The 249,693-nt window shown below is 41.3% G+C and overlaps 9 protein-coding genes and 1 long non-coding RNA gene across 26 annotated transcripts; 7 read left to right on the top strand and 3 right to left on the bottom strand.

Moving 5' to 3' along the window:
• The first annotated feature begins 6,367 nt into the window (after positions 1 to 6,367).
• On the top strand, positions 6,368 to 58,174 carry plekhh3 (pleckstrin homology, MyTH4 and FERM domain containing H3). The gene is made up of 13 exons (XM_077496088.1): positions 6,368 to 6,918; positions 14,961 to 15,022; positions 32,170 to 32,264; positions 39,585 to 39,767; positions 41,087 to 41,244; positions 44,795 to 44,918; positions 45,497 to 45,794; positions 48,767 to 48,974; positions 50,992 to 51,119; positions 51,502 to 51,622; positions 52,532 to 53,008; positions 54,819 to 55,010; positions 56,266 to 58,174. Exons 1-13 carry the CDS (start codon positions 6,784 to 6,786, stop codon positions 56,419 to 56,421), a joined length of 2,337 nt encoding a protein of 778 aa, XP_077352214.1. The 5' UTR covers positions 6,368 to 6,783; the 3' UTR covers positions 56,422 to 58,174.
• A 1,268-nt stretch (positions 58,175 to 59,442) lies between these two features.
• tubg1 (tubulin, gamma 1) lies at positions 59,443 to 66,520 on the bottom strand. Its single transcript, XM_077496079.1, has 11 exons — positions 66,266 to 66,520; positions 65,814 to 65,926; positions 65,310 to 65,477; positions 65,154 to 65,222; positions 64,370 to 64,449; positions 64,165 to 64,291; positions 62,246 to 62,332; positions 60,891 to 61,040; positions 60,670 to 60,822; positions 60,429 to 60,590; positions 59,443 to 60,354 (listed from the first exon to the last, which is right to left on the bottom strand). The coding sequence occupies exons 1-11, from the start codon at positions 66,312 to 66,314 to the stop codon at positions 60,157 to 60,159; spliced, it is 1,356 nt and encodes a 451-aa protein (XP_077352205.1). The 5' UTR covers positions 66,315 to 66,520; the 3' UTR covers positions 59,443 to 60,156.
• Positions 66,521 to 66,802: 282 nt separating this feature from the next.
• Positions 66,803 to 74,546, top strand: retreg3 (reticulophagy regulator family member 3). Of its 2 annotated transcripts, XM_077496056.1 has the most exons (10): positions 66,803 to 66,944; positions 67,172 to 67,434; positions 68,684 to 68,790; positions 69,344 to 69,374; positions 69,489 to 69,615; positions 69,796 to 69,880; positions 72,005 to 72,142; positions 72,251 to 72,330; positions 72,531 to 72,663; positions 72,922 to 74,546. In XM_077496056.1, exons 2-10 carry the CDS (start codon positions 67,172 to 67,174, stop codon positions 73,443 to 73,445), a joined length of 1,488 nt encoding a protein of 495 aa, XP_077352182.1. In that variant the 5' UTR covers positions 66,803 to 66,944; the 3' UTR covers positions 73,446 to 74,546. The 2 variants fall into 2 exon arrangements, with proteins under 2 accessions (XP_077352182.1, XP_077352192.1); XM_077496066.1 differs by lacking the exon at positions 66,803 to 66,944 and having other exon boundaries at positions 66,951 to 67,434.
• A 73-nt stretch (positions 74,547 to 74,619) lies between these two features.
• Positions 74,620 to 77,395, top strand: psmc3ip (PSMC3 interacting protein). Its single transcript, XM_077496038.1, has 9 exons — positions 74,620 to 74,694; positions 74,775 to 74,931; positions 75,163 to 75,263; positions 75,345 to 75,434; positions 75,697 to 75,808; positions 76,516 to 76,661; positions 76,828 to 76,881; positions 76,949 to 77,008; positions 77,092 to 77,395. Exons 2-9 carry the CDS (start codon positions 74,913 to 74,915, stop codon positions 77,146 to 77,148), a joined length of 639 nt encoding a protein of 212 aa, XP_077352164.1. The 5' UTR covers positions 74,620 to 74,694; positions 74,775 to 74,912; the 3' UTR covers positions 77,149 to 77,395.
• A 3,624-nt stretch (positions 77,396 to 81,019) lies between these two features.
• On the bottom strand, positions 81,020 to 90,600 carry mlx (MAX dimerization protein MLX). The gene is made up of 8 exons (XM_077496024.1): positions 89,693 to 90,600; positions 88,383 to 88,422; positions 88,211 to 88,300; positions 83,612 to 83,721; positions 83,421 to 83,520; positions 82,253 to 82,352; positions 81,619 to 81,820; positions 81,020 to 81,553 (listed from the first exon to the last, which is right to left on the bottom strand). Exons 1-8 carry the CDS (start codon positions 90,155 to 90,157, stop codon positions 81,497 to 81,499), a joined length of 1,164 nt encoding a protein of 387 aa, XP_077352150.1. The 5' UTR covers positions 90,158 to 90,600; the 3' UTR covers positions 81,020 to 81,496.
• fmnl1a (formin-like 1a) lies at positions 89,693 to 102,623 on the top strand. Its single transcript, XM_077496012.1, has 26 exons — positions 89,693 to 89,847; positions 89,958 to 90,668; positions 92,881 to 92,964; positions 93,443 to 93,529; positions 93,694 to 93,764; positions 94,924 to 95,007; positions 95,096 to 95,260; positions 95,353 to 95,461; positions 95,570 to 95,646; positions 95,708 to 95,801; positions 98,412 to 98,486; positions 98,570 to 98,680; positions 98,755 to 98,904; positions 98,982 to 99,083; positions 99,223 to 99,988; positions 100,074 to 100,198; positions 100,286 to 100,488; positions 100,571 to 100,805; positions 100,871 to 100,939; positions 101,049 to 101,129; positions 101,216 to 101,345; positions 101,418 to 101,581; positions 101,650 to 101,751; positions 101,827 to 101,919; positions 102,214 to 102,319; positions 102,405 to 102,623. The coding sequence occupies exons 2-26, from the start codon at positions 90,504 to 90,506 to the stop codon at positions 102,464 to 102,466; spliced, it is 3,510 nt and encodes a 1,169-aa protein (XP_077352138.1). The 5' UTR covers positions 89,693 to 89,847; positions 89,958 to 90,503; the 3' UTR covers positions 102,467 to 102,623.
• A 1,335-nt stretch (positions 102,624 to 103,958) lies between these two features.
• srcin1a (SRC kinase signaling inhibitor 1a) lies at positions 103,959 to 231,067 on the bottom strand. Of its 16 annotated transcripts, none has more exons than XM_077495864.1 (22): positions 230,820 to 231,067; positions 160,458 to 160,490; positions 151,861 to 152,192; positions 146,291 to 146,317; positions 140,515 to 140,710; positions 139,132 to 139,143; positions 137,169 to 137,464; positions 134,042 to 134,847; positions 133,832 to 133,933; positions 133,428 to 133,555; positions 131,986 to 132,006; positions 131,261 to 131,421; positions 128,147 to 128,322; positions 125,823 to 125,953; positions 125,523 to 125,670; positions 121,296 to 121,599; positions 120,945 to 121,212; positions 118,135 to 118,274; positions 117,291 to 117,440; positions 116,284 to 117,000; positions 114,181 to 114,309; positions 103,959 to 108,590 (listed from the first exon to the last, which is right to left on the bottom strand). In XM_077495864.1, the coding sequence occupies exons 1-22, from the start codon at positions 230,839 to 230,841 to the stop codon at positions 108,192 to 108,194; spliced, it is 4,698 nt and encodes a 1,565-aa protein (XP_077351990.1). In that variant the 5' UTR covers positions 230,842 to 231,067; the 3' UTR covers positions 103,959 to 108,191. The 16 variants fall into 16 exon arrangements, with proteins under 16 accessions (XP_077351990.1, XP_077351999.1, XP_077352046.1 ...); XM_077495873.1 differs by having other exon boundaries at positions 131,986 to 132,003; XM_077495920.1 differs by having other exon boundaries at positions 133,428 to 133,468.
• LOC144001501 (uncharacterized) lies at positions 166,565 to 173,880 on the top strand. Its single transcript, XR_013278502.1, has 2 exons — positions 166,565 to 166,708; positions 172,356 to 173,880. It is a non-coding gene; the product is annotated as an uncharacterized LOC144001501 (long non-coding RNA).
• Positions 166,702 to 173,880, top strand: LOC144001495 (uncharacterized). The gene is made up of 2 exons (XM_077495843.1): positions 166,702 to 172,824; positions 172,914 to 173,880. The coding sequence occupies exon 1, from the start codon at positions 167,357 to 167,359 to the stop codon at positions 168,626 to 168,628; it is 1,272 nt and encodes a 423-aa protein (XP_077351969.1). The 5' UTR covers positions 166,702 to 167,356; the 3' UTR covers positions 168,629 to 172,824; positions 172,914 to 173,880.
• A 10,692-nt stretch (positions 231,068 to 241,759) lies between the features above and the next one.
• Positions 241,760 to 247,863, top strand: wnt9b (wingless-type MMTV integration site family, member 9B). The gene is made up of 4 exons (XM_077495802.1): positions 241,760 to 241,879; positions 243,046 to 243,299; positions 245,065 to 245,330; positions 246,367 to 247,863. Exons 1-4 carry the CDS (start codon positions 241,794 to 241,796, stop codon positions 246,820 to 246,822), a joined length of 1,062 nt encoding a protein of 353 aa, XP_077351928.1. The 5' UTR covers positions 241,760 to 241,793; the 3' UTR covers positions 246,823 to 247,863.
• The last annotated feature ends 1,830 nt before the right edge of the window (positions 247,864 to 249,693 follow it).

The following is a 249,693-nucleotide window of genomic DNA, read 5'->3' as shown; positions in this document are numbered from 1 at the left end:
AACGCAATCTTTGCAAGGGAACGCAAAGTCGCAATCCCTGCGAGGGAACGCAAAGTTGTTGTTTTTTTCCTACCATGTCACCTTAGGTGCTCCGTAAATGACAGATTGACGGTTTGTCTTGAAATATTGATGGATTGACGATAACGGAAATGTGTCCCGACTGTTGACGATTGCCGAATGACGGATGCTCAAAATTCATTGATTGCGCCCACCTTTGCTTATTTCACACCAAACTTATCCCATCCCATATTTATTAACCTTGCTTTGAACAGTGGGAACAGAAAAGTCCATTCCTCATTGAAACTGTTCCCAGACAGGTGGAGATTTTTTTTATGGTGCTTGACAGGGTTTAGGTCTGGTGACAGTGGTCACACCATGAGGTTTTTCTCCCTTTGCATGAAACATCTACAGTTTCTGCTCTATGATGACTCTTCGGCCTAACTTGGCACCCAAAGACCAGTCTCCAATGGAGAATATGCTTAGAATTTGGGCGAAGTCTTAGGCTAGGATATAAAAGTTTACTGTCATAAACAAATATAACATACAGTCATAAGATGACTGCTTTTTGGATGACTGGCCACTCAATCCACTCTCAAGTGATGGGGTTAGGGGATGATAATCTTGGACCTTTATATCCAAATTTTCCCAGAAACACATCTTCCTGCTATATGATGACCAGTCGGCCTCAAATGTCACATAAAGACCAGTCTCCTCTAAAATTAAGCCTAAACCAGTATCACGTTCCTAAAACATAACAACCAGCCACTTGACAGTTAGAAGAAGCCAGAGTCTGGAACACTAAGGGTTACTTTAATCAAAATGTACCAGGAGGTTTGCAAGTTCAAGCTACAAATGCTTGTTGGACATCTGTCTGATGCTTACTCAGTTTTAGGGGAACAGATGTGTCCATCTGAAATTCCACTGTGTCCCATATATATAAAAGTCTCATTTTAAAACCAGAGAGATTCTCTGAGTGCGTGCAGTCAGAGGCAGATGGTTCTCATTTCTTTGTCGTTGATATAATTATCTCCCTTCATCATCGTTGTCATCATTCCATCCTAACTTTGCACCTCCGCAGACCGTACGCACAGCTGGATGATGCACAGTTGAGAGTTGGTCGGGTGGCGGAGGGGGGTCAAGTGGCTCCCGCCGCAAACCTATCCTGTTACCAGCACCCAGGGGGACTCGAACAGACGCCCTCTTGTTCACCCAGACACAGCCAGTGGCTATTGGCCCCGCCCCTTGTTGGACCTGGATGGACTATGCTGGTCGTAGCATAGCAGGATGAGCGTTAAGTTCAATGCTGGACTTCGTGAAGAGGATATCCCGTCTAAGTCATGTGTGTGTGTGTTGAGGGGGTGACAGGAGGTGAGTTCCTCTCCTAAATCCTGAGTGACAAGGTTTTCAGATGACCTTGGAGAAAAAGTTCACAAGCATTCGAGTGAATAATTCCTTTATGTGCCAACCAGCCGTGCTTGGAAGCTCACTTTCGCAAATGAAACCTCAAAAGCACAAACTCCCAAAGATGGGGCCAAAGAAACCCCAGCGTGTACCCTCCCAAAATGTGATTCGGCTTTGCTTTGGCAGGCTGGATTTCACATCCCGTTCTGTTGACAACCAATCTGGCTCACCAACATAAGGTCCTGGCTGCGACACGGGCTTGCGGAGAAACAGGATCCCGCCGGCTCACAGTCGAAAGGGAACAGAGTCAGAGCCAGATGGAGAGGCGCACGATGGAGAGCGCTTCTGTCTCCAATCAGCTCCTCACGTGATCTTTCAATTTGCACTGCACTGCACGCACAAAAATATTGAGACACGCCTCATGATTGATTCAAAACAATCAGGGTTTGGAACACAACCATCCCTACATTCATTTGGACTGAGGCGATTCTAATAATTCTGCATATTTTTGGAGTGTGGGAGGAAGAGTACCAGAACCTGTTGACTATCAGGCAAACATACTAGCCACTACTCCTACTGCTGCTACTACTTGTACTACTACTCTCAACTATGCTACCCATAGGAACAGAACCCTTTTTAATCTTAAGTCTTTATATTCGGCCCAGGGTGACTGTTAAGAGAACAATCTTTTCACTGCAAAGTTGACTCAACAATGATGGTTTGAGTTTGAGGTTAATGAATCACAAATTATGTGTTTTAGCACTGACAATAGAGTTCCTAGCTATAACCAACATGTGGTGAACTTGCAGTGGTGCCTCAAGTGTGCAATGTTTTACTTAAAATGAAACCGATTATTCTGGGATTGGCTGCCAACCAGTTCAGGGTGTACCCCGCCTACTGCCCGAAGCCGGTTGGGATAGGCTCGAGCACTCCCGCGACCCTTGTGAGCTTGTGTTTGGAAGAGCGCATACTAAAAAAAATTCTATAAAATGACGTAATTGATTAGTCGAAGTCGACTTTATCATCAACATGCTTTGACAACAACAAAAAAAGCTGATGTTCAACCCCTTGTGGTGTAGTAGATTCCCATGAAACAATCATGACGGGCCAGTAGGATAGATAAAATGAATACAAATCCCTACAGATGCTCTCTGAAATCTAAGAGAAAGTCTTTTCAGCAGTGTGTGAATGTCAAGTTCTGAATTTAAGGGTTGTTTTTTGGGTTTGCGTTTGGTTCCATTGTGGTTTGTTTTGTTGTGATTTCCTTGCATCTCTTTGCCTCGTTAAGAGTTATCTTGTCCACTTGTGCTTGTCTACTTTCCCTCTTGTGTCAACCAGTCAGTGTCCCCAGCCATGTGTACCTTGTCCAAGTGTCCCTTGTTGTGTAATTAATTTAGTCACCTGTTTTCAGTTCAGTTCTTGTTGGTCCGTTGTAGTTTGTTTCCCCATGTCATACTGCTGTTCCTCTATGTCTCAGCTTGCTTTTTTTTTTAAAATTTTTTTTTTATTCCCAGCATTGTACCTTATTTTTGCCTCCTCATGTTTGTTGATTAAAATCCCTTTTTGGACTTCATCCCTCTGCCTCCTTGCTTGCTTACCTGCACTTGGGTTCTCCGCCACACCTCATTTGTGACAGTAAACTGCCTATTTTCTATTTGCACTTCCTGACGACATGTCCCAATCGTTCTGCCCTTGTACAAAGTATTTTTTGCAATTGTAACTGATTATCAGGGACCTCATTTTATGACAAAATAGATTCATTTCTGTATATGATTTGTTTATGAGCAGTGTATGTAATTGTTATGCTACTACATTGACATTGATGAATGATTATACATTGAGAGGCAAACTTTTTGTAGCAGTATCTGCTATGCGTCTCCAGTGGAAACTTTGCACTCTCCATTTCAACAAACGCAAGCAGGAGAGGCCGACAGGAAGTTGGGGGAGTCTGACATTTTGAAAACATAATACTAGCCATACAAAGGGTTCTCTCCCCCAGCGTTAAGGCCTCCTCCAGGAAGTACTGTACTTGAAATTCTCAGCGGGCGCCTGACCAAATCATATGGCTCGCTCCTGAACGTATCAGATTTTATCTGGCGTGCATCGAAGTGTGCATGAGCATGTGTATTCATGGAGACTCATATGTCTTCTCCTGGAAGAGGTGGACCTGGAAGACTCAACGGCGTGGGACATTTGACAGTTCTTCCTTTATTTCTTCTTTTGATATTTGAGGACTTTTGCACTCTGATTTCAGTTCTACCAAACCCACAAAACCATGGAGGGATTTTCCTTTTTTTTTTTTTTTTTTTTAAATGAGTGGGAGTCTGCTCTAAAAATAAAACATATGTTCCAACTTCCAAGCATGTCTGAAGGAGCAGATGAGTGCCCCCAGCGTATTGTTTTGGGATATGGGGGAGGATCAGGTCCAAGATGATGCTGCCTGCAGAAACTGTGATGGCGTTGGTGGTTGGGGGAGGAGGTTTATCTGCTGTACTTTGAAGAAGGCAGTTGGAAAAATATTGAATACGGCTGCTACATGAATAAGAAAAATAAACTGTTTCTCATTGAGGTTCCTATATGTCCTGAGAGTATGGGTGAAGGGTGGTCACAGTGAAAAGGTGCAACCATGAGAGTAATGTAAAGGTTAGTGCAGCGTGCTAATGTATACTTTAATGATATGTGTGTGTTTCGTTGGTGAGTCGCGCCACCACAGTCCTCCTGGTGAGGAAAGAGTTAAAGCCATCTGACTGTGAGTTTCTGGGGAGTTTTGCATGGAGCTGAGAGGGGGGAAATGAAGGGATATTAAAGGGGGAAATAAGCACGAGAACCCAGGGGCTGTATCACGTGTCTGGATTTAGCACCAGGCCTCTCTGAGCTCCGACTGCACTCTCTTCGTCGATGACTTGTTCATTTGAGTGGAAGTGTGCTGCTAAAAAGAAACATGATGCAGGATGACTTCTTTCAGTCTTAAAAGTCTAAAGCCATTCGCGTGCCAGACGTGCTCTGCTACCAGGATGTGCAAAAGTCAACAAAGCTAAGCTAACTATGCAAATTTGCCATCCATAATCATTTCAAGTGGTACACACTGCCGCCCTCGTTTATGATCCAAATATTTGGTTTCCTCTAACTGTGCAAAGTTTCATTAATCTGAATTGAACTCTCTAAATTGTCCCTAGGCGTGATTGTGAGTGTGAATGGTTGGTTGTTCATCTGTGTATCCTGCGATGGACTGGCGACCAGTTCAGGAATCACCTCGCCTACTGCCCAAGGACAGTTGGGATAGGCTCCAACATGCCTGCGACGGTCGTGAGGATAAGCAGTTCAGATAATGAATAGTGTTGGCTTTGAAGAGCTTTTACTTTTGTTCTGTCATCAGGTGTGCTGCGAGACATTATCCAATGTCAACTTATTTGGATGAAACTTTTTATTTTGTTAATTTATCAATGTCAGGCATGTATAGTAACAGTCAGAGCTATCAAATACATTTCCACTATTAGACAGAAGGTACATAACTCACCTGAGTATCCATTTTTTGTGAAATTTGTGTTGTGCTATTGTTTTCCAATGTGAAATATGTGCCTTGGCTTAAAAGGTTAGGAAACACTACATTGTGTGTGACATTATAAGTTACATTACGTTATAATACGTTACATTATGTAATGTCATATTACCTTATGTTACAAAACGTTGTTACATTACATTCTAACCAAATATGCATATACAACAAGTGAGGAGCTGATGTGACTTCGCCATGTGACACAATGTGGCTTGTAATGTCTCCTAACAGATGCATTGCGTTCACTGTAGAAGTCACATTTCTTATTGTAACATGAACGGCGGCAGGAAAATATGGGATTTTTTTTTTTTTTTTAAATTGGGCAGTGTGAATGTTAAATGTTGAATTCTCGCGATATTTGTGAGTTCACAAACTCCCGAGAATATATATTGTGCCGAGCCCGCTGATTATCAACGAGCCGAACCACTGAGGGTTCGGACCAATCACAAAGCCTTATTGAGTTTAGGGTGTAATATGCAGCTATGACGAAACCAGGAAGCGCTGACCTCAGGGGAAACAAACAACATAACATTCTTGCAGCATTACTTATCGTTTCCTTGTTTAATGTTGAACAGCGAGAGGTGCTTCGTGCATTTTTATCTGGTAAAAATGTCCTGCATGCTTTTTCTTTTTTCCCCAAGACGAGACTGAAGAGGACATTTTCATCCGTTGCTGTGATTGGTCAAAACAAATGTGCACAAGATGCCGCATCGTCCAATCAGCTCGAAGTATTGTACAGAATGTTCCACCTTTCCCAAGAAAATCACAGTGGAGCAGTCCCCCAATTAGCACAATAATCACAATAATCAATCTGGTAGCCGCTATTGCCAAGTTATGTGAATGTATCCTATGCTACGCTTTGTTATGCACTTTTTCTTACATTACATTGTGTTAAATCATGCTTTGCCCTGTTACATACATACATACATACATACATACATACATACATACATACATACATAAATATGCTTTTTGTGACATTATTTTATGATACATATCATAGTTCATTGCATTCTATTTTGTTGTTACTTTGTGAGCTAAGTCACAATTATTATTATTATGCATATTGCATATTACGTTGTGTTAGTTACATGATATATGGTGGCCTACGTTACCGGTAACTAACATAATATTAAGTGACATAACAGTATGTTATGTTATTTTAGTTGAGTTCATTATATTTGTAATAATATAATAAACACATGTGCACGGCACATTGCACATTCCACGTCCTGGTGATGTTCAGGATTGAAGAGCGCCGTCACCTCACGACACGTGATCCTCTGGCAACGTTGGCGGAAAGGCGTGTTTTATGGCCCTGCTGGGGAGTGTAGGCTCTCGGCCAATCAGGTTGCAGATACGAAGTCCATGGGCGTGGTTTCTGACTGCCATTAGCTAGCTTCAGCCACAGCACGCTTCAGTGCAACGGTTTTTGCCTGACAGCGAGACGCTCCTGTATCACTTATTAACCTAATTTACTGGCTTCTACAAACTTTAGTGACATTCTAAAAGGCAGGAAGAGTTGTATTTGAACCCCAGTTCTTCATATGGGATTAACTTTACGCTTTATGACTTTTGCTTCAGGACGAGTGAACTTGTGGGGCAGCAAGGTGGACTTCTTGAATTGCCTTTAACAGTTTTGTGGACAGCTTCCATTCGGAGTTGTTTTGTGGAGAGTTCTAAGGGGAGAGTCGCATGCTTCCCTCCCTTCATCCTCATCGTCGGGTCTCTATGGAGAGTTTGCCCCGGCGGAGGCGCGCACGCTGCCAGCACTCGTGAATTCCTCGACCTGGACACGACTAGGCGACACACTTAACCTCATTTGAATGCCTTTGCAAGGTGTCTGTTGGTTGCTGTGCTGCCGCCAGGGCTTCAGTTTGCTGGGGAGGGACTATGGGGAGAAAGAGGAGGAAGAGTCTTTCGAGTTGCGCAACAAGGACGACCGGACTCCCAATGGACAGGTAAGAAGTGTCCACTTGCATTCTTGCTTATGAGACTTATGCATTGCAATCTCGTGCAAATGGGCGTCTTCTGCACACTAGCACATTGGAAGTACATAAATACACTTTACAGCCCAACTTTGTGCTTTTAATTGGTTTACCAATGGACTTTTTTCATTACTCATGTTACTTAATTGATTGACTGATGTGATCTAAGAGTTTTGTGTGTGGTTTGGACCACAAGGGTTTTTCTATTTGACCCACATTGTGAAGCACAGAACTCCCAAGTGTTTGCATGTGCCTTGTGGAAATCCTCACTTTGTGAGGGGGGGGGGGCAGTGTATATTTGCGTGTGTGAGTGTGTTTGTGTGTGCAGCTGCTGAGGTTTGCTATGATCTTGGGAATCATTGTGCAATAACGCGCTAACACACACTGATGCAAGCATCAGTGTGTTGAAGAGATCCTTGTGTGTTTGGCCTCAAATAAAGACTGCAGCCTTGTCCCCTCTGTAATGTTCATCATGTGATCGGGCACAGAGAGATCAGTATTGTGCGGCCCCCCCCCTTTCCCTTGTGAAGGGGCATTGTTGATGCCCTGTGTTGAGGTGGCTTCTGTATGTGCCACTGTGTAACTCTTTACTGTACAGTATAGACGAAAAAGCTCACTTTAACTACAGTGGCAACATGGGAGATATGAAAAACGGTGGCAAATTAGAAGGAAAATAACTAAGTAACCCTACGGGAACGGGACTACATTGGGATCAATAAGATTTAGAATAATTTTTGGAGTTGAAAGTGTTTTCTTAGCACTCATTGAAGTCTTGTACAGCTCCAGAGTTGTGCAAAGTACGAGTTTCAATAATCAAACAGTAATGAAACTGAGCTTTTTAAATGATTTTGACACCATTACTCTATTCACATCGTGTGGTTCAAGTGACAAAGTTCTCTCTCGCTCTCTCTCTCCCTCTCTCTCCCTTCAGTGATACATTTCAGATAAGCACAGTTGCACCGTGAAGGTGAAAAAATGCACTGAATCAGGTATTCGTAGATGGGATAGTCTACTACCAAATGTGGTTAAAAATCTACAATGTAAGTCCAGGGAAATAGTTTTTTTTTCTTGTCATCAAAAATGTATCCACTGGGATACAATGTCTGATTTCCATGAATCCAATATATCCCCGTTTAGGACACTATTGCTCAGTTTCAGTAAATGCATTGTTCTGGTTTGTTTGTTTTTTTCAATGGTGTAGAATTGGACTGCATCACACTGAGAGCTGTGGCTAACATTTTGACACTCTCATGCAGCTCAATAAGGTAAGCAAATGGAGGAATCTTGGACTGAAGTGCGAGACTGCAATCATTGTCAAATCAAATGGCAGTATTTGGAAGAGCTAATGAGTTCTACAGACATGCCAAGACACACTGAAGCAGTTCTGTGTGCTCTTTTTCCACCATGCCCCAATCTGTAGGTAAGTGTGAAGAATTGCAGGTGTCGAGTTATACCACATGGAGCCAGTCCTTAATGTACATATCTGCGTATCTGTCCGCGTTTGACCCCTGGGTGCACTCATAAAGACCGGTGTGGGATCATCGCAATTTGCATGAAAACGTTAACAAATAAGCTCCACAGTGTTATTGCCTGAACTGAAGCAGTGGCTGCCAGATAAGGCAGACATGTGTTGCTCGTGGGCGATCATAAGAGATGCTGCTGTGTATTTGACTTTTTGGCAAATGCCGCATGTCTCGGACTTAATAACGTGCCATCTGCTTGGCCATCCATGCAACAAACCTCTTCAATCAATACCGTATTTCAGACAGAGGTCTAATGGAGGTGCCTGATGGCTGTTTTAAAAACGTTATAGTTTTGGTAGCGTTCCCAGATCTGCCAGTATTAACATGCAGTCTGCATAAAGCCTGGGATTCCACTGTTACAGAGTAACTTTGAAGGGAACACAATTAGCTCTGGCCGACCTGGCTACTTTTGAGTTCAGCGGTGTTTTGAACATTTTAGTGTTGTGGCACTGGAACGTGAAATTTGGAATTGTTAGTGTTCGATTTAAGAGGTCTTGTTCTGCTTTTATTTAATTCTAATGTCTATTTTTGTAATCTCACTTTCTCTTCGATTCCTTCTTCTTTTGGCTTTATTACATTAATTCCTACTTGCAGGAATCCTTTTATTGACTGTGATATCAATGCTGGATCATGATAGCAGCACAGTGTTCTTTTCTACAAAATATTTGGCAGCACTGGGACATGCGTTTGCCAAAGACATTTATGTTGTCCTCGATATCAGTTTGTACTTCTAGTTGATCATTGATGACCTTCTTTTTGCAAAGGAATCAATGCACTTCCTCTAAACCACTTTCCTGTAGGTCTGACTCACTGTGCTCTGCCCTGGATCCTGTATCAGAGTCAATAGTTCACATCGAGCCCTCAATTAAGACCACAGCTGAAGCACCCTGAGCCAATTTCATCAGCTGACCTAGTCTTCGAGCAGCACAATTCGTTATGCTCCCCGCCAGCCCCTCCCCTCAGAATACACACATCTTAGTTGATAGTGTTTGCCTTTCCTTGGCGTTAACAGAGGTGGGTGCTGTGGGGTGGGGGGAGGGTGGATAAACTGGAAGGTCCAAGCAACTCCCAGGCAGAAACCCTCAGGGCTGCGTTCCTTGGCCCGTGCCAAGGGCTTCATTTCCTGCACAGATTGACGACACATTTTCATGCAGCAGGTCAGACCTCCCTGGGTGTATGTATATCAGGCCTTTCAGTGCTTTATTGCTACAGGGATGACCACAGCGACCTAGACTTGGTGGAGTCTCCCACTTTCAAACTACCCGAAACCCTCACCGCCATCTCTGGCGTCTTTGCCAGGGGATAGCAAGATGTGGAGTAACTCAGTACATTTGAGATGTGAATATACTGATGCTTGAGCAGCTAGACCCCCACTTCCTGCATGTTTGCAGTCCTCCTTAAAAGATGCAGCTCTCCACCAGCTGCCCAAATACTGCTGACTCTTTTTACCACTTTCTTATGAGCATAGATCAAAAATAACTTAATATAATTTCATAAAACCACATGGTGTGGCGTGACATAGCTCAATAAATTATTACATTGGATAACTGAAATCTGAATAATGGATCCAATGATTCATGGAAGACGGCAAACATGCTTGCAGCTTTCAGGTCACAGATATTTGCCCTCGGTGGAGGTTGGTGCTCCAATGAATTTTCATGTTGTCCAGACAACCTTTGCACTCCTGCCATAAATGTCCCATATTACTTGTAAGTAATATGGTACAATATGAGTCAATTTCAGTCTCCCAAAGTAAACAAAAAAAAAACAACAACATAGTATTATTGATTACAAAACACATTTTTCTACATTTTCCGGGACCAAAGAGATACAGGTATAGTCCCAAAGTGTAAAACGCCCAGGGTATCACCCTAAAAACAAGATATTGTAAACCTGTATCTACAAGGCTGTAGTTTTAGAATAACCAGAGTTTACAGTTGGATTCCCTCTCCTGGGCCTGAGATTTAGCCTGCCAGGCTAAGGAGCCAGCCAGGCTCCTAACGAGAAATTGAGGTAGTCGGACAGTTTTCCTGGTAGCCCGACCCTTTGATAAGAAATATGGTACTTTTTTGTTTTTGTTTTTAAAAGGTCAGAATGCAAACATTTAATACAATTCACATTAAAATAGTAAATTTGTTTTGTATTACATATACATCATTTCAAGCAAGTTGTGAACCATAGTTTGACTAAAAATCAGGTTTTAATAGCAAATTCTGAGTGTTTCCGATCTTTCCAAAGTTTGAGGTTTTGTGGGTGTAGTTGCTTTACTTACCACTAGGCCTAGGACTACCGGGAAAGACGTTTTAGTAGACACACGACATCAAACACATACTGTACAAATTGCACAGTCCACTCTGTCTTGGATGGTACACATTCAATCAATGGCGACCAAACTTTTGGAATCCGAGGAGAAAGATGATTTCGAGACAGAAGAGATGACAGTATACAGAGTTGTCCAGCCCGATGTGTTTGAGCAGATTCGGACGTCGGAGTCTTTCAATGACGATGACGATGACGAAGATGTGGAAAGTGTCACGGAGGAAGCCACAATACGAGCAGAGCAGATCGGAAATATATAGACTGGTATGTTTGTGCACTTCTGTATCTGTAGGTATTTGCTGAAGCAACCTCAACTTTCTGTAGCACTAAAGCATGAAAGACATCAACAGCCCACCACGTTGTGCTCATGGAAACAATAGTAATGTGTTGGCCATTCAGGAAAAGTTAACGCTGCGACAGCCTTGAGCTGCGTTTTCCATTCATAAAAATGTTATCGGATGCACAGCACGAAACAACGGTAGCACTAAACTATGAAATCCACAAAATGATCAGCACAAAGCTTTGAGTGCTTGTTTGGCGACCATAACTCACCACTCTGAAAGACATCAACAGGTGGCCACGCTGTGCTAATGGGAATAATAGTAATGTATCGGTCATTCATGACAAGTTAACGTGGCAATAACCTTTAGCTGCATTTTCCATTCATAAAAAAATTATCGGATGCACAGTATAAAACAACGGTGGCACTAAATCCTCAAAATGATCAGCACAAAGCTTGATTGCTTGGTTGGCGAGCATAACTCACCATGCTTTCTTCCTTGCCAATTGACTTTTCGTATCCACTGGTCACTTAGTTTTTTTTCCCCGTTTGGAAAGCTCGAGAAGCTCTTGTCACTCCCTTGACAATTAGTGCAACCAAATGTGACACGTTAAACCGTTGTTGAACTGGAAAACAACTCAACACAACTGAACGCGACTGTGGTGACTTTGGCGTCTGTGACGTCACGGCTCCGGAAACACCCAAAGACGCCAGGACGCTAGATTCAAATCGTCGAGGACGCCTTCTGACTTGTATTTAGTGATTAAACTGCTTTACAGCTACAATATAACCACTTTTTAATGAAAATTATGCTCTGTAAAGGTGTTCTAAAAGTTTAAAGATTAACATGGAAATGTTTGAAATTTGACCTTTAAGTCGTACTGAATACTGCCATTGTTTCTCTTGTGGAGGCTCAGTAACGCCGCTCAAAAAGTGTCACATGATCGACTGCGTCAAAATGGAAACTCGCCATTGGAATTGGAAAAGGGAAAGTATGGAAGAGGTTTCCTGAGACCTCTCATAAAATCATGGTGTTTGAGAAGTGATTTAAAAAATGGTGTCAGTGCCGTCTTCTTTTGATTCAGTCGCCAAATGAGCATATTGTTTTTATAGCGAGTTATCACAAGCCTGTGTGCAGTGTATGCAATCTCTTCCACACGCTAATTTTCAGGTCGCCCAATGCGATTTTTAGTGGCGATTTTTAGTTGGATTGTGCCCTGCGTGCCAGTCCCTTTACTAATGCACTAACCCCATAGTGCTTATAGTCCCAGCCCTACAACCCACCACTGGACTTTGGTGCACAGCTATAGTATCACTTTTTGGCTGAGGGATAATTGTTTTCTCATGGTCTAAAGATGCCATGTACTTTCTCCCCCCAGAGTATTGCAAGAGATACCATTCAAAATGGACTTCCTGTTGGAAAAGGGCCCTTTTTATTATTACTGCTGCTGCCCTCTGTCGTTGGTGCTTGTCATCCTGCTCTGCTTTTACATTTGGTTTCCGTTGCGTCTCCGCCTCACCACCTCCAGGCCACACATCTGTTCTTTGGACCGACACTGGCTGAGCCCAAGCATTTCCTCATGGTTAGTCAGCCTCCCAAGAGAGCTGGAAAGAGAGAGCGGGAGAGTAGACTGGGAGGGAAGGAGGAAGGGGGGGGAGAAAGCCAGAGTGGAAGCGAGCCACGGGACGAAACGCATCACGGCATCTTTCCCTCTCTCCTTCCATGCCCTGCTCTATTCTGGAGTGATTCATCCCCGACCCGTCCAAGGGGGAGCTTTTGCCAAGGCTCTGCATCGCACGCTATCCTTGTTCCTCATCCCACAGCCCATTTACTACACTGACTAAAGAAAGCATTGTCACGTTCTGTTTGGAATTACACACAATATTGAAACCCTTTAACCTGAGCCTTTGGTTTATTGACGCACGCATTGGTTTATATTATGGAATTACAACCTTAAAATCAATGCCGTGACTAGCACTAATTTCTTGTTTTCAGGCATGGTTGTATGCTGAATGGTTTTCTTTACAGTGGTTGTCAGCTTGGCTCAATCTTTTATAGCTAACGTGCATGGGCAAAGGGAATTACAGTACACTACACATTTTTTACTATTCGCAGCAAGACGCCTTTCTGTCGTGGTTCAGTTGTTTTTGGCTGTCTTCTTTGACATTTACAGTACCTAGGCTCTCCCTGAGTTAAGCATTAATCCAATCTCCTCCTTCAAGCTCCCCTTTGCTCCCTGAGCCTGTCTGATTCATAAATATATCACAACTCCATACTAGCCTATAAATTGACAGTTCTTGTTTAGTCTTAGTTATTTTTGAGCCACCCGCAAAGAAGCAGTGGAGTGTTTTTGCAGGGCAAAGGGCTATACTTAGACTAGTTTGCCCAGTAGTAAAGTGTGGTGTGTGAGCATGTGTGTATGAGTGGGCCTATTGCTGACCTGGATAGTGTTTCAGGTAAACCAGCAACCTCAGTTTGAGCTGGGTTGGCCACATGAGCTGGCCCAAGGCTGAGGTTCAGGCTGCGGTTCAGTCGTACGAAGTCAGGCCGCAGGGACAAAGAGAGTGGTGCCCTGCCCACCAGGGAACGGCTCCAAATTGTGAATAAGCCAGCAATGATGTCTTGCGGGGTTTTCCAAGGTCATCTTGGGAATGTAGAGGCCTAAACATTGTGAAAAGAAATGTCTGTTTACCGGAGTAGTCCTGGGATTAATAATTTGTTTGTAATAATATTTTATATTTATAATTTGCACTTTATATTTCAACAATCTCAAAGTGCTACAGAGTAAAAAAAAAAAAAGTAAAAAGCATAGCAAAAGGCTTTGGCATAAAGAAAAGTCTTAAGAGCCCATTTGAAAATGTCAGTTGGCTGTGGAGACCTCAGTTGGTCGGGGACACCATTCCACAGCCTGGGAGCCACCGAGAAGAAGCCCCGATCACCCATTGTATGGAGCTTGGTTTTGGTGGCTTGAAGGAGGTTTGAGGATGCACAGTGGAAGTTTCGTGAGGAGGTCTTCAGTATGAAGTGTTCTTTGAGGTATTGTGGGGCATGACCGTGAATGCGCTGATGGGTGAGGAGGGAAACCTTGTATTCAATTCTGAGGGACACCGGGAGCCAGTGCAATGATTTCAGGATGGGGGTGATGTGGTCAAACTTGCCCCGTCAAGATCCTGGCACGACAGTTCTGGATGTATTGCAGTTTCTGGAGGTTCTTACTAGGAATCCCGATGATGAGTGCATTGCAATAGTCTAGCCTGTGGCATAAGATCAGGAGCCACGTAAAACTGATGTGAAAACGTGAGATTTGTTGTGTATACTTGTTAAGAAAGTAGTCCAGTTTGGCTGCCAGTATAATTTTGCGTAAAACTGAGCCTGTTCATAAAAAACCCTCGCTATTTTTAGGTGAGTAACCTGTTCAGAGAGATGACCGATTTCAGATGTCGATCTTTGGGGTTTTTCCGGTTTGGATAAGTGCAGCGGTGGCACAAACGATGCCTCTGTTCCCTCGCCACCCTTGCTCCCCACATTAATGAGACTGATTTGCTTTCACAAGATTGCTACCCCTGCAAGTGAAAGCTAAGCGTTCCAGGAACAGGGTTTTGTAAGACTGCGTGGTAGGCCAACTGTAAGACTCCTGACTCAAGGCTAATCAAGAATGGGATCGTACAGCGATCTGTGGGCAATACCTTCAACTAAACATTGTAGAGGAAACTATTAGCTTTGAGGGTGACACCTCATGTGATTTGACATATTTACCTGAGTCCTTATTGGATTGAATGGTCATTCACAAGGGCTACTAGCTACGATACAATTATAGTGCTAGCTGTTATTCAGTGTAAGCGTAAGTACTGTATATCTATTGATCTTTATTCCCTCTCTCATCTGTTGACAGAGTCCAGCTGAGGTGATTCACGTTTCTCAGCCGACACGAACATCAAATGGGACAGCAAATGGGTAAGTCGCAGATAAGTGGAAGTAGTCAACCATATGTGTCCACTTCCCTCCAGCGCACATTATCTGATGAGGCCTCGTATCTAAGCATGCGCTCACGTGCGTGCGTGTGTGTGGGGTGTGTGTGTCTGCGTGTACAAACAGTACCTGCACATTTGCGTGTGTGCTTGTATCAGTTCTCCCTTGTTAACCCCCCTTTATTTGGATTCTAAAGGCTGGCTTGTCCGTCTGGTCAACTTCAGCTATACTGGATATACGGCGTTGTAATAGCACATGTGACATGTTTATTTTGAAACTTTTAAACACATGCCAGTTGCAGGAGCCTACTATATTTCCCTGCATATAATACAACAGGACGTCATGTTTCAGGTGGTGGAGCGACCAAGCCAGAAAGCAGTTGTAACATTGCTGGTTTCATTCACCCTGAGGTTTTGATAGTGTCCTTCCAAAGCCGTAACTGCCATTAGCATTGTGTGAGAATTTGAATGAGGAAACAATGTTTGAATACCTTGATAGGTAGGAAAAGCGAGTGCTTTTAATGAGGGTTGTGGTTCAGGTCAATTCGGTACAGTTTGTTTCTAGTGTCAAGACTTATATTAGTTAAGGAAATGTCCATGATTTAAACAGATAATAACCAAACTTTGGGACTGTACTGGTTGAGCTGAATGTAAAATAATTTGTGACGTTACACATTTTGTATGTTTTGTTTGGTGTTTCCCCTGTCAAAATTGTAAAAGGTAACTGAACTATATTATACTTTTTGATACTCTTGTTGGTGGACCCATCCCAGTTGTATGGAATGAACAGTGTATGGTTGAACTGATGGGTGAAGAATTCTCACTTGACACATGCAGTATGTATTTTGTTTCTAATGTCAAAAGTTTTGAAAAAATATAGCGAAATTTCCCCAAAATACTTCTAGCTAGCCTGTAAAACAACCAGACTATACCGTTCCACTTTTTGATACTCTCTTTTTATTGGGTTCCCATTACAGTATGTTTTGTTTGCTGTTTCCAATGTCAAAAGTTTTGAAACATATGGAAATTTCCTAAAAAGTATCTAAGATAGACTGGATAATAATATAACTGTACAAAACCACCACAGTTGAGCACATACACCACAGTGTTTCCTTCCTTTTTTTTATTTTTTTTATTTTTTATTTTTTTTAAAGTTAGGACAATGCACATTTATCAGAGCAAAATGCATACCGTCAAACCGATAATGGGCCCATGCCTAGTAGACAGTAGCCTAATACGAGCCAAAATGCATGTTTGTAGGGGCTCCTCATTGTACGAGCATTCGCCAGGAACTTAGAGATGTGCAGATACCTGTATTGAGTGCCTTTTATCACTACTTATATAGCAGACCAGATGACAGCGAGACCAAATTGTGTGCATAAAATAATGAAAATAATTAATAATACTTATGTGAAAATACTTCATGTGTTTGTGCTTTCAGTTTTAACCTAACTATACAGGACATAATTGTTATTTCCAAGAGTCAAAGTGTACCGGGCCCAACCGTAAACTGTGACCACAAAATCGAGATACGAACTGAACTCTGGATTTAGTGAACCGTTCCACCTCTAGCATTTACCCAGCTTAACACAAAACACTGAGTGCAATTTCAAAACGGTCGTTCATGGATATTGTCAGCACTGTATTGAATAATGAATAAATGCAACCGCTCATGGAGTATGAGTGCAAGCTCAGTGACTCATTGGTGGAGGGTGGGTATCCTCATCTAGACTAATAGTGCTGGGCTGTGATCTCAGACAGTGATGTGACCAAGCTCTATCTCTGGCATCTTGCCCTTATCGTACACCGCCAACCACCCCCCACCCCTACCCCCCTTATTCCCAGCCACCCACGCTCCCTCAATGACAATCTCTACTGTACATCTGCAGATTCAAAAGACGATGAGTCACAAAGCTTAACTTGTGGAGACTATCAAGCACATCAAATGAAAAGGAGGAAGGCAATTTTAGGACACTGCTTCATGCTGGAAGGGAAGAAGACTAGCTGTCTAACTGGACTGTGTGTGTGTGTGTGTGTGTGTGTGTGTGTGTGTGTGTGTGGGTGGGGGTGTGTGGGTGTGTGTGTGCGTGCGTGCGTACATTTGTGTCTGTGTGTTACTCTTAAAATGTGGCGGCGACAGCCTTGGGCACACGTCATAATTAACTTTTTAAAGGACTGTGTCAAAAGGTGGCCCCGCTGTAATCACGGTCGCTGAACGGTGAGATTAGAGAGCGCTCACACTCGGTTATTACCTGGCCAATGACGGAACACGCCCACTCCTCGCCTGCGTGGAGCCACGCCAGGCTGATAAGTCACCACAATGGGATGCATCTTATTTGCAGTCTCTCTCATGGCACATTAAGCGCACAGCTCCTATTTACTTTGGAGTCCTAAGTTGGGTCATTGTGTAGTACGTTGTGCATTTTGCAGCGTTTCCATTTGTAAAGAAAATACCCAAACCATATCGAAAAGAAACTCAGTCATTCTGTTTTATAGTATTTCATCCATCCATCCATCCATCCATCCATCCATTTTCTTAACCGCTTACTCCTTACAAGGGTCGCGGGAGTGCTGGAGCCTATCCCAGCCGGCTTCGGGCAGTAGGTGGAGTACACCTTGAACTGGTTGCCAGCCAATCGCAGGGCATTATAGTATTTCAAACATGTTAATTGCGATTTTGCATTTTTGAGTATAGCAGGAATGAATAAGATAACAATAATAATAATAATGATAATAATACTAATAATGTTGTTTACATAACACCCTATAATAATGTGTTTACAAAGTCCTTTGACAGACAAAATAGCATACATACTTTAAAACAATAAGTCATGCACTCAAAATCTACTCTCTCTCTCTCTTTCTCTCTCTCTCTTTATATATATATATATATATATATATATATATATATATATATATATATATATATATATATATATATATATATATATATATATATATATATATAATATATATATATATATATACAGTGATACCTCGGCTGACGAACGCTTTAGCTCACGAACTTTTCGCCTCACGAACATTAAATTCGCGAGAATTTAGTCTCTGCTGACGAACTACTTTTCGGCGGACGAACCAAACCACGCGGTCGAACAGCACCACGGTGGCGGCCACGAGAAGCTGACGCACGCTCACGGCGTCCCAGTTCGTCACCCCCTTTCTTTTAGTGCGGGCGCGGTTTGTTTTTGATAGACATTTTGAGTGTACTTTTGCTATTATGGGACCGAAAAAGACCCCACCACAGGCTAGTGTTAAGCCTAATGCTTACCAGCGAGGGACGGCGATTTGGCGGCGCGTTTGCATTGTAGTCAATGGAGTTCGCGCCACTAAAAAAAGTGAAAGTGCCATCACGTACCTCAAAAAAGGAGAAAATCGTGCCACGGCTGTTTAGTCCCAGGAAAGAGGTGAAAGTAGTTGGCGGTGCTCACTTTTTGTTGACTCGCTAAAGTGCTCCACTTCCTTGTTCACCAAGGGACACGCCTCCTCCGCTCAGGTGAGCACGAAAGCGCGAATGAGCGGCAACCGTTCCATAAACACTCTACGGGGTGAAACGCTCGCGAATGAAGTAAGTCTACCATTGCTACCATCCTTAAGAACTACCATCACAAAGGTAAATAAAACGACTTTATTATACAGTACAGTTTATTTCGTTAATTACAATACAATAGCACATTTATTATACATAAAATAAGGTATATTTTTGTTTAGTTTTAAGGCTTATTTAGTAGAAAATTATGTTTTATAGGGACCTGGGAACGGATTATTCTCATTTTAATGGTTTCTTATGGGAAATAAATGTTCAGAAGAAGAACTTTTCGGCTTACACACTCTCTGGGAACCAATTAAGTTCGTGAGCCGAGGTATCACTGTGTGTATATATATATATATATATATATATATATATATATATATATATATATATATATATATATATATATATATATATATATATATATATATATATATATATATATATATATATATATAAGGCCTGTAACGGTTCACTAAATCCACGGTTCGGTTTTGTGCTGACGGTTTTCAGTTCAGTTCGGTATGCAGTGATTTATAAAAAAATCTAATATGCCATTGAGTTAAGAAAGTGTATATTATTCACAGCTAATTAATTAATTTATGTATTTATTTATTTGTTTATTTATTTATTTATTATTACTATTAATATTACTATTATTATTATTATTATTGTATTATTTAAATTATTATTCAATTTATGCCAGTGGCATATAGTGGAAGGCATAACAAATAACTGAAGGTAAAAGCAACCAGTGTGTGTCCCTCTGTTGCCATTCATATAAGTGACAAAGTCATGGTTACCTGCAAATATATGCAGCTTTGTCTTCAACTATATAAGCCCAGATTTCACACGAAGTATATTTGTGACTAAACAGAGTTAAGATAATTATTTTAGTATGAAAACTTTTGTTTGTTTGTTGGTGTACTGTGAGGTTTTTCTTCACTTATAAGTGCCTTAGCTGCACAGGTTTAAAAAAGCTTTTCCTGGTTGATTTTTATTTATTTTTTATGTTTTTACTCTGATTTGTAATTGACCATTTTATTTACTGTGTGCTTCCATTGCTATTATTGTTGCCTGTACTGTGCACGTTGAGATTTATTTTATATTATTTATGTAAAGTGGGTTATACATAAAATCTATTATTAGGAATAGTAGTATTAAAAGACTCGCTCAAACACTGATCTTTGAATTATTCTCAGATCAAATTATAATTATACTATTAAAATTGTAAGATGAATTTATTAAATAAGTTTTAGCTCATGAACATAAGACAGGGATGTGTCATAAGTCATATGGAATATGGATAGAGTAAAATGTCGTGTCTACATGATGTGTCGAATGAGCTCAGCTGCTTGTCGAAGTGTGCACCTCATCTCTTCATTCACGTTCTCTAAACACCACTACACTGGATTTCAAATGAAACCAACAATATCCGCTTTAGTTGCAGACGTTCCACCTTTCTTTTGAGTGGATTTGCGAGTTTTACAAGACTTAAGTCGTGCTATACTAACATCGAATATCATCAGGCGGCCGGCATTGCGCTAAAAATAACTTTAGCATGGATGATAAAACACTGCTGCTACCTCACGGTACAGTTCAAAAGCAAGTAAATAGACTTACCATTCACCATTCTATCCCGATTCCACGCCACCCCACGCATTTTCCGTCCGAAGTCCAAATTGCAAAAGCGCTGCCGAAACGCCTCCTCCAGCTATGATATGTGATGTAGCATGCCAGCTTGTAGCTGTTCTGAGGCTGTACCCGCCCCGCTGCAATATGATTGGCTACAGTGTCGCTGGAAGGATATGACGCATTGCCATGATGCGCCCCGTAACCATGGACGCGCTCGGTAACCATGGACGCCGCCATATTGGATTAGCGCACAGGAAGGGGAAAAATAAATAAATAAATAAAAGAGTTGTGTGAAACAGAGCACAGACGGGCCGAACCGAAACTGTTGAACCGATCGGCTTTAACGGTTTTTAAAAACCGTCCCAGGCATACTATATGTATGTATGTATTAGGGGTGTGAATTGCCTAGTACCTGACGATTCGATTCGTATCACGATTCACAGGTCACGATTCGATTCGATACCGATTAATCCCGATACGAATGGTCACGATTCGATACCGATTAATCCCGATACGAATGTATAAGTCGATTGTTGCGATTTTTTTCCATTCAAATTTAGAAAATACTATCAGTAAATTTGTACATGTACACTGTAAGATTTGTATGAATATATTTATCTAAAACTTGAGGCTTATAACCGTGAGCCACTGTACACAAACAGTTTGCAATCTGTTTCACATTTGAACAGCATTAAAATAAAAATATTAAGGCTTAATGTGCCGTTCATATAACATTCTTCCATGCTCAAGGTGTGAATCCTTAAAAAAAAAAAAAAAAAAAAAAAAAAAAAAAAAAAAAAAAAAAAAAAAAAATCGATTCTGCCAATTACTGAATCGATTCGAGAATCGCGCGATGTAGTATCGCGATATATCGCCGAATCGATTTTTTTTTAACACCCCTAGTATGTATGTATGTATATATATATATATATATATATATATATATATATATATATATATATATATATATATATATATATATATATGTATATATATATATATATATATATATATATATATATATGTATATGTGTGTGTATTAGGGCTGGGAATCTTTGACTGTCTCACGATTCGATTTGATTACGATTTTTGGGTCTACGATTCGATCCAAAATCGATTTTCGATTCTCGATTCAAACGATTTTCAATTCAAAATTATTTGATTGACAAATGATTTCTGCTTCAAATTACAGATATTCACAACATTGTCATGATCTACTCCAGTCTGCTTTGCAAGACAAAATGACAGAGACATTAAAACAGGGGTGTCAAACATACGGCCCGCGCGCCGGATCAGGCCCGCAAATGGCCTTATTCCGGCCCGCGAGATGATTTTGTAAAGTAAAAAAAATTAATTATTCTATGTAATGTAATGTAATGTCGGACTACAATCAAAACATATAAATTTGTAATTTCACAAGCAGTCATTATTTTACACACAACTTAAATTATGGATTGTTTAATTATTGTTTTTTTTTTTTGTAACCATACACCGACATAAACGTGTTAAATACGACACAAATTCAATTAATGGTAACACAAATAGATATGACAAGGATTAACGTCAATAACTACACCACGCAATGCATTCTGGGAACAATATACATGCAAAACGGGTCGATTTAACACATCCGCAACGTATACCGGCAAAGTGTTGCCGCGTTCTATTTGTATTCGTGTTATTTTTTGGAACAATATGATTACAGTTGAGCTCTGTAATTTAGGTCTGGTCCACGAAAATCTGCATATAAATGGCGGCAATTGTTTTTAAGTTATATCCCATTATTTTACCAATGTGGCCCACTTGATAATATATTTTCCTCCATGTGGCCCCTGAGCTAATATGAGTTTGACACCCCTGCATTAAAGTGTCTTTTTTTTTTTTTTTTTTTTTTTTTTTTTTAACATTTATTAATTTTGTATTGTTAGTGCCCTTTTCCACAAAAACAGCATGTGGGCTACAACTGCCTTTCCCCCACTTCTTCATTTCTAATTTAAATAAAATCGATTTTTGGATATTAATATCGATTCGATTAATAAATGAGAATCTCGATTCTTTTATGGCAGCACCTACCTCATTCACTTTGAACTCGGCAGGTGACAACACTGTGCATACATTTACTGCTACAAAATACTTTACTTCTTTCCTCCAAAGATGCCGTAGCATTAGTAAAAATGATCTGATCATAGGTCTGAGTCCACACAGAAGGGCATCTGGTCCAAACCTGGACCAGCGTCCATCTATTTAAGAGCTTGACTGGAAAGTTTCTCCATTGCATTGCATCGTCAGTCATGCTGTCCTCATTCTGCAGTAACTTCTCATGAGTGGAGCAAATTGTGGTACCAGAGGGGAAGTGGACACTTCTCTATTGCTCTCAGCGTTTGACCTTCAAAAAGTCAGGCTGTAATGACTGAAAGAGTCCACTGTGTATCTTATTTGTATATGGCCGTGCGCATTGAAAGGGTGTGAGACGACCCCCCTCTAATTGCCTGTCTGAGTGCCTGTCTGTCAGATATTTAACTGTCCCAAACAGTTTACACGTTAAGCACATATAGAATGTTTATATTCTACTTCCGTTTCACTATTTCCTTTGAACTCAAATGAAAACGCTCCACTGCTCTGTAACATTATTATTATTATTTGTGCTCATCTCATGCACGTAAACGCCACACAAACACACGCACGCGCGCTCTCACTCCCTCTCTCCTGCAGTCACACACTCAGACTTCCTGTCACACCACCCCTCCCTTCTCAAAACATGACTTTTTTTCCTTTCCTCCCCCACCTCTTCTCCCCTGCGTTGAGTCCAGTGATTTCTTGGCTGTGGTCTTGGGTAAACAGTGTATTTTTAGCAGGAAGGTCATATAGGCCCAGTCTTAATCACCACATTCCCATTTTTCCCACCAGCCTGCCTTCAACTGCAGACTGCCCCTCGGACTACTGGGGGGCTGGAAAGGCACAAGTGGTTTATTACGTAGACATTGTGTAATTATTTCAAGTGTATTTATTTTTTAACCTCCACCAGTGAGGTTATGTTTCCATTTTTTGCTTGTTAGGAAACAGGAATACACAGAACGCAATGAATATTTTTTTTTATATTATTATATCTAATCTAAATGCACTTTATTTGCATGTTGATTTTTTTTTACACAAAATAAATCATGCATGAAACCTTAAAAGTGCTTAATAATTCCGCATGCCCACTTTACAAAAATTTACCGTACTTTTAACATGAACGCTTTCTCCTGCACATAACACGTCTCGTCGCAATATTGAGGTCATTCAGGCCCGAGAGCAAGGACGCCATGGTTCCCTTTTTTACGGTTCAAATGTTAATTAGCGTCTCAGTGTTTTGATTAAATCTCAGCTTAAAATCAATTACTCATTGCTGCAGCAGACAGTCACATGCCAATCAACTCATTGTGCACTTGGTTAACTTTGAGTGTGTCCTTTTATGTTTGTATATTCTCGTTGGAACATGGAGAGTAACCAATATTTGCATGCATTGTTTGTAATGGATATTCTCCACTTGGGAAATATGCTCCAAACTTTAAGAGTACTTTTGTTGTATTTATGTCAAGAGTAGAGCTAATGTGTGACATATAAAAGGTGGCCTAATGTTACATGCAACAGCCGCTAACTGGCCACCACATTAGGAACAGAGTCAAGTGAGATCCAGTCCAAACGCTGTCCGAGAGGTACTCAATTAACAATTTGTTTATTGTGGTTGATTTTTGAGATTAAAACATCGCTGGCAGTGCCAACAAAAGGCTGAATTTTGCATTACCACTCAAATGTGAGTGCACGATCATGGTTTGGCAATTTCTTGCTGTGTTGTCTGATTATGCCATGCGCTCCCTCACGTTGTTCCTTCCTCTTTGGTCTGAAGTGTTACCCTTGTCATCACCTTCCTCTTTTCATCCCATCCGAAGCTTGGTTGCTGGGTCACTTTTTACATGGTATGATGAGGGTGTTTAATTTTAAGTATGAAAGTCATGTGAGACTGAGAAAGTAGGGCAACAACCCCCACCTCCATCACACGCGCACACAGTGGTAGTGGCACCATTCATAATGAATAGATGAGTATTGAGCGGAGCAGCTTATCTCTTCATGTTAATAGAATATTTTTCTTCCTCTTTTAAATGATCTTTCTTTTGTATTCACTTTACAACTTCCTCTGTCACATTGTGTGTCATTCTTGTGTGTGTTCCTCATGTTGAATTTGAAAATCATCTTTGTGGTGGTTTCTCTGACCTGAGCAAGCCACATTCAGACATAATGATGTGTCTCTGGAAACCAAGAAGTCAGAATTTTTCTTATAGGATGTCTCTGTGGGAGCTGACCTTTTTGTGCTGTGTTAAGTTATGTGATGAGCAAAGTCATCTGGATCATTAAAGTCCCTGTAAATACATGCCAAATGTCCGTCATTGTTGTGCATGATTGTGCACCCATTTTTTCCATTTGCGTGTTGGAGCAGCAGTGTCCCGGCGTTTTTTTGTAGTTTTCCTAGGCGGAGGCTGGAAATGTCTGATTTCCCAGTTTTTTGGAATGCTGGACATGAGGCTCCAGGTTGATTTAAGAGGCGGTCTCAAGATCTTCTAAAATTGCAAAGACAACCTTAGGAAGTGACTCTCTTTCTTCTGTCATAATTATTTATGTCCTCATTGATCTGAAATCATTTGTATATGGCAGAAAAGCAGCTGGAACCTTGTATACATAACAAGGGCTCCACTTTCACTTTGTGAAGCACAATTGTAGTCATTTGGTGCATTCCATTACCCTTTTTCGCAAAAATAAAAGCGATATTGTACTACAGTCTTCCCTCGCTATAATGCGGTTCACTTTTCGCGGTCTCGCTGTATCGCGGATTTTTTTTTAAGTGCAATTTTGCATATTTTTTTACAGTAATATACCCATTTTATAAAATTTATGAAGGTTTGAACATTGTCAATGTTTGAACAAGAGAGAAATGTGAGAACATGTAAATGCCTCAATGAGAAAAGTGTATAAATTGTGCGGTCGGGGATTTTAGAGCCTTAAAACATTTATAAGAGTTGTAAAACATAAAGCTAACTACTTAGCGGATTTCATTTATTGCGGGTGTTTTTTGGAACCTAACCCCAGCGGAAAACGAGGGAACACTGTATTTCGATAAAGTACAATTTTGAATTGTCGGTGTTTCCATTGAAGAGAGTTTCGCTTCTGAGGGTCAATTCTCAGAATGTCCCGTCTCGCGAGACCTCGCTGTTCTGTAGGAGGTGCTCATGATGTTTACGGTAGACGGACGCCCGGTGTAGTTATATTACTTTAAAATCAATCACCCCTCATCGGGAGGTTTCGGGCATTTAGTGTTAGTGTTGTTGTGTGTGTGTGCCGGCAGTCTGCAAGCAGTTCTGACACGAAACGAGTGCCCGCGTACTTCCTACTTCCTATAATCCTAAAATGTTGTTGTTCCCACGCAAAGGCTGGGTAAAAGGCGGGTTACAAATTTCTTAAAAGTTTCTGATGTTTTCTGGCGTCCCCCCTGCTAAATTAACCAGATATGGCAGGACAGGATTTCAAGCTCTCCTCTCCTTCAACTTCTCGAAGGAGGCTCGCTCGATTACACCTCTCTCTCTTTTGCGCTCATGACTTGCAGTAGCCAATACAAATCACTTCGGCATGTAAAACTAAAATACAAAACAAAAATGAATCATTATCAAAACAAATACTAATTTCAAGTTTAATAAAAAATACACATAAACATGTTAGTCCTTTCGTCCGTGACCGGGCGGGTGTCACATGACTACTAATGCGCAAAAAGTGTTTCCATTACACTTTTGCGAAATACTTCCTTTTCGATACGTCTCAAAACCCCCCTCATGAGACCGAAAAATCTTTTTTGCGTTATTTGAGTTTTTTCGCAAATCCGGTGTTTCCCTTACCAGCTTACTTTTGCGAAACATGCCTTTTGCGCAAAACTGAGGGTAATGGAAACGCACCTATTGACGCCTACTGACTGGCGGTCACCTTTTAGATTTGAGCTTGTTAACGCAAAGCATCTCTTTACGAAAAAGTAGATTGAGTGGGGCAGTCAGCTGGCCTTGCCCTATTGATGGGCGTTAAAATAAACACAGAAATGCGAGGATGCCTCTCAACCGAGGTTGTTAATAACCCTGCGTGGACGTAACAGAGACATGCGTGCACACTGGCAGAATTAGTCCATACAGTGACAGGGATTTAGATGGACATAAAACTCCTGTCCAGACAAGACCTGCTCTTCACGCTGGAGAGTTTATTTGCAGTGCCTTGGATTATGATGTGCTATATCTGCAACGGGTCTGCATTGAACAAGAGCTGAAAGAATAGCATGACAGCAGTATAATACAAGTGAGCTGTATGAGCTATTAGGAATTTGAAGAACCCAAATGTCTAAAAACACTTATTTGGACTTTGCTCTGAGCACTATCTGGATTTAAATGCAGCCGTCGTCCCAGCAGGAAAAGCACGCACAGTTTATTTTTAATGGCGGTTCATCTCGGTAATAATATTCTTGTAGTTCAAAAGGCAAACTTGGCTCTTGCGTTCTGCAGTTTTCTAGGAAAATGTGGCCACGTTCCATGCCTGCTAAGTTGGAATGATTCTATTGTTCAAGTCTCAGCGGGCCTTGAAAGTAGCGTGTCAGCGCCTGGAGGACAAAAAACACACAGTTTAAACCAGGTTTTGACCTTTTTTACAAGGTAACTGACCTTCATTGGCATCCATCATGACTGTTGTTGCCACTCATCGGTTAATGTCCCAAAACTCCTTTTGGCTTTGACTTCAAGGCCACAAAATGTATAAATTTTTAGAACAACAAACACAAAACCACACTAAAATTAAATGACAGAAAATAATCCCGCCAGGCACTCTCCAGTTGTTTGTGGCACTCTATATGCATCTACCATGAATGTTGTTTGATAACAGCATCAGGTTTCTCAACTCCCAGCAACTTAAAACAACTTTGAGTCAAGAGCTCGATTTTTTTTTTAGTACTCATGTCCATCATATTATATTTTAAGTGTTGATTTGATTGATTGATTGATTTTAATGAAGCCTGAACACAGCCATTAAGATTTTTGCATTGTACATAAAGAAGATTGAATAAGGGCACACATACAAACAAAATGAATTTTTAATGGCTGTATTTTGTTTTCAGTACAGTTTTATTCAATGCCAATTTGTCAATCCTTGTTTCAGTTTAAAATTGGTCTTCCATGAGATGAACTTATAGTTATCAATAAAGGAAATGTGACTGCCGGCCTCTGCATTTGAATCCATTCAACTTTCCACAGGCACACTCCAATTTATGTGCAACTTAAGTGAAAGCTGGCAAGCAATAATTTCAAAACCAGACATATTGTAAAGCTTAGGGGCCAATCTTCCCCCCAAGCCAACCTCCCACCCCTAACAGTAATTTGGAGCTTTTGGATGTGCACAGCTGTCCAGCAGCTACATCCACAAACCGTCCCCCACCCAACTCCCTCTTCATCCTCCATCCAGCACAGCACGCTGCCTCCCCCGCATTCCCAGAAGCCCCAGCAGAGGCTGTGACTGAGCAGACCCTGCACTGGGCCGCTTCCTGTGGAAAGCAGGAAGCCATTTGACACGGGGATTAAGACGGCACAGAGAACAGAGCAAACAGCAAGTCGTGACGAAGAGGAGCAGCTATAGCTACCCATTGCTTCATCTGTTTGTCTGCTTACGTTTCACGCTCTCACGGTCACAAATCAGTTCATAGACACTTTATATTACCCACATAGGGTCCTTGGTTTTATAAATTTTCAGAGGTAAAAACCTCAAGTCCAAAGTCAAATTTCAAGGTCACATTAAGATTATACATGTAAAATACCAAAAGCCTCAAGCCTTCAACATTTATCGATTTTTTTTTTTTTTTTTTTTTTTTTTATCTGATTGTCTTCAAACTTAGTGGACATTGATGGATGGTAGTCACCAAATTACTTCTTTTGATCGTTTCCTAATCATCAATAACCTTGCTCTGCAAGCTGAATTCTCACAGTATTTGTGAGTTCACAAACACCAGAGAATACATCTTGTACCGTTGATTTTCACCGATGGTTCAGACCGATCACAGAGAAACGTTGTATTTGGGGGTGGGATATGCAGCTGTGACGAAACCAGAAAGTGCAGACACGTGGGGAAAAAAAACTAACCTAACATAGACGAACAGATGCTGCAATTAATTCTCGCAGAATTACTCACCGTTTCCTTGTTGAATGTTGAACAGCGAAAAGCGCTTCATGCATTTTTAGCTGGTAAAGATCTTTATTTCTCCCCTATGACGAGAACGGAGACATTTTCATCCTTAGCTGTGATTGGTCAAAACAGACGTGCACAAGATGCCGCAGCGTCCAATCAGCTTAAAGCATTCTACAGAATGTCCCGCCTTTCCCGAGCAAATACCATGTATAAGACCCAGGTTGATATTCCATAGAGCTCCATTGAGTGAACCATAATTATCAATCTGGCTCTTGCCAGGTTAAATCATCAACAAATTAGATTACAAAAAAAACAACATAATTTTTACCAAATAGGATTGAGTCACAGGTTCAGCTCAAGGTAAAGGTCTTGTTGGGAGCTTTTCATATCAACAGCCTCGCAACACACTTAACTCATTCACTCCCAGCCATTTTCACTGAAGCAACCCCCTTCGCTCCTGGCTGTTTTACTGGATTTTGACTGATTTTGCAAGGCCCATAAACTACTGTGTTCCATTATAAAAACATGGAATCTACCAAAAGAAAGATTAGAGTCTCTTCTTTCATCAGGAAAAATGTATATTTCTATCTGCTTCCATTTTGCAGCAATTAGCATTAGAATATAGCTAAGTTTCATCATTATTCACAAATCTACTTACCCCGGGTTTTCACCGGTTGCGGTTGCGGTGCGGTTGCGGTGCGGTGCGGCGCCGCAAGCAATTAGATTCCATTCATTCGAATGGTGCAGTCTACACCGCTTGCGGGTGCGTTGCGTGTTGACTGCGGAAGGCCTGCGGCGTGCCGCAAGCCTTCCGCAAGGATAGCCTATTTTCTATTTTTGCCGGACGCCGCATGCGGTAGGCCTCCGGCAAATGGCAAGCTAGCACAAAACACATCGAGCGGGACAGGAAGACCGACGCAGTTTCAAAATAAATTTCCGGTTACCTTTCAGAATAAAACACTCGCCAGCTCGTATTTCGCAAGCTTATCAGCAAAACGTGACGTGGGCGTCGCCGGGCCATGTGCTCATTCACGGTTTAGACACCAGCGAACATGGACGCGGAGAGGTTTAATAAATTGGAGGTGGAAAACCACAAAATAATATATGACACGGCACATCCTTTTTATGAGGACTGTAATGTATTGTGAGTTTGATGTTCGCGATTGCTTGTTGTGCCCGTCTCGCTTGCCGTACTGAGCGGCAGCCGGACGCGGAAGACAGAAATAAAGAGTGGCGCTCGCCTTGAGCACGCACTGACCCGACTCTCGTTATTAATATACTTTACAAGGACAACCAAAAAAAAGATGCTGCATGGAATCTCATAGCAGAAGAAGCACAGACTTTCTGTATGTTTGTCGTTGTGAAATGCCACATGATCGCGCGCGCACGGTCCCGCGAGACACGTTGGGAAGTGGGCGGCGACGGAGCTGCCGGACCGCAGCTGTGCGGAGCCGGTGTGGATTGACAAAAAAATTGACCCGTCCGGAGCACGCAGTCAAGACGCATCGCACCGCAACCGCACCGCAACCGCAGTCAGTGAAAACCCGGGGTTAGATTTGTGGGGAAACGGCTTGTTTTCATCTTGGCCCTGGTTAATCTCTTATACTTTGCTGCCAGCTGCTGGCCATTTTTGTAATTACTACCATTTTTTTTTTTTACCCTTTCTGTGCAGTTGAGAGGCTGCATCAAAGCATTCTATATGCTCTAGCACAGTGGTTCTCAACCCCGGTCCTCGAGTACCCCTATCTAGCCTGTTTTCCATGTCTCCAACACAGATGTTTGAAACGATCAGCTAATCAGCAAGTGCTGAATGAAGCCTGATAACGATTCTCAGCTGTGTTGGCTGAAGGCGACATGGAAAACAGGCTGTATAGGGGTACTCGAAGACGAGGATTGACAAATTGGCTGTTAGAAGCAACTACTATTCAAACAACTCATCACCTGTGTGCGAATATGCATGGAATTAAAACTTATGCTTCCCTTAAAGGGATAGTTTGGCTTTTTTGACATGAATCTCTAGTTCATCCTCACCTCCAGTGTGTGCGATCAGCACTGACTTACCCCTGACAGCGTTCTGTGACACGAGTTCTGGTCCATTGTTGGACGAGAGGAAAATAGTCCACCAAGCTGGCTGGGGTCTCGGAAATAAAGCGTTTTTCTTCTAAAAACAATTTGTGTTCAAAAGAGTGATACATTTGCATCATTAAACTCCTTTTTTTTTTTTTTAAAGTCAGACGCCATTACCGCTGGGCACTACTTTTCTGTTTGTTCGTATTAATGCGCGGCGCCCCGCATGCAGCTGATAGACGCGCACTAATCTACAAGTTGTTTGTCTTTTCGAAGGGGGAAGGATCAAGTGTCTGCAGTGCGTCGATTAGCTGTCTACAGGGCGATGCGCAGTGATACGAACGAACAGAAAAGTAGTGCCTGGCGGTAATGGCGTCTGACTTTTGTCAGGAAAGAGTATTGTGATGCAAATGTATCACTCTTTTGAACACAAATTGTTTTTAGAAGAAAAGCGCTTTATTTCCGAGACCCCAGCCAGCTTGGTGGACTATTTTCCTCTCGTCCAACAATGGACCAGAACTCGTGTCACAGAACGCTGTCAGGGGTAAGTCAGTGCTGATCGCACACACTGGAGGTGAGGATGAAGTAGTGATTCATGTCAAAAAAGCCGAACTATCTCTTTAATGGTGCAATAGTTTACGGCCTAGTTTACTTTATCTGAAACCGTATTGACTTTGCCTAACATTACACTCAAGGCTAGATAGTTGTTAGCATGAGAGTCGGCCGACTGACTGGTATCCAGCTTAAGATCTATTTTATAAATCTGATTTACTGAAGTACACTGAACTAAAATGTAATAATTGAAAAGGGAGATATGTACTGTACACGTACAGTATGTAACATACATTTTCAAATGTTTCAAAGCAAGCATTAAAGCTTATATTCAAGTGTTCAGAAAAACGCATGGACAGGAAACGGTGAAATGAACCTTTTTCCCTCCCCCCTTTATTGTTGCAGCCAAACACTGCTCTGTAATTCGCCTTTTTTTTCTTGTTTACGTACTCCCTTTTCAAAGCCTTTGAAATACATTCAAGTGCCCCCCCCACACCAATATTTTGCCACTGAAAACTTGACACTGCAAAAATGAAAAAAAATGAATGAATTGTATTTCTTTCTCCAAATGTTAGTTTGTCTTCGCTTTACATTTCCCACAATTATGTTATTAATGTCACAAATGACAGCACAATGGGAAAAAAGGTGAGGAATAGATGAGTAGGGGAATAAAATGCAATGAGTGGAAAGGTCTTTCTGACCCTGTGATGCTGAGTCGTGAGCATAACAGAACCATTCCTCTATATCCACCAACAGATGTTTGATGTTTCGCGGTTTAGCTCCTCATGGCTGCGACCTCTTGAACCTTCCAAAAGCGATACGGCCCGGCTGGCTGGCGGGCTCAGTGTCGCCCTGTCACGTTTATTTTCAGTTGCTCTCTCCTGAGATGCCGACCGAGGTGATAAAAGCAAGGCAAGCTGTCCACAGTGGTGCAGTGGGGTACAACTTGAGGACATTACATATACATGAAACTTCTTCCTCCTTAAAAAAGCATCCAAGTCAGGGGTGCATGGTGGGGTGAGAGTTGGGGCTGTCGCTATAACTATGGGAGTGGTCACACGTATTTATTTACATTCTCCTCTCCAACGCAGAGTGGCCGTGCCAGACGCTGCTGACGAGATGAAGAGCCTTATGCTGGAGAAGAACAAGATGGCCTTGGAGGAAGAACCTGAAATTCTGGTCAAAGGTGAGTCAGACTCGTAAAATAAACACTGTTGTTGGCACTTGCCTCTTCCTGCTCGGATGCTGCTCACAATCAACTACTGTACTTCGTGTCGACATTGAGCGTTGGGCTTGACCAAATGTATACAACTTAACAAGCATATATAATTTTTTTTTGTTTAGATGGTATAATTAAGGAGTCACTGTTATAAAATGATCTTTTTGTCTGTTAATTGACAGTAACTGCCTTTAATTAAATGTATTTATATAGCAACAAAGGACATGGCACATATGGAGCAACTTTAGGAGCCTCCTTATACAAGGCCAATAGAACCTGACATGGCCACAATGTAAACTTAAACAGAACTAAAACTGTGTGTGGCGGCCATCTGCCTCAATCTATGGTCATGCTACTCACTCGTAATATAGATAAGAATGGGAGTAAATAGGTACGATTTTAACTTTTTGTTATGTATTGTATGGGTGTGTGTGTGTGTGGGGGTGTGTGTGTGTGTGTGTGTGTGTGTGTGTGTGTGTGTGTATGTATGTAAATAAATATATATATATATATATATATATATATATATATATATATATATATATATATATATATATATATATTAGGGGTGTGAATTGCCTAGTACCTGACGATTCGATTCGTATCACGATTCACAGGTCACGATTCGATTCGATGCCGATTAATCCCGATACGAATGGTCACGATTCGATACCGATTAATCCCGATACGAATTTATAAGTCGATTGTTGCGATTTTTTTCCATTCAAATTTAGAAAATACTATCAGTAAATTTGTACATGTACACTGTAAGATTTGTATGAATATATTTATCTAAAACTTGAGGCTTATAACCGTGAGCCACTGTACACAAACAGTTTGCAATCTGTTTCACATTTGAACAGCATTAAAATAAAAATATTAAGGCTTAATGTGCCGTTCATATAACATTCTTCCATGCTCAAGGTGTGAATCCTAAAAAAAAAAAAAAAAAAAAAAAAACATCGATTCTGCCGATTATTGAATCGATTCGAGAATCGCGCGATGTAGTATCGCGATATATCGCCGAATCGATTTTTTTTTAACACCCCTAATATATATATATATATATATATATATATATATATATATATATATAGATTAGCAGGTGCAAACGTGAAGACTGTTGTAAACAGGAGCACACGGAAAAGATGAGGCTTGGCCACGCCCAACTCATTTTGTAGTCAAAAACACACGGAAGGCTGTCGAGCCTTGGCCACGCCCACCAAAATCCGCTCGTTTGATGCTAGGCTAACAGTAGACCTTCCTAGTAGAGACTGCAACTCTACAACAAGGTACAATCTCGTGAACATTTCTTTTGATACAGTATCAGGGCGTCCAGAGGATGGTTAGTGTCATTGCTGCAAAGCTCATATCAGGTGATCTTTAACATTTGTATTTGGCGTAATTCTGCACGCTACTGGGTGCTATTCTAGTACGTAATTTTGATGGATTAAACTAATCAAACATACAAACCAAATCAGAACAAATTAACTGAATCAGTTTTGTCTTGATGCCTGGCTGAGCAGTTCAGGTCCAAACAGATCCTATCCTTGTTTAACAAGCACCGTCGCAACTTCCTGCTGCGCTGTCACCGGGCAGCCAGCCCATGCAGCTGCGGGCCTCATGTGTTCTGTGCCTGCTTGCGTGGGCCCAGGGAAAGGATGGCCGCTGACGTAGATGTCACACACACCGTCTTGCCTTGCCCATGTTGTGCTTTTGAGGAATGAGATCACCGGATATTTTTGGTTATTTTTTATTTTTTTGCCCCATTCCCAGCCAACCCTTGGATAACTTGAATCCTGTTTGGTGCAATGGTGACTGTCATGTTGCCTCGTTGTGACAGTTACTATGCGACGGTATTATAATCAAATGCAGCTCTAAACGTTATAACCCTAAATACGTACCACACTCTTAAAGGAATACAAGACTTATGAAAAAGTAACCACCTGTTCTGTGAAATGGTTAATTTCAACTCTTCCTGAGAAAAAAAATATGTTGTTCCTTAGTGTTGCTTTAAGGCAAGCTCATGCCAATATCTACTCGTACTGTACATTTTTATTCATCTGTTTGCTGCTCAAAAAAATATTGGAAAAGTACCCACGACGGCCTTTTCTATATATGTAAACATTGACCCCCACCATCTTAAATAGGCCATAACGACAGAAAGAGAATGCTTTATTTTATTGTAGGGCTGGGCGATATGGCAAAAAATATATATATATATATTTTTTCTTTAGTCATTCCGGATAATTACGATCTTATTCCATTTTAATCTCATAAACCTAACAAGAATTTATTTAAAGGTTTAATTTATTCAAAAATAATTCCTGTGCAAAATGTTCAGACAACAATAATGTATACTGATTCTAAATCAGTTTTAACATAAACATAACTTTCATAGTTTGTGCTTAAATGCCACAATTAAGTAGTTGGTTTAAGTAGTTGGTAGCTATTGTAAACATGTCTTGTAAATCACCCATCCAACATTCTGCCACTTGTTTAAAATAGGATGTTCGGCGGCTGATTAATCAAAAGGCTACAACAAACCCAAATCCATGATGTATTTTCATGTACCTGTACTCGCAGTACAAACACCATAACAAGGGTAACAACAATGCTTTAATATGGTGAGGTCACTAATGGTAATGCTTATGAATAAAACGAGCAACACAAAAACTGGGGTATTTTGTAGATGTAACAATAATGTGAACTAAGCCCCATTTTTATGGAACTATATGAGCAGCGCTCTCCTTAAATGCGCTAACATAACAAGGCACCACAGAAGTCCATGAGTAACTCACTCACCATAACGCTCACTCAGAGCTGCTTGCCACATAGCGGTTCATCATGCATGGAAATCACCTGTAGCTGTAAGTCAATGTATGTTACTTTTTCTTCTTGGTCATAGGCTCCTGTGTAGTCTCATCACAGGGCTTTTTCTACATTGCAAAGAAACATTCCAAAATTTGTCTGTTTTTTACTCATTTTGCTAACTTGTCGATTAGCATCAGCGCTATGCCACTGAGATAATTAGCATCTTGACATGCCTCAAGAGTCCGTCGTAAACAGAGAGAATCCGGTCACTTTTCAAAATAAAACATTTTAAAGCCTCGGCTATTCAATTAACCGGAAGTACAGTAAGTTATTTTTATTTTTATTTTATTTTTTATTTTTATTTTTATTTTTTTTAAATTAACTGTGCAGCCCGGTCCAAAGTGGCCCTTTTCCCAATTTCGGTCAGAACATTTGGAACAACAAGCATGAAGATGTCCTGAGAAGTCAAATGAGAAATAATACTCTGTTCAAGAGAAACACATGGCATATCCTTTCCATCAGGAGTAGAAAGTACAGGAACATTTTGTGGTCTGGTCTTTGATCTGTTAAAACAAACAAATAAACAAACCAACCCACAAAACACATGCTTAGTTTTGTGTTTCAAAACAAATTTCAGCTCATTCTGCTCATAGCAGCTTGTGCAAGAGGTACAGCATAGCAATAAACAATAGTGTCATCTAGTAGGGGTGTAACAGAAGTCACAGTTTGGTACATACCTCGCTTTTGGGGTCATGGGTTTGGTATAACAGGTAAAATCAACAAAAAATCCATAAAGCAGAATTATCGCTTTTCTTTTCAGTTGTTTTTAGCATACAGTAGCGCAAGTAACAGTTTGTTCAACATAGTGTCATTTGGAATATTTAGAACTACTTGAGACAATTTGATATAAGTTTCATATTGCCACTTAAAAGTACTCAAGCTTTATTCTGTTTTTAATTTTTTCTTGAATAATAAGATTGTTACATTGCAGGCACTTTTAATAAATATCTGAAGCCTGAGTCCTCAACTACTGCATGTGGGCAAGTGTATATGCTAATAGTTTCAGTAGCCTATTATCTTGGCCCTGTCATCTTTCAAATGTAGACACTTCTTAAAAAGTTAAGCTGTGGGGATAAATTGTTGGACTCTTGCGCATTAGAATGAAGGAATGTTTGACGTGTCCAACTGTCCATGGACATACCGCACTGTCGAAGAACGCCGACTATCATCTTCCAATCCACCACTTCCAGGCCAACGCTGTTGTATTCCATACAAAACCCTACATTTTCCCCACACATCGGTTTTAAATGAAGATGGTGGGTCTTCAATCTCCTCTCTTTCATCTAAAGTCACCATGATGCCATTTTTTCCTTCATATTTTCAATTACTGCTGGTTGGCAAACTGATTTAAGTACACTACCACCACCTAATTTCGAGTGCAGGATACTGCAATGAAGTTGCATATTCGTCGCATGAGTGTATGCAACAAATCGTGATGTTTGAACCGAAATGGTAAAACCATTACACCACTATCATTTGTTGTCATGGAGTCTTGCATTTGACACATTTTGACAGAGATTATTCAAATAAATGGTATATAAAAGAGGACTTAACACGGAACCCTGTGGCACACCCTTGTGAACAGATATATCTGAGCATACATCATCATACTGTGTAGAATGCAATGCAACCGACTGCTTCTGACAGCCCAGAGCTCAGAATTCCAAGTTTTAATACTTAGTAAAAGTAAACATTTCTGCATTCTTTTGCCGTTTTTATCAATGATCTGGATATTGGTGGCGGAATTAAGTGTAAGGCAGGTGATGGTACTTTGGATCACATTCCAATTGTACAGTAACAATACAAGACTGGAAGAGGGCCGGTGAAATACAGTGCAGTTGTAAACTAACATATTTCACGAGGACAGTGCTGCTCAATAATTACAAATGGCACATAGCGAGTAAAAATTGATGCACAGAGAAGGCTGGTGTGCTCATGTTTTGTTCGAGGGGGAAGGGGTTTTGGGGCTGGTTGAAAGGTCACAAATGAAACATATTAAGGGTGAGCCGTGGCCCCCAGGAGGAGGCATTAGCAGGTCTTAGATGGGATCCAGATGGGGGGAGCGTGGAGCGAGTTTACGGGGTCCTTGAAAGCTTTCCTCCTCCCCCTCCCCATGCTGCTCATCTGTTTTGTGAGTGACAGCAAGCTGAAGTGCGACATGCTATGTCTGACAGAGGCGTCGACGTGTTTTAGGCGTGCGCTTCTCCCCGTGTCTCGCACCCGCTCAGCTTGTCTGCATTCCTCATATGCAGCGAACTCAGCCCCTTTTAGTTTAATGCTGTGGCATTAAGTAACTCCAAGAAGGACTATTTTTGTTGTCTTACAATGACCCTCCATAAAGATCATATTGGGAAATTCTTAAAGAGGAAACAGCCTTAGAACACTCTTTTGCCTCACTACATGTGCTTGATTTTCATTTTGACCCAGCCATGTCACACTATGCTTCCTGGGAAAATTACGTAGGGTGAAATTGAACAGAGGTGGGACTGCACGGAAACGCATAAAGCAGAATTCATGGGAGTAAACAGGCTGACAGGTGGCACGCAGCTCACTAACCGCAGAGGAAGCCGTGATGCTGCAATGGCGTCATTGCCAGATTCACGGACTAATTGACACTTTGAAGGCATGCTCGAACGTGTGCACATGGCTTTTGGTCAGAATAGGCCCGCTGCCAATGAATGTCATAGACGTTTCAACTTTTAATTCACATGTACAGTAAGTAACTAACTAAGTAACATAGTTTAACTGAAAATGGTACAAATGTTTACATTTATTTACAATATTTCCACAAATAATAGCCATGAGCCTTTATTAACTCCATTGCAGTTGGCACAGGGTGTATCAACTGGATTTTCAATGGTTTTAAATGGGATATATTTTGTTACTAGTGGAAAAATTTTATTCCTTGCGTAGCTTTGCCATCGTGGGCAAAGACGAACAAATACTGTATGACAAATGACAATTCTAGAAAATTAATATCCTCTGGCAGATCCGGCCCACATAGCCATACTGTCTTGGAAATTAAAAAAAAACTGAATGGTTCAAAATTCTTCTGCTTGACATTTTGTCACTTTTTTGTCACATTGTTCCTTCACCAACAACACTTGCACTCTCCTTTTTCCTTTCTCTCACGCCACAGCTGTAATTATGCAGGCTGCATGGCAGGCTTTAATGCCTCTGCCATTATCTGGCTATATTTGTATCCCCCTAGCATTTAATCCAACAAGTCTGTCGCGTACAGAAACCTTGTAGACAATTACAGACCTCTGGGGTTAACCTAAGTGAAACATACTGTGCAGCGGCATTTATGTAGCTACATGACAAGCCTACCTGCTGTCTGGAACGTTTGAGGTGCGGAGGCAGAGCTTTTCTTGGAAGTTCTCTGATAACCTGGCTGCCAAAATGTGTTGTAAAGTCAAATAAGAACAATGTTTTGGTCTTTGCCCTAAGTAAATGGCTGGCCATCAGCATGCAGCAGAGCACAGACCTCCACCAAGGCTGAACAATAATAATTTGAGAAAAGCAATATTGAGATTCATGTGTTACATTGTGAATTATTCACATTGTTTCCAGATTTACGGTATGTTATTTTCCACACTATTCACATTATTTGCTTATTTTGCATGCTGATATAAGTAAAAATCCTGGATTACATGTCATTAGAGATCATCAAGTGTTCAGGAAGTCATCAAGTTTCATTTGGTCTAAAACACATTACATTATCTATTTGGGACAAATAATGTGTCTTTGTTCATGGAGCTATACTAGTGATGTGTATGTGAGAGGCGTAGCAAGCACTGCCAATAATATTTGATCTATTCTCTTAAAATAAACACAGGTTACGATAAAATTCTTATCGCTCACTTTCTGGACTCTGGTTATCAGGAAGTATTAGCTTGCTAGCATTGTTTCCGTTATCATTAGAAAAAGTATGTAAGCAGAGTGAAACAGTAAAATCCGTATCGACTGTCTGTCGCTCAGCACTTTCTCCACTCAGGTTGCAATCTTGCTAAATATTAGCATGAAAGCTGTTGGCATGTTTGCATATGTGCTACCCTCGTTAACAATGGTACCTGATTATAGAGGGCACAAAGTTGGATCCTTGTCAATCTGTGTTTTTGTGATAGCACTTCAACTGTTAGCATTTTAGCAGCAGGCTTAAGCCAAATGCGCAACAAATTCTTCACAGTAGCAGGTTTCGTCCGAGAATTAAAATTTCCGTGTGTGCGCTGTTAATTTTTTATTTATTTTATTTATTTATTTTTTGTGTTCAAAGTAATTATTTTTTTTTTATAACATACCTTAACTTACATTATATTCAATATCAACAATTATGGATGCCAGAGAGTGGTACATTGGCCATCTAGGAACATGTATTACTAGTTTCATTTATGCTTTTTTGTTTTGGGGAAGGTTGGCTGCTGCGTGAAGTGCGAAGCAACTGGATCAAGTGGCGACGCTTCTGGTTTGTGCTGAACCAGAACTCGCTGGATAACTACAGTGGCCCGGAAAAGGGAGCCCGCCGACTGGAAACACTGGTGCTCACCAGCCTCTGCTCAGTCATTTGGCCAGACAAGCAGACCTACAAGGAGACGGGTGAGCTTTCACATACATACACACGAACACGCACACGCACACGCGCACGTGCGCACACACACACACAGAGCAAGGCTGACACATGGCTGACTCACGCTTGATGTCTCAGTCGTCCTGTAATGTCTGCAGTGTTCATAACCGTTTCGTGATTTGGACTTTTTCAGAGATTCCAAGTCAGATGTTTTGCATGTTTTCTGCTGTATGTGATGTCTTGCGGTTCCCTTTGTGATACCACATGCACTGTAATTGTGAGTATATTTGGGAAGCCCCGGCACGACTCAGTCCAAAATGTGGTCGAAAGTTTGTTTAGAAACTTCTCAGCGATCAGTCAGGCATCTCGGTTCCTTCTCTGAATTAAACTAAGCATTTAGAGTATACCAGGAAGCTGGTCTGGATGAGATGATTGTCAATATTTTTGGATTTTACTACTCTGCATCCTGGTCCAGAAGCAAATATTTTGGAATACCTCTGTGCATTATGGGGAATTTTTTTGGCAGGAGTGTGGCTTCGCTCTTGACTTTGTAATGACTTCCATTTAGCGGCTATAAAACATTTTGTTCCGTATTCTCAAATCGAAAATGTGTACTTCCTCCATGCGTTTTCTGCTTCTTCATATTTTAGGTCTGGTTAAGGCTCCCTCATTAATTAGGCTTTCATTCACTCTTAGGGAATCTTTCTTGTGAATATTTAAGGCTAGAGTTAGGGGGCTAAAGCATTCTAGTGGGCGATTGCTGATTGGTCATTGCTGATTTTATTACAATAATAGCCTTTTATGTGAGAAAATACAAACCTGACTGTCGAACCATGACCCCAAATAGGTTCAGAGGAATCAAATTTGGGTTCACAATTGAGTTTCCAATAATAAATTGGGCTGGAGTAAAAAATACATCTATATTTCCTTTTTGGGTTGTGTCCAGCAGGTTTTCTGTAATCTTAGTACACAGCTCCCCTGACAACAACCCTGCAACTGTTCCACGAGGCTAACTTCCTGCAATGGGATCGCACAAGTGCCTTTTTGGCATCCTTTAAGCAAATCTGTAAAATGTTAGTAGCACCAAGTTGTTAGACATCGATTTTGGTTTTAGGAGATCAAGACAGGTGGACACGGTGCCAAGTCACGTAGCAGAAAAGTGTGATATAAGAGCCGTGCAGCTCAGGCAGGCCGGAGTTGCTCATACAAGAAGCTCTGGTTTTCAACAAAGGGGACTTCGGAGCATTTGTGACCTAGTTCCGCTGTTTGATTTGGCCATGTCCAATTCCAAGAGTGTGGTGATTGATCATCAGTGATATAATGTGATGTTTCCGTGCTTTTCTTCAAGGCTACTGGAGCATCACAGTGTATGGGCGCAAACACTGCTACAGGCTGTACACCAAACACTTCAACGAGGCCGTGCATTGGGCCTGCGCCATCCAGAAAATCATCGACACCAAAGCGCCCGTCGAGACGCCCACGCAACGCCTGATCCAGGACATAGAGGTAAGGTCAAATACACTTGCACCACCGAACACAAACAGCCAGCGGGCTACAGGTTATTACCCCCCAGCTCGGTCGCTATGGAAACCACACAAAGGGCCAGAAGTCCAAAGTTTACTTTCTCTCCTGGATGATGTCATCTGGAGCTCAAACCCCGAAGCAGAAAGTGGAGATAAAAGTTATTGTTTGAGGCTGAGTCACTATGCGTGAACAAACAAGGCTGAAGTGGGCTGATGAGGGTTATTTTTAGAAGCGGGGTTGCTAGAGAGAACAGCTCACTGGAATCTCAAGGAGCAGGCAGTCGCCTCCTCCCGGGCCAGTCCACGAAGGCAGTGGTTTCAGCGAGGTCCGATAAGCGGTCTACTCGGCTTTGGCCTCATGTCTGCGTAATCTAACAGCGAGAATGTCTAATCTTAAAGTGCTTAATCTTTTTCCGGCGGCTTGACCAGGAGGGGCCGAGCCGTGCGGGAGGGGGCAGCGTTGAGGACTTTTAACAGTCCAACCTTCCTCGCTGGCTAAGTAATGGCTAGCAGTGTTCACCAATACACCTGCGATTGTCCTTTGGCAAAGAAAGCTGCACCCACATTTCCATCGCAACCACCATGAAATGGTCTTGACACTTTGACACCATTCTCCAACCACATTAGACGACATGGGTAAAGGGGACTGATTTTCTCCTATGAGTTAGTCAAAATCGATCCCATGGAATTAATCCGCTTCAAAATAAAAGGGCTGACTTCGTCTTCAGTTACATGCAAGATTCCTTGAGACTTATCCAGGCATCCTGCTATGATAAACATGTACACAACATTGCTTGCCAATTGGTCAAACTTGTCTGGGTCTTTTCCAATGTTCTAGAGGGTAATACTGAGTTAGTTCTGGGGTTCATGTTTGGGGGATTTTCACCAGGATGCACATGCTTGCAAATTAATAATAACAAAACAAAACTCACTGCAAAATTTTGAGGAAACTGGACTCTTCTTGATTGTCGACTGGTTGTTATGCAAAAAGTGTTTTTTCCAGTCACAATTGACAATGACAATGATAACAACAATCCTTACGTGACCAGCTCCAGTTATTAAAAAAAAAAATAGTGAATTTGACTTTAATATTTAAATAAATGAGTCACGACGTAATTACCATGGGAAAATATGTGTCCCACAGCGTGAGACTGGTCGAGAACCCCTGCATTACACCCGCTATGACCCACTTTTGAATTGCTCCTTACAATTCCATCAGTCGTTTCACTTTTGGACACTCTGGAAATTGGCAACAGATGCCGTTTTTCTTATCTTTTATTTATCTTTTAAAACATCTCCCAATATCAACAATATGAGGCAGATCTTATTTAACCATCTTTAGGGAAATTGTATTTTTTTTTGCCCCCCAAACCTGAATGGAGTTTAGTTTAATTGTTTGTTTGTTTGCTAGCTAGACAGATTAGACTAAAACTATCTGCAGATCTGGGTATTCATCAACATTGTCAGAGTGTGTGTATTTTTGGACATTTTCCTCTGTGAATAATGCATGAATACTCGTGACAGACATTGAGCATATTGCAGGAATTGGCCATTCGGTTCGTTCAGTGCTTCTTTCTGTTCAATAATATTATGTCAGAGAACATGAAATGCTATAATACATTTAATTAAAAAATTATTAAAACAATTCCTAGGTGTATTAATAAAATACCTGTGATATGGTTACACCCGCATCATTTGCACAGCTTTTGTTAGCATGACGACTGAGTGTGATGCTACGGGCACGTAATGAGGTGACTGGCTTCTTCTAGCCCAGAGTGTGGTTGGGGAAAAAAGTGCCCATTAAGACAATACAACAATGGGGTATATTCACTAAGAATGCGCTGCGTCCAGTAATAGAGCAAAATATTGGCCCACAACTGCACCCGCATTCTGCACCCAGTTACCCACTTATTCACTAAGGATATTGTTCTAATCATATACTGGCGCAAACACGCCCACAAAACTGGCAGCTTGGAGCAAATTTGCACCTGATTTATCACACATGGCAATGGATTTGCACCAAGAACATGGTTGTTATAGTAACAGTTGCGAGAAATATGACATTATCAGAAAGGATCTCTCTTATATAACGTGCTGGTCAGTGTGTGATTGACGTTTTGGTCCCTCTCGCTAATGGTCACTGCTGCGAAACCAAAAGGACGACGATGTATGTATGTCACATTGTGCGACAAGACGAACAAAAATTCTGATATGCTAGACTTTCGTCATGATGGTCGTGAACTATCCTGGACAACAGGCTACCAATCGTTGAACGTATCACACTACACGGGCAACACTAGATCAAGATAACTCAAAATCGGGCTCCAGGTGGAGGAGTGGAACCGTCACTTGCCTTCGATGCCGGTTGGCGTGGGTTCACCTCTCCGCCTGGGAGACCATGTGTGGCTTACATGATGTGAGTGAGTGAGTGAGAGTGATTTAAAAAAAAAAAAAGACAACTCAAAATTGATGACATACCCCGTTTGTCGGGCCAAAATCGGGCTATTTTCTTGTAGTCTGACCAAGGCATGTTGACACTTTATCTTGGTTCTGAGGTGTTCTTTGTGCGAGAGGGTTTCATAACATAACGCGATCGATGCTTTTACACTCCAGCGCTGTTTAGTTTGTGGGTGGTCTTATGTAAATTAGCCCCACTTACATCACAGTCAAACAAACAACAAGACATGTTAATGAGAAGTATGCAGCTCACAAAAGACTGCGTAATTTCACACTTGATGACCCGGCCGGTGCTCCAGAGACCCAAATGTTTGTATACAAGCAACTACAACATCAGTTTTCCAAATATTTCCCCCTCTATTGAAGAAAAAGCGAGAGCTGCATAAATTGTCTACCATTCTCTACTGTAAACACGCCTGTACAGTGTCTTTTGTTTGCTCTGAGCTAACAAGCCTAGTGTGGTTTGGATAATGAGGCTTAATGGTGAACATGTTTATGGGACAAGCAAACATGTCATGGCTCCTCTGACACCAGCAAAGCTATTGTCGAGGTAGAATAGAACTGGAATCTTTAGTGAAGTTGTGCAATTATCATGTTCAAAGCGTCCATGTCTCATTCCTGCCCTTCAAACAGACTAGGCTGTCACTGGCGTACACGGAACACCGCGGAGGAATGTGTCAACTCGGCCCCGCTGAGTAAGCTTGTCTGGAAGCTCGCCATAGAGAAGGTGGAGAGGCTGGGGAAAAGTTGAGAGTGGCGATGGCGGCGTTACTAATAAGCAACAGGTGGCGCAGGGCCGTATAGCGTGCAAGCCATCTGTTGCCTCTGGAAGGCGTCCGGGCATGCGGGCCACGGAGGACTGAAACATTTTGACCTGGCTGACTCGGGCGGATAACATATAACATGTCTATCGTGCTGCGGCCGTTTGCCGGGTCATCACTTGACCTCGGCGTCACTTTGAAGGTTGTCAGAGTGGCGGTCCAATCTGCCTCAGACGCACTCAGTCACCTGCTGGGCTAGTTTGGTCGCACGCGTGGTGTAGTGATATGAACTTTCTTTCACCTGTTATCCTTCAGGAAAACAAGTTCAACCCTGAGGTGGTGGAGCACATCTACCAGCACAACCCCATCCTGAAGTACACCTCTGACCCCCTCTACGCCCCACTGTTGCCTTTCCCCTACGGCAGCCTCGAGCACACATGTAAGCCATTTGACGCACACAGACATCATGCATGAGGCCAATGTAGTGTTGTTTGACAGTATTGTGTTAGATTATCCATGTCTTTTGCTTGATGATATATACAATGATAGTTTAAGGAGCATGAGAGTCCAATTAATGAAATGAAGTGCTGCGGGAAGACTCCTCCAGGAAAGTGGTTCTCCTCAGGACCTGTTCTGATTGGCTAATGCCAAATCCTCCACAGCAACGGCCTCGTTCGCTTTTGCCATGTAGTCGTGGCTGCAGAGGATGGAAGAGAAGATGCAGTAACACAGGCCAAAATTCTGTTGTCGGGGAGTTATGCAGGATGAGAGACTATTTGCTTAATAGGTGGACGTTTAACTAAATGTGAGTGTAGGAATAAGTCTCAAATTCTGATTAAAGCATTTATACAGTGATGGACGCTATAATTTTCATAGGAAGGGCATTCTAGCGTAATGCAACCCAAATAGAAACTTGCTGACTTTTTTTAATTTGTCACAGAAAAGGTTGACATTTTTCAGTGCATGTCTTATTTGATGATCACTGATCTTATACGCTGTTGTCTGTAACCATTCCAGACCACCACGGCAAAGGCTACGGCTCGTTGTGCGAGGAGGCCGTCAAGCTCTTCAACGGGCTGCAGCAGCTGGAGTCGGTGCACGACGCCGTGCCCATCATCCAGGGTGTTCTGCAGACCTGTCTGGATCTGCGGCCACTGCGCGACGAGGTCTACTGCCAGCTGGTGAAGCAGACCAGCCACACGCCCGCCCCCTACACCGCCGCCCACCTGCGCTACTGGCAGCTGCTCACCTGCATGAGCTGCACCTTCCTGCCTGGAGCCGCCGTCCTCAAGTATTTGCGATTCCACCTCAAAAGGTATTTGTATACATCTTGTGGACTAAATTCTTCAGCCAAATTTATCAAGTTCATTCACTGATATGGACATTTATGTTTATCAACTGGAATCCAGTCAATCACTGCCATTGACGAATATAAACGTCAAGCACATTTTTGAGGAAAAAGGAAGCAGTTCAAGTAGTGAATGATGAACAGCATGTCAAAAATCCACTGACAGTTAACTCCGGCAATGTGCTACACAAAGAAGCCAGTTGCTATCGCTAACTGCAATGTGTTTCTATTAGGAGTTTTCGCACCATATTTTCTTGGAAACTTTAGGTCAGTTCAATTCAACTGCCGCTGCTATTTGACGTGAGACGGTGGTGAATAGGAAAAAAAATAAGCAGGCGCCAGGATCGCATAGCGGCACTTTAGCTATTGTAGGCTGTGAATTTCCAGTTCTGAATTAGCCCTTCTGCGGCGCACGCTAATCTATGCTATTAGCCCTCTAATCTCCCTCCTCTGCGTTTTCTGTCCCCCCCATCAAACGGTGGCGGGGTCCTTATCTACAGGAGCGATCACGGAGTCAAATAACTTGACGCCTCTTTTTTTTGCTCTCACGCACTTTTTCTCGCCACTCCCTTTGGAAAGCCGCAGCTGGGCAGCGCCAAGGCTGGAGATGGGCATGCGGCCCAGAAAAGCTTCCACATCCACCCCCCCCCCTCCCCACTTCTCCCAACATGCAGTGCCCCCCAGAGAATCTGTGGAGGGAGAAGGGGCAGTGAAAACGGGGCATATGAGGGGATCCCACTGCCTTGCTGGAACATTCCTAATTATGTTTCAGCAGCGGGACAAATTCCCATCCCTGTGGCAGTGTTGTTATTAAAAAGGCCCCGGTTTGAATGCCATTTTTGAATGAATTCTGCACCCCGGCCTCATGTCACGTAAGTGTTTCCTTCCTACTCCATCCCTGATTCTTGTTTAGGCAAGTCTGAGGTCATATTAAACGGGGATTCACTTATTTTTATACTGGTCACGAAGGGTCTGTCTCGTAGAATGCGAGTTGGATGTTCAAAATATGTTGTGTGTAGGTTATGTTCATAGTCTTAGTATAAATGGTGATTTTAGTCAGTGGCATCGAGAGGAAAAAAAAAATTTTTTTGAGACAAATATCCGTTTTGTGTAATGCGTCAGTTATATATATATATATATATATATGTATATATATATATTCCATCCCTGCTTGGTGTTTACACAATACTGAGCTCATAACATCATCACGTTTTTCATTTAATTTCACACCTTACACACTCAAAGGGAAGCTTTATAAGGCCCAACTGAACGCAAGCACACGCACTGGCACGCTCACCAGGGCCTGGCTCGGACTCTTCACTGGGAGGAAGCGGCAGGTCAGCCTGGTTCATAGGAGCGGAAACACCTTTTCCTGTTTGGTGCTCTAAACTCAAAGGCAAACGTGGCTTTGAAGCACTTTTTCACGTCCCCGAGAGCCAACGTCAAAATGTTCTCACATTTTGTCGTTTCGACAGCCCAAAGAAAATAAAACTTCAAAGGAGGTGAGGCGGTAGAGTTGCTCTGTCGCATTCTTAAAAGGGTTTTGGTCACTTTCAACACGACACAATTTGTTACTGCCAAGTTGGTTATATTTTCATTCGGGGAGGTTTTTATAGGGTGAGGATTAAGGAACCATATTTGGCTTCTAAAGAAAAATACACATGATGTGTTCTCCCACCCCATGAGAGCGATTTAAGATCATTATGCCATTGCTATAATAATAAGTTGTAAAAATATAAAAATAATTTTCTGTGATTAAAAAGTAAATGTCACACAAATGACACAGTTGATTATTATTTTTTTGTTTTTGTTTTGTAAGCTACATCAAATGGGATTGGTTGAAAACGATGACTAAAACTCCCTTTTACACAATTAGTTTTTGTTTCCTCTACCAGAGTGGATATGTTTTCATTGCGTTGGGTTTTATTTGTGTGTGTGTGTGTGTGTGTGTGTGTGTGTGTGCGCAACTTTGTGTCTACTTCCTGTAGCGCTTTATAGGACAAGGAACTGTATTTGAGTACTGACCAACCCAATTCTATTGAAGTTGGCCGTTGTGTGAGACATAAAAACGGAATACAATGATTTGCAAATCAAGTTCAACCTTTGTTTAATTGAAAATTGAATACACTAAAAAGACAAGTTATTTCATGTTCAATCTGGTCAACTTTTTTTTTGTTTTTAGCAAATAATCATTAACTCAAGGTTTTATGACTATAACGTTAAAAAAAAGCTGGGATAGGTGGCAAAACGCCTTAGAAAGTTGATGAATGCTCATCAAATACCTTTTTGGAACATCCCACAGGAGAACAGGTGGGTGCCATGATTGGGTATAAAAGGAGCTTCCCTGAATTGCTCAGGCATTCACAACAAAGATGGGGTGGGGCTCACCTCTTTGTGAACCATTGCGTGAGAAAAAAAGTCAAACGGACAATGTTCCTCAACCTACAATTGCAAGGAATTTAGGGATTTCATCATCTACCATCCATAATATAATCAGAAGGTTCAGAGAATCCGGAGAAATCATTGCATGTAAGCGGCAAGGCTGAAAACCAACTTTGAATGCGACCTTCACCACATTGGCTCAGGAACACTTAAGAAAAACAATCTCAGTAAATAGTACATTTCGGTATTACATCTGCAAGTGCATCTTAAGCCTCTACAATGCAAAGCAAAAGCCTTTTATCAACAATACCCAGAAACGCTGCCGGCATCTCTGGGCCCAAGCTCATCTAAGATAGACTGATGTAAAGTGGAAAAGTTTCCTGTGGTCTGATAAGTCCACATTTCGTAATGTTTTTGGAAATTGTTAAACACTTTTGAATTTAAACAGGGGTGTGTAGACTTTTTATATGCATTTTTGATGTTTACTCACCTTTTTTAATCTCGAGTCTATTAAAAATCGGTCTGGCAAATGTAAATTTGTCACAAACCTGTTGCAGGATCCAGAACCAGAGTCCCGAATCGGAGATGGACAACTATGCGTCCTTCATCAGCGAGGCTCTGGAGAAGACCAAGTGTCGTGAGTGCGTGCCTTCCTGGGAGGAGATCCAGATGCTGATGAGCAGGCAGGAAATGCTGTGCACGGTGCACTACCCCGGATCTGGTTGCTGCCAGCTCTACATCAGCTCTCATACCACCGCCAATGAGGTTTGGACTTTAATGTGTTACTACAAGAACACTCCACCACTACTTTTTTATTTTTTTTTTATTTTTTTTTTCAAAGGAATAGAAATCTGTCCAGTACAAAAATACAATGACAGCAATGTGTTAGATTGTGCATCTCTTTTGCTTGATGATATATGCAATGTTAGTTTAAGCAGCATGAGAGTCCAATTAATGAAATGAAGTGCTTGGGGAAGACTCCTCCAGGATGCGTCCTGGAGTTCACTGGAAAATGGCAAGAAAAACTTCAATATGATGAAGAGTGAAACACAATTCCTAGACTTTTGCTAAACTAAACATTTCTAATAATATGATTGAAAATGTCAAAAAGTCAGTGATATTAATAGTGGGAACACATCCATATTGTTTTACATTTGTTAACAGTGTGAATTTCTGAGTTTTTTTTTTTTTTTTTAAACCATTTTCCCGAACCTTACCTCATTCACTGCCAGTCATTATAGAAATTTTTTACATTTCCAATACTCACGTGATATTACATTCAATAATTATATATAAACCGAATCTACCAAATAACAGAATAGACTCCCTACTTTTTGTCCCGTCCCGTTCTTTTATAATTGACAGCAGAAAAATGTAGGTTTGCCAAAATACAGCCATTTCTCCAATGGACTCTGAAACTGTGTTTATTTCCTATAAAATGGGGCAATGATGTCATCTACCGGTGGTTGGGCATCAGTAAAGTTGTTTCTAAGTTTGATATTTACAGTGGAGCATGCTCAGATTCGCCCCCATTTAGCACCGCTCTAAAAAATACAATTGACAAGTATACTTGTCAAAGGCAGTGAATGAGTTTAATTAACAAAAACTGTAACTTAATTAAATCTTCCTTGGCCCATCCTGAACCATTCTATAAAGGAAATCTCTTCATTATGAAATCAGGGAAAACATCAGTCTTGTAGTACTAGACTTAGACTTGTGTTGAGACCTGTAATGGTCCTCACACTTTCCCAGACCTCCTTCTTGTTGTTGTCCTTCAGCTTCTGCTCATTCATTGAACCTCACCTTGTCATTTACTAATTGTTAGCGACTAATAGTCAAGAAGTCTCTGACTGCACGTGCACGGGTGCAAGTGGCGCCTATGAGTACAAAGGAGGGAGAGAATGATGGAGGGTAGGGAGGAAGAGAGAGAGAGAGAACATGCTTTGACTGCAAGGAAAAAAAACAAGGACAACATTCTCTGATTGGTGGAAACTGTGCATTGTTGGATGTAGCAATGTCAGTCCCTCCTAAGAGAATCTTCTCCAAAACACGGCAGATATCACACACACACAAAAAAAAAAACGGATCAGCACCTCAAAGCTGAGGTACTTAACTATACAAAAGTTATCTGGAAAAGTTTAACTGAAAATATTTAAGGTTTTTAAAATCACTTTAGCTTTACTTTTAGACAACAAAATAAAGTTTGCTGCTACACAAATGTGAATTTAACCAAAAAATATTGATTCTAGAAATTTTTTTTCATTGTTTAGTAAAACCCTTGCTTCAATTCACTGGCCTGGGATTAAATTTGGTAAAAAAAAAAAAAAAAAACTTAGAAAGTTGATTGTTCATTTGCAAAACTGCTCTGCAAAGAAAAATAAATATTTCAAGCCTTATAATAATTTGTTAAAATATCAGATCAACGTCGGGACTGACCAATAATGAGTAAATTTGCGAAAAAATATTAAATGGATCAGATTAGGAATGATGGATTAAGAATCAGCCACTAAATATCAGTTGAAATTCAGTTTCAATTTTGCTAATGTGAGGTTTTATTTCACCTTTCTATGAAGGTACACGTAAATATGGTCTCTGCAAAATGATGAAAAATGTACATCATCATTGGTACATATGGTAGCCTTTTTCATGTTGGTAAATCTTTTTCCCAAAAAATAGAACATGATCAAAAGTGAAAACTCTTATTTCATGTATGTTTATTTTATTTTTTATTTTTTATTTTTTGGCGTTTCCCTTCCCCACCCACCGTGTCTGTTCTCCAAAGGTGGTGCAGAGGATGCAGCAGAGGCTCGGCCTGAAAGACAGCAAGAACACGTTTGCTCTGTACGAGCAGAACGCGCTGTGGGAGCAGCCGGTGTCGGGCGGCACGCTCATCGCAGACATCCTCACCAGGTCAGACACAATAAAAGCTTTTCACTGTGCACTGGCTGAACACTTCTTTGTTCATGGAATTGTATTCATTTCTTCTCAACATTCTATTCTCTTCATTTTTCTTGGCCACCCTCCTTCCAGTACCTAGATGTTGGATGTTTTTGTCCAATCAGATTTCTGTGCTGCCAGGTCTATCTGATGTCATTAGTGCTAATGTAACTTCAACTACTGTATATTAGCAGTGGGACTGTTGCTCTGACATTAAAATTAATTGGCATTAAGTCCGGTAAGTCTCTACTGAAGGCCCAGGTACTAAATGTACCTCCCGCTACTGTTTTTATACAGACACAATAAAGTCGTATGTATTGATGGTGATGGGTTCCGGTTGTGATTTCATTTGCAGCATCTCCAGCAAAGAGTGCGAGTCCAAAGGCCAGCGTAAACTGTGCTTCAAACTCTACTGCCTGCTCGATGCCGACAGCATTTCGGTCGACAGCATCGAGTATCTCTTCCTCTTTGAACAGGTAACACTTTAGATACTCACTGGAGACTTTATTAGGTACTGTACATCTGCGGGCTGCAATTCAAGAGGCTCTATTTTTGATTGACGCTATCAGGGAGGTATTGTAACAATGTGGTGTTATTGTGGTTGAGTTAGTTAGTTGGGATTCCAATATTAATTCATCAGTTGCTAGTTATTGTTCTTTTTCTGGCAAGTGAGATTTTGGCTGCCTAAAATATACCTAAAAACTCACCAATTTAAGTTTTTTTTTAGGGTCTGAAACAGGAGCGAGAACATCATTGTTCTGTTTTCTTTTTAGTAAGTCCCATTACTACTAAGCTATTTTGAGAACAGTCTTGTTGGCTACTCATGTTCCCCTCGGGGCTAACTAGTACCCACTAGCACCATCTAGTTGTTTATTTTTTTTAGGACAATGCACATTTAATAAACAGAGCCAAAATGCACCTATGTTTGCATTCTCTTTCATCTTGCTCCCTCCTTCCTCCTCCTCCGTGCGTAACTGCTCACTCCTCCCATCGCTCTGCTCGCCGCAGAGAAAAAAAGTGAATTGGTGGCAATTAACTTCAAAGAGGCTACTCGTTTACTCAACTCTGCAAACCGCTAATCATATTTTGCTCTACTTAGAAGTTCCTTCAGACAAAAAGAACAGCTCATTAGCAGTGACAGCCAGTATTAGCGGTTATTGAAAGCTTGACGTTTGAAAACCACGTCAAACCAGTAATTCACGATCACGTGAAAAGATGATGCAATTCATGTCGAAAAGCCACTCGTTCAATTCAAGCCATGCAGTGAGTCAGCGTCCCTCACGACGTGTTTCATAGTTCTAGCGGCAAATAATTTGCCTTCACAGGCCCTTGAGGTTTCGCAACTAGAACAGGGTGCGGTCAACAGACATTATTTGAACCCGCAGTGCCACGAGATGGTGATCCGCGGCCAGCTGCCCGCCTGCGAGGAGGACCTCCAGACGTTGGCGGCCCTCCGGCTTCAGGCCGTCATGGGGGACTTCAGCACGCACGCGCCCTGCCCGCCCCTGGACGAACTCTTCCCCAGCCACGTGCTGGAAGCCCACGTCCTCGTTGCCCAGGCGCTGCCGCCCTGCCAGGTGGCGGCGCCGACGGGCTGCCCCGCCGCGCAGCGCTTCCCCACGGGCCTGCTGGCGGGGGCGCTGTGGAGCCACACGGCGGCGGCGCACAAGCAGAAAGTGGAGGAGGACCTGCGCCTGCGCAGCCGCGTCAAGGAGGAGGCGGCGGCCGTCATGGGAGCCATCTTGGAGCGCTGGAGGAGCCTGGCGGGTTCCAGCTGCAGGGACAGCATGGCCGCCTACCTGGCCATAGCGCGCCAGTGGTCCGGCTTCGGATGCACGCTGTATGAAGTCGACTTCTACATTGTGAGTACATGCTGTTGGTATCGTGTCATTGCCGGGGATCGAACCTGCGGCCCTTTGCTCACAGGCTACATTCCGAACTCCTTGATTTATCTTTGTGGTTTGTTCAGTTAACAGACTCGTGTTTAAATATTTAAACAGTTAAAGCACGTTAGCATGATAGTGATCGCTGTCTTTAGAGTTGTGCAATTCATCAAAATTCAATTACAATTTCAGTTACACTTCACATTTACAAAATAAGCATAATTGTAAAAAACAAAACAAATCCAACACCAACTCCAAGTTTTTACCAACATAAATGAATAAATATATATTATAAATTCTGTTTGTCCCAAAAGGAACTTACATAATTATAGTGTTTCCATTTCTTTTAATTGGTCTTAATATTTTTAAATGTGTAAACATTTTTTTTGTTTTGTACCAAAAAAACAAGTGATCATCCTACTGGACTGTGCACAAGCTGCACTCCAACCTCCAGTGTTTGCCAACAAATAAATAAATAAATAAAATATTGTTAGAAATTGTCCAATTGTCCAAAAGGAACTTACATAATTATAGTGTTTCTATTTTTTTAATTGGTCTTAATATTTTTAAATGCTTGACTATTTTCTTGTTTTGTACCAAAAAATAATTGTTTGAATAATCGTGATTTCAATTATTGCAAGAATAATCATGATTATTATTTTTCCCCATAATCGAGCAGTCCCAGCTGTTGTATATTTCGTTTTAAAACATTGATATTTAGTTGTTTTAGTATTTAATGTGTTAATTTACATAGCCGTTGTGCTGACATGGCTGAATTAGATTTTTGTGACTTTTTAATACTTTGTAGTTTTACATGAACACGATTGTAATTACACTATTATTAATATTGATAGTAGTCCTAATTTTTAATATATATTTTTTTTTAATATAAGGTTTGGATTTTAGGTTTTAAGTGCTATAGAAAGTTTGCAATATGCTTATCATAATGTTGGAATTACCATTTTTTAATTAATGGTTGTCTTTTATCTGAAATAATATCAAATCATAATAAAAAAAAATCTGTAGCACTGAAACAGTATAAAAATACTGCTCAAGCCATCCATTTTTTTAAATTTTTTTTTTAGTTATTACCATTGTAGTCAGTTTCAGTTCTTCAGAAAGGAGAACATGAATTGATTTGCGTATTTAAATGGTAAAAGGTGCTTTGTGGAGTTTGCCACTGTTTTAACTCACGACTGCCACCTCTGGCCCAAAGCATAATTGCAGCCTCTGTGTCAAGCTCGTGCATGATGCGCGTGAGTACATGCACTCGAATGAACTCTTCGTTTTTCTTGTCTGAGCTGAAGTTTGGACTGTCCTCGAAGCCAGCCTCTTGTTTGTTTGTTTGTCCCCCCCCCCTCCCTGTTTCCATCCCAGTTGTACCGTACGCTAACACTAGATGTCTGTGGGGACGAGCGTACTGTCACCCGCCACCACTCCACCCCTCCCCACCCCCAAGAAAGTGTTCGCCTCAAACACTCCACACTAAAGCGAAGATACAAGCTAATAGGCGCAGTTAAAAAGTCTGGTCTCTTTGTACTCATTAACATTTTAAACTCCACAGTGCACCTTTAAAGAATATTAACATTAATATCACATCACATTAACATCAAGCTGTAGTAATGTAACATGCCCTTCACTGCATGTTTGTCATGCTGACAATCTGCGTTGCGTTAATATCTCAGCATTCGCACGCAATGACTCAGGGCAGTGCCACTTATCGTTGCACAAAGAGGATACGCAGATGTTGCCTTCAAGGTCACGCTGACATTTTGAGTGTCCCCTCCAGAGTTCAACGGGGAGTTTTTCCCAGAAGTTGTGGTTGGGGGTGGCGGCCAGCAGCGTGTCTCTGTATCGCCAAGGAGAGGCCGAGGCCCTCGAGTCGTTTCCCTACGGGCAGATCTGCTCGTACGGCGTCTCTGACAGCAACACGTTCAAGATCAGCGCCGGCGGCCGAGACATGCTCTTCGAAACCAACAAGGTAACCAGCGGATGGATGACCACTTCAAAAACAAACAAACAAAAAAAAAAAGCTTCAAACGCAGAATGTTGCACTGCCGTCACCATTATAGCGAGAAAAATCTGATCAGTATTATCACCATCTTGCTGCAAGTGACATGTTAGGGAGTTAGTTGTGCCACAGGTCAAAACACTGATGAGAGTCTCAACTCCACTTTATTTATAAAGCACTTGAAAACAAGCAGTGCTGTATACAAAGTGCTGTACATGGAACAGAAATCGGGCATGCACTAAAGATAAGTAAAACAAGAACAAAAGAAACAGATATTGTAAGTATACAAGTAAATAAAGTTTACATCAGTAAATTAATAAGAAGTAGGCGAGTGAATAAATCAATAAATACAATAAATAAACACCAAAACAATGTTAAGTCAAAGCGATAATCCTCAAAAAATACAAAAGTATCTAAAAATGCAAATAAAGACATCATCTAAATTATTAGATAAAAATTCAAAACTAGACAAAAAGAAAAATACGACAAAAATACAAATGCAAATATATTCCTGTAAAACTATTGGAAAATACAGTAATGTGCGGAATATTAGACAGATATTAGATTAAGAATTTAAAATAAAAAAATAAAAAAAAGATAAAAAATGCACAAAAATGATGGAAGAAAAATACATTATATCGACATTACTAGACCTAAACCAAGATATTCAGATATTCACAAATATTAGAAAAAAAAATGTAGAACTATTCGATGAAAATTCACAGCTTAGCTTACAAATTCAGAAATATCACAACATTTTTTTTAATAATACAATAAAAAAAATATTAGAAATATTAGGGGGAAAAAATGACTAAGATGGAAGAAAAATAAATATTTGAAAATAAGAGATGGAAATGGGGGGGAAAAAAGTTGGCAGAAAAGTACAAAAAATCTTACATTAAATTTAGAAGTATAACATTTTATATAAAAACACACAAATATTAGAACACGTATTATTAGATGAAAGATATCAAACTTGAAAATAATAAAAAATAGACAAAAAAATTAAAGTCATACAAAAACATCTAAAAAATAAAACATTGCAAAAACAAACAAACAAAAGAGGACATCCACTTTCTTGCAATCTCTCTGAATCTAAGTTCCAAACAAATAATGAAGAAATCTTCTTGGATCAGAACATATACGGGTCCATTCAGGGAGCGACCCCGTAAATGTTGCCTTTCATCAAATGGTCATCCTGAAGGCGTGTTTGTGTCCGTTCCAGCTGAGCGAGATCACGCAGCTGATGAACGCTTACTTCAACGCCACCCGTCTGCAGCGAGGCAAAGGCGACGCCGTCAAGATCCGCGACGGCACGCCCGTGACCTTCCGCCACCCGTCGGGGCCCGCCCTGCTGGAGCTGCCCTCGCACCCCGTCTAAGATGGCCGCCGCCCACTCGGAGCGGGGCCGTCCTCCGAGCTGGACCATGAACAACTTCCGCATCTGCTTTCCGTCTCGGGCCGGTTTGGTTGACGTTCCTCGTCATCCCTGCTTCCGTCGAACCTTCATCAAGGAGTTTTGCGTTAGCGCACGAGTGTGAACTTGGAACTGGAAACAGATGTTGCGCCTTTGCAGCTCAAGTCACCTTGGCTCATTCTCCTTCTTCTTCTATGGTTTCTCGCCCATTCGTCCCTCACGCGTGCTTGGGCTTCGACTGATGCCGCTCCAGCTCAGCACAGCGTTGCTTCCAATGATGAAACTGGTACCTTGACTGAAGAGCTCGACCGTTTTCCAGTCGTCCGTCTTTCTGGCCGTACACTCATTTGATTCTGGTTTTGGTTTTGCTTCCACCAACAAACACGCATATGCACTCAAATACAAACACACTTCATTTTCATATTGAGTCATTTGTGTAGGTGAACAAATAAACATTTTTTTTCCCTCAATGTCTTAAATGCACACAAGTGCACCTTTATCCCGTTAGCATTGCAGTTAGCAACGTTCCCTCAGGTGCGACATTGGATGTTCAGTTGTGTTGATAATTCGGCATCCACTGGCACTTCTTTTGTTTCGAATGACGTTTGAATTCAACTACGGTCAGTTGGCTTTTACTTTACATACTCCAAATTGCTTTAAGGATGTCCTCATTCAACATCAGTTTGTTTTCTTTTTAAGGACACTTGTGGGTTGGAGAAAAAAAAATGTTCAAAAGACATCCCTGTTCTGTTCTGAGATGTTCCAAAAATATTCACAAATTGGGCCAGCGTGTCAATGGATGAGCACCAGTTGCATGCAAATGTGACAAGGGTCGGAAAGGTCTTGACATTGGTTAGCCTCACACACCCACACACAAAAAAAACACTTCACACACAAACACACATGTATACAAAGCAAAAATGTACACACGTTCCAGGAAAGCAAACGAAGCGACGGCAGAGAAACGGATGATGCGAACGTTTGTGAAGCGCTCGCCTGAAGTATTTGATCCCTTCCATGCTGACATTTTGTTTTGAATTCATCAGAGGCCTTGATTGTCCTTTTTGGTTTGTTTGTTTGTTTGTTTGTTCGACATGTCCTGGAAGAAATGTCAAGCTTGTGATAGAAATGCGTTCTCTTGATGTTGAACGAAGCCAGCCTGACAGTTTTCATCAATGTGACCTGTCTTGAGTGTTTTTGTTCAAAGTTGATCCCAGAGCCAAAAAAATGTTGCCAAGTTGTAGGATGGACCAAAGGTTTTTGTTTTGTTTGGTTTTTTTTTTTTTTTTTTTTTGCTACATAAGGATCCCTTCTCCCTTGCCCCACCTTCCATTTTTCGATGAAAGTGTTAAAGTGTACTTGAGGAGAGATTTTTGTGGCGCTAATTGTGCAGTCCAAGTTTGCCATGTGACAAGACCTGCAAAAAAAAAAAAAAAAAGTTAAGACAAACGCCAGCAGCAGCTTGTTCCATATCAGTTGAATCTGCAAAAACGTCGACTGCTTGGCAGCTGCAGGCAGCTTAGGGATGATGTAGCACAACAACAACAAGAAAACAAAGCCTGTTTTGTTTTATATTCACTTTGTACGCTGCATGGTACCTTTATCTAATGTGTGTGTGTGTATAGTTGATTGCACTATTTTTTTTAAACTAACTTGGAAGTGCAATAAGACAAATACTGTATTGTAATTATTAATAAAAAGAAAACACACCATTGTATCAGATTTTACGGGTTTGTTTGTATGGGCACATTTCATTTGAATACGTCAAGTTGCTCCCTTGTAGTTTTTGTGCTTTTGACATTCTTAAACACTTTTTTTTTTTTTTTTAATTGTGCCGAACATTAGATCAATTAAACCTATCTGATAATTATTTGGTTGGTTATGTAGCAGAGGGTGTTAAGCAATTTCAGCTGTATTGCTGTTAATGAAATTTACAATAAGTGCACTAGAGTGAGAACAATGAGAACAGGACTGGTTTTACATGTGGAGGTCATTCCAAGTTTCTTCCTCTTTGGCTGGTTTTCCACTAGTGCTAGTTTTAGCGTGAGTCATTAGCACTACTGGCAATATGAGGTGATTGCTTAACCGTACAGAAGTTGCGCAGTTTGTCCAACTTCTGTCGGATGGCACATCCACACGTGCCGTAGCAAGAAGAGCTGACGTGTCTCCCAGCACAATCTCCAGAACGTGGAGATTTCAGGAGACTGGAAAGTCCTCAACTCATCAGCAGGACCGACAATCTGCTCCTTTGTGCTAGGTGGAACAGGTTGAAGCTGCACCGCTCAAGCTGTCCAGAATAAGCTCCAGTTCAATACAGTACCTATCAAGAGGAAAAATGAGGTACACCAGACCCAAAAACAAAGAGCTGACAGTAAGCATTAAAAAAAGCCTGAGCTGCAAGGACCCCCAGGTAATGCCACGGCACATCGAGGCAGTCATTAAGGCAAAGGCATTCTACTACTGAAGATTGACATAGTTTTAAAATTATACCATCCACCCATTGCTTTTTTTTTTTTCATGCAAAACACTGGGAAGTGTGCATGGTGATTTCTTCACAGTATTCTAATTTCTTGAAATCCTGTTTTCATGGGGTTTATGAGCTGAAGGCCACAACTATGTAAAGATAAATACTTGAAATCAGTTAAATTGTGGGCCTGATCTATAATTATGCGTTTGACTTTTTGAATGGAATTAGGGAAATTATTCGACTTTAAGATATTCATTTTTAATATACACAAAAACTACAGAAATAATGACCTATCTCCATTGTAGCTTTTGTGCTTTAACCTTAAAATATGCAAAATGTTTTAGAACTGTACAAGTTAAAAAAAATTTGATTAAAAACAAAATTTATAGAAAAAGATGTATACAGTTCATGCAGTACAAACAAGCATATGTAGTTTGTTTCAAGGCTGATTCTAATATTTGGCAGGATACCATTGATTTAAAAAACAAAACAAAAAAAAAACCTGAAAGTGAAAAAAAAACTTTTTCAGTCCTTTATGCTTTGCTTGCAATAAAATAAAATTTGTTTACATACACAACATACACCAAGGGAGAAATATCGGTTAAAAAGGCTGACTGGGAGAAGGAAGGGGAAAAAAAAAAAAAAATTAATAGGCACAGTAAAATTAAAATGTTTTGGTTTTACATTGTGTGAACCACAGAAGTATGCAATTCCATAGACAACTCATTTTTTGTACATTTTAAATAGGCCCAACAAGCAATGTTTCATTAAACATTTCACATACGCTCACTGGTCACATTATTATTAGGTACACGTCTGATTAACCATTTTGCTGACATCAGTCTTAAAAAAGTATCGCTATCATCACAATGTGAATGTGGCCATTAAGTGTATGTTCTATATGTCGAAGCAGAACCTGATTTCATATTTTAAAGACATTCTACAACCACAAGGTTGTCGCTTATTGTTTCAAGACTTTTTTTTTTTTTTTTTTTTGCATGCAACCAGACATTTTCACTGGTTTGTGGTTCCCCATCATGCATTGCGTCATCACTCCCGAGGTCGCGCTGAGGGGGACGGTTTGCCGAAAAGCGCACAATACGTGGAAACGGGTAAAAAGAAGGCAAGAAGTTGTGTGTGTGTGTGTGTGAGTGCTGTGAAACACGAGACATAATTGGACACTCATTTGGAGTCACTTCCTGTTTCGTTTATGGGACAAGGGCCGCCTGCGTTCACTGCTCCTGCGTTCCCCAGGAGATGTAGTCGGGCCTGGTGGCGGCGCTGTACTCGTCCACCAGCTGCTGCACCACCTCGCGCGAGTTGTCCATCTCGTCAAAGTTGTCCTTGAAGATGTCCTCCTTGCGGAACTGCTCCAGGAAGGCCCCGCGCTTCCGCAGCTTGTCGTACTGCCGGCACGTCCGCTCGAACAGCTGCGACGGGGGACGCAATCACACTCAACGAAAATGCTGCGTCATATGCATTTGCACGTTGAGGTGAGACTTACGGAGGAGATGCTGGTGTGATTGGCCATCATCAGGCCGCTGACGCGGTGGGCGGACGGCAGGTACGGCGACTTCCTGGACAGCGCCACCTGGATGCTGGCGGGACCCCAAGGGATGAAACTGGCCAGTTTTCGCTCGCGGATCCTCTGGAGGCTTTTGTGCACCTGAACACGAGACGCTGCAGCTCAAACGCCACTGGACTAAAACGACTTTGATGAGGGAAAAAAAAAAAAAAAGGTGTACCTGCGTGGGGTCCACCTCCCCCTGGATGATGTTGAGGATGGCGATGTAGCAGTGGCTGGGCTGGCGCTCTCTGCCCGTGGACACCATCACGTTCTTGGGCTGCAGGAGCCTCCGCATCACGTCCAGCACGGTGGTCTTCCTCACGCTGGCCACCTGCGCGGGGACACGCACATTAGTACAGCGAGGAACCGATCCTACGACCGGCGGCGGGCTCCACTCACCGATTGGTCGGTGGTGAGCGGCGTGTAGCCCGTCATCAGGAAGTGGAGTCGCGGCGTGGGGATGAGCGAGGCGATGAGGCCGATGAGGTCGTTGTTCATGTATCCCGGGTAGCGCAGGGTGGTCGTGCTCGCCGACATGATGGTCGACACCTGTCATGGCCGACATGTTAGTACGAACTATGGGCATGAATCGCTAGGGCTGCTTGAATATGGACAAAAATAATAATCACGATTGTTTTCGCAATAATTTAAATCACTATCATTCAAACGATTACTTTTTGGTACAAAACAAGATAATGTTTATGCATGTAAAAATATTAAGACCAATTAATTAAAAAAAATAAAAAATAGAAACACTAATTATGCAAGTTCTTTTGAACCAAATAAAATGTATAATAATATATATTTATAATTATATATTTATTTATGTTGACAAAAACTTGTTTTATTTTTAAGTACAAAAGAAAATGTTTAAAACAAAAACATTTTAAGACCAGCGTTATTATAGTTTTGGAATTTTTCATTTTAGTTATTTCGTTTTGAGTATTTTTTTACATTTAGTTAGTTTAATAAATAATTGTAGTTATTTAATAAATGCTCCATTTTAGTTAGTTTCAGTATTAGTTTTTTTATTTTATTTTTTTAACTGTGTATATTACTTGTGTGCAATATTTAAAAAAACAACAACAAAAAACACCATGGAGCGGCGTCATCTGAAGGTGTTTTTCTATTGGCTGCTCCCTAGATGACATCACTTCTGTGTGACACACTTTCAAACGACCTTATTCCCATTAATATAAAAATAAATCTACTTAAAATCACATTTAAAATCATCCCAAAAGGCTCATGCATTAAATTAATTACCAAAGACTAAACGGACATTTTTGCCATAATTATAATTAGTTTTGTAAACATAAAATGTAGTTTCAGTTTTTGTTTTTTTAAAAAGCATTTCCATTTTTTTTCATTTGTTAATGAAATGAAATGTTTCTGGAATTTTAGTTTTAGTTCTTTCGTTAGTTTTAGTTAACTAAAATAACCTTGTTTAAGACAAAATTCATTGGAACACTATAATGATGCAAGTTCCTTTTGGATGAAAAAAAATTAGTTATTTTAAAAAATTTAAAAAGTGCAAATGTAAACAAGATGCTAATTCTGTAATTGTGGAGTATATTTGAAATTGAATTTCAATTAATTACACCGCCCTATGAATCGCTAACAAATATTTTTTACAATCCAGGATTCCATTTTGACATCTCAAGTGCTGCTAACTAACACTCAAAATGGCTTCCCCAGCAACATATTAGCTCTACATTGAATAGTTTTGCCAATTGTTGGACGTCGCGCTCGCTCACCAGCTGGTTGATTTGTGAGAAGGAAGGGTTCTGGATGTGCAGCCGGTCTGTGGCGATGCGATTCAGCGCCGTGTTGTCCAGCACCACCTGGTGAGTGACACAGACGAGACGTGAGGACAAAAGGCACGCAAACATGGCTGACGGTCAAAAGGATGACATAAAAGATGGCGTGTCATCAACTGTTAGGTGCCGAATATCGGCTTGTCACGTCAATTATGAGAGAAATGCAAAGTTTAGGCAGTTTAGGTATCCGACATGGGAACAAAGTATTGAGTATGAGTAGAAGTCATAGTAGAGGTTTATTTGAAAAGTGTATGCTGCGTATATTATTAAAACTGCAATGCAGGCACTTCTGCATTCAAAGGCAGTTACGCATGTTAAGCTAATTTTAGGTGCCATGCGTACTAAACTACCATATTACAATTTCACCCATGAACGTTTATGCAGTTTAGTCATGTAAGTGCTGTGTTGTGTTCAACAGGCTGTAGAAACATAGATTCAATCGCAACAGATAAAAGATACACAACCGATATGACAGTGTAGCAAACTGTTTTACATTTTATTGTTGAGTGTTGCTGTCGAGGGGTTGTAATGAGCGTGGCAACCATAATTACTGCCATTTAGTAGCTTGTAAACACATCACTTGTTTGCACTAGTTGAAACCGGACTAGCAAGTGAGATAAAACTGTTGTGTGGCCTTCATGACTTGCTGGTATATTTTGTCCAAAATACGGCCGGCCATACTGTAGCTTCTTTTGTTGTCAGTTCACTGACCAACAATACTGATCTTCATGATCCTTCGATGATGCAACAAGAAGGTGACGGGTGTCAATATGGTGGTGCCTGCTATGCTTTTTTATTGCAGTGAGTTGAGAACTAGGGATGTAACGAAAAGTGCAATATTGTGATATCAAAACTGCCACAATATCGTCATCGTCATGTCCACAACATTTAAAAGCAGCACATCTGTTAAAAAAAAAAAAAAAAAAAAAAAAAGTCAGATTGATTTCCGTTTGTGCAGTTCTAGCACCCTCTCATGGCTAGTTTTTTTTATTTTGTGCAATTTAATTTTCATTCGGGATGTTTTGGCCCTTCTCTGTTTAAAATCTATACTAATTGTCAGATGAAGGTGAACGTAATATGCTTGTGAAGCAAGTCAATATGTGGAGGAACTCAATGTGTGTGTGCATTAACAAGTAAGTGCCACAATCTTATTATTATTATTATTATTATTATTATTAGAGATCGTATGTGGTTTATATGCAATTGCGGTTATGTACAAAAGCACAATATTGTGATTTTTTTAGTATGTGCTTTTATTTTTACAATATTGTGACCTTTTTTAAATTTAGCCAAACTCCCCACAATATCGTGACCTTCATATCGTAATAATATCGTATTGTGATGTTTGGATATCATTGCATCCCTATTGGGAACATAACCATTTTATATTGCGTACATTTGTAACATTACACAATCAATAAAATATTTGAATAATAGTAGGCCTTTTTTTTTTTTTTTTAATTAAAAAAAAAACAAGTGTTCACTTGTTTGTTGCTTCAAACAAAGCATATGTAGGAATGGAAGAATGGTGATTTGTTGTGACTGTATGCTCCCAATAACGTGTAAATACATTTTTTTTTAATGTTTTAAGTGTCCCAAAGACGTATTTATACGTTTGTTTGGTTTTGTAACTAAAGAAATCGTGTCAAGGACTTCTTTCATGAAATGATAGCATGTGTGCCAACTTTGTAAACTGCCCACACACATGATAGGCGAGCATGCAGACTGACCCTCCAATTCCACAAGAGCATGAGACCAAAAAATTAGATTAGTCTAAGGACATTAACTGTCCTTTTCTTCTCCTGGAAATAAAAAAAAAAAACACATTCTCAGTACTAAGACAATATTTGTCTTACCACACAGTCGGCATTCTGCGTGAGCCTCTTGAGGGTCAGCAACGAGTTGTACGGCTGCACCACTACGTCGCTCATTTCGTCCTGGTTGGGGAAGACCGAGTAGGTCTGCACCAGCTTCTTTGGGTACCTGGTGATAACAACAGGATCCTCGTGAGGACATACACATTTTGATTTATATTCCGCATCCATGTTTGTGTCTTTGGACCTGTCGTTGAGCTTTTCAAGCAGGTAGGAGCCCAGACCGGAGCCCGTCCCCCCAGCGATGGAATGACACAGGACAAAACCCTGCGAGGGAATCAAAGTTACTCATACTCAGCAGCTGCAGGCTTATTATCACACGTGCACAGCTGGTAAAAAATGTATACAACCTCCCTGCATGTAATACCTGCCTTCTACTTGGGCCTTAGCTATTAGCGCCGCACTTATTACACACCGCACACTGCCAACATACACACACTCGTTCGGCCACACCTCAGACTCACACACACGCGTACACTAAATGGTGGTGATGTGGGGTCGAGAATGCGAGCGTCTTACAGAAATTGCAGACATTAGTGAGGAAATGGTTGTTATTTGACAAGGCGGGCAGCTAAAAAAAGCACACACAAAAAAAGAGCTAAGAATAATAATTTCAAAAGGAAGCAACAGCCCCGTTTACTGTACTACAGGCCATTTTCAATCTTGATTGAATCAACCTGAGTCGGAGAAACGCAACTTGCCTAGTCAGACAAGTATAATCATATTTTGCAAATATTTACTAAAATGTATCATTTAATGATTTCATTTGTGGAAAAAAAAAACCTGACAAAACAAGTCAACCTCATTTTACCCTCATTTGTTGTGAAGAATACAATTGAACATTTCAAAAGCGGTTAAGAAAATGGATGGGAGAGAGGGAAAAAAATAAAATAAAAATAAAGACTCCTCCCTACTAAACTCCAACACACCCATTGCCACTCTTGATGTTACTACGATATGCAAAAACTTGCCTCCAGACTGTCACTCCCATCTGCCTCGCGGTCAATGATGTCGAAAATGTCCTCTTGGATTTTTTTCCCCTGCAAGAAAAAAAAAAAAAAAGTTACACGTGTAAACTATTTCCTCAGAGCGATCAAAGACATTTATGTCCTGATAAAAGTGCTCACCTGCGAGTACCCACTGGCCCAGTTGTTCCCAGCCCCTCCGCCATGCTCGGACAGGTAGATATTTTCGGGGTTGTACAGGTTGGCATAAGGAGAGTTGAGGATGGAGTGGATCACTCGAGGTTCCAGATCCAGGAGGACGGCGCGGGGGATGTAGTGCTCGTCATCGGCCTGCCATGAAACATAAACAAAGTGGAAAACTAAGTAAATATAGGGTTTGCAAGTGTGCTATCATTTCTGAAATCCTGCAAAGGGCATATTACGTTTTATTTTAAAGTGTGAAAAACAATGCATTAGGTCTCCTTTACTGTGTGTTCAGGTGACAGCAACATAAACACTCTTGGGTCAACTAATGCTTTATTCTTCTCTCCTGATGCCATCTACTGGATTGCTGCGCCATTGCACCCATGCAACAATTAGTTCTGCACATCTGCACAATATTCAGAGAGCCTTTTCAAACCTTTTCGAAGAGAACACCACCATTTACGTTACATGCAAAGCACGTACCTGATAGAAGAAAACATCTTTTCTGTCGGTCCCTTCGGTGGCAAACTCCTCGACGATGCCCTCCGGACTGATTCCATGCTCTGCACATAGCTGCTTCCAAAACTCAAAGCCGACTGCAAGCAAACACAAAAGAGCAAATACATTTAATACACACTCAACACGACATGTGCAATTAAAAGTAGTTAACTTGTGACACTGGATTTCACGCTTGGCATCTGTGCATCATCTACCATCCTTAGAGGAGTTGACTTCTTTGGAAGCAGAAGGTAAAACCCTTATTACAGCTTAGTGAAGCTATTAAATTGAGTGTTAATACATTTGATGACAATATTTTGGTTACTTCAAAGGATGACAACGAGAGAACAACCGATCTGTGCAAGCTAACCCAACTGGACGTAACGGCTGACTCCACCGCGTAAATTGACGTATCGTCGTTTTGTTCCCACACGTACTTTGGTTCCCGCACTGTCCAAGCTGTAGCGTTATAATTTCCCGAGGCATCTTGGACGGCGTTTTACTTAGCCAGCGTGCTAACCCTTCGCGTATTTAGCTCGCGTGCTAGCCTGCTTCCCGCTTGGTGCTGATGTGACGCTTGAAACGGACTTCTTCGTTTCTTTTATAAAGGCAGTAAAGGTAACACAACCCCCAGAGGCGAACTTTGGTATAACGATGCCAGCTAATGGACTTTGCCGTCCCTACTTGCATACGTTTTGAAATGACTACAATTATTTTTGACAAAAATTTAAAGCGACGTCGAAGTATTTTCACGTTTCATTTTTTGTTCATGATAAAAGGCATCAAAGTACTGCACAACAGTACTAGTACATTTCGTTGCATTCAGGGGTCACGAGAGAACCGTGCATCTCAAGTCATTTTGTTTAAATGTCGTCCACATTTTAGTTCAGTAATTTTTTTTATCACTTGTCCGTCAACACAGTGCTTTTTAAGTAACAAAAAATACTAAAAATAAAATAAAATAATATAAAATTTAATAATTCCTGTAATTGTGAACGCCACATGGCACTTTTGTCCCTGCGCATTCTGATTGGACAAGAAAGAGCTCAGAAAAACAGGTTACGCCATATTTGCAGTTCAACGTCGAGACCTCCTACGTGCAAAAATGTCTAAATAGTAAGTGTCAGCTCATTGTTCACACTTTACACAATGGCTTCGATAACATTTAGTCCTCTAATATCTCCGAACGGCTTCTCTTAGATACTCTGCCCGTGATATCGCTCTTCAAACCCCCCACTCTCTTGTAGCAAGCCGATGTTGTGCTGGCGCTACTTATCTCGTTGAACACAAACACACTTCTTTTTACATCAAGCTTTTCTTTTTTAACACGTTCGCGCTTAAAGATGGCTCAGACGGAGGTAATGGAAGACGTGGCGGCGGCGGCAGCCGCGGACGGTGCCGGTGGCATGTCGAGTTCCAGTGCCGCCGGCCTCCGAAGTCGACCGGGCTCCAGCGAGAGGGACGCTCAGGTGCGGGCGGTCAAAGCGGCGCTGCAGTCCCAGCTGGGGCCCTACGAGCGGCTGCTCACCTACCTGCAGACCGTGCTGGTGTGGCAGAGACCCGTCCAGTGTCTGCTGCTCTACCTGCTGATCAACGTTGTGTTCTGGTGAGACACTTTTGACACATCATTAGGTACACGTCCTGCGCCTTTTATTCTGGAGAGTCCGTGCAAGATTATGAAAAACGCATTTGCAAGGTTATAAATGCTCAGGGTTGAAAGTTGTGCATGTAACAATATGCTTTATTATTACTATTGCGGTTGTGCATTGTAGTAAGAACTTAGTATTTTAGCATGTGATGCTGCCTAAATAGACGGTGAGCTACTTATTAATAGCCACCATAGGATGAAAAAAAACTATATTATCCTACTCTGAAGTGTACCTAATATTTTTCAGGGCTTATGGGACAAAAAAAAAATGATGGATGATACTAGTGTGACGCAAACGACAAATTCATGTCAGAACTGTCATCATAATTGTTAAGCTAGTCCTAATTTAGTGGTTGGTAAATGTGTAATACAGTACCGAGCATAAAAATCAGTGTATAAATCGATGCCCATTTACTTTGGAATTTTTTTTTAACCCCATTGTAGGGAATATGTTCTTGCGTTTTCCCTGCCATTCGATGCCTAGCGCAGCTATTTGTCTAATTTTGATGAGAAAGGGCTCCGTTATGAGATAACAGCTCCATCTATGGAGGCAGAAGTTCAGGCGTTATGTCGCAATGTCACTTGTTAGTTAAATTATGAATGATTTAACATCCCAGTGCAAACTATATCAACGAGGTGCGCATCTCGGCTGTGCTTAGGAAGTGAATTTGCATCTCTTTAGCAACCAATTTCCATATATTTTTTTCTACATTAACAATTTCTTATAGTCTGAACTATTAAATCCGGGGTAAAAGGTTGTATCTCAACTTTAAATATACCTGCTTACCCTGAAATTATGATTATGAAAAATTAAACAGTTTGACTGCTTGTAAAACGTCCGTGTATATGTGTGTTTGTTGTTTGTTCGACCCTTGAGTGTGTCTAAATCTAATTTTCCAGATCTTTGCACTGTGCAGATCACATGGCTAACCTCAATTACAGGCCTTATTATGACAACACATTCTTTGTCAGGTTAATCTCCCAGCTGTAGCTGTTGCGGCGTTATTGTTTTGTGGCAAAAACAACCACAACAATTATTTTGTAATAATGTCTGGGAGCAAAAACGATGATCTAATGTGTCTCCCAAGATCATCAGTGTGTTTGTTATAAGCCTTACATAACAGTCTTATATCATTCCGCAGTCTTTTCATTGGGTGGATGTTAGAACAAGACTTGTTGTTGTTGACGAGCGTGCGTCCTCCTGCAGGTTTTTTGCACTGTCGTCCCTGCGTCTGTTGTTCCTGCTGGCCTCCGGCCTGGTCGCGATGGTCTGCGTCGACATGTGGAGGAACAAGATCTGGCCCAAGCTCAGAGGTGCTTCCATGTTTCTTCTCTGTAATATGTGGTCTGTGCAAAACTGGAGAGATAAGCCACCTGCCGGCAGCCCCCTCCCACCACCAAACACTGGACTCAACAAGGGATTTGTGTGTCACCTCCAGCAGTTAATCTCCCATTCTTGCTTCTAAACTTGCCTCTCATAGTGTCCTGATCTTGACAAGCGACGCAGACGAGCCTGCAGACTGGTGCCTGCGAGATTAATCAGGCCTATTTTTGGACGCCAGATAAATGTAACGTCAACAATTGGATCTGTAGTCAACGCTCCAAAGTCAATAATCGGTTTGAACGCGGCAACGGAGCCGAGCAGTTTGTCAGTTTGGATGCTCAGCTATGATTGTGAAATAGGAGAAACGTTCTTAAAAGGGACAGCTCCGTTCCTACGGTGGCAAAGTAACCCCAATTTGTATGCAAGTGGCGACGCCATATTGTCATAATTGTAGAAAATATTTGCATGAAAAATACATCTAGGCCGTAATATGAATCAAAAGAAAAGCAGCACCCTTTAATCAGTGTTTTCTCTTCTTTGCAGTCAGAAACCAGGATGAATCTGAAAGTGAGAGGTTGGTCTCTGCAGCGGACATTTTGTTTTTTTTTTGTTTTTTTTTGTTTTTTTTTTCTGACAGTATTACATTTGAAAGTAAAGACGAATGCACTGTTGTTTGTTTCATGTGTAGCTGGGGCCTGGTGCAGCCCGGCATCCTCAGCGTGCCCGAGTTGTGCCACCACATTGCCGAGGCTTGGGTCAGCGCGGTCGTTCTTGCGTCCAACTTGACACAGTTCAAACGATTCAACCCCGGCAGGGTGAGCACAATACGCAATATGCTCAATTGTTTGTAGTTTCTAATGTGTTGACCCTCATGTAGAGAATCAGTAAAATGTCACAATTTCTGAAATTAAATTGAGACATGAGGTTTCTACTTTTGTGACCATACATAATCAGCCAGGATCACAATGTGTGTGTGTTTTGCTTGCATGTTGCAGTTTTGCATCCTGACCTGCTGCCTCTGCTTTTCTTTGGCCATGATTGGACGATACGTCCCTGGGTTGGTCCTCTCCTACTCGGCTGGTGAGTCCCGCCAGGGGCCTGTTGGTCTCATTAAAAATTCACACGTGGTGAAAGTAGGGCCTGTCCAATATGCGTTTTTTGAGGCCAATACCGATTATTGGCAGGAAAAAAAAATACCGATTAGCGATTAATCTGCCAATTATTTAAAAATATATAATGTATAAAATTAACCCCTTCCCCAATTCCTTTTCAATGGGTGCCACTTAAACACAAACTTTTGTGATTAAGATTCTATGTTTTGAATGACAAGTCCATATGAAAAAAAAAAAAAAAAAAAATCATGTATACAAGGTTATTGTATAGATCATCAATAATAAAACCATTCGTACTTGTTTGCAACTGCTGTAAAGCATTAACCATATATTTTTATTTTGTGTTATTTTAAGTCTTGGGACCTTCTGGGTTAACCTGGGTCCTGGAGGATTGTATTTCGTGCCATGTCATGTGTGTTTAAAAAAAATAAAAAAAAAAATAATAATAATAATCTTTGGATGTTTGCATCCATGAATTTTGAGAAAAGAAAGTATTGAATCCTTGAAATATCAACTTTATTATTTATTTAAACTTTATTTATTAACTTTAAAGGACAATGACAAAATAAAAATAATCTGAACGTGAAATAAGAATAGACTAAACAAAAAATAATAGCAACGGAAAAAACAGTAAGAACAAATACTGACTGTTCTTGTGCGTTTTGGCCCCTTGGGGGCAGTGTGGTCCCGTGCATCCATGGCGTACACACTTACAGTAAGTACAGAAGAAAGTTGTGATTAAATGTCATTAAAATGACGTTTTTCACACATTGGGAAGAATTTGTGCCATTGTGTAGTGTTATCTCATCTGTGGGTATGTGTTCCCATAATATTTGTGTGTGGATAATATTCAGTAGGGCTGCACAATATATCTAAAAAATATCGATATCGCGATATTGGTCCTTGCAATATGCATATTACCAAGGCATGCAATAAGTTTTATATGGAATTTTATGCTTTTTATATGAATTTGATCAGTCAGATGCTAACTAAAATGTGCATCGCCATTCAATAGTAGAAAATTATCAAGCCATAATTACAATTAATTAACTAAGATTACATTAAGGTTGCTTATTTTGCCACATGAAAAATGTTTTTCTTTCATTAGGTAATAAATATTTCTTTAGGTACATGTTAAATATCGCAATAATATCGATATCGCTATGTTCAGCAAGTATATCGCATATCGCATGTTTTTCCAATATCGTGCAGCCCTAATATTCAGCATATAAAGGAAAAACACTCCCGGAATCAACACTAACTTCTCGTTAGTGCTAGGCTAGCGATGTTTGTTTAAAAACAAAGCATGTTCTGGATTTAAATATATAGTGAATGTAATTCTTAACGTTGTGTATTTAGTTTTACAGTTAACTCCAACTGTGGTGTCATTAAACAGTTTAAAGAATGCTTAGGTACAACCGAATAACCAGAATAACATACGCTACACACTTGTTAGTTGCTAATGCTACGCAAGCAAAATGGTGCATTCAGGGTACTTTGACAGCATCGGAAACTTCGGTTTTCTAAGATAATGTTTTAATTTGAGGGGAAAATAATCGGCTATTTGGCCCGCCCAATTGGCTGATGTTTGAATGCCAATAATCGGCCGTTTATAATCGGCAACCGATTAATCGGTCAGGCCCTAGTTGAAAGGCAGAGGCAGGCATTCTGTCAATGGCAGGTGGCCATTTTGTTGATGATTAACAATTAATGAAAACTTAATTGACGGGCTAAGCATTACTGCGAGTGGGTTTTCGTTCATCACTGTAATCATCAATAACCGGGTCAGTACTAATGGATCATGTTTGTAGATATTGACGGAAGATCCATCAGTCCATCATTGACGGATGCCCACTATGAATGACGGGAAACATTGACAGACGGCCATTTTGCTGAGGAATGCCGGATTGCCGATTTACAATGCGGTTTGGCTTGAAATATTGTCGAATTGACGATGATGGAAGGGTGTCACGACTGTTATCGATTGCCAAATAAGACGCTCAAATGCGCCCACCAAAATGCCTCATTTTATCTATAATGGCTAATTAAGCAAAACATTTTCATTCAAATTCTCTCTGTCTGTCTTGTCCAGTGTTGGTGACGCTCCTGGCCCCCCTGGCGGCCTACCACAGGGTTTTTCAGCGCGTGTTTGTGAAGCTGGAGCCCATCCTGCAGCGACTGGACTTCAGCGTGTGCGGATACATGATGTCCAAGCCGCTCGACAACCAATGTAAGGAGCGTCGTCATCGTCACACGTAGCCAATCCGCAATAGGGCTTTGCTTTTTCACAAAATGAAAGCCATCACTTTGCATTGTGTTTTTTGCATGTTCTGTGTAGTCCTGCGCTTGCCTCTGCATGGGGTCATCTCAGCTGAAGGCAGTGACAGCGAGGAGGAGCTGGCAGCCTTCTGTCCTACGGTCAGTCTGACTCATAAAAATTCTTCATATCATGTTTTTGTAAAAATGACATGAAAAAGTGTTGCCATTTCCAATTTCATGACTTTTTGTCGTCTGTGTTTTTGTTTTCTTTTTTTACCCATTTAAAATGATAACAAAGTGTCAAGTTTATTTGACAGGTGTTAAGCTTTCCATAAGCACCGATCTGTTGTCTCTTCCAGTTTGACGACGTCGTCGTGGCAAAGGAGCTCGCTCTGACTGACTCCGAGCACTCTGACGCTGAGATTTCCTACACCGACAATGGGACATTTAACCTCTCCCGGGGCCAGACGCCACTAACCGAGGGTTCTGAGGGTGAGTTATTGTTGTTCATCTTCCTGTCTAGACAGTGCTGTGTGCCTGTGAATGTTCTCCCCGTGCGTGCGTGGGTGCTTGTTAAACATTGTTGCAAATTAATAAATACATTGGAAGAGGACCTTTGGGGAAAAGAAAACACATATTAAAACGAAATCTCAATATTTAGGGAAAAAAATTTGGAATTAGATTGTTGGATGGATCTTCCTGACAATGCTTTTGTTTTCAAGTCTTTTTTTTTTTTACGCCCATATTCAGATCTGGACAGACACAGTGACGCCGAGGAATCTTTCGCTCAGGATCTCCCGGACTTCCCTTCCATCAACCCGGACGCCACCCTCATGGACGACGACGACGACACCAGCATCGGGCTGCCCAGCCTGGCTCTGTCGGGGCTGCAGAGTCACCGCACCTCCGTACTGGACGTGGACGCTCACCTGGACTCAGACCAGGAGGACGTAGACGCCGAAACGTCCCTCAGCGGCCTGCCGCCCGCCTCCGACCTGATGGGCGACATCGCCAGCAACATGATCCGGGCGGCGCTGGTCGGTGCCATGCAGCCTCGGCGACCTTCCACTCAGCGCAGGCAAGCCCCGCCCAGAGCGGGCGCCCACCGCAGCTACCGCAAGCAGTCCAGCTCGGAGCTGGACACGGACTTTGATGTGGAAGACTTTGAGATGCTGGATCAGTCTGAACTGAGCCAGATGGACCCCGATGGAGAAGGGCAACGTAGAGAGAGTCAGGGCTCCAACTTCCTGTCCAGCCTGCTCGGTAAACCATAGTAACAAAAACAAAAAAAAGTTCAACTTTAAATGAGTGGGTTGGAGTTTTAGATAGTAACAAAATATATGTTCATGTTCAATCCCTGCCCTATCTGGTCAGCATCACTGTGAATATGTTATGGAATACCCCGATTGCATCAATTTGATATTGTATCACCAGCTTTTTTCTTTTTCTACCCTTTTTGTTGAAGTGGGGCGGGAGATACACGTCCAATTCTCTTTGCAGGGTGCCGGTTGCTGCATCCAAAATGCTGTCATTCAAATGTCGCCCTCTTTCCCACAGAGGTCTGAACAACATGAGGGCTATCTAACCAACACGGGACCAAATCCGACATTTCCATTTGATCCATCCGTGTTGCTATCCCACAAGGTTTCATAAGTTACCAAGTTACCAGAGTTGCTGTTCTGCTGATTTTTAGTTCTTTGCTGTTCTCCAAAGTTGCACATCTTTATTTAGAAGACAATCTATTTTGACATTGAATGGTGCACTAGATATTTTAGCGTGTTTATCCTGCAAACGGATGAAAATGGCAAATATTTTACCCTAACACAACTGTTACTTTTGTGTGGTTTTCTGTCAATTTTAGGTTCCTTTTTCGCCACGTGAACAAATTCAGGATTGATTTGTCTTTCTCGCCCTTTAAATAATAATAAAAAAATAAAATAAAATAATACACAGCCCAATGTAAGTTAAAGTCATGCTGAACTTTTTATTTTTATTTTTTTTTTACTTAGAAATATATGAAAGACAGTTTATAGATTTACATTTGGTTTACTTTCAAGTAAACTTGTATTTTAGTTTGGAAAAATGGCCTGTGAGTCTTGCGAGTATGCCGTGACTTTATGATGAAAATATGACTTGGTCATCCATACAGTACAGCTAAGTGAGCCACAATTACTAAGTTTCTATCAGAACTCGAGACTTCTAACGTGTGGTTTTGAGGAGAACATCACCTTTCTGTGAACAATCTGCACAATAAAACAGCTGGATTCACTTTACAAATAACAATTGACACTCTGCTCAGTTGTGTATTTTCTTCTCTGCAGTCGTTTTTATATGTTTTGATGTGGAAATTATATTGAATAAAGTTTTCAACTAAATGTATTGTTTTTATTTGTGGGTGTGGGTGTGGGTGTGTGTGATTGAAAAAAAAAACAAAGCAGAGGTTGCGTGAAAAACAGGATATGCCTAACCCGGAAGTAAAATGGTCTTGCAGCAAAAACAAACGTGAACTCTCACTTTTTGTTGGTATAATTTCCATGGAATTCTAAAAAATTTGTTTTTTTCCTCCTAGCCATAAAACAATTTCACGTTTTTTTTTCGTACAGATGCGGCGGGGTTCGCGCTTGGCTTGGCGCGTCGCGCTCATGACGTAACTTGTCGCTCAACGATCTTCACGTGACGAAACATTTTTGCGCGAAACTCAACTGGGAAAGAAAGCGGAAGCAACTGAGGACGAGCTGAAAATGAGCAAAAAGGACAACAGTAAGTTATATTGGCCATGACCATAATTTATGGTGTGTTCTATTAAGTTTTAGCCAAGTGAAGTTAACGCTAATGTTATGGTTTTAGTTAAAAAGACGTAGTCTAACATGAGCCTCGCTAGCTAGCTAGCTAGACTTACAGTATGTCAAGAACCAAGTTGGACGTCACAGTGCTCACGTTTCCACCTCACATTAAGTAGCAATAAATAAGATAAACGTGTACTGTACACAGGCGCTGCAGTCATCCTCGCCTACCTGAATGCCAAGAACCGTCCTTACAGCTCCCAGGATGTCTTCTGTAACCTACAAAAACAGCACGGATTGGGCAAAACGGTTATATTTAGACTGGGAGGAAAGTTGTGTCCATTACAACAGTAATAATAATAATAATAATGTGAATGTTTTTGTCACCAGGCAGTGGTCAAATCCATGGAGCTGCTGGCTCAGGAAGGCAAGATAAAAGAGAAGACTTATGGCAAACAGAAGATTTATTTTGCTGATCAGGTTGGTAGCATGTTGACAGGGGTGATATGACCAAGCCTGGCAGTTGGTGGCCCCGTCTCCTGACGTGTTCACAAGAGTCCACAGGGGTTTCTCTAGTTATGTTATTGGACCAAATAATATTAGCAGTCTCTCAAGGTCTAGCGACCGGCAATGGCTAATAAGAAGCCCTATGAAGGTGATGACTGACACATTTGTCAGCTGTCTCTCTGTTCTGTGTTGTGGTCTCTGCATGCTGGTCACCATTCTCCTCTTCTTCACACAGGCACAGTTTAAAGATGTGAATGATGCAGACCTGAAGGCTATGGATGGCCGCATTGCTAAGCTCAATGAGGAGATGCAGGCCCTTAGCCAGAGCTGCAGGCAGCTGGATGCAGGTACAGTAGTTTAGTAGAGGTTCAATGCCCAATGCACCATTTTGTCATGTTCACTCCAAGTAATCTTTATGGGGGGAAAAAAATCTAATTAAATATGATTAAGTTTTAAAAAAAATTGGATAATCAATTTTGTATGTTTATATACACATTTGAAAAAAAAAAAAAAAAAAAATTGTATTGTAATGTTTCCGTTGTGTAGCATTTAAAAAAAAAAAAAAAAAAAAGTTTTAAAATTGGGGGTTCTGTGTGTACCCTGCTTACCGCCTTAAGACAGCTGGGATAGGCCCCAGCACGCCCATGACCCGGCGACCCTAGTGAGAGGCTAAGTGGTTCTGGAAATGGGTGGGATTTTGGCAGATTATTATCTTAGCCAAAATTAATTGGGGTAAAATATGTTGTAACATCACTATTTTTCCAACTGATTTTAACTCAACCTCAAAACAAAACGGCTGCCTCATTCGCTTTGGGCTATATTGTCCTTTTGAAAAATATTTTTACAAATATTTTTTGGGGTGGGGTAAATAAAAAAATAAAAATAAATCTGGTAAATTAAAACAAATTGTGGGGGGGATCACATTGCCATTTTGCATCCAAAACACGGGACTTTTTACTTGTGTCAGTTTCAGGAGGGAATTTGTATCTTAGAGCATGTTTTTCAGACGTTCGTGCTCTAATGTTCGTGTTACTCCTACTGTATGTGGTCGCAGAGCTGAAGGAACTCCGCAGCAGCCTGACCACACAGGAATTGATGTCAGAAATCGCCAGGCTGAGAGATGAGTGTTCAGGATGTCACGAGCGTCTGGACAAGATAAAGTCGGCCACCAATCACGTCACGCCAGAGGAGAAAGACAAGGTTTGGGAGTATTTATTTATTTTTTTTAAATTGTTGAATGAATAATGAGATTTGCCACTAAAGTCATTCAAAATATTGGCATTTGATCAAAGCATCAGCATAGTGCAAAATGTAAATAATTCTATTATACATGTCATTAGGTTCATTGAAAATATTTTATTTGCAGGTTTTAAAAGAGCACAACATGTATGTGAAAGAGTGGCGCAAGAGGAAGAGACTGGTAATAAATAATTTAAAGCTGTCCTCGCAAGAGCCAATTGTAACTAGTTTTGCTTGATTTCACTCAGGCTTCAGACATGATGGACACAATCCTGGAGGGATATCCCAAGAGCAAGAAAGAGTTTCTGGTGGGTGAAATGAAGCTTTTGGAGTTGTGACACTTTTTTTTTTTTTTTTTTTAAGCGAAACATCTGTGGTGTTATCCTTTCAGGAGGAGGTTGGCGTAGAGACTGATGAAGACTACAAAGTGGTTGTGCCAACTGTTTGAAGATTAGTTTGCTGTATTTAAAAGAATGTACCAAACAATCCTGGACATTTATAACAAATGTATATGTTGTATTTTGTATATTTTTCTTTTTAGTTCATCTTGTCCTTAAAGGTTTTGTGCATGCATACTGTTCATTTTCTCACTCAGTATTACTTAGTTATTGTTCTGCATGCATTAGTCAAAAAAGTTTGCTGTCGCTTGTCACGTTTCTGTACAATGTTTAAGAAAATATAGACATCTCACCACATTATTTCAGACACTTTTATTTCACCAGGAATGACGGTCAGATAAGGAATTAACCTGGCCACAATAGAGTAGCAGCACATTGAAAACACAAGCTAACATTTCAACGCATATCATCAGCAAGAAACATTAAGGAAACAATGTTGTGGTTTGCCTGAAATAAATACGGGGCAGTTCAAAATCAACAGATCAAAATTCTGGACAAATGTGGATGCTACTTACAACTGCATTTCGCTGTGGATTGTTGCAAAATAAGAACAAATCAAGGACAGGCCCTGAGGCACAAAACATTGGTTAAAACAGCTGGAGGTAAAACGTTCACACATCTATTATTTCATTTATAACAACACTTAACTCGGTAGTCCCCAACATTTAGTTAGCCACAGACTGGACACACACACACACACACACACACACATACATTGTGGATGATTGGTTGGAGACTACTGACTTAACAATTGAGCAGAGAGAAGTCTGTTTTGGGACATCATCAGCCATGATAAGAAGGTTGTTTGTTGCTTGTCAATACAACCCTTGGCTACTTGTCATTGTGCATTTCCAGATATAGATAGAAATAATAATAAGTCGTTTTTGACAAAAGCGTTTGAAGTCTTTGATGAAAGTCATCGAGACAATTAGCTTCTCATCATTTATTTACAAATTACCTGCTAGTCCCCTCCTTGAGCCATCTGGGGCTTTATGCTTCTAGCAGGGTCACCCAAGGCACCAGACAAAGTGAGACTCAAAGACCTATAATGCACAACAGCTTTGGACTTTTCTCCTCACCGGCCTCATGGGTCACCGGCCGCTCTTTGGAGACAGGCCTGGAGGTGGGGCTCGTTGGCAAGTGCCTGCACCCATGGGTCCCCCTTCCCTTGCATTTACCACTTGTGGGATGGTGGTCCGATCCGCAGAAATTTGCTGTAGGGATGTGGCCTGTCACCTCACGTGTGAGATCGATAAGTTTGGCTTGCCTCCACACACCGCTAGTGATGTGTCGGTCACGAACGAATCGAGTGTTTTGAACGGCTCTTCAACGATGAGAACCGAGTCTTTATCGAGAGCCGGGGGTGGGATCATTTGAACTGTCCAAGCCAAGCTTGCACTCCCACAGTGCGTGCGGATGTGCCATAACATTTCACGAGTGGCAAGTCGCGCCACCATTGAACTATATTTACAATTTAATATGGACCACCAAGGGAGCGATTGCGATTCACGACCGGCTCATGAAGCTATTTCTGAAGAGAGTTCTGCCGCTGGGGCTCTCATTCAAGTGAATGGGAACACACGACCAGCCAGCGTTGTGCACTTGATTTTTTTTTTTTTTAAACACAAATCCAATCCCTAGCAAAAAATATGGAATCACCAGTCTTGGACGAGCACTCACTCACACGTTTTATTCTGTAGACCAAACTCAGATAAAAAGCATGAAAGAGTCGTAAGGTCATTCCAAAGTGCAACATCTTGGCTTTCAGAAACACTAAAAGAAATGAAGAAAAAACATTGTGCTGGTCAGTAAATGTTACTTTTATAGAGCAAGTGCCTGGAAATAAATATAGAATCACTCCATTCTGAGGAAAAAATATGGAATCACTCCATTTTGAGCAGAAAATATGGACATTCCCAGTCAATTCCCTTTCCTTAATTGGGCACCTGCCTCAAATGACATAAGCTCGTTAGTCAGCAGTTAAAAACGGTGCAGTTATCACACCTTGGAGGGCTTCTGGACCAAGTGGATTGGCAAGAATCATGACTCCAACAATGGAGATGTCTCTTGAGACCAAAGACAGGATTATCAAACTTGTTGAAGAAGGTAACGCTACATGTATGGTTGCCAAAGATGTGGGCTGTTCACAGTCAGCTGTATCGAAGATCTGGAAAGCTAAAAGGAAACCATCATTGACGCTTAAACAAAAAAGAACAAGACTGCAACGGGCTAAGAAGAGGCAATCATGGACTGTGGATGACTGGATGAAGGTTATCTTCAGTGATGAGTCACCAATCTGCATTGGACAAGGTGATGAGGCTGGAACTTTTGTTTGGTGCCGTTCCAGAAAGAAGACTGCCTAAAGAAAACATCCAAATTCCCACGGTCCTTGATAATATGGGGCTGCATGTCAGGCAAAGGCACTGGAGTTAAATCTTCAATAAATGCACAAGTTGACATTGACATTTTGGACAGCTTTCTTATCCCGTCAATTGAAAAAATGTTTGGGGATGATGAAATCACTTTCCAAGATGACTGAATGCATCATGCCACAGAGCAAAAACTGTGAAAGCATTCCTTGGAAAAAGACGCATCCAAGTCAATGTTATGGCCTGCAAATAGCCCAGATCTCAACCCAATTGAAAACCTGTGGTGGAAATTGACAAAAAAAAATGGTCCACAGCAAGGCTCCGACCTGCAAAGATGATCTGGCAACTGCAATCAAAGAGAGTTGGCACCAGATTGATGAAGAATACTGTTTGTCACTCATCAAGTCCATGCCATAGAAACTGCAAGCTGTCATAAAAGCCAGAGGTGGTGCAACTAAATACTAGTGATGTGTTTTGACTGTTTTTACTTTGTTTCCCTGCACTTGCTCTATAAAAGTAACATTTACTGACCAGCACAATGTTTTTTAATCATTTCTTTTAGTGCTTCTGAAAGCCAAGATGTTGCACTTTGGAATGACCGTACGACTGTTTCATGCATTTTATCTGAGTTTGATCTACAGGATAAAACGTCTGAGAGTGCTCGTCCAAGACTGGTTATTCCATACTTTTTGCTAGGGGGTGCATTACAAATCCATCCACAAATACCTTTTAAATTGTAAATATAGTTCAGTGTTGTTGTAAAACACTATATTTATTGTATATACTGTATTTTTATGACTTTGGCAACGACTGGCGGGCGCCTTTGCTTCTCTCGCACAAAACAAGGAAATGGGCGTGCCACAGCGTTGCTCTCGGCCAATCAGGTGACAGGTGACGACACGGTCCCCGTAGTCCGCTGGCGACCGGCGCTGCAGAACCACTGCCGAAAGGGTTCTAAACAGCGGTGACAACGGAACCGCTTGGCCTCGAAAAAGTCCCATGGAGACGCTAACATCTGAGGACAAAAAAATGCCGCTTTGGTGTGGAACCGGTCTGGTGGAAAAGCGCCATTGTTGAAAGGGGTTGGACTCTTCCACCGTGGAGTGGTGAGAGGTGCCGAGAAGGTGTGGCACTTCTTGCCTCGCCTTGCTGCCTGTACACCAGATTAACCCCAGTGGGGTAGCCCCCTTCTTACTTAGGGAAGGGGAGGGAGCCAAACTCAGAAAAGTGGAAGAAAATAGACGAGATAACTGGATCACCGGCTTGTTTTCTGTACGTCGAGAGTACCTTACATACTGGCAACCAAACAGCCTTTGACTTGCTCAGGTACGCAGTTGCAAGGTACCGGTGCGGGATAAAGTAAGAAATGAGCTGGCTTGTGAGGTAGTATCAGAGGCGTAACGAGCAGACCGTCGCTAGTTTGTAAGGAGTGAGTGTCCACGCCACGTTGTGTTAAACTATGTAAATGCGGGAGGTTGCCCTTGAGACAGCACACTGCAATGTCCTGCTTCGGTGAGGACTATCTGAACAGAACTGACAAATACTTCACCTCTCACGCTTCTGATGCACAAATTTACTGGGACTGCGGTATGTAGAATAAAAGTGTCATTTATCACATATCATGGAAAATCTCCTGTCCTAGAAAATTGCTTGAATTGTCCGTGCTGATGTAGTTAAACCATCACTAGTAACTTAATATTGTCTATGTACTGTACACTCACTAGCCATCAGGCACATTTTAGTGAGATCGCCACAAACTGGCAAAGAATCTCTTGAGGAGAAAAGTGAGCCCTGAGTGACAAAATCTGTGCACACCAAAATACACACACACACTTATACATGCTGCTCTTGATAACATCCTGAGGCCTGTTTTCAAAATAATCTGTTGTCAGCTTTTGAAAATGTCACTGTTTTGTCTGCTGACACGTTATCACATATTGTAAACCAGCTCAAATGGTCAAAATAAGACAAACATCAAGTGTGCCTCTGCGGCTAAAATATACACCACCATGTACCATCCCAGCCCGCATCAGTAGAGCTGCCCGTTGATCTGCCGCAACACGCTGATGACAAATTCCTTCAGCATCTACAGGAGAAAAAAAAAAAAGCCATCAAATGCAAGATTTTGTGAGGATTTTGTGGCGGACGTACCAGCGGCTTGCAGTGCTCCTCAATCCAGTTGATAACGCTGGCCGACAGCTCCTGGAAGCTGTTGACGGACACGGAGCTGCTGAAGGAATAGAAGAGCGAGTCCATGATGCTCTGGAAGATGTTAAACTTGATCTGATCCGACACTTGATCCGTGCCCTGCTGCGGATGGTTCTGGTACGCCTTCACCATCTGCTCATAGTTCCTAGGAGGTGGTGATGTACAACAGTGGTTCTTTCATCGTCAGAGGAAAAAAAAAAAAAAAACAGCACGTAATATCTGAGTTTATAGCTGTCCAGACAATAAAGAGCTAGCTGCTTAGCCCAGTTGAAACCCAATGCTAACCAAAACAGCAGCACCTAAAAAGAGACTCCCGAGTTTGCAGTCTTATCACAAATGACAAATCTTAACTTTCCCATCCTGGAACAAAAGCATGGTAAATACCTCAATTCCATTTCATATCTGCTTCTACTAGCGTTAAATTAATCTGACATATCGGTTATTAGAATTTCATTTGACAAACTGTACTACTGTATACTGCCAACATTATTTAGTCCAAAACATCCTGAAGAGAAGCCCTCCCTCACCTGCATTTAGGTAACAACAAACCCTACTCATCACATCACCCCCAACTCACGTTTTCATGATGTTCAGCGCCATCACTTCTTTTTTTAGGCGGGAAACTTCCTCCTCTTGCTTCTTCTTCTCTTTGTGAAGAAACTTGATGTATTCGATAGCTGCACAGAGAAACAGTTGTGTAAATTGCAAGTTAACTGGATGCGCCTGTAAAAGGCCTTTTCACACTGCATTTAGATTTCTTGATTTTGGCCACGGTGCAGTATGTAAGCTTGCCCATATATGGAAGTGTTGACGTAGCAGCCGACCAGGAAGTAGCAGAGACGCTTTTCACGCTGGTTTAGAAGACTGCAACCTCAGCAATATATATTTGTCATGGCGGCAAAAGAAAGCTTTGCTTATTTTAAAGACTATGATGACGAGATGAGCAGTGGCATTAAAAAAAAAAAGAAAAGAAAAAAAGGAATACATTTTTTGGTTGACAATATTGGTGTTACCATTCTTCTTTATATACATTTTCAAATCCTATGCTATTTGTGCCATTCTAAACCATTTCCACTATTCTGGCATGATTATACATTTGTTTATCGACTACTACTATACACTTGGACCTTTTTTTCCTCCTCACAGTTGTGTTTACCATATTACAACTGCCAGGAGGTTCGCCCCAACATGCAGAGTTGAGATTCCTTCAAGCAAGGAATGAATCCATACAGACACTGAGAGGGAGAGACGGGAGCTTGCATCCTAAGGAAGTCAAGTAAAGATGACTAAATGAGACATGAGTTTCCCTCTATTAATTTTGTAATGGTGACTGTGAAATTACTTCCTAATAGACCAACTAAGAGCTGTTATAGAAACTGCAGCTTGTTTCCATTCAAACTTGGGCTGCTTCAGCCAACGCAAGTGGTGTCATTCACGGCGTGATTCTGAGATTACAATTTCAGCATCTGGAGTGCCCTCATACTGGTCAGAGGAGACTTCCTCTGACTCTTCAGCAACTCTCCTAAGGGAATGGACCTCTTCTTCAATATTTTATTTCTAAACAATTATTTAATTATTTGTTTTGAAATATTTTTTTGAAATTGGTACCTATTTACATCACTTTGTTACCACTATAGTTGCTTGTTTTCCCCCATATCTCCCCCTATAAAGTGGAGATCGTTCTAGCTAGCTTTGTTGATATAGCCTACAAAACTATGTTGATGATAAGATTTGTGTTGTCTCACTCTTCTGCAGGATGGTGGCCTTGCTGATCTTCTGGGCTCCCACTGCAAATTCAGACTGCAGGCAGGTCGGCACAACCGATTGCAGGTCATCGTAACCTTTCTGGAGAGGGAGATTACGAGCTATAAGAGGGCTCGCGGGGTCTCGCAACAGCGGCAAGTCTAGTCTTAGTCTAAGGAGAATTCATTGTCACCTTGATGGCGTCACGCCGCTTCTGCTCGGCTTGCGTGTGCGCTTGCCTCCGCCGATCTTTGTAGGAATTCTTGTATGACGTCTCATGCCTGCAGTCGCTGTCCTCGTCATCTATTGCCACATTAAGAGATTAACGCGCACAGAATTTACATACTTAGATTCCTATGAGTTAAAAGAATACGGTAAATTCCCCATTAAATAACCCCATGGAAAGGGTGGGGCTTAGCCACTAGGACAAAGCTGGTCAAACTTGGTCCTCGACGGCCGGAACCATAGTCATGCAGGTTTTGGATCCATTGTCCAACACAGCTGATATGTGATCACCTCATCAGCAAGCTCTGCATAAGCCTGATAATGATCCTGTTGAATGGAATCAGCTTGTGTTGGAAGAGGGAAACCTCCAAAACCTGCAGGACTTTGAAGTTTGCCTGCCACTGCCCTAGGAGATGCGCAGATGGACAGATATAAAAGGAATAAATTACCGTGTGAAAGTTAGTCATCATTAAACTTGAAGTGTTATTTCCGTCAGTATTTTAATATGGCAAACAAGCACATGAAGCATTTTTATCAAATTAACCAAAAATATATGTATGTACACTACACATTGTCCACAATGTACGAAGAACTATGTGCAAAAAAGGTAACTGTGCTGTCATAAAGTGAATCTATCATTTCAATTAAGATACATTGAATTAATTATTAAGTCATCAACAGATAGGCAAATTTGGCTCAACTGTTTGCTCCCAAATACTTCTCAAGTCACACATTACATTCCGGTGCAGATGTGACTAGATTGGTTGAAAGTAAATATGACTCGCGCGACTTCTAAATTAAATATGAACGTAATATTAAAGTTTGAATAGTTTTTATTTCAGGTTAAAAACAATGTTTTCCCCATGCCTATGATTGAAATCTTTCAAAGTTTGTAACCCCAAAATATTTTTCTTACACTCTAAATTTTACTTAGTACTTTTTGTAATCTCTAAAATTTAAACGTTTATTTCCGTACTTTGTAGGTGTTCTTTTGAGTTTTATTTTGCTTTAAAATATTGTACTTTTAATTATGCAAAGCAGACCGAGTTTCATTGAGTATGGTGCTATAGCTGCCTGCCTTAAATTTGTTTTAAATATCTCCACTTTCTGTTCATTACTCTCAAGTTAAATTAGTCTTAAATGATGCACCTTAACTGACATGTTTCATATTCTTCTTAACATTAAACCCATATTGACTTTTATGATTGTATGACTGTCACTGTCTGCTTCACAAGTTGTTAATATATATATATATATATATATATATATATATTTAGAGATAGACCGATAATCGGCCGGGCCGATAATCGGGGCCGATATTTGACATATTGTTACATATCGGTATCGGCCTGTTTTATTAATCTGACGGCCGATATAAGCGATCCATTTAAAACTCAGTCTATTCGCTTCGAATGCAGCCCAGAGCGTCTCTGTCTGTTATGGAGTCCAACTCCAGCAACATAACGGCCATAGCAGCATTTGATTGGTTAGCCGTGCAAGAGCCAGAACCAATCAGTAGTGTATGCCGTGTATCACAGTAGCCGGTCACACACGCACCCACGGACACAACGCAAGAGACATGCTTCGAAGGTAAGTTAAAAGAGAAGAGACTCCGCCAAACTTTTCACCATGATAAGCTAAACACATTGAATTATGTTGTGTATTAAATGCACTATATGAATGGAGCTGCATTGCCTTGCATTGAATCCCCGCTAGCTAACAGTGGTGTGTTCAGCATAGCATGTAGGCTAACACCCAGTAGCTAATTCGCTACTTGAACTACTCGGGGAGGGAATCACACACATTTTCACTTAATTAAGTAAACAATGTTTGTTAGAAAGGTTCCAAATATTAACAGTTGTCATTATTATATTGTCTAGTTCCATGTTAAGAGTAGAGTAATGTCATTATATTTTCCTCTCGTGACGCACACATTGCATTCTGGGTCACGTCCACTACTTGTTGCATAGCGGTTATTATGCAGTGAGATGCCACAGTGACACTAAATAGCGTTTAGTTACTTTATATTGTGTTTATTTGTCGCACTGGTTTGCCATTGTGTGCCTGAAGCTTCGACGTCGATTTGATTGACAGTTCGTTGTGCACCTCGTTAAAGTCCGCTCCGTAACTAATTAAGTGTCTCAAACACCGTTTAACTACACGAACGTGTTCTCTTCCGTATGTTAGGCATTAGTAGAGAAGTGCACTAAAGTATAGTGTGCTTATTTGCTCGTTTTGTCTCTCTTTTCACGTCATGTCTGCCGTCAGTTGGGACATTATGCTCTCAATGGATGCCACTAATATGTAACATCTACGGCCGTAGTCGGCTGCAATTAATGTTCAGTGATGTAATTTCGTTACGTGCATCATACTTTGAATAATGAGCTCATGTTTGGTGTGTAGTATAACTTTCTCGTGTGTTAGTAACTATTCATGTGGACAGCTAAGATAGTGCTTGTTAATGTGAATTAGCAATGTTGCAGCCCAGTTATTATTTAGACAAGTAAATCTGTGCCATTAAGTAATACAGTACAGTAGTGAGAGAAAAGTGTGCCCATACACACACGTGTCTGTAAGTGTAAAACACATTAAACTGCAGAAACTGGCAGCGGTCCACCACAACAATGTCTGTTTAACCAAGTTATTCTTACTATTATTATAACCAAGTTATTTTACTCTACCTTTTTCTGCGTTGATTGGGGCATCCTAAGTGGCAGTAAACTACATGATGAAGTGTGTTGTATCCTGAAGCTGTCTTTTGACAGTTCTCTTGTAGAGAGGAGTAGCATGATATTGCTGTTCTCGATTTAAGATCCTAAGCTTATCAATACTGTCTATATGGTAACAATAACAATAATCATAATAAGGTCTACAAGAACTGTATGGTGTTCAGGGATGAATAGTTTTTCTCATGGAATTTTTTTATTTATTTTTTGCTGTAGTAATAAGTAATGCCACAGCTGATGCACATTTTGAATGATAGGGTTCCTCCTATTACTTCAAAATATAAAAATATTACATTTATAGAATAAAACTACAAGTATCCCAAATGCTATAAAAGGTAATGTCACGTTGGCCCCCACATTTAACTCCCCCCGCCACCAACGTCTTATTGCAGATGGAAAAATGTAAAATGAAAAGTGCAGTGTGAGAATCCATTGTAAAGAACGGTTAGGGTTTGCATTATTCCAAAATTTGGTGCCAACATTTTAACTTTTACTGCAAATGAATATCGGCTTCAAATATCGGTTATCTGCCTCCTTGACTACCGATAATCGGTATCGGTATCGGTATCGGCCCTGAAAAAAGCATATCGGTCTATCTCTAAAATATATATATATATATATATATATATATATATATATATTAAAAGAAATACACAACCAATTCATTTAAAGAGGGCTTAAGAACATTTTAGGTAGGGTTGAGCCCCCTAAAATAGGTCGAACGATGCCATTGACCCCAGGGTTTCCCCCAGTATTGTGTAAGCCTGGCGGGCCACCAGGCTCTTGCCTTTTTTCCCCCTTCGACGAAGAACAAATATGATTCCACTTATGTTGCTTATTGGGATTTTGTCTTATTTCTAACACTGCATTTGGATAATGAAATGTATTCCAGGTTATTTAATTACCCAGGAACATTATCATTGCCTTGAGGCCCGATGCAAACCGAGTGACATGGTCAAGCCTGGCTAACTGAAGCTCAGTGTGCGGCAACCAGTTTTCATGACTAACCGACTTTCTATTACTTTGCCAGCACGTTATGCAACACAAATTATGTATGAATATTGGGTTTTATATAATAACTATATATTTTTTTTATGTATCTCTGGATGAAAAAGCTAAGCTTGGAGAGTCTCGTCGCCAAAATGCACTATTTCCCTGCCCGTTTTCATTCCATTGTATTTTTATAATATACCTACACCGGCCAAAACAAACTTGCTTCTCCAGTGATGTTATGTTATTTGTGGTTTACTAAAAAAATTATACATTACACAGTTTATGTGGCCTCCCAAAATATTGTTGCCTGATAGGGGTGTGCCAAAAATCGATTCATAAAAGAATCAAGGTTCTCATTTATTAATCGAATCGATATTAATATCTAAAAAGCGATTTTATTTAAATTAGAAATGATGAAGGGGAAAAGGCAGTTGTAGCCCACATGCTGTTTTTGTAGAAAAAAGGCACTTACAATACAAAATTAATAAATGTAAAAAAAAAAAAAAAAAAAAAAAAAAGACACTTTAATGTCTCTATTTGTCATTTTGTCTTGCAAAGCAGACTGGAGTAGATCATGATAATGTTGTGCATATCTGTAAATTGAAGCAGAAATCATTTGTCAATCAAATCATTTTGAATCGAAAATCATTTGAATCGAGAATCGATTCTGAATCGAATCGTAGACCCAAAAATCGATTCCCAGCCCTACTGCCTGATAATGCTGGTGGTTGCAATTTTTCATTACAATTTTGCCAACAATTTTTTGGGGGATTGTCCAGTTCAGTTGTTTTCAGCTGTGTCACTCGGTATGCAGCGGAACCTAAGAGAGCCCCTGGCAGGAGGAACACCTGTGTTTGGTACTGAGGAGGCACTTGTTGAGCTGATGCTGTTGGCCCTCGACACCACGCTTCCCATCCTGGACGTGTCAGCAAAGAGACCTGCAACAAAGCACATTGTTCAGTATTCATCATCATTATCGGCTTCTCCATGAGACTGAGACGTGGGGAGCAACAAACTCACCTGGGTCAAAGACGCCATCGCCGAACGCCACGTCCGAGTGCTGAACAGTCACCAGGCAACAGAAGACAGAAAGAAAGTAAGGACAAAAGTAACACTCAGTATAAGTGCTGGCCTACATGAGGACAATGACCCTCAAAGCACCTACTGTGCACTACCTTGATTGCTTCTTTTCACCGACGCACAAGACCACAATCTGTGTTCGCTGTTTGAATAAGGACACCGCCATACAATTGCTCCACATGTGCTCAACACTACTTGGGAAGCCAAGTCCAGAAAATGTCCTCTTTAGCAAATCAATAAAAGGCAGCATTACCTTTTTATTTATTTAGGTGTTTTTTTGTTGTTGTTGTTTTTTTTAAATATGGTAACTGCACCTTGTAAGCCTTACAAGGTGCAGGCGAATCCCTTGCAATGTAAGGGATTCGCCTTGATATGCCATATCATATCATAAATAGCTATGTCAAAAGAAGAGCAGCGTGTTCAGTTGAGAAATGGCAATGCAATTATGCTTGATATTAAATAAAAGAAATATTTTTAAAATAACTACACCTGTAAATGGCAGCATGTTGGAAGAATGGTTTTGTATGGTTGTTTGACAACTTGTGCCTGTTGGTTCAGGGTGTACCTGTACTTGGCCTCTAGCCCAAAAGTCAGCTGTGACACAAACATGTATAAACAACTAATATATAACATGATATTACTATTGATTTATTTCCATTACTAAAAAATACACATTATTACAACGATTAAAAATATATAAAGTATGATGTAAATGTTACATTTTTCCTCATGTTGAAGTCTGATTTTTTTTTTTTTAAATGAACTACAATGTTAACAAAACGGTTGATAGAGTACTTTATTTATTTATTTATTTATTTATTTTTTTCAAAAAAGCATATTTTAACACGAATCTCACACTTGTCTAGATTCAGCAGTTCAAAAACTTACCGACTATAAAACTGGTTAAACACTCAAAACTTACTTCACAAACAATTACCAAGGTAAAAGGGCAAAGAAAAAAAGAAGTGGGGCGGGGGTGTCATTTATTCTCCCTTTAGATTAGATTACATAAAAACACTAACCAGCTGCCTACCCATGCGTCGTTTATTACAGGGTCGCGACCAAAAAAAAAAAAAAGAGCCCCACAACTACATTTACTTGACAATAAAGACAACAATGCCCGACTAAGAACCAGCCAGCGCGGCTAAAAGTGAACCGACGCACGAGGGCTTACTTGTGACTGATGTCACAAAAGACATATAACAGACAAAAAAGATGATGTTTGTTACGAGCACACGGCTGGACTTTACCTTGCCGTGGTCCTCGGGCGACGTCGTCGGATCCGCCATTTTGGAAGTCCGTGACAATGTTGGTGCGTTCGCGGTCCTTCTGGAAACTTTGAATGCACCGAAAGGCAAAACGACTTCCTCCGCTATCAAAACCAAGTACGCGGTCAGCTGGCAAAGTAAGAACGTGTTGTTATTAAACATTCGCTGAAGTAGATTGTCGGCTTTTGCTGTCGACGTCAAAGCATTGTGACCGACGCGCGTGTGTGTGTTCCCTGTTTTCCCCAAGCGCCAATAAACGTCGCAGGCCAGGATGCAGTAGTCCGTTTTGGCAACAAGGTGTCGCTGTTGCTCCTCTTGGATCACTCGGCTAGCCCCAAGCAAGCTGGCCTCATTGAAAGGGTAAAGATCAAATCCCAGAGTGGCTTCAAGAGGAAAGTAGCCAGTATATGTGGTACAGTGAATTTCAGCTCGAACATCAAAACACATGCATCTACCCTAACAGTCACAACCACAATCCTCACCCTTTGTGTGCTCCACCCTGTGTTCTTAGTGTCGCTGCTTTGTACAGGAAGTTACCCTTCTGCTTTTCTGTTTGTGTGGTTTCTGTCTTTATGACTTTCAGAGTGTGTTGCTTTCCGCTCAGATACCACACTCACGAGGTGTTCTTCTTCCATCCTTGACCAAGTCACAATGCAGCGCCTCTTTCCACAAGGCCTCATCTAGGCTTACGTGCCCTTTCGGAGTGACGGCGGCCCGCTCTGGTATGCTCTGATTTCTTGGTAGAAAGTGTTTGTGCACGGCTTTCCTCCTGGATTACTTGTGGAGATTAGTGATGGGGAATGCCGGGGGCTCGGAGCAGGAGCCGACGCCCGACGACCGTGAGTCTGGGAGTTCGGTGAGCGCGACGTCCATCATGAGCGAACCCGGCGTGTCGACGCTTGCCAGGAAGCCCTTGCCTACTGAGGAGGAGCTGCAGGAGCGCTTCAACATGGTGCTGGTGAGTGAAAACGCAGTCTTTAAACTCATTTTAATAATCCCACAGGTGGTCACATATGTAGAATTAGGCAAGAAACACCTGTCATGTTTTTTTTAAGTTCTTTGTTCTTTACCTACATTATTCATGTCTTTGTATTTATTTTGGCCATTGACATGATCTTCCCGAGTAATTTTTATAAATGTAAAAAACGTATTTGATAGGGTTAAAATAAATAAATAAATAAAACCACCAACACTTATCGGCCCATCGGCTTTCGTCAGACAGAGTGACTCGATTTATGTGTTCTTTGAGATCATAGCTGTCATGCTGAGTTTTTGCTTTGACTTAAGAGCAAAGATTTAAGATACGTATACAAGAATTTCAGCAGATAGAATTCGCTAATATTCTTCAAAAAGAGGCTATTACATGTTTATTGGCACATCCAGTTCGTCAGGCTAAACAGAAAAAAAAAGAGAAATTGCACTTTGTGTATTTAAAACAACCACATAGCCTCCACTAGTTGAACGCTAACGCATAATGATGATCAACATAGGCACAGGTTAACGATTAGTGTCTGGTGGGGTGGCGTTACGTAAACACATCTCGACAGACAATATCCTCCACGAAGAACACATAAACTAAGTAGAGCTAGACTTGGTTTGTACTCAGAATTGCAGAACCTACACCTCAACTTCATTCAAAAACGGTCACCCCAAGTAGGGAAAAGCTGGCAAAAAAAAGAAGCATGCCAACAAACAGACAAAAGATAACAATACTGTTAACAATACAGACACACGTGTGTCAGAGAGTGCTTGAGTGTAGAAAATAAGAACAGAAATGTGGAAATTCTTAAAGGTCAATAATTCGAGCATACATTAAGAGGTTGTTCATTGGTAATTTGTATTTTGTGACTTAATAAAGCGAGCTTTTACACGACACTACAGAACAAAATCACATGCAGGGGATTACAAACAAGAGTTCAGTCTTTAAACATATAGCATTACAAAACGAAATGGAAAAAAAGAGATCCACGGCACTTTTTTTCCACTATTGTGAGCGTGCAGGGCCTCAAGGGGAAGTGGGGCAACACACCGCCACCACAGACCATAAGACCGGAAAGCAGCACGCTTTCAACATGCTACACACGGGATGTTTGTGCTTCATATTTTCATCATCAAATACCGTCTGGTTAGAATTGAATCTGGTTCTTTTTGAATTTATAAGCCCTTAACAGATGGTCAAAAGTGATCACATTGATTGTGTGATTTCTCCCAGCCAATCACAGAAGAAGTGACTTTTGATACAATTACCAATGGCATAAACAATGTACCTCTCAGCCATTGGAGTATGAACTCACATCCAAGTTAGGAGGAAGTCCAATGAACCGAAGGTTCATATTTAGCAAACAAGCATGGTGTCTAAAAGTGAGCATCTTTGAATTTGCCTCCGTTTTTAAATGTTAAGGGAGGCATCCCGCTCGTTTAACTGTCAAACCACAATCAAAGCAACAGCAAAAGAACTGACGGCAACTTGGCACAGAAACGACATTTCCGCCGTTACTGTACTTCTTTTTGGGGAGCTATGAGAGGCTTTCACAGTTCTTGAAGTATACTGAGGGGAACAAGTTATGAGTGACTTAGCTCAAAGGGGGCCCAAGTCCACAAAGTGGGATGTACAAAGGGTTTTTGAAGTTTTGAAGTTTGAAGTTTATTGAACATATGCACATATACACGTATAATTATATAAACACAAAGTTAAAAGTAAAAAAAATAAAATAAAAGAAAATAAAAGAAACATCCAATAAATATCTATGTATATGTTCAAGGGAGTAGGAAGAAGTGGGTGACTGGGACCAAACACCATCACATCTGTTTTGTTTTGATTGAAATTTAAGAAGTTCAGCGCCGTTCAGGCTTTGATTTCTTCCACACAGCACAAATGTTTCCAAAATGGAGGTGTTCTTTTTGACAAGCAGGACATACAGTAGATCTGACTGTCATCCACATAGCAGTGAAAGGAAATACCATGCTTTCTTAAGATGGTACCCAGAGACAGCAAATACATTGAAAACAGAAAGGGCCCCTATTTGAACTCTGTGGTACACCATATGAGAAGAGCAGGATTCAGAACATCCAAGGCTAGCACAAAAAGTCCTGCCTGCCAAGCAGGATCTAAACCGCTCTTGCAGACTAAAAAAGCGCAAGTTAGTAATGAGAATGTTACTGTCTTTCAGAGCTACATGAACCTGCCACCTGATAAACTGCAGCTGTTGAGTCAGTATGACAATGACAAGAAATGGGACCTTATCTGTGACCAGGTACTGCGATTTTTGTTTTATTGGACATTTTTTCAGTGTAATATATTTTTTTAATTTAATATTTTAAATTGTATTTAATGGAAATGTATTTTTAATTGTTTTATTTGTATTTTCAAAGTGCAAATATTAGCATTTTCACATTTTATTTACGTTTTATGTAATTATTTTTTTTAGTTACAATTGTATTTAGTTATATCTATAAATACATATATATTTTTACCTAAATTAAATTTTAAAAATATATATATTATTATTTTTTATTTTCAAGAAGTTGATTTGACAAAACATGAAGGTCATGAAACATCCTGGGGTATAGCGCCTTCACACAGCCTGCATGTGCGGCTGAGCACAGTGTTAAAACCTCAACGGCGTCGGCATGGCAACAGTGCCGGATGACGGCACACATGGGGTGTGTTAGCGTGTGCACACTTACCTCAATGTTAGCGTGTGTCGTTGAGATCACTCTCTGTTCTCTCAGGAGCGCTTCCAGGTGAAAAGCACTCCGTCCACGTACCCAGCCAAGATCAGGAGCTTTTACCAGGACCAAGTGGTGGTCGCTCGCCGGGTCAGTAAACTCTGGCAAATACTGGAATCAACATCTGCTTAAAAAAAAAAATAAAAAAATAAAAAAATAAAACATCGGTTGGGCGCTACTGTAATACAACTGTACAATGTTATGCTGTTTATGATTCTAATGACTTGCATGCGCTGCTGGTGCTTGTTCATCAGAAAAAAAAAATCCAAGATGCCACCAAAGTCCTCAAGGATTTGGAAATATCTCTGCGCACCAACCACATTGGGTAAGTAACATGAATTCACAGAAAATAAGTGCTTTTATAAATGAAAAGGGAAAACTTGAAAAATATTCAATAAAAGCAGTAACTGCATGCATTCCTAATGAATAATTATTGTAATAAACAATTTATGGAGTACTTTTTGGGTACAAACAGACACTTAACATACATATGAATTTACATTATTTAATGCAATTAATTGTATTTAATGTAAACATTTTAACCCCACAAATTAAATTGTCTTCACTTGTGTGTATAATAATTCAGATAATAAATACATTTGATTTAGCACTTAATTGAACATTACACTCAGATAGAATCACTTTAAAGTAATTACTGTTGGTTAATTCAACATTTTAAATTAATTTAAATTATATGGCCATTACAATGCAGTTTCCACAGTATCATTTTAATACATTTTATAACAAAAGTTAAAAATACAGTTTACATTAATATAGGAATTGACTGAATGTAATTTATTTTATTGAATTCAAAGTTTGAATCCCAGAAAACATCGGTATTATAAGACTCCCCCCTTAACTACAAGAGCTTTTTGATATTTGTTGTTTGCATTATTCATTGCTGCCAATACATGCAATGACTAATTGATTCATGGACAACTAATTTATTATCAAATTACCGGAAATATTTGTTTGGATAATAGCTGAATAATAGATACTCTGTTTAATTTAAAACTGTCCAAATCCTCAGATTTTCCGTCTCTCAGCAGTCCGATTTCTGTAATCCTCCATGAAAGCAAGCTGATTATCGTTGTCATTTGTAAACATCTGCTTTTACTTCGGAAAAAAGTGATCCACATTTTTTTTTTTTTTTTTTTTGATTGACTGACATGTATCAGACCAAACCAGTAATTCAATCCCAATTCATTTATACTTGTGCAGTTTCTTCACTGTCAACTTGAAATAATATCCTGTTCTGGAATAAATGGAGGAAAATTATTATTATTATTATTTTTATTATTATTAATGTGACTCATCAATTAATCTATCAATGACCAAAATATATTATTTAAAATGTTGACTGGCTGCAGGAGAAGTCACATGGTTATACTGTGCTTGAGTGAGGCGAACCCTTATTTGGATAAGAGTTCTAAACAAAATGTTCCTTGATGGAGGTAATCATTCTCTGTTATCGTGTCTTGAAGTTGGGCTCAAGAGTTCCTCAACGAGCAGAACAAAGGTCTGGATGTGTTGGTGGACTATTTGTCTCAGGCCCAGTGTGATGTCACGTGAGTAGCGCAGCAGCAACTTGAAAAGCTTTCCGATATTCCCCCCGCCGTCCGCCGAGTCACCTCATATATTGCGTTCCCCCTGCAGGTCCGACATGGAGAACAGCGAGAACGGAGGCACCGTGAGCGACCGAGCGAAGCCGGCCATCGGGAGGTCCATCGAGGACTTGACCAAGACGAGCAGAAGTAGCGGCAGCAGCAGCGGCTCGCACTCGCACGGGATGGGCCGAGCGGCGCGAGCGCTCACAGTGAGGTGAGATGGTCTCTTACAAAAGTTGGGATCAACCTTTTTTTTTTTTTTTTTTTTTCTTTTTTGACTGATGCTTACGTCGCCACCATGAACAGAATCAGCTCCACACTGGGGAACAAGATGCTGAAGAAGTCTCATTTGCCAAGTCAGAGAGATGACGTGCACGTGTGCATCATGTGCTTGAGGGCCATCATGAACTATCAGGTACCAAAAGGTTATTATAGGTCATGAATGCAAACCAAATACACAAAATTCTCGACTTGAGAGTATTGTACGTATCAGCTGCAGTCAGGTTTTCTTTTCCTGTTTCAGTCGGGTTTCAACCTGGTAATGACTCACCCGCGCTGCGTCAACGAGATCGCGCTCAGTCTCAACAGCAGGAACCACAGGTGTGTACGTGTGTGTGCGTATACTTGTGACATCATCATCATAACGTGTCTTGTGTGACAGGACCAAAGCACTGGTACTGGAACTGCTGGCCGCTGTGTGTCTGGTCAGAGGAGGACATGACATCATCCTGTCAGCCTTTGACAACTTCAGAGAGGTTCCCTAATAATCATAATATTAATAATAGATATTAGTATACAACGTCATCCGCTCTCATGTACAGTACAGAACAGTCTTTCTCATTATGCTTGTGCACCCCCATGTGGACAAAAGGTGCAATGCACACACATCTGATAATATACAGTTAATGTCATGAACCACCCCCTTCATTATGTGTGGTTTGGCCAAAGCTGATACTGCTTTAGTGCCAAGGAACTAGGGCTGGGTTCAAAATATCGATTTATCGATATCGTATAGATACGCTTTTTCATATCCCAATATGGATACATAAAACCATGTATCGATATATCGATCCCGCCCCCAACGCACACACACACACACACAACACCACCACCCCCTCCACTCAACCACCACTGGAATATTTGCACAAAAACACCACCAATGTGAATGTGAGTGTTTTTTGTCACTTTTTTACACAGCCTGTACTGTAGTTGTAATTGATTTAAATAATTATGTTTTTTTTGTAATTTATAATTATTAATTTGTAATTTATTATTATTATTATTATTATTATTATTATTATTATTATTATTATTATTGTTATCTATTTATTTATTAATTATTTATTTATTATTTATTATATTGTTATTGTTATTTATTATTATTATTATTATTATTATTATTATTATTATTATTATTATTATTTGTAATTTATTTTTTGTTTTTGTAATTGATTTAAATAATTATTTATTGTTTTTATAAAACAGAGTATTAATGTAACTGCAATGGATTCAATTCTTAATGTAAATATTCACATTTTTACTAATGCATTAAATTGCAGCAAGAAGTTTCTACTATTTGCAGCACTGGTACTTTTGACTGTCTTAAAATAGGTGCTGCATGAATTCCTCAAATGAATCGTTGTGAGTCGTGAATCGAATCGAATCGATCCTAGAAATCGATACCCAGCCCTACAAGGAACTATACTGAAGTGAGTTGATGAGCTTCATGTAGTGCCTTGCTGCCATCTTGTAGCGTCTATAAGTAGGCTAATTCAAATGCTTTCATGTTGGTGTGGGGCAAATCGGTTGCTCGAGGAGTCTTGCTCGTCATATCAGAATTCACCGTACTTATAAATGTTATTCAAACAATTGTCAAATTATAAAAGGTCTATATATATATATATATATATATATATATATATATATATATATAGTCTCCGGTTCGAGTCCAGGCTCGGACCTTCCTGGGTGGAGTTTGCATGTTCTCCCCGTGCCCGCGTGGGTCTTCTCCGGGTACTCCGGTCTCCTCCCACATTCCAAAGACATGCATGGCAGGTTAATTGGGCGCTCCGAATTGTCCCTAGGTGTGCTTGTGAGTGTGAGTGGTTGTTCGTCTCTGTGTGCCCTGCGATTGGCTGGCAACCAGTCCGGGGTGTCCCCCGCCTGCTGCCCAGAGCCAGCTGAGATAGGCGCCAGCAGCCCCCGCGACCCTTGTGAGGAATAAGCGGTCAAGAAAATGGATGGATGGATATATATATATATATATATATATATATATATATATATATATATATATATATATATATATATATATATATATATATATATATATTATTTTTTTTTATTTTTTTTTAAAGTACCGGTATGTCATTTGCCTTTACTGCAAAATCGGCACTTTTCAGGAGACCTCCAAAATGGCACGTTGGTTCAACCATGAACATTGTAACATCTAATAGAGCAAGACATTTTCAACACTTTCAATTAGTCAAAAATGTGTAGCAATTACACACATCCGTGTGGACTGACCAATAGTACAGATTTTTTTTTTTTTTTTTAAATCTTAAATTTACCAATTTGTGACTTGCGAGGTCTCAGCCCGATGCCAGCGATATGTATATTTTATATAAAATACATATTGTTGTTTCATGATTATATAACTTTTTAAATATACAAGAAACCATCATAAAACATTAGTAAAAAATTGATAGGGATTATAAAATGTGTATTTTCATTTTCATGTGCTATTATATTACAAATATGATACAAATTAAAATTTTAATATTTTATATACGGCAGTTAAATTATGACTTTTTATGAATTTGAATAAAATAATTTTTTTTTACATATATTAATTAAATTACGAGTATATAATACATGGTCATTCTCAATTTTAATAATCAAGATGCGTATATATTTTTAAAATTATATTGTATTAAAATGTTAATGTTACATAAACACATTTAATATTAGAGTGTATCTATTTATATGTATTTATATTTATAGCTAATACTTCCATTTAAGGATGTTTGATTTCATTTTTTTCAGCACTCAATTATTAAGTAGTCACCGATACCAATACAGAGTACTGATACCACATAAGGGGAAAATTTTAAGACCTATTTTTCAGAGTATAGCGTTTTTCCTAAAAATTGCGTGAAATTAGCATCAATTTTCTATACTTCTAATTTTTATTTACTGATTGTAAAATAGCCACAAGAGGGCGTCAGATACTGGTATCCTTGAAATAAGGCCGGGTTTTGGCCCAATACTCACTCGCCCATCCCTACTTGTTATTCAGATTTTTTTAAATTCGATTGAATGCCATATTTATGATTGTGCTTCTATTTGTGTTATTTGTCTCTCAGGTGAGCAAAGAGAGGTACCGCTTTGAGAAGCTGATGGAGTATTTCATCAATGACGACTGCAACATTGACTTCATGGTGAGTCCTACACATGTTCCGTACCACATTGAATTGTATCATTTGAAAAAGACAGTTAAAAATAGAATCTCATCAATTTGCAGGTGGCCTGCATGCAGTTCATCAACATTGTCGTCCATTCCGTGGAGAACATGAACTTCCGCGTGCACCTGCAGTACGAGTTCACCAAGTTGGGCTTGGACAAGTATCTGGACGTGAGATGACCGTGTCGGTGTAACTCACGAAGTCTCCCGTGAATCGAGTTCACTGTCTTGTTTATGCATTTTAGAATCTGAGGCAAACGGAGAGCGAGAAGCTTCTGGTGCAGATCCAGGCCTACCTGGACAACGTGCTGGACGTCGGCGTACTATTGGAGGACGCCGAGAGCCGAGGGGGCGTTCTGGAGCACGTGGACCAGCTGCAGGACCACAACATTCAGGTGGGCTCCGTAGACGAAATGAGTGCGACGGAGGTCGTGGACGTGTGCTCAGACGTTCCTTCCGCTGTGATTTCCAGCTCAGTGCTCAGCTCCAGGAGATGGAGTCTCAGAACGCAGAGAAGATTTCCGAGCTTGAGACTCAACTCATGCAGGTCACCAAAGAGACCGAGTTGCTCAAGGTACGTTCATTTATGCAACTGCAGAGAGTAGCGGGCATTTGTTTTCATTATTCAGATTTGTGTGGAATTACAACTGAAGCTTTCTGCGTTGTTTGAGGCATTTTTATGAGCAATGATAAGTATTCTGTTCCATCATCAGGAAAGCCTGCGAGACTCCTGCTCCCAGGTGAGCATCTTGGAGCAGAGGGAATGGGAGAAGGAACAGGAGAAGGAACAGGAGAAGGAACGGGAGAAGGAACGGGAGAAGGAAAGGGAGAAGGAACTCGACATGGAGCGGGAGAAGGAGAGGGAGCGTTTGAGCATGGCGGCTTCTCAGGCAGCTTATGAGCTGGAGCAGAAGGTCCAGGAGTTGCAGGAGAAGGGTCTGATCTGCTTGACCAGGAGCCCCTCGGGAAGTTTGGACATTAATATTTTGTCCGCCACAGTGACCGATTGTGCCTCGGTACAAACACTCCCGGTGACTTGTGAGACTTGTGCCGCCTCAGCTGCAGTCCGTCCCTCGACACCTCCTCCAACTCCACAACCACCTCCACCCCCACTTCCTCCTCTTTCCACTGGAGGTGAGCCGCCACCACCTCCTCCTCCACCTCCTCCACCTCTTCCTGCGCCTGCCTCCGGAGGAGGGCTGCTACCACCTCCTCCTCAGCCTCTTCCACCTGCCGGTGGAGGAGGGCCACCACCGCCGCCTCCGCCTCCACCACCACCGCCTCCTCCACCTGCTGCCGGAGGAGGACCACCGCCGCCTCCACCAGCACCGCCTCCTCCACCTGCTGCCGGAGGAGGGCCACCGCCGCCACCGCCGCCGCCTCCTCCACCATCCGCCGCCGGAGGAGGGCCACCACCCCCGCCACCTCCACCTGGTGCTTCTATTCCATCCCCTCTGGGAGCACCGAGCATTCAGTCAGGTAGTTCGACATTCTGAGTGGTGCAAGGATCTAGTTCCCAGATCTAAAATCGTAAAAAAAGATGGTCGACTTTGTGTCTCCTCAGGGTTGAAGAATAAGAAGCCTATCCAGACAAAGTTTAGGATGCCATTGTTGAACTGGCAGCCTCTAAAACCGAATCAGGTGACGGGAACTGTGTTTTATGAGCTGGATGATGAGCAAGTCTTGGGGGTAAGAAGGTGCACTTCGGACAGAGAACAATTTCTAGAAGTCTGAAAATGATGGAACAATGTTTATCATCTCTCTACGTCCCTTCAGGAGCTGAACATGGAGATGTTTGAAGAACAGTTCAAGACCAAGGCGCAGGATAATCCGACAGACCTGATGAAGGGGAAAAAGAAGTTAAGGCAGAAGGGTCCCAGCAAGACGTCTTTGATTGACCCCAACAAGGCCAAGAATTTGGCCATCACGTTGCGCAAAGCCGGGATGACTCCTCCGGAGATCTGCGCCGCCATCGAGGCGTACGCCTAACGCCTAACTGACCTTTTCATGACCTCGTGGACTTAAAAATAAACAGCCCTGTTGTCCGTTTCCTCTTTACAGATACGATCAGAAATCATTGTCAATAGACTTCCTGGAGCTGCTTGAGCACTTCATACCCTCTGAGTTTGAGACAAAGCTGCTAGTTAACTACGAGAATGACGGCCGACCCCTCGAGGACCTGACGGATGAAGACCAGTTCATTTTGCGCTTCGGCAAGATCCCTCGCCTGAGTCAGCGGATTAACACACTCACCTTTATGGGAAATCTCCCAGAGAGCATCAAACGACTGCAACCGGTGAGTCCAGCCTCCTTCCAAAGTGTAGGAGCAAAGATTTGACTGACTATTTGTCCGTGTCGCAGCAAATCAACTCCATTATCGCGGCATCCATGTCCGTCAAGTCTTCGGCCAAACTAAAGAAGATCTTAGAGGTCGGTCCAAGAGATTTAACGTGCTCATGAAGCCTTCAGACAGAGATCCTAACTTTGTGTTTTTTTTTTTGTTTTTTGTTTTTTTGTGGGGGGGGGTACCACCTTTTAGATCGTGTTAGCGTTTGGCAACTACATGAACAGCAGCAAGAGAGGGGCAGCTTATGGCTTTAGACTGCAAAGTCTAGACCTTGTAAGTAGCATCCCAAGAGCTTACATCAGAATGGAGACAAGTGATATGTTTTCAAGGAACCATGTCAACTTCTGTTTGTCTTTCAGCTACTGGAAACCAAGTCCACAGACCGCACGCAGACGCTGCTTCACTTCATTGCCAACATTGTCCACGAGAAGTATCCCGACCTGGCCAACTTCCACACAGAACTCCACTTTGTGGACAAGGCAGCCCTCTGTACATCTTAACACATGCTCTTTTTGTGTTTATACGAATGCCCTCACTCAAAAGCTCCCCTCTCTTTGCCAGTGTCCTTGGACGGCATCCTCCAGGACATCCGCTCCTTGGAGCGAGGGATGGATATGACCAAGAGGGAGTTTGCGGTGCTGAATGACAGCCCGGTCTTAAACGAGTTCATCCAAAGCAACAGTAAGCAGTTGGAGTCTCTGATGAAAGACAGCAAGACTGCTCAGGTTAGCCTCAAATTTCCCAAGTGAGTTTGCGCGCCACCTAACCTGATCTCCACTTCTCCATTGTGTAGGAGGCTTACTGCTCAGTTGTGGAGTATTTCGGAGAGAACCCCAAAACCACGCAGCCGGTCATGTTCTTCCCGTTATTTGTACGCTTTATCAATGCCTACAAGGTGAGAATGTCTGCTGGGCTTGCAAACGTCTGGAACATTTTGAGCTGATGATGTTTTTTTTTTTTTGGTCCACAGAAAGCTGAGCAAGACAATCAACTGATGAAGAAAATGGAGCTCGAGAGGAGCCAAGCGAAAGATAGTTCGCCAGTGAAGGCTGGAAACCAAAAGGTTAAGTATCAGTACACAATATTCAGACAATGATTTCTGGATGCAGGATACGGAGTTCAGTGTGCAGCTTGGTTTCTGGATAATGGATGATGTGACTGGCGATGTGCTTATAAAAAACGATAGAGTTGCAAAACACATATTACCTGATTGTTCAAACTATTACCATTACACTTGTGTGCAGAGAAAACAAGTCACAGCTCACCTGCTTTTTGGGTTTGGTCATGTGACGTTTACAAGTCAAGCCCATGGGAAATTTCCGTCAGCAACACTTGCTGTCTGTTGAAATCCTTTTAGGGTCCCTCGATGCCCAAGATGGACTTCATTGCTGAGCTGAAGAGAAAGCAGGTGCAACCTCAGGTGCGCGAGGGCAAGGATGGTGCTTTGGAGGACATCATCACAGGTAACACCATGGAACAATTTTATATGCGTGTAACGTGCTTGCATGGTCATACCATCATTCTCATTGCTCGTTTTCCACCGCTCAGATCTGAGGAATACGCCGTACCGCCGCACGGACGGTCGCCGAAATACTCGTTTGGAAACCTAAAAGAAACAATAACCTCAAGGCTGAATGTGGATTGTTACACAGGCGAGATGTCAACGTCACATCTCCTGCCAGTAAAAGTTTTGTAAATAAATACATTCAAGATGTATTTTCATCAAAAACATTATGTAAAGAAATCACTGTACATTTTCAGATGTATCTGTGTTGTTCTTCACAAAATAAAAATAATACTTAAAAAAAATCAGTGTTGTTGTCACTTTATTAAAAAAATATATAATAAAGAAATACAATAAAAAAAATATAAACATAAAAAAAAACAAAACAAAAAACAGCACCCCCAACACTCCATAGGCGTATGCTTGCCAGCAGGATGATTTGAAGAAATTGGCAATGATAATAATGTGCGGAATAAATTTATTTCTACAACGGTTCAATTATTTCATTTATGAATGAAATATTATGACATGGCTTAGAATCTGTCTGCCTGCGCCCCAATCAAATTCACAAAATTTGTATTTAAGCAACTGCACCGCTATTTAGACGTGGTTTGAGCACTAGTCTTGTCTTTAGACCACCTTTCTGCCACCAAATTGTCATTCCGCTGGGTAACGGCCGTATTATCAAGGATACACTCTGGCTGCTTTGGAGCATTGGCTAGAGACCTGGTATGCCAAATTGGCAAACAGTAAATTGGCACAAAAAAAAAGATGTTCCTATTTTAAAAATTGCAAACTTCCCTTTAACATGGTACATTATTTTGTTGTCCCTGCTTCGAGACAAATCCACAGATTCAGTGAACTGTACAAGAGGAGCTGCACTTTATTGGACACACAATCACAGGAAATTATGTACAAAACATTTTTGTCACACACATTTCCTCACATAATGTCATCCACACTGATAAATTAAGTCCAGCATCATTAGTCTCTCTTTTTTTTTTTTTTTTTAATAAATTGATATCATTATATATACTGTGTGTGTGTATATATATATATATATATATATATATATATATATATATATATATATATATATATATATATATATATATATATATATATATTATATTAGATCTATGATGTTACTTTTTGTTCTTTATGTCACACTAACTACAAACTTGGGGCGCCGTTGCGCTCAAGCGAACCCGTCAGACGTCACACGACCTAACATGCCTGCCTTTGATTCACACATAAAACCAAAAGAACATCTCAACTTCAACACCTTTTCTTTTTTAATTTTTAGAGAAAACATTCATTATAGACTTACTTTTTTTTTTTTTTTAAATCTTGACTGCACGTGCGATTGCTTGAGACAATACATGCGTTTGTGGTGTTTTAATACCTTTCAATCTGTCATTATACTACTAATAAATCATATTAATAAATCAATATATTTTGCTTTTTGGACGTTTTTTTTTTTTTTTGGACCGGCTAGGAACGACTGATTATTTACACAATTTTTGTTTCTTCTACTTTGCGATGCTGTTTCAACATCCACACATTCATGTAAAAATACAGTACATGTACTATATATGTACATACTAATCGACCACATAGGTTTATTAATATATAAAAAGGGAGATACAAGTTGAAAAGCTTCATTACTGATCTATCTTGTTGGTTCTGCTTTTCTTATTCACCCCCACCCACTTAAGAGTGTTGCAGTTTTACGCGCAGACTTGAATGCAACATTAAAGTCATGTGACTTCATACAAACTTTGCACTCAACGCCATAGATTTGCACCTTCAACAGCACCAAAACACGCAAGCACAGGATGGGGTGATTTTTAAAAATACATAATTCAATCAAATAAAAAATAAAAAACAACAAAAAAACGAAAACAAATACAGAAAAAGAGAAAATAAAAAAAATACTTTTTTTTTTTTTTTTTAAATAAATAAATAAAAAAATGTTTTGGGTCACGAATTCCTCAGTACATACATTACAGAACATGTGTCCATACAGAATATCCTACAAAGAAGAAACGCTATGCATATTACAGAGCCTATACAGATATATCTTAAACAAATATAATAATTAAAAAAATGTCCTGTGCATGTGAATAAACAATCTGTGTGGAATGTGAAAATGAAAACAAACCTGTACAAAATGATTACACGGCTAATTTATAAAAACTGAAGCGGTTGATGACATTTTACAGTAAATCCTCATTTTTAGTCTAAGTCTCTATACTATATGTTTATATAAATATGTACATCATAATAATCACACTTTCTTTTTCACAGGTACACTGTCATACACATACATTTCACTCACACCATAAAATGTATGTGTATGTATTTATAGTTTCTGTACTAGTTCGAGTTTAAAGTGGATGTCCACCGCTAAAGCAGTGTCACAGAAAGGGGGGGAGGGCGTTGTCTATTGCGCTGAGACTCCAGATTTAGCTTCTAGTGCCACTGCTGCATTTCTTAATTCCCACTTTTTAATCTGCACAATTTGAGAAATAGTGTTCTCTTCTGTCATGGTGATGATGTCACAGGGAAGTCAAACGTGATCTGGGAATCAGGATGGTTTCACGATGCATTCAAAGGGCCTTGTTTTTCAGTTTATACTTTAATTTGCTTTCACAAATTATCTTATGTTTACAGTGCTGGATTTTCTGCACTTGTGCTTGTCTATAAACTTATTTCCTCCCTGGTTCCATTACTGCCTATTCAAATCACTGTAAAGATAAATATATGTATTTACTATACATTTTGTTACTATAATTTCAACATCAACAACTGTATCAGTTTTTTTTTCCCCTAACAAGGAGGCCCTCTAAAGGGACTGCATACTAAGCTTGAAGCCCCAGTCCACAAGGTGGCTGTCAAGTCAGATTAAAAAAGAAAAAGAAAAAAAAAAGTTCCCCACCATTGCTATTTCGCCTTTCCCTACATGACGTGTATGCACATGAGGTGCTCTAAAGCAGTCATATCAGCCCAAAGCCAAATACTGACTATCAAGTCAATCTTGGTTAAAAAGAAGTCCTCGTCCTTACTGCTTCATCTTTCTCAGTGCGATGTGTGTGTAGTCATGGCTGACAACGAGGCACTCTAAAAAGAGGCCCCTGCTGCAAATTATCTGAAGGGAGGATGCATTTTGTTTGGGTGCAGGCACAGCTAGCTAGTTAACTGCATCCTGTAATTGCGTTAGATAACTGCAGATGTGAATGAAGGTGCTCAAGTTCTATTTAAGGTGGGGGACGGGTGACTCATGCCAATACCATAGATACACCTCATTTTTACCCCCCCCCCAAAAAAAACAAAAAACAAAAACAAAACAAAAACAAAACAAAACAAAAAAAAACAAAAACAAAATCAAGGTAACTGAAATAGTTAAAAAACAGTTTAGTGCTCTCTCTCGAAAAACAGGCTCCAATAAAAAGAAATGCTCCAAATGAAACTGTTAAGGCTTCACAGGCGGGGGCCTATAAAGGGTTCTTGTGCATGAGGAAATAAAAGCAGCCTCGCAGTGCTTTTCAAACTGTGCGGATGTAAACCAAATGAGGAACAAGCAGGATATTTGATCTAAACGTACACACAGTGTGTTTAGTTAAGACGTCATGTTGTGCTTTGTCATTGAGATGTAATTAAGATGCGGCTGTGCTCGCTCATTGAAAGTCTTAATGTACATTTTGTTCTTTAACAAATGTTTGGCGTAAAGGTCCACACATTAAGCTGCTTATGAGGCTGCTTCCCAGTGGACTGATGTTGACATACATTAGAGCAAACACTTATTTATAAAGGGACAACACCTGTTGTGCTTACTTGGGCTTTATGTTTTTTTTTTTTTTGATGCATTAATAATATATAAAGTGTGAATGCGGACAGGGCCTGTTGTCTTTGGGTAGCTTGATGTTTTTGTGATACCAATGATTGTCTTAGTGTAATATTAGCATCAGATTGTATAAATCAACATTTCTATATAGAATTCTTCATTATTATTATTTTTATATACGATATTATATTTGTCCTTTGTGTAGTTGTAGCTTCATTTAGAGATGTGCTGTTGGCCAAAATAAAACGAGTAAAAAGACGTTATTCCACAACAAATTCATCCAAGCATGTCTTTGTGCATTGGATACAGAAAAGGGAACTTTCCCAAACTCAGCCCACAAAGTTGGACGTTCAGCACCATCCAAAATGCTTTGCTAAGATGAACAATTAACATTCATGGGGTGCAATCAACCTCATAATTGATTTTTTTTAATGATCTGTACTACTACTTTTGTTTTTGTCCATCAAATAATCATGTAAACAGCACCACTTTGGCTTGGGTTAAATCAAATAGCTTTACAATGACACACAACTATACACACACACACACACCCACACCCACACCCACACACACACACACAAACGTCAATACATTTGAATATGGTACAAAAGGTCAGTTTAATTCAAAAAGTAAAATGCTATATGATATAGATTAATTATACTTAAAAAAATATATATATATATGTAGGAGTGTGGCAATATCTTGATATCGCAATAAATCCTGATACTTTGTCTCCCAATCGATTATCGATTATATGCCTACGCCAAGTATCGATATTTATAGCTAATATAGAGCCACGATAACGGCTCATTTTTCATTACTTATTGTGCAATTACTTGGCGGGCCGCTAGGGGGAGCGCCTCATAAGAGTGGCGGGGAAATTGATAGAAGTCTTCAGGTGAAGAAGACAGGTGAAGCTTACGTTTACTTGTGTAAGACATTTATCTGTCCAGGGAAGTGACTCAGTTTTGCATACGTTTCTATGAAAAAAATGTGTATTATATCTTAAATTTTAAAGTTTTAAAACATATTTTATGTTTCAACTTTTTGAAGCACACAATTTCTGAGGAATACTGTATTTATATTGATTTAATTGGATTTAATATTTAATTCATATTTAATATTTTACTTTTTCAATGTTACACAAAAAAATGTGTCACAGTTTCTAAAATGAATCAAATGACTATGTGACTGACTGACATGTTGCTTGATGCACAGATGTACAGATAGTTAGTTGTCTCTGTTAAGAAGTCTCTGACTCTGTTAGTGTTTGTTAAAAAAAAAACTAAAGTACTAAAAGTACTCACTGTGAAGAAGACAGCAGTTTTAATATTGTGTTTCAGTGATGGTACAAAAATAAACTATTTTCTCATTGAAAAAAACAGTTTATGTCTTGATTAGTTTTAGCGTAGATTATCAGGGATTTATTACCTGACCAATATATCGATAATCACGGAATCGTCATATCGTGAGATAATTCTTATCGTGTGCCTTGTATCGCGTATCGTTTCGTACGGTACCGAGGTTCCCAAAAACAAACATATTAAACCTGTTGCTCCTCCCTACTGTAGCTGTGGGCACAGCATCTGAGATGCTGATTAGCATTAGCATTAAGCTAGCAGACTAAATGGCTAAGTGTTAAATACAGAATGTGTAGTTGTCTTTGTTTTATGTTTAGTTTGACAGTAAATTTCTAGGTGCGCCATTAAACAGCTCGGAGAGTCTTTTTTTTGTTCAAACCTTTTGTTGTTTTGCCAAACTACAAAAAAAAAAAAAGTTTTCCACCATATTCCAATGCATTGAGATGCACCTGTGTATAGAGTGACTGATGATGATGATTATTGTAGCTCTACATTTTAAAACAGGATCAGCTTATACCAGGTGAAATTACTAGGAAGGTTCCAGTTTTGTGCGTTGAAGGGAGACTTCCCTTAGTGGACCTCCAGAATCACATGAGACTTGCCATAAAGGGACAGTTTTGCTGCTACCGTCCATTCTTGCAGCCGCTGAGGCCCTCCACGCTAGCCTTGGACAAGGTGGGCGACGTTAGCGACGTGGGCGAGCAGGGCGACAGCACGGGCGTGGTGGGCGAGGAGGATGACGACAGGGTGGCGGTGGGCGTCTGCGAGGAGGACGAGGCGGGCGAAGGCGAGCGGCTGCTGGGCGAGGGCAGGGCGGACGCGGCGGCCGCCGCACGTTGCTGCTGCTGCTGCTCACGGAGGAGGCGGTGCTGGCGCAGGGCGGAGGACAGCAGCAGGGCCTCGGCGCTCAGGCCGGCGGCCGACAGGCTGGCCAGCAGCGCCTTGGCCCGGCCGGGCGACGCCCTCAGCGTGGGACCCTCCGCCCTCCTGCGGCGGATCCCCAACTCGACGCCCGCGGCTCCCTTCAGGTCAGAGGACACGTGATGAGGGGAGCGGGAGTGATGAAGATGGACGGGGGGGGCGAGCGATGAAAAAGTCCGACAAAGCGGAGGTTGCCTGCGCACGCATGCTCACAAGGTGCTCACTGCTGGAGGGGGACGAGGGGCGGTTATCGTGCGTTGACGAGGCGGGTAGGGTCACGCCACCATGAGGAAGAGGAGGAGGAAGAGGAAGGGGGAACAAAACAAACAAGAGGACACATTATTTCAGGCGGACACATGCATGTGCGACGGGCCAGCAGGCGCCATCGACACATGAAGAACAACACAGATTTTATTTTGACTTTTAATGACGAGGACGCATTAAAAAATTCAAAATAATCACACTGGTGTACTGTACAGCACAATCACATGTAATGAAGGTATGAGCCACTAGATGGCACTGTTCGAACGCATCTTTTTTTTGCACAAAATGTAGAGCGATGTTTGAGTACCATACAAGCACATTTTTTTTTGTGTACTTTTACCTGCCTACACTCCTTTTAGTTAAATTTTTTGGACCTGATCCTCGACTTATACTTGTTTTTTTTTTTTTTTTGTTTTTTTTTTTAATGATTTTTTTGAGGCCGGTACTTTGCGGATTTTTGCTTTTCATGAATACCGTGGGTCCACTGTACTGTTTGTCATATCTTTTTTCAGGAAGACTCTACCCTGGTGAAATCGCATTAAGAGTTTTTAAAAATTAGGAAATTAAATCCATCCATCCATTAATATTCTAATTGTAATTACTTATCTACATCAAATACAGTACATACAAAGCTATAACAATAACGGAATTGATATTTTTTTTAATCCTAAAAAGCAAAGCTCCAATTCCAACTCAAGAAATATAAAATACTGTATAATAAAATACAAAATTAAGAAAATTAAAAAAAAATACTTTGTAAATAAAATATCAAGGAAAAAAAATGCTAAAATGCAAAATTAAGGGAATGGAACAAAAATATCCAAACATAAACTAAACCAATATTTTTAAACTTTAACAGGCAAAATTAATAACATTTTAAAATATACCACAAATACAAAACCAAGTACATCTAAAATATACCGGTAATAAAATGTGAAAGTAAACAAATGTTTAAATAACTCTAAAATAAGAAAAAATATTTGTAACTGTGTGAAATGCTAAATTAAGAAACAATGAAAAAAAAATACTGAAATGCAATATTCAGAAAACGTTTTTCTTTTTAAATAATCATGGCAACAAAACAAAACAAAAACCAACCAACCAACCAACCAACCAACCAACCAACCAACCAAACAAACAAAAAAAAAGAAAATATAACACAACTGAAATATAATGTTAAAAGTTTAAAAAATACTTAAAACTAACTATTAATATCGTAAACCTAACTTAAAATAATTTAAAAGTTATGACAAATTTTTAAACATGTGAAATGTGTATAATGCAGATTGCATACATGCCAGAAATTCCAATTCAACAGGGAACATCCCATTAACAAAATATACTGTGCCTATTACATTTGTCAAATGTGTACACATTTAATGCATTAAAGGAGATATCATCATCATCATCTAAAAACAGATGGTACAAGTGATCATTTAAACATTTTGGGAGTTGTTAAAGCCTTGGTGGTGGTAGTGGCATATGTTTTTAACTCTTTTTAACTCTTTAATTTCTGCTAGAGTTGAATTGAGACAGAGAAAACTTTTTCTGTGTTTTAAAAAAATTTCAAGGTGTGCTGTGGGATTTATGGGGATTAGTTCTATATGAATGGACTAACAGGAGCTGTGGGCTAGCTTCCGACTCCGTGAGATGTTTTGTCACAACAAATACAAGTGTGCCAACAGGAAGTGACATTAGGGTCTGCTGCCTCCTTCATGAAAGTTGTGAGAGGAAGTGAAGTGCTTTGAGAGTCCTCAATTAGAGGAACGTTACGATACTACGCCCCCAAAAGCACAACTTGTAGTGCCGCCTCTAGTTATGTTTCAAAAGTAACGCAACAGCCAACTATGCTAGTTATCGCCGGTTAGTCAGCAAACATCAACTGCTAACATCGCACTATCGAGCAAAATATTCTGTCAGCAACTTTACGTATATGTTTGTTTATGTGTGAAGGGAATTTATAAATAATGTTCTTTAGTGGACACTGTTAAGTTTTGATAAAATAACAGTGTAGTTCAATACACTGATGTTGCAGTAGCAGTAAGAATTACTGCTGATTACTGATTATCAATTTTTTTTTTTTTTTTTAATTGTTTTTATTTTTTTTAGAAGTGTTCATTTATATCCCAAAAGTACAATTATATAATTTAAAAATGCACTTTTTCTTTTATATGCCCCAGACAACTGCAAGTACATTTAGTGTATTTATTTAGTATTAGTTTAGCTGCTTTTGTCATTTCTCTGGTGGGTAAATTCAGTGTAAGCTACATTTAATGTAGAATAGTGTAGCTTGTAGCTTAGCTAGCTAAATTTCTCTGGTAGGTAACTTCACTCTATTTAAGCAAAAGTTAACATAACATAAAATATAGTATAGTATAGTATAGTATAGTATAGTATATTTCCCAAGTAGCTAGTCCGCAACTGACCATCATGCCATCAAATTACACTTGTGAACTAATGTGGCAGGTCCTCCGAAGGCTGCTGTACAGTACAAGCAATTAAAAACCCAATTTCCTCAATATGTCCCGTTAAAGTAAACGTTGAAGGATTATAAAGGCCAACTAAAGTATGATTTGATGCTAACTATAATCACTACTAAAGCGTAAATGTTATGCATGTTGCCGTGATAAGGGGCTTTGCATAGCAGGAAATGGAAGTTATTGAAGCATGTGAAGTAAAGCCACAGGGATTTTTTTTTTTGCTGTCATGTGGGGGAAAAAAAAAAAAAGTAATTCATCAACATCACAAGAAACTTTGGTGGCCTCAGATTGGGATGGGATTGGTATAAATCCCAGTGGCGCCACTTCACTCTCTGATTATCCGAGATGATGATGATGATGATGATGATGATGATGATGAGAAGAGGAGTGAGTGCTCGCTTTCCTTCCTCACTATTTCCTCTCCTTTCTGTCCCGAGCTTCCGCCTGCCGCAATTTACGCCCGCCAGCCTCGCCATGAGCCGAGCGGATTCCCGTACTTGTCTCATGAAAGCCAAATTAATCTAATTATTTCAGCATGACGCCGACTCACAGCTTGCTGTTTCTCTTTTTGTCTTCTTTTGAAAAGACTCGATGAAAAGAAAGTGCAGGGACGCTTTTAAGATAATTGTGGACCTAAACGCCTCTCGAGGGTGGTAACCATGTGACGTCAGCTATAGATTACCAGGTCATTAAAACCTAATAGTCGATGAATTTTAACATACGTTTACTATGGGTCACAAACTATAGTAAGCTGCTTCAGATTAAAAAAATAAAATAAAATAAAGGGCAACAAAACTCAAGATGTCAAAACTTTCTATTTTATTAATATTAACTTCAGTATATTTATTTACTGTTCTTAAAACTTTCAAGATAATATCATACCTTATATTAGACCTTATACAGGTATATATATGACATCAGTTCACCAGTTGGTGTTAGCTGCTACTGGTGAGTAGTGTTATGCAATATTGCGATATCACGATATTAAAACTGCCACAATATATCGTACATATTAAAAAGCAGCACGTAAAAGTCAGGTTAATTTCCATTTGTGCAGTTCTAGCACCCTCTGGTGGCTATTATTTTTTTTTTGTGCAGTTTAATTTTCATAAGGCATGTTTTGGCCCTTCTATTTTTAAAATCCACGCTATTGGTCAGATGAAGGGGAATGTAATATGCTTGTTTACAGAGTCAATATGTGGAGGAATTCAATATGTGCGTGCATTAGCAAGTAAGTGCCTCAATATTTAAGTGTTATTATAGATTGTAGGTTGTTTATATGTATTGCTGCAATTTACAAAAGTACAATAGTGTGTGTGTTTTTTTTTTGTTTTTTTTTTTACAATCATATTATCACCTTTTTTTGTATTGCCAACCTCCCCACGATATTGTGATAATTATCGTATCGTGACCTTCATATCGTGATAATATCGTATTGTGATGTTTGGATATCATTATATCCCTAAATGTTTCACATTTATTCACATATATGTCTAATTTTTGGTATCCACACATGACTTTATTGTCTGTTTTGTTCGTGTAATTTCACAAGTCATTGTTGTTCAATTTAAATTCATAATATATGGAAATACAAATACTGTATGTGGTTGCTTTCCACAAACAAACAAACAAACAAACAAACAAACAAACAAACAAACAAAAAAACAAAAGATGTGTGTGATTGTGGTATTAAAAGGTACTGACGTTTGGTTCCAGTAGTTCAATTGTGATAGCCTCAGTATCGCTTCAGCTATCATCATACTACTAGTTTTTGTCTCGAAGATGCTCATCATCGTTGATGTCAAACCAGAAAGAAACAAGTGATTTGCATCCTGGTAAATGAGTATAATCGCAAAAGCCGAGCTGCAATGACGCAGAAACACACGCTGATTAGCCGAGCGCTACTCATCAAATCAACAAGGCGACGGAGAGCCGATTCTGACGGCTAATCAAGATAAAATGGGTTTTTGGCAGCAATATGCTTGTCGTCAAAGCACAGCATGTAGTCAATGTGTACAATGGATCACTAAAATTCAGAGCCCAATCACATGTCAATTAACAGAACCCTAAAATGTTTTCTTTTATTCAGGATACACACAGTTGGGAACAAAAAGTCATTCTCGGGCCTATTGAGGCCCCCAAAAAGGTAGAAGCCAGGAAAGACTAAAATGATTCAATGAATCCAAGTGAGCTGTAGCATCCACTTGCCAGACACATTTTGATGCCATTTTTCAATCACATGACACAATGTAGGAAAAGAGCTTGGAAATTTTGCTTCGCCAGCTCAGTAAACTAGTGGGAGATAGTCTGGGGGTCAATCCCCAGCCGGGTGATACCAAAGATGATAAAAATGAGACCCATTTGCCTCCCTGCTTGACACTCAGCATTACGGGTTGGAATTGGGGGGTTAAATCACCAAATGAGCAAGCCCCTGTTGCTTCTCACTGGAGAACGAATTTCATCCCGCTTAGATAGGTGTGACAATCAGTGGTATTCTCACCCATCTGCCTTTGGGCGAATAAGAGTGCAAGCCTTGGACTTTGCCTCAAATGGTTGCTTCAAACCAAAATGGCCATCTTCCTGTTCAATTCTGTGCATGGGTCTTTGAGATTTCTTTTGCGTTTCCTGATATGATGGACAAATTCCAGGAAGAACAATAAGACAAGTGGTAGCTATTACAAACATTTTAACCATGATATGCCCACTTTTCACTTTTCAGGCATGTCAAGGCCAACAACAAAGTGCTTTGGAAGAATAATAAACAGCAATCTCAAAAGGGCCTTCATCCGTTGCTCCCAATACTTATCAAACATCAAAAGGATTCTCTGTCTCTGCATCCCATTCATGATGACAACAATTATGATTGCTACAACATGGAGGAGAGGAACCATGCAGGTGAAGTCACCACAGCATGCACACACCCCACCCTGAGAAGGACCAACTGTACCTGCTGCTGGGTCTTCAGGAAGTCCTCCCTTTTGCCACCTTTGTACTTGTCTGTACTGTTCTGCTGCTGCAGCTGCTTCAGTTTGGAGGCCGGGGCAGGCGCGACCTTGCACAGAGTGCCGTTTCCTGCCTACAAAAGTCAGAGGGCAGAGAGTTGTGAAATTTACCAGAAAATCTTTCATTTTGATTCAAGTGAAGAAGATATATGCAAAAAATAGTCTGCACTTTTCCCCTTACTTAAGGAGTTGAATCTGTACTTCTACTTTAACCAGCCTGTTTTTCACAAGTATCTGTAATTCTACTTAAATGCAGAGTGCCAGTACTTTTGCCACCTCTGCAAAGAGGAGAAGAAGGAAGCGCTGTATGAAAGCCGACACCGTGTCTGAGTTAATACGAGATGAACTTCACAAGCTGCCACGCCGTATCACTTTTGCCTTCCAACACAATGAGTAGTAAGCGTTTGGCGAGCGTGTAGGCGCAACAGTGTAGCGAGTGATGCAACGACAAGCGCGGCCATGACGAAACAACGTGAGAGGACTTTGAAATCGTCTGCCGAGCCTGTGGGAAATTATATCCCGAATTGCATTCCTAACAGTGGAATATGACAGCCCGGCACTGAGTGGGAAGCTGCGCTAACACAGCGACTGGGAATGCTACGTTTGTGTTACATGTCAACACAAGTGGCAGTGAAGCTATGTTAAAGTTGCTCATTTTTGAATGGACACTATTGAGATGCAATACAGATTACAGAGGTATTTATTCATTAATAGACTTACTGTTTTTACAACATTTTTAGTACAATATCTCACAGACACAGCATAATTTTTTTGTATTAAGTATATCTATTATAGTATCTGTGCATTTATCGTGTGCCAGCATGTAGTTAAATATGTTACAGGCAGTGGTGGATTCTGACGTGCAATATGTGTGGCCGTACATGGAGACGTTTTGGGGGCTCGGCAGCAACTGTTCTTTAAGGTATGGAAGCCCATTTCAGCCAAAAATGAAAATTGAGTTTTTTTTTAATTAAAGTGATTGTACACTGGTCCAAAATACACAGTAAATATCACTTTCAAAGGTAATCTGAAATTGCCCATCTTTCGGGTAATTCAATTAGAATGTAGTATGTAAGAAGTTTTATGCATATTCTAAAAGTTATAGTTTTTAGAAAAATTTCGATGACAGCACTTCCTCTCAAAATAACTATTATACAGTGAACCCCCACATATTTGTGTATTTGCGTTTATAAATTTCTCCAAAAATTCTGCAAACAGTATTAGTACTACTACAGTAGTGCAAATTATAAACCTTTTATGAGGGATGCCAATTATGTATTATTATTTTGTGACAATATTATGCTATATATGACCTCACTAGTCTAAACATGACCAGCCGTTTTTATCCATTTTAGGGGTCGGCCATTTTGTCACTTGCTTTCGACTGAATATGACGTCACAGTTGTTCAGGACTCAGGCATCACAGCGCACCTGTTCCATGAAGCTGAGATGTGATTGGTTGATACCTGAGACCTGAGCAAATGTGATGTCATTTTCACTCGATAGCAAGTGGCAAAATAGCTGCCTTCTGATACTGATAAAAAACTGCTGGATTTTGCAGCATAACTAATATTCCACGAATGTAATATTGACCAGAATACCATATCTAGACTAGTGGGTCTACATAGAACATATTATTGACAAGAAATGTTGGGGGGGTTGACACCATATTCATTATTTTAGGGTAATTCTGTGGTAGAAATAGGCTTCCTTTAATGAAAAACATAATTTTAGTGTCACAATAAAAAAGTATAATTTTCACAGCACAACAAAGATGAAAAGTGTTTTGGTGTAGAAGCAAAGAAACGACAATAAAAAATAAGAAGCGTTTTTTTTTTTTATTGTCAGTTTAAAGCATGAGAAGGGTGAGAGAGTACAGACAGCCAACAGCCAATCACAGCGCAAGACAAGTCTGGTGTCTGTCCCACCCCTTTCCTTTTCTGGGCCAATGGGGGAGCAGACATCAGAGGCGTGAAACGTTCCCCGCAGACCCTCAGAGAGGACATGAGGAAAAGAATGTGTCGGGCGAGGAGGCGTGAGGAAAGAACCTGTCTCGACGTCGCCGGCTTGGGCGGGACTGGCGGCTTCTTGCCCGTTTTGGTGTCGGCGTCCTCCGAACGGGAACCTCCGCTGATCTCCTGCAACGTGTTCTCCAACTCTCGAATGGTCTCCTCCAAGCTGTCCAGCCGCTTGTAGGCACTCTGACGGACATTTTCTCCTGGTTTGGACTGCGCGGAGGCCGCATTTGATGTCGGACGACACGCATCCCCGCCGAGACTATTGGCGTCGGTGCTAGGTTGGAGTTTTAGAAGCATGTCCCCTGTTTCTGCCCCTCTCCTCAGAGCCATCATCAAGGCGCTCTGCTGGCTCAAGCAGGGGGAGGATCTTTTCCTGGGTTTGGGCTGCGGCGGCGGCGTCTCCAAAAGCGAGAGCAGGAGCTTGTAGGCCTCCTTGAGCGTGGCCTCCTCCCTGAAGAGCAGCAGCAGAGGCCGCTCACTCAAGTGCGCCTCGGAGAGGGCGGCGGCGTGCACCGAGACAGTGCGTGTTTGCAAAATGACTCCCATGGCGCTGCTCAGCTCCTGAACCTCAAAAGGCGACAGCGCCCTCAGCTCTAGCTCGGTCAGGAGCAAAGTCACTTCCTGTTTGACGTCCTCCTCTGAGGAGCGCTGCTGAGGAGGCGACGCGCTCGCCGCCACGGAACAACGGGGCACATCTCGTACGGGACCCTCCGTCAATATGTGTGGAATGTAACACAAAGGTCTGCCCTATAAACCAGGAAAGCACTTGATTTCATTTGGGATTGAAACACAGACTGTATGGACTGAAAGAATAATAAATATTGAATACAGTTTTTTTGGTTTAGACTTCAAGCAGGTAATTTGAAAATTAGTTATGAGGTCCATCTGTTCTCACTGCACGGTCATCTCTGATTTCCCCACATACGGACTCCGCTGCTTGAACATGTGCTCACTGTTGGCGAGCACATCTGTCCACAAATAGCATGTGGGGCTTGTGAGATTGCAATCTTTCATCAGGACATAACGGAACAACTTACCTCCGACTGGGCAGAACTTTTCTCCTGCTCCGCGTCTGTCTTGTCTCCGGACAGCGTGGGAGGCGTGGACGCGGGACGCGGGTTCTCTGACACCGTCCTTCTCAATTTCACGTGAGGCTTCTGGCTCTCTGCTTCCTCAGAGTCGGATTTCTGAAAGCAAGAGGGAAACGGTTGAGTGAATTGAATGAAAACATAACTAATTGTAGTTGGTATTTTCTCCAAATCCATTGCAATTTGAAAATAGCCTTTTATTACATTGTGATGCCAATTTGAAAAAGTGCTCGTAACTGACATGTTCAGGGTCTTTTGACCTTTCAGTAACTAATTTGCTCCTAAAAATGTATAAAAGCGTTCTATTTTAAATGTTTTAAGTGTCCCAAAGACGTATTTATACGTTGTTTTTTTTTATTTTTTTTATTTTTTTTTTTATGCTAGCGCATACAGAAGGCTTTGATGCAGCCTCTCAACTGCAAAGAATGGTTGCAGAAATGGTAGTTATTACACAAACGGTCAGCAGGTGGCAGCAGAGTAAAGGAGATCAACCAGGGCCATGTTAAAAAAAAGCTCAATTGCTCACAATTCTTTCTAAACAGAGTTGTGAATAATGATTAAACTATATAGCTATATTCTAATGCTAATTACTGCAAAACGGAAATGGTTAGAAATATACTTTTTTCCCCGATGAAAGAAGAGATTTTAATCTTTATTTTGGTAGGTTCCATTTATTTATAGCAATAGAACACGATATTCTGTGGGGCTTGCAAAATCAGTCAAAATCCAGTAAAACAGCCGGGAGTGAAGGGGAAAGTGCTTCTGTGAAAATGGCTGCGAGTGAATGAATTACCTTAACGCTCTTCCCAGGAATGAGGGGCTCACCACTGCGGGTGATCAAGCCCGGAGAAGACGGGAAGCTGCGTCTGGGTGGGGGTGGAGGGGGAGATTTGGAGGGTTTTTCTGTGCGGTAGCGAGGCACTGTCAGTTCATCTGCAAGGAGTGGAAAAACAGCAATCATAGAACTTGATCTGGTCAAAGAACCTTGAACATGACTCCAAATTATGAATCTGTTTTACTCCATTCCTGTAGGTGGCGGAATTGCACATTAAAAGCAGGTGGTACCTGCCACACATCTATCAACATATCTACGCTCTCCTTCATGCTCAGTCTTGGCTCTCTTAGTGGAATCCTGCTTCTTCTTTGACAATCACGCTATGTTTTTATGGTTTAATAAAAGTGATAGAGTATAATATACTAGTAACTCATATATTGAATTTTTTTTACGAATATTGGTATCGACCTTTTAAAAAAAAATAAATCTGACGGCCGTCGGCCGATAAAAGGTAAATCTGAAACTATTTTAATCTCAGGGAACTGTCTTTAAAATTTCAGTTAACTTCATAAGAGATGCTGCTGACCCTGGGAACCTTGTGAACTATTTGCTTTTGTTCAACATTAAAACACAGAAATGTAAAAGTTTAAGATTTCAGGTATTTTTAAATTTTTGAAAAAAATATTTACTGTAGAAACTATGGAGATCTTATGGTATATGCTTGTTTAAGTTTACATTAAAGTTTTTAAGCCATACTGATAACCTTGGGAGCTCCCTGAATATTTTGTTCGAAATTTAAAAGGCTGTCTTTGTCTAACAAAAAAATAAAAATAAATCTACATTTTGTGTGAAACATTGTTCAATAAACATGCTTTAAGACATTACAACAAAGTCAAGGTTGGCATTTGTATTAAAAAAAAAAAAAAAAAAAAAAAAAGACAACATTCACCCCCCGCTCCACCACCACCATTTTTTTCAAACTGAAAATGAATATTGACTCCAAACATCGGTTATCGGCTATGGAAGCCCAAAAGTGTCAAAATTCAATGAATAAAAAAGGTCATTTTTAAATAACTATCCTGTAGATAAATAACAGACAATTATATAATATGGCCATTAAATTTTAAAATGAGGTGTTAGTATTATTATGAAAAGTCTTATGCTATTCTTTAATATGTAACAAATATTTTATTTTGATTAAATTTCATAATGATTATTTTAACAACGTCATACTTTTTAAAAATAATGACATTTAATTTATTTTCAAGGTTTTATAAGATAAGAAACCTTTTTTTTTTTTTTTTTTTTTACAAAGTTAGATTTTAGACTTGGTCAAAAATCTGTCAGATTGAAAAAGTCAGATTGACAGACTTGGTCTGTCAAACAAATGACATGAGGCGGAGCCAGTTACGTGATTGGCTGAGTCCCTTATACAGACATGAGCAGCAGCACTTGCAGTATCGATTCATGCGTGGAGAGTTTAGCGCCTGATGAGGAGCCGCGGCGGTCACAGGCTTGCCAAAGCATGGATGCGGGAGATAAGTCACTTTCAGAAGTACTCCAAGAAGTAGCAAATCGTTCAGAATCGGATCATAACGTAAAGGCCTTGTTAAACTTCTGCGTCAGGCTACGGTGCAGGGTCACGGCGAGCTAGGCTCAAACAGGTGGTCCCACCCACTGACTTTGATTGACAGGCCAAGTCATTCGGCTGTTCAACGCCATTATGTAAAAGAAGACCATTGTGGTAAAGGACATTATGAAATAAAACCTGACTTTGTAAAAAAAAAAAAAAAAAAAGTTTTCTTATCTTATATAACCTTGAAAAATAAATTAAATGTCATTATTTTTAAAAAGTATGACATTGTTAAAATAATCATTAGGAAATATTTAATCAAAATAAAATGTTTTTTACATATTAAAGAACAGTATGAACACTTTTCATAATAATACTAACACCTCATTTTACAATTTAATAGCCATATTACATAACTGTCTGTTATTTATCAAAAGGATAGTTATTTCAAAAAGGCCTTTTTAATTATTGAATTTTGACACTTTTGGGCTTCCATAATCGGCCTCCTTGACTACTAATAATCAGTATTGGTATCGGTCTTGCAAAAACCATATTGGTCTAGAACATGCTAATGTGGAGCCTCAAAAATCGATACGACGACGCAGTTTTAAATCACAGTGTTGTCGGTAGGTTCTGCTATTTTTCCAAAAGTGGCAGCACAAACCAATAATCGGGAAAGTATTTTGCATTTACTTCCACTATGTGTTGAAAATCAGCAAAGGTCCACTTTCTGGATGTCTCTTAAATATTGTCTTGAGCTATTATTGTCCTAATGCTTGAAAAAGCCACCACAAGATCAGCTGAAGTCAGCGTTATCTTTTCTTCTTTTGGTATTTCAGTCTGCTCTGTGGCACCATACTGCCTCTCACAGGTCAGTCTTGCCACTACAACGGACATCTAATTTGAGAGGAGATCGGCGATAGTTGGTGCAGATATGATAATGGGTGGTGTGCTGCAGTGGTCATCTGGAGGACACCATAGAATATAAGAAAATATGTAAGTGTTTTTTTTTTTTAACTCATTATATGTGTCGTCTGTCACATTTTAAAAATAGGATTAGATGTTAAAAATCAGTATGCATGTACCCCGCTTATCTAACTCGCGGCGGTGGGTGGTGTACCTGGAACTTCAAAGCCTGCGTTTAACATGATTAAATTATTCAACAAGAAATTGGTTATCAAGTGGTTTCATTTGAAATGGGATTTTTTTTCTTTGATCTTTAAAAAGATGACAATATTTTTGCTCCACTGCTCACCAGATCCCAGCCTGGTCCCGCTTTCCTTCTTCTGCAGGGGCTTGTTGTTGACGGTGCGGTGCTCAGGGGTGGCCGTCCCGCTCGGAGGGGTCTGGGGCGCCTGCGAGGACGTCGCGTTGGAGGAGGGCTTGATCTGCTTGGCGGCAAAGTCCAGGTCGGGTATGGCCTTCATGAGCTCGGCCTGGGTCTCCTCCAGCAGCCGGTTGATGTCCTGAGCGCTGTACTGCGTCAGGCTGGCCCGCTTCTCCTCCCAGTCCCGCTCGGCCGCCTGGGAGGACGACAGATGCTGATAAAACCTCGGCTCGATGATAAGAGGCTGGGAACGGGGAAAAGAAGCAAAATGATTCCTACCAGGCGAACCTCGACGGACGACGCCTTATCAGCAGCGCTGCGACGTTCCAGCTCCTCCAGAGCTTTGCCCTTGTGAGGGACGGGCGGGTGATTGTCCTTGTACTGGCCCGCCGGGTTCCCGTGGTGGCGACGGGCGAGGCTGGTGTGCGGGCTCCAGTTGGACAAGCTGTTTCCTCCCCCGAGGTCGTTGATGGCGAGCGGCGGGCTGCTGGGGTGGTCGAAATCCGGGAACTTTCTTAGCTCCTCGTTGTGCTTGGACGACGTGAAGTCCTCGTGTTTCTTCCACACGCCCTCGTTGGCTTGCCTTGGAGGGCCAGTCATACACATCACCATCATCACACAAAAGAGACACAAAAAAGCTACAAGGCCTCCCAACTTTTTACCAAGAGGGGAGGGAAGCTTTTAATTGGCATGGATTGATTGTTATGGCAATTGCAGACTTTGTTTCCAGATCCACAATAAAATTTAACGCAATTATTATTTTCTTGCTTAATTGCCAGTAGTAAACCAAACTAAAAATGAGGCCTTAATTCAAATATTATTTGGTCATTTTCAAAAACAAAGCATGTTAAAGGGGCTGTCTGCCGGTTTCACTCAGGAAAATGTACTTTTTAAATACAGAATTTAAACAAACAAACTACTTCTCAATTTATAGATATGGGTTTTTCATAACGTATGGGGGTGATTTTGTCCTAAATCCCCACAAACCCAGCCTGTATTTTGCCATTTTGTGTTTGTTTTGTAAACGTTTCTGTGGCAAGACAGTATTTACAACACTCCAGCCAATCGCAGAGCGGGGGGTGGCGTGTCGCAAACGGGGCCGGGCGAACGTGTCAGCTGCGTAACGTCACTCCCGCGGCAATTTGAAAGCACGCACAGATTTTTTTTTTCCCATTCACTCATTCACACATGTAAGCTTCTGTGAGTGAGTGAGTGAAAAAAAATAATAATCCGTGCGTGCTTTCAAATTGCCGCGGGAGTGACGTCACGCAGCTGACACATTCGCCCGGCCCCGTTTGCGACACGCCACCCCCCGCTCTACGATTGGCTGGAGGGGTGTAAACACTGTCACACGGTCACTGTCCACAGAAACGGCCCGCTGTTGACAAAACAAACACATAATGGCAAAATACAGGCTGGGGGTGTGGGGGTTTAGGACAAAACCACCCCCACACGTGATGAAAAGCCCATATCTATAAATCGAAAAGCAGTTAGTTTGTTTAAATCCTGTATTTAAAAAGTGCATTTCCTGAGTGAAACTGGCAGACAGCCCCTTTAATGTTATTAACTGTAAGATGTCATATTCAGTGTAATTCTGACAACCATGTGGCTTCACCTTTTTTCCTTACAGAAAAATAAGGAAGCATTTTGTTAGAGTGAGGCATTTATTGAAGTTCAATTCTATTTTTGTCAACTGTCCACCCATTTTCTTAAAGGGAAAATCAACACAAAAAGGTCCTTTACAATATGTTGCATGCAGCCCCTTTAGTCTAAACAACGTATTATCCATCTCAGAAGGAAGCCATTTTGTCACTTTCTGTCCACTGAAAATGACATCACAGTTGCTCAGTGCTCAGGTAACAGCCAATCACGGCTCAGTTTCAGAAAACAGGTGAGCTATGATTGGTCGTAACTGTGAACACCTGTGATGTCATCTTAAAGCTCCCATTATTCAACTTTTCCATATGCTAAAATAGTTCTCAGATGTGTAAAAGACATGTCTGTGACATGCATTTGTCAAAATTGACTTTGGATCTAATATTTTTGCTGTCCCTAAATCAACCAAAAAATGCTCTGTTCAAAAAAGCATGTTTAGGGGCATATCACCTTTATGCAAATAGCTGCACCACGCCTTAAGCCATGCGCGTCTCTCTCGATGTGGCTATGATTTCGGCTCCGCTAGCCATGTGCTAATGTTGTGAATGGAAACGACTCAGCCATGGCAAGCAGAAGCAGTGTGGTCCAACCGTACCAATTTGAGCCAGACAGACATGTATTTTACACATTTTACAACTATTTTAATATGTGGAAAAGAGGCGTAATGTTTTACCTCAAGAAAAAGTAGCATAATGTTACTACAGAGAATATGTTGTAGCGTTGGTTTGTGATTGTTTAGGCCACATGTCTCAAACTCCAGTCCTCGAGGGCCGCAGTCCTGCATGTTTTAGAGGTTTCTCTCCTCAAACACAGCTGAAACGCATAATGAGTATCATTATCAGGTTCCTGCAGAGCTTGCTGATCAATCAGGTGTGTTTGAGGAGAGAAACCTCTAAAACATGCAGGACTGCGGCCCTCGAGGACTAGAGTTTGAAACCTGTGGTTTAGGCAGATGTTATTTTGCCGTAACTGCTGTGAGTGTTATTTTGCCGCGAATGTCTCTGAATTGCCGTGAATGCTTGTAGACCTTATATTTTTATACGGTAGGGCACTGCGCGACCGCAACGTGCAAGCCGTCTCGTCGAGACCACTTAGCGGCCAGTTACCATCACAAAGTCACGTCAACTCAGTAGCGAGTTGCCAGTCACGTCAAAATGATCATCGCATATTGTATCTTGGCAAAAACAATACGCGACCGCTTCAGTATTATCCAATCACCGTCTGCTTTATCATACCTGACATCTTGTAACCAAACAACCTCCACAGGGCAAATGTAGCTCCCACGTTAAGCACTAAATACACCAGTAATATAGTAGAAGGTATGATATGGCACATCTCTAATTGAAAGGATAGGAAGGAAGGCTAAATCAAAATAAAATGTTAAACTTAAATCTTTCACGTTTGCAGTCGTGTCACATCATTGGGACCGATCCATTATGTTTAAACGAGTTGCAAATCCAGCTCTGAACAGGCTTTCACTAACAGAACAGTCCTTCAGGAAATGCTGTCGGTACACATCCTTCAAAAATAAAATTAATCCACTGTCTTCTCAAAGACTCGGACGAAGGAAGCAACCGCTTCTTCCAGATCGCTGTTTCCCCATTGTTCTCCACGGAGCGCATACGAGCAGGGAAAAAAAAAAGCAGCCAGCTGCTTGAATTTCTGTGGGTGTGACAAACCTTTACCAGAGGTGGTGCCACAAACCCGAGGGGGCGGGGTCGAGTGCACTTACGTGTCTTGGTGATGTCACCAAGTCACGGAAGTTTAATCTGCCAGTTTGAAGCACACATTTTAGAAAGGAGAAAGCTAAAGAAGACACAGACAGACTTTTTTCATACCTGGTTGGATTATAGACAGGCCGTGGATGCATATTATTGATAGAAAACCCCACTAAAGTTCATTTTCATACTATGGGACCTTTAACGGGATCATTCGGCTTTTTTGACATGAATCTCTAGTTCATCCTCGCCTCCCGTGTGTGCGATCAGCACTGACTTACCCCTGACAGCGTTCTGTGACACGAGTTCTGGTCCATTGTTGGACGAGAGGAAAATGGTCCACCAAGCTGGCTGGGGTCTCGGAAATAAAGCGTTTTTCTTCTAAAAACAATTTGTGTTCAAAAGAGTGATACATTTGCATCACAATACTCTTTCCTGAAAAAAGTCAGACGCCATTACCGCCAGGCACTACTTTTCTGTTCGTTCGTATCACTGCGCGTCGCCCTGTAGACAGCTAATCGACGCACTGCAGACACTTGATCCTTCCGCCTTCGAAAAGACAAACAACTTGTAGATTAGTGCGCGTCTATCAGCTGCATGCGGGGCGCCGTGCATTAATACGAACAAACAGAAAAGTAGTGCCCAGCGGTAATGGCGTCTGACTTTTTTTTTTTTTTCCAGAAAAGGAGTATTGTGATGCAAATGTATCACTCTTTTGAACACAAATTGTTTTTAGAAGAAAAACGCTTTATTTCAGTGACCCCAGCCAGCTTGCTGGACTATTTTCCTCTCGTCCAACACCGGACCAGAACTCGTGTCACAGAACGCTGTCAGGGGTAAGTCAGTGCTGATCGCACACACTGGAGGTGAGGATGAAATAGAGATTCATGTCAAAAAATCTGATCTCTTTAAGTTAACAGCACATGGCAAAAGAGCCGCTCCCTAAAATGAATAAAAACAGGCGATTTTGCTGCTTAACTTATATTCCACAAATGCAATAATAATCCCAATGGCGCATTTAGACTACATTCAACATATTTTTCTCAAGAAAATGTTTGGGTTGACCTCCCCTTTAAGAGTTCTGAATGTTCCAGTGAACAAGAGTCCTTTCATCTGGCCTGCTGTTGCATACTTGCGCATAGCGTTGAGGGTGTCTGTGATGGTCTTGCAGCGTTTCAGGAGGGCGTCCAGCCTGTGAGGCTCCTCCTTCAGGAACTTGACGGCCTCCACTTCCACCCGGAGCACCACCCGCATCTTGCTCTGAAGGCTGGGGAACTGATCTGCGGCGTAGGGAGAAACTTCACTTCACTTCGGTCTTTGGCGGAGAAGTCGATGAGAGTGATTCAAAGTTTGACAGACGGCAGGTGGGAGACTTAAAAGACGAGCGGGCGCCGCCGTGCTTAATTAGTCACGGCGAACGCGTCTGACTCACTCTTGAGCTCGGTGAGCGTCTCGCCCAACTTTCGGAGGACGGCCGTCTTCTCCTCCAGCTCTTGCACGCTCACCAGCTTGTGGTTGACGGAAGACTCCTTCTGGATGTCCTCCACCGACTTCTCCAGGTCACTGAGGGGGAGGAAACGTGCAGAAGGATGAACGCCTCCCACCGCTCTGCCGCTCTTTTCAATTAACTCGCTCCATCAGCTGGCAGTTTGTGCAGAGGTTTCGCAGCCAGCTGAACCGGAGCGGCGTGGGCAGGAATTAATAAGTTTGGAAAAGTACTTTGGTGGCATTCAGGGAACACGGGGGCAAGTGCAAATCTGATATCATGTTTACAGTATCATTCGGAAGTGCTTAAAATTATTACGGGTTTATACATTGGTTATACATTTTTATTAATATCTTGTTAAAACAGATCTAAGGTTTCTTGATAAGAAGACTGTGACAAACTATCAGCATTTGTCATACACTTTACACAACCAATATTTGTCTTGTTGAAATCAGCCTGTTTTGAGGAGGCGGTGCCGTCATGCATAGGGCTAATTATGTATCGCAATTTTGGCCTCATAATTCACCACTGCAGTATTTTGTAAAATAATACAAAAATAAATCACTCATGAATAAAGGAAGGATAATATACATTATTATTTACAATATAGAAAATTAAAAATAAAAATTAATAGAGAAATAAAACTTTTATAGAAAAACATGAAAAAAAATGTGTTAACAGGTATGTAACATGCTTTCCTCATTTTACCCCAACATCCATTTTTTTTAAATACAATCCATTACAGAACACTTTACATGCCCTACTTCTTGTATTTCTGAAATTTACCAATTTTGAGGGGGGCCCTTTCTCATGCAAGTGACAAATGTCCAACAACCCTGTGACAATTGAGGGTGGAGTAAAGGGTTGTGACTAGGCGAGAGGCTTCTACTTGACTTGCGGAAGATGAGCCAAGATTGTGAGAAAAAAAATAAACACCCACCATGCAGACCATTAAAAATGAAAAGACAAAATTGCAGTGAATCATCATCGTGGAGGTTTCGTTTTAGTTCCAGATCATCCATCCATCCATTTTCTTGTATTGATTACTCCTCACAAGGGTCACAGGGGTGCTGGCGCCTATCCCAGCCGGCTTTGGGCAGTAGGCGGGGTACACCCTAAACTGGTTGCCAGCCAATTGCAGGGCACACAGAGACGGACACATATTCACACATACAAGCACACTTAGGGACTATTCAGAGCGCCCAATTAACCTGCCATGCATGTCTTTGGAATGTGGGAGGAGACCGGAGTACCCAGAGAAGACCCACGCAGGAGAACATGCAAACTCCACCCAGGAAGGCCGCAGCCTGGACTCAAACCTGAGTCTTCAGTACTGTGAGGCGGATATGCTAACCACAAATCCACCATGCCGCCCTAGTTCCACGTCATCCACGCAATAAGTGAAATCCACAAAATAGAAAGAAGATTTAAATACTCACAAGGCATGTTTTATAGCATTTATGGCATGATTCTGCAGTCAATTGCCTTCTAAACTAGCAAACTTAACTTATCATCTCATCATAAATATCAAATGCAATGGAATATATTATAAAATGATTACCGGTAAATGTACCGACAGCCATTGCTTTCAATGGGCATGAAAAGCAAGATTAAAGAGGATGTGCCATGCAATAAACCTCAAAGCACATACAGTTTCCGTTCTTTCAAAATTCTTTCAAAATGACACCATTTCAAACTGAATCGTGTACCAACATGTAGTAGTCAACAATGGAATTATACCCAAAACAAACATGATCAAAACTTGGAAAGATTTTTTAGTTGTTTAAATCAAACAACATGAATCTATTTGACTTATAAAATAAAAGAATACTGGCTGTGTCTGCACCAACATTTTATGGATTGTCCCCTGTGAACCCCTCTTTAGTGGACAATTTTCTAACTGACAATTTATACAAAGATGCATATATGATTGTATGTTATGATCCTCTGTGCTTCTGTCCTTGGGCTAAATTTGGGTATGGTTACCTCAGAGGACACTGAGACGCATATCTGAAGCGGAGATCTCAAGGTGGCTCTCGGCTTTGCTTGTGCAGAGCTTCAATTAGTTGCTAACACCTCACATCTTAATAAGAATCTGAGAGCGCTAAGTCAGGCTTAATTACGCTTCTGGCTTTATCCGAGTGCCGCGCCGCCATCCCGTGACTCTCTCACTTGAATTTGCACTTTGTCGTAAACCTATAAAAAAGTAGCCTTTTCTTCCCCTTTCTGTGATTATCCATGCGTGTGCGCGCGTGTGTGTTGGTACTGACTGAAGCTGCTGGATGATGAGCTCTTCCTCATTCAGGTACTTCAGCCTCTCTTCCTCCACCAGGAGGCGCTGCCTCTGCAGGGGGTCCTCCTGCTTGCGGAGGGCGTCGGCCACACGCACGTTCAGCTCCGCCTCGGTGCGCTTCAGCAGCGTGCGCATGGAGTCTTGGTTCTCCAGCTGTCGGGGAACATACATGGTTAGAGAGGTGTACCATAATGACATATCTTCTTGATCTGCTTGCATTTTTTTTTTTTTTTAATCCCTTGTACACACTGCAGCGTGAGTTTATTTATACTGTTCAAATATACTGTATATATAGGATATTATAACAATTAAAATATATAGTATTCGGTAGTACAGTATAAAATCCTTGTGGATGGATTTAACAGGACAAAAAACAACACATTTTTAAATAATTATTATCAATTTTCATTTTGAAATGAAATGTGCTGATATGTTGATCCAGCAATCTCAGTCCCCTCCTCTATTCATTGTATTTGTTTGAATGCAATACATCATTATATCAAATGTATTTTAAAATCGCAATTCACCAACAAATCTATAAATATTAGGGATGGGCGAGTACCGATACCAGGTATCGGTATCGGGCCGATACCAGCCTTTTTTCAAGTACTCGCGACGCAGACAGGTACAAGCGACCGATGGCAGAGGGGGAAGACGTTAAGTGAGTCCTCCTTGCCTGTAAGTGGCGCTAGCTTGCAGCAGTTTTTCACCAAAACTTCACCGGTTTGGAAATACTTCAAAATTGTGAATCTTAAACTAAAAAAGCATTTTTGTGTTTTATTTTGAGCGTTAAGACTATTGAAGAGTGACTGTGCTGGTTTTTTTTGGTCAAAATTAAAGGAAATATATTTGTTTAAAAATATCTTTTAGTGATTTTTTTTATTTGTCAAAATGTACTACTGGTATCGGCAGTTGGTATCGGTATCGGTGAGTGCTGAGGGTCTGAGTATCGGTATCGGTCTGAAAAAAAGTGGTATTGAACATCCCTAATAAATATACACAGATTTATGAACAATGTCAATAGTGTAATTTTTTTGTAAGTCCCCGTTCACAATGTTAACCAATGTGATTTAAAGAAAAATGATTTGGATGGATAACATAAAAAATATGTTGTATATTACAATTTACAATGGCAAGTCTCATGGATTGGATCCTACATATTGTTTTTTCACTACAAAGCTCCAAACTTGTTTTTACAGTGCCCGTGTGAGCACTTATTTTCATGCGCCCACACTGAGGATGCCCCAAGGAAAAAAAATCACAGGGTGTGGCAGATTCACAGACCGTGAAACTCCTCCTCGGTGTTATGAATGGAAAATTGTACGGAGCTGGCGCGTGTAATACAACTCTGAGATGAAAGCACCTGGTAAGGGAGAAAGATGCATTATGGATGAGTCTCGTGTTCCAGGAAGTAAAACAACACCCCTCGCATTGTGGATGACCCCATGTGGTCCCTGCTACAAAGCCACCACAGGGATGCGCAGAAACAGAAGAGGACATTAACATATTTTATAAATTATTAAATAATATTTACACTTATTTACATATGCACAAGCTGGAGAAAAATCCCCATCTTCTATCCCGCCACGGTTGAATAATCCATGAGCCACATGTCAAACACAAGCTGCGGGCCTTCAGTGTGGGTGACACATAAGGTGGAGAGGAAACGCCCTCCATCTGCTGTTAGATACAGTGGACTTCATGAAAATCAATGGGGGGAAGAAAACTCACCTTAATTGACTAGAAAACAAATGCATTGTCTATTTAATATTAATCATGTAAAAATTAAAATACATTTTTAAATAGCTGTTTAATATAGATATTGGATTTACTAATTTAATATATTAATTTTGACATTGGGCGGCACGGTAGTCTAGTGGTTAGCACGTCCGCTTCCCAGTTCTGAGGTCTCCGGTTCGAGTCCAGGCTCGGACCTTCCTGGGTGGAGTTTGCATGTTCTCCCCGTGCCCGCGTGGGTCTTCTCCGGGTACTCCGGTCTCCTCCCACATTCCAAAGACATGCATGGCAGGTTAATTGGGCGCTCCGAATTGTCCCTCGGTGTGAGTGTGGATGGTTGTTCGTCTCTGTGTGCCCTGCGATTGGCTGGCAACCAGTCCAGGGTGTACACTGCCTACTGCCCAGAGCCAGCTGAGATAGGCGCCAGCACCCCCCGCGACCCTTGTGAGGAATAAGCGGTCAAGAAAATGGATGGATGAATGGAATTTTGACATTGAAATTGTCCACTCAAAATATTTGACCACAGCTGATTCGACCAATGTATTCTCTATTTATTTTTTTATTATTATTAAAATAATTTAAAAATATATTTATTTATGAATTAATAAAATAGATCATTTTAAATAATAATGATGATGATAATAATAATAATAATAATAATAGTCCCCTTGCACAATGTTAAGGGATTGTGGGAGTAGGGATGGATTTGATAGAAAAAAATAAAGACAAACAATTAAAGGGTAACAACACTAAATCAACTTTTTTTGCTGATAAACTGTATAAACTAGTGACTACTAATGCTGTCTACATGTCCTTGTTATTATTGACATTTTAGTGCATGTTTGTTGAAAGCTTGAATTTACAGAAGTTACAGATGATGTCACTTGTGGCGTATGACGTAGTCGCCCCCGCAACCCACCGGCTCAGTCTTGTACACGCCTCCTTAAACGTCTTCTTAGCCAGTTGCTGCATGAAAATTTGAGAGAAGCTGATGCTATCAGGAAGTTTGGAATGTAACACCTGCAAACACCTGTTAGCAGTTTGCTACCCACAAATTCACCTAGCCTTCCTTGTTTTTTTTTCTGTGAAACTTATCCTTCACTATCTGCTACTTCAAAGTCCTGGTTAAAAGGAAAGTAGTAATTGGTATCAAAAAAATACTGTATAGCTTAAAACATCTCAATTGAAAAACATTTTTGTATTGAGAGGAAAAGCAAAATTTAGCCTGGTTTGTTAATAGAAGTTGTGCAGAGTCTTCATGGCATGTACATGTAAACGTGGTGCTAACCCGTCCACAACGCTGTACAGATGCTTGTATCATCCTGAGAGGTGACTCTTGAATAATTGAATGTACCTGCGTCATGCGCAGCTGTCCGAGCTGCTTGCGCAGGTCGTTGGCATTCTGCTGCAGCCCGTGCAGGTGCAGCTGCATCTGCAGGCGGCTGACGTTGTTTAGCGGCGTCGAGTTGGACGGCGGCGGCGGCATCAGCGCCAGTGGGGCCGATGGCGTGTGAGCTGCCAATCAGAGCGGGAGACACGGGAGGGAGGGGAAGGAGGGTTCACGGTCAGGTCAGGGCGGATGCAAGCTGATTAATTCAGAGGACACCGGTCGGCCCGCGGGGCACGCTACAGGATATACACACAAAACAAATAAACACATATACACGCGTACACAGTGTGCACAGCGTGTGAATGAGCATACCCGCAAATCCCTAATGGCCCACTGGAGATATGTGAGCTCATGCTATTAGTAAACCCATTCGGAGGTGCAATTAGTTGGCCCGGTAGTGACACACAGGGGGGATAACCATGCTCTTATCTTAAACACACTGCTGTGGGAGTAAGGCTAGCTCCCAAAACGCACACACACACACACACACACACACACACACACACATAAAAAGTCTCCTGACAGTGTCCCGTCTACGACCAAACAATACTATGAAAGCTCCCGAAGGACCAAGCAGATATTAAGAGACAGAAAGAAGGGGGGGTGAGGGAGGGGGTCCGCACCACTCTGGAGAGGACGACACCCAAACGGGAGGTGAGAGGGCAAAGGAGTAATGAAATGGCAACTACCTTTCTTCTTTAGTCGTCCTGCTGGAATATAGAAAGATCCAGTTACTCAGATCATAGTAAGAGGGAGTTTTTCCAAATACAATTGTACTTTATTCCACTGTACTACATGGCGAGAAATTGGGAATTATAACAGTTGTGAGCAGATTTAATTATTAGGACTCTCAAATGTCACACAAGGTAAAGTCCTAAAGTCACAAACTCAGGTTAGTCACTCACTGAATTTGAGTCAGCTTTGTTATCTTGATGTCGAATGCGGTTTCAGGATGCTTCTAAACCATATCAAACAAATCTTCTGCAGATGATTCAAGAGGCCTGTCTGAGTCAGAGGTTTTTCCCGTGAGTTAAAGCAACTCAGTGAAGCAATTTAACGGACTCATCTGAGTCTGCAGCGTTTCAGAGGAGTCCACTTATCAACATCAGCGAACAATCCAATTGGATCATCTGAGTCTGAGTCAGTGGCGTCTTCATTAAGTACGCCAACTTGTGTCACAAAACCAATTCAGCCAAATTATCCAAGTCTGAATCTGCAGTGTTTCCAGTGAGTTCATTGACATGAGTCAGCGAAGCGAGTCCTTGAAGTGAAGCCAGTCAAGCGGTTGAACCGAAACTTCATAGTTTACTAACTCAAGCCAATCAAGAGATGAAAACAAATCTTCAGAGACAGTCTGCAGTGTTTCACGTGAGTCAGTGAAGCAATTTTACACATCAACCGTGTCTGTGTCCCTCCCTGGTGTTTCCGTTCAGCTCATTGACTCGAATCAGTAAACAGATTCGACTGGACCCAAGCAGCTGAGTCTGAGTCTGTAGTGTTTCCGGTAAATATATTTAGTTGAGTCAGTGAACTGAACATCTGAGTGTTTCAGATGAGCCCGCTGACTTGAGTCTGTGAGCTGATTTAACAGACATCTTGAGTCCAAGATATTTCCGGTGAGTCCGGAACAAAAGCTGGGGAAGCGATTCCCGCAAATCGCCTGAATTTGGAGTGTTTCTAAGTCTAATTTGAGTCAGTAAACTGATTTGAACAGTTCATCAGTCTGACTGCTGTGCTTCTGATGAGTCTGCTCTTTCAAGTTAGGAAACCGATTCAAGTGAATCTTCTCAGACTGCTGGCTTTCCAATGAGTCGGGTAGCCAGTCACAAGACTGCTCGGACCTAATTACCCTGTTTTTTCCAATCACTCTGCCTTTGTCAAATGAAACACAAAAGTTTGTCTACTAAGTAGTACCAATCTGAGTTTCAACCCTGAATTACCTTTTGACATCATGGTGAAAAGTTTTGTAAAGACTGTAGTTGCATTTGCAGGCACCACTGTCACATTGAGGTACTAAACAGTTGTTGTTTTTTTCTAGTAGTAATATGTTTCAGCCAAAAACAGGCTATAAAACCAAACTTGCTGGCAGCGTCTGAGTTCCTGCCCCCAAATCCGACTGCTCAGTACTCACTTCCAGTGGCGGAGCCATCGCTGTTGGTGTCAGTCTTGTCACTGGAAGAGAAAGGTAATGTCCGTGAGAAGTCGGCTCCCTGGTCCGGGGGGCAGCCCGCCATCATGCAGAGACGCAGCAAGCCGCATCTGAGGGATCAACGGCCACAGGGCAAGCACATTACAGTGCTAACTCTAAAAGCAACACTGGACAGTGACAACGAGGCGTTGGGTCGCCTGCATCGTGTCCGGAAAGCTAATGTTGCTACGTGCTCGACAAATATCTTTGTCGTGTAGCATTCTAATGTAATGGAGTTTAGTAGAAAACCATTTTCAACCCTGTTTGTATTTAGTTTGTTGGCGAACGTGTGCCGTATCTGTCAACGTGGTATCATAAAGGAGTCCAGGCAGACTGGAAAGTCTTACGTGCTGTCACTATCTGGCGCTCTGGTCAGGACGCTCTGGACCAGGCCGGTCAGGCTGGCAATTTGCTTCTCCATGGCCTCCATGCGCTCGAGACGATGATCCCTGTCAGACAATGCAAGCACAACCGCAGTGTCCAATCTCAAGTTGGCTTCAACATCGTATAGTACAATTTTTTTTTCAAGAGTCAATCTCTCATACGCTCCAACTGACCTGCTAGCATCAGCATCCGGTCCAGACAGCAATGACCCAAAACCGGGCATGGCCCTTCCCCCCTCCCCGGGTCCGGCCGTGAGGCAGAGAGGCTCGGAGCCAGAACTGGGTCTGGACTTGGGACTGTCCACAAACACGGAGGACGCCGAATCCTTCCGAAAATTCTGCCTGACGGGCGAAGCCCTGCTGGGCGAGCCGGAGTACGAGTCTCTGTCCCGCAAGTGCATGTCGGGGATCTTCTGCGGGGACGACGGCGGCATGCGGAAGCCCATGCCCAGCGTGGCCGAGTACGTGTCGGAGTATAGGGAACCCCCGGGCTTGTAGAGAGAATCGTCCAACTCCCCCTGCAGAGCGGCGGCGGAGTACGTGCTGAGCGAGCGCACGGAGCCGCGGCGGTACAAGCCCGAGGACATGGGGAAACTGAAGGGGTCGCCGATGGCCGCCAGGGACTGCGTGGAGGCGATGCTGAGGCGGCCCTCGTGCATCAGGCTATAGGGGTCTGCATAAAGAGACTCGTTCTTCATCAGCGGCAAGTTCTTCGCCGAGACCTCCTCGTCCGGCTTGACATCTCGCCGCTCCAGGATGGCGCTGGGCGAGAGGCCCGCGTTGGCCACGTGGGCGGCTGCGGCGTGGTGGGGGTGGCGGGCCTGTTCGTGGGGTGAGTGGGAGCCGGCGAAGGAGGGCGGGCGGCCGCTGCTGTAGGAGAGGCGCGAGCGGGACGGTGAGCCGGACGAGCCTGACGACGAGGGGAGTGTGTTGAGGCGGCGTGTCGGAGAGGAGTCACGTGACGAGTATACCATCTCCCTCTGAAATCAGGAAGCGGCCCACGTTACCACGGAGACCCTACTCACTGGCAGCCATAAACGACAATGTTAAAGAAGACTCTTTCTATCCATTTTAGACTGCTTTTTGTGGAGCATCATAAAGTTGCACTCAACTCCCTTTATGGCCATCAAAAGACAAACAATCATTTATTGTTGCATTTAATACTTAACTCAATGTGCCTTTCCAGCATCAGTGCTTTCCTTGTCAAAAGCAAATATAGGAGCTCGGCTTTGCTATGGCTCAAACAATGTCGAATACGTACATTTTTAACATACTTGGCTGTATAATAGAACAAGTCAAAGATGAACGTAGGCAAGGATGGGAATTGAGCCCATAAACACTGAATTAGGAGAACATCGACTTAATCGCTCAGCCACATTGACCTGTGCTATGGGTAAACCAAACTTTTTTTTCCCAATAACATTCAAATCTAATAAGCCGTACATATAATATGCTACAATACTTTTGGTGTGACAAGGCGATACAGTGCTGACTGATATAAAAGTATGTGATGTCACAATATTTACTGTACTTTGTAGTATGATACAAGAACTTAAAGCTAAACATCGACAAGGATGAGACCCGAACCCATGAGTGCAGAACACAATGGATTAGCAGTCCATCGCTTTAACCACTCGGCCCGGCCACCTTGTCTTGTGTGACCTGGAGAGCCAAACTTTTTTTTCAGCCAGATGCCTGAAAGGGGATGCCCAGATATAAGCCCTACAATAAGGTATGATACACTACAATATTTTTCGTATGATACAACTGATAATTATTAGTATGATATGACAACTTCAAGCCAGAGATGGGGACTCATGAAAGACTCGAGACTTGACTCTGACTCTTCATTTGGAAGTCTTGAAAACGAGTCTCGAACTTTATCCAGCGAGTTGGACTCATGATCTGGGTCTTGAGACTTGACTTGGACTTGTGGGTCAAAAACTGGAAACTTGACCTTAGAGAGACTTGTTGTGCCTTTCTCTGCTTAAAGGGATACTCGACAAATTTTGCCATTTTCAGCAATAAGAAATTAATACTGTGTCTATAATTAATGTGATAGCTTCATTATTTTTTTCATGTACAATTAATACCTTTAAAAACACATTTTGTCACTTGTTGACTAAAGATAAATGTGCGCCTACGACCCCTCCCACCACCACCAAACATTCACACCATTCATACACCAGTGTGAATGGCACTGTGACACAAAAGTGTCTTGCCCAAGGATACAACACATGACTTGGAGAGAGCGGGAATCAAACAGCAGACCAGCTCTACCTCCTGAGCCATGGCCGCCACATAAGATGATGTCCCGTGTCCATAGGAAACAGGCAACGGCCAAGTATAGCTGCTAATGTCACATGACCAAACCCCGAAGACAGGTGATACTCAATTAATTGATGGAATAATTAACAGGATAATCGATTACAGAAAGATTTGTTTGTGACAGACCTACTACCTACATTACAATATGCAATGACACATTATGACTCAAATGGGAAATTTATGAAATTATAAATACATTTATGGAACTTTACGTTCATTTACAACGGCCAATCCGCAACTAACTAACTAACTAACTAACTAACTAACTAACTGTCTATCTATCTATCTATCTATCTATCTATCTATGTATGATTTGTGTGAGTTTATATCCTGAGTCCTGGCAAAGCAAAATATCACCTGCATATCCATTTGTCATTGTCGCCCTTCTATTTATCGTATGCATTGTTAACGGTGAGAAATGGCTAAGCAGGGTTTTGTGTTAAATAATTAAAACACACCAAAAAAATCAGTCTCCCTCAGGCCTTTCTTGATCGTCGCTGACAAAGAAATGTAAAAAAAAAGAAATGCTTGTTTTAACAAGGCGACATTGTCGTCAACAGATGGTCTCCTGAAGATAGGAAACGCATTTCCAGGAGGAATACCTGCTTAAATCACCAGTGAAAGAACAAAAACAACAACCTACTAAAAATGCTCATTAGTTCTGCATTAAAGGCTGCAAATGCTTTTGCTTAAACTACAAAATGACGTGTGAATGCTGAGAGAGGGAGGACGATTGTAACATTGTAACATAAAATAGGAATTCCAGGATAGTGTTCAAATATTTAGAAAGACCTGCATCTCTCCAATAAAAGATAAAATCTGTACCTCGATACACGGAGTACAATATGATTCAAGAATTCAATTTGGTTTGGTTAAATCAAAACTAATTTTCCGCAGTGAGGCTATGAAGGCTATTAAGGGTCATTAAAACAGAGCAGAAAATTGGCCGTCACCCCTTCCGGCACTCGCTTACCCGCAGGTCCCCGTTGGCCAGGTGGGCGGCAGCCGGGTAGGAGGCATAAACGGGCTCCTTGCGATAAATCTTGATGACGCTGCGGTCCTGGATGTCACGCACGTCCTCCAGCTCGTAGAAGACGTTGCGTGCCTCGTCTTTGATCAGCACGGCCGTGTTGGGCGACTTGAGCATGCCCGCCGTCAGCTTCTGCGGGAACATGTGCACGATGAGGGCGTGCAGCGTGTCCAGGCTGCTCAACTCGTGGGTGATGTGCACGCGCCGCGTCTCGTCGCCGTACTGCAGGAAGAGCACGCCTAGAAAAAAAAATAGAAAACATAGAAACAGTAAATCCAATTTATCACCTCTGTTATGTTATGCCACATACACAGCCTCTACCCAGTAATTATTTATTTAAATGTATTTGGTCACACACCTCTAATCCCAGTTAATTATGATTAAATTCAAAGTAAAGTATGCCTTAGGAACACATAAGTAACCCCGCACCTGTTCTAAAAATATCTCAGCAGTGATGCAGTGCTGGGCACTTCCAATAATCGTCACATCCCATCAATGATGATGGCGAGTGTTTCTGCATTTTCAGCAAATGCTTTATGGCGTGAAGCCTTGCAAAAATACACGGAATGAGAGGGACCTGTACTCACCGCGATCGACGGACGTAAACCTGCTTCAGGCTTCGCGCCATTGTGCATTCGCCGAAAGGTGGGCATCGTCATTGATGGGAAGTGACAATTAACAGAAGTGCCTTGCGCTACAGTGAAGAAACACTGCGATTGATTTTCTAGGTTGTACAAGCGTTGTACTAGTGATTGATTGAGAATGTAAACACTGGCAGAGATACATAGAAACGATTACATTTTTTAATCAGATTAATCACATCTTGGAATTTTGATTAATCACAATTCATCACTGAATTAAAAAGGCTTTTTTAATCAACATTTTTTGCCCGCCAAATTTATAGAGCACCTGTTATTTTTATCAACATTTAATGTTGAAACAGGAAGTCTTCAAAAAATTTTGATCCACTGCACACGCTCATCCTCCTCTTTTTTTTTTTTTTTATCAGTTAATTGGATATTTTAAAATGGAAAAAAAATGACTCTAATAGTTTGACATGAACAAATATTCAGATTGTCATATGCAAACATTTATTAAATGCTTTACTTTAATGCATGTGTTTATTGCTCAAACACAACCTGTGCTACCTTTAACGTAACCATCCGCTGTCGGCTAAAGGATAATCTGCGGTCAAAATTAATTGGGTGATTAATCTGCGTTAAAACATGATTAATGTGATAATTTTTTGTGATTCATTCACGAGTTAATACTTTAACTTTGACAGCACTAATAGAAATGAAGCGATATTGATATCTGTTTCCTAATTATTGTGAGAAGTCATTAAAATGATCTGTCTTCAATTAAGAACGTATAATAACATTATTAAAAGTAATATGAGCAAACTTGTCATGAAAGAAGTGTGTATCAAACTGGTAGCCCTTTGAATGAATCAGTATTCAAGAAGTAGCCCTTAGTTTCAAAAAGGTTGGTGACCCTTGGTATACAACATAAAAATAAAATAAAATAAAACATGTACAATGTGTACTTATATTGGGGAACTTCAGCTACGGACAATGAAAAAAATACTTACTTGACCAACCTAGTGTAGTGCCAGTGATGTTTATTTATTAGCATGTTTAACTTTAAAAAAAAAAAAAAAAAAACTAACAAAAAAAAACTAACAAACATGTCTGCATATTTACTATGGGATTAATCTAGTCTTAAAATTTAACTTCATGTTATCTCATTTATTCTTGTACTATAATTACAATACGACAATTGTGCATAAGACTGATGTAATGAAATTGAATAGAGAATGTACACACTTGATGGAAAACACTCTGAAATGCTATAACACCTCAATTAGAGTTGATATTTCTTGCATGTGTCTTGACGCCTGACTAACCTGCATATTCATCTTGGTAGAGTGCCGTCCAAACACACAACAAACACACAAAGCAAAGAAAGAACCAATCGTTAAAAGTCAGACATGTTGTGGTGCTGGAGAACCCAAAAATATGCACATGCAAGAACAAGGTGGATATACAGGAAGGCCTCTCCATTGGCACAACAGAGTCAATGGAGTGTCAAAAGGATAACAAAACTAACCAGCCCAGAATAATTTCACAAATCATATTACGCTAACATGGTAGTTTGATGCTAAAACTTTTAAAATTGATACAATAAAAAATAAAATAAAATTCTATAATAAAAACAACATCAATAATCTCCATTTAAACCAAACACAGTGGAATCTGGAAGTTTTTGTGTGCCCTGTTCTTCATAGGAATCTCAAATATATATTTCATAGGAATAGTCAACTTTTTGTTTTTGTGTAAGAGTCAATATTCCACAAAATCAAAACAAGTCAAGTCAATAATTGTCCCGGTCTGTTAGGTAACACTTGCTCAACATCAGCATATCACATCCGATCAAAAGTCAGGCCTTCAAAATAAATGCACACAGACAATAACAGAGTTTAAAGCACACTTTTTTGGGCCACATGGTGACTTATTTAAAAGTCACATTTAATAAACAAGCACAATATTGTTTGAGTGTAACTACTAAAAATATTATAGTATTATAGTATGTTGTGACAATATTGCCCCAGGTGAGAAATATTCCAGAATTCAAGGAAGAGCTTGGAAAATGGCTGTATTCTTCAATAAAGGTATAAATGATATTGTTTATTGATACACTTTATTAGTCATTTATATGTATTTGACAAGTCTTTTTGTACGATAGTTCTTCTCTTTAAAATTATTTTTGTTAACATTTTTGTTGACTGTAACCGATTAATTGGATTTACATTACTTATTTACATCATTATTCCCTATGGGAAATAGTGCTTTGGTTTTCAGACGATTCCGTTTTAATAAGACTTTCTGAAACAGATTAACCTAGACAAGAAGGGTTTGACTATAAGAATGAGCAATAATCCTTGGTTGACAACACAAATGAGGAATCGTGAGCACACAAAAGATGACAACCCCCACCCCCCAAAAAAATACATAAGAAAAAAAGAATGACAATGAAAAATACAATAAATAAATAAATTATAATTATGACAAAACAATTAAACACAAGTGATCGGCAAACAGAAAAAAATGGGTAAAAATACCACAAATAAAAAAATATTAATAATAAATAGATGGCGTTATTACTATTATTATATTATGTATATATTGTATACATTTTCAAAGTCATTTTCAAATTAGGCACTTGGGCAATGCGTAACTCCATCATGCCAATGGAGGATGCAGTGCGTGTGTAGTGTGTGCGTGCTCACCTGGAGAGCGTAGCTTGTTCTGGCTGGCGGAGCGCGACAGGGGCAGGCTCTGGCGGAAGCGGTTCATCCTGTTGAAGCCGATGGGCACGTCGGCCTCGGACATGGTCTCCAGGGACTCGGCGGAGGCGAAGGACAGCTTGGTGGCCTGGTCGGCGAGCCCCGACTGGGTGGACTGCGAATGGCGAGGACTGCGGCTCTATACGGAGGGAGACGACACGACCGCGTGCTGAGGAAATGTTGGCCAAGGATGAAGTCAGAAGAACATGAGCGCCTAACAAAACGCTGAGTCTGCTTCTGTGTTTGACGCTTACAGACTTATTGCAGTAGCAGGCTTTGCATAAGTTGTGTCATGTATGCCTGACTTTTGCACGCCTCCCCCGGCGCCCTTATCCAAACTCCCCTGCTCCCATAAACTTTAAATGACTACTTTTTGGGAAGCTCATGCAAATGCGGATTCAGGGCAGCTGGGCCCGAGCTCAGCGGACCGGCGGGCTCATCCTCTGGCTCAGAGGCTGCCGTAATGAGCTCCCACAATGCTCTCTGCTGCTTGTTTGGAGAGAAGAGCGATTTGACACTGGACAGGCAGATCCTAGTCTTCTTACACTCGTAACCCGTCCTCTCACTATCTGCTTTGGGGATTTTTCAGTTCCCGGATTGTATTTGCCACACATTTCTTAATACAGACTTACAAGTGCTCACGTGCCCATCCACAGCGGCCATCTTTACATCATTTGCAACCACAGGTGGGGATCTTCATGCAATTCCTTTTAAATCGATCTCCAGCATCAACTCTGTGTCTATATTGAATTCAAAGGGAATGAGGGGAGCCGCTTTGATTGGCTGGAAGTCGGCTGCATTCCCTCCCACAATGGCCCACAAGGCTGCTATGACTACACTTATAGTGTGTCCCATTTAGTATGTAAAAAGAAGGCAATTTCTCCCAAGGGACCCTTTTAAAGACTTTTTCTTACTTATTTCAACCAAAGCAAAAATAGTTTTAAATCACATTATTAGCCTACTATGAACCATAAACAATGTTGAGCATCACAGCTACATTATTCATTATTTTTGCCCTAAAGCGACTTCTCACTTGATACTCGTGCAGGCATAATTTAGTCTCACACGCACACACATGATGCAGTAGTGTGATAGTGTTTTGCAGACCCTTTGTAAGCGTGTGAAGAAACACATATAGCCGCTGTGCGTTCTTTCTTCACAGGCTTATTTGTCCGAGGCCTTGTCGAGAGTGGGCTGCAGCCTGATGAGTAATTTAGGGAAGAAAGCAGCTAAGTTTACAGTCCTTGGAAGAGCCTGTGTCATAAAAGTGTTTAACTCTGAAAGGCGGCACAAAGCAGTCTTTTGCTATTGCCATAAAAAATCAAAGCACAATAACTCACACGGCCTTAAAGATGTCAGTGTTATGTTTTTTCCTATTGTTTTCCATTCTAGACAGAGAGAGAAAAAAAGGACATATCTGCACTGTTCCATAGGTATACTGAGAAGATAACAAAACATGACATTTCTCTGTAGTCACTTCATAGTGTCAATAATAAATGAGAGGTCACGTCCTAGTGCTCACTGACCACCTTCCCCCTACATTTTTTACTGCAATGGACACACTTTCTAAACTACTTGGCATGAAAATACACATCAATACATTTTTAACCCATAGGCGTTATTGTGACCCGTTTTGGGCTTTTGATGGTTCTGACCAAGTCATTTCAAAATAAGATAATGCCCAGGGATTTTAAGGTAAGGTTTGTAGGAAAGGGCGGCACGGTGGATGACTGGTTAACACATCCGCCTCCCAGTTCTGAGGACTCGGGTTCGAGTCCAGGCTCCGGCCTTCCTGGTTGGAGTTTGCATGTTCTCCCCGTGCCTGCGTGGGTCTTCTCCAGGAACTCCAGTCTCATTCCACATTCCAAAGACATGCATGGCAGGTTAATTGGGTGCTCCGAATTGTCTCTAGGTGTGCTTGTGAGTGTGGATGGTTGTTAGTCTCTGTGTGCCCTGCGATTGGCTGGCAACCAGTCCAGGGTGTCCCCCGCCTACTGCCCAGAGCCAGCTGAGATAGACTCTAGCACCCCCGCGACCCTTGTGAGGACGAGGCGGTCAAGAAAATGGCTGGATGGAGGAAATCCTACAAAACTGGACAATTCTCCAATTTAAAAAAAAAAAGTCAAAAACCTTTATTTTGCTTAATTTGTATGATTTCAAAGCAGTTTCATTAACTTTAATGAGGTCGTGGCAATTGGTGCCAACCCCCTCATACTGCCAAGTTTCTCTCCCAGCGTCATTTGCAACATGCTTGACCCCACTTCAAGCAGACTGTAACAGTAAGAAAATGTAAAAATTTCCTCTATCTGCACCTTGATCTGGAACTGCAACTAAAACTAATAGATTTTGTTATCCTAACTAACTAACTAACTAACTAACTAACTAACTAACCAACCATTGTTTTTCCATTGGAAATCTGATTTGATTCTGGTGAGCGGCCTCTGACTTGCATGGGGAATGTAACGCGATATTCTCCAGGAGCCGGCTGAACGAATATCTCTCAGTGGCGTGAATGTCGAACACATTTCTCGACGGGCGGGCGACCAATGGGTGCTAAAGTCTGAAAATCACGATTCCTCAAACCTTGACTCATTTGTCATCTCTTGGCACTGCAGCCGTGCACATTTGCGCTCTTCTCCGGACACAAATTGACTGACTGTGCTTCTCTCGCTATTCAGCAACCTTCGTGATTACACTCAGGCCAATCTTCTGCCTGGACATACAATAGCCCCGAGCGACCTCCCCCTTCCTTTCCCCTTACAAGACAACTGAGGCTTTCTAATAGCATGGAGCAAATTGCTTAGCCAGGGAATAAACATCGAGAGGAAAATGGTGCCCTCAAGACAACAATGCGCCAGACATAAAGTGGTAGTTTTATTATCTTTTAGTTGTCAATCAAATAATGCTCTAATTTAATACTTGTAGGAAGACTGCAGTAAAGGTTTGTTTTCGATTTTTCCTGTTTTGTTCTGAATCATGGATGACATCAACATTTTAGACTTCCAAGGACAATGCACCAGGCTGCCCTGTACCGCTTGCCTTGTTTACATTTATATGCTGTTTATTTGATGTCTCCCCCAGTAGTAGGTGCATCTGCTGCCAGCAACACCACAACCTTTATTTTTATGATGAACAACACTGTGGAAACCAACTTCAGTTCGATGACTATCGAAGGAGCCTTTTTTTTTTTTTTTCGTTTTTTAGTGCTGTTGATGATCTTGTGATGTGAGCAGCAGAAGGACACTGCTAGAAAAACATGACCGTAATGATAACCATTGAATGAGAAATTGACTGGGGACGAATGGTAATGTGTGTCTCAGGTCACTTTGTTAGCAATAAATTCAAATATGGAAACAACATAGGAAATTTACAATTGCATGGAATGTTACGCAATAGCTACGCAACACAGTGTCTTATGCAAACTAAATTAGACACGTTTTGACTAAGCCAGCATCATAATGCTAAGTCAACAATAAGTTGGCGATAAAATGTACAATGAACAAAATGTCCTTATAGCAAAAAATGCATCACCTTAAATCAATAATCAATAATAATGCCAGTAAAGGACATTTTATTTATATTGCTTTACTTACAGTAGTTGTAGAAGTCTGTATATAAAATACAGAACTCATTGGAGACGTTCTAACGAGGGTTTGTCAAGACGGGTGACATGAGAATTGCAAAGTTAGGACATGAGGAGACAAAGTTAAAAAGTTGATTTAAAATTGCCGTTTTGGTAAATTGCTGCCGTTGTAAATAAAGTTGAATTGACGAGCTTGTCAGCTGCCTAAAGCTAAAGGCTATCATTAGGCTTGCGAGCGGCACTCTAATTCCCATCAATCACTTTTGGAGTAAAATGCAGAGAGTGATAGATAAATTGCCGCACATCTCACTATGGGTCAAGGAACTCGGCTATTGATATTCACTGACATTTCCACCCTGTCGCGCTGATAGCCGAGCCGGAATGGAAGGAGAGTGGAGGGAGGGAAATACACAGCAGATAAGCCCGGGGCTTTTTCTTTATCCCCCTTGCACATCAATAGTCGCATTGTTTAGCACGAGCTCCTCCCTGCCGACTTCCGTGAGAGACAACGGCCCACCGGGGGGACACTTGACCGTCAGAGCAGGTGATCAATACATCTTAACAGCGAGTATTTCTTCTGTCGAGGGGTTCGTTAAAAAAAAGCCAAATGTGACCACGTGACTGACTAAGGTATGCGAAATCCTCAAAGGCAGCAGCACCCTGACACGACCACCTCCTACAAACGCACACACATCCATCAATATATACAGCTGTGTATCGTATTTACATGCATGAATGCAGGAGCCTTGAGGGTTGAGCGGAAAGATAAACTGGAGGTCACACAGTCATCTATACAGTACATCATGCTCAAAGGCCACTGAAATGACAGCATTTATGTCCTGTAAGTAAACAGAAGACCGAAGGCCTCAATTCAACCTTAAGCACTAGAAGTGGAACAAAAAATGGTTTGAATTGGAAATATGTTTTTAAAAAGATGTGAGACTGTCAAATCAAACCGAAGAATGTAACGTCCTTGAATTGTACAGTATCACACCTCATTTATTTTAGTGCTGCCAACCAATAAAATTTTAACTAACTGCACAATTTTCTAATATTAATCACATTGAATTCCATTTTTCTACTTCTAGATTCTTTGACGCTTGTAACAGATATTTACTCAAAATACAACTGTTGAACAAAACAATCAAAATTGACTCAGCTTTACAGGCATGAGCACCACACGCCAGCAGTATTGATTTCCAAGGATCCATCAAGATAATTTGAACATGTTTTTTTTTCAGATGATACGCCAAAGATGTACAACTAATATGCTATTTCAACTTGGCTTTGCAACGTGTGCAAATTACCTTAAATTTCTTCAACTTCTTCAACAAGTTTCGAGCAAGTAAAACTGAAATTAAAATAAATAAATTATCAGTGTTTGTCCATTTTCGGGCCAGTAACTCCTTTAAATTTGGCTGTACACAGCCAAAGATTACACAATACAGTAGGCCACCACAGGAAGTTACAAAAACTGCATTTTTTTTTAACCCTTTAGTTAAAGGATGATCATAGTTCGATTCAGTGGTATCACAATTCGATTCAATTTGGTACAGCTCAGTTTGAGAAGGTATAATGCACATGAGTTTCTTATAATTTTTTATACTTAGGAATAAATTTGTCAGTAAACGTGGCATTTTTTCAAAGACATATCTCTCTAATAAAACATTATTCAAAATGTATCTTGATATATTTTAAAGTGGAACGATGTTATTCAGTTGGATTCCAAGCACTCGCAACACAAATCAACTGCTGCCTCCACGAGTTAAAATGATTTTTCTCCAATTTAGATAGTAGAAGAAACTCAGAATTTGATCAAGCTAAGCATGAACATTTCCTTGATAAAATACATATTCAACTCCAAAATGAACAACCCAATATAAACCTGACTGACAGTCAGCCCATTTTATGAGTAAATATCCGTATGATAAATATCCGCACTGTTTTGCATGACAAACAAATACATACACTGTACATGCAACTATATGCAAAACTGTCTGGAATTTGATAGGCAGCACACTTGACGTTAATTTAAAAGTCACATAGGCTAAAAAAGTTTGTGAAATGTTGGTGCAGACGAATACAAAATCAGACACAAACAACAACAAACTCTTTCGTTTGATATGCAGCACTGACCTTAAAGCTCCAGTAGTTGGGTTGTTGCTGCCGTGTTTCCGGTGGCACACAAGAAGAAAGAGAAGAGAATTTTAGTCAGTGAAATGAAATCAAATAATGATCCTGTCCATCTTGTAATGTGCACACTTGAATGTCCCGTCACACCATTTCATATTGAGCAGGGGTGAGCTCCCCTCATTAAAATGTAATCACCCCAGAGTCACAAGCAGCCAGTCGCCCTGGAAATATACTTCGCAGATGCTAAATTAAAAAATAAGAAAGATTGGGCCGCGTTCATGAATTTTAATATTAAATCCCAACCTTTATTCTAGCACTTATTCTTCTTATCTGCAGGCGCTTCTGAGTAATCAGTCAGTTGCTGCGTATTAATAAATCCTGACGCACAAATGACACCCCCCAAAAAAGGGGGCAGATTGGTATGAGTTTTGTGGTTTGTTTTTCATTTTGAGGTGGCATTAAGCCTGCAAAAACAGGAAAATAATGTTATTGCTCGGAGAATGGTATAGTAGTAGTAATAGTGGGAGAATCAGTTGTACGAGTTGAGGTAGTATGAGAAGGAGGATACAAAAGAGGCCCACATAAAAAAAAAATTAAAAAAAAATGAAATGGTTTGATACAGCATTCAATCATAAATCTACGCAATTATAGCCAACTTGCTATTAGTTTAACAAGAAATTCCATCCAGCCACTTTTGTCTTCATTTAGGGTCACATAGGAGCTGGAGTCTATCCCAGCTAACTTTGGGCAAATCAGATAGCTCCCCGATCGATCGCACAAAAAAAAACAAAAAAACCTGTTTGTACTGGAGGACAATTTAGAGCAGTGTCACCAACCTTTTTGAAGCTGAGCTACTTCTTTGGCGACTGATTAGTGTGAAGGGCTACCAGGTTGATACAGGCTGAAATAGCAAATTTGCTACAATCATGTTTACTCATGTCCTTATTATTATGACATTATTAGGACTAACTAAAAACACCTTACCCTAACTCAACCATTGGTCGACACAAAAACTTCTGCCTTGAAAGAGGCGTCAGGGTGACTACCAGAGTAATCGATCAAGTAATCGATAGGATCATTCTAAAAGTATTTTTAGTGACATCACTAATAATTGATCATTTATGTGAAGACACTAATCACTGATTTCTCACAATAAATAGGAAACAGATGCAAAAACTTAATTTCTATCAATCTTTTCCATTGTTTTAATTGTCAAATGTCCTAGAAAGAAAGAGACCCACCACAGGTGAGCTATTTTTGGAACTGGCCTGCAGGCTACTCATGTAGTTCTTGGGGGCCACCTGGTGCCTGTGGGCACCATGTTGATGACCCCTGATGTAGACTGATTTATATTTACGCCACGCTTGTTTGGTAGAATTTTATGAAGTTGTCAGAGTGAATGCTAAAAGACTGCAGCTCGAAGTGTTTAATAAACTAATTGAGGTAGATTTTTTTTTAAAGTCTTTCATATTAAGTTATTAATTTGTCTTTATTTTAGCATAAACATAACCGAGAGTACTGAAACAATTATGTACATTAAATCTGACATTGCTTACTGTAATACATAGTCATTTATTACTTGTGTTTGTTAAAAAATACGTGGGAAGAGGACCTTGAAAAAAAAATATCTTATCTTAAGTCACAAGTGCAATATTATGGGCGGGGGAAAAAAATAGCAATTAGATAATTCATCAAAATCACTCAGCCCTCCTTGCCACCCTATACATAAGAATGAAATAAAAAGACAACAACAAGTGTCAGTGCAGAAAACTCTGTGCTGACACTCCATCAAATGCATTGTAAATATTTACTGGTCTCTTGATGGCACAACATTATTGACTCGATTTTGGTACGCAACTCCAGCAAGTCAAGTCGGATCCTCGATCCTCTCCTTCGTTCTTCAGCAACAATTGGCACCCACAGACTCCCAATTTTCCAGGTAGACCGCAAAAGAGGAATGTTGGGAAATGAAGAGCTGCTTGTGCACATTTGTGCACAGAGCTGAGTGAGTGGAGCGCTGCGTTTACCTGACCAGCATGTAAAGCAGGCTGCACTCACTACTCCCTCCTCTTCCTCCACTGCATGTCGTCATCCCCTAGCACCACACCAGCCTCCACATCACAGTCATTTGTACTTCTCTCTCACACGCACACATCTAAACTCAAACTGCACAGTCTATCACCTCCAAAATGTTAAACAACCATGCATGTAGTCGGTCGATAACGCCTGGCTGTTGCCATCACAACCAAAACAAACAACAGGTAGAGGACATATAGACATGCAGGCTAAAGTCCAGCCTCACCTGCAGCAGTCCGCCGCTCCATTCATCCTCGCTCTTCCATCAAGCGAAGAGGGGCGTCCGCGTCTCCCCTTCCTCCCTCTCACACATTATTTAATTCATTACATCAGCTGATGGGGGCTCTTTATTTCGCTGGTGGCCGTCTGGCTCGCGCCGCTGCGGGCTAATTGAGCGGCGGCAACGGGCTTGCCTGACGAGTCGCAACGCTGTGCTCGCTCCAGCTCCTCCCTCACTTCTCCCTCCGCCTCCTCCACATGCGGGAGATGCGGGGGGGGTTTTCCCCCGCGTCCTCAGTAGCCCCCTCACGCTCCCAACGAGAGACCCCTGCATTAAAGGACGCAACGTCACCTCCGAATTGATCGTTCTGAGCACTTTGTAGGATCTGCCGTTCCCGCTCGTCGGAGCAGCCTGACCTTTGCAACGTGATAGTCCCGCTTGCCATATGTGGGAGAGGTTGCCACGGCAACTATGGACTCCACCTGAATCTCTCACGTGCTCTCTGTAATTCCTTTACCTTTTAAATACTCAAACAGCGCAGAGGATGCAAGTTTATGAAGACTGCATGTGTGAGCCACCAGCTGTGCAACTACACAAAATTAAAATCGTCCATTACCCACTCCACAATATTTGAATTTAAGCAAATATAGTCAATTTAGAGGAGGGATGGGCAACTACAACGATGGAGGGGGCCAGAATTTTTTCGTCAGTGCTACTGGAGCCCACATAAGACTAATCCTAATCAGAAGTACAACGAAAATGGACCAAAAATTTGCACGTTCTTTTTCAAATTTTTTTAACCAATGTACAGAAGAGTATCTTAATCATATATTTTAATGCCCAAGTTGTCTTTCCCTGTTCAAAGGGCTCTCTTGCACAAAAATTCCCACTCAAAGATCCCTCACCTGTATAACGTAGTGCAGTTTAGGGCTTTATATTTCATGCACGATCTGTCCCCTTTGCATCGAGGGTAACTCGTCACAACAGACCTTTGTCCAGTTAAGTCAGCATATGTTTTGAAGGACACAAATTCAGTAAATCCTCATGCACTTCAAACAGCGTGTCAACGGTTCTTGTAGACAAAACAAACAAACAAACAAACAAACAAACAAACAAACAAACAAACAAACAAACACCCTTGTTTGCTTGTGTCCTTTAGAAATCCGTGTTAAAGCGACAATTTGAAATATTTTGCGGCTGTGAGCCTCTCTAACCAAACTTGGCAGATGTGTGATGCATAAATTCGGTGAACATACCTATTTTACCGGAAATACACCATTTTCTTGACCTAATTTGGCTTTGCTCACAGGACCACTATTCTTCTCTGTTGAGTGATTCTGCCATCTAGGGGTGAACACTGTTATTACAACTGATCAGCCAGAGTAAACGTTATAATTTTCAAGAGTGTAGGCTGCCAGTTGCCCATCCCTGATTTAGAGTCTTCAGTGAAGCTAGCTGACTGTGGGGCAAACATTCTAACCACTAGCACACCGTGCTGAGATTACGGAATATCCTTGTATGATTATGACAGAAAGTCCACTTTTCAAGCTCCTCTTACTGCTTTTAATCTCTATCTGAACATGATTGTTGATCAAGAAAAAGTCTATGTCTACTTCATTATGTAACATGTCTGGAAATCTGTTGCGATACAAAAAATAAAGCCATCTGCCTTCAAATGAAACACTTGTCAAAACAAATTGTGTGTGTGTGTTGTCGAAAGTAAATCATGCTACACGTACAAAATGTAAATTGCTGCTTGCTGTGTCTTAACGGTTTAATCACTGCTTCTCAATTATTTTTTGTTACACTCCGCCAGGAGGAAGAAAATACTTCATGCCCCCCAACTCTCTGCAGTGACTATAAATAGTATCATTCGTCTATAAAATTGTTAAGTACACCTCTGTAGAATATTTCACTCCACTGCCACCTACTGCAATATATGTGCAATTACACTATGGGTTAACTGTAAAGCCCAATTCACACTAGCTGCGGAAAGGATGCGTTGCGTTTTCTGTACGGCTTCCGCACGGCTTCCGCAAGGACTGCAATTCACACCGTGTGCGTTGCGTGTCCGGAAATCTACTCCCGACAGACCACAAGATCACGTGGGGTTCAAGCTAAGAGAGTTGAGTTCACCCAATAACAACCGTGTATATAGAGTCCTATTTGTAAACAATAGCCACGCTTGTCTGTTGTCACATCGTTATGCTTTTTGGACATTATTTCTGGAACTTCTACCATGGGTAAGTACGTTTTGTGTTTAGTGTCATTTTGTCATGATTAATTTATTCTGAGCTCATTTTTAGTCTTACATGTCCGACTCGTGTCACGCTACGTAGCTAGTTAGCTTTCTGCCCCCAAAAAACGAGTTCGCAAACGTTTTTATTTTGAAATATACCGGATTTACCTTGATGAGAGATGCCCGATTTCCTGTCCGGCTAATGTAATTTCTTCAGCTTCACGAAATTCTGCATCCGGCGTCCAGAGGAAATAGAACGCTTGCGGAAACCTTCCGCATCGCCGCAGTCGTTCCGCACCGCAGACGCACTGCGCCGCAGCTGGTGTGAATTGACGCGTAGACTTGAATGTGTTCTATCCTTGCGGCGTCCGTACGGCCGCCGTACGGAGAACGCACCGCGTCCATTCCACAGCCAGTGTGAATTGGGCTTCAATTTATGGATTCAGAACACTGCCATAAAGGGGAAAACACATTTATTACTAAAATTCTAATTTGGGGTTTGACATAGAAATTCAGGTCAGATGTAGAATTTGGATTCATAATTCTTGTTCTTTGTTTAAGTTTGCACATTTAAGTTTCTTTTTTTGACGTTCAACTGAATTTTTTCAATTTGTGACATCACAAAATGGCTAATTTGCATAATACCACCCCCACATAGCTAGCTATGGTAGTCTTGATGAAGATCTTCCACTTTCAAGCCACGTTCTGACTTCACTCTTTGGAACATTATGATCAGGTAACCAGAACTGCGTTTAGTTTTGTTCGATCCACAGATTTGTGCTAGTTTCTGATAAGGAGCACTTATCTGATTATCGGTGAGTGTGGGGGTTGGGGTGGTTGACAAGTATATGAAGTGCTGCCTCTACAAGTGAAAATGCTTTTATAGTAACATGTACTTTTTTCCCCATCTTCACAACCCCTTTGTAACACGCCCAGTCATGATAGTAACAAAAGTCCTCCCCCTCAAAACAGGCTAATTTTGTCATCGGTACGTGTCCAAACTGAATTGTCTGTGACATGAAGTTGTTTGGCGCGTACCTGCTCTCGGGCGGCCCTCTCCGAGCCTCGACTCATGCTGGCGTGCGACTGCGAGGGCGACGGCGGGTTGTGGTGCTGATGCTGCAGCTGCTGCTGCTGGTACTTGCTCTTCAGGTGGTCCATGAAGGCGTCCCGCTTGCGCTCCATGTCGGCCTTGTGTAGGTTGGTGAGCGCCTCCAAGCTCTGCGCCGCCGTCACCGTGTGCCGGTGCTCCGACGTGTGCACCAGGCCCACGTTGGAGAAGCGCCGGCCGCTGTTGCCCAGCGTCCGATACTCCCGCGGGTACTCCAGGTCATCGGTGGAGATCATGTGAGTGCCGCCGCGCTCTGGGTCTGATGGAAGAAAGAGGGAAGTGGCCATGGTGGAAGTGAATGGAGAAGAGAAAAGGAGGAGGTAGAGAAAGAAATGGGATGTTGATGTTAGATAGGAGAGCAGTTCCCGCCGCTAGTATTGATTCCAAAGTGCTGGCGAGGCAAGAAAAATGGTCCAAAGAGGAAGGGCTTTTGTAATGAATTAAAAGTGAACTTGTTTGCTGTTTTGTCATCCTAAGCACCTTTAACAAGCCTCAGCCGATGAAAGGAATGTCATCTTTCTGACATCGCTGTCGCTCGCTCTTCAAAAAGATTTATGACATATGTCCTTAAAACCAGAGTTTAGCAAGATTTATTGAGCCAAGGCATGCACTTTACATAAGAAAAATCTCACGGCACACCAGCAAACGTCACCAAACGTATACAAACATGGACAAAAATAATAACCAATGAAAATCAAACATTTTTGAAATCTTTAAAATCTTCAAAACTTAATATTTTGTTGCACAACCTTCTTTTTTTTAAGCTTTCAGTGATCCCGGTGCACCTCGATCTGAGCAGGTATTTAGAACCACCCTTCATAAGCAAACTGCTCCATTTGTCTCGGATTTGAAGGGTGGTACCGCATGTTTCAGATCCTTCCACAGATGTTCACTTGGGTTTAAATCTGGGCTCATGGAAGGCCACTTCCAATGGTTTTCTCTTAGCCTCTCTTGGATTTTTTAAGCTGTCTTTTGAGTCATTACCCTGTTGCAAGACCCAAGACCTGCGACTGGGACCAAACTTTCTGACACTTGCCAGCACATTTTTCTCTACAATATGCTGATAGTCTTGAGATTTCATATGCTTGGCACCGCGAACTAGTAGCCGCAGGTGTGCATAATTTTTGGTGTTTTGAGTGTTGAACATGTTTGATCTTGGTTATAAAACAAAACTTCACCATGTGTGTTGTGAATTTTTGGCTGCTGTCGTAATATGTGCTTACTGTGAGCCGTGTGTGTGCAAGTGTGCAGCTAATACATATGAGTGTCTGCTCAACAGTCTGTGTGAGCCACCAGCGGTCTGATGTTAACCTTGCCAGCAACCGGAATTTTTGCAGTATTTGTTTACAAATACTACAAGAATCCATCTTGCACTGCTCCCGCTGATCCATTCGCAACCAACCTTTTTTAGGTCGGACCAATCAGGCGTTGTTTTGGGCGGGACACGCAGCTGTGACGAAACCAGGAAGTGCAAACGAAACAAACAAACCTAACAGACGAATGGATGCTGCAATTAATTCTGATTGCAGAATTACTCACCATGAACAGTGAGAGGTGCTTTGTGCTTTTTTCCCCCTGAAGACGAGAACGTAGACGTCATTTTTATCCGTTACCATGATTGGTGAAAACAAACGCGCACAAAATGCCGCATCATCCAATCAGCTCAAAGTATTATCCAAAATGTCCCGCCTTTCCCGAGCAAATCACCATGGAGAAGTCCCAGTGATATTGTGAAGTACTCCCTTGAGTGAATCACAATTATCAATCTTACCAGGTGAGTCTGATGTCTGTACATGTAAAATAAAAGGTGTTGATTTTGATTGAGGTGTCTTGATGTTTGCGTACAGGGCGCTACTGAGCAGTGACCAGTCAAAACACATTCTCTGCTCAAATTGTTTGAAAATAGAAGCGTCCTGCTAAGTTGTCATGTACTTTGAGGATAAATAGGTATGTATGTGACCCATATGTTGTGGCGTCCGATTTCATAAACGTCGTCATTTGACCGATGACGTGCCCCCGGTTGCATTTATGTCTGCTAGTGGTTTTTGAAAGTGGAAAGTATTACGTCCTGATACAAGGAGGTATAATTTTATTTTCCCTACACTTTAGCGTGTGATTTTACTGACTGGAGATAGCCAAGTTTTATTTTTTATATAAGATATAGTATTTATCTATTTAAATTTATTGTTTCAGTGCAGTTCATTTGTTTCCATGTTATGTTTCATGCAACATGAAAAGTTAGATAAGTTTAACTGGTAAAACCACTTGTTTGCGTTATTGTTATAATCTGCACATTAGTTTGTTAAATTTCTTACTGTATTATTGTGTTATTTGCACAGTTTACATCACACTTGTGTGGCAGAATTATGTTGTCATGGTGAATACTGACAAGACTGCATATCAATGTATTTAGTACATTTAAAGCTGTAATTGTGGTAGAGAAAAAACTTTTATATTAATTAACGCTATATCTCAATATCTTACAATACATAATGGATCTAATGTTGTTTATTGTAATCAATTGCTTGGTGGGTAAAAAAAAATATCATTGAAAGGGACCTAGAAAAAAAAAAAATCACATATAACATCACAATCACGTTTTTATTTTATTTTATTTTTTTATTTTTTATTTTTTTTAATGCAATTCAGGTGTCAAATTCCTCATCCTGAGTTCTCCGTACCGACCACGCCATTCACCGGGGTAGGATTAAGACTGGCCTCCCCAGAACGATACTCCGGTGAACCCGGGCGCTGTCAGACTTTCCTCACGGAATGCGACATTCATTTCGAACAATTACCACAGGCATTCCCCACAGCCCGGTCCCGAGTGGCCTTCATGGTGTCTCACCTGACGGGACGGGCCAAAACCTGGGCGACCGCGGAATGGGCCAGGGGTTCCTCGGTCTGCCAAAGCGTACAGGACTTTCAAATCGCTTTGCGCCAAGTCTTTGATCCAGAGAACAATGACCGAGAGAAGGCACGAGCATTGAGCCGGCTTCAACAAGGCAAAGAGTCTGTCAGCGATTACGCTGTCCGTTTTCGAACACTGGCAACGAACAGTGGCTGGAACGCCATAGCTCTTCATGACCATTTCTTGAAAGGACTCTCACCTGCCATTCAAGAACTTCTGATTCCCGTAGATCTCCCCACGGACTTGGACGCTTTGATTTCCCTCGCCATCCGCACAGATCATCGTCGCCAGGAGCTGGCTAAGATCGGTGGACCTCGAAGGAGGGAGGAACCCACCCCCTGGTCATGGCCACCGGAGGCCAGAAGGCCGCAACCCAGCTTTCCTTCCCGACCTGAACCAGGAGAGGTGGACCTCGCCAGAGACGAACCCATGCAACTGGGACGGGCTCGGCTTTCGCCTGAGGAGAGACAGCGCCGCCGCCGAGAGGGCCGTTGCTACTATTGTGGTGGTCTTGGACACCTGGTGGGATCCTGCACCACGAAGGGCAACTCTCCGGTGAGTTCTCCGTCACCCCGACCCGCCAAGAACCACAGACTCACGCAAATTCAGATAACCCACCACAATGTCACGACAGATCTGCCAGCCCTCATCGACTCCGGATCCGACGAAAGTCTCATGGACTGGGAGCTCGTAAGGCAAATACGAGCCTCCACCGAACCTCTTTCCTCGACCATCCAGGCTAGAGCGCTGAATGGCAAGGAGCTCTTCAAAATCACCCACATCACTGAACCTCTGGGAGTCCGAATCGGATCTCACTTCGAGACTCTCCGCTTCCACCTTTTTCACGCATCATCCCCCACCTTGGTTCTGGGCCATCCTTGGTTGCGTCTACATAATCCCAGAATCGACTGGAACATGGGAGTCGTTCTGGAGTGGGGAACGGACTGCATCTCTCACGGGTTGGATCAACCCGCACCCCGAAACTCCACAGCCCAGGTTCACCAGGTGACTCTCGTTCCACCGGCTCAAGAGGAGTACCCGAACTTGCACACTGTTCCCTCCTGCTACCACCACCTGCGGGAAGTCTTCAGCAAAACCAAGGCCATGACACTCCCTCCACACCGACCATATGACTGCCCGATCGATTTGATTCCCGGTTCAACCATTCCCAAGGGGAGACTGTATTCGGTCTCAGGACCCGAACGCCAAGCCATGAACAATTACATTGACGACTCCTTGAAGGCCGGCCTCATCCGACCGTTCTTCCTCACCTGCTGGCGCAGGCTTTTTCTTTGTGAGTAAAAAGGATGGATCCCTACGCCCATGCATTGATTACAGTCCCTTGAATGACATCACTGTTAAGAACCGGTACCCCTTACCCTTGATGTCCTCGGTGTTCGATCAGCTGCAACAGGCTAAGGTCTTCACTAAGCTCGATCTCCGGAACGCCTATCACCTCATTCGGATCCGCGAGGGAGACGAATGGAAGACGGGCTTCAACACTCCTCGGGGACATTATGAGTACCTGGTCATGCCATTTGGCCTCACGAATGCTCCAGCCGTCTTCCAGGCCATGATAAATGAGGTACTCAAGGACTTCATAGATCACTTCGTGTACGTTTACTTGGACGACATTCTGATCTACTCTCCTGACCTAATGAGCCATCGAGACCACGTAAACCGAGTACTGCAACGTCTTCTGGATCACCATCTGTATGTGAAAGCTGAGAAGAGCCTATTTCACGTAAACACCATCTCCTTCCTGGGATTTATCGTTTCACCAGGGAGGGTGGAAATGGACTCGGACAAGGTCAGCGCCGTACGAGAGGGGCCCACGCCGGACTCTCGGAAGAAAGTTCAACAGTTCCTCGGATTCGCCAACTTCTACCGTAGATTCATAAGAAACTTCAGCACCATTGCCGCTCCTCTACACGCCTTGACCTCCCCACAAGTTCGTTATTTATGGAACCCGGAAGCCGAAAAGGCCTTCAAAGACTTAAAAGCACGCTTCACCAATGCTCCAATCCTCAGAGTCCCTGACCCCAAACGCCAGTTCGTGGTGGAGGTAGACGCCTCCAGTATTGGAATTGGGGCGGTACTGTCCCAGCGTTGTCAAAAGGAGGGCAAGACACATCCCTGCGCATTCCTCTCACGTAAATTATCCAAGGCTGAACGCAATTACTCATCGGGAGCTTCTCGCGGTAAAAGTGGCCCTAGAAGAATGGAGACACTGGCTGGAAGGCGCCGAACTTCCTTTTGTGATCTGGACCGATCACCGAAATTTGGAGTACCTACGCCAAGCCAAAAGACTCAATCCTCGACAGGCCAGATGGTCCTTGTTTTTTAACCGCTTTGTGTTCTCTCTAACTTACCGACCAGGCAGCAAAAACGTCAAGGCGGATGCATTGTCAAGAGTCCACGAATCCGAGCCATTGGAAGCCGAGCCTGAGACCATCCTGCCCCGGGATTGCATAGTTGGAGCCATGAGATGGCAAATTGAGGACGATGTCAAGGAGGCACTGCGCAACGTCACTTCCCCCACGTCATGCCCACCACGTCGACTCTTCGTGCCTGAGGAACTGAGGTCTCAGGTGATACACTGGGCTCATACATCACAGCTATTTTGTCATCCTGGAGTCCGCAGGACCACGTATGCTGTTGCCCGGAGATTCTGGTGGCCGGCAATGGAAACCACGATAAAAGAGTACATCGCTGCCTGTCCGACTTGTGCCCGCAACAAGACGTCCAATCAGTCCCGGATGGGTCTACTCCAGCCATTACCAATTCCATCCAGACCATGGGCAGAAATATCAGTAGACTTTGTAACCGGACTGCCCCCATCTCACGGTAAAACCACGATCCTCACAGTTGTTGACAGATTCTCGAAAATGGTTCGTTTCATCCCACTAACCAAGCTCCCGTCCGCCAAGACCACAGCAGATATCATGATCCACCACATTTTCCGGTTCTATGGCTTTCCATTACACATCGTCTCAGACCGTGGACCACAGTTCGTCTCCCGATTCTGCTCACAATTTTGTAAAGCCCTAGGTGCCAAGGCCAACCTGACGTCTGGGTACCACCCTGAGGCCAATGGGCAGGCAGAAAGGCTGAACCAGCAGCTCGAAACCGGTCTCCGATGCCTTGTTTCCCAGAACCCGACTACCTGGAGCAAATATCTGGTATGGGTCGAGCTCGCACACAACTCTTTGCCCACATCTGCCACAGGTCTCACCCCGTTCAAATGCGTCCACGGCTACGATCCTCCGTTTTTCGCCGACCTGGAAGAGGAGGCGACGGTTCCCTCGGTCCAGGCCATGGTTCGTCGGTGCCACAAAGTCTGGTCGGCGGCCCGGACGGCGCTTCAACGCCAGGGAGACCGGGTGAAGAGGGCCGGAAGAGGAGACCGGCACCCGAATACCGCCCAGGCCAGCGAGTTTGGCTATCAGCCAAACACCTCAGACTCAAGGTACCATGTCCAAAACTGGCCCCGCGATTTGTGGGGCCTTTTCCAGTAACCAAGTCCATAGGTCCTGGCGCCGTTCGACTTCGCCTACCAAGATCCCTCTTTAATTGATGACTTTTACTCTGAACACCCTGACATTCCTGGGCCGTCAAGAGCCGGCCGTTGAGGGGGGGGTACTGTCACGCCGCCACCGGCGTGGCGGTTCAGGCTTTTATTGTTGTATCCCTGTTTCCTGTTTTACCTTGAAATCCTAACTCTCATCTCACCCCAGGTCACTTGCTCTTCCTGCCGCTCCATAATTACCGGTCCCCGCCCATGATTACCAACACCTGCCACCAATCAAGACTCACAATAAAAGCCATCTGCATTCTCCCCTCAGTGCCGAAGTGTCACAGTCAGTGCATGGAAGCGTCCCACAGTCCTTATGTCCTCGTTCATGTTGCCAAGTGTTTTTGCCTTGTTTTTGTGCCTTTTCCTCCCCAGTGGAGCGCCTTTTGTTACCCCTTTTGCCTTGTGCCCTTTTTCCTCCCTAGCGGAGCGCTTTTCGTTGTCCCCAGTACCTTTTGCCTGTTTTTTCCTCCCTAGTGGAGCGCTTTTTGTTCTCCACTTTTTTGCTTCCCTGTTCTCCTCTCAGCTTGAGAGGAGACGCTTGTTGGCCGGAAATAAACCTGCTGCCTTGGTGGCTTACCTTACGCCTGCATCTGAGTCCTACCTTACCTCGTCGTGTCATCAGGTAGGTAATCGTCCAGCCCTCGTGCCAACAATTTTTCCAATACTGTATATGCTGCAATAATGTAACTACACAAATCTAGTGGACAGACATTTAACTGTTCTGTCTGTCATTACACGTCAAGAGTTTTGGAATCTTCATTTTAGTATATTATCCTAGTTTATTTTAATTTACTTTTGTCACGCCGTCACCGGCGTGGCGGTCCATGCTCTTATTTTGGTAGTCATGTTTCCTGTTTTGTTTTGAAATTCTGATTCCCCTCTCATCTCAGGTCACTTGCCCTTCCTGCCGCTCACTAATCACCGGTCACCGCCCATGATTATCGCCACCTGTCACCAATCAAGTCACGCAATAAAAGCCATCAGCATTCTCCCCTCCGTTGCCGAAGTGTCACAACCAGTGCATGGAAGCGTCCTCACAGCCCTCGAGTCACAGTCCTTGTTTTTGCCTTGCCTTGCCTTGCCTTGCCTTGCCTTGCCTTGCCTTGCCTTGCCTTGCCTTGTCTTGCGCCCTTAGTTTGCCCTTGTTTTCCTCCCTAGCGGAGCGCTTTTTGTTGTCCCCGTTTTTGAGTGCCCTTTTTGTCTCTCCAGTTTGGAGCTCTTTTTGTTCAGCGTTTTTTCCCTCTTTAAGAGGCGTCTTGTGTTTCCTGTCATTAAAGCTGCAGCCTTGTTGGCCAACTTAACATCTGCGTCTGAGTCCTACCTCTTCACGTCGTGACAACTTTATTCGTTTTATTTTGTTTTTTATTTACATTTACTTTTTAAATTGAGGTGTTTTAATTCATTTTTAGAGTAGTTTTTTTAAATGCTTCATTTTAGTTTAATTTTTTATTTGTTTTAGTATTAGCTTTACAATGTAAATATATGGAGTATTTGTCAAGTGCAAGATTAAAAAAAAGCAACATCATTTAAATATACAAATAAATACATTTAAAACAAACCCCAAAAGCTTATGTATGATATTAATTCACAAAGACAAAAACGAAGGAGATTGTTGCTATTATTATTGATAGTTCTAGTGAGTTTCAGAAACAAAAGATATAGATTCAGTTAGTTTTCGTTTTTTTTTTTTAAACGCATTTTTATTTCATCTCGTTAACATAAAATGGTTTATACATTTTCGTTTTCGTTAATTCAACACGTTTCATTAACCTATGTTCACCTTAGCTGCATGGATAGATTAGCAAAGATTTGTCAATACTTGTGGTAAATAAATCATAATATTCATATTCAATGGCACAACAATCTGCCATGTCACAGTGGAATGACTGATTTAAACAATAGTCACTTGACACACAGCATATCCCAAAACCAACAAATGAGTGTGTGTGTGGGGGGGGGGAACAACAACAACAACAAAAAAACAAAGTGCTTGGAAGAAAAAAAAATGTGAATGGAAGGTTTGCTGTGTGAGTTACCTTGTTTGGGATAACAGGCCCTGCTGGCATGTGCTGCAAGAAAAACATGCCAAGGGTTAATTCACGTGTTTGTGCACAAACATGTGCAAACAAACACACCAGCAACAGCAAAAAGCACTATTATAACTAATAGTACTTTCCCATCGGTCACAATTAGTGCATGCATAAATCATATATCCACCTATACACACACAAACACAAGAACACGGTTCACTATGAATGCATTCATGAAAACACCTAATAGCACATTTAAGTTGTATTCAACAGGAAACACAACACAGTATTAAAACACAAGGTTAGTTGTCACATAAAAGAAAAGGTTAGACAGAATGTATTTTTTTTTAAAAAGTGGAGGAATAATTGAGTGGAGGGTAGTATGCCTCGCTAAGAGAGTCTCTTCAGAGCCGAAGCTGCATCATGCAGACTGCTGATGCGTGAAGAGCGCAGACCCCCACCAAGGCACAACACAATTTAAGGCCACTTAACTCAGATTGCACAAACACAATTGTAATCAAAATACATTGTTTGGACTCGGGCGGCACGGTAGCCGAGTGGTTAGCACGTCCGCTTCCCAGTTCTGAGGTCTCCGGTTCGAGTCCAGGCTCGGACCTTCCTGGGTGCAGTTTGCATGTTCTCCCCGTGCCCGCGTGGGTCTTCTCCGGGTACTCCGGTCTCCTCCCACATTCCAAAGACATGCATGGCAGGTTAATTGGGCGCTCCGAATTGTCCCTCGATGTGCTTGTGAGTGTGGATGGTTGTTCGTCTCTGTGTGCCCTGCGATTGGTTGGCAACCAGTCCAGGGTGTCCCCCGCCTTCTGCCCAGAGCCAGCTGAGATAGGCGCCAGCAGCCCCCGCGACCCTTGTGAGGAATAAGCGGTCAAGAAAATGGATGGATGGATGTTTGGACTCGTGGGGCACATGCAACATACTGTAAAGAAAAATCTGGGCTTGACGTCCACTTTAAGCTTTAAGTTTGACATGTTTTTTCTATCCGTGGTAAGGCTCAGCAATTATTTCACTGATGGCAATCCTGTAATCACACTTACTGTAATTAACATGAAATGTGATGCTCTCCTATGGACAAATGTTGAAATACAAGCAGTGAAGGACTGCGATTGCCCCACTTAGCCAGTCTATTTATTGCGCCCTGGTGTCCATTACGCGATGAAGTGATGATAAACAGAGGTGAAGAGGACCGGCAGGTTGATAGCGTTAGCATCGAGCAGATATCCACTTTGCACTTCATTAGCTCGTCACGTGTTGGCTAACAAGTGCCTCGACTCAAGAGCCCCATCACGACGCTCTGCAAAAATTGAACCTTTGCACCTGGACTTGAAGAAAAAAAAGGGCAGTAAAATGATGCTTGTGCCAGCCTCTCAATAGACAACGCCTGAATACAAGACATTAGGTTTGGAGCACAAATGTGAGAGGTCTGGAAAGAAGCCCGGAAAACTTTGCATAGAGCAGATAGAATGCCGTCGTTATAAGCTGTGTGGGTTGAGATAGCAAAGAATAGAAAAATGTGAATTCATGCTTCATGCTGCCGTCATTGGCACCTCTATATATCTCCACATAAGCCTGCAGACAAAGCAAAGCCTGAGAAAAGAACATTGGCGGCAGGACTGCAGGGAGCAAAAGAGAGGTAGCCTTGAGAATACAAGGAAGCGCATTCTAATTAGAGCTGACTGAATGTTAACATGCTGTGTGTATGTAAACAAACAGTAATGATTTTCCGCAAATCTATTGCAACACGAGTACAGAAAACATTAGGACAGATCAGTAAGTATTTGGCAATGTGCCCTGTAGTCGCGTGCCATTTCTAATAAAATGCTAAATGCTAGCATATAGATATCAACACAAGCACAGAAACATTTAGGTCGGATAGATGACAATTTTACACGATTATATTTTACTAATAATGAATCAAATGCTAACATTCGCAAGACAGCAACTTGAGCAGATGCTGCCTTCATGTGGTATCGAAATGATGGCAAATGCCACATGTCGAGTTGAAAATTGCCCGTGATGTCGTATTTTCCACTGGAGAACTGGGAATTCATTTTAATGCCTGAGTTTTCGAGCGGAGAAAACTTTTCAACTTTCAACCTGGCGGAGAGTGCCGAAGGATTCGTGAATGATAGAAACATTAACACTAAAGGCGTTAGCATATGCTAACAGGTTGTTTTAAATCTACACAATTACGTAGCGTACACAATTCAATGTCCTGTTCTTTACAACTCATTTTTTTGCCGTAATTGTTCGGTTTTACAAGCAAATCGACATCAGCTGTCATATTATGTTTACTACGACAACAAATGCACATTAGGCCCTCCAACCACCACCAAACATTCGTACCATTCATACACCAGTGTGAGTGGCGCTGGAGGCAATGCGTGTGAAGTTGCCCAAGGACACACAACTTGAGAGCAGGAATCGAATAGCGGACGACTGAACAGCCAGCTCTACCCCCTGAGCCATGGCGCCACAACATATAGCACGATAGCAAACTGGGTCAAAAAATGCTGAGACGTATTGATAAAGACTCTGTTTAAAAACAGCTTAGCTAAAATAATAACGCTTAATATTAGCAGATTCGTATACAGTATTATTAAAGTAAAGGAAAAAAAAAAACTACATCGGATCATGCAGGTGTACCTAATGTTATGACCTGAGAGTGTCTGTATTTTAAAATTATTCTCAACTTCTCACTTTTTGAGTCACCAGTTCGCACCGCCTTCACTGGTTATTTATAAAAGTGGGGGAACACGCACATACACGCATACACACACAGAATATGATCATGAATGCAGAGCCAAGAGACTCAAAGGTGTGTCCATTCAGTGAACTAGATTCCATCTTTCAAGAAGAAGAAGAAGAAGCGTCTTCTTCTACTCCTGCTGGAACTCGAGCGGCTCGACGGCTTTCATCGATTTCATACGTGCTCACATCAAAGCCGATCGGAAGAGTGAAAGGTAGAGACAGGTGGTCTCGGAATGCTAAGAAGCCTACTGAACCGCACAGCTTATAGTACTCCAAATACTTATAGTACTCCAAAAACACATGTTAATAATGCATGTCATTTAACCAAGTCAGGTTACATTAGTATTGTTAAGTGGAATGTTGGCTGCACAATGGAACATCACAAGTCTCCTTAAATGTCGAAATATTTAACACATAACAGGTGCTCTTCAAATTTGGTGGGCAAAAAATGTTGATAAAAGGCCTTTTTACTCAAGCAATTAATCATGATTAATCAAAAATCTATGATGTGTTTAATTTTATTAAAAAATGTAATCGTTTGACATCTCTAATAAATAAATAAATAAATAAATAAATAAATAAAAAATAAATATATATATATATATATATATATATATATATATATATATATATACACATATATATATATATATATATATATATATATATATATATATATATATATATATATATATATATATATATATACATATATAATATATATATATATATATATATATATATATATATATATATATATATATATATATATATATATATTATTAGACCGTATTTTCCGCACTATAAGGCGCACCGCATTATAAGGCACACCTTCAATGAATGACATATTTTCAAACTTTTTCCATATATAAGACGCTACAGTAGAGGCTGTGGTTACATTATGCATCCATTAGATGGTGCTGCGCTAAAGGGAATGTCACCAAAACAGTCAGATAGGTCAGTCACACTTTATTAATAGATTACAAACCAGCTTTCTGACGCCATTCACTCCCAAAATGAATAAACAGCTGTTTTATTATTTTCTCTTAGGTCAAGTATTAGTATTAGCTAGCGATCCAAGATGGCGGGATCTTCTGCGCATGCGCGTCACCGATCGTGCAGGGTCACCGATAGCGTCTTGACAGCGAGAACTGTGGCGGCTCAATATTGATTAATATATAAGGATTATAAGGCACATGGTCAGCTTTTGAAAAAATTGAAGGCTTTTAGGTGCACCTTATAGTCGTGACAATACGGTAGTTTTTTAATGTTTTGACAATAATGTGACTACAACATTTGAAATTATGATGCGGTATAGTTCCGTACAAATAAAACCTCAATAATAAACATATTGGGGAATTCATATGCAGGCAAACTGGATAAATATAGATTTTTTTTCTTCTATTCGATTGCGTACACAATGTTGTGGCCAGTATGTGCATTCTGTGCTCTACTGCACACTAATATTTTATATAATGTAAAGCAGTATCTTGTCTGACCATGTTTAATAGTATTTCTATAATCCGGTAGCGCGCACACTGTCAGTGTTTGCATCGGGCAGTCATTCAGGCAAAGCAAGACGAGCGCCTATCCCTCAAATTTTAATTTACTGGGAGCACATCGTGAGCTTCTTGTGGGACGCCAGCTGTGACGCCGCTGAATATTTAACCAAGACCAGGGCGGGGGCATAAATCCACGGAGGCAGGTGAGAATCACGTACCGGGTGAAAAAAAAAAATGTAGCAGCCTCGGCCTTAAGCTATTGGCATTTGGTATTCTGTGCAAATAACTGGGAGGGCATGCATGGAAAGACACGGTGGGAGGATGTAATATGGCCTCCTGTCAACGAAGGTCCATTTAAATGCTTGCTATTCCCCAATAAAAGATAAACACATTCAATCTATCAAGCTAATCTGTCTGTGTTGTTTACACAAATGTAGACAGGGTTACTGTTTCCATTAAAAGTCAATTGTGTGGAATTGATTGCTAATATATCATGTCTTACTTCCAATAGGTGCACTACTAGGCTGCCATCTGACAACACCTATGCTACTTATTTGGTTATTTCATGGCAAAAAAAACAACTAAAAATGAATATGAAAAAGCTCACTACATATAATATTTTGAAACAAGCCATCATTGTCCAATTAATTAGATGGCATGATTGCTGTCCAATGACATCATTGTCCAAAATATGCATTGTCTTTGGGAGAGTAGCTGGAAAACCACTCATACTGCTTTGCCACGGTATAATTATGAGAGAGGCAACAAACGAAAACTACACTCAACCAAAAATGCTTCTTGTTTGTGCATCTGGTGTCCACTCAGAAGGTTGAAAAAAAAAAAGCAAAAGAGGGCCATTGCTAGCGGCCAAGCTTGTGCACTTTACATTTTCTATCCATTAGCTGTGAAAGCTGGGCGCACCGTCAGGATACGAGCGCTAAAAGCGAAGCAAAGATGGCGACCGCCCACCGACTGGATACCATCAGGACGAGGTCAAGCAGTAACTTTAAAAGTGGAGACCATGCGAATGCTTCGGGATGTCTGGGTAAAAACAATAAAAAAAACGTCCTCTTGATCATTTGTCGGCAAAAGAGAGCTTTAATAAGAGGCCTCATTCCATCCTCGCCGCCCACCAGATTCTCCACATCCTAACATCGCGTCTCCCCGGGCAACGGTGCCGCAAAGCATGTGCTCGTACACCCAACAGCACTCAAGACAATTGGAGCGTGCAAGCGCTTGACAGGAGCGTCTCGCGGGCTTGTCTGCTGTGGAAAACATCGCGTATTCACAAATGGATGCCTCTTCAATCAATCGATTCATTGATCACACACAATCTATCCAACTATTTTCAAAGCTGCAGCAAGAATGACCAATACTTTTACTTTCCATCAGATGAGCTAACAATGTTACTTTACTTTAGGCATTGTTATGGAAAATAATTATTTAACATGTATTAACATAAGTTTGTACTGTATTGTATTACGGACACCTGGAGTTTGTTTTCTTATGGACTGCTCCTTTTTTGTACATGAAGGAATAACAAAGTGACCTTCACTGATAAGCTTGCTCGGAAGAGACTGCATGTTTCCCTGCCCAGTTGACCCTCCCTTCGCCTCCCAAATTCCTAAAATAATCTTGCTTTCGTCTTTCTGCGCACTCTCTCACAGACCACTATCTTGTACACTGCTCTGTTAGACTTGTGTATATTTGAAGCTTCAAATATAAAGAAACCCAAAAGACAAATTGTTTTCCAGACTATTTTATTCATCTCGCCTAACTGCTGAAAATTCCACAACAATTTGGTGTCAGAAGTGGGATGACTGAAGATCCGTCGGTGAACCTCAGGGACGTCGGTGGGTGGCCTCCGGGGTCTAATTCAGACTCCCCTCTACCTCAACAAAAATTCTCGAGACGAGAGGACCGACTCCTTGGGTGGATCCGGTCGACTTCACGTCTATCCAACGAACTCAAAATTTTCACCAGTAGTCGGTGAGATGTACATTTTCTAATTTTGTTTTAGTTCAAAATATTTGGAATTTGATTTTGTTCTAATTCAATTGGGTAAGTGAGAATATATATGAATATATTCTAAATTCGTGACCACCAAGTCCTGTCGTCAACGTCTTGGCCAGAGTAGGGTTTTTCCGGGAAACCTGAGGTTCGTAGAGTTGGTCTTAGGATTTTAAGCAGGGGTTTTGCTTATTAACAACTTGAGGTTGATTCAACTACTGCACTGCAAGAGTGAACTATTTTTGCAGTGTTGGTGGTTATCAACGGGTTTTTTTTCTTTGTGCCTGTAAACAAAGTGATTCACAGAGACGTCTGTGTCTTATTTAATTGTTGATCTCTTGAGATTGCGAAACTCATTTATCTCTTGAGAAAGATACAATTTTGACGGCTGTTCTTATATTGGAAGGAAACTAGAATACTTCTAATGTGAGAAAGCAACTGTAGGGAGGTTTGACTTCCCGAGGGGGGCCAGTTGACGACATGGTGAGGAAATATGGTCTAAATTCTATTGCGAGGTTAAATGTCTAGGATGTCTGAATTTGGGTTTCTAGAAGGGGTATTTAAGTTTGAAACAAGTGTCAGAATTGAAAGAAAATTATAGGACAGAGACTGAAGTGAAAAGTGAAAATGTCGGACCTGAAAGAAATGGAATGTCATATGGAATGTTTGTGTTTGCGGGAAAGGGAAACACAATTCTGCTTGAAAAAGCATGTTCTCGGTCAAATGTCTGAGTTGACTGTGGAAGGGAAAAAGAAAGTTGACAATGGGAAAGGAAATGGAAGCAATGACACAGAACACCATGCTGGTCACTCCCTTTGCCCTTATTTTACAGGCACGTGGGACCCTCTCCTCAACTGCGCACCTCCTTTTCCTCCGCCGCAGCAAGTTCCAACTTCGCCTCCTTTCCTGCCGCAGCAAGTTCCAGTCCCACCACCCCTTTCACTGACTCAACCTGCTCCAACCCCACCATGCTTCCCTCAACCCCCTCATGCATACGTGGGGCTAATGCCCACATATGGACCTCACCATGTTCCTGATGCCGCTCCTGGGCCTTCCCCGGCATCCTGGTTGAGTGAAAGCTTGCCTGCCTCCCCTTCCGCACCAGCGGTGACCTCGACCCCTGTTGGCCTTCGTACCCGCTCTCACCAACAGCTCGGCACTCTACAACAGCCCATTAAGGATGAGCCAGAGAGCAAAATTCTCACTGCTCCCATGGTCCAAGTCATGGGTCCCACGGGTGAGGCAGCCTTTGTGTTTCGGCCCTGGACTTATCAAGATATGAAAGACAATCTCCATCATCTCCCTGATATCGCTGATGGAGGGACATTTGCCGCAGCGCTTCTCACCTTTTGCCAGCAGTTTACGCCCACTGTGCCTGAACTGAATCGCCTCCTCATGATGAAATTGGGCCCAACTGATCACATGAAAATCGCCAATTTTGTGACCAGCAATCATTGCCCCGTCAATCCCAGAATGGACCGCCGGCAAAATGCGGACGAGACTGTCGCTGACTATTTCAGTCGCCTGTACAAGGTTTTCAAGGACAACAGTGGACTCACAGAACCAACTGTCATGGAAGCGACACCCAGCCCATGGGAGGTTCACCTCAGTAATGCTTTCCGCAATGGCCTCCTACCTCGACTGGCAGATGCTGTCAACAAATCATGTGTCTGTGTCAATGAGGCTCGCCTCGAAGACATACGCCGCCATGCCCTTCATGCCCAAGATTGCATGGCCAGAAACAAGGAGAAGGAGGGAAAAACATCACAAAGATGTCACCTACAAGGCCCAACTCACAATGATGAATGCGCTGACACCGCAAATTCAGCCAGCTCAAGGTGGGCAATCCGCAGGGAAGAAGAGGTCGCAAAAGAAAGGACAGTTTACACGAGACAATAGCTGTTTCATCTGCGGCAGCATGGACCATTGAGCCAAGAAATGCCCCAAGAGGACCCGAGACAAGCGGCGTGGTGGACGAGGTGGATGGGGGTCCCAAGAGCATGGTCAACCCCAGTACTGTCAGCAGTCTAAACGGCAGTCCCAGTCCGACTGAGGGCGCGAGGGAGAGGGGGAGGTGCGGTCGTTGGAGACGGAACCTCTGCCTACAGCAGCTGAAAAGGGAAGTGACAAGTGACACACATACACTTATCACAGAGACAATCCAGAGACTTGAACAACAAACTATGCTACCGATAGAGACTTATCTTAATTATAATCCGGAAGCCTTTAAAAAATGTCCATCGATGGTTTTGAATGTTTTGGGAAAAGATATTACATTCCTTGTGGACTCAGGTGCCACACATTCAGTTGTTAAAGAATCCGACCTGCCTGGCTGTCAAATGTCCGGCCGATTTGTGTACTTTGTTGGTGCTGCGGGGATTACAGTGAAGGAAAGGTTCACAAAACCACTAAGGGTAATTGACCAAGGGGACGTTGACAACCCAATTTGTTCCTCTTTAAAACATAGTTTTTTGCTATCTATGGTCTGTCCAGTGAACCTGTTGGGAAGAGATTTGATGCTCGCTCTGGGCCTCAATCTAATCTCAACATCGGATGGCCTGAAGGTTACTAGGTCTGCGTGTTCCCTAGTTTCCTTCCCAAATTCTGCCACGAGCTCATTGTATGTTTATCAATGGCTCATTCCACAATCTACTGCGTCTAAATTGCTGGCCCGAGCGCGAACAGTGGTATCGTCACGGGCTGATTTTATGCCGATTCATTCCCTTCACTGTACTGCCCATGTGGTTCGGGGCCCCGATTATGATTATGAGCAGGAGTTTTTTTCTGCTGTTGATGATCATCTTATGTTGTGTACCTTTTATTGGAATTCCATGCGCAGCGCTATCTCTGTCTCTCTTACACACCCACACAACTCAAATTTTAGTTGGAGCCAGGCCACACATTTCACTCTCAAAGGCATATATAAGTGATTGATAAGTGGGGGGATCTGGGTCCTTGGATTAAACACTGTGAAGCCATCACAGATTGGACACACACACACACACACACACACACACACACACACCCACACACTCCTTTGATTATGCATTTATGATGTTTTCAAAGTGACACATACCATGTATACACCTGCTATCAGGTCTCCCTATCTAATAGAGGATGCTGACGGCTTAAACATTAACACTTTTTTTTTATGTTTTTGTTTGTTTGTTTGGTTTTTGCACTCACACCCTACACAGATTTGTCCCAACTCCCTCCTCCTTTGGCTGAAGTACCTGTTACTCTCTGAGCCTCTTACAAATATGTTGGATTAAAAAAAAAAAAAAGAGGCTGAACCCATTTAGATTAAGCCCAAGTCTGATTTTTGACCGAAATTTGGTGAAACTGAAGCCATTGGAGGAATCCTATTTATTCTTATTTTATATATTTATTTTTTTTGCCCTGCGATTGGCTGGCAACCAGTTCAGGGTGTATCCCGCCTATTGCCCAAAGCCAGCTGAGATAGGCTCCAGCACCCCCCGCAACCATTGTGTGAATGAGCGGTCAACAAAATGGATGGATGATTTTTTTTGTTTTTCTTTCTTTTTTTTTTTTTTTCTCTTGCTGGAAACAGGAGTTTATCGTTTTGTGTCCTGATTTTCGGTTGTGGACACCCATGTTTTTTGTAAAGCAAATTTGTGACGTGCTCGCCCCCCAGCGAACAGTGATTGATTTAAGGTTTCCGCGTTGTTAGTGTTGCGGTTTATATAGATTATTTATAGTGTTGAATCCTATAAATTATTTATTTAGGCCGTTAATGAGTGTAGGGGCTGTATGACCTTTGTCCTATTTGTAAGAATATGGTGCTAAGCTTATATTTTTGTATATATATATATATATATATATATTTTATCAAAATTGGACCCAGTGGCTGCGGGTCCTCCAAAATTTTTGTGAGCTGTCGCTGTTGCCGAAAAAGTATTAACTGTATCCAGGGATATAGTAGGCTATTTGCCTCTTATATTTTTGATACTATATGTAGTTTTATTTATTCTTATGGAGCAGAAAACCTCCCATTTGTCTGCCTCCGGGTATCTTAGGTACCACATATGCCATTTGGACATGCCAAATTTTGAAGTAAAACGGTGCACCAATCTAAATCCTGCCTCTCTTTTGCCCTTGCCTGACAACTGTGAACGACATGACTGCTTGGCTGAATTTTATTTATTTATTTTTTGTAGGCCTATTTACCTGACTTGACAGAAATATTATTTGCTAACCCTGACTTAAGTTTGTATGTTGATAGCTCTGCTTTTCGTGATGCTTTCGGCACTAACCGTGTTGGTTTTTCTGTTGTTTCTGATTTTGCTGTGGAGCGGTCTGGCCCTCTTCCATGTCACCTCTCAGCACAGGCAGCGGAGCTCATCGCACTGACTGAGGCTTGTCGTTTGGCTAAAGACAAGTCTGTTACTATTTATACAGATTCCAGGTATGCATTTGGTGTGGTACACGATTTCGGGGCTCTATGGAAGTGTAGGGAATTCTTGAAATCCGATGGAAAACCGGTCCTCAACCACTCTCTGATTGCTGAGCTCCTTGAGGCCATTTTATTGCCATCCTCCATTGCGGTTTGCAAATGTACTGCACATACTAATCATTTTGACCCTGTTTCATTGGGAAATGCCTCTGCTGATGTGGCTGCCAAAAGTGCTGCATCTAAACCATCTACCTATACCTATCCTGTTTTGTTGGCATCCCCTGTTATATCTGATTCGGTTGCATCACTGCATGACATGCAACAGTTTGCTATACCAAGTGAAAAGAATCTGTGGAAATCTTCAGGGGCGCATTTTGAAGTCGCTACTGTAATTTGGCTGGGCCCAAATGGCAATCCTTGCCTTCCGAAGCATTTTTTCCCTTATTTTGCTAAATTGACACATGGTTTGGATCATGCGTCAAAAGGGGGGATGTTATCTGCTGTTGATACATATTGGTTTACAAAGGGTTTTACCACTGTTGCGCAAAAATATTGTGAAGCCTGTCTGATTTGTGCTACGCAAAATGTAGGTCGAGGGGTTAAACTTCCACAGTTAGCTGCACATCCACCACCTACACGGCCATTTGAACATCTTATGATGGACTTTATTGAGCTCACACCATCAGAGGGGAAAAGACACTGTTTGGTGATGGTTGACATGTGGTCCAAATGGGTTGAGGCCTTTCCTACATCGGCACAAACTGCGAACGCAGTGGCAAAAGCCTTGTTAAGAGAAATCATTCCCAGATGGGGAATTCCCACAATAATTTCTAGTGATAGTGGCACTCATTTTGCAAATGAGGCCATTAAGCAGGTGGGAGATTATCTGGGTATTAACATGACAAAACACTGTTCATATCACCCAGCCAGCGGGGGCGCTGTTGAGAGAGAAAATGGCACACTTAAAAATAAACTAGCAAAGTGCTGTGAGGAAACAGGCCTTCCATGGACGAAGGCTCTGCCTATTGTGTTGATGTACATGCGAATGAGGAAGCGGACCCGCTCCAAGCTCAGCCCTTTTGAAGTGCTCTTCGCCACCCCGCCTCATGTTGGTCTGGAACCGCCGAATAAACCTCCGCCGTCTACAACATTGTGCGAAGATGCCATGTTGTCATATTGTACTAATCTGTCCTCTGCTTTGTCTAATGTCAGACACCAGGTGGCAGCTGCACTCCCGACTCCGGCATTGGGCCCGCTGCACACCTTCCAAACCGGGGACTACGTGTTGGTGAAGGATTTCCGTAGAAAGAATTGGCAGTCCAGAAGGTGGCAAGGTCCCTACCAGGTCCTCCTCACGACACAGACAGCGGTGAAGGTTGCTGTGAGGGCCTCCTGGGTCCACGTAAGCCACTGCAAACTGGTTTCATCCGTGCCGTCGTTGGCTTAGCCCGACATCGGCTAGGGGAGTCATCTCCAGTGGCTGTCCAGCGCTCTCAAAGAAGGCGTGGCGTGCCAAGCCACCACCCTACGTTGTAGACAAGGTGTTCTCAACGGGCCCGAGGCTACATGTCGCAAATCACGTTTCAGCTCCTGTCAGGGATTCACCACCTGACAGCAAAAGACACCTCAGCGTGCATTACATCTACAGCTGCTAGTCAAGGGGGTGTGTGTAAAGTCATTGGTGAGACTTGTTGTACATTTGTTCCTGACCATACTGGCTCTGGCCATACTATTCAGTTAGCGCTTCAGAATTTGACTTCTCTTCAACAGTATGTCCGTCGGAAGACCCCAGGTGCCTCTCCTTCTTTTGACCCTTTTAGTTGGCTTACATCTGGCCCCTGGTATGCTATTATGTTGAAGGTGTTGGCTCCGCTCCTTGCCATTGGGATTGTGCTCTGCTGCTTTACTACGTGCCTCCTTCCGTTAATTAGGTCCTTTGTCTCCAATTCTATTGCAACTACTATGGCTGCGAATTAAGTTGTGTCCCCCAGTGTTGAGGTCTATGATTTTCTGTTTCCGCTCCCTGATGACCTTTCCGATGATGATTCTGTTTGCTAAGCTTGGGTGGCCGTCGTTGCCGTCCCGGTATCGGTGGCCTTGCTTCGCCCTCTCAAGTATTTTCTTTGTTTTATTGTGTATCTATTTTGTTTTGTTTTTTATCTTGTTTTGTTTCGTTTTGCCGGTTATTATTGTGCTTTTGTTTTGTTGGCTTGTATCCTTTGTTCCACCCCCCCTGTTTTTTTTTTGCCGTATTATTCAGGTGGATCTGTCCTCCGAAAAAATAGCATTTTTTTAGAGGTGGTTGATGAAGGTTTGCCTTAATCCGTGACTGGGTTGGGAAGCTGGATAGTTTTTTTTTCGCCTTGTCTTTCCTGTCTTCTTATTTTAATGGATCAATGAATGATCCAAAGGGGGGAATGTTATGGAAAATAATTATTTAACATGTATTAACATAAGTTTGTACTGTATTGTATTACGGACACCTGGAGTTTGTTTTCTTATGGACTGCTCCTTTTTTGTACATGAAGGAATAACAAAGTGACCTTCACTGATAAGCTTGCTCGGAAGAGACTGCATGTTTCCCTGCCCAGTTGACCCTCCCTTCGCCTCCCAAATTCCTAAAATAATCTTGCTTTCGTCTTTCTGCGCACTCTCTCACAGACCACTATCTTGTACACTGCTCTGTTAGACTTGTGTATATTTGAAGCTTCAAATATAAAGAAACCCAAAAGACAAATTGTTTTCCAGACTATTTTATTCATCTCGCCTAACTGCTGAAAATTCCACAACAGCATGAAGTGGTGTAACTTGTACTTTGCAATAGGCACGTCAGCTTCTTTTATTAAGTATGAAATGATTCCAAATGTGAGTTTTGATAGTTTTTTTTATCCATCTCATGAGCAGCTATTTTGCAATTTGGCCACTGTGATGTCATTTTCAGTCGATAGCAAGTGACAGTACAAGGCAAAATGGCCGCCCACTGAGATGGACATACTCGGGTGGATTTTCATACTCATATTCTTCCAACACAATATTAACCAGAATGCCTTGTTTAAATAGAGGAGCGGCACAGAGCATATTATTGTTAAGAATCTTTTTGGGTTGACTTCCCTTTCCAGGAACAATCAGAAGCAGCCTACTGTCTTCACCGATCTTTGCTGCTGCACCACCTTGTCTGGCTGACGGTGGGGGTGGGGCTCAACATTTGCGCTTACATGGTTAATTGCTTGAGTCTAACAGAGACTTATGCATCCCACGGGCCCCATCTAATAAACAGCAGTGTGCTTTCAAGCTATTCCGATACATGTTGATCCATTTCATTTAGCTAACTGCAATGGCCAGTGAAGAGAAATGAGTGGATGTTAAGAAGCAGTTTGTATGCATATTCATGAGCTTATTAAGAAAGATGGGCTGGTCGTGGGGGCAAGGTAAGGCTCCAGATGAAGGGTCTTCTTACGAGCGCGAACGCCGCGTGACGCCGTGTTCCTGTGAGCTTTTCTTCATATGGAAGCACCAAGAGTGATCGGAGGGCGCAGACCTCCAGCAAGGCTGATGATAAACCCTCCTAATGTATGCAAATCTGCAAATGAAACTGTCATACAGACAGTATGAAAGGATATTTCGGCATAGGCAGATATGTATTTGAAACTACATTAAACGTTAAATAAACACTATGAAACGACCTAAATACATTCATGGTACTTCTTTATAAGAGTGCAGTGGGAAATCATACAAAAATGTTCACTAGTTTCCACCAACATGACCTGGAAAGTTTTGAAAAAAAAAAAAAAAAAAAAAACCTGACAAGCATCATGGTTCACCTGTTGACTGGTTTTGGTCACATGACATTCTAATTTGTGAGGCCAAGGGGACTTTAACATCAATTCCAGTTGACAGCAGAGGGTGGAATATTGTCACAATTGCTGCACATGCACAGAGATGGTTGAATGCCATCCTAATTCTTATTCCATGAGGGCAATATTAATCAGAATACCATGTTCAGGCTAGCGGGGGTACATAGAACACACAAAGAAAAATTTTGACGTGACTTTAAATAACCCACTAGAACAAACGCTCACGATGTTCCAATATAAAAACAGCAGGTGCATGATGAAGCTTATGAAAAAAAAATAAGGAGGCAGAGCAATTAAGTTGATAGAAACCACTTTTAAGTGAAAAGACAAAACTCATTTGTATGATGTATTTCCAATTGAGACTCCATTTGTGGATTTTGCCTATTTTAATCAAAACGCAATGAAAGAAGTATATAAATGTCAATTTACGCACATAAGACCCCAAAACAATCCCTTTAACAAGATTAGAATAATCATTAAGTAATTTCTAAACACAATTTGTTCTGCTACGACGGGAAGCCTCAGGTTTCTTAACGACTGTGTAATCATTTACACGCACACACACACAAAAATATCAGTGTAGTTCTTGATGTTAATTAATTAGAAGACATTTTCATTTGGTGAGGACTACAAGAAATACATGGCCGCCCCCGACATGCTGTGTATTCGCTCCCTGCAGACAAGTCGCCAGTCACTCTTTCATTATTCTCATGCTAGACAGACACAGCCACGAGGCTACACTAACGAGCTACTCCTCGTACACACCCACACAAGCACAGACATGGCCTCGGCACATCTGTTGTCAGACAAGTTCAGCTCATGGTTATCAATCAAACTAGTGGAATTGGGTTACCCACTAAAACGTATCGGAGCGCGAACCTGCGCAAGACAGGAAGTACAATTGGGGGCACATCAGAAGGAACAGCACACACAAAAGGCCACTGATAAATCATTTAGGAATTATTAACATTTTCAGCAGTAGACGCCAAATTGGACTTGGCTAATTGGCAACATCAACACAGGAGGTGATTGGTTGGCTGCCTAAACTATAGTAGTAATTTGTATACAGTCATTTATTCATTTATTTATTTAAATAGTGTATAGTGCCTGCGAAGTGCAGTCCACATGTTGACAAGATTGTTTCATGAAACATGAAAATTTGAAGCGATAAAGCCACAACATTACTCCTTCGTCTTCTACATTTGTAGTGGTTCCAATTAGGGTTGTAATGATAATGGCAATATCATGACATTGCGATATTAAAGCTGCCACAATCTATCGTCGTTGTCATGTCACTCTATTTAAAAGCAGCACATCTGTTTAAAAAAAAAAAAAAAAAAAAGTCAGGTTGATTTCCATTTGTGCAGTTCTAGCACCCTCTGGTGGCTACTTTTTTTTTTTTTTTTTTTAGTGCAGTTTAATTTTCACAAGGCATGTTTTGGCCCTTCTATGTTTAAAATCTACACTATTGGTCAGGTGAACGGGAACGTAATATGCTTGTGAAGCGAGTCAATATGTGGAAGAACTCAATGTGTGCTTGCATTAGCAAGTAAGTGCCTCAATATTAAGTGTTATATGCATTGCTGTAATGTACAAAATCACAATATTGTGCATGTGTGTGATTATTAGTATGAGCACATTATTTTCCAATATTGTGACCTTTTTTGTATCGCCAACTTCCCCACAATATGCTAATATCGTATCGTGACCTTCATATCGTGATAATATCGTACCGTGATCATTACATCCCAAGTTACAACACTGACTGACTGATATGAATTGAATGGAGAGAGGCACCCCAAGCACACCAATATGGTCACTGTTATGTTAAACCACTGTGAAACACATCTGCACACGTGTGAGACACACATGTGGGTGCCATGCCAGATGGTGCAGGGGTGTGGGAAGCGGGTATCAGTCACACACACAACACACGCTAGTATCAGCTGTGCTAATGGAGACTTGGTGGATGTGACGGGAGGAGGGAGGTGGCATCTACAGGCCTTACATTGTGTTGAAAATGAAAAATTAACCAGTCATAGTTGATTAACCGCTTATATTTGTTGTCACGGGTGTTAGCGAGCACTCCCGAGGACACTTAGCAGACTAAATGATGTAAGAAACACAAAAAGGCTGGATAAACACTGTGTGATATTGAGGGCTTTTATCTAAAACAGATGTATGAAATTTTCCTTTTTCTTGCCCGAAAAAAATGTATGCACAAACCACACAACTTTGTTTGGCAGCTTAATGCTAACACAATGGGAAACGTCACACACGGGCTCATGGAATGAGCGGTAGCAATAAACAGAAAGGGTACAGAAACACATACGGAGCATATAACTAGAATCACAGACAGGCATACATTTATTTGGGGCCGGCTGATTTTTTTAGGCCAATGTCAATTACGATATTCAGTTATGATGCTCTTCTTTGTATTTTTTCATGTGTATTATATGTACAAATGGATTATACTGCACTCTTGTGGCCAAGGTATGCACACCAGAAGGAGCAGCACAAAGTCCATTGAATTAATCACCACTGTGTTTTAGTTACCTTAGTTAGACGCTGCACACAGTAATTGCTAGTGGCTCTATTTTATTTAGAATAATCTGACTCTAAGCGGCAAACAATGTCCTGCTAACAAGCTCGTAAACAGCAAAAAAAAACATGTCATTAAAATAGAATCAGTGTGAGAAACTTATTGCATTAAAATAAAACAGCATTTGTGGTGTTTTTATACTTACAGCAGCGTGGTCAACCTATATTTAAAAACAAATAAAGAAAAGCAGCAGCAAAGTCAAACGTTCTTTGACCTAACAAGTAAGAATAAATCAACTATTTTGTAGCTTGAACATAAAACAAACATAATTCAGAAATTCGTTTTGTGGCGCTTCTATCGTGTTGATGAATCCGCCTATTACGCTACTAGAGTAGTTGTTGGAAGCGAAAAAGGTTATGATTTATGAGCTTTTCTCTGGAGGCATAGCAAGGTGTTTTTCTGCACTATGCACCACCTATAAAATTGACTGTCTGTGCCCTTTTCTCAGGGTGCCTCTTGGCCACAAAAGGACTGCAGTAAATTACGGCACATTGTGTAGTGTGAGCAGCATCATATTTTCCCAACAGTGATCACATCTCACTGCACATAATCATGTCACATGCTTCCTTTCTGCGTCCCCTCTGCAACATTTACAAGTTATAGCGGACAAAGTATGCAAAATTTACTTTTTAATGTCTCGTATACAAATAGTTGAGTCTCGAGCTATTGAGCTGCCTCATTCTGAAAATGTGTCTGGATGCAACCCATTCTGAATTGTGCCAAGTTGTGATGGCACCAGTGATGACGGTAATGTTTTTACATTCACCTTTACTTATCTCAGTGAAGTAATCTCATTACATTTTCTCAAGTCAAATTTCATTACTGTAAACTAAAGCAACTAGCAATGCTAACAATTAGCTCACAGAAAACGGTCACTGTCTGTTCACTAAAGCGACGTTATGTCAGAAAACCATGCCACGTTTAAAACAGAAGAAATAATACATGGGGGGGGGGTAATGCAGGAAGCAGTGAGATTCACATTTTCAAAGATTGATAACTATAATGACAAATGCAACTATCAACTTATAAACAACCGTGCTGAACACACAGACGCTTCACCAGCATATCAAAGCCAAAGCAAAGAGAACTACAGCGAGAGTACAGATTAGCATTGGCTAACAGTGGTAGCATCTGATCTGGGAAGTTGAAGTTATGGTGCTTGTCAAGGTCATGGTATTTGTGTTTGGCGAAGTAAAGTGTCCACTAGAAAATGGGAGTTTAATTGGAGGGCTTAGTGGTGAAATGCTGCCTCAACAACTAAATACAATTAACAGTGTTTTTTGTTTGATCGTTGCGACAGGGGCAAAAATAATCATTAACTATAGCAAAAAAAAAGTGACAAGTTGGTTAAAACTGAGAAGCCCTTGTACTGTTGCAATGACCCAGGCTCCGCCCCCAATTGTTCCAGCAACGAAAGTTGTCCTCTGCATAATGAGACAGAACTTAAACCGAGCGATTTCTACAAGACGGTGATATCATCGTGTGATTTCATTATTACAGACAACTGGGAAGTGTTTTAAATTGTGAAAATTGCCAGTATGTCTCTGTTAAAACTGCTTCAAAGAAAGATTTGCCTGTAGACGCCCGTCGACTAACCTTCACCATTTTCCAACAGCTTGTATAGTTAATAATTCATGGTGGAGATGGTCAAGAGTCTGGCTTTTTTTTTTCCCCCCCGTCCTTGCACGAACACAATGGAGCGGACGGCCGCCGGGCTGACGTCAGACACACTGACGGCTTCCACTCGACACTGACGCCCGGGGCTCCAAGTAACATTCAACACAATAAAAGTGCTATTTCCCCTGACTCCCCGGGGCCATCTGATTGGACGACTTCCATCAGACCAGGTGCTGCCAATCAAGAATGGTTTGCTAAGAATCGGACTCATTTCATTTCTGATTGGACATCACATTTCAGTTTTTCGTTTTTCAGTTCCATGTCCGTGATGATGGATATCAACACTTACTCTACGCACCAACTGATTTTTTGGACATCCTATAGACATCAAATTATTATACAAGGATGGTAGAATGGCTAAGTGGTCTAAGGTGGTGTGTTGAGGTGGTTGCATTCTTTTCTGAAGGCGTGGGTTCAAGCCCCACTTCTGACAACTTTTGGGAGGCAGTAGTTCCTTTGTAAAAAGCTTCCAGCTCACAGTTTCAAGTCCCAAGGCAGAAAAACATTTTTTTTTTTTAAAACAGTTGCCGGTGCGATGCTAGTCGGTTTGCTGGCTACTGTCGAGCTCCCCTGTAGCAAGACGCCATCCCTACAACTCAGCTCATGTGAAGCAGCACTGTTTGCGTGCCTCTTTCACTCTGAATCCCTCCTTGCTACAGGTACATTATTCTCTGCATAGAACAACTACTAGTGTTGTACTGATGACAGGAGTTGAGGCGTCCCAATGAACAAACAGTATGTCTGTCTGTCATACTGTATATTGCCCCCGTGTGGCCAAGATGGACACACCAGAAGGAACAATACAAAAGCCATGTAGCATAACTGTGAACCATCCATCCATCCATTTTCTTGACCGCTTATTCCTCACAAGGGTCGCGGGGGCTGCTGGCGCCTATCTCTATCTATCAAACACAAAGAAACGTCAACATACTCTTCAAAAGAGTGCCGGGCTGGCGTCTATCTCAGCTGACTCTGGGCAGTAGGCGGGGCACACCCTGAACTGGTTGCCAGCCAATTGCAGGGCACACAGAGACGAACAACCATCCACACTCACACGCACACCTACGGACAATTCAGAGCGCCCAATCAACCTGCCATGCATGTCTTTGGAATGTGGGAGGAGACCTGAGTACCCGGAGAAGACCCACACAGGCACAGGGAAAACATGCAAACTGCACCCAGGAAGGTCCGAGCCTGGACTCGAACCGGAGACCTCAGAACTGGGAAGCGGACGTGCTAACCACTCGACTACCGTGCCGCCCCAACTGTGAACCCATTTATAAATTTTATTTAAGATGTATTTAATGTATAACATACAATATTGTGGTGTGATATTTAAATTCCATATTACATTTTTTATTTTTTTAGGGAAGGAAGGAGGAATGGATTATTGGTCTTCACATTCATTTCAATGTGAAAAGATGATTTAAGATACAAGTGTTCACTTAAGTATCACAAGGCGCCAGTGTATCAGAATGTAAGATCAGCGCCATCTGGTGGCAAACACATTCACTGCATCCAGTCAGTGTATAGGCTCCGATGCAATAACTGACATAAAAATGAGCGACTGGAGAGGAAAAAGTGGGCCGGATGGAGACATGGAAGACAGGAAGGAGAAGTGTGCATGTGAGGGTCATTAGGGCCTCTGTAGTACGTAAATCGAACCCAGAGCTTCGTTCGGTTTGACGAGACAGACTCATACCACTCCGAAGGGAGATTAAAATAAAATGCTTAAGCCGTTTTGGATTCCCTGTCTATTTTTTTCCACGAGAACTCATCATAAAAATAAAAAACACTAGGAGCAGCTATATGTATATATATATATATATATATATATATATATATATATATATATAAAAAGAAAAACCACCTCAGTCACTCAATGGAGCTCCTCATGCATGCTGAACCATTTGTGACACATTTCCACATCTTGTGTTTAAAAGCTTACTTGCCGGGCTTCTTTTGTGTCTCTCGCTCATCTGCATCCATTTCCTACAAGAAGCTCTTGGAATGCAGACAGCCTTTAATTAGCTTCAAATCACAATAAAATAACCCCCCCCCAGTCACACACATGCACACTCTCTTTCCTCTGCAGCTGACTTGTGTTTGTGACCTGCTGCCTCTGGCTACTCAGAACAGATGCGTACATTTTTCTCTCCATCTGCAGACGCCACCGCCAGCTTTTATTACGGCTGCAGAATTGCACTGCAGCTCACGGAGTATTTCTCATATTTCAGATGAAAGCCACACGAGAGGCTTCTCAGCATGAGGCGGTGCACTTCTATGGCGCAAGTTGCCAAAAACAGCCCACTAGATGCTTGTTGATGTTGCCAACGTATGCACTTGTTTCAGTTTTCACACAAAAGACTGTCAAAGCCAAAATGCCAGGAGAGTGTAAAAAAACAAAAACAAAAAAACAAAAAAACGCACACACACGAACATGCACACATATGTTGATGATGAATATCATACAGCGCACACCTCAACTGCACGCAGCATGAAGACAAAATGCCAGCCGCTCACTTTTGATCTTGGATTCCGACTCGCGATGACTCTATTAGGAGTGTTCACAACAGGTGAGCGGGGCCACTTTGTGAGCTTTTTTTTTTTTTCTTTTCAAAGAAGATCAACAACTGAGCAAAAACTAGTGTGTTTTGAAAAGTAATGCACAATGGGGGCATAACGGAATTTGAATTGGGATGTTGGGCATGAAAAATTATCTAATACAAGTGAACGCCTGTGATTGTAAAAGTGAAAATCAGTAAGTACAGTAAATCCCATGCCATCACGGGTTTCAGGTTCGCGGTCCCACTATTTCACAGATTTGTTTTTGTCATGAATAACTATTTTTGGTCAAACGCTTCTTTATGTCTGGTGCAATTCCACTCATAATCACTAGATGGCAGTACACTGGTGAAGTTTGAGATGGTGTAAATGTTTTTATCAATCAATCAAGCAATTAATCAATCAATCAATCAAATCAATTTATTTCACTCTTTAAAATAAAAGAAATGAAAGGGGACAGAAAGAAGTAAAACTTGTTTTGTCTGCCCCCAATCAACACAAACAAAAAAGAATCAACACAAAATCAATGACAGCAAGCGGTCAAGACGCTTTTGGTGTTACAATACTACCAAACAATTAAAAAATAATTAAACTGCATGTCCTTTTATGATATCTATTTTTGCAGTAAATGTGCTTTTATACATTTTTTTAAAATACAAATAGATTGAGAAGATTTTGTTTTATAATCCAAATTGTTCCATAGACTGACACCTTGAGTTGAAACACATCGTTCTTGTTGTTTTGTTCTGTATTTAGGTTTAGAGAAATTGTATATTCCTCTTAATTTATACTCACTCATAAATTTATTTAATCTTATCAGATGCAATTTTTCCAGTATCTTCGAGAGCTGTGGGAGCAGAGATATAGGTCTATAATTTGAAAAATCACTCTTATTTCATTTTTTGAAGAGTGGGACTACTTTAGCTATTTTCATTTGTTCTGGGAAAATTCCCGTTACAAATGATAAATTGCAAATGTACGTGACAGGCTCTATGATCACGTCAATGATTTGCTTTATCAGTGACATATTCATGTCTGCGAAATCATTAGATTTTTTTACTAGCAAAATTTTGAACAATGTTCAAAATTTCACTAGCTAGTACAGCCTCGAGAAAATAAATACGTTTGAACGGAGAAAAATGAAATCGGAAGTTGTTGTATTTTAGCCACTGATCTGAATATTATAATTAGCACAGCCTCATTTTGGTTGAAAATGATTGATCATCTTCTGTAATCCTGCTTTTTACACCGACCAAAACTGACGGCGATAGGTTCATGTTCGAATGTACATTTTGAGGCATGATTATTGACATATATTCGAGATTTGTTTTACTGTAAACACACAGTTTGTTATCCATTGCTGTTGCTCTCTCACTATATTATGTATTTATGTGTTTGTATTATTTTAAAACTCTGTGTAAACAACTTAAAAAGTGCTGAAAATGCAATAAATACATGCCTTTTGTCATGTTTTGCCAGGGTGAGTGAATGAAGGTGGACACAGACGGGAAACAGGATTTAAGAAGCAAAGGGGAAACTTTATTGAAACGAGTAAGGATAGGTAAGGGGACGAGGACATGACCTGGTGTGACTGGACTGGGCGAGAGGACAAGGACAGGACATGGCGTGACTGGACTAGGCAACAGGACGAAGACGGGACACACTTGGCTTGAAGTGGACAGACTTGGCAGAATGTGGACGTGTGAGAGAGAGACACACTTGGCTTGGACGTGAGAACACTTTGGCTTGGAAGACGTGAGGAAACTTGACTGTGGCAACGTGGGGAAACTAAACTTTGGCGACGAGGCTAAACTTGACTGGCGCCGAGGGTAAACTTACTTAACACACACTTTAAACCAACTTTAGCACGGTCCCCTGACATAGACAATGATCCCACACAGACAAGACAAAACCAACAGCCTAAATACAACATGGAGAGGGCCCTGATTGGTCAACACACACTGGGAAGGGGAATGACACACAGTTGGACCTACTCAGATATAACGAGACAGGGGAAACACACCACAACACCAGACAAACACAACACACTAAACATAATAAAACAAAACCCAGCCCAAACAAAACTGAAACACCTTTGTAGTATTTCATAGGGTATTTCTATATTGTGTATTACCCTTATTGCAGGGGTGGTCTGGAATGCAATCAACAAAATGGAGGGGATTTACTGTAACTAGGATTCGGAAATCCAGGTCCACAAAGTAAAAAAAAACCTGAAACAGTATGGCTTTAGCTTCTACTCGACAGGTGCAGAAGAGCACGTTAACCTGCCAGTAGAGTAGAAGCACCTGTGGTTAAAGCCAATCGTTTTATTCCTTTGTGGCCCTGGATTCCCCAAACCTGACTGTAACTGACTTCCACCCAAAACTATTTGTATTTGAATGCCAAAAGATGGCGGCACAGCACTTTTTATTTTTATTTTATTTTTTTAAACTCTGGTCGGACTAAATAATTAATCTCCTTCTGTCACTTCAGCATACTTATTTGGCCCCAAGATGGCACAAAAGCATTATTTTTATATTAGCCATAGCTTTGGCCGGAGAACAAAAAAAAGCAAATATGTGAGTTTTTCAACTAATGGAGCGTAGAGAAAAATCCACAAAAAAAGAGAATTTGCAAATCCCTAACGACAAATATTCAATGGTTCACTGTGTTAGGAAGCCATATGCCCACTCCACAACAAATACAGTGCAGCTCAGTCTCTGGCCAGCGGCCGCAGAGCATCACATTGATTTGAAACGGCATTACATACAGTACATGAATAGCAATTTGGCATGGAAACGACAGAGACGTGCCACGTGCGATGTTTGAATGCTTTTGTATACTCTCAAAATAAAATGTATGTCAGGACTGTCATAAACTGAAGACCTCTGAATTCATAGTAAATGTACAAAAGTGGTTCCACTGGTTGCTTTAGTCAATTTAGTCTTCAATTGACCTAACATACAATCATAGAATTTGAAAACTAGAACTAAACGTATAAGCATCCAAGTCATCAAGATTTGAACCCAGAACCTCTTGACTGTGTGGCACACTTGCAAACCACTACATATCGATCTGATCTGCCAGGTGCATTATTGTAGACACACACTGAAATTCACTGCTTTTGGTCAAGAAACGTGTCTAGACGGACTAACAAGGTTCATCTTCTTTTTTTAGAAGCTGTGAGAAGCATTTTGAAATGTTTGTGCTGAAAGGTTCAGGCAAGAACGGCCCTATAAATGTCTCAGTTTAATCCTTCCTTCAAGTGCTTGTCTTCACTTACAAAAGTAGCCTCGGGTGTGACTGCTTTAAAACTCTTGATCATTGACTTGGCTAATTAACGCTGCCAGAAGGGGGTAACTACTACTCAGGGCCACAACAAGGTCAAGTCGTGAACCAAGTGTCACGCACTGACACACTCTTGAGAGCACACGCATGATCGCGCACAGACAGTAGATTCTAATTGGAGTGTGTTGAAGGCGAAGACACAAGAGGCGAGGAGAGGTGTTGGCCTCCATTGTCTCAAAACCCAGTGGGCTAATGAGAGCTCCCGCGCAGAAGACACCCGGCCAGCCAGGCTGTGGTGACTGCCAGGTCGCTGCATTTCTCTTCCTCATTCCAGGGCATAACAAGGAATATCTAATGATTGCGTGTGTGTGGGGGGGGGGGGGGGATGGGGGGGTCCTTGTCCCACAGCACCCAGCAGAGGTTGATGCTTATTTAATAAATTAAAATAAAAAAGAAAGAAAAAAAGATCAGCTTAACCAAAATATAACTCCTGACTTATTCACGAGTCATAGGGAAGGAGGGAGGGGCTGCAAGATGAGTGATGGCTGACGTTGCCATGGAAACAGGCCCTTACAAATGAGAATTCAGTACAGTACAATGATTGGAACAAAGGAATAACGATTGCATTTGTTTTCTTACCTATCATCTACAGCTGACATTTATCAGTTTGAAAAAACAAAGAAACCAACAAAAATACTTAGCTTTTCAAGTACCACTGTAATTACGCTCAATAAAATACAGTAGCGTAGTAGGTCTGTGTGTTCATAAAAAGAACTGAGACAGAGGTTTCATTCCCTGTAAGTGTATTTCATATTATGAGTCACTGAACATTCACACGGCAGCTTAAATATAAGAAAAGACATATATACTTAAATGATTAAATTAAAATGTGCTGCACTTAAATTTTATGAACATTTTATTTTACCTACATAAATCTTTAAAGACAAAGCTGTAAAAGATTACATGCAAATTTATTGTACATAAAATTAAATTACAACTACTGAACTGTACTCGTGTATTTTACTGTATTAGAACATAATTCAAACCACTCAAAACTGAGAGTATTATTTTTTTTTAAGGGGAAATCAACCCCAAAAATGTGCTTTTCGTAATATGTGTCCCCACTAGTCTCAACACGGCATTCTGATTAATACCCTTACTGCTTTTATGGAATATGAATAAAGCAGCAAAATCCACCTGCATTTATCCATCTCACAGGGCGGCCATTTTGCTGTCGACTGAGAATGACATCACAGTTGCTCAGGGCTCACTGAATTTGATCACGTGATGTTCGCAAGCTGAGCTGTGATTGGTCATTTCCTGAGCCCTGCGCAACAATATTAATCACAATACCGTGCTTAGACTAATGGGGCAGCAGAGAACATGTTAGTGGAAAGAGAATTTTTGACCTGACTCTCATTTAAAGACTGAAATCACTCTCTTGTATTTTCTGACACAGCTCTTGTATTAGATGTCATCAGCTATAATAAAGTAGTCGTCCTCACAAACTCTCCCACGCATGCAGATATGAATGAGAGCGCACAAGCGCAGCAGCGACATCAGCTATCAAACAAAGCTCGAGCCACTCGCTACAAATGACTTAAAAAGTCCCCCGAGGACTTGCGGGGAAAGTTTGCAAAGACGCATGTCAGTGATGAGGAGGCGGTGGCGGCAGTCCTGAAGGGGCCCGTCGAGTTTTTTTTTTTTTTTTTTTTTTTCCAAGCACTACAGTGGAGCAGTACATGTCTCTCTTGACAACAAACTCAAGTGTCCTCCCTCCTCAAAGGTTCCCTTGGAAAGGAGCACCTCATTAAAGTTTAAAGGAAAAACAAAGCAAAGATGCCAGCTGACAGGAAGTCAAAGTAAAAAGAGTTATAAAAAAAACAAAAAAAAACAAAAAAAAAAAACATGAGAGCAAGGTCCCACTCCAAGCGCCCACCTGAGGCTTTGCTAGCATCCTCCATCTGCATTCTTTTCAACCTTTCATCATTGTGCTTCCTTCTGTGTAACCTCCCTTTACCCATCGACTAATCGTGTCTAATTGTCACCACCTGACTGGGAAGGAAATTTGAGTATGGAGAGAGAGAGAGAGAGAGAGAGAGAGAGAGAGAGAGAGAGAGAGAGAGAGAGAGAGAGAGAGAGAGAGAGAGAGAGAGAGAGAGAGAGAGAGAGAGAGAGAGAGAGAGAGTGCAGTAAAGCTGCCACTTCTGAACAATGTCACTTCTCTCTCTCAGTCCTCCAATGTCGCACTCACCCCATTTCATGCATTATTTCCATCTGAGCGCACACTACTACAAGCAAAGATGGCCGACCAAGGCACCTTCCTTGTCGCCACCCCACCTCTTGTCTGTCCTCCACTCATTAAAGGTTAATTCCTCATTAAATAGGTTTTATGTTTTATGAAAACTAACCAAAAAAAACATAAAGAAAAAAACATGTTATGAAATAAAATAAAACAAGAGGGCTTTAAATAAATGATAATTAATTGAAACTACATTTCACATTTATAAACTTAACTAACATGAACCATAATTATAGAGAAAATATAATTTGTTTTAGTCTTTATCTGCTAATTTCATACATGAGGTTTCAGGGTTTACTTTAAATGTATTTATTTTAATATTGCCGTATGTCTGTACAGAAGAAAGAAGGTCAAAAAGTCATTTGGGAATTGTGGTTTACTTTACATTATTACACACATTTTATTCACTTATCTTATTAATTGGTTAATTTATTCATTGTCCATCCATCCATCCATCCATCCATCCATCCATCCATCCATCCATCCATCCATCCATCCATCCATTATAAATAATAGAATTTTCTCTGCATATTTAACATTTTTGTTATTGAACAATGAGTTAATTACAAACTTAAGCATGTAATACAATTCTAAAAAATTGTAATTCTGTATTATTTATTATAAAAATAAATATTTTAGGATTTTTAGGTCTATTTTACATCTTAGTCATACACATCCATTTTCTTGACCACTTATTCCTCACAAGGGTTGTGGGGGGTGCTGGAGCCTATCTCAGCTGGCTTTGGGCAGTAGGCGGGGGACACCCTGGACTGGTTGCCAGCCAATCGCAGGGCACACAGAGACGAACAACCATCCACACTCACAAGCATGTCATACACATTTTATTTATTTATTTTTTTAGCAAAAAAGTTTGCTTAACCCTGTTGTAGTTCATTCCTTGCAAGTAAGAGCTTGTTTAGAGCAGCCACACAGAATACAATACAAATTCATCTGACTACCAAAGGATCAGCTGGCCCTCTTAGAGTAAACAGGCCTTGATGCCACTTCACCAAGACATTGCTAACATGTAGCAGCCTGGCAAATTTACATGACAAAGGTACAAACCACAGACAGCATGTACTGTAAATCTATAATTGCACTAGAAGCCAAGATGCTGATGTATTGATACAAGTGACCATAATCCAGTATAATGCCATGTCAATATTATTATTATTAAGCGGTAGAGGGGGCATGAAACCTGATTGTCACATCGTTCTTAGGACAAATGGAAGCTTGAAGAAAACAATTTCCAGAAAAGGACAAGAGGATGCAATCCTACCTGTTGATGGAGTCACTCCTGAATACAGTACTACAAGGGAATATCAAATCCAACAACTTCAGAAAACATTCACCTTGACTGAGTTATTAGTGAAATAAAAAGAAGCTGGCAAAAATACATGAAGAGCCTTGTGTCAAGCCTTCCAAACGCCTGCTGCCCTCCAACCCACGCTCTCTCAATGTAACCCGAGAGGGGAGTCTTTAATTTGAATTTCATCCATCTATGAACTCTCTCGCCGCTCTGCAAGTGTAACTGGAGCCTACAGGGATAGTTACTATCTCGGTATCCGCAGCTAATAAAAAGAGCCCATCAAAGTGGTGAATATACACTTGGAGGCCCGCTGGGGAGAAGCTTCTTACAGCTTCCACACCGAGATAACTGATCGCTGGCAGGGGAGTGATGGGTGGATAGATAAGATAAACAACAACAATAACAATAACAATAACAATAACAATAATAATAATAATAATAATAATAATAATAATAGCAATCAATATTGTTGGAAAGCTGTTGGGTTGCAACATTAAAAAATCTTTTTTCAATTGCTGATGAATTAGGATTTATAATGCTTGCTATCCATGTTGATGTTCATCTTGACTAATTGAGTGCCACAATTAACTAGCTGCAGCAGTGGCCTCTGGTGGCCAAAATGATCATCACAGGACACCAGTGCATCACATCCTGTTGTTAAGATTCAGCAATTACCATTAGTCATTATAAATGAATGTGTGTATGTGTGTGTGTTTGGAGGTGCGTGGAGAGGGGATAACATCCCCCCCCTGTAGACAGTTTACCTGATGCACGCTGAGTGACACAAGTTAACAATGGCTGCTCAGGGCTTGACAGCTGCTGCACATGCGGATTGAGTCGCAACATGCAGGTACACGCACACACATTGTCTCCTAAGTCTTTACATGGGGTGCGCTTGTGTGTGTTGCTAAGTTAACACAAGGAGTCAATGGCTCACAAGGACGCGTAAACAACGAGTCTACTAAATTTTGCATCAGAGAGAAGCAACACAAGACCCGCCAGGCGATTTGCCTCCAACAAATAAATACAACCGGGATATGAATGTCTCAGGATGTCCTCTTTCACCTTTTAATTATTCAGATTTGTGTACAAAGCAAGCGTGTCTTAATTGCATTAGCATCTCTGCGGATTTGCTTTATGTTCCACGAGAGAGGAAGTGATTTGCGATTCGGCCTCTGCTTGTTTGTGTTTACACTTCGAATGTATATGCTTCCTGTAGCCCACTCGCTCGTCAAGCTCACTAATGTGCATTTACGCTCCATCAGCAAAAAAAGTGATGGCGCCATAATTGAGGCCATAATTGCCTATGGAACACAGAGAGTAAAATATTGTTTCGCTGCTGCATTATGGGAGTTCTGTACTTGCCCCCTGTTTCACCTTTTCCCCCCATTCTTTACTTCCTGTATTCCTTCCTCAGAGTGTTTCCCTGGAGAGAGACCCTCCCACCTGCTACCCTGTTCCTTCTTCCACTCTTCATCTTAAGAGAGAGACATCTGGAAAACAGGCCTGTTTTCACCCCTCTCCATCACATTCATTCGTCGCCACATTTATCATGGAGGTCCACAATCTCCTGTTTGCATTCTAGTCAACGCTCTCCAATGCTTATTTTACATTCCATGTCTACAGCACTTTGTTTGTCACAAACGTTGAACCATTATTTCAATGGGAAGACTCCACCAGCAGAATTTGTGTCAGGAACTCGGAAGTGTGGTGGTGGACCCAAATGCAGGAGGCGGACGAGTCAGAGGTGCGAAAAAGAGTAAATTTAATCCAACAAAAACTAAAGTTGCAAACAGGGCTTGGTGACAAAGAATAACAAAAATACCAAAGGGGAAAAACGATACAGGAGCAGACAAAACTATGGCAGCATGGACGTGGGGAAACAAGAATAATGAACCGACAAACACTGACACGAAAACCGATAACTAAATACACACACTAATTACACACGACGAGACACAGCTGGGCAAGACACAAGTGGAAAGGGGTGCTGATTGGTTGGCACATGAGGACGGGCAGGTAAACACAGGTGTAAAGGCTTAACGAGACTAGGGAAAACCAGGAAATCAAAACATAAACATGACAAACTAAAAACCCAACAAAAACAAAGCAAAACCCACCCTAAACAGAACCAAAACATGACAATTTGATGGCACAGAGAAACTAAGAAGACAAATCTTTGTCATATTTTAAATCTACATATCTTTATTTGCTGCTGTTTACTTAAATCTACAAAAGTTGGCCCAACATGTTACCCCCTATGGTGATTGATTATTTTGTTTAATTCTTATTCCACAAAGACAATGTTTGTTAGAGTACAGTACTGTGTTTTCACAGGTGCCAAGCACATATTCTTGCATTCAAATTTTGATGGGAGTTAGTTTCACTTTTACTTTCACTTTTTGTTTTCATGTAAAAAAAAAAAAAAAAAATGTGTTTGTCTGGAGTATTCCATTTGAGAATATCTGTGCACAGATGAATGCCAGGGGTTGTCCAAAAGGCAGGAAATTATGTGCTCAATTCAAACAACATCAGTACACTATTTGTTCCTAAAAACCTGTCTGCCCTTAGCAGAACAATGAGCTTGATCATTTCCGAAATATTTGTACGTACCTTTGTGTGTCAAGTAACATCAAACTACCTCCTTTTTATTTCATATGTATCCACTTCGCTCCAAGGACGGGGTCTATAGTTAAAGCTAATTTTGCAAAAAGGCACACAGCAATGCTCATTTGAATAACCCACTGTTTTTTTTAAACTTAAAAGAACCCTTCATATTATATTTATTTATTTATTATTTATATGTATTTATATTTCCGTTCATTTTGAATGGAGTAGGAAGATAACGGGAAACTAATTTGCAAGAACAGAAGTGGTGCCGGGTACTGGTGCACATGGTCCATTTCCTCTCACAAAAGCTTCAGGCTTGCATTTTGTACGTATATTTAGAGCCTGCACTGAATAAATCTCCTCCAGTCGCCACTGTGTGTGAACGGTTGTCTCTATTTGACTGAGGACCAGTCCAGGGCGTCGTCTACCTTTCGTCCAAAGCAAGATGCTTCAGCTCTTCACGACCCTGAACAGGATAATTGCTATAGAAAATGAATTTATAAGCACGATTCAGGTACCTTAAATAAGTCACCACAAATTGATCTTGATGCTGATCTACCCATCAATAAATCTGCCGATGCTTCTTCTACCCATGCATCATCTAATTATCCATCTTTCATCCATAGATGGACTCTCCACACTGTTGCCTCCCTAACATAGACTCCCTATCACCAATGTTGTCTCAACATGAGCTGGCAGGATTGGAGAACAAATGACGTCCTGGAAGAAGCCGAATCAAAAAAACATAGAGGCGCTCATTATCAGCAATCAGCTGCGATGGAGTGAACACGTCGTCAACAACCGGGAAAGCAACGCCCAAAAATAGGCTGCTTTAGAGATGCATCTTCAGGGATGGTGAAAATAAAATGTCTTCTAAATTTGACACACCACAGTGAAGTGTTGTTAACAACCCTGTAAAGATTGAGTGAATAAAATAAAGGCCAAGTATATAAAATGAGACTTCCAAATCATAAAAAACCAAGCCGTTCTCTCCGATCTCAAACACTGGCATGCCCGCTAAAAAATGAATGCCACTTCATCTAGCATCTTTGTTATGCCAAAATCAGCCAGCACTTTTGTCACTGTGTGTGACATTGCACCTTGACAGTTAAGATTTAGCCATTGAGCTTAATGGGTGAGATGAGCTCAGATTGAAGCCTCCACATTTGTACACTTGCAGCAGCCTTGAGGCAAGAAAAAGAGCAGGCTTTTGCCAGGATGTGGCCAATGATGCAACCCGTCCTTGGAGGTCGGCCGTGACCTTTCTCTCCCAACACTTTGGTGAGCAATCGCTTACTGATGTCGAGCTACAGGCCAGGGAAACCAGCTGGGTGCCTGCAATTGCTCCCGTATTGCCTATAATTAATGCTGCCTTCGTCCGCTCAGTGCCGCAGTCTTCAACCGGGTGATCCCCAAAAGAGAGAGTGGGTGAGCGAGACTTTCATGACAGCGCAGCAAAAACAAGCCTGACCTTTTGGACTACTTCTTATTTGGATGCCTTCGGGGGATGCTGGTACTGCCAAGTGGTGGAGGAAGAGCTAGCAATAGCATTACAGCTGAGTTTGGCCAATACAGGAGCTGAACAGACTAGCGATGTGGGGAAGAGTTCATAAATACATAGATACATGTGCTTTTCTTGCATATAAAATGATGATCTATGTGCAAATAAACATTACATTCCAGCTCATGACTCGCTCATTCTGTCTCCTTACACTCTGACCCACAACATGTTGGACGCAGCGTGACTAAACAAAATACAGATGATTATATATGAATTTAGTACAACATTCACTACTGGGCATTTTTTCCCCACAATCCTTGGCTACGGTGGCCTGTTGAGTAAAAAAAAAGCTCATGTGTCCGTCCTGCAGTTGGTGCGGGTTGGCAGCAGTTTGAATTCACACTTGAAGTGAACCACACCGAGCCTGTTTGGAAGCGGACCAAGACCACCTCAAAAGGTGGATCTCTGTCAGCTTGTTTGATCCACACCAGGATTTGTTTATGTGTATTCACACCTGCATAAGAGATCTGGACCAGTGTGGGAATTGAATTCTAGTCTGTTTAAAAACACAGGTCGGAATACATCCTAAAACAAAGGACGTTTTTGTTAACATTTGTGTCAGTTTTAATCAGTTTTTTTTTTAATAGCACTTCTTTGTTAACAAAAATGTTTTCTCATTTTTGTTTTAAGTTACTTCTTGACTACTATAATAACCTTAGTACACTGCAGCAGTTGGCTAAGCCAATGTGCCTATGTGGCAGGCATATTGGGATGTCAATATTTGCACCAAAGACAATGGAGAGACATTGAAATGAAGTAACTTTCTACCGTATTTTCCGCACTATAAGGCGCACCTAAAAGCCTTCAATTTTTTCAAAAGATGACCATGCGCCTTATATATGGATCAATATTGAGCCACAACAGGTCTCGCTGTCAAGAAGCTATCGGTGACCCTGCACGATCGGTGACGCTCATGCGCAGAAGATCCCGCCATCTTGGATCGCTAGCTAATACTAATACTTTACCTCAGAGAAAATAATAAAACAGCTGTTTATTCATTTTGGGAGTGAATGGAATTGTCAGAAAGCTGGTTTGTAATCTATTAATAAAGTTGGACTGACCTATCTGACTTTTGTTGACATTTCCTATAGCACAGCACCATCTAATGGATGCATAACGTAACCCCCAGCCTCTACTGTAGTGCCTTATATATGGAAAAAGTTTTAGAATATGTCATTCATTGAAGGTGCACCTTATAATGAGGTGTGCCTTATAGTGCGGAAAATACGGTATTTCTCAACCAATTTTCATTCCATTTACTTTTTTTTTTGTCATTGCCAAAGCACGTGATATGAATATGTAAAATTTAAGAAAAGCCCCCAACCCATTTTTTTCCCCCTGTTAAAGCTTAGTCCCAATTACCTATGTCATAATTATACAACATTCTACGTAATCATACGCAGTACAATGTACCAGCATCCTTGATCTTTTGGTTTTCTTGTCGTCAATAAATATGAAATGTGGTGACGACTTTGACCCTCCTTGTATGGTGTCGCCATAGGCACACAGCTCAAAAAGGGCACGTCGTATCTACCATTTCTTATCTATGGGAAGAGATGACCAACTAAGTGTAGAGTCAATGGCCAATTACTTTGCCCCAAAACTTACTGACTTCACTTACAAACTTGGGTTACATCACCGCTGTTGGAACAGAACTCTGCCATAAACCGAAGACTCCCTGTTGTCAGGTTTAAAATGGAACAAGTTCCACCTGTGTGCTCTTACAACAAGGCTGCCTTTATGACTGGTGGCAGAAACACACAAAATCAAAAGAGGAGATAAAAATGTTTGTCTTCATCCCTCCCTTGCGTTGTTCTCATCCCCGACAGCCTCTTAAAAAAAAAAAAAAATGCAGCTTCTTCCCCGTGAGGACTTTTTCCACTCTGCTGTAGCCCACAGCACAGTAATCTAAGCTTATGGGGTTGCTATAACTCAACTTTATGTGATCAGGAGCCCCTTCAGCCCCATCTGTCGCACCGGGTGACAAACGACCCCAAGTCTGACGAGGCATCATTCGCCCCTGAGAGGCTGCAATGAGAGTGGCTATTTAAACTATTTGTTGTGATTTTTCTTCCCCGGGACCAATGTGACAGCTGGCGTCTGTCATCGCATGAAGCGTGCAGTTTCTTCGACGGCGATGAGCCGGCGTGTGGTGAGTCATCAATATTCATGTGATGGTCAGCTCAAACGCTGTGACGTTTGGAACATCCTGCAAGGGGACCACCATGATCCCTTCTGAGAGAACAGAGTAGGGGGGTCGGCCAAGTTAGTGATGGTGTAGAGGTTCACTTGCCTGATTTTCTAGGGTGTTCTGCCTTTCACCTAAAGTCAGCAAAGATAAGCTCTTCACAACCATCACCAAGATAAGTGGCATGGAAAATGGGCGGATGGAGGCAGTGGTAGAAATTCAGACATAGTGGAATACAGCAATTGAACAGCTGTGATCCAGTAGCTACTGGTTCAAACCATCCAGGGCTCCTCTTCTGTCTTTCCAGCCAGACTGCCTGTGGTGGCTTGTCAATAGAAGGTGCTAAGGCGCTACACCACCACCACAGACAGAGGTCACCATATTAATTTTCTTCAAGAATAAATACATAAAAATATTGGGAATACAAGTACAGTAATTTAACATAGATCTATATCTCTTTTTTCGGGGGCATGATAAAAAGCATATAGATAATAATGGATAAAGTTGTTTGTCTGAAATGAAGTCTGGGGACTAGGGATGTACGATAATGCTATTTTCAACCGATAACAATAAACCAATAATTTAGAGGTGCCGATGTCGATAACCGATAAGTAAGCCGATAATTGTTTGCAAATTAATTTGTATACAAATATGCTTTCAAGTGCTACTATAAGTCTAACAAATACATTGAAACATTGTATAAACTTTGCACAATGTTTCATTGTATGTAAAGCACCATGAATCTGAATTTTATTGATATGAGCCACAAACACAACAGATGGACCAACGTTGCATGTCTATAATTATTGATGGATTTCTTTATTATCGGGTTTATCTCTATGAAATCAAATTGCCGATAATTATCGGCAGATTTCTCTATTATCTGGTTTATCTGTTTGACGTCAAAATGGTCGATAAGTGCCGATAATTATCGGCCACCGATATTATCGTGCATCACTACTGGGGGCATATATCATTACTTATTGACTACTGTTGAAAAAAAAAAAAGTTTGATATGTGCAGTCGCTCAATACAAGATAGTAGTTCAACCGATAATACCAAGGTGGAACGTAACATTCCAGTGCTCCAGGGTGATTGACATCAGATCCTGGACATTGCACCCTTTGTTCAGTGGCACATTAACTTAGCTTGTCAGAGTCCACTTCTCGGAGTACGATTTATTTATTTCAATTTTGTAGGTCGGGTTGCTGAAATTGGTTGCTAGCTTACTCTTACGCTGCCTTGATGTGGTTGTGCTTACTCCGTCATATTACAGACATTTAACTGTACGGCTGCGTGAAGATGCGATGCTCTTGTTTAAGATAATTACAAAACATGACGAAGACTAAGAGTTCTGGAGCACGAAACAGACACATTTCATTGAAATGATGTTGGTTCCCGCACTGTGTGAAAGTCACATGCTTTCATGGCCTTCCGGCTGCCTGAAGAGTGGCGCTGGCCACTGAATTGTTGTCATGGGTGTTTAGCCGAGTGGTTAGTGCTAATACCAATAACCCTAAAAACAGTCGATTTTGCTTTTGCTTTCATTTGCAACCAGTGAGCAACCACACTTTTTTTTTTATTGTTCCCAGTGATGAAAGCAAGGCTCCTACAGAGCTTTAATTGCTGTTTAGTTTAAATTTGGGATTTTATTGGTAGCTACTTTACTGATCCTGAAGGATGTTCTTTAATCGTCCTCTGTAAAATCCACTATTGGGCTTCCCAACAGAGACAGCGCTTTACATTCATACGCACTTCAATGAAGCTGTCCTCCCAAGGTCTGTACATCAATGCCACGTCCTTGATGATGGCCCTGTATCATGGCCCTGTACCCAAACTAACTGGAATGGGGAAGGGTTGCCCAAATGAAGATATCATGATATCTTCACACCATATTCAAGCTTTGATGGTGACAAGCTTCTCTCGTTCACTCTCTCTCTCTCATTCTCTCGTTAGCTGTTAACAATTTACGAGACATTTGTCTGTAACCCGACGCAAATCCCCCTGTGACACATTGGAATTCATCAATTATGCAGATCTTGCTGTACAAAGGCGAAAAACACATCCAAATTAGTGTCAATGATTTTCAGGGAGGAGAGGACTAAAACGGAGCAGCAGCCTTTTAACGACTGCTGCTGGAGAGCGCTTACTGTACAAGCCTCTGGCCCGGCGCATAAATCAGCATTCAGCTCTGAAGGACGCGCCGCTCATTCAGGTTTGAAGGTAATCAAAGCAACGGTCCGACGGCTCTTTTAACTTAAGTTAGACAGGAAAGGGAGACTCATTGATCCTTAGTCAGCTTGACGGAACTCCCTTGTGGCCTCAGCGTTCACTTCTGTGGTCCTCTGCACTATGACGGCCATCACCTTGACAACATTAAGCCTACAACAGAAAAATCTCAGCGACTTAATAGCACAGCACCACTGTTCCTTTGTTACAATACCAAAGAAACCCATTCTTCGGCACCCTGACATGTTAAATATTAATATTGCAAAGGCTACTGATTTAAGAAGCTTTACAGGCTTTTTTTCTACTCAAACCTTATCAGTAAAAATCCAGATGTCCTTGGAAGGGAAATCACAAACAAGTTTCTGCTGACAAGACGGAACCGGTGGCGAGTTAAGCACACTTCTGTTCTTTCTTTGTCCCCACACAGCTACTGACACGGGTAATTCCTAATATGTAGAGAACGAAACAACAAATTAGCCATTTAATTGCCTCTAGTTTGAGACTTATTTATCAAAGGGTAAGTTAAAATAGCAGCAGTAATGAGTTGGGGAGAGAGAGCAGTAGTGTGTGTTTAATAGAGGGTTTAATAGCATCCAATCATGTGTGGGCATAAGGCAAACAAAGCTGATTTGGCCATCACAAAATAACATTTATATTCAAACTGGTTGACTGCTAGGTCAGGTGTGCAGGTGGTTGGCTGCATGAGCTGCCATCTGGGAGCAAATGCAACTGCGAGAGACTGAAAATGCTCACGACACAAAAATGAAACAAAATACCCTTTGTGCCGAAGAGAAGCACATTCAGACCAGCTGCTGTTCCTGCATTCACTTCACTGCTATTATTCAATTCCCGTCTTTTACCTTATCCGTCGTCTTCGGACAGCTATGTTGCCTTTGAGAAATAATAAACATGACAAAAACCGAAGAAACACCAGCAGTTCTCATGCTGCATACTAACAACACTTACTCAGGACTGAGCTATCAGTTTAGGCCACACAAAGCCCCAGAAAATGTTGGAATATTCAGCAAAAACAAATATATAAAAGAAAGATCAGACATTCAAATGAGACAAGGCCTTTTTCATCTCTCAGATCAGTCGGATCATATGCTGCGTATGCACATGTCAATTACGGTGATGTTGCTCTTCATTCTTGTGGCATGTTAGTTTTAGCATCACACAACATGTCTGTCATCCCTAAACGACAAAGCAAAGGAAAGAAACTCCTCTGTGCAGAGCAGCTAATCCCGGCCTGTGTCAGGGGAGAAGGTGTGGATTTAGAACTGTAAGCCTGGCAGTTACAAGAGGAACTCATTGCCTTTCACGTTAAACCCTTGGCCTAAAGCTGGAATCAAGGTAATCAGAATCACTCTTGGGAAAGAGTCACCTATAGTGCATCAACAACGAAAGGATGACAGCCGTCTTTGCAATGTTGACCTCCAGAATACGCAGAAAAATGAGTCTGTGTTTCTTCAGTGTTCTTCAAAAGAGCTTGCTGTCAAATGCAGCCGCACATGGTTCCTGCATGACACTCTGGCGCTATACTGACTACCCGAGATATTCACGTGTATAAAAAGCGGGGTAAAAACTGTTCCTGGAAAGCTAAAGCGAGAAGAATCCACTCTCCGTGCTTCAGCTTGGTGTAGAGCCTTGACATTTTCTTTACTTGTCTCTTCTACCTGACTGCACATCAGTGTCAGAGGCGGAACAAATTGGTGAGCCTGCAGAGTGAGCGGAATTCTAATCACTCCAAACACAAGGTAGCAAAAAGACAGGGAGAGAACATTTTAAATGGAGAATTGGTAAGTACTGTATTTAAGATGTGATCAGGAACTTACAGAAGTACAAACGCAAGCAAAGTGAGGTATTGAGACTTACCCGTGTCATATGTTGACAATCTGGAAATAGAGTTGAGTGCGTGCCCTTGTCAACCCGACATTGTGTTAAGGAGAACCCGAGTGGCGAATAAGACACGCCTCATGTCGAAGCTGATAGAAGAAGATTTCAGACAAACCAAAGCCTGCACTCAGCGGGCCTGAAGGCGACCCTGTTCTGTCTGTCTGAGGAAATCTCATACACTCAAGATCTTACCACACCTACGCTTGGTCTCGAGGGGATTACGGCCTAGGAGGGACGTGTCAAAAGGAGGAAGAGCCTCATGGGAGGAGGGCCCTGTTCCACCACAGAGTGTCCCGCAAGAGGCAGAGCTTGCTGCTACCCTCGCAGGACTTCACAGTTCTTGGCCTCAACCTTTTAGTGTCTGAGTGGTGACAATGGTTGGCTGTCCGTCACGCAAGGTCTGACCCAGATTCTCCGAGTCCGGGGAAGGTCGGCAGGAGCGACGTGATGGGACCATCTCAGCCATTCACCCGTGGGACAGATCCTCACTCGTCAGAAGCACTTAAGCCTCAGACGAATTCGACCACGTGGGAGTGATGTCAAGGGCACGGCGTCGGTAGCGTCTTTAAGGCAGCGCTTGCCTCAGGGGGAAAAAGGGCTGACGGTGGTGCGATGCAAAGCAGCTCATTAGGCCAAGGCACCGTTGGGTGCTGACTTATTCATGGCCGGCGCCGCACAACAGAGACCTGGGAGACGGAGTTAATTTGCTTACTGCCGTGTGTGCCAGATGAAAACCACTGAAACTTTACAGTCTTCTGCCAAATTCCATATTCTGATTAAACATCAGAGAGAAGCCACGAGAATCCATGTCCACATCTGCATGCTGGAAAGGCAGTAAGAAGAATACTGTAAGTTGGAAGGACATGGATTGGGGAGACTAATTTGGGATGCTTGATTAAAATGTCGTCTCTTGTCTATTCAGGGTGTTAAAATTCAGCTAGTTTGCCAAACATTGATCACCCATTTGAAGTCATGCAAAGTAAGATTTAAGTTGGATTTAGACTGAATGGTCCAAGTAAAGTATTCCGATTTTTTTGCCCTCAAGTGGCACATTTGGCATAGGTGTCAGAGCAGAGAAAATAAGAAACGGCTTATTCAGCTCATTATTAGGCTTTTTCCAAATGTGGATACCAATTTGATAAATATCGGATAAATGCCAATGTGAGTGCAGCCAAAATAGAGAGCACAATTAGAGCTTCATGTCATCGAAATACATTGATGTACTGTATAAACACCAACATTTGCCCGTAGGAAACAAATTAACGTAAAAAAATAAATAAATAACATAGTCGAAACTTCAGCAAAAGCATACACATTTAAACGTGGTCTAAATATGCCACATTCATGTGTCCTTCAAAATATTTGCCAACGCCAGCCAGCCTATAAAAATGATGCAATTAAATATTTGTATTATTTGTGTACTGTATTATTTTTTACTTACATGTTGTCCAGTGCTGCAATTTGGGTGACAGCACATTCTGATTGTGTCATGTTTTCCCTCGTTTTAAACACATATGACATTGTCACTTGAAATGGACATGGAACTAGGTTGTCCAAAAAAAAAAAAAATGTAAATATGCATCAAATTGGAATTGGGCCCTTGGCCTTGCTGCATAAATCTTGACTTGAAGAGTGTGTAAACAATGAAAAGTGTCAATGACGTCAGTTCAAAGAAACCATTCCAATGTGCAACCTTATGAAAGCACTAAAGAGGTTAGTTATTTGAAACACAAATTAGTCAAAAGCACAGATAATACAAACAGTGAAAATCTATGACCTCCGTTTTTCTCCTCCAAAAGTCTCTCTGGTGGCACAGACAGCAATATATCAAAGCGAGATATGATTATGCACATACGAGATCAAGTTATACATCACGTAAAATGCAGGCTATTAAGGATGGAGGGCAGCAGCTAAAATATCATCCCAAGCAGAGAAAGTTGGTCTATTTTACGCTCAGCTTGAACGCTCTGCAAGGTACCGCCGTCCTCCCGCTTCCTGTGACCTTCACAAGTCCTTGCCTGACGGCGCAGGTGCAGCGTGACTTCACAGTTAGGGCTGACGTGCCAGTGTGCAGCAGAGGACTGGCGCCCAGCTTGCCGCCGATCTATTGTTTATCGCAATCACGCATACGCTCCTGAAATCCGTACTTTTCCATCCCTTATGTAGCCAAAGAACACACTTTCATTTGGCTTCACTGAGTTTCCCTGAACAAAGTGATGTCTCCCAGTCTGTCAGACGAGGAATGATTGGCGTGGAGCTGAGGGCTTTGTTAACTTCATTCATTCATAATCATTTTGAAAATGATTCCTGGCTTCAGCAATGTTTTGTCATTGACATCAAGGTTGTTGTATTTTTTTTCTTCTTCACATAAAAGTCTTAAAACTCATTCAAATGCGGCAGGCAGTGTGAGAAAAACACTCTTGGGGAATCCTTGCTGAAAACAATACTTCCTAAAATATCTCAAAACCAGAAATGGCAAATCTGCTAACATTCTCTACCTTAAGAGACCTTCCGTGGTCATCTGGGAGCAATATAAGACAGAAAGACAGATATGCACTTTGCAGAGGCTTAGCTCATTGGAGAGGATAAAGAATATATGACTGTGAGTACTGTTATTTTGCTTTATATGTTGCTGCAGATTTTGTGCTCAAACATCCGTTGTTGGTTATAATGTATATCTCAAGGCACCAGAGTATTTGTTACTTCCCACCAGTACTCAAAATACACCTAGACAGCAGACACAAGCACAATGAGTTGATCACCAGAACTAATTAAATGTGTTGGATTGGAATACCAAGATGCAAGTCATAACTTCCGAAAGTCCGAGTGACCAATCAGATATTCACGTCAGGCGAGGAGATGGAAGGGATGGAGGACTCAATGTCAGTTTTCCCGCCCTCCTTTCATCAGCGGTTATTATTGATATCGCATGGAGTGATGTGAGTGTTCACTCTGCAATCAATGCTCATTTTTCTTGCATATACGCAGTATGGATGTCCGTGCCCTTCAAAGAGTGAGCGTGTTCACTCCAGTGGAGCCGGCTAATTGGCCGCACTGTCTGCTCCCGTCCTCTCGGAAGCGACTTTAAGGAGGCTAAGGGAGCAAAATGCCCGCCTCACTTTTGCCAATAACCACTCAGAGTTCTATTTTTTCTCCAGTTTCTTGTCGTTACTCAAGCGCCAAATTAACCTTGGAAGGCATCAAATCGGCTCCATAACGCAGACGGAAAGGCTGCCGGGGAGTGAGGGGACTATCTATGCTCGGGTCTGTTTTTATCGGAAAATCATTTGTTGAACTGACAATGGCAATACTGTAAACGACAGCAGCAACGTTTCCAAGTGGATGCTAAAAGCAGAAGACATTCCACAGATTTAGCCATCTAAAATGGTCTTTTAAGTAATGTCTGAATCGTGGACATTTGAGCCTCAAACGCTTAAACTATTTACCCACTTTGGGGGAAAAGAAATATCACCTGTACACACAGAAACATCTATGTTATTTAAAACAATGTCTGGACCACGTATGCATGCTAAAACCAGCCCCCCCAAATAACTAAATAAATAATACAAATAAAATAAAAAAATAAACACCCCCCAAAAACAAATAACTGTACTACAGGCCACTGAACAAGTGAGTGTGACCTTGAAATTCTCAAAGTGGTCTTTAACCATTTTACAGACATTTTACATTTTTAAAACGCAGTGCTAGGGGTTAGGGTCAGGCTAACGTTTTTGATTGGCCACTACCCTGCCCAGGAAGAAGAAAATACTTCGGCCCCCTTTTAACTCTCTGCCGTGACTACCAATAGTATCACATGTCTATGAAATTGTTGTAAGTACACCTGTTCCACCTACTCTAGTGGATGTACAATTACATTGAATTCTAGTACGGCAAAAAAAAATATAAATAAATAAATAGATAAATAAATAAAGAAATAAATAAAAGGTACCCCCTATTTTAAAAGGATTGGGTTAGGGTTAGTGTGATATGCTTGAAATTTCAAACACAAAGAAACGTCAACATACTCTTCAAAAGAGTGCCGGGCCAATGGATGTAAATGTGCCAAATGCTAAAACCTTTCATCTCAAAAAGTAGTGTTGCAAAGCCGCTCACCAGGTAAGTGATTAGATTGCAATTTCACACACAATAACAAATCATTAGTGGCTTTTCCACCACCAAGCCCAGGATCTTTGAGTTCTGGGTAAAGGGAGCTCTTGGTTGTAAAAGTTCAGCAGGGAATTTAGAATTGTGTTTCCACAGCATCTTCTAGTTCTCGGTAATTAATTCAAATGAGTTTGATGAGTCCAGTCGATGTAAAAAACATCCATCCATCCATTTTCTTTGACCGCTTATTCCTCACGAGGGTCACGGGGGGTGCTGGCGCCTATCTCAGCTGACTCTGGGCAGTAGGCGGGGGACACCCTGGACTGGTTGCCAGACAGTCGCCGGTACACACAGAAATGAACAACCATCCACACACACAAGCACACCTAGGGACAATTTGGAGCGCCCAATCAACCTGCCATGCATGTCTTTGGAATGTGGGAGGAGACCAGAGTACCCGGAGAAGACCCACGCGGGCACGGGGAGAACATGCAAACTCCACCCAGGAAGGCCGGAGCCTGGACTCGAACCCGAGTCCTCAGTACAGGGAAGGTGGACGTGCTAACCACTCAATCACCGTGCCGCCATGTAAAAAACAACACCCCCAAATTTGACCTATCAGCTGTGGTCATTGCAGCCCGCCCCCTCAAAGTTCCAGCCTGGCTCAGCAAGACCCTGCTGCTGAGATAGTTCTTGGATGCCCCTTGGGGAATTTAATTACCTTGGAAATTGTTGTTGGTGAAAAAACGGCCAAACTGAATTTGACCAAGGTAAACTGAAAAGTTCCAGCGGTGGAAAAGCCCCTAATGTGCTGTTCCAAAGAGTGTCTGACCCATGGACGGAAAAACAAATGCTGCAATTTTTAACCTACATTAAAAAGCCAAATTTGAAACATTTTTGTCAAATGAAATGGGATAATCTTGAAACTTCCCAAAAAGGCCACCTCAATGCGGTTTTTGTTAGCGTCTGGACCATGGACTGAAACCACCACAAAGGCTAAAACTACCGACCAAAAACAATAAAAACTAAAAGTTTGGAGTGCCTTTCATAAATAAAATGTGAGTAGCTTGAAATGTCACTTCCAAGGCCACCGCAACAGAGTCATTCAAAATGGCTGCTGAACCATGGATAGGTACTGCTTTAACTAAAAGGCATGGACATAAAGTGCCACAAATGCTCAAATCTTCAACCTAAAAATTCTGGATTTTGAAAATTTACATATTAAGTGGAATTAATTAGAAATGTCACACACAAAGCCATCTTTAAGTAGTCGGTCTATAAATGACAGTATACCATTCACGTTAAAATCCTTTACTTAAAAATAAATAAATCAGAATTTACTCAGTTTTAACTATAGGTTGTATTTGTGTAGAGACTAAAAGACCAAACAAATTTCACAAAGATACTCCGATAATGGTCCAGACAGAAAATTCTGCCACAGAAAGAAAACATGATTTATAATGACCCACCAGTTGTTTGGCAATAAATTTTGCAAAAGAAACAAAAAAAAAAAAAAAAAACTAACAATCTCAGTACTGTAATAGCAAAGAAAATCATTTTTGGAAAACGCCTCAAAATTTCTATCCTGCAGGCTACGAGCATCTTGGCACAGATTGGGACAGATGGCCGTTTGCAAAAGGACAGAGATGTAGCTGGACACTGCTTACCTCCGACGGCAGCGTCCTCGCATCCAAACACCAACACCTGGCCGACATCAGGCAGGAACACCTGGTAGTCCTCACCAAACATCCCCACCCGTCTTTCACCGCAGCATCCCCCAAAAAGACAAATTGGAATCTATTCTGGCAGTACTGTTCACTGTTGCCCGACCGCAGTATGCCAGGATGCTTCTGCCCACATGGGATAGTATATAATAGAGTCATATACAAAAGGGCGTCCTTTAATGGCATCTCTTGCTCTTGACTTTCTTTCAACATCTCGACGAAAGCGCTCCAGGCGGCAGAGGCACTTCCACTTTGTCGTCCCCTCGCCACTCTGGCGGACTCGATCTCTGTTTGAAAAGCTTCGAGAGACGAATGGACTCAAAGGTGAGCGTAATTGAAGGGTCACACCGACCGCAAAGAAATGTGACGATGCCACAATGGCGGACGCCGTAGTGGCTCCAGTCTATAGAGAGGCACATTGGCCACTGTCCGCCATCTGTGTCTGTGCAACGCACACAAAAGACCACGCATTTGAGTGACGCCACAAATCCCGAACACCTTCAGAACACAAGGCTTGAAATTTCACACGCAAGTGATCTTTGCCAGAGTCTGGATGTGGGATTTGGGATTGATTAGCTTTGAAATTTCCTCTACATGCTTTTTAAAATAGCCCTTGGACCACAATCTGTCTTGTTTACTCAGTGTTCACTTCCTGAAGTCCATGTATGTAGAGCATATCCCTGTTCATGTTTTCATTTCTATATCAGACATGATGTGTCGTTGTCACACATTTGAGAACTACAATGGGCGGCAAGCAGAGACATTAAAACATATTTGCACCTGATTACTCGTCCTTCATTTTAGCAAACATACACATACGCTTTTTTCCTGACAACAAGCTGCTTCTCTAATCTGCTCATCTAATAGCGAAGGGCCTGGGGATTGTGTACGCAGCGGCGGCAAGCACACAAGTGTTTGATTATGCTAAGTCGAGTCCTCGGATGGAGAGAGAAAGAGAAAGAAAGAGAGAGAAGCAGGGCACACTGGAAAGACGAGTGCTGAGACTAATTGACTGAAAATGTCCAGAGAAACAAAAACTATCCTGGCCCATTTGAGTGCTGAGTGGAGAAATAATGACGGCAAAAGTGACCAGAGGAGCTTGTGTGAAAGGGAAGGCTGCTGCCTGTTGGCAAAAAAATGAAACTGTATTTCTCTTCTTTACATACACAATGTGCACATGAGGTCACATTTGCACACAGAGGGTGGGAAATTCGAACCTGAATCCTGTCTGAAAACTATTGGCCAGAGGCTTGCAGGAGTTCTAATTATGAACAGTAAATGTATTAATCTACTAATTAAATAATGTTACAGTCATAAATTATCAAATAAAATGGCTATTGGAAAGATATTTTTGGCCAAATTGTTACAAAGTGCAGCTTTAAAGATATATAATACAAATGAATAAAATTGTACTGTCTAATAACAAAATCAATTATTAAACATGTGATGCCATTATTAACTACACTATATTAATGAGTATATTATATGTGCTTGAAGTTTTTGGTTTATTATATCTAGTATTTAAGTGGTGTATGTTTATCATAGTTATTCAGTGTTGCTAGCCATTTACAAAAAAAAGAAAATAATAGGACATGTTTCAAAATGTTTTATTTCATATTTCACATTAACTATTATTATTTTTGTTATAATATAAATAAAAAACATTTTGTGTTATATTTTTTTGTGTTGATCAGGGGCAGTTTCACTTCTTTCTGTCCCCTTTAATTTATTTTTTAAAGTATAAAATAAACATTTTGAATTGAAACAAATCATTGACATTAATTTCACATGATATAATGCAATCTTTATTTCAAATATTTTTTTAAATGGGCATTAAAACATTCATATAATTTAGTACTGTAGATTATTTTTGAATATTTACATTTTTATTAATTTGTTTGTTTTAAAAAGGTATTCATGTGATTAATTTAGCTATATTATTAAATAGGGGTGTGCTAAAAAAAACGATACGGCAATATATCGTTGCGGGCCTCATTACAATACACGTATCGATACGCAGGCATCAGAATCGATATTGCTTGTTAACTTTAAAGAGGCAGTTAACGTTTGCCGTTGCAGCTTGCATTGTAGCTAAAAAAATAAAAACAAGCAGCGTCTTTGAAGTTAATTGCCTTCAATTAATGCAAAAACAGCTCACCAGTGATTGGACACTCTGTCTTGCTAAGAAAAATTAAAGCAGAGGAAAAATATTAATATTTATTTACTTATAAACTTAACATTGCACATGTCTTAATGTAACAGTTTTCCTATATTTTGTTTAAAAACGAAGTAGAATGTTATACATGAAAAAAAATGCTGTTTTGGTTTCCCCAAATATTTCAAATAAGCACATTTTAGAGTTGTAATTTTAATACGTTGATATTTTTGCTCATATCGACTCATGCCTATTAATAATTGTTCCCGGTGTGTCTGTGAAAGCTGCAAATTTAGACCAGGCACACCGCTTTGGTGGTAAACCAGAAGAGCTGCTAACAAAAATGTTTTTTGTCAGTCAGCATAACAAACATATCCTTTAGGCATACATATGACTGTTACTATAAAATGCAAGAAAATTAATGTAACATATTGAGATACGTATCGCCATGAAGATCAAGTATTGGAACACATATGTATCGCGGCCCCTGTATCGTGATACGTGTCGTATCGTGAGGTTGGCGGCAATACCCAGCACTATTATTAAATACTGATGATACAAAAAATATAAAGTTTGTAAAATATTTTTTACTAGGTTATGAATAACTTTTTACACATAGTATGTATAAAAAACAGTTATTCATAACGTAGTAAAAAATATTTTTATTAATGTATTACATTAATTAAAATTTAAGTTCATTAATACCTTTATTATACTGAATAGGTATTTAAAATTGTGTTCACAATTTTGTGTTGCCCTCCTGGCTGCACAAAATAACCAAATACATTGAACCATCTCTTAGTGCAATTTTCTGCCAATGCAAATAAATAAATAAAAATATTTATCAAATCAGTAGCACAAAACTGTCTGTTGTAACAAAATTGTCAGTGATGGGTACAGCTGAGTGAACCTGCGCTGAACTTCCATGTCTTCCACACCCCTCAAAAAAAAAAAAAAAAATGTTACAGTGACAGTAAGTGAAAAACCTCAAACATGACAGAAAATGCAGGCGTGGTGATGGTGCCCCGCCGCCCGGCTGTCGCACGATATAAAGAATTTGATTGCCGATCGCCGCTGACGATGATGATGATAAACATCCCGCGCTCGGCACAAGATGGCTCAAGTACGAGGCGGCGGCTGTCAAATCTACAGCAAGATTACGCCTCTGCATCCCGAAGATAACATGCCAGCACACGCGCCGCCGTGGAGAGCATATGGAGGAGTTTTCTGCCAATTAAAGCCAGAGAAGAAGGAAGCAGCATTTGAGAATGGTGTCTGAATGATGCAGGTGCAAAGACACAAAGAAGCAGGAACATGCCAGTCACACTAAACACTGGCTTAGTTAGATGCACTCCATCAATCCATTCATATAGTCTACCGTATCATCTCGCATGCTCAATTTATAAGGACAGGCAACAGAAATCCATTGGACATTGCCTGTGTTTGCATTGTTACAGCATTTACAATTCCTACACTTCATTTCATGTTTGTACAATCATTTTACGTTCTGTTTGTATCAATTCATCAGACAATATTGGTACTTTAAAAATAACAAAAATGATTGGATAATGGATTGTGTTGGTCTGTTTATTAAAACACAACATATTACAGCATAAGACAAAAGACATTCATACATTTCCCCGATCCCTCAAAAAAGGTTGATTTTTGCAGACTTTTCTCTCTGTTATCAAAGAAATACTATAGGACAAAGTATTACAACACAATCAAATGTTATGCCTCTAATTCATATACAGTATTTATTGTTGTTATGTGTTAAGGGACCAAAAAATGTAGCAATTTTATTCATTATTAGATTTTTAAATTAAGCCAGTTAATTAGTTATTGGAATTTAATGCCAAATATCGGAATCGGCACTAGCCTTAAAAAAATAAAAAATAAAAATTAAAAAAAAAATCCATATTAATCTTAATTTTTGTGTGTGCAAACTTTGGTTAAATTTTTATGCATGTTTATGCCATAAAAATTAATGATTTATATATTAATTACAATAGGGACCTCACAGCAGTTGCTGCTCTGGCCCTTATAAAAGTTCATCACAAAATAGACTTTATTAACTCCTTGTCAGTGATATTAATTAAATTCTGTCCTGTGTGATCTCCACTCAGTTCTATTTGACCATACACTGGCCTGTATGTACTCCACTTAGCTACATTCATCCAAAACCGGCCTGCATGAACTCCGGTCAGTTCTATTTGATTAAACGCTGGCCTGTATGAATCCCAGTCAGTCACATGGACTTGCAGAAAGGAGCAAATGAGATTGATGTGTCATGGCCTAAGGTATCAGCAGTCGTTTACAACAGAGTCAGCAGACACTGACACCTGGACACCCGAGAGGTCCACCGGGTGGGCTGGGCTGCTATGATATTAATTGAAGTTCAGGAGGTTAATTATAACTGTAGCTGAATCAGTTTGCGCCGCCACAGCAGAAATGATCAGACATGGGATTCCTACAGTGAGCCAGAGACACCAGTAAGAAGTAGACAACACTTGAAGGATGTTCATCAGCAGGATTTTTCCAAAAGGCAGAAAGTTAAAAAATAGATCCCCCACCACCCGCCCCCAAGGTCATGTAGGCGGTGTAAACACTGCAGCATTGGTAGCTTTCCGGGGAAAACAGAAAACACAGGAAAAAACATTCAAGGATACAACTAAAAGGAAGGACAACTATTTTAGCTTTGGCTGGGGAAAACAATCTCACTCATTAAAATGCAATGATTGATTTAGTTGCAATTTGATGTCAGAAATGATGAAATTCACCAAGGAGTGTTGAGAGGATATACTGCACTTGCGATAGGTGCATGCATGTTAACTGTCAGCTTGACTGTTTGACAATCAGAATTTGTTCAATTTTACAAGAGAGAGAATTGGCAAAATAAAAACAACCAATAATTAATCAGGCTATAGTTTATATTTAGGCTTGATCAATTCCATTAGTTCCCCCCACTTAAGCAACTTTATCAATGATACCAACTTTTTTTTTTAGTCCATTCTTCCCCCATTGCACAGTGATGGCCTCCACTCTCCTGCCCCTGCAATGTTCCCTTTATTTAAAGCTCCATGCCAAACAGCTACATGTGATTAATCTGCACCCTCGATCGCCTTCACTGGTGCAAATGTCACCGAGCGACACGGATCAATGCCGGGAGGAGCGAGGAATCAGAAAGCCAAGAGGTCGCCGCATCAGTTCTCCAAGGCGCTCAGTCTGCCTAACATCTCATTTGCATGCAGATACGAATCTTTTTTTGAAATTATTTTTAAAGGCTGCTGTTGCCACACACAAACACGAACATGTGAACTACACAGGAAGAGAATGCCGTTTAGATGTAGACTTGAAGTTTTACTCACATTTGTATGCTGTGCAAGTAAGTGCCCTGGGTGTAAACAAACAACTACAAATGAATCTACCACTCGTTTCCTCTCTTACGCTAACAACTTCTTAAACCTTGGCTTGTGCTCCGTGGAGATGCCAGAGAAGTGATTCTCAAAAGTGTGGTAGCGCTATGCCAAGAATCACTGAATTTGATGTTCAAACTCAGCATTGTTACAGTGGCATCAACTTTTTTTTTTCTTTTTTTTAAAATCCAGTACACTACAGCACATTAGTTAAAGTCCCTGAAGTGAAAAAGTCTTAAAATTTTGACACACCACAGAGAACACATTGAATTAGTTTAGTTTGGTATCTGTTTTTAATGAACACTTCCGATTACTATGTTACTGTATTTTAATGTGGGTCACGATTACTTGGAGAGCTAATTATGTTTGAGGCAGTACTTGATGTAAAAAGTTAGAAAACCATTTCACAAGGGCGTGGCGACTTTGTGTCACCATTGATTGCGCGACATCATAAGAAGCGGCGAGCTGTGACACAGAACAGGACAGTCGATGGTGACTCCGCGAACTGCGGCGCTCATGTCAGTTTGTGTTAGGCTCGCTCGGCCGCCAGCCACTTACATTTATTAGGCGCTAAATAGCGATTATGCGACGATGACCGTGCTAGTGGTGAAGCGTAACGATTCATTGAGGATGCAGTTTGCCAGCATGAACTTGGGAGTGTCAACGTAACCCCCACCGAAAAGACATGCACTTCATTATATGTTGAATTGAATGACATCCAATACTCAAAACCTTGTACCTCCCAAATCGGAAATTTTCAGGAGACCCCAAAAACACGTTTGTTTTTTTTAAACCATTAATATTGATCCATCACCAAAGACAGCAAGCCATTTTCAACACTTTAGATTGGGCAATAATTAGTAAAAATGACAGACCAAAAGTATATTTTTGGAAAAAAATATGAAATTTGAGAGGATTTGGCCCAACGCCAATTATATGTAACTCTATATATCACCATTCACCGTTACTAAGCAGACATACAGTTTTGCTAAGTTTACATATCCCAAAGGTATGTAAACTTATGAGCACAATATAGCTGTTCAAGATTCACGACTGGGTGAAAATTGGTTCGCTCGTTTGAGTGGGCGTGGCAAATGAATAATTGAGTCATAATTTGCTGACTCGAATCAAACGATTTGATGTCACTGCATGGAACCGCTGTTTTGTTTACATAGTTAGCGTGAGTGCACTATCGACAGTTTGAAAATAGAATAGACATATGGAGTTCATACACATGAAATCATACATGATGCGTTCTTGGCAACGCTCTGAATCTTTTCTTGACACCCCTTGCAAATCTTCTCCGGTGGTTAATTTTATTTGTTAATCTCTTTTTTTCTTCACGGTTGTTAGTTCAAACGGCAACAGAGCAACAAGTTGCGCAAGATATTTTGAAATGCTACACAATGGGGTGTATGCCACGGAAGACTGTTTTGGCACATCAGTTTGTTTCTGGTTCGGTTTGCGACGTGTGGGCCGCGTCAAAAATTCTTGTGCCTCCGACTTTGTGCCCCTCGGTTGCGCGTTCGCAACCTGGACCGGAAACAAACTGATGTGCAAAATCACGTCCCGCCTCTTCCGTGGCATATACCCCATTATTTAGAAAAAGGAAGCAAACCACGTCCATTTTCAAGCATGGATATACATACAGTAGATCCTTCCCTCTGAGTTGCTGCCATTTTGAGCAAGTCTCGTGATGATTTAAAATCCTCGATTATAAAATGATACATCATATCTTAGCTGCATGTCTGATGTAACAAACCAATCCATGTCAAAATGTGAGTTCTAATGAACTTACACACGGCTTGCTCTATTGCTAATATATCTATGGTCTAGATATATGTAGCTAGTGTAGCAAGTAGCAGGCTAACCCATCCAGCATTCGGGATGTTTGCTGCGAGGACATTTTACAGCAACAAAGTGTGCAATAAATGGTCCTGTTTCTACCGTTGGTCACAAAGCAACATGAAATTCTTCTTAAGGTACCGGTAAACCATTTGAAACTTGAACAACTTTTCTGTAGCAGCAATGCAACAGCAATGCATTTTTAGATAATTGAATATCGTGCTTTGTAAAATGCTTTAGGCACCATATATTTGGGCTAATATGTGTTTCTATCATGTGTGTAGTCACAATTACATGTTTGTCTAGTATTTTTGTCATTTATATTGTTATTAATTATTTATAAATATGGGTAATGGAAATAAATCTGGAATTTGCGAATGGGTAGAATGGACAGTCCAACAAGAGCCAAAGCAATAACGCTCAAAATATTCCATAAGATTCTAAACATTGCAAAAAAAAAAAAAAAAAACAGCAGGAAAATGAACCAAGGTATCAGTGGTGTTTGCACCTGAGAAAGCATCTATAGGTGTGAGAAAGTGCATGTCTCCGAGGTGGATGTATGCAGTAAACATCACACACACTAAATGTCAAACACGAGGAAGCAAACAACAGTCGTCCTTTTTTATCTCCTGCTTTAATCGACGGGAATGATTCATGCCGTCCGCCTCTCTGACTGCCACTTGTCATTAGGGGATGTTTGAAGCCATCGCATTTATCAAGCCTCTCAAATGCCGTCTATGTTGACAAAGGAACCAAATGAGTCGTTATGCACCGGAGAGCAGCAGAGACTTTTTGTTTTAACAAAGCCACGAAAACACAAAAGTGAATGCACAATGGGCCATGAATGTTTCAGGCTACGATCCAGAGTGACAAGGCATCAGCATGACTTGTGGGCGACAAAATAAATGACTGAATGAGCCGCCCGCAGAAGTGACAGGAGTCAAAAAGCCATCTAATATGTATTGCAACAAGGGCTGAACAATTTTGAAAAATAAACTAATAGCGATATTTTTTTCCTCAATAATGTATTGCGAGTTATCATGCGACTATTTTTTTCAAGATCCTCATATGACATCTTCACCAAGCTTCCGACTTGGACTTCATACCTCAACCAGCAATATCCATCAACACCATTCCGGAGCCAGCTCCACTCCACGTTGAGGCAGAGAAGGGGAAGGCCTCCTGCCAGACCCCCTGGAAGCCTTCGCACCACTGTGATGCCGCCTTGCTGCCATATCGTCAGCGTGCCTATTTTACCACCAAGGCTTTTGGCACGAGGGCACTCCAAAGAGGCATCGTGAGGGAGAGAGGGAGCAGTGTGCTGCAACCCGAGTGATCAAGCTCACTTCCTGGCCAAACAGGAGAGCTCGTGCCAAAGGAGGAACTGCGATGCTTGTCCATACTCCAACAAAAGGTTGCTTGATAAGAGCAGATGGAAATGCAGTTTCCTTGTATCCACTTTCGAGTTTGAGCAAGTAGCCTACTCGATGGCGCAATTTAAACAACACCATGAAACAAAATCTACTGATTAGCTTGCTTTTAACCACAGAAATGTACAGTTTCTTTGTTTACAAAACAGAAGCTTTAAACCACAATCTAAGCCATTTTGCTCAACATGTCATTTGTCAATTGACTTTAGCATAAATCACACCCACATGACCTAGTAAACTAATCAAGACGCAAAATGTCATGTCTGCGTCGACATGTTCATTTTGGTAAGGACAAACAAAGCAATCCAGCTCCTGGTGGTGCATTGCATGGTTACCCAAAGCCAAGAAAAAAAACAATAAAAATGGTTAATCGCTGTAGTCATGGCTTATGTATGCGTGATAGCCGTTATCCCAATCGATTAACCAGCATCCTGTGGTAGTTACGGCTTGTGTAAGAGACACAAGCGAGTCACTGGTTTATTCCCTTCCCTAAACCCTCAAACAACTACAAAAAATGACATCAGACTTTGTGGAAGACCACATGACCAGTCTAAACGCTTCAAAATAACCAGAAACTACTACGTCTGCACTAAGGCAATGTTATCCATTGTTGTTTTTAGCCAAAGGCTAACGATAGCTCTGGGTAGCTAACCGCGGCCACACGTTTGTTACTGACTATTTACTATTAATACCAACAAAACACTGAAACTATGAGGTAATATAAATTCATTCTTACCCCACTTGATAGGAACAATGTCCAAAAACTTCTGTTTTTTTTTGGCGACTAGGGGACATATTCACTAAGAATGCGCTGTGTCCGGTAATAGCGCGGAATTTTGCACCACAAGACCCGCAGTCTGCGCCCAGTTACCCACCTATTCACTAAGGATATTGCTCTAATCATATACCGGCGCAAACATGCCCACAAAACTGGCAGCTTGGAGCAAATTTGCACCAAGAACATGGTTGTTATAGTAACAGTTGCGAGAAAGAGGTTGGACCGAGAGTAAGCGTTTAGAGCGCCATTAAGCTGTACAGAGCAGGGAGGACGACAACAACGTCATTCATTCATAAAGTACAAATTATTTTTACCATCGTTTTTTGAAAATATATTTTCAGAGGTTGGCGTGGGCGTACAGTATGCATCTGGCACGTAAAAAATGATCGTAAAAAGCCCGGGTTACGTTATGTGTCCTAAACTAAAACGGAAATATTTCCCCCTCTCTCTCTCTCGCTCTCTTTCTCTCCACTCCTGGCATGCACTGCCGGAGATCGAGGTGTGTCTGGATAATACATGCTTTTCAAAAAAGTTATTTGCGTCACACAAACTCGGTGTGGCTATTTGCACTGGCGTTAGTGAATTAGACGCTGCATATCAATGAGTATCATTTGCATTGGGGTGGCCATATTTTGCGTCAAATGTATGCAAATTACCTAATTTACATACGCGCAAATAAAACCGGCGCTCTGTGACGCAATCTGTTTGGCCGCGTACTTAGTGACGGATTTCCCCATCTGCGTGTTTAGTGAATTAGGCGCTCCCAGATTGCTCCGTTTTTGCCGGTTAGCAAAGGCGACGCAAACTTTTAGTGAATAGGCCCCTAGGTCTTTTTCTGACTTCTGCAGCAGCAGACAGCGATGCGTATTTTCTTTGTTTTTGGGCAAAATTGCATGGTGAGGGAGCGAAGATACCCTTCAATAAAAAATTTAAAGCCCCTCTGCTTGCTTGGAAGAGAAATATCGGCGTCCTGAAGATACCTGACTGAGAAATTACAAGGAAGATCTGACAACTTTGCCATGACTGTGAATGCACTTTAGCTCATCTTGACCGGTAAATGTCCGAGGGGGGCTGCTCGTCACATTTAGTGGGCGGGGAGGGGCATGCCACGGTAAGGTCAATTCATCAAAAAAGATGCAACAAGCTGTCTAATGCCACTCCCACTTCTAATGCACAATTTTCTGACTAATTATCAGCACCTAAAGAGGGAGCGTGGCACGTTCACAGGTGTCCTTGTGCAGGTGCAAAACCAAAGCGGATGGCTCTGAGATTAATGTATTCGGCGTCAAGCGTTTATTCTGGCTTTTAACCCCCAGACGCCAGCTCGGCGTAATCGTGTTACACCTCTCCACATTTCCACGAGGCTCCTGTTTCCTAGTAACGGCGGGAGGGAGCGAGCGCCTTAGCATCTGACACGTGTGACAAAGTTAGTCAATCAAGGAGCATATCAACCCTGATATCACATCAAGCATCAAGAGGGTTAATGAAGGCAAAGCATCCAAAACATCCGCTGATTCTAGCCTGAAGACCAAACCATGGTCTGCGGACGCCAGATTATTTTGCACTCTCAGATGTGTCAGGCATCGCTCCCGTTCCCGACAGACTTGCATCCCCCCACCTACCCCCCAGTCCCGAAGCACGTCAGGCCCATCACGGCCGTTTATCTCATGCGGGCTACATACAATGATTGTTCGCAGCGCCGTGAGGCAATTCCATAAACAAGCGTTGCTGCTAATGCAGAGATCCGCTTGTCAGACTGCATTAAATGCACTGGATGCTACGATTTCGGCTCTTAGGATAATATGTCTCAAAGTGGGAAATATGGGATGCAACATTAATTTTTTTTAGGTCTTCTAAAATATCTTCACCCCTAAAGTTTCGGCGATCACGTCCTCATTTAAACAACCTAGAAAGTGTAAAACCATATAGTACATAAAGTGTAATATTTCAACAACAATACTGCCTGTATGCATCCCCACTAGCCTAAACATGGCATTCTGATTAATGTTGGAGTTGTTGCATATAAGTTAAGCATCAAAATCCACCTGTTTTTATCCATCACAGGTGACGGCCATTTTGCCACTTGCTCTCGACTGAAAATGACTTTACAGTTGCTCAGCGCTCAGGTAATGAACCGTTATGGCTCACCTGTTTTCAGAGTTTGCTCATGTGAAGTTGGCAAGAAGAGACATGAATGGCCATTATCTGGCACCTGAGCAACTGATGTAATTTTCAGTCAACAGCAAGTGGCAAAATGGCCGCCCCCTCAGATGGATAAAAAAAAAAAAAAAAAAAACATGTAATCATAGGTCACTTTTTCTGTTATTAGGTCGAAGCTAGCTTCCTCTTTTTCTAGCTAGCTTGCTACTGTACTCTTTTTGAATTGGAATGAGAGAAGTTAGTTGTTTGTCATGTACATGCCTTAATATTAAAGCCAAGATGCTACAGAATAACATACTAACATAACTCTGTTTAGGACAGACAGACAGAGAGAGAGAGAGAGAGAAAGAGAGAGAGAGAGAGAGAGAGAGAGAGAGGAGCAAAGAGCATTAATTCACTCACTTAACATTCACAAAACAGTCTACATTCATGTTTTACAAGTTGGGTGTATCACATTTCAAATATAAGTTCCATCCATCCATTTTCTTGACCGCTTATTCCTCACAAGGGTCGCGGGGGCTGCTGGCGCCTATCTCAGCTGGCTCTGGGCAGTAGGCGGGGGACACCCTGGACTGGTTGCCAGCCAATCGCAGGGCACACAGAGACGAACAACCATCCACACTCACACGCACACCTAGGGACAATTCGGAGCGCCCAATTAACCTGCCATGCATGTCTTTGGAATGTGGGAGGAGACCGGAGTACCCGGAGAAGACCCACGCGGGCACGGGGAGAACATGCAAACTCCACCCAGGAAGGTCCGAGCCTGGACTCGAACCGGAGACCTCAGAACTGGGAAGCGGACGTGCTAACCACTCGACTACCGTGCCGCCCTCAAATATAAGTTAAATAAGTTTATTTTATGTTCCAATCATTCCACTTTTGTTGTGGCTCAACATTTAAAAACCGTTGAACAGAACTGACGGTTTAGTCACATGCTTTATGCCAAAGTGTTGTGCTTTTCTTTCAGAAATGTGGGAACGACATTGCATTCAAATGTAAATCCATCCATTTTCTTGACCGCTTATTCCACACAAGGATCGCAGGGGGTGCTGGAGCCTATCTCAGCTAGCTTTGGGCAGTAGGCAGGGTACACCCTGGACTGGTTGCCAGCCAACCGCAGGGCAGACAGAGACGAACAACCATCTTCAAATGTACAAAACAGTGAAATTTGTCTTGCTAATCGGGAGCTCAGCACCCGACAAGATATTGGTGGTTGATCACTATGCGTATATGCACAGTATTGTCCACGTTTCGTAAAGATCTTCGAAAAGTACAAAAGAGAAGCTAAGAGAAATGTTCTTTGAACGACAGCTACGTCTGCTGCTTTTCTTCCTTCTAGCAAAAATATAAAATCATCTGTAATTTTATCTAGGTCTCCTAGACATACACCATGACCTCAGTATAGCCAAGCTTTGTACCATTATGTTCCCTCCAAATGAACACGTCAGATATTGAAGGAGAAGGCAGATGGCGAATACAGACGCTGCAACAATGGACAGAACAAAAACAAACACAATGTTCCGCTATTGTAGTAGACACCCACTGGCTTGTCTGCGGGATCGTAGCGGCCGCCTCTTTTCAACTCAGAGGAACGCTGAAGGTGTGACAATAAAATTTGCTTATTCCTGTGAATGTCTTTGCGAGGACTTTGCATAAAGCCACAAAAGGGAAGAAACAACAACCGGCACGGGCAAAATCAGCGCAATGTGATGACCTTCAAAGATCCTTGCAGCTTGGCGGTGATTACCTCCTGCTATTGAATGGATCTCAAGTTGTACAGGCTGATGAAATGGCCACTGCTGAACAGTTCATATGTGCACCAGAAAAGAATAGAATAGCTCCTTAATGAATTGAACCATCATGTACAGTATCTCAAATCATCTTTCCCCATTGAAATGAATGGAAATGCCATTAATCCATTCCAGCTTTAACTTGAGACTTGGCTACTCGATGATGTTAAGCTCAATGAAGTCTCTAATTTATAAATTGCGTTATGTGTGAATGATTGTTTGACTCAAAGTCAACCCTCCCCTGAAAAAGGTTTCCCATACTTGTTCCCTGACAAATGAACAAATAAACGAACAAGCAAGAGAGATACAAATAGGTGGCAGATGATTACAGGCAAAAGAAAAAAAAGAAATCCTTTTTCAGCCCTCTGCCTGTCAAGTAAGAAATTCTCATCGACAGAGTGTATTTCTTCTGCCTGTCTTCTTTTGCTCGCGCTCCCTGGCAGTGTTTCAAAATTGTCAATGCCGCACACTGGCGTTCGAGTCTTCGTTTTGCCGTTAACGCGTCGGACCGAGGAGATGGATGCGGCCCGGCTGATCGATGGGGAGGCAAGGAAGGCATCGAGCGCTGGATGAACTAAAAAGGGAGCAGGTCCGTCTCAAGGGGGGCGAGGAAGAAGGATGTGACCTTTTCATAGTGGCTGCCCTGATCGTTTGTGGCAGTTGGGTCGGGGCGCGGCCGTGGACTTCGCATGCAATGTTGCGCCTGATCAACTGGAAGACTGGGTGTTGAAAGTCCTTTACTCATTCGCAAACATAACATTACATGGATAGTCTTTTTTTTTCTTTCTCCTTTTTGGTAATGAGATGCCAGACTGTTACTGACAAAATATGGATTTTCTTTTGGATTTATTTTTTTTTGGCTTGTCTTTCTATTGATTCCTGAGCCTGGATTTACTCTGAAGGTTCAAGCGCCTGATTCCAATGTAATGGCTGCATTTATTTATTTATTTATTTATTCATGTATTTATTTATTTATTTATTTATTTATTTATTCTTTAAAACCATTATCATCTCTTCACATTTCAAGTGATACATATTAAATATGACTGCGTTTACACACTGATGGAAAAATGTGAAACACCCCGCATGACCTGAGGCACAATTAGCATGTAAAAAAAACAAAAAACCTCCACAGTCAGGCAGTGAGTACATTGAAGTAAACAAATATTACATAAATAATAAAAAAAAAAATTAAACTTGATCCACTTTGTAACATTTTGACCTGGGTTGACTCTTCTCTCTGTAAATGTAAATGAGGGTAACTTTAATATTAATCAATGACATTCCATCTGCATTTATTTTGCTTGCTTATTTAATAATGGACAGAGGTGGGTAGAGTAGCCAAAAATTGTACTCAAGTAAGAGTAGCGTTACTTCAAAATAACATTACTCAAGTAAAAGTAAAAAAGTATTCTCTAAAAAGAATACTCAAGTACTGAGTAACTGCTTGAAAAATGTCTGATTTATTTTTTAAAAACAATGTAATCAGACAGACAAAAACATTCATTTTGTTGGGGTGAACCCTCAATTGACACAAAAAATATCAGGCTGTGAGTTTACAGGCGAGTAAGCCATTGAAATCAAACATTCAGTTCAATTTGCAAAGTTAAATTAAGTTAACTATATTAGAGTAGGATTTCTGATGATTAATGTATTAAATCTGAGTGTACACCTGAAAGTATTGTGGTCACTACATTTCTGTAAATACCCATCAGCAGAGCAATTAGAAACTTACTGTATACGTATTTTTTAGCCTAAATCTTTTTTGTTTACATATGCTACATTGAATAAGAATGGCTTAACGTTGCTATGTTTTCTTACCAGGTTCTGGCATTACATGGAGTCAAGTGTTTATCTGTTCCCAAAACTTCTTTACAGTTAATAATTTGTGACACTTAGTGGCTACTGGCTACCGCCAATTCATGCCTCCATATAACATGTATCGTCATCCGTTTCGTTTATGGCAACAGTTAGTGTTTGCAAAAGAGTCTATGGAAAAGGTCCTTTTCAACTAGGGCTGGGAATCTTTGACTGTCGCACAATTTGATTCGATTACGATTTTTGGGTATACGATTCAATTCAGAATCGATTTTCGATTCTCGATTCAAACGATTTTCGATTCAAAATTATTTGATTGACAAATGATTTCTGCTTCAATTTACAGAAATGCACAACGTTGTCATGATCTATTCCAGTAGAATAAAATCGATTTTTGGATATTAAATATCGATTCGATTCGATTAATGAATGAGAATCTCGATTCTTTTTATGAATTGATTTTTTGGCACACCCCTATTTTCAACACTTAAGACAAATACCTGCCTAAATACAGCAAAAAGGGAATTTAGGTCAAATTTATTGCGACATGTTAACTCAGGTTTGATGTGGAATTTTTATATGCCGAAATGTCCGTTTGTTTCGGCAGACACATAAGACACCGCATTAAAAAGCTGTTATTGCGTATGGCGTGTAAGGTAAATATGCTAATTATATGAGACCATTGGTGTTCGGCTTCGTCCTCTCCCGCTGCTATGTTCAAATGCCGCCCGCTAGTGTTTCCACTGCCTGTGGTCATGTGACTGCATTGTTACGTCTGATTGGTAGAATGTTAAGAGAAGGAGTCGTCATGTGATTACTGTTGCTACATCTGATTGGTGAAATGCAGTCATGTGGCAGAATCACTGCTGGCTCTCTGGTAAAGATAATGAATGAAAAAAGGAGAAAAAGTAACGACTTTAGTGTGGCCAAATATAGTGGAGTAAGAGTAGCGATCCTTCTTCACACATCTACTCAAGTAAAAGTAAAAAGTATTGTGTGGTAAAACTACTCTTAGAAGTACTTTTTTTTTTTTTTTTAAAGTTACTCAAGTACATGTAACAGAGTAAATGTAACTTGTTACTACCCACCTCTGACAATGGACAAACCTTTAATTTAGCATATTTAATATTCTTTGAATTTTCTGTAGGTTAGGTTTACAGAATGTGTTTATTAGGCACAGCATTTTGATAAATATCAGTATCTACCTTTTTTAAAAATCAGGCAGATAATTCAGTATATCAATTGAAACCTTCAGATTAACTTCAGATACCTACATTTTCTGTTAACTTTACAAGATATGCTGCTGACCCTAGAACAACTCTGCACCTTCTGTTTTTGTTTGAAATTAAAATTAAGGTAAGTGAAAATTAACATTTCAGATATTACTGTAGAAAACAACAGGGAACTATTTACTTGTTAAGTTTTCATGTAACCCTGGGACTTCTCTGAACTTTTCAAAAATGTCTACTGTACAGATGAAGAAAAAAGTTGCAAATCTGAAAAGTTGCTAACATATGCTTGAAGACAATTTCAACAGAGTTAAAAATTGGAAATTTTTTCAAATTGTTATGGCAAAATTTTTCCTTTTTAGCGAAAGTCAGCTCCAAATATCGGTTATCAGCCTCCTTGACTACTAATAATCGGTTTCAGTATTATGAAAAACAAAAAAACAAAACCATATCGTTCTATCTAGTGTTTATGTGTGTTGTTTGAGCCAACAGAGGCGTGTATAAGTCACCAACATATGTATTTCTATGACAGGATATAGGCAATCTGTGTGTTTATGCCGAAAACCGTTATATAACAGGTCTGATTCCCACCTGAAGATATCGGAATCAAGCGCATTATTTTATACCATGATGCATTTCCCAATTTGAACCCCACCAAGTACCAAAGAGATTTTGTTTTAATGAAAGTTTTATGTTTTTATCAATTTATGTTTGTGTTGTTTGAATCATTTTTTGCATAATCCTGCTCTTGCAACTAATACATCAGCCAACAAACAAAAGCCATAAGCTCATGTTGATCTCTCACTCTTTGACCTCGGAGGAGGTCAAACGACAGCAACAAGAAGGCTCTGCATCATACAGGGAAGTATTGGAACATTTTGGTTACGGTATGCAGAGAGATGAGCTGGCTTCTAACCAAACCAAAAATGTAGCAGGTTCTTGCAAAGCTTTGCTGCAGAGACTTCGCGTGCACTCATTCAAATATTGATCTGGAGAATGGAAAGCACATAAAAAAGAAACATGGCGCTGGTTTAAAAGCTAACAGGGACGCAGAATGAAAATCTAAATTCTCTCTGTAGCCCAGAGGCGGTTGAGACACGTGGAAGGAAAATTTGTAAAGTGATAGTTCATCAGTGTCACTTAGGGGATTTCAGGTTACGGGGTCTGATGATGAATCGACCGATACGACTTCGAGTCAAGAGGCGAGGAAGGGAAGGTGGATGCGTATAGAAGCACAACGTAAAGAGTGATAAGTTGGATCCAGTTGGGAACAGAAGGAGGCTAATCTGGGCCCGCAATCATCAGCGCCTGCGCCGCCTGCTTTGTATTCCTGCCAGAGCATCTGGGGAATGAAAATCAGAGTTGATAAGAGGTAGAACGTAGGAGGGAACCATCGGGAAGGGAAAAAGGAAAACTATTACCGCTTCTGCCAGGGCCTCGCTAACGTCGCCAAGCTCATTTCCTCCAAAAGCGCCGCTTGCCTCATCGCTCTTTGTTCTCTTAGCGAGCGCTCCCGATTGCCTTGCTCGGCGCAATATGCGTGGTAGGTAGCACACAAGTCAGGAAGAAGTCCTTGACCAGGTGAGGAAAAGCAGTGTCATGTGCAAATTAATTCAACAAAAATGATGAAGGCCACATATTACAAGGAATGACAAGATTTCTTTTTAAATCACATTCTGGCAGGGAACATTTTTTGTTTACCAATGAAGAGAGTTTGTACCCTTGCAGGAAGTTGGTCCCTTTTATCCATTTTCGATATTGTCCGTGTTAAACAAGGAGCCTCTCCACGCTGACTTTAAGTACGAGGCAGGGTACGTAATGGACTGGTTGGCAGCCACCTGTGGGCCACTGTCATACCTACCAACAATTTAGTCTTCAATGTATCTAATATTTTAATTTAATTAATTAATAATTAATTTTTGAAATACAGAAGGAACCCGGAGTATCTGGAGAAAACACGTGGTAAACGTTCGCAGGTTAGTATCCAAAATCCTACAGACACAATCCAAAGGTTTCCCAGAAGATCTAAAGTGAGGACCAACTATTTTTTTTTAAATCGTTTTTCACTTCCTGTGTCTGTTAAAGGGGTAGTTTGCAATGTAACTTTATGTCATACTTGTTAAAATTGTCATTATGGCTTAATGAGAAATATGACCTGTGGAAAAAAAACAGCAGTCACCCTGCTCTAGTTTGATTTGCAAGAAACCACCGCACCTGAGGAAAACCAACCAATCAGAGACAGGAGATGATTTCTTGTATTAAATTAGACAGATGATGGGGCCAGTGATTCCCCCCCCCCCCCCCCCCACACACACACACACACATTTCACATATTTAGCACGTTCCACTGTCAAGTCACTATGACTGTTTTAACAAATGTGTGTGTGGGTGGGAGAACAGTTTATTTTTTTCAATCGCAATCTCCCCCCTGTAATGCTTCCTTTTTCTACATTTCTGTGTTGACCTGTAGCCTCAGGATCACTAAAAATCTGCCAAACATCAACATGTGACAGGAAGGTGATGCACATTAACTAAAGCAATATAGCTTTGAAAATCTGGCGCACATACTGTAGGATAGAGGCCAATTTTTCTAAGTCCATTAAAAAAAAGATGGAATCTCAAGTCAAACCTGTTATGAGTTTAAGAAATGAGAAGAGATTGCTTTGACTTGACGCTCAATCTTCCTGATACTTTCAGGCGTGACAACAAAAAGACAAAACAGGCTGATGAATGGTCACAGTGATGATATAAAAGTGATGACAAGTCCTCTAATTATTCCATTATTTGTCTGTCATCACTTGCACACACACATCAAACCACTCGTCTCAGAGGTGCAGCATGAGCGGCGAAGAAAAAGATCTTTGATAAATGTATGTAATATTTAAACTGGTGAATCATTAACAACCTTGAGACTACAGGGACAAATCTCTGGAGCAGAAAGCTGAAATTGAGATTTTAGAGCGCCTGATAAGACAAAGCTTCACAGAACAGAACATGCACAGTCCGTCTTGGATGCGTGTCAAAAAGCTCCAGCAGGCACTGGTGCAGTGACAACCTGCCGGGACAAGGACGCCGTATGAAGCTTAAAAGTGGATGGTACTACACGTGCGAACCAAATATGATCAATCTTATTAATGTGTGCGTGACTATCAGACTCCATCTCGCAACGCTGATCCCACCAGGGTCAATTAGAATCTGACATGCCCCGAAAACACAGAGAGCGAACGGTTGTCCACGCCTGCCGTGAAACATTGCATCATCGCCAGCCAATCAGGGCAGAGCTGGCGGGTCTTTGTGCAGCGGGAAACGAGCAGGTGCACCGTGGACAATAAGTGAGCGTGCAAACATGCCGGTGTCAGCCTGCTTGTGATCGGTCTTGAAAATAAAGCTCAATAAAAATGGGAGTTCATGTGAGGTTTGCTCTTTCTGTATGCTGGATAAACATCCGAGCCAAACTGCCCACCTGCCTGAGGAAAAGAAGAAAAACACAAGATAACAACTAGAATTTAAGAAGTGAAGACTAACTGATGAAGATGCAATCGCGTGTGGTTGCTAAATGCTGTTTGTAATTAAGAGTGCAATAAATGGGAGTATCAGCAGTAAATTCTATTTTCACTTGATTTGGCGGGATTGATTACGGCGTTAGGGCCCCATAAAATAACACTGCCATTATCAAAAGGAGTCATTCAAAGATTTAGGTGACACTTTCAGGGCGGTATTAATTTAACAACGTGTTTATTAGTGTAGTGGTGTTAAAACTGACTGCACACTTTCGTTGCTTTATATTAGCGGCATAAAAGTGGTCTTTCTACAACTACTGCGTTAGCATATGTTAGGACAGACAATGGTGAGTTGCAGCGTGACATACAAATTGTAGCGCAAGTCTTAAACCCGTGACCCCTCTATGATGGGATGAGAGGGGCCAAATATTACACCACCTCTCAGTATAATAGTAAACACACTGCATTTTATATGAATACATCGGCGTGGCTCAGTGGTAATCTCGCAACCCTGAGGTTGTAGGTTCAATCCCAGGTCATTGTGACTCTGTTAAAGTATCCTTGAGCAAGATATTGAACCCCCATTGTGCCTGATGCTGCGGCATCATCCATCGTCAGTAGTTGAATGAGTAGTGACAGACAAAATGTGAAAAAAGCGCTTTGAGAGCCTTGTAAGGTGAAAAAGCGCTATGTAAATGAGGGTACCATTTGACTCATTCACTGCTCAGGAAGTTTACCTGTGTCACCTATCACCAAGTAAGCTTTATTTGTATAACTAGTGCTTGCAACAAATGTGTGTAATCGTTTTTCAATGGGTTGACATGGAAGACTGTTTTGAAATTACTGTTTCTAAACCACTGTAATTACTTACAGATAGATCTCTGTAAAATAGAGTTGTTGTTTTTTCTTAGTGAACTGATTTAAATTTAAAAAAAAGAAAAAAGTTCTGGGAACTCATTAGTCTTTAGCATGTCTTAAAAATGAAACAGGTAAATAGCTCTCTGCTGTTTTCTACAGTAAAAGTTTTCCAAAATTAAAAAATATCTGAAATGTTGATTTTTTTTTTTTTATTGTATATTTGTTAATTTCAAACAAAATCAGAAGGTGCGGAGAGTTCCCAGCATCAGCAGCATCTCTTATAAAGTTAACTGAAAATTTAAATAAATATTTTCTGAATTTTATTGATTTACTATCAGCCGTCAGACGTTTTTAAAAGGCCGATCCAGACATTCGTCAAAATGCTAATTATCAGCGCCAATCTATCCCTAAAAATATCCATCCATCCATCCATTTTCCTGACCGCTTATTCCTCACAAGGGTCGCGGGGTCCTAAAAATATCACAAAGGCAACAAATATTAAGTGATCTGTTCTGCTTGACATGGTTCTTCTCACAAAAATCTTATTTTGTACACTTTTTTGTCAAGAAGCTGGTGGTTTTAGTGAACCCAACCCATGTTGCATTGCTGATTACTAAAGAACGGAAAGACTAAAAATAAACTTTTGTTTGGCAAAGGAAGAGAGTGTATTTGTCTTCTGGATGTTTTGGTGCTTATATTGTCAGAGAACACAAAATACTTGTAATGCTGAATAACGACTGGCAATATAGGGAAGTCTGCGTTGAAAATGTCCGGCAGCGAACAAGAATATAATTACAGTATCTTTTTAAAGGCTTTTTTTTTGTACTTGTCAGCAACTTATTAACAACAGTCTATTCTTCCACACATCAGTACATTTTTTTTTTTTTTTTAACTCGCATCTAAAAGTGTCACTGCCGAATGGGATAGAGAGATTTAAAAAGGAGATGAACACGAAGGTTAGCGGGATCAGTCATCTGTGGACAATGGCATCGTTGTCGCTAGCGTGAGCCGACGCCGGGTTTAACGCTCCACTCGGCTTAAGCCATTCCCGCGCTCGAGCCCGCTACTGTGACGTCTAATGGGCTTACTTGCATTCGCCATGGCAGCCGGCGATTACAAGCCCCGCCTGCTCCGGCAGTGCGTTGCAGCAGATTAGTGATGTTAAACTAATTGCGCTTAATTGCCACCAGTGGCGAGCGTACTTCAAAGTGCATGCGGATCGGTATTGTAGTATTGTTTAACGCGGGGTTCCTCAAAAATGGGTCAGAAATGCTGCCAGGTTTATGAGAATGTTCAGGCAACACATGACACATTTTGGAACATTTTGGCTTGGAACTATTTATTGCGTGACTTCAAATTGGCAAAGAAAGCGCAGAGGCGACAAAAACGTGTCAAATCTGTTGTGACAGACACAAGGCTTAGCGTAATAAAGCATGAAATCAAATAAACTGCCGAGTGCAAAAGGTCTAAACACACTTAAGTCGGCCGTCACCTGAATGTGACCCGAGTAAGCTCTTGAATGAGACAGAAGCAACGTGTGTTTCCCTCGCTGAGGCGGAATAAAAGATTTTAGGGGCTGTTGAGCACTTACGAGCCTCCTAAATGATGACCTTATTCCAGCGCGCCGCCACCGACGAGACCCTCGGCATCTCCGCACCACTCAGCCCTTCCTCGGCTTTCTCGCTTTTGTGTTCTTTTCAACTTCCTTTCAGTCTTATCATCTCGTCCCCAGGGCCCACTCGACTGTCCGCCTAAATGACGGCTGAGGATGAAGACTTTGAATCCTCACGCAGCACGCCAGTTGTTGTTCACTTTCACACCCCCGCACCCTCCGTGCTTTTCCCTCCTCTCTGTGTGTCCTTGAATGGACCCCAATGAAAGTAGAATGGCCGAGCAATCCTAATTTGGAGCAGCACTAAATGGCCGACCCACATGGTGCATATTGCCCAATGAAAACCTCATAAGTCCATTTTATGGACAACATGACGAGATTGTGCATGCACTGCCAAAAGTGTATAGCCGAGCAACCAATAAAAAAATGAGGCTGCCAGAACTGTACACAAATTACAATATTCTTTCTCCGCTGCACAAATGAATTCATTGCACGTCGATTGAATAGAAACTTTTAAACTTCATGTCTGTACCGCCGTACGGCTAGATTAGCCATATTCAATGTAAAGCATCAATGTGTCGCTTTTCTTTTAACCATCATTACATGTCACAGGAAGCCATGTTACATTCACACACCTAGTGTTTCAAAATTTACATTAACTACCGTAATGATCGTGACGATAATAGTGGTACATTGAGATATCATGGCTTTAATTGGTTCCAATATGACTACGGCGGCTCTTTCTAACACTTCGCCCAAAAATATCATGATAACAGCCTTTGTATTTGACAATTTATGACGGAAACATCTTCGAATTAGTAGATTAACACCTTAGCTGTTCACAACGGGTACTCCTGCAAGTCTCTGGCCAATCGTTTTCAGACTGGATTCAGATTCGAATTTCCCGCCCTCGGTGGATGTGACATCATGTGTGCGTTGTGTACTCGAAGAAGGGAAAATACAGTTTCCTTTTCCGGCCACAGAAGACAGTTGTGCTTCAAAACTGAATTTTCTGAGTTACGCAGCTTTAACTTGAAATACGTGAATCTCAAATCATTTCTTCCAATTGAAATGAATGGAAATGCTGCTAATCTGTTCCAGCCTTCGCCAACAAACAGCACTTCATAATACTGTACTTTATAAAACCATACATTAATGGAAAAATTAAATAGGATTAAAAATCATGAAACCATTTTAGTCACACATTGCAAAATGAATGGTAGCCATCTTCTCTCAGAACATCAGTACAGCATCAATATTAGTCATTCTTTGCAGAGGATAAAAACATATGAGTACTGCTATATTATCTTTCTACCAGTGTTGCTGCACTGTTTGTTTAATCTGTTGCTTTAAAGGGTTGTAGTACCACAAGATTGATGCTAAATGGCATTAGCATTAAGATAGTGGACTGAAAGCTTCAGCAATGTGATTGAGCTATTCTATAGTTTTAATGTATAGTTTGCCCGTAAACTTCAACCTTCAAGTGGCATTTAACACTTTTTTTTTTGGATGAAGAATTTATTGTCTGCGATTCGTTGGCAACCAGTCCAGGGTGTACCCCGCCTACTGCCCAGAGCCAGCTGAGATAGGCGCCAGCAGCCCCCGCGACCCTTGTGAGGAATAAGCGGTCAAGAAAATGGATGGATGGATGGATTTATTGTTCTCTATTTTCCAAAGTGCTACACTCTAAAAATAGATTGGTTAAAAACAAACTACTCATCTAGTAGGTTAAGCTCATATTGGCTTAATTAACCAATAGATTGGTCAGACATTGACCATTCCGGGTGGTTATGGGCATACCAATTTTATTGGTTAGCCAAGCAACCAATGAAATTGGTTACAATAGAAAGTAAGTCTACTGTAGATAGATCATGTGGAAATATATTTATTGTATCAATTTATTGTATTCTAAATGTATTTATTAGTTATTCTAAGTGATTACATTATATTATATATATTAAAAAATAATAGTGTTGAAAAATGCAAATGTATGTCTAGATAGATCACTAGGCATTACCAGCTCCGTGGTCTAGTGGTGTCTGCTATGAGACTGAGAGGTTGTGGGTTCCAGCCTTGGCTGGGTCATACCAAAGACTATAAAAAGGGGACCCATTTGCCTCCCTGCTTGACACTCATCATTATGGGTTGGAATTGGGGGTTAGATCACCAAACGATTTCTGAACACGGTCGCTGCTGCTGGTCACCGCTCCCTCAGTGGATGGGTAAAATGTAGAGAACGAAATTCACCCCTCTTAGGTGGGTCTGACAATCAGTCAAGCCAATGTGTGCTTAACCTACTAGATTAGTAATTTATTTTAACCAATCCATTTTTAGAGTGCAGACAGCAGTCACTCACAGGGCACCAAAACAACATACAACCAATCACACTCACAGCTTAATTTAGAGACTTTGAGGAACCGGTGGACCCAGAGAAAAGCACAAACAAGCTCCATGAGAACCTCTCGACTGATACTCACCATGCACCACTGTACTGCTGCCGTCAGTATCTAACAAAATGTGACATACACACCTATCATTGGACAGAGGTGCGCTTGGCAAAGAAATGAAGGAAATTGCCTTCCTCATCATGACATCGCCATTAATTAAACCAAAGCCAAATGTGTTCCACAAAGTTTTGTGGAAAATGGTCATGTCATGGCGACCTTGGTGGAGGTAACCAGACAATCAGCGTCATCTCATTAAGGCTCACCACGACCTTCAATTAGCTTTGTCATTGGAACACCTGCAACGTGCACCTCGCCGAGAATAAAACTATGGTGGAAGGAATAGTGGTTGACCTGGACATTCATCCTTTAGAAAGTACCATCCCTGGACCCCCGCATGGCCTCTGGAGGAAAAGCCCATTTAATCAGCCGGCAATTATGAGTCTTCTTGCGTGTGTGGTTGTCATCCCTGCACCTGACAAGGCAAAGCTAGTCCAGAATACCTGCTTGGATCCGACCCACCTGCTTCCAATCTCATTGTGCCCCTACCCCACCCCATACCACCCCCCTAAAGCACCTCAAACCCAAGCAAAGCTACACCCGCACCTTGCATCCGGCATCCCTCTCCACCGGCGCGGCCCAGCCCCCATCTTAAACAGTGTGACAGTCAGCAGGTTGGATCGCACAACACACACACAATAAAAATAAAAAGCTGAAGGTTTGACATGCCTTGTGATGGTGCATTGCCCATGCTGCGTCAAGGAGCGCTGCAGCCGTGACAGTGATCGCGTTTCCCTTTTCCTCCTTCCCGCCTCCTTTTTTTTCCCGCTCCAAGTAAAGGTCGCTCCTCCGCCTCGCGCCGGGCTCCCGCTTCCAGTCGCTCCGCTCCCGCTTGCTTCCCCTTTTTGTCCCTTCGCCCTCGCTCGGACTCCCTTTCCCTTTGGCGAGATGGCCGCGGACCAGCGGCGGCGCTCCCCGACAGCCCCGACAGCGGTGTGAGTGTGGATGTGGATGTGTGGGTGCGAGTGTATGTGCGTGCGTGCGTGCGTGTATACGTGTAGGTGCCAGCACGTGTGTGTGTGTGTGTGTATGGGTGTGTGTAAGGGAGCGCCCGGGTGGGAGGTGGGGGGGGGGGGGGGGGGGGGGAGAGAGAGAGAGAGAGAGAGAGAGAGAGAGAGAGAGAGAGAGAGAGAGAGAGAGAGAGAGAGAGAGAGAGAGAGAGAGAGAGAGAGAGAGAGAGAGAGAGAGAAGGGAGGGGGCAAGTTCTTCAGAAGCCTTGGGAGAGGGTGCATGCCGGTGCACGGAGCCTCGGCACACAGCTTTCGAAAGGAAGCACAAATGTTGATAAATTCACACGTTCCTCTCTCACTGGCTCCCCTCGGCTTCCACATTAAACATTGTGCTTTCTCTCTTAAAGACACAGGCGCCACCAGGTGCCAACAACGGTCATTGATCTAAAAGCTGTGGTGGTCAGGAAGAACTAAAATGAAGGTGTGTACAATGTACCGGGGTGTCGCACCAAAATCTGGGCCCCCCTAATTATAAGTGTCACTAAGGTCCACATCGATCCAAATGAAAACATTCTATATTAGCACGGGAGGCCCCCTTGCCACCTTGGTCGATGCGGGTAAGGGGTGGGTCAAAGTGTGCTGACAATTATTTTACCTATGGGAAAAAAAAAAAAAATACTATTGTCGACCGAAAGTCTTCAACTTGTATCCCCGACCCCCATCCACAAACAATACGCCCCTTTATCGATTTGTGAAAAATAAAAATATTAAACTGACCATATTTGGACATTACAGGGTTTCCACTTGACAGTGATGAATCATCTACTCCAACTACTGTATTTATCTATGTGGGGTTGGGGGAGAAAATATTAAAAGCAATATCTGTACCAGGAATAGCTGTTGAAGAAGGTTGATGCTTAAGGGAGGATAAACAGAGAGCAAACGCTTGAAATATCCCTCGAGTGACAACACCAACTAATGATGAGGCTTCGTCGGGGAACTGAAGGCAATGGGGCACTGAATCGGCATGGCAACCATCGCATGGCGGGCGTGCTCACAAATAATCAGTTATTACGACACAATATAATCCGAGCATGGCAAATGCTATGTCAGCATTTTTGAAGAAAACAAAATTTTAGACCTTTGCAGGTAATATCAGGGCCTTCCTGCGTAAATGGTGAATGCCGAAAAGATGGGATGTAGGTGACAGCTCACACCCAACACTCATTGTCACTCACCAGGCGTGGGCGCTGATTTTTAGCTCACTTCTCAATAAGCAATAGTTTGGCAAAAATTGAAAAAAAAAAGCAGCCTACAAGCTGTTTATTTCCACTCCCACTTGTAGTTGACTGATACGCGAAATGAAAAAAAAAAAAAAAAAAAAAGAGAGATTTACATGTTAATTTAAAACAGCACAGTTTTGCTTCATGACAGTCTATTTAGCTTTATGCTAACAGAATGCAAAACGCCACTGAGTTAGCGCCGCTAGTCTCAGAAGCACAATGAACTGAACTGCAGAATTAAATCATGATGCAAGAACTGTCCAATTCTGTACAGTGTACTGTATTTAATTATGTTATAACTTCATTTTTTAAATAAAGTACAATAGAGTACTATTATTAAAAACACATTTTGTTTTTTGGGGGATTGTTTTGATTTACTGCTGCGATGATTCATTTTTTTATTTATTTTTTTTTTTAAATCCAATCGTTTTTATTACTTTTTGTTTGTTGGGTTTTGGAGGGGAAATGTAATATTTTGTCAAATGCATATTTATTAACCTGGCAATAGGCATCTGTTACCTCTCCACAGTAATTTCGTCGGGAAAAGGCGGGACATTCTGTACAATAATTCGAGCTGATTGGACGATGCGACATTCTACACGTTTGTGTTTTAACCAATCACGACCACAGATGAAAACGCGTTTGTGTCCGTTCATCGTTCTTGTCGAAGGTGGGGAAAGCACGAACATCTTACCAGCTAGAAATGCACGAATCGCCTTCGCTGTTCAACATTCAACAAGGAAACAGTGAGTCATTCTGCGAGAACAGAATTAATTGTAGTGTCCATTCGTCCATGTTAGGTATGTATGTTAGCTGTGGCGTTGGCGCTGGCTTCCTGGTTTCGTCACAGATTCATATCCCGCCCACAATCACAATGTCGCTCTGTTATTGGTCCGAACCACCAGTGGTTCGGGAACGGCGGTTATCTGCGGCAACGGTACAAGATGTATTCTCTGGAGTTTGTGAACTCACAAATACCGCGAGAATTCATCTTGCCAGAGCAAGGTTACATATTTACGGTTTCGGGGGGGATGTTAAGAATTTTTGGGGTCTAACTTTTTTTTTTCTCAAATGCATATCAATGTGTGCCAATTATGCACTGATTTGCAGGTCAACCTGGTCACTATCCCCCACGAATAGCAGGGGTCCGATGTAGTGGCATTTCGATGCATGATTTGATATACCAGTTTTGAGTTATGAGCACAATCACAGAACAAATTCAACAATATTTTAATTAAAGCACCACTGCTTGATTATGGTATGCTGTTTTATTGTGTGAACATACACAGTTGCTGAAATATCCCAGCTCACTGGGTTCCGTTTAAAAGGCGATAACACAAAAAAGGGCAACAAAGCCATCCTACCATTATTCCGCATCACTTCAGAGCGGTATCAAAATATCCATATCCAAAAGTATGCATTATTATTGTCACAATAATTGATTTTTTTTTTTGTTATACAGCTGTCGATGATGTGCTGTAAGTGTCAAACGGTGTGAAACCGTTGGCAAATAACAATAAACCATAAATGAGCGGCACCTATTTTGTTTGCCGCGTATGAGTGCGTAGCAATTGAAGGTAATAGACGGCGACCGAGGCAGAGGAGAAAACAAAATGTCAGGAGATGGAAAGATAAAAGCGGATGCGAGCCTGTTCATGACGAGAACGGATGAATAATGGATGCTCACGCTGCGCATCAATTACACAACACATACCAGTTTGTCCAGCACGTCCGGCTGCTCCACATAGGCACCCTCCCGCCTGCCAGTCAGCAGGGACCGTCCACCAAAAAGTAGGCCACACCAAACTCTCCCTGCAATGATAGTTCTTACATTCAATTGTTGCATTCACTGATTTGTGTTGAACTTGGGAGGTATCAGGCATAAATTACCAGCAATAACCCTTAAGGGCGCATCGAGCAAGCATTCCCGTGGGTCCTGAGCAAATGCAGCACAGCTATGAACATTTCCCTGTGATAAAACATGATTAACTTCATAATTAGGTGGCTAACAAGAACAAAATGGTCGCTGTATTTTGAGCCTTTGGTTCGCTTACTCCCCAGCTGAGGCACTTTTTATTGGTCCATTTCATGCAATGTAAAGTAAGCAGACACCAAACACACACCGCTTTATGTCGTGTGTGAATCTAAAATAAATAAGAATCAGCTAGGCATGCGCAGCACTTTAAGGGTTTTATGAAGACGTATTAGGCCAAATATGGACGGTGAACAACGCCAAATCGCATGTCTCACAATATTTCAAGACACAAACATGGCATGGCCTTTGTGAGACTACATTTCCCATAAAGCTATATTAGCTCACAGTGCTAATTGTTTCCCTTGTTTAATGACTAATTTAGCTCAAAATGAGTCTGACATGGGTAACATTTGACATCGACATGGTTTGTTGTTTGCAATGCAATAATGTCGTTTGAAAGGCAAAAGTCTACAAAACAAGTGCCTTTGAATTCAGAGTCCAATTCGTGATTGCTACACGCACACGCAAATGAGGAAAAATCTTCTGCAATGCTATCGTTGCGAGCCTCCAGAGGAGTTGAGGAATAAACTGCTTCAATTTATTTCGGGAGAAAATCCTAAGAATTTTGGAACCTCAATTGGACTATGCTTGGGCACATTACACGGAGGATGGCTTTGTCAAAGTAAGCTTTCATACACATTAAAAATAGCGTGCTGGCTGGGCAGCTGTGAGGTCGACGGGCATCACCATTGAAAAAAGCATTTCCTCCATGGGGACCAGTGCATCACACTGTCGTGACTGCTTCAGAGTGCACCGTGGCGGGCCACAGTTTCACTTCCAGCCCGTTGAATTTCAATGGAGCCAACACAATGAATGGACACTTGGCCACGAGACACCAACATATTGGCAAGGACCAATCACAGGAAAGCTGTTTTCCACTTGAAATGACGGAGAACAGCTACCCAATCAGAGCAAAGCTCATTACAGTAATGTATCAAAAATGAATAACAAATTTATGTCATGCGTTTAAGACCAACTAAAACATACAAACATGATAATAGGACATCACAGATAATAACAAATAATAATCATTTGTGGCATGGGAGCTTTGACATAATGCTATTACACCAAGTTTGTTTAAGAAACTATAAGCTTAGATTGAAGATTATTTGATTAGATAAGATTATGCATACAGGGCTGTCAAAGTTAAAGCATTAACTCATGAATTAAAGGGCATGGCGCAACTTAAGACTCAAACTGGAGTGTTAAAATAACCATAAATTTCACCCACACATGTTTTAAGAATTGTATAATGGACAGGAGGCACTACTGTGGCACAATGACTGTTGCCCCTATTTTCCTGTAAAGTGAAATAATGTTGGCGCAGTTGGGCCGGAAACTTGAACTTTTGCTCTGAACATGACGTCATGCTCATGATACTGGCCGTGCGTGTCGCTGGCGTCCATTCCGCGTTTCGCCAGAGGTGTCGCAAATGTGCAAAAACTCTGAATCCTGCGTCATGGGCCTTTAACTATAAAAAAATAATCGCATTCATCATGTATTAACGCAGATTAATCACACTATTAATTTTGACTGTAGATTATCCTTTAGCTTGACATCTTTACTCAAACATAACTACATGCATTAAATTAAAGCATTTAATAAATGTTTACGTATGACATTCAGAATATTTGTTCATGTCAAACTATTGTGGTAAGCCTTTTTCATTTTATTTTAAATTATGTAAGTATTTCACTGATTAGAAAAAGAGGATGATGAGGGCATGCAGTGAATCAATAAATGTGGAAGACATCCTCGAAACATTAAATGTCGAAAGAATTAACGCATGACAGTTGCTTTTCAAATTTGGTGGGCAAAAAAATGTTGATTAAAAAGCCTTTTCAATTAAGTTATTAATTATGATTAATAAAAATTCTAAGATGTGAGTAATCTCCTTTTAAAATATTAATCGTTTGACAGCTCTATGCATAATGCAGATATCACTGACAATTGGCAATTTTTAAACCATATAAATTCTTCACATCTGTTCCCTCTTTCTTTGAACAAATATCATAGGTACGGGATGTAACGATAACCAAATGGCACAATACGATATCACGTTATGAACTTTATGATACGATAATTGTGACAATACTGCATGGAGGATGGCAATATTGAAAAAAGGTCACGACATTGTAAAAAATGAGCTCATACTGAAATAAAGCACAAAATTGTGCTTTTGTACATAATATCAATGCACATAAACAACCTAGAATCTCTAATAACACTTAATATCGAGGCACTTACTTGATAATGCAAGCGCGTATTGAGTTCCTCCACAAATTGACTAGATTCACAAGCATATTACATTTCCCTTCATCTGACGATTAGTGTGGATTTTAAACATAGAAGGGCCAAAACATGCCTTGTGAAAATTAAACTGCACTAAAAAACAACTGACCACCAGAGGGTGCTCGAATTGCACAAATGGTAATCAACTTGGAATTTTAACAGATGTGCTGCTTTTAATATCGTGACATGACAACGACGATATTGTGGCAGTTATATCATCGAGATATCATGATGTTGATGTTATCGTTACATCCCTAATCATAGGTAAAACAAGCTATTCGACAAGGAATCTACATACATATTCCATGAATCTAAGGTACCTATTGGATGAATGGCATCCTGGATACATTATTCTTCTCCTTAAAAAAACAAAAACAAAACACAACTGTAAAATGAAGTGAATGTCACACACTAATCTGATCACACTCAAACAATGCTCTTCACATGTCGCTCTTAAATGGCGCATATTGCATGGTGGCCATTAAAAGTGTCATTTCATTTCCCAGCATCCATTTCATATAATAGGACTCCCATGAAATTGCATGCTGTAATCTCACTCTGGAAACAGGTTTATGCATGTTTTTTTTTTCTTTTCTTTGTGTGTGTGTGTGTGTGTGTGTGTGCATGCAAGTGCGCATGTGCACGTGTGTGCGTGCACGCACATTATAGCTTTCATCCTCCCCAAGGAGATAAGGAGCATTAACTGAGAAATGAAACAAGCCTTGAATTTACTGCCAACTAAAACGTCGTTTACGTCATGACTATAACACATTTCAGCCATGTCGTGAAACCGAAAGGTCGTTGGCCTCAGTCCACTGCCAATCACCTGGTCAGGCCTGTGTTGCCATGGCGACGTGAGCGGCTGGAGATGACTTGCCTTTATAATGCGATATGGCCACTTGTGGACCGACTGACTCCACTACCACATAGTGAGACTGTGTACGTTAGTGCGTGTGTGTGTGCGTGGATGCGTGGGTGTAAGGACAGGCACGGCGCTGAGCACCTTCTGTGCTTTATGCAAGCCAAACAAATGCAAGTCACAGCGCATGTTCACTAGCTCTTCTGTGGTTTTACCTCCACTCAGTCACTCACCATCCTAAATAATTCACTGCCAATATCTGTCAATTGATCTTGAAATATTGATCTGATGGTGAACAAGTGTATGGAGCTTCATTCGCAGAGTCATGGATGGACTCTGAAAGCCAGCAAGGGTGGAAAAACACAAGGGGAATGATATACCTACTTGGATGGATGGACGGATGGACAGACGGACGGACGGATGGATGGGTAGAGAGACAGACAAACATGCAGAAACATACACTGTAAAAAATGTCTGTAGCATTAACAGTGAATTGTTGTAAAATTTTGACATAAAAACTATCAATACGAAAACAATGAAGCATTGTGTAATTTACATTAATATGTTGTACAAATAAAACTCTTTTTTTTTGTAAATTAAATACCAGTGAAATGTACAAGTATTTTTTACAGAATTTTTCTGGCAACCACAGCCAACAGTTTTCTTCCGTAAAAATACTGGATTTTTTTTTTTTTTTTTTTTTTTACAGTGAATAATCATGTGCTGTTAAAAATTCCTCTCAAATATAATCCCATTAATCACCATTAACTCCAACCTTTACTCAAAAATCAAAACAGAAAGTGCATAAAAACTTCTGCCTTTACAAAAATCAAAATGCTCACTTTAGGCTGATACTATAAAGCTGTTGATTTGACGCCCAGGAATGATCCTTTTGGTTGCGCTACAAGTATTACTGTAAAAAAAATACAATTAAAAAAAATATGTTTTTGTCTTTGAATGTTTCATGTGTGATGGAGCAAGTGTGCCTAATGTTGTGAACAGTGTGTTTCCATTGGCAGAAATGACTGCTACTGGCTCGAAATGACAATTGTTAATGTGCTGTGAAATGAATATTTGTGATATCTCACGGAAAGCTCCATCCAAAAGGTCAAGTGAGGAAAGCAGAGTATGATGCTGCATATCTTATCGGAATAATGCCTGCTCTCTTCCGTGGTCAAATTGATCCAGAGTGATGCATACCGCAGATGCTCTGCTACATTTGCCATGTTTGACAGAGGCCGAACACCGTACCTACAGAAAAGGACCCTCGGAAGCACTCTGCTCGCCGCTCGCCTTTTACAGTGTGGCTCTCTATAAATACATAGGGTGCCGTTTCCAAGGTAACAACTCTTTGGAGGATTGGCCACCTGAAATGCAGGCAGAGTGAGAGAAAGAGGGTGAGTGGTCTGCAGGAAAAATAAAAAATAAAAAGAACAAAAGCATACATGTGTACAGTACAGTATGTACATGTGCAGTGTATGTGTAAATGTGTTTTTGTGTAACTGGCATAGTGACTCAGCAGAATTGTATAAACCATAGGTGTCAAACTCCCGTACTCGAGGGCTGTAGTTCTGCATTTTTTATTTTTTTTAAGGTTTTCCCTCCTCAAACACAGCTGAATATATCTATTTATAAAATTAGAATCATTATCAGGTTTCTGCAGAGCTTACTGATGAGTCATGTGTGTTTGAGGAGGGAAACCTTTTAATCATGCATTAGTGTGGCCCTCGAGGACCGGAGTTTGACACTATGGCCAAACAAACATTCATCATCTTAAATTTTGTGTTAAAGTAACAAAATGTCGATAAAATGGGAATATTGAAAGTCCAGCTCTTCTTTTGTCTCCATCCTGTGTTCAGGAATAACCGAGGAATCCAAATAAAAAAATAAAGAAATAAAAGTTGAAGGTGCTGTCTTTTCGTTGCTGCTTCCTTTGGTCGCCATTTTGTTGTTTGGAAGACTGCAGCCTTGGTTTCGGCTGCAAAGGGTCCCCCAATTGTCCAGGAGGTGAGTCAATATTGAATTGGGGATTTGCGATGCATCGATTAATCCCTTTTTTTTCTTTCTTTTTTTTTTTTTACCCACCGCTATTTTCCACTGCATCAATATGACATCTGCAGTAATTGCACCAATATACAATAGCCTACTGATGTCCTTGAATTAGGGCTTACTATAATAATATAATAGTGCTTGCACAATTATGTCTGACGTTAGCCACCAAAAATCCACTTATTGACAATTCCGGACATGGGAGCATTTCTGATATTTCCGCAATGAAAATGGGAAGTGCATCTTGGGGCCTCTAGCTTTTAGGCGGGCCCATCTGAAACCTTTCAACACACACACGCACACACCCCCACGCGCACACACATTTTCAAGGTCCCCTTACATCCTTTGATCTTATCTGTCATGTGGGGAATCTGCTGGACAACGCCTGACAGGTATCACTGATACGCGGGGTCCCTCTAGTGGTATTTGAAAGGCATAACATTACTATCTTGAACCTTTTTTTTTTCTTTATCTTTTTTTAAATACAAGGCCTACGTTGCATTAAGTTGTTCTTTTGTATATAGCTACTTGCATTTTGAAGTTTACAACTGTTTGTTTTCAAATATTTATTCAGGTACAGTATATAGTTGTCTCGGAAAAATATTTGTGTGTCAGCATGGATCGCTTATCCAACAACCTGGATCAATTTTAGTAAATGTGCGTACTACAAGTAACAGCCAATTACAAGCACGAAATAGGACATTTTGAGCACAACCACGTGTTTTAAGCACAAAATGATTTGTTTTCTTTTTTTTTCTTCAAAAAGTCAGAATTTGATTGTTTCATAAATTTCCGAGAATTGTCATGGGAACAGCTGCATGGGTAGTGTTTCATCCACCCAACCCATCCATCCATCCATCCATCCATCCATCCATCCATCCATCCATCCATCCATCCATCCCCACTTTATCCTCACTACCATGAAATTTACCAAGTGTTCATAACTGATGTCCATGAATGTCTCGTTTTGGTTAAAAACACAAAGACAATCTATTTGCTTCCACGGAGGACGAAAGAAATCAGAAAAAAAAATACAGGACAGTAGGCTATCACATTTCAGAGGCTGAAATCAAAGTACTTTCACTTCCTGCTACCTGTACATCACAAGAAACTGGCAGCCACTACAGAGACCCAACTGTTTAAACTGTTAAATAAACTGAACTTAATCCAACTTTATTTCTAGTCCAAAATCTTCCATATCACATTGACTTTAACATTGGGCAAGTGTACCTAATATCTGGCCAAACAATCTTAGGACTAAAATGTGTTTTCAAACCACTAGATGGAGTAATTTCCTCCAGTAGATTTTCATCGACGTGACCGCGTCATCATGGAATAAACACAAGTTAGATTTATAGAAAAATCATTAATGACCATAATTAAATATTTTTACATTTTATATTTTATAATATGATTTTTTTTCTGCAGGTATAGGCTACCACATATATAAAATTAATAACTTTTTATTTTATTTATTTAGTTTTTTATTTATTTTATTTTATTTTATTTTATTTTTACAAAATCGTGAATAAAATTATCGGTTCTTCAGATTGGCAACACAACAGAATTATAGAAAGTTATTTAAATACTAAAATGCCTATGTCATATTTTCTGCATAGACTTAAATTTATAGAAAATTACTATCATTAGTAGTGCAATTAATGTATTTTTTGTTCTTGCAGATTGGCACCACTTATATGGAAATGTATCATTATTATGATCATATTTAATTTTTTGACGCACTTTTCGTCTTGGCGCAACCTGACGCTTTTTTTCTTTTTCTTTTTTTTTCTTTTTTATTGTATTATGGATGTCCAGCACTTTGAGTTGCATTTTGAATGCATGAAATGTGCTATATAAATAAAGTTGATTGATTGATTGATTGATTGATGTTTTGTTTACCGTGACGTGCGGTGGTCGGAGAAGGAGAGGTGGATGCGGCGGCAGCGCGCAGGTGAACGAGCTCCCCTGCAGCTGCATCCACCTACCTGGGTGGCGTATACTGTGGGAGGGCACCTCAACTAATAAAGTGCATCGAGACAGCAGTGAGGACGATACGTCACCCGCCACCTCCCTCCCTCCCCTCCTCCCTTAAAGAGACGCGCGGGCCACCGCGACGCGGACTTTCTCCTTGGGCAGAATCAGCGCAATGAAGAGCAGAACCGAGCCGGCACCATGCGCTCCAGGCTCCCGCGGACCGCCTGCCTACTGCGCCTCGTTGCACTCTGCATCCTCCTGTCGCACAGCGCAGCTTACTTTGGGTCAGCAAACCTTTTCACGTGTTGCTTCCAAATTTTTCCAGAGGCGCAAAACCAGAAATGCACGTGTTAAATGTGCATTTTGAATTAGATTTGGCACGAATGATGGTCTGTTGTTCACTGCTTAAGGCAGGTCTCTCCTGCACGATTTGTCGTTGCTGTTTTGGGATAGTTTTGTTGCTGCTGCGTTTGCATTTGGTGCGCGCAACTTTTCTTATGGCTCTCTTTTTTTGCATGAAATGTGGGGTTTAATTAATTCCAATTTCCCTTATGTGTGCAAGTGCCTTGCGATCACTCAGATGTACTAAAAAACTTTTTTTTTTTTTAATTAGAAAATCTCAACGAACTGTTAATTAGTTGCAATCTGTACAACGAATAAATACGTTTTTAGCTATTATTAGTACATAAAATATTTTACTTAATTTATTTTACTGAGTAGAACAATATAAAATGTTTATTCTAATATGTGAAAATATTTCAACAAAATATGATAGTGATTGTAATCAGTATCATACATTGTTGGAACTACAGTGTCATATAGCTTTTTAAATACGTGAAAATAGTCCATCTACCTCTATGACACTGATTCTAATTAGGTTACTATAATATATATACAAATACTAAAATAGTTTTTTTTTTTTAACTTATATCAAAAAATAAACACTTTTAATCTCACTGATTAAAATGAGTAAAACAAAAACAATTTTTTCAACCATTAGAACAAAACCATCTACTTTTATAGTATATTAAAATATTTTTACAAACTGATTTTTTATTATATATTTATTATTATTATTATTATTGAAATATTTAAAATGTTTATTATACTGATTTTGAATGTACACTGTTATTTTATATATACTGTATATATATATATATATATATATATATATATATACACACACACACATATATATATATATATATATAAAATCACAATGAAACTGCCTTTTACATCAAAAATAAACGGATGTGTTGTAATAATTATAACAAAAAATGTTTTGGGCATTTCTTTATTACTTGACTATTAATTAATTAATTAATTAAATTTAATTATTTATTTATTTATTTTCTGGAGAGGGGAAAAACAAACAAACACACCTGTTGTGGGCCAGCTTTGATGTATGTCCCAACCCTGAATTTGTTTTTACCTTTGCGTCCATGTCTAGGCTGACAGGGCGGGAGCCCCTGGTCTTCCTGCCGGGTCACTTTTCCAACGAGCCGGCGACGGGCAAGGCCCACCTGAAACAGTGCGAGCAGATGGTGCTGTCCCGGCGGCAGAAGAGGCTGTGCAGACGCGAGCCTGGCCTGGCCGAGACGCTGCGCGAGTCGGTGCGCCTCAGCCTGCTCGAGTGTCGCTACCAATTCCGCAACGAGCGCTGGAACTGCAGCCTGGATGGCCGGGGGAGCCTCCTGAAGAGAGGTAGGAGACAGGGGACCAGGGTTGGGGGGGAATTCAAGTAGGATAACTTTAAAGCACAAAATCTGAAGTTCGACTATAATGGCCACTTCAAACCAACATGGCCGACTTCCTGTTCAATTGGTTCTTGAGAATTTTTTCCATGTCCTGTACCAAATTCCATGCTAATTGGTTAAACTGGTGCTGTTGGGAAGTCATGAACAAAGCTATTCAAAAAATGGCAATAATACATCAAATTCTTCATGTAACCTAGGTACTTGAAACTAGATATTCTTAATGTGTTTCCATGACTTTGGTCATATGCTGCACTACATTTTAGTAAACTTTCTCCTGTTTTATCGTGAACCAATCAATCAGCGAAAGAAAAAAAAAAGAGAAGTTATTACAGCTGCAAGTTGAGCTTTAATCAAACAGAAGTGGTCCATATTCATATCAACATGTGGGACAGATGAACAGGTCAGCAGGGAAGTAATGAGGGAGTGAGAATGCCAACAAATGGCGGTGGCGGAGACTTCTGAAGCCCCGTGTGGTTATTCTTATCCGCCAGGAAAAGCACCCAATTCCCAGAGGAAAAGGGTGGCGGAATTGCCCGTTTTCATGTGGGAAAAGGCTGTGTCCTAGTCAAAATAATAATTAATTGGATCAAAATAGACACGCCGGGCCGATAGCTTGGGGACGACGCAAATAACATAGTGTGACACGAAGGAGACGGGTCAGAGGATGAGGATACGAGGACATGACAACACAGCAAACACTTTGTAAACATTTGGGCTTTCAAGCTTACTCAAGGCCATTTGGGCTTTTTGAGTGTTTTTTGCATACGCAGTTGGGTAGCTTGGTTTTCAAAATTAGTAGAGCAAGGGAGCAAAATACACAAAATAGAAATGCTGGCAGTAAATTCTCAATAAACGAGTGATAAAATAAAACTTTTTTTTTTTCAGGAAAATGTATGTCACGTTTGTATGATTGTGTTATTTAGTTAGATCTCCTTTAGCAACTTATGTGTCCTAAATGTGGTTTATTTGCCAATATGAAGGCGAGAATTACTAGCTAAGAAGAGCCAGTCCCCTGTAGCCGATGCACGTTAGCTTAGCACTTAGCATTGCCTTCATGGATCCCGGGTAGTAACTGCTTGCCAAGTATGACTACTGCCAAAAAGCATATAGTTAACATCTGCTAGTCAGAGGCCGAGCTACACGACAGTATGTTTGTTTACACAGATGGTCACAGCACACTTCCTGTCACTTAACGACTACTGTATGCTCCTGAACCTGAAGGTCCCGTATTAGCACTGAGTTAGATTACCTTTGTTCTGTTATTGCGAGGCAGAATGTAGCCATTAAATTATTTTCCAAGACAGTTACTATGCAACTCGTGCAGCAACTTGGCTCTACCATCTCATGCAGTAAAACAAAACAAAACAAAACAAAACAAAAAAAGACAAGGAGAGTCGGTAAAACTCACTGTTGAGCTGTCCAACAGTCTTCTTTCCCTAGTCTAGTCTAATCATTCCTGTGTGTTTGTGTTGCTTGTTTCCAAACACAACAGATAAGACAGATCAATGGATTTGACAGTTAGTGTTCCAATTAGTTCTTTCGACTCATTGACTGTTGCTGCTTTTGCAGCATCAACCTCATTTTTGAGATCTCCCTATATTCCATCTAGTAAATGAGCAGGGAGTTCAACACGACTTTGAGCAAAGCGAAACGTCACCTTAACTCTGTCTTTGCACTTTCATGACGTTTTTGTACCGGTTCGTTCCCTCCAGCTTTCAAAGAGACGGCCTTTCTCCTGGCAGTGTCCTCGGCGGCGCTGACCCACGCACTCGCCAAGGCGTGCAGCTCGGGCCGCATGGAGCGCTGCACCTGCGACGAATCGCCCGGCATCCAGCACCGGGAGGCGTGGCAGTGGGGGGTGTGCGGCGACAACCTCAAGTACAGCACCAAGTTCCTCAAGAGATTCCTGAGCCAGAAGAGGGTCAGCAAAGACTTGAGAGCTCAGGTGGACGCCCAAAATATCAATGTGGGCATTCAGGTGAGTACACACACACTGCCCCAATAAAAACTGCTTTTTTTGTTGTTGTTCTTAACTCTATCTGTGCCATGATAGGATACTAGACTAGTTTTAAGTAAGCAAGAGTAAAAGCCAGATGCTCTCAGACATGATAAAGCTTGCTGTGCGGGCTGACTGCAAATTAAAGGTCTTATGTCGCAGAGGGAGCGATTATAACCGTGGCCTCTTTTTTAATATACGAGCAAACATTTTTTCCTCATACTAAATCACTCCACTCACCATAAATCCCACCTAATGTTGGTAACCACCATTGTGGCGCTTTGAGATAGACAAGAAGGCCCCGGGGGTCTTTCACCTTAGAAACCAAAACAAAAACAGGAAGAAGTAAGGGCAGCTAACTTATCTGAGTTGACTGTTTTCCTCACTTAACACCGATGTGGTCTGAGAAGAGATCATGGCCCTTCAGCCACTCACCAATCTCTCAGTAATAGTACACAGAAGCCCCCCGAGGGTTTCATACCTGCACAGGGAGGAACTGAGCAGAACTTTTAAACCCCAAAGTACCCTGGGGCCTGTCGGACTTAACCCCCCATGCTATCTGACCCGTCTCTGGCCCTCGACAAGACAGATGGCTGAGTGATGAGGCGCACAAATCAGGTGTACCCCGCATGTTCTAGTATTTAGGGTTTCGGTTGAAGTTGGCTGCGTGAGCAGGCGGGAAAGGGAGGCGGAAAGATTCCAGCATTTGCACCATGGCTCCCGCCATGCCTCGGGCTCGAGGAACGAGACATGCGAGGCAGACAGTACTAGTCGCAACAAAGCCCGAGCTGTCCGAGTGAGGGATGCGAGCCAAATGAAATACGACAGTTGCCCTCGATCCATTATGTTAGAGTTTCCACCGAGCCGAGCAGGAACATTGTGAAAAGGTGCAGCCGACCGCCTTCAGGAAAGCGTCCGCCTCCGTGCAGATAGACCTCCCAGATAAGAGGCCAGGTAATGAATCAAAGCCAGAGAACTGACGTCTCCCTCTTCCCCCCCCCCTCCCTCTCTGTCCAAGGCGGTAAAGAGCGGCCTCAAGACCACCTGCAAGTGTCACGGGGTTTCCGGCTCCTGCGCCGTACGGACTTGCTGGAAGCAGTTGTCCCCGTTCCACGACACGGGCCGGCTGCTCAAGTACCGTTACGACACGGCCGCGCGGGTCCTCAGCGTCACCAACGTGGCCACCGGCGAGAGCGAGCTGGCGGGGCCGCGTCGCCACAGCCTGCGCACCGGCGACCTTGTCTACCTGGAGGAGTCGCCCAGCTTTTGCCGGCCCTCGCGTTACTCGGCGGGCACGGGCGGACGCTCGTGCGCCAAGGACACCAGCTGCCAGAACCTGTGCTGCGGCCGCGGCTACAACACCGCCGTGCGCCTCACCAGCCTTTCCTGCCACTGCCAGGTGCGCTGGTGTTGCCACGTTGAGTGCCAGACGTGCGTCCGTGAGGAGGAGGTGTACACCTGCAAGAGCACGTAGGCCTCTCGGGATCCTGCGGAACATTGAGATCCCCTGGGAATGTGGCAAAAAACTTATCAGACCAGCCACATATAAACATGGTCGAACTTTGACAGCCAATAAAAACATAAATGTTTTCTGGCGAGGCTCACTTTGGAACATGCCCTTGCAGAGCTACGCTTTGTGCAAGATTGAGTAATAGTGTTTGCCAGTTAAGGCCCGAACATTTTTGTATTTAATTTATCATCCCAAACAATTTATATCATCATCTATAACTTCCTTTACAAGTGGATCAGTTTTGGTCGTATTGGTATCCTACTGTAAGAACTTATGCTGTACAGTAAGAGCTTGGTGCAATGCGGAAACATTAGCATAATATAAAAAACAAAACAAAGAAAGCAAGACCACATGACATTTTTTTTGTTGATTTCTAAAGAGCAAATTTAGTTTTGTCTTACCACTTGTTCAGTCACATCGCTCGCTATCTGCCTGTGTGGGAAAGTGAAAACAATTAAGTTTGTGAAAAGTTATTTCTTTGACGTTGCTGTGGTTGTTTTCCAATATTACGTTTATCCAGATGGTACATCACACATTTGACATCAATGTATGTTTCCACTAAATGTTGCAGTTCAGCTCAGTTAGTTACAATTTGATTTGGAAAACAGCACAATGCATTAAAGTGGTTTGTGACACCATGACATAGCAACCCTGATTTTGACATTTTCATGCTACTCTATACGGATTTTTCCCATTGTGCCGGATGCACTGAAAATTCCCAATGAGCATTTCAAACAGGTACTGTTAAGTTTTTAATGTATCTGATCTACTACTGCTGCTTTTTGTACTTTACGCTCTGAATGAACCAACCTGTCTGTCTTTCATGTCTGCTGTATTTTTATTTTATTTGTTTATGCCAATTAAGCGTTAAAGCACTTACGCTGCTCTGGCAATGCGCAGTATAGTTTTTTAAAAAATAAAGAAAACTGAATTGATAGTAGGGATTTTTTTTTAAGTATCACTGGCGGAAACTCGCTGTGTGCATGTACAGGACAGGATGTTTATTGCCCCTCCCCCCCCAAAAAAAAAAAAATCATGCTGGCTTTTCGGTTGCTCTTATGGAAATCTTTATGGAAATCTGCGCGGAATGAACGTGTGCTGGATCGTACAGAAGGAACTAAAGGGGGTTAACAGTGTGGGGATTAAAAATGACACTTTAAAGTTTACAATTGCCCCAGACAATCATTTGTTATTGTTTTAAGTGTAATTTAACCACATATTTACCATAAATGCTTTTAAAGTGGGTCTGTAATTGGCCTCCTTGTTTTTCCTCCCAGTTGTAAATCAAAGAAAATGGCCATGTGGCGCACCTTCATTCTAAGACGCAAAGTGACCATGTGTGCAGGTCAAAATAGCCCAAAATACTGTGGGACTTTGTAATGATATTATATATATATATATATATATATATATATATGTATAATTATTATTTTTTTAATAGAACTTATATCAGTGCTTGTATCATTTTCTACCTCACCTTTTTTTTTTTTTTTTTTTTTAAATCTCTTTTTGCCCTAAGAGCATGCCCAGTGGCCTTATACTCTCATGGAAATACAGTAAATGTCCTTTGAAACATTTGTAAAGTGTCTTTTGAAGCTGGTAAGATCGCACATCAAGTGATGTTTATTTTTTATTTTTTTATCTTTCTTATTTAAAGCAAATAAACTAATGGACAAATGTTTATAAGACCCTCTCAGTGATGTCAATGAGTGTTCACACACAGACACGCACGCACATGCGTGCACACATTAGTATTAGCGTGGCAGCAATTTTGGCAGGAGCAGTCCCAACAGGTGTTGTGCCTATGGCCATCCACAAAGTGATGATGATGATGATGATGATGATGATGATGATGATCACAACGAGGACGATAACGCTGAGGAATGTCACATATGCAAACAAACGAGTGGTCGACACCGCCGTTTACCTGGTGATTAAGCGTGAATCAGAAACTTATTTTGCAGGATTTTTTTATTTTATTTTTATGAGCTTCTGCTTTTGATGATGCTTTCGTAAAGGCAGTGATTACACACTATTATTCTTCGTTAGAACAATAACAAGAGCCTGTTGTGGTGAGAAGGGGTAAGATAAATTGTTCTCTATTAGCACTATAGCAAGCACGGAATCACATTTGTTAATATAGATAGACCAAACAACTGATTTCTCCAAATTAATCTGTATATGATAATAATGTTGTATAAACAACCTTTGCAGAATTTATGCACTTCTATTTGTTCATACTGAGGGCTAAAGAGTCCATTTTGAACTGCATGTTACCAAATATGGTTCCTTGCTTGTAATTTCCCTACTAGACAAATACATTTTTCCAACTCACAACAGTCATGATTACAATAACTTGGATTTATACAGAACTCTAAAGTTCCTATACCCACTAAAATAGTTGTCAAAGATGGTTCCACATCCCCTAAAATGCTATTACTAAATTGTACAAATGACTACTTCTATGTTGTAGTAGTAGTAACAATAGTAATTATCATCTATCGAGTACGGCTCCACACCAGCTAAAGTGCTATGAGAAAAACGTTGCTTTACTATTCAACACAAACAATCAGACGTTACAATGAGGAACAGTCTGTTTAACCTGGTACCAAATATAGTTCTATAACTGCTATAGTAGGCCTACTCTGAATATAAAATTCTATTTACAACTACTAATTATAAACTACTTACAACAATGCTCAAAGTTGTAATGAGGAATGCACAATTCACGTAGTATTAAGTGAGTCCACACCCAGAAACGCACTACATCAATATTCGCGAGTTCAATTTGTAAATTAGAGAAACACTGACTTCAATCTTGTAAAGTTAATCAAA

The sequence above is a fragment of the Festucalex cinctus genome, chromosome 1 (genome assembly GCF_051991245.1).
Source record: "Festucalex cinctus isolate MCC-2025b chromosome 1, RoL_Fcin_1.0, whole genome shotgun sequence".
Taxonomy (NCBI): Eukaryota; Metazoa; Chordata; class Actinopteri; order Syngnathiformes; family Syngnathidae; genus Festucalex; species Festucalex cinctus.
This window is presented reverse-complemented; position numbering and strand designations above follow the sequence as displayed.

Coding starts and splice junctions, on each gene's coding strand:
- plekhh3 (XM_077496088.1), top strand. CDS start 6,784: ATGCCTTTGCAAGGTGTCTGTTGGTTGCTGTGCTGCCGCCAGGGCTTC. Junction 51,120..51,501: donor ATCGCAGACATCCTCACCAG/GTCAGACACAAT, acceptor TTTCATTTGCAG/CATCTCCAGCAAAGAGTGCG. Junction 55,011..56,265: donor TGCTCTTCGAAACCAACAAG/GTAACCAGCGGA, acceptor TGTCCGTTCCAG/CTGAGCGAGATCACGCAGCT.
- tubg1 (XM_077496079.1), bottom strand. CDS start 66,314: ATGCCTCGGGAAATTATAACGCTACAGCTTGGACAGTGCGGGAACCAA. Junction 65,223..65,309: donor GGGCCAGTGGGTACTCGCAG/GTGAGCACTTTT, acceptor TTTTTCTTGCAG/GGGAAAAAAATCCAAGAGGA. Junction 60,823..60,890: donor CGCTCACCACCGACCAATCG/GTGAGTGGAGCC, acceptor GTCCCCGCGCAG/GTGGCCAGCGTGAGGAAGAC.
- retreg3 (XM_077496056.1), top strand. CDS start 67,172: ATGGCTCAGACGGAGGTAATGGAAGACGTGGCGGCGGCGGCAGCCGCG. Junction 69,616..69,795: donor AACGATTCAACCCCGGCAGG/GTGAGCACAATA, acceptor TGCATGTTGCAG/TTTTGCATCCTGACCTGCTG. Junction 69,881..72,004: donor GGTCCTCTCCTACTCGGCTG/GTGAGTCCCGCC, acceptor TGTCTTGTCCAG/TGTTGGTGACGCTCCTGGCC.
- psmc3ip (XM_077496038.1), top strand. Junction 75,264..75,344: donor AGCACGGATTGGGCAAAACG/GTTATATTTAGA, acceptor TTTTGTCACCAG/GCAGTGGTCAAATCCATGGA. Junction 76,882..76,948: donor GGCGCAAGAGGAAGAGACTG/GTAATAAATAAT, acceptor GATTTCACTCAG/GCTTCAGACATGATGGACAC.
- mlx (XM_077496024.1), bottom strand. CDS start 90,157: ATGTGTTTTGATGTTCGAGCTGAAATTCACTGTACCACATATACTGGC. Junction 88,423..89,692: donor CGCCCGAGGACCACGGCAAG/GTAAAGTCCAGC, acceptor GTGACTGTTCAG/CACTCGGACGTGGCGTTCGG. Junction 83,722..88,210: donor CTCCTCAGTACCAAACACAG/GTGTTCCTCCTG, acceptor ATGTGGCAATAG/ATGACGAGGACAGCGACTGC.
- fmnl1a (XM_077496012.1), top strand. CDS start 90,504: ATGGGGAATGCCGGGGGCTCGGAGCAGGAGCCGACGCCCGACGACCGT. Junction 100,806..100,870: donor GCATCAAACGACTGCAACCG/GTGAGTCCAGCC, acceptor TCCGTGTCGCAG/CAAATCAACTCCATTATCGC. Junction 101,752..101,826: donor GCTTTATCAATGCCTACAAG/GTGAGAATGTCT, acceptor TTTGGTCCACAG/AAAGCTGAGCAAGACAATCA.
- LOC144001495 (XM_077495843.1), top strand. CDS start 167,357: ATGTCGGACCTGAAAGAAATGGAATGTCATATGGAATGTTTGTGTTTG.
- srcin1a (XM_077495864.1), bottom strand. CDS start 230,841: ATGGGCAATGCACCATCACAAG. Junction 152,193..160,457: donor GGCCTGTTATCCCAAACAAG/GTAACTCACACA, acceptor TTCTTCCATCAG/ACCCAGAGCGCGGCGGCACT. Junction 132,007..133,427: donor CGATGGCTCCGCCACTGGAA/GTGAGTACTGAG, acceptor TCTATATTCCAG/CAGGACGACTAAAGAAGAAA.
- wnt9b (XM_077495802.1), top strand. CDS start 241,794: ATGCGCTCCAGGCTCCCGCGGACCGCCTGCCTACTGCGCCTCGTTGCA. Junction 241,880..243,045: donor CACAGCGCAGCTTACTTTGG/GTCAGCAAACCT, acceptor GTCCATGTCTAG/GCTGACAGGGCGGGAGCCCC. Junction 243,300..245,064: donor GGGGAGCCTCCTGAAGAGAG/GTAGGAGACAGG, acceptor CGTTCCCTCCAG/CTTTCAAAGAGACGGCCTTT.